The 288,358-nt window shown below is 32.8% G+C and overlaps 26 protein-coding genes, 1 long non-coding RNA gene and 1 other non-coding gene across 40 annotated transcripts in view; 17 read left to right on the top strand and 11 right to left on the bottom strand.

Moving 5' to 3' along the window:
- Positions 1-12,358, bottom strand: part of LOC111003780 (ATPase family AAA domain-containing protein 2) — a 28,299-nt gene extending 15,941 nt beyond the window's left edge. For 2 of the 6 annotated variants that reach the window (XM_045632863.1, XM_045632865.1), the window contains exons 1-14: positions 11,860-12,202; positions 11,400-11,478; positions 11,066-11,150; positions 10,540-10,667; positions 9,843-10,018; positions 8,787-8,882; positions 8,202-8,365; positions 7,829-7,905; positions 6,082-6,204; positions 5,016-5,096; positions 3,582-3,672; positions 2,640-2,733; positions 1,700-1,978; positions 407-543 (exon numbers count right to left, since the gene is read on the bottom strand). In XM_045632863.1, the coding sequence (XP_045488819.1) occupies positions 407-543; positions 1,700-1,978; positions 2,640-2,733; positions 3,582-3,672; positions 5,016-5,096; positions 6,082-6,204; positions 7,829-7,905; positions 8,202-8,365; positions 8,787-8,882; positions 9,843-10,018; positions 10,540-10,667; positions 11,066-11,150; positions 11,400-11,478; positions 11,860-11,952 (1,703 nt within the window). In that variant the 5' untranslated portion in view covers positions 11,953-12,202. The other 4 variants (XM_045632864.1, XM_045632867.1, XM_045632868.1 and 1 more) reach the window with 4 other exon arrangements.
- Positions 12,359-12,467: 109 nt separating this feature from the next.
- Positions 12,468-13,622, top strand: LOC111003725 (BLOC-1-related complex subunit 6). The gene has a single exon (XM_022274388.2). The coding sequence runs from the start codon at positions 12,733-12,735 to the stop codon at positions 13,465-13,467; it is 735 nt and encodes a 244-aa protein (XP_022130080.1). The 5' UTR covers positions 12,468-12,732; the 3' UTR covers positions 13,468-13,622.
- Positions 13,623-14,148: 526 nt separating this feature from the next.
- LOC111003689 (monocyte to macrophage differentiation factor 2) lies at positions 14,149-29,781 on the top strand. Of its 2 annotated transcripts, XM_022274351.2 has the most exons (5): positions 14,149-14,452; positions 14,528-14,605; positions 15,119-15,309; positions 16,876-17,128; positions 27,162-29,781. In XM_022274351.2, exons 1-5 carry the CDS (start codon positions 14,441-14,443, stop codon positions 27,348-27,350), a joined length of 723 nt encoding a protein of 240 aa, XP_022130043.1. In that variant the 5' UTR covers positions 14,149-14,440; the 3' UTR covers positions 27,351-29,781. The 2 variants fall into 2 exon arrangements, with proteins under 2 accessions (XP_022130043.1, XP_022130034.1); XM_022274342.2 differs by having other exon boundaries at positions 14,149-14,605.
- LOC111003680 (arginine--tRNA ligase, cytoplasmic) lies at positions 29,770-32,023 on the bottom strand. Its single transcript, XM_022274330.2, has one exon. The coding sequence runs from the start codon at positions 31,899-31,901 to the stop codon at positions 29,859-29,861; it is 2,043 nt and encodes a 680-aa protein (XP_022130022.2). The 5' UTR covers positions 31,902-32,023; the 3' UTR covers positions 29,770-29,858.
- A 1,378-nt stretch (positions 32,024-33,401) lies between these two features.
- On the top strand, positions 33,402-44,553 carry LOC111003830 (katanin-interacting protein-like). Its single transcript, XM_022274552.2, has 15 exons — positions 33,402-33,687; positions 33,755-33,847; positions 34,150-34,247; positions 34,670-34,840; positions 35,736-35,980; positions 36,598-36,780; positions 37,049-37,186; positions 37,689-37,950; positions 38,387-38,617; positions 39,647-39,824; positions 40,467-40,645; positions 41,390-41,540; positions 41,895-41,988; positions 42,955-43,070; positions 43,451-44,553. Exons 1-15 carry the CDS (start codon positions 33,620-33,622, stop codon positions 43,560-43,562), a joined length of 2,319 nt encoding a protein of 772 aa, XP_022130244.2. The 5' UTR covers positions 33,402-33,619; the 3' UTR covers positions 43,563-44,553.
- Positions 44,554-45,130: 577 nt separating this feature from the next.
- Positions 45,131-73,377, bottom strand: LOC111003703 (DNA-directed RNA polymerase, mitochondrial). The gene is made up of 24 exons (XM_045632838.1): positions 73,124-73,377; positions 72,861-72,971; positions 72,256-72,790; positions 71,993-72,133; positions 71,681-71,855; positions 70,966-71,076; positions 70,480-70,641; positions 68,986-69,315; positions 67,684-67,824; positions 66,272-66,390; positions 65,459-65,633; positions 64,558-64,676; positions 63,909-64,127; positions 62,915-63,064; positions 56,580-56,774; positions 55,187-55,396; positions 54,269-54,423; positions 52,269-52,420; positions 51,469-51,628; positions 50,436-50,565; positions 49,977-50,105; positions 48,509-48,680; positions 46,301-46,392; positions 45,131-46,102 (listed from the first exon to the last, which is right to left on the bottom strand). The coding sequence occupies exons 1-24, from the start codon at positions 73,269-73,271 to the stop codon at positions 45,976-45,978; spliced, it is 4,158 nt and encodes a 1,385-aa protein (XP_045488794.1). The 5' UTR covers positions 73,272-73,377; the 3' UTR covers positions 45,131-45,975.
- Positions 73,378-74,103: 726 nt separating this feature from the next.
- LOC111003772 lies at positions 74,104-83,987 on the top strand. Its single transcript, XM_022274458.2, has 14 exons — positions 74,104-74,250; positions 74,344-74,425; positions 74,739-74,826; positions 75,006-75,111; positions 75,418-75,499; positions 76,726-76,822; positions 77,220-77,415; positions 78,231-78,312; positions 78,774-78,864; positions 79,552-79,657; positions 79,919-80,012; positions 80,211-80,307; positions 81,491-81,796; positions 83,201-83,987. Exons 1-14 carry the CDS (start codon positions 74,229-74,231, stop codon positions 83,954-83,956), a joined length of 2,205 nt encoding a protein of 734 aa, XP_022130150.2. The 5' UTR covers positions 74,104-74,228; the 3' UTR covers positions 83,957-83,987.
- A 6,571-nt stretch (positions 83,988-90,558) lies between these two features.
- LOC123690098 (putative leucine-rich repeat-containing protein DDB_G0290503) lies at positions 90,559-108,868 on the top strand. Its single transcript, XM_045632879.1, has 12 exons — positions 90,559-90,700; positions 98,076-98,143; positions 99,827-100,046; positions 100,242-100,475; positions 100,810-101,005; positions 103,029-103,196; positions 103,549-103,700; positions 104,214-104,374; positions 104,868-105,024; positions 107,962-108,021; positions 108,488-108,653; positions 108,750-108,868. Exons 1-12 carry the CDS (start codon positions 90,683-90,685, stop codon positions 108,782-108,784), a joined length of 1,635 nt encoding a protein of 544 aa, XP_045488835.1. The 5' UTR covers positions 90,559-90,682; the 3' UTR covers positions 108,785-108,868.
- A 1,135-nt stretch (positions 108,869-110,003) lies between these two features.
- On the bottom strand, positions 110,004-114,478 carry LOC111003926 (UPF0047 protein YjbQ). 2 transcript variants are annotated; one of them, XR_002600600.2, is made up of 5 exons: positions 114,110-114,478; positions 113,825-113,961; positions 112,758-112,886; positions 112,261-112,403; positions 110,004-111,738 (listed from the first exon to the last, which is right to left on the bottom strand). XR_002600600.2 is itself a non-coding variant. In XM_022274693.2 (4 exons), the coding sequence occupies exons 1-4, from the start codon at positions 114,264-114,266 to the stop codon at positions 112,329-112,331; spliced, it is 498 nt and encodes a 165-aa protein (XP_022130385.1). In that variant the 5' UTR covers positions 114,267-114,478; the 3' UTR covers positions 110,004-112,328. The 2 variants fall into 2 exon arrangements, 1 of the variants encoding a protein (XP_022130385.1); XM_022274693.2 differs by having other exon boundaries at positions 110,004-112,403.
- A 369-nt stretch (positions 114,479-114,847) lies between these two features.
- On the top strand, positions 114,848-120,871 carry LOC111003862 (transmembrane inner ear expressed protein). The gene is made up of 4 exons (XM_022274601.2): positions 114,848-115,253; positions 116,491-116,643; positions 117,301-117,387; positions 120,026-120,871. The coding sequence occupies exons 1-4, from the start codon at positions 115,127-115,129 to the stop codon at positions 120,187-120,189; spliced, it is 531 nt and encodes a 176-aa protein (XP_022130293.2). The 5' UTR covers positions 114,848-115,126; the 3' UTR covers positions 120,190-120,871.
- A 179-nt stretch (positions 120,872-121,050) lies between these two features.
- Positions 121,051-130,009, bottom strand: LOC111003938 (actin-related protein 2/3 complex subunit 2). The gene is made up of 9 exons (XM_022274709.2): positions 129,802-130,009; positions 129,194-129,287; positions 128,988-129,087; positions 127,895-128,081; positions 127,609-127,744; positions 127,008-127,092; positions 125,062-125,162; positions 124,368-124,474; positions 121,051-123,641 (listed from the first exon to the last, which is right to left on the bottom strand). Exons 1-9 carry the CDS (start codon positions 129,873-129,875, stop codon positions 123,614-123,616), a joined length of 912 nt encoding a protein of 303 aa, XP_022130401.1. The 5' UTR covers positions 129,876-130,009; the 3' UTR covers positions 121,051-123,613.
- Positions 130,010-130,320: 311 nt separating this feature from the next.
- On the top strand, positions 130,321-145,733 carry LOC111003763 (serine/threonine-protein kinase mTOR). The gene is made up of 10 exons (XM_045632824.1): positions 130,321-130,701; positions 130,786-131,583; positions 131,909-134,481; positions 134,554-134,726; positions 135,671-135,956; positions 136,256-138,118; positions 139,245-139,460; positions 140,262-140,627; positions 141,754-142,068; positions 143,770-145,733. Exons 1-10 carry the CDS (start codon positions 130,482-130,484, stop codon positions 144,181-144,183), a joined length of 7,224 nt encoding a protein of 2,407 aa, XP_045488780.1. The 5' UTR covers positions 130,321-130,481; the 3' UTR covers positions 144,184-145,733.
- A 3,656-nt stretch (positions 145,734-149,389) lies between these two features.
- On the top strand, positions 149,390-150,343 carry LOC111003628 (cytidine deaminase). The gene is made up of 2 exons (XM_022274257.2): positions 149,390-149,541; positions 149,749-150,343. Exons 1-2 carry the CDS (start codon positions 149,463-149,465, stop codon positions 150,171-150,173), a joined length of 504 nt encoding a protein of 167 aa, XP_022129949.2. The 5' UTR covers positions 149,390-149,462; the 3' UTR covers positions 150,174-150,343.
- A 688-nt stretch (positions 150,344-151,031) lies between these two features.
- LOC111003612 (serine/threonine-protein kinase mTOR) lies at positions 151,032-165,059 on the bottom strand. 2 transcript variants are annotated; one of them, XM_022274224.2, is made up of 12 exons: positions 164,897-165,058; positions 164,592-164,821; positions 163,749-164,516; positions 160,819-163,403; positions 160,064-160,230; positions 159,142-159,427; positions 157,005-158,746; positions 155,871-156,030; positions 155,131-155,346; positions 154,003-154,374; positions 153,147-153,461; positions 151,032-151,815 (listed from the first exon to the last, which is right to left on the bottom strand). In XM_022274224.2, the coding sequence occupies exons 2-12, from the start codon at positions 164,815-164,817 to the stop codon at positions 151,381-151,383; spliced, it is 7,272 nt and encodes a 2,423-aa protein (XP_022129916.2). In that variant the 5' UTR covers positions 164,818-164,821; positions 164,897-165,058; the 3' UTR covers positions 151,032-151,380. The 2 variants fall into 2 exon arrangements, with proteins under 2 accessions (XP_022129916.2, XP_045488758.1); XM_045632802.1 differs by having other exon boundaries at positions 164,592-165,059.
- Positions 165,060-165,404: 345 nt separating this feature from the next.
- Positions 165,405-187,685, top strand: LOC111003621 (ubiquitin conjugation factor E4 B). The gene is made up of 19 exons (XM_045632798.1): positions 165,405-165,593; positions 165,745-166,359; positions 166,573-166,696; positions 167,348-167,919; positions 168,078-168,326; positions 169,433-169,676; positions 175,710-175,886; positions 176,715-176,835; positions 177,535-177,666; positions 178,282-178,494; positions 179,266-179,608; positions 180,282-180,377; positions 180,501-180,619; positions 181,015-181,153; positions 181,754-181,867; positions 182,439-182,559; positions 183,288-183,394; positions 184,259-184,352; positions 184,805-187,685. The coding sequence occupies exons 1-19, from the start codon at positions 165,570-165,572 to the stop codon at positions 184,858-184,860; spliced, it is 3,660 nt and encodes a 1,219-aa protein (XP_045488754.1). The 5' UTR covers positions 165,405-165,569; the 3' UTR covers positions 184,861-187,685.
- Positions 187,686-187,827: 142 nt separating this feature from the next.
- Positions 187,828-189,992, bottom strand: LOC111003838 (ubiA prenyltransferase domain-containing protein 1 homolog). The gene has a single exon (XM_022274564.2). The coding sequence runs from the start codon at positions 189,697-189,699 to the stop codon at positions 188,704-188,706; it is 996 nt and encodes a 331-aa protein (XP_022130256.2). The 5' UTR covers positions 189,700-189,992; the 3' UTR covers positions 187,828-188,703.
- Positions 189,993-191,182: 1,190 nt separating this feature from the next.
- On the bottom strand, positions 191,183-193,981 carry LOC111003733 (sedoheptulokinase-like). Its single transcript, XM_022274401.2, has 2 exons — positions 193,396-193,981; positions 191,183-193,039 (listed from the first exon to the last, which is right to left on the bottom strand). The coding sequence occupies exons 1-2, from the start codon at positions 193,674-193,676 to the stop codon at positions 191,932-191,934; spliced, it is 1,389 nt and encodes a 462-aa protein (XP_022130093.2). The 5' UTR covers positions 193,677-193,981; the 3' UTR covers positions 191,183-191,931.
- LOC111003743 lies at positions 191,441-194,892 on the top strand. The gene is made up of 2 exons (XR_006750905.1): positions 191,441-191,574; positions 194,758-194,892. It is a non-coding gene; the product is annotated as an uncharacterized LOC111003743 (transcript).
- A 1,851-nt stretch (positions 194,893-196,743) lies between these two features.
- On the top strand, positions 196,744-198,999 carry LOC111003855 (60S ribosomal protein L11). The gene is made up of 5 exons (XM_022274589.2): positions 196,744-196,853; positions 197,102-197,260; positions 197,411-197,560; positions 198,187-198,334; positions 198,846-198,999. The coding sequence occupies exons 1-5, from the start codon at positions 196,848-196,850 to the stop codon at positions 198,971-198,973; spliced, it is 591 nt and encodes a 196-aa protein (XP_022130281.1). The 5' UTR covers positions 196,744-196,847; the 3' UTR covers positions 198,974-198,999.
- Positions 199,000-199,057: 58 nt separating this feature from the next.
- On the top strand, positions 199,058-211,018 carry LOC111003808 (dynein regulatory complex protein 1). The gene is made up of 17 exons (XM_045632911.1): positions 199,058-199,433; positions 200,263-200,450; positions 201,100-201,335; positions 201,929-202,135; positions 202,838-203,005; positions 203,298-203,468; positions 203,746-203,947; positions 204,029-204,120; positions 204,468-204,593; positions 205,134-205,256; positions 205,731-205,788; positions 206,929-207,007; positions 207,563-207,642; positions 208,527-208,661; positions 209,363-209,465; positions 210,095-210,258; positions 210,761-211,018. Exons 1-17 carry the CDS (start codon positions 199,294-199,296, stop codon positions 210,943-210,945), a joined length of 2,457 nt encoding a protein of 818 aa, XP_045488867.1. The 5' UTR covers positions 199,058-199,293; the 3' UTR covers positions 210,946-211,018.
- An 885-nt stretch (positions 211,019-211,903) lies between these two features.
- LOC111003894 (androgen-induced gene 1 protein) lies at positions 211,904-213,461 on the top strand. Its single transcript, XM_022274651.2, has 3 exons — positions 211,904-212,128; positions 212,214-212,368; positions 212,440-213,461. The coding sequence occupies exons 2-3, from the start codon at positions 212,222-212,224 to the stop codon at positions 212,995-212,997; spliced, it is 705 nt and encodes a 234-aa protein (XP_022130343.1). The 5' UTR covers positions 211,904-212,128; positions 212,214-212,221; the 3' UTR covers positions 212,998-213,461.
- Positions 213,462-214,013: 552 nt separating this feature from the next.
- Positions 214,014-227,303, bottom strand: LOC111003886 (dyslexia-associated protein KIAA0319-like protein). The gene is made up of 14 exons (XM_022274639.2): positions 226,806-227,303; positions 226,382-226,609; positions 225,559-226,058; positions 225,106-225,226; positions 224,315-224,544; positions 222,110-222,332; positions 220,624-220,781; positions 219,887-220,027; positions 219,025-219,265; positions 218,500-218,690; positions 217,876-218,166; positions 217,174-217,381; positions 216,493-216,657; positions 214,014-216,096 (listed from the first exon to the last, which is right to left on the bottom strand). The coding sequence occupies exons 1-14, from the start codon at positions 226,957-226,959 to the stop codon at positions 215,945-215,947; spliced, it is 3,003 nt and encodes a 1,000-aa protein (XP_022130331.2). The 5' UTR covers positions 226,960-227,303; the 3' UTR covers positions 214,014-215,944.
- A 2,722-nt stretch (positions 227,304-230,025) lies between these two features.
- Positions 230,026-236,503, top strand: LOC111003870. Its single transcript, XM_022274614.2, has 6 exons — positions 230,026-230,092; positions 231,376-231,559; positions 232,436-232,638; positions 233,351-233,476; positions 235,063-235,089; positions 236,015-236,503. Exons 2-6 carry the CDS (start codon positions 231,397-231,399, stop codon positions 236,264-236,266), a joined length of 771 nt encoding a protein of 256 aa, XP_022130306.1. The 5' UTR covers positions 230,026-230,092; positions 231,376-231,396; the 3' UTR covers positions 236,267-236,503.
- Positions 236,504-239,795: 3,292 nt separating this feature from the next.
- LOC123690112 lies at positions 239,796-250,207 on the bottom strand. The gene is made up of 3 exons (XR_006750917.1): positions 249,834-250,207; positions 240,807-240,943; positions 239,796-239,911 (listed from the first exon to the last, which is right to left on the bottom strand). It is a non-coding gene; the product is annotated as an uncharacterized LOC123690112 (long non-coding RNA).
- On the top strand, positions 243,628-252,050 carry LOC111003790 (cytochrome P450 4c3). Its single transcript, XM_045632961.1, has 10 exons — positions 243,628-244,011; positions 245,018-245,110; positions 245,435-245,545; positions 246,459-246,644; positions 247,326-247,522; positions 247,858-247,912; positions 248,976-249,153; positions 250,307-250,458; positions 251,192-251,374; positions 251,872-252,050. Exons 1-10 carry the CDS (start codon positions 243,855-243,857, stop codon positions 252,021-252,023), a joined length of 1,464 nt encoding a protein of 487 aa, XP_045488917.1. The 5' UTR covers positions 243,628-243,854; the 3' UTR covers positions 252,024-252,050.
- Positions 252,051-253,395: 1,345 nt separating this feature from the next.
- Positions 253,396-267,032, top strand: LOC111003648 (protein smoothened). Of its 2 annotated transcripts, none has more exons than XM_045632841.1 (11): positions 253,396-253,527; positions 257,216-257,861; positions 258,219-258,432; positions 259,046-259,166; positions 259,558-259,636; positions 260,297-260,521; positions 261,437-261,638; positions 262,712-262,882; positions 263,823-264,026; positions 264,488-264,611; positions 264,986-267,032. In XM_045632841.1, the coding sequence occupies exons 2-11, from the start codon at positions 257,216-257,218 to the stop codon at positions 265,247-265,249; spliced, it is 2,250 nt and encodes a 749-aa protein (XP_045488797.1). In that variant the 5' UTR covers positions 253,396-253,527; the 3' UTR covers positions 265,250-267,032. The 2 variants fall into 2 exon arrangements, with proteins under 2 accessions (XP_045488797.1, XP_045488796.1); XM_045632840.1 differs by lacking the exon at positions 253,396-253,527 and adding an exon at positions 256,483-256,602.
- LOC111003637 (pre-mRNA 3' end processing protein WDR33) lies at positions 253,399-256,345 on the top strand. Its single transcript, XM_022274269.2, has 2 exons — positions 253,399-253,527; positions 253,603-256,345. Exon 2 carries the CDS (start codon positions 253,621-253,623, stop codon positions 256,207-256,209), a length of 2,589 nt encoding a protein of 862 aa, XP_022129961.2. The 5' UTR covers positions 253,399-253,527; positions 253,603-253,620; the 3' UTR covers positions 256,210-256,345.
- Positions 267,033-267,366: 334 nt separating the features above from the next.
- On the bottom strand, positions 267,367-279,274 carry LOC111003799 (EH domain-containing and endocytosis protein 1). Of its 4 annotated transcripts, none has more exons than XM_022274490.2 (6): positions 278,980-279,274; positions 270,945-271,207; positions 269,705-270,739; positions 269,297-269,398; positions 268,757-268,846; positions 267,367-268,124 (listed from the first exon to the last, which is right to left on the bottom strand). In XM_022274490.2, exons 2-6 carry the CDS (start codon positions 271,176-271,178, stop codon positions 267,921-267,923), a joined length of 1,665 nt encoding a protein of 554 aa, XP_022130182.1. In that variant the 5' UTR covers positions 271,179-271,207; positions 278,980-279,274; the 3' UTR covers positions 267,367-267,920. The 4 variants fall into 4 exon arrangements, with proteins under 4 accessions (XP_022130182.1, XP_045488857.1, XP_045488856.1 ...); XM_045632901.1 differs by lacking the exon at positions 278,980-279,274 and adding an exon at positions 271,479-271,546; XM_045632900.1 differs by lacking the exon at positions 278,980-279,274 and adding an exon at positions 271,420-271,438.
- Between the last annotated feature and the right edge of the window lie 9,084 nt (positions 279,275-288,358).

Raw genomic sequence — 288,358 nt, 5'->3', positions numbered from 1 at the left:
ATAGTTTAGGCAGGGTACGCAAAATAAGTAACTTTTTTTGTTGATTTTTTACACCTTGTGTCCGAAAAACCCTAATATCTTACGGAACCCTATTTTTGTTCAAAATAAAATATGGCCTATATTACTTGGTCCGTTGTTTATGAGCCTATTCATTACAATCAAACAAACAATGTTTTCCTCTTTACAATTTTTTAGTGTAGATTAAAAAAACAAATAATCACCAAACAGGTTTTATCGCCACTGGTATGTTTAAAATTATTCATAAAATTATTAAAGACATAGAAATAAATTAGAGACATAGTTATAAGTTTTACTATACTAACAACATATGGACTTATTAATTGTTCTGAAATAAATGATTTTATTTTATTTATTTATTAATAAAGAATTTTTTTTTTTAATCTACCTCTCACAAACTCCGTCCATTTCAGCCAATAAAGTGCCCACAACACTGGTATGAACCTGTTCCTGTCTGACACTTCGCACGGGTGCCAATGCGTCTATCTCGTCGAAGAATATTATCGATGGCTTCATCTTGTTCGCCTGCGAATATATGCTGTTAATATACACAAAAATATATGTTTTTTAATTGTATTCTTCGATTTCCGAATTTTCAAATAAACTGATATAAATTAGCAGACGACAAATGTGATTACAATATTATCTTAAAATCTATGTTGTATATTGTTTTATTTCGCTGAACGCGAGTTATATATGTAAATCAATATATATAGCGTTTTTATTTGTGTGATATGATTAACCATAAAAATATATGTTTTTTTATTGTATTCTACGATTTGAGAATTTTCAAATAAACTGATATAAATTAGCAGACGACAAATGTGATTACAATATTATCTTAAAATCTATGTTGTATATTGTTTTATTTCGCTGAACATGAGTTATATATGTAAATCAATATATATAGCGTTTTTATTTGTGTGATATGATTAACCATAAAAATATATGTTTTTTAATTGTATTCTACGATTTTAGAATTTTCAAATAAACTGATATAAATTAGCAGACGACAAATGTGATTACAATAATATCTTCAATTCTATGTTGTATATTGTTTTATTTCGCTGAACGCGAGTTATATATGTAAATCAATATATATAGCGTTTTTATTTGTGTGATATGATTAACCATAAAAATATATGTTTTTTAATTGTATTCTACGATTTTAGAATTTTCAAATAAACTTATATAAATTAGCAGACGACAAATGTGATTACAATATTATCTTAAAATCTATGTTGTATATTGTTTTATTTCGCTGTACGTGAGTTATATATGTAAATCAATATAAATAGCGTTTTTATTTGTGTGTGTCTTTAATTTTCTTATTTGATGATTAACCACACACATTGTCTACACATTAAACGATATGCATAACGAACGAAACGAGGATTCCTAGTAAATGTATATGTATAGTAAGAATAGTAAATACATTTACTATACATAGTATACACAACACAGCGATTCAAAGACCGCTCAAAATCTGAGAATTTACATAGACAACACTTTTATTATATAAAATTGCCAGATTGCCAGAGGTCGCAATTGCGATGCCGGCCTTTTAAGAATCATTTTTTTTTCTCAAATCAAACTTTTTTAGAAATACTTCAGTGTGCAAGACGTACGTTGAGGTGATACGGGCGGTAGTTTATGTATTAAATGGTATATAAGAACTCACCTGTTGAAACAATAGCTTTAAATGCCTCTCACTCTCTCCGACCCACTTCTTCAAACAATCAGCCCCTTTTCGCATAAAAAACGCGACTTTCCGTCCCCCCAGAAGGCTGCATTCATTCGCTAAAGCTCTTGCTAAAAGAGTTTTCCCCGTCCCAGGTGGTCCATGGAACAGAACGCCTTTGGCCGGCCGCGTTTTGAACTTTTGGAATAAATCTGGATACATGAGGGGAAATAGAACCATTTCCCGGAGGCATTTTATGTGTTCTTCTAGGCCTCCAACCTGGAAAAATATTATTTAGAATTAGTTTTGTGAATTTTTCCACAAACAAGGTTTATTTAGAATAAATATTGTCCCTCTCGGTAATAAACAATCATTTACAGTTGGTAGATAATAAAGAATCAAAATATAAATATTATATATTTATTTTTAGTTCTTAGGTAACTAACAGCCGCTTTCCATACTCGATATATTATAACCTAAAATATTTCCAATCTAGACTTTCGTAAATTTAAATTGATAAATGTCATAATTGGTGTGTCAAATTCAAAGATATTTTACAACAACGATCCATCGATCGGTTATTGAAAACTATTTTATGAGAAATGGATTAAAATATCAATCTCTAGTAGTAAAAATTGTATTAGGACTGAGTATAGAAAGCGGCTGTTAATGTACGTATGACCGTCAGTAAAAAAAATTAAAGCATCTTAATTTTTCAAATCAAGGCAGGCAAGAAGAACTGACAACAAATTCTCCGTCTCTCTAATATTGCCATAATGTTTACAAGCACATAATTAATAACTAGATAACTAAGCCGTAAAATTAATATACGTAAAAAAATCATTAACCAGTCAAAAATCCCAATCGTATATTAAAACAGATCTCAAATAGATAACATAGACAATAATTTCGCATAAACTATTAAAAACATAAAACGTACCGATGAAAACCGCACGCTTCCATCTACTTCAATAGGCTGTATATCTCTTAAAGCTCTGTCAGTCTTCTTATCATCTGTGGACTTCGTCTTTTGTCTGCAATATGCATAAAATACACACATTTTTACATTTACCAGTATAGGAAACAGTTTTTTCCAACCAACACTAAAAACTTTTTCATTATTTTTACCTTTTCATGTTTTTAAGTATTGTATTTTTTTGTCGTCTAAACGAAGTCATGTTTAGCAGTAAGATAATTAACATCCTATTTCTTCATATATTAAATATTATTCACCATTTCCCTCATCGTGACGGAAATAAAGTATTATTAAAATTAGTTACAAATCTTAAGACAACTCAAAATATAAGTTAATAAGAAATTGAACACCATTAATCGATAAATCAATTTACAAAATTTTAACACCGCCTAAATGATATTCTAATATAATTTGTCAAAATAAGTTTGCTTTTATTATCAACTCAAAATATCTTTATTCATCTAGGTAAACAAGTACACTTATGAACGTCAAAAAATTAAATTAATTGTAAATTTACATTTACAACCAGTTCACAAATCAAGGGCGTAGAGCGGGCAATAAGAACTGGCAAGAAACTTTCCGACACTCTTTTCAATTGTCACGTTTTTAATACAAATTGTTTGAACTGGAGCAAATCAATCCCAAGGATTAAAATCATTTAAGTATTCGTCACATTTATAAAAAGCTTTATTAATTAATTTACTTTACGAGGGCTTTGAATTTATTTTGTGATAATTCTTTAAATTATCAATATATAAAAATGATCTTAGAAGATGTGAAAAAAATAATACTCTTTGTCCAGTTTCACGATAAAATTATATCACGATGAATATTTTAAATAAAATTCCATTGTTTAATGATGGAGAGCAGTTGAAAAACTTCTACTACTAAGATTCGACTTCTCACCTCCCCTTGGTCTTATTTTTCATGGACACGTTGAGTTCTTCCGTATCAGAGCTGGTGCTGCTAGTACTACTACTCGACGAAGGTGACTGAGCTATAAAAAGTACTTAATTCACTATCTCTAATCTGATGGAAAAGATAGCGGAAAAATGTTAGGATTTAGCGAAGTAGAGAGAAAATTGGAGTTATCAAAAGACGGCCTTTACCCAGTCTTACAACAACTTACAACTATGGATTGGAAGGATGCAGTTAGGAGATTAATCAGTCGATCACGGTCTGACAATCCACAATCTCAGATTGTTTTCTATCTGAGATTTGTGGATACATTATCGGTTTCGGGCGTAAGTATATAAAAGGCAATCCTTACTCATTTCAGTGTTTTTTGATTGTATATAAATCCAATATTTATTGTATAATTGTTATAGTTAAGGATATGCTTTCTCTTTTAATAAACTATACAATAGCAATAAGCTATACAAAAAAAAACAAACTTTCTTTGCCCAACGCTTTTTCTCTTTCACATACCTCTTTATCTTTGTCTTATTAAAACAACATTTTCACTATCGATTCAAAACTTTATACAATCATTAACAATCTTAACCCACGTCTTCTATACCTATCCCATCCAAAAGTATGCAAGCCTGCTGCCTCCTGATGCAATGACAACTTTATTTCAAGAGCCTATGACTCACACTTGCATGTATTGTGTAATAATGTCGAAAATTAATAAATTATTTTAAAAAATACATAAATAAATTGACGATATGGTAAGTTAAAATAAATTTACAATATATTACTTATTCCATATAATTTAGTTGCTCCAAAAATGCTGTAATATCCGCGATTACACTTTTCCTGAAATAACCGTTTGAATGTTCCTGGTCTAATTGTTATTTTTCTATTTTTCACTATTTTATTTAAATACGAAATGTCATTTATTGCAAGATACGGTTGGATTTTACAAATATTATACTGTCTCCTTGTTTAGCAACTGTATTTAGCTGTCCATTGTAAATAATTTTACGTTTATACTATATTAAACTTTACAATAAAAAAATCACATTGTCAGAAGCTCCGTTAGTTTTCATATTTTATATTCCAATTAAAGGCCATTAAAATGGCCTTTAATTGTTTTTTTATATATAATATATAAACAGACGCCCAAAAAGGCATCAGCCCATAGACATCCATTTTAAGTGGGTACGTTGCTGGCCCTTAAGGGAGGAATACGCTCGAATTTTGAATTGTTGGAGGTATACGATCTCCAACAATTCTATTATAGAAACTATTGTGTTATTTTTTACTATCTTTTTTATAATTTCAATGTTCTTATCTGTGTACATTAATATTAAATTAAAATATGCATTAGAGTTGAATAAATAAACCTTTCATCATATGCGTAAACCACTGAGACTAAAAGTTGAATGTAATACTTACATCGTATCGTTTTCCTACGTAACAATTTCGGATTTCTCTCTCTTAATGAATACGGTTTTTTTCTTATTGTAAATGCATTACCTGTAAACACAGCCTTTCTAAATATTATATGTGAAAAAAAAATTAGCTTTGGAAGTTGCATAAGTTGCCATTATTTAAAAAATCTGCTATTTTGTGACGATAACAAATTGTTATTACATTGATTGATCCTAGGACACTGTTGCATACAGGCCAAGATAATTTTCAAGGGATGTTATTGTTGCTATATTTAAAACTACTGCTTTTTGAAGGGTTATATAAATAGATAAAGGCTCTATTATTATTATAAATAGATTATGTATGATTGCTATTATTTAATTAAATACCATCTAAAATTCGCAATATTGGTGCGATTGACAAATTCAAAAAGGCATTAAAGATGCATGTTGTGAACATAGTAGACTACAATTAAGACGGCTAATGGCGACGTATACATATTAATATTAAGTTTCTCATGTAAATAAATTTTTTTTTTCTAATGACAAAGTTCTTTAAACATAGATCACGGGAGATGTAATCATAACTATTATATCTTCGATTGTAATCGTCACTTAAGTTATCAGCCAGTGCCTGACAATATTTTCCGAAGTGATGTAAAACTAAAATTCCCACTACAGGCTTTTTTTCATCTCTTATATTCTCTTTGCGACTAAAAGCCGTATACCTGACACATAGGATTGATATTACTGGATTCCTTATAATATTGTAATGTTTAATCTTTAAAGAACTTTATTTCTCATTACAAAACAGAAATATTTTATTTACATGAGAAACTTAATATTAATATGTATATATTATATACGAGCGAGATACACGTCGCCATTAGCCGTAACAATTTTAGTCAGCTATGTTCATTCTAACATCTTTGGCATCTTTAATGCCTTTTTGAATTTGTCAAACACTCCAATATTGCGAATTTGAGATAGTAATTGATTAAATAATTGCACACCATATTGTCCATTAATATAAGTAAAATCTATGTGAGTTTAAACGCAAGTAGGTATTATTTGTAAGAATCTAAACGTACCTCGTCCGCGTGTCTGTCGCGGTGTTATTTGCACGAAAGCCGGTTTGGGTTTGCGCGTACGCTTCGAGCGTCGAGGCCGGAACGCTAACTCACTACCGGACTCCGATGACGATGTTTCCGATACTGAAAAGATTCTTATTTATTTATTTCATTATAAGTAATCTAGCTTATATATAATATGGGGCCGTTCATAAAATACGTTCGCATGCAAGGGGGGGGAGGGGTCTGGCTGAGTGGGGGGAGGGTCTGGCTGAGTGGGGGGAGGAGTCTGGCTGAGTGGGGGGAGGGGTCTGGCTGAGTGGGGGGAGGGGTCTGGCTGAGTGTGACAAGATGTGACAAGGGGGGAGGGGGGCTATAGGGCAGCGTGACGTTCGCCGTTTATTATTTTTTGACATGAACGCTAGCTAGCAAGAGTAACGTTTAAATCCTTGGACTTCTGAATAATAGAAATATTATTTATTATTTATATGTTTGTTATGAAAGATATTTATTATTTATTTAAATTTTATTATAAGAACTAAATAAATGTTTTTAATTTTCAGAATTTGTCTACTATCATTTAGAATTTATCATACTCAGCAGGGGGGGGGAGTCTTAGTTTTTGTGACGAAATATTTCTAGGGGGGTCACAAAAAAGTGTGACACAGCGTGACTATAGGGGGGAAGGGGGTAAATACAAAATACTAAGACAATACAGAAAGCCAAAACAGATTACATAGATAAACAATTTATGTATAAAAAACAGAAAACAAGCAAGTGCATTAGATAAAGAAACATTAAAAAAAAATTAAAAAAAACTAAAGTAAACTTAAATTTGACATTTAATAAAAATAGGTAAAAAACTTTTTAAGTTAAACGGTTTTATGTTAAACATACATTGCAATGTTAAAGATAAATGTACTAAAAAACAAAAAATAATAAAATAGATACAGTCGTGGGAATTATAAACATATGCATATGCCCTTTCATTTGATACCCATATTGATGGGATTAATAAAACATAAATTATCCGCCATTTTGTAGCGGCGGCCATCTTGAATTTATAATGATAATGAATTAACATAATTGTATTGTCACCAAAATTCAAAGTGTATACAAAAACTCAAGATTAATCAGTTGACAGGAAGAGGGTGAAATTTGAATTACTAAATTTGACCCAAGAAAAAAGAATAATACAAACGGGGTGAGCTAAATAAAACCGTTTAAGAACAACAAATAATACTTATAATGTAAAACTACTACTTAAACAAAATCAGAGTCTTCCCGTTTCTCCAAGTACTTCTTGACATCTCTCTTTTTGAGGTGGAAGAGATCAATGTCCTGATAATGGTTGTCATAGTTCGACAAAACCCTAAACATTGGAGAATTACGCATGTAATTCGACTTCGTACGAGGCACACTGAACAATTTTGAGTATCTTGTCGCATACGCAGGAGGGTTTTAAAAGAAAATTAGCTTATTAGGGAGTGTTCAAGTATGATGTAACGATTTTTTGTTCGACATGCAAGTACTATATACCACATAATGGTAACATTAAGATATTAAAGAGTCAGGCGCGTAAAAACATATAAAGGATTTGATAAAGTCAGTAATGGCTATCTATGATGACAAACAATTAATCAAATAACTTTCGTTCTTTATTTTAATATGTTAAGCATAGTAAAAATTGAGATTTTTTTTTTAAAAGTACAGTAAATCGATATACAGTGTATGTATAGTGTAGTTAAAATAATGAATTTATATTTACCAGATTCTTGTTGACTATCTTTCTTCTGCTGTCTTCTTCCCTTACCGCGAGTACCGCGTACTGGTTTTTGTTGATTGCTGTAATATTAATACAATTATTTAGCTAACATTTCTCCAAAGCCTCCTATAATTCTCGAGTATAATGGCCATGTTTACTTCACCAATAAGGTGATATTGGAATAGGTAATAGAATTGTTTGCAGCTCCTTACAAACATTTTGTAAAACAAAAGAAATGCGATTAAAAAAAGTGGCGGAAAATTTATCGCCAGTTCTTCTCGTAATATATAAATAATCGTATAAAGTAATTTATTGCGATTTTTTGCTTTTTTTTATTTGTGTTTAAAAAAAAACACCAGAACAATACAAAACATACCTATCACTATCCTCATTGTTTTCAGTCTCTTTTGTCTCCTTCTCCTCTTCTTTAACCCGAGTTTCTGAAGTATCCATCTTCTCTTCTGTTTTAACTGGCTCCGGTGGTTTCTTCTCAATAACAGTTTCATTATTCTCATTTTCTGATTCAGATCCGGATGCATCCTAAAAACAATTAGATTCTTTTAAAACATTCTCACTTAAGAATAGTTAGCTTATAAGACGGCATATTATAAGCATGAGACCGATTTTGATACAGTCCTTTCATATCCGTAGGCCTTATATTGAAAACTTGCATATGTCATATATAACTTCAAAAAATCAGTATCGCTGTGGAAACATACTTAATAACAGACTTACAGGCCATGGAAGATATCATTAAAGTTTAATTAACTAAATTAGTGTTAAATATTTGTGCTAACCCAGCTTTTGTGGTTTGGTGTTGTCTTAAAACTGTTTATAATATGTTGTTAATATATTATGGGTAGGGTTAAAACTGTTTATAATATGATGCTGGATTTAAGAAATTAACATTTCATAGGCCGGCAACGCACTCAAGAGCCTATTTAATTGAATACTTTTTTACCTTGACATTTTTTCCTCTACCAGATGTTCTCCTCTGTCGAGACAACTGTGTATCTTCATCTGTTATTGGCGGTGCGGTGGATCTTCTTGACTGATTCTAAAATGTTAAACATACATATCAGTACACTGCTGCATAATCACAGTCATGATTTGATAGAATAGAATATGTTAAACACACTAACAACAAATGAATAAAGCCCTGGCTGTGTATATATTTGTTATAACATAATATATCTACACTAATATTATAAAGAGGAAAACTTTGTTTGTTTGTTTGTAATGAATAGGCCCATAAACTACTAGACCGATTTTAAAAAATTCTTTCACCATTCGAAAGCTACATTATCCACGAGTAATATAGGCTATATTTAATTTTGAACAAAAATAGGGTTCCGTAAGAAATTAGGGTTTTTCGGACACAAGGTGTAAAAAATCAATCAAAAAAGTTACTTATTTTGCGTACCCTGCCTAAACTATTAAAGATAGAACCATAAAATATTGTAAGTAATTGTAGATCTTATAAATATCTACAAAAAAGTCCGCGACACACTATACCTATCTATGTCGAGTGAGGCACAATAACCATAAATGATATACATGGCAAAAGGACGTTTGCCAGGTTAGCTAGTATCATATATAATGCATATTCTTCAGTTTAAGTAACAATCTATTGTGAATGATGGAAATTATCATGATCATAAATTTTACAATAAATAATAACCATTTAAGAATACAAATTTTAGTACTAAGTAGTACTTTCCTATTTAAAAAGCTTATTTAAGTGCTTAACAAAACTTGTTTTTTCAATTAACAGCCCACTAACGGTATATTTCAATATACATATACATGCCGTTTCCAAAAGTGACATACCTCTAAATAAATACAGAATTTTATGAATTTCAGACTATTATCCGAGTTGAAATACACTAAAATCAACATGTTCCGGTATAATTTACTAACGAGAAATTTGTAGACAGAGGAAGCGACTTTGTTTTATACTATGTAGAGATATACAAAAATCGCAAAATCAATATAAAACAGTAATAAAAGATCTTACCAATTTCCTCTTGTTAACCCTAGCCTCATCACCCGAAGTGAATTCATCAGATGAACTGGTTGTTGTAGGAAACCCATAGAGGTCAGGATATCCTTTCACTTTCAATTCATTTGTGATCCAGCTCTCATTGAAGTTGTGATGCAATAATTTCCGCTTACGGCAGCTACGACGCACGTCTGTAAATTAAAGTAAGTATATATATATTTTTTAATTTAAAACAATAGGGGGCAACACAATATAAGCAATGTCCATGGAGACTTATTGGGTTTATTACACACTAGCTGTGTAAATATAAAGCTTTCCCATTTCTTTTCTTTTTCTAAAAAGCCTTCAGACATAAATAATATTTTAAACTACAGATGGTATTGCGGACTAATGATGTCTTCTATGAAACTGAAGTACAGCACTTTGCTCTATAGAAAATATTATATGAATGGCTTATGTTATCAAGAATAATAGCGCTCAAATGGTGAAAAAATTTTTTTTAATCTGTGGAGCCTATTCAATGCAAACAAACAAACAATCAATAATTTATAATATTAGATTCGAAATGTAGATAGGAGACATCAAATAACATTACATCTGTTAACAAACAATCAAAAATAAGACTAAAGAAATATTGTACTATGTCTATTAATCTAATATATATATTAATGCCATGTACAACCTAAACAGTTTGTATGAATGTACAACTTACTTTGCTGTATCGGTTTGTCTTCACTATCTTCACCATAATTTTTACGCACACCACCATTTCTTCTGATTTTCATACTCCTATTTGGAGTGTCATTGCCCTCGGTAAAAAATACACGCACCTGACGTGATCTATTGAATGATAAAAGATTCATATTACTACATAAATTACGTAAAAATAAAGTGAAGAGGGTGTTTAACTAATAATCTTTGTAGTAGCAGAATATGGGTACAATGAATAAATTTATTTTTATTTAATTATTACTTTGTAGCATAAATATAAAACCCAAATAAAAATTATAAAGGATGCAAATGGCGGCCTTATTGCTAATAAGCAAAGTCTGCAATGCAACCCTTGTAAGGAAAAAAGAGTATGTATATGGAGTATAGCAAAAAAATTTATCCAAGAGATGACTGTAGGTGACTTATTAGAAGGCCAGTAAACTAACCTAATATTAGACTATTATGTTTGAAAGAATGACAATAAATAGAAGCTTTGCCAATTTAATTAATAAGGCTCCATACTTTACCTTCTGGAGTATTTCTCTGGCTCAGTATCACTCTCTGGAAACATGATGCGAGGCATCTTAATCGCTCTGAGCCTACTCCTGTTATCTATACAAGAATAAATATTATTAAAATATAAGAAAATAAGGTACTTTTAGACCTCTTTCGCATTCTACTGGAATAAAAATGAACTTCCATAAGAATCATAAGAGGGATGACTACTTAATTGATGGCCAATGGCTAACTGATAAATGATCAATCAAGTAAAATAATGTCTATCTGTTTTGGTCATGCAAAGCTAATTTAATTTTTATAAATAAATATTTATTATTAGGTAAAATATATATTTTAACTTACATTTTGTTGGCCAACGTTGAATCTTCCTTTTAACTTTAATATGACTACTTCTTAATTCCCTCTGAGACCAATTAGAGGCCTGAAAATGTAAACTCTATTATAATTATTGAAGGTATGTTATTTTCTCAGTTATCTATTGATCAAACAAATAAAATTTTCATTTAGATTTGACTACATTCATGCTTCAACATTCCAGTTGTTAAAAAAAAAGACCCACCCAGGACTGGAAAAATTACATGATCAACAAAAACCATCTATAAAAAGATACATATAAAAAGCAATACTTTCATACATGGCTTAATCATAATGAGAGGGCAAAAGCTTTAGCAACTTCGAGCATTCCGAACATACCTACTTATTGAGGAAATAAGGACAGGAAATAGTCATTCAAGATGTATTTCTAGGAAAGCACAGTGCAAATTCCATGCACTAACATTCTGCATTAATGGGAACTCATCACCTTCTCATCTGATACACTGGCAGCTTCGTTTGGAGAGTAATTTTCATCCTCAACCTCCCCGTTCTCTCCGTTACTACGTCTGGTTTTAACCATTGCAGTAGGCGAGTTTACACACAAAATATCACCCTTAACACACACTTAACCTTTATCTAGCTGTTCTAAAATCGTTAAAGAAGCTCATACAGTTTGTTTTAATTCAGTACCAAGTGTTTAATGGAAACAAAAATGACAAAGACTGGTCGTTATCTTCCGCACATGTCGTAACTCGTAAGCGCCATGTTAAACGACTATGTTCACAGTGACGAGTCAAAAGTTAAATGAAAACCTAATAGAGATACTGTTAAAGCTTACCTCATTTCACGTTAAATTTCTGTGAGAAAGTAACTTTAAACGAGCAGTTTTAAGCAATACCTATTTTAGCGATAAAATTCTACTTTACGTGACAAAATTACGATAGCCTTGCATTGTTTTCATTGAATACTGCCAAATTTTTCCCGCAATATTGACACATGTAGACTGTAATACTTTGAGCACTTGACAGCTATACAATTTCATTACCGTCACTCAGGCGTCATGTGCTGCAGGCCAAGAAAGGGGAAAAAGAACTATCAGTTGTCAATATAAATGACACTTTATGTTATAAATTAAAACATATATTTGTAATTTTGCAAATTAAAATCAAAATAAGAATTGTGTAAATGAGAAATATATAATAATTGTGAGATGAGAAAATAAACCACTGTTATGTTTTCATCGTAGTACGCATTGTAATGATTAATAGCAAAACTTTCGTTAATTAGCTTAACAATTACTTAGTGTTAAATATTGCATCAAAAAATTGTTATCCTAAGAATTTAGCTGTTATTTCTGACCATGTCTGATATTTCTGAGGCATCGCCAACTGATTCTAAAGTTATCAGTGATGAAAAATCCAATGTTAATGGTGAAGGTGATTTGGATGATGACATGTCCGCTAAAATGACCGCATCTTATAGTGAAATATCTTTTCATTCAGACAATGGACAAAATGATGAAACAAAAGTAGCAGGTCCATCAAGACCATACGATCTTCCATCAGAGAACAGGAGACAGGACAAAATACCCTTAGATATAGATGGGCATGTTCGGTATGTAGGTGAAATGACCCATTATGTAGCAGATGATTTAGAGTTCAAGATAAAACTATCAAGCCCAGTAACAAAAAAGGGTGAAACACCCGTCTTTGGCAGTTCTAGTGCTTCACGATCAAGCACACCTTCTGGTAAACTATACAGGCAAATTTTAGCACCACAGATAGGACAGATAGATATAACAGTCCTGAATGACTTAGAACATGAAGCTCAAAAAATTGCACAATCTGTTGATAATCTTATAGAGAACTTATCTAGCATTCTACATTCTAATTCATCACTAACAGCTGAAAACATGGATGTATATAAAGATGCGGTTGGAAAAACTTGTGATGCAATGGACAATAATATAAAAAGTATGTATACAATTCTGGCTAAAGGAGAAGAAGTATCTCAAGCCATGATTCCGGTTCAGGCACAAGCAAATAGACTCACTGAAATAAAGAGATTATTACAAATATTTGAAAGTTACTTTTAAGTATACATACTTCCATATATTTTAAGGATAGTTGTTCAGTATTTTCAATTTTGGGTATTATTTTTAAGTTTTACATAATTTTAACAGAGCAGTATGTTTTTATTAATTTAAATTAAAAATAAATTTGTATGAAGTTGTCTATTGTATAATAATGTTTTATGTGACTACACAAGAAAATTCATTTGTTTTAAATACATTAAGTTTTGTAGTAAAAAGACTGTATTTTTTTAGAAGTATTCTTATAAAATAAGATATAATTAAAATAATCAATGGCGCAATTTTAGCTCTGGGCCTTGGTTTCTGTATCTGTATCATGAGCATTTGCTAATCTAATAGGTGATCAGCCTTCTGTGCCTCACGCACGCCTTCGACCTTTTGGGTCTAAGGCAAGCCGGTTTCCTCACGATGTTTTTTTTTCACCGGTTGAGCAAATGTAAAATTAGATTTAATTATTTTAAAATAATTCATTTATTGTTGAATAAAAATAACTATGTAATTCTTTATTATACTTTTTGTCAGGAAATTTTTCACACCGAGGCCTAAAACTAATGTAAAATAAAGTAATGCATTTATTGCATGTGTTTTATCTGTTGTTCAAGTGGCCGAGCTACAGGCGTCTGACATCTAGACCAAGTAATTTAATGACACATGAAACTTTCAGAAAACTGACAGTCGAAAGTCGTTCTGTCGTTATTCGACCACAGCTGACAGGCGCAGTTGATTCTCCAGTCTCGACGGTATTGGATTACTGGAGTATTGACTTTTGAGTAGACTTAGCCTGTTGTTTGTGGGGTGGTTGTGTTCTAAAGAACGAATTTTGGGATTATTCTATAAAAGTAGTATTATAAAAATATAACATAAAATGTAATTTTAATGATGACCATGATATTCAATGTAATTAAATCAACAAGTGTTTGGTTTGTCGTTTCTTGACCATTTCGACTCGATCTCATAGTCGGTCCAAACGTATACCATGGGCGATGTAGTGAGTTTGTTTTCTGTAATAATAATGAAGTTTAAATCAAAGATTTATGAAAGTAACCTTTATTTTCACTGTGAGTTTCCCTGGGAAAAGCTGAAGTCTGTTAAATGGAAAAACGAAAGAGCTACATCTAACAAAGCTTATGTTCCCACCAAAGTAAGTTTCTTATTTTTTTAATATTATAATTTAATTTTAGTAAATAGTTTCTATGCTTACATACTAAGCTTCATTAGTAGCCATCCTGGTATCTAATATTTATTTACTAGTACTTACTATACTTTTTTTTACCAGAGCTTTTTTAGATATTATGTAGTTTGACTTAACTAGTGATCCACATTAAATTTTAAATTGTGGTAAAACTTTAGAAATCAGTAGCACAAAGTGGGTTTTTTACTTAAAAAAAAATAATAAAACAAACACGTAATGTCTTCAAGCTGTAAGTAAAAATAGCTTAAATTTTATAATCAACTCCTTTATATCACTTTTTATTTCTTTGTTCAACATAGATATAAATATTGCTTAGATTAGGTTTATACAGGCTTTATTTAACTTATATAATATAATAATTGAAATTACCTATGCTCAAAAACACAATTCTCATGGTTAGAGTATTGTATATCAATAATGTTAATACAATTTATAGAATTACCATTTTGTATTATGTTTTAGGTGGAAAATGTAGCTAATGTTTGTACACATGCCCTTTGTGTTGCACCTGCATCTTTCGGTGCCAGGGAACTACTCACACGCTCCATAAACGCACCACAAGCAATAGCGGCAATTGTCTATGGACTTGCTCTCTGCCTACTTTTTGCAGTTTCGACAACTTTCCACTCTGTATGCTGTTGTGGTTCTAATACGTAAGTAATCTAAAAAAACATGCACAGTGTCTCTAAATTACTAAATTTAAAGTGAAAATTATTATTGTAATAACATACTGTAGTTTGGTTTACAGTAATTTTTATTTAATTCATAGTTAAGTAGGGTAGTATGTCTTTATCTCTAATTGTATATAAAATGTGTATAAATAAATGTACAAACTTGTATTTCAAAAGAAATGTAAAACTCAAACTATATGTAAAAGTAATTTTATACAGAAAATTTTCTGAGCACATTAACCCATCTGAGTTTTGAATAGTAATATTTTGTAATCTTGTTCAATATCTTATTGTAAATGTATATATAATTCCTGCAACAGAAGACTATACATTTATTATTTCGTACTTTAGTAGTAAAAAATTCCAATAAGTAATTTGTGTATAGCATCAGAAGTCTAGCCTTGTTAGCTTTCTTGATAACACTATTTTAATTATTCAAAGATACTAATTAATAACATAGAAAGTATATAAGTCATATTTGATTATCCCTAGAGGAGTGTTCGAATTCTCTAAATATTTGTATTATTCTATTGAGATATTGTTTGAAGCTAAAAATATTCAAATAGGTAAATTCTTGCAACGGAATTCGTTTTCCGTGAGTTTTATTTCTTATGTCAAATTGGTATTCAAGATACATGCGACATTCAATTACTTAAGCGGATCTAGGTTAACCTGAATTATAATTTAAAACCTTAGGGAGTTGATAAAATACTCTAATAGAAAACGGCTGGCTTAATATGATCGTAAAGACAATGCGTACTTTGAGCACATTTAAATACTATGCAAATAGATTTAATACATTTTATAAGTAAACTAGCGGATCCGACAGACGTTGTCCTGTCTATACGTCTTTAATTTGAAAATTTCAAACTTTTTTTAATGAGCTAAAACATTCTGGACCATTTTGATGAAAATTATTATTCAAATGTTATGACAATATCTAACGATCCAGCACATGGTCTACAATAACACAATGATAACAAAACTTTTTTTTAATTTGATCGCAGCGCTAACTGTCGGGACAGACTAAAATTAAAATTCGAATATTATTTAAAATTTGACAGTGCGATGGTAGCGCTGTCGGATCCAATGTAAAACATTCCAAAATCAACAACTACTAATTAATTAAAAAAAACATTGTCCAGCGGACAAAATTGTGAATCTAAACCATTCTCGAATTTCCACGAACACACACAAAAAATTTCATCAAAATTGATCCAGTCGTTTAGGAGGAGTTCAGTCACATACACACGCACACAAGAAATATATATATTAAGATGGGGAAAATTACACGTTTTCCAGTTACCATATTTTTGGTACGAATAAAATATTTTTTGAGACTGAATTCAATGATTGTGAGGAAATACCGCTAGGAAATAATTTTTTGATTTTGTTTTTTAGTAAACAGCTCTATACTACATTTTAATGATTATGATATATATTAGTGATATATTTTACTGAACATACATTAGTCGTTGATTTCTAACAAAAATTATATACCAAATATAGTGGATATACTTCATACGTTAAAATGTGAAACTCTTTCAGCAAAATGAAGCACTTCCTTCACCGATGCGATCGTGCCATGATCTATATATTCATCGCGAGCTCGTACTTCCCCTGGCTGACAGTTGGGACTCTCTCCTGTTGGATGCTGAGGGAATTAAGATGGGCGATATGGTTATTAGCAGTCCTCGGCATCACCTACCAACAGATCTTCCATGAGCGGTACAAGATGCTGGAGCTATTGCTGTATCTTATCATGGGGCTGGGTCCTGCTGTCGTCATTTTCACGTCTAATGTATGTTGCTTTTGTGTGTATGAGTCTTCCTTTTTAACTGCTTTATTCTTAGTGCAGGCTGAGGTCTCAAACGCCCAAACCCAATATATAAAAGTGCCCAAACCTAATGTATACCCATAAATATTAAAGTGTGCCAATAACCAATCGACGGATTGTAATAGCCATCTATACTAGATTACTATCTAGTAAAGAGCGAAGAGATTGCATTATATCCGTCGCCAAATATGGTTTGCTTATCGGGGTGCAGATAGGAGATCGATCGACTGTGACGGTCTCATCTCAGATTGTCTTTAATCGTAGATAGTGGATTAATTATTGGGTTCGGGCGTAAGTGTGAAATTTAGAAACGAGCGCATATGTATAGGATTTTACCATACGGGAGTCAGACGTATCACTTAGCGCTATGTTTCAAAGTAAAAATCAAATAATTTATTTCAATTAGGCCTGTTAAACAGGCACTTTTGAAAGTTAAAAATATTTTTTTATTTTTTTTATAAAGAACGGGCAAAAAACTCCATACTTTTAAAATAGTTTTAACAATATTTGGTATACATTGATTTGATAGTGGTTCGTTTCTAAATCTTAAGCTAGTCACACCGTAGGCTTTTTGCTAGTGTTGTGTTTAACGTTCAAATGGCTTTCATCCCAGTTTCATCTAAAGAGTTATTTATCTCGAAAATATAAATACTTTTACTGTCTTGGCATAATACTTGTTTCATACATTATAATTAGTAAGATTTTACTTGAAAAATTGATTTTTTTTTAATCGTATATAAATACTGCGTTTTATATATAGTATAAACATGTACATGCATATTTGACTGCATACACTTTTCCTCACATCTGCAAGAAATTACTAAATCGGTTAAAAGGGCTTTTAAATAAAAGAAATATGTAAAAGGATTTCCCGGTATTTGAATTTTAGAAACCATTTTGCAGATATACAAATATTCAAAGCGAAGTTTTACAAATGTATTTGAAAAATATGAAAAGATACTACACAGCCAATTAAATAGCAAACAGATTTTATTATAACAAAACTTATATGTTCTTTAAATCTCTATAAAACGTTATATATACTGTTCGATTTCAGCTATATTATACACTAGCTGCTTCCGCGAACTTCGTTTCTCCTTAATGCCTAGCCTACCTTTTTAGAACATGCCAACATGGAACATTTTGCTATGCTACCCCCTTTTGTTATTTTTTTGGTTGATTTTTTACACCTTGTGTCCGAAAAACCCTAATATCTTACGGAACCCTATTTTTGTTCAAAATTAAATATAGCCTATATTACTGGATAATGTAGCTTTCGAATGGTGAAAGAATTTTTAAAATCGGTCCAGTAGTTTAGGAGCCTATTCATTACAATCAAACAAACAAAGTTTTCCTCTTTGTAATATTAGTGTAGATTAATATTTTAAACATCTGACATTTACCGGTATTGCTAATAATAACTAATCGTAACCCTTCGTCAAACAAATATATAATATGATATGTCGTTAAAACATCTGTGGCTCCTGACGTCTTTCATGACGTACAAAATAATAATAATAATACTAATAATAGATTTGAAGAATTTCGTAGTTTATCTAGTTATCAATTCGCAGTGTTCCTCATGCCTTAGTAATTCGTGAAACTGACTATTTTAGTCAAAGAGGCATTTGTAGTTCTATCAGCACGCATCCGCCCCGTTCTTTTTTGGTATTAGACAATTGTGACCACCAATCTTTTGATGTTTTTGGATGTAGTAGTCTCTATATGTCCGACGGCTCCATACCCACCTTGCTATCAATGAAATCCTAATTTCTTTAACACCCCATTCCGTATTCCAATTTTATAATGAACACGAAAATATAATATGTTAGAGCAAGATCTCACATATTATGTTTTCGTGGATTGGAGCGTCAGAATTAACGTGAAGTTGACTAATTATTTGGAGACCCTTAAAGCGTCTGTCAAGCAATATGGCCGACGGAAAGTGTCTGGGAGTATTGAAAATTAGTTTTAACTATACACTCGAAAACATATATAAAAATCAGCCATGAGAATTTACGTGAAGTAAGTAATGTTTTTGTGTATCTTGATTACCTGATACCTGGAAATTGGCCGTTTGACCAAGCTAGCAGGTATACGATCATAGTACATACTAATTACTAACACCCAATCGTCCACATTTCATCCGTCAGAAAATACGTGACGTCTGGCGGCCCTGGGATCTTGAACTATGTGTAATTGAACAAATTCCAAAGTTTTTAAATATAAGTGTTCCAAATTCAAAATAATTAAAAAGTTAAATAAAAAAAGTTTCTATGTATTTATGTCCAGACTAGCTATATATGAACTAATATAGCGCGTGTTATTAGTAAGAGCTAAAAATACAGACCTGCAGTGAGATTATCTTTAACATTTTCTAGTGCTATTCTTGACTTGACATCTTGACATGGAGCCTCAAGGGCGAATTAATTAATTCAAAATCGTTCTTATAGGCTCGAGTCTTGCAAACATTTTTGTATCCAACCCGCGACTTTCCGCTTTCTGTATAATACGTATAAGAGCGAAAATTAAAAAAAAACACCGGAAATGGCTTTCCTACAGCTGAAATTGTTCTTCTATATTCTTACACGACCCGTTTTGGTATCTAGTTCAAACCACTAAGAAATGGATTTATACTAATTTCGTAAAAAAATTAATGAGCTCTTTTTAATTGTGTTGTGAATGAATTAATGAATTGATTAATTGTGGCATTTGGATCTTTATTTGAATATTTTCTTATAATTATGCTATTACCTCAATTTTTTTTTATTGAAAAATATTTATATATCGTAATTAACTACTTTGAATTAACAATTAAATTAATTTAATCCATCTATCTAAATATATAAAAGAAAACAATAAAGTAACTTAAAATTAGTTGAGGGTAGTTAGTAGTGTATAACTTATACAGGGCGTCCCACGGCGATGCCACACGGAGGGAAAGTACCTTAAATATTAATGATAGGATATTTTACTGAAAGAAGACATCGTTTAATTTTTAATAATAAGTAGAACTGCATTCACAGATTTTTAAAAAATTTCCTACCTCAACCGGGAATCGAACCCGCCAAATGTGACAGTAAATTTATATGTATTTTATAATAGCGTTTGAAAGTGCTACTCTTAAGCATTATTTTTTCCTTAACAGCCTAGCATATTAAATGAAACTAAAAACATAAAATTTTACATTTTATTAAAAAAAATAATTTATCAAATGCTCAAAATTTGATCCGTTCTGTTGTATACAAATTCTCACTCTTTTAATAATTTCTCTCCCTGTCGTCTGACTAAATCTTTTTTTTTAATGAACATTTTCCTTCCTGGATCGGCACTTTTGGACAAATTAGATGGCCACCGATATCCCCAGATCTAACCCCACTTGATTTTTTTTTATGGGGTTATGTAAAATATTTAGTTTACAGGAACCGGTACAACAGTGTGCAGGAGTTACAAAATGAACTTAGACGTATTATTTCAAACATCCACCATGCAAACATAAGTAAATCGACAGGGAGAGAAATTATTAAAAGAGTGAGAATTTGTATACAACAGAACGGATCACATTTTGAGCATTTGATAAATTATTTTTTTTAATAAAATGTAAAATTTTATGTTTTTAGTTTCATTTAATATGCTAGGTTATTAAGGAAAAAATAATGCTTATGAGTAGCCCTTTCAAACGCTATTATAAAATACATGTAATTTTACTGTCACATTTGGCGGGTTCGATTCCCGGTTGAGGTAGGAAATTTTAAAAAAATCTGTGAATGCAGTTCTACTTATTATTAAAAATTAAACGATGTCTTCTTTCAGTAAAATATCCTATCATTAATATTTAAGGTACTTTCCCTCCGTGTGGCATCGCCGTGGGACGCCCTGTATATAAAAATTTACAGTAAATAAGTGTTTATATTTTGATGTCACAGAAATCAAACCACATAGACGATGATTAGTTACTGAATAAAGAGCGCAATTCGTGCTTCTAATTAAAAGAAATAAAGCCAAACCTGATCTTACAGCTACCGCTAACTTATACAATTTATCATATTTTTTCATTAAACGTGCTCAGAAAAATTTAGAAGTACAGTATATAAAAAAATAGAAGAGGAATCTATATCTGCTGTATAAGATAAGCAACAGCTGTACAGTCATTAATATATTAGGAACAAGGAATGATTGAAGCGTGAACAGTTTTCATCTCAGTCATGAACCTTGACCCCGTGATAAAACACGGTACATACATACATACATGCTATCGTCGCCTCTATTACATGAAGTGTAGTGAGCTCATAATTCGCATCGTCATACCAAATTTCATGATAGGCTGCATCCGTTAAATGGATTCAAATTTTGGCATATGTCAAGGCTGAAGATGTATTGAAGGATAATCAAGGCGCAAGTGATGTGTAATTAGATAATAATTATAGATTTTGCATATATGTAATGTATTTATTAAAGTACTCCACATCATACGGTATGACAATCATAACAGTTTTAGACAATATAGGAATCCAAAACAGATTACATAGATAATCAATCTAAAGAAAACTGGAACTTAACATTTAAAATAACTAATAAATAATTAATATTTCAAAGAAAAAAGGTTACTGAAAAAAAATCAACTTCAAATAAAAAAAACAAATTTTGCTAGTATTTATGACTTTCGTTTCTACGTATCGGGTGTAATGCTTTAAATAATATAAATAAAGTGCACTTGTACTCTTCTGGTATTACTCTTAGCACTACTTGAGCAAACACTTATTTGACAGTTTTGAAAGCAGATATTGTCTATGACCTTCTAGACGACCCGCAAACAATGTTAGACTCTACTTTGTATAGTCTACGCGTAATCCTTAGTGTGAACTAATGCGTCAAAATCTAATGATTTTCGTTACATAAAGACATACTTGGACTCGATCGACCCTTATATACCATATACAATTACATTAATTATAATTTTTTAAATCCATTTACAGATTCATTCTTATTTAGTTGAAGTGGTTGAATGGGAAGCCGTATTCAAAAGTCATTGCAGAAAGTAGGTCATCCAATATAAATAAGCGGACTATGAAAAAATGAACATAATCTTCATTTCCTTTTGATACTGTAAAAGCCGTATACACGGTATAGTTGCTGAAAGTAGTTACTGTAAATTGCTCGTATATTTCAATAACAATAAAATATAATTAGACAGCATAAACAACAATTTGTTTTTGATTCGGGAGTTCTGAGAACTTGACATATGTTCAAATATATGTCACTTTTTCTGGGTGTCAACCGGCTTTAATCGTTTAATAATGAGCTTATTACTAACGTAAAATTAGGGAGTGGGGTTGCAACGCATTAACAAAAAATGTACTTGGCTTATTTAAGTGTTTTTAAATCTAAGTCACTTTGATTTCAATATGTGTAGTTTTATGCGAAATTTTTGGTCTAAAGGCTTCTTCTTTTTGGAACTAAAGGCTCATTTTGGCTTCAAGTGTGCGATAATTCATAACATTTGGTTTACACTTCAAGTTATTTAGTAAATATATATAATATATGTAACTTAACTAATGTTAGGTTACATAAGTCGAGTAAGTAATTTTTTCCATTTGCTCTTTTTTAGTACTTGATTGTTTTTATGATTAATATTATATATCATTTTTATATCCACATTCTCTACGAAAAGTCTTAAATATAATCTCTACATTTGTATCCACTACAAAATTTGCTTTTCATACATTTTTATAGGAATTTTATACAGTATTGTTCAAAAGTTCAAAGGTCCCACTTATCTCGGCGAAACCTTGACCGTTCTATTTACAACAAAGCCTACGAAACCGCACAGTAATGCTAGCACATAAATCAGTCAATTTACGTAGTTTAACTTTCTGGGCTTCTTTAATCTGTATATATGTTGGGTAACAAGGAAGTCATAGTATGTTACAAGATTGAAAAGTGGAATTTTATTATACGACCCTCAATTTCCTAAAATATTTTATAATAAACGAAATATGTTCCTAGACATGTCTGAACATACAGAATATGTTATTTTCGTGAAACGTATTAATTCCAATTATATGTTGAGCCGGATATATTGATTTTGGTAAAGGCACTCGTAGGCTTGGCTTCTTGTAAACGAAAGTTTATTCTTTATTATAATTGTAGAACACAAAAATGTCTATGGCATTTACTACTTAGTACTGAAAATTCGTCTATAATTGGTTAAGTAGATACTAACATACGATACTACTAATACGTATTATAGATATATATATATATTAGATTCTATACCTACTGAATAGTTCAGTCTTGACGTTGCTATAATTATATCGATCAGTATGTTGATTCACCGAAGTGAATTAATCCTATTACAGAGGAACCAAACAAGCGTTCACGAAGGCTTCACTTAAGTTGTTTCATGTAGATAATTTCTGTTGTTTATGCGGTGTTATAGTCTGGGTTCGTGTTACGATAGTGCCGTTCAATATATGTGCACATATATCTTAATACACCTTGGCAATCGAATGAGGAGCTTGTATTATAATAATAGATCGTTTATTGAAGTGAAACTTCATTATCGGCGTTGAAAATAAATTTATCGTCCCTACGACGGTGGATTCGAAGATTACTTTTATCAGTGGAGTAGGGATACCATGTCGGTTAACAATGATAGTAATAATTTTATTACAATTAATGAAATTCGGTAATAATCTTTGTAGGAATAAGGTGAAATGAAATTATTGTATTATTTGTATTTACGTCTATGATAATAAAAGCCTTGTGTTAAACTTTATCTCATTAAACTTTATTTAACCAATTTCTGTAAAGTTACATATCATTTTTTGAAAACAAGTTCATAAAGAAGTTTCACTTCTTACGTATGTACACTACACGCACACATTTTTCGAAGAGATAGATCCAGATAGATTAATTTAAAAAAAAACCGCACAGTCATCCATATAAAAATAGACATGTATATGTCGTATTAATTTTCAAAAATTATGGTCTAAATACTGTCTCGAACTAGAAAGGCACCTCAGCTTTAAAAATCAGTTTTCCCTTGAAATCATTACAGTCTTATTATATTAACAATATAATTAGAATAAGACTTAATACAAACTAATACTATAAAAAGTATTTTTTGTGTACGTATGTATAACGCAAAAACCCCCTGGAATAACATTAAACATTTTTTTCCAAATAATATAAAAAATTCCAGCCGGGATACATTGCCAACATTGTATAAAAGATATTTTTTAACGATAGAGGTGTAGTATTTTAATGTCAATAATTTCGCTTAGCAATCAAAAATTGTTTCTTAGAAATACATCAGTGGCGCTACAAAATTTCTAGGCCCCAGATTTTTGTATCTGTTTCATGATCTTGTCCATCTAATAGGGAAATCGGTTATCAGGTTTCTGTGCCTGACACAGCCGTCGACTTTTTGAGTCTAAGGCAAGCCAGTGTCCTCACGATATCTTCCTTCACCGTTCCAGCGAATGTTAAATGTGCAAACAGAAATTCCATTGGCGTACATCTTACTTATGCTGACGCCACCAACCCAACAGGGCTCTAATTAATTTATTGTATTAGGGCATTAATTTAATTACTTACTTTCTACTTACTTAGAAAACAATACCTACCTTCTACTGTTAGACCAATACAGTATGAAATACGATTTTGAATCTAAACTGTTAGCGTATAACGTTTATTTCTCGGTGACACGGTATTACCAGCGTTAATAATTTGATCTATTCGTACATGAAATGTTTAAACAAGAATTCTATAAATACTTCCTTCCTTCATCGACATGATCCTCAATTAAATGGAGCTTCATTTAATTGAGGATCATGTAGATAAGTAGAGCTCAGCTTGAGGTGATGGACGGGCTAGTTAGGGCAATTTACTTGTATCTACTAAGAAATATATTTTGTGATGAATTGCTTGCTAAAATCCTTTTCCACTGCAGTTTTTTTAAATATAATCTTGCTGTTGGCCTTTAGAGCCTTTACAACTCAGCTCGGGCTGTTTCGGCGAGCTTCACTCGGCCTGAATTGGCGGCTTACTCGCGACTCGCGCAAGGGAGTCTCCTATGAGACTCGATGCTTGGCTTGGGCCTTCGGGGGGTGGTCAATCGCCTGAAGGGTAGGACGGAACCACTGCAGAGTGATCATCGTATGTTTGCTGATTGTGTCGGTGCACATTTTCAGTCCATAGGGCCCTTTCCAAATCGTTTTAGAATCCTTAATGTGTTAATTATTTGCTATTATTACTTTCTTTATACATCATTCTGTATTTTTAGTGTATATTCACGGATGCTTATCCATGCGGCTTCTTTAATACCAAGTGTCCACTTGTGTGTTTGATATTCAACACTTTGATTTGGTTAACGTTGCGCCTTTCACATCTCATTTTCACATATGTATATTCTATAACATTTCATATATATCTGATTGTTTTATAACATGTGTGATAAAATTGCCTAAGTTTTCAGTTTGGGTTGGTTTTTCGAATCACGCTCAAATTGATTTTTCTTTCGGCCCAGTTAACACTTCCGTCCCTTGAAGTCACCGAAGGCAGAATTATGTGCCTGACTTGTCTATCAACAACGCACAGATGCTAAGGCTTATTTAGGGTTTTAGATTTTAAGATAAGCTGTAGATGTATGTAATGATATAAACGCACTCTGGCTACGTATCCTATGGGATTAAAGTACTTAGCTTAATTGACCCATGTAAAATATACTTTCACAGATTTTGGTCTTAAGAGTAAATTCACATTTATACAATAATCTTTATATTAGACTGTCCACGTACTAAATTGCGTGTAAAAATGTTCTTAAAATTCCATGACGAACACGTATTTTACGTGCGTCTAATACAGAGAGCGTACCAGTTTTATAAAAGCCGACAACGCACTTGTGAGCCTCCTGGCGATGTGATTGTCCATGGGCAGCGGTAGCACTTAACATGAGGTGAGCCCCCTGCCCGTTTGCCTCCTGTTACATAAAAAAAACTAATAGTAGAGCTGCAGAAAACGTAAAATTTTGTTTAAAGTCGATAAATCGTAATAAATATTAATTTATGTCAGTCTTGCATGCACATAAATAAAAAAACATGTTTACATTTTTACGACCTATAGCGACAGTAATAATGTATGTTCACGGCCGCAATAGTTTGTTCGCGAGATTAATATCTATAATTACTTTAAAATGGTTTTTTTATAGTAATTTAAATAACATTACAACACGAAATAGTTATAAGGTTGGAACGGATAGTCCTTTATCTGATTTTGTAGTAAAATCAGCGGCAAAACATTATTATATAGCGATAGCTGCCCAAAATTTTTAGTTTTTGTACCTCGCGTAAAGATATTGAAGGAACTACCGAATTGCATATATGTATTGATTTTGTCTATCGTATTATTACTCTATTCTTATTTATTTTATTGCTTTAACGCTTTTGAATTTGGAATGTCCGTCACTTTAAATAATGATTTATTTATTTATAAACACTTGGTTGCGAGTATAGAAATATAGTAAAATTAAAATAATTATATATAAGGAGATCAACTGGCGGCCTTTTGAGCGATCTCTTCCAGACAATCACTCTTTACATTTTACTTCGTGTAAGTACGTAATGTATCGAATAATGTATTTTATATTAGTTAAACTTTAAACAAATATCTTAATATATTCCGCATACTTTACTTTTCAATATCATTTAGGTTAGTAACAAATAGTGTAAGATATAATATGTATATATGCTAAAGTCAAAGTGAACATCTTTTATTCATAGGTAAGACAATGTACACTTATGAACGTCGATAAAAAATAAATACATATTAAATGCTTCTAATTTTACATTTACGGCCAGTACTTAAATGAAGGAAGAATAGATCTGGCAATAAATGGTCAAATTTTGTCACAGTGAAATTGGTTTTACAGTTCCTATGGCGTATGTAACTCGCGTCTTGCGTTGCCAGTATTCTAATAGAATGTATTATTTTTCAGCACCAGTTTCCAGCGATGCAAGATCTGAAACTCGGCGGTATGTTGTACCTTATAGGAGTGTTCTTCTTCAAATCAGACGGGCGCATACCATTTGCCCATGCTATATGGCATCTCTTCGTCGCCTTAGCTGCCAGCGTTCACTATCTGGCAATACTGCGACATCTCTTCCCCGAACTCAAAACCCAATAAAGACTGCCCTATTCAAACTCAATTTGAGCTCTCTATGCTATTTTTGTAACTATAACAGGATAATTCGTCTTGAACGCCAATTGGGTCTATTGAATAACGTTCATTGATCTAAGACGATTTATTCCGTTGAATGCATGTTATCGATATAAGATTAATATAGTTTTATGGATAGGTTTTGTTCTGAATTCTTTCTAGTCTAGTTTTAGTCCATGTTTATGTTTTAATCGCAATGTTACGCAAGTTATTCGAGCTTGAAGGTCTATATCGGTTTGCATATGGTTTCGCGGTTTCTGTATGATGTAACGAGTACACGCAAAATGATAAATGACGCATTTTACAAGGATAATATGAAACTTAATCTATTTATTCTTGCGTTGTATTATATTCTGTACAAAACGCCTTTGTAGCAGTTATGCAAATTAATATAGGTTTCATTGTCTATGCGTCATTTACTTATTTTTTATACATTTAGTACGCGTTCTAATGAAGGAACAAAAAAGCATTTAGCGATCTTATGACGATCCTCTATTATGTGGTTTAAAGTATGTATATTCAAACTTTTTGGCATTACACCAATAGTTTGCAAACCACTCTACTGCTCTTTCAAGCACTGAAGAGGCCCTTCAACATGGAGAAAGCGTATCCACAAAGGTTCGATTTGAAAGAACTATTGTTTTTATCAACGTGAGCTTGTAACTCATCTTAAACGTTTTTGTTAGTCAGAAACAATATCTAGTATTTCTCGCATTAGAGAAGTATTTAATGAATTATTGATTGGCTTGATTGTTTTATAATACAGGAAGTATATGCCGTAAATTTTTTAATGAACTTGTAAACGAGATATAGTAATACACAATAATTTATTAGCAGAAGCTTAGTGTAACCACTTTTTATTACTCGGCACGATTGTCACATACGTTTTGGAATATATGATGAATTAATCTAAAACTTAAACATGGACCTTCGCCAAATAGATATCTAAAAGTGATTGTTCTTGTATATTTTGTAAAATATTGTTAAAGAATTCTTATTGTTCTAAAATCGTAGTTGTATTACAGAATCTGAGACCAAATCCTTTTTAGAGAATTTAAATTAATATGTATTAGAATTTTTAGAGATGTTTATCTATACTTATACGAATCCTAGTTTTTCTGTAAGTAATACTTTTATACAATTCGATATTTCCTTAGATTAGACTGTGTCTGTCTACTAGCTTGTGGTTTGATGTTAGTTGTTAGCAAAATTATTTGAATCCTCATTCGCAAGGTAACTATTCCTTAGATTTAACTAATTTGATAGCGATTGCTCAATCATTGTAGTGTTTTAAGACTTCCATAGTGGAGGAGAAGACGTATCTCCATATTTCCATGAATCTCAGTAACATTTATTTAGCTTTAATAAGGGAATTGCAATATATAAGGATCTAACAATTACCGATGTATAATCTTTGATTTTTTAAAGTATTGTTTTAGGCTCTCTAATTTGCATACAGTTCAAGTAAGTCAATGTTGATTGTGGATGTTAAAGTATTGCTAACGCAATTGTCTTTAATCTGGAATGACTTATAGGTCGGATGAATATGTATGTGATTTCTTCACTGTCCCGTATTTTGAAAAGAATACATTTCTAAACAATAGATGCTTGGTCATGGAGCGTATACTGTTTGTATTTAAAATGGAATCTCTAAAATACTTGTCACCAATTACGATGTTTTTGGACTCTTGATTATAATCACCAACAATATATCGTACTGCAAGTAACATGGGCATTTCTATTGCTGATATGGATCGTATCCACTATTTCTAGTCAAATTTGCCGAATTTAATGCAATTAGGTGTTTATTTTTACCCCATGCGATGTTTATTATATGTTAATTCATGAGTTTGTAATACGCTGTATAGGAGACAGGGTAATTTAAGTCATAGCAAAGCATTGGACGCGATATAAAATAGACCTGAGTTTATATTATTTATGCATTACTTACGAGTGAGAAATTTAATCTATTGGTATATAACATTACGCCCATTTAATTTTTTATGCAGTTTATATTACAAAAGATTCCCAATTTATACAGGAATTGATTACTGATTATTTTTAATCGGTCTTCCAGATATTAAAAATGTGAATAATTATTTATTGTTTTAACATTTCTCATGTGACATGATCAAAAAGGTATTTTTAATCCTAGTACAAAGTTGTCTCCCGTATGAAAATTTGTATTCAATCTAGTACACTTTTCACCTTGTATAAAAAAATATTTTTGTGGTTTTCATATCCTTCCTGAACCAGTGTTATTTTAATATTTGTTATAGTAGTGATAATTCTGTATTTTTATAAAGTAGTGTTACTTCATACAATCATGTTACCTTGATATGGACGGTGGTATAGTTTTTTAGAGGTTTTTGGGAACTCATTAAAACTTTTACAATTATTTGAAGGTATTTTATTCACACTTAATAAATTAAGTTAACAGTAATATGTATAAAATGGTATACAGAAAATATTTTCCTACATTTTAGAAACAGTTTTAATTCCTAATATTTCAAAACATTTAGTCATGATACGGGCAGTTACTTCGCATAACATTAGCCTTTCATAGAAAATTTTGATAACATTGCCAGTTTTGTCTTTCTCTACACAGTAGCACTTATCATAAAATTCTGTGAATGTTGATGATATTTCATATAAGTATTCACATAAGCTATGTAAATATAAATCATTTGTTACTTTTAGAATCACTTCTGGGAACCTCAAGAGGACTTTGCCCAGCTTCCATTCAGCTTCGTGAGTTAACTTTATCCCAGACTTTTCAAATTTCATCATCAAAGTATCTAAAGAAACTTGAGCTGTTCTCGATATTGACTGGATCCTAGTCAATGCATACAATAAATAGACAGCAGTATTTCCTTTGTCATCTAACATTTTGTCGAAAGAAAAGATGTAATCGTTAATTCTGTTGTGTGAAAGATCTGCATATTTAATACAGCCATATGCTACAGCTTCTTGTGCTTGCTTTAATTCTTCTGGAGTAAGCACCTTGTCACGGCCTTTCTCAACCAATTTATCAAGAGCTCTCTTTAAACCTTCATCCATAAGGTCAATTAGTTTTATTGTGTCACCAGATCTAGTTTTAAATTTCTTTTTGTCTTCACCCAAAACTACTCCAAATCCAACATGTTCAATTTTCTGCCCATCTTTTAGAATACCTGCCCGTCTAGCACAAGCTTCAATGGTGGCAAAATGAGTATATTGACCAACATCAGTTACATAAATGAGCCGATCACCATTTTCTTCTTCAACTCTTTGCTTTATTGTTGCCATATCAGATGTATCATAAGTATATCCTCCATCAGACTTTACAATTGTTAATGGTATTCCAGTTTGTTCAGTACTGCTCCACATAATTAACCTGCCTTCATCTTCCTCCACCAAACCCTTCTCTTTCAATTCTTTTACTATTGTATCCATCCTGCTTTGATAAAATGACTCACCACGGTCTATAATTTTGATATCTAACCTGTCATAAACCTTTTGAAATTCTTGCCGAGACACTTCACATATAAGTTTCCATGCTGCTGTATAATCTGGGTGTCCAGATTGTAGTTCAACTACACAAGCATATGCCCTCTTTTTGAAATCTTCATCTTCATCAAACCTCTTCTTTGATTCTTTATAAAATGCTTGTAAATCAGATATAGGTGGTGAGTGAGTTTTGTAATCAGGGAACTTGTCTTGTAAGTGTGCAATAAGCATACCAAACTGTGTGCCCCAGTCACCAAGATGATTTATACGAAGGACATCATGGTTCAGGAATTCTAATACACGACATATGCTGTCCCCAATAATAGTTGATCTTAAGTGACCAACATGCATTTCTTTAGCAATATTTGGTGAAGAGAAATCCACAACAATCCTGTTTCGCTTTACCGGAGGTGGTTTCACTCCAAATCTAAGAATGCTGTTCAGAACATGTTCTACAAAAAGTTTATTTAAATATATATTCAAGAATCCTGCACCGGCTACGACCAGTTTTTGAATCAGTGGTGATGAAGGTGTTTTTATCAATATGTTATTTCCAACCTCTCTTGGATTGGTTTGGATATTTTTAGCTTTTAATAATTGTGAAATAGGCATAGCAGAATTACATTGGTAGTCTCCAAACTTAGGATTATTGCCAGAAAGAGTGATGACAACAGGTAGGTCCTCTAAATCGGGATAAGCTGACTGAATCGCAATCGTAAAAATTTTCTTTAATTCATCAACGACACATATGGTGCCTTCTATTGATTTAATATTACTAATTAACGTTGGTCTTTTTTTGGGAGGCTTCATGACTTCAGAACTTGCTGTTTTAATTGCATTTTCGAGAATCGCTAAGCGATGTTTCAATTTCTCATTTTCAGAAAGTAATTTTACAATTTGAGGATGAGACGTGTAGCTGAGATCCCCTCGAACAAGTTTATCGAGTTCTTCCTGTATAGCCTGAGCTTCCTTTTCAGCTTCCAAAGTTCTTGCTTCAACTGACTTTAAATCGGTATCAGACATATTCATATACAATTAGTAACTGAGGAACGTAATGTTGAGGTTATTTTACTGTACTATTTCTTATATTTGCCATTTGGTATGCCGAATTGCCGAATGCTCCCGATTCCGGTTTTCATGTCTTGACAATTGACATCTGACAACAGTTTACTAATCTATAGCCACAGTCCACAGAGAACACCGAAGAAGTAGAGCACAGGACGCTGATGACCTATTATTAGCCTATTTAATTGACAAATGATAAAAAAATGATCATGAAACAGCAGTGATGCCAACTCCTACAAAATGTTCCCCCTATGACCAACTTAAAATGCCCCTAAATGTTGATCTAAAAACCCCTAAAATTTTGTTGTTCACTTGGTTATACGTGATTTTAAATAGGAATTAAAAAGACGTTTAAGTAGTAAAAATTGCTGTTGTACTTATGTGAATACATTTTACATATTTATATATGTTAATCACCTAATAATAATAATCAGATGAAACGATTCTAATTTTTTTATCTCTTAACTTTTATATCTTTAAATTCAGTTATTCCTAACTTTTCTTGGGAGACATTGTTTTGCGTTTTCGTCAATTTTTTGAAGTACCCCCTAAATAAAATTTAACCCCTAAAAAGCCCCTGGACATCATGTTTCCCGCTAAACTTGGAAAACCTCTTAGTTGGCATCACTGAGAAATAGGTACAGCACATCTAAGGGCCAGACCAAAAAAGGTTGTAGCGACATTGATTTAATTTAATGTTTTCAATTTATTTTTTTATTTTTTTCGACCATACCGCCTAGTCTTTCGTAGAATTTTTCCATTAATTAATGTTTTCCAATCTATTTACATTAAAAAAAAAGTTTCCATACTGCAGTGATGTCAAGAGTCAATGATAGTTTTTTTTTAATAAGATAATATTAGACCGGGAGATAGTGATACAAAATACTGAGTCATAGGTACAACCGCCAGTATGGCTGTTCTTCAGGGTCTTAATACGCAATGAAATGAAAAAGAAAATCGGCATTAGTCGAAGTCGTCGGATTAATTACGAGTGTCAAAAATTCAAGAATTTTCCGATAATAGATAATAAAAAAATAAGAGGCGGTAGTGTCATGCCACAACTTCTCCGGTGTGACTTACAGCCCGCCATAGCCCGACTCGAATGCGTTAATAGAAAAGGACAAGCATTTTTACCAGGCTAACTTTTGTACTGTTAATCATCGTCCTCCAGCCATTAATGAATATCACCATGCCATATTTTAGAATAAACCGCCATACCGCCGAAAATCAGTATTATTTTTTTACCCACATATTTTGTGTTACTATCTCCGAGTCTATATAATATGTCTGTTGATTATTTTATATGCTGTTGAACAAATGTTAAATTATGTCAAAGTAGATCTAATAGTTTAATTTAAATATCAAAATTTAAATCAACAAACAAAATTTTAATGAAATACGTTTTTTTACCTAGGAATAATGCTTGTTAAATATTCGAAGTCAGAAGTCATTAAAAGAATGCATTGCTCTGTGATTATGTCGTTATAACAACGAAAGTCAAACAAACAGCGCCAAAATTATGTTTCAAACGTGGCTTGTGTTCTTGGTATAAGTTTAAATTAAATATAAAAATCGCATTTTTGTAAGGGCTATTTATATAAACATTTTAATGAAATTTTACTCATAAAGAACCAGTTAATTTTTTTATTTATGGTATTATGAAAAACTTCTGTAATTAAAACATGGCTCAAAAGTATGAATATTCCTACAAGGACACAGATTTACCATTTTGGCTTGATGAATTAACTAAGTAAGTTTTGAAGATGATGTATTTGGTCCAGGTATTTACACTGTATTAATATTTTTTTAATCTTCAGAGATGTGAAAGAGACGCATATAAATGATTCATTAAATGAACCCATTTATGACCCATATAATCTTAAATATGATTTCGGGACAGATAATCAAAGGTAATGCTTGTTAATTATATATAAATGTAAGGATAATTTATTTACAAACATAAATTGTGTATCTAAACATTCCTTATATAACGTCGCTTTTTGTATGAAAGGTTTCATATATTTTAGAAACTTATGTAGCTTTTAATAAGCGAATATTAGAAAACATTTCTCAAGTAAAGTTATAATATGTTCGACGCAGTAACTATTAATTTCCGCTATTTTGAAATAAATTTGAATCTTACGCATATTATAAAATTGTACCATTTTTGTTTAAATTGTTGATGTGTATATAATTTCTCTACTTAATACAGGACTCGAAGAACGTCATTAGATCTAGATTTACTATTGAAGTCTGAATCTAAACCTATAGCACATTCGGCGGGAACGCTACGATACAATCATGACAATGGTATTTATTTTATTTTTATTTATACATTTAGGTACAAAAACAGAGATTGATTACATACATACAGTTATTGCACACTAAACAACATTTGAAAATCTGACATCCAATTATATCTGTACACAGCATTTTACACTTAATATCAAACAAACAACATACACCTATTAATCTAGATGACAAAAAAAAGATATATATATATATATATATTAATTAATTCAAATTAGTAATTGAGGTTGCAAGTATTCACTATGAAATATCTTTTAAATAAAAGGTTTCTTTTTTTACTTTTTTTGGTTAATCGTAAAGAATCTTCACGGTATCACAAACACGTTGACTAGCTAGTTAAAGAAAGGCATGAAGAAGTTATATAATTTACCTAAAAGGCACAAGTGCGTTTGCAAATCTTTAAATCAAAGGATGTATTCCAGGATATAAACAAAATGGAAGAAGAAAAAATTCCACAAGTAAAACGGAATGGGAAGACGCAAAAGATGAAATAAACAACGATTTCCTAACAGACCTTTTACCGCACTACGTGACACCACGCCACAAGAGAATGAGTTTGGACAACGACTTTAATGACGTCATTGTCGGACCGCGTAAGTGTAATTTTATTAGTAATATTGCTCAACTATAATATAACTGAAACGTTTGTTTGAAAATAAACGACAATTTGGTTGTGTTTCTTTAAGTGAAACTTTTATTATATCGTCTCAAACTTTTTGGTCTGTCGCGTGACGGTCGGCCGCGGAGTAGGGATGAAGTGAAAGGCGCTCCTCATAGCAGGCAAGGCCAATACGGCAGCGCACATACTTCGCAGCAGCTAACCTTGTAGTGTATAGACTATTATTCATTTGTGCCAGTGCTCCACGCTATTTTAATGTGTTTAAAATCTAAATAATTGTTAAGTATCATATATGTCGTACTCTCTAAGACACAGAATTCAATAAAAATATTTGTTGGAGACTTAGTCTACTTTAATTAGTCCCATTATCATTCCAATTTTCCAAGTATAAAATTGATAAAGCGATTTTCTACCCTTAATGGAATATTATTCCAAAAATGTTTAGTTTAATGTCTATAATGTGAAAAGAAGTTTCACTTTTACCGTGGTTTCTTAAAACCACAAAACTTTTTTCTTAATAATAAGGATTTTATTTTGCTATGATTTTAGGAATAATCTGGGTACATAAGCTAACTTTTCACTTTTGCGTTAGCCTTTGTAAATATTCTACTTTCTGTCTTTTCTTAATTTTACAAACACTGCTACTATGAATCGAGTTACTACTGTTAAAAGCCTTTTATTTTAGCATTGTTTTGACTTTTGTATCACGATCTTTTAATACGAATTTAATACCACACTATCTAGTCTTGGTTCTCGCTGAACTGTCTCTAGTCGTCAAGTTACGTTATTGCCATTCGTATTTATTTTAATAAAATACTAATTAATTGAATATTTAAAGTCGTATTTTAAAGCATAGTTAAAAATTCAAGGAATTCAAAACGCATCAAAAAACCTGAAAAAATTTACGAAAGATACAAAAGTCTTAAATGCAAAATCAAATTATACGAAAGCGAGCTTAGAGGATGACAGAAAAAGTGAATTTGTGATACCCGAGACACCGGAGGGTCGATTGCTGGAGATAAAAATATATTCCAATTGGGGTGACAAATATTTGGTTGGATTAAATGGTATTGAACTGTTCGATTGTAAAGGAGAACCAGTAATAGTCGATAAGGTAAGTTGGATTTTATAGATAAGTAGATTAGTGATTGGGGTTTAAATCTACCTTCAGAAAACATCGTAAACCTTGCCTTAGACCCAAAAAGTCGACGGCGTGTGTCAGGCTGATAGACAGAAAGGCTGATTTTCTATTAGGAAAAAAATAGACACAATATTCTGAGGCCTAAAAAGTTGCCACTATTTTTTTAAGTTTATCTTCTTTAGGCGCATGAGAGTAAAAAATTTATGAAACGTCACGAAGATATGCAGCGTTTTTGTCGAAGAAAAGGGAAAGAGCTATTGAGACCGATTGAGAGAGAGTGAGAAAGGGCGATCCACAAAAAATACACGCACGCACGGTTGATGTATTCGTTTTGTTCGTATCTTGGTAAAATTTAATTTACAAAGAAGTTTCACTTCTAACTTGTGTATACTTTGTATGCACGCAATTTTTTTATAAAAACTTCTACCTCTCACTACCTAATTTTTTAAATGTATTTCTTTCGTTTATTCTTTGAAAACAGTATGAAAATATAAATATGTTATTTACTAACCTTTGTATATATTGGTAACTCACAGACTACGAAATTTAATAAGAATATAATGTGATAATTAGCTGTCAATTTTTTTTAGATTTGGACTGATTCAGACACCGGTGACCACTCAAAGTTTGGTCACATAGAGAATATAATAGATGGTGTGGTACGTACAAGAGATGATAAACATACATGGAGTGCGCCTGCGCCGCAAGGATTGCCCATTGCATTGACCGTTTTGTTGGCTAAAACCACGAAATTGGCATTACTTAGAATTTGGGTATGGTTTTTATTTGTATTGAGTAAAATATCAGATTTTGATGAGATTTGTTTTGGCAATTTGATAATCCTAAATTAATTTGAGCATCGCACCCTTGTTGGATCTAAATTTAGATCGCTCAAATATAATTAAAAAATTAAAAAAATGTAAATATAAATCTTTGTTTGATCTATCAGAAAGTAACACTTTTGACAGCTCTATCAACTATTGAGAAGTTTATGCTAATGGATAGAAAAATTAAATAAATTTTTTTTATATGATTTTGTAGAATTACAATAAATCGCGGATATATTCAGCTCGCGGTGTTCGTTTGGCCCAAATAAAGTTGGACGATCATGTTATATTCCAAGGAGAGATAGCAAGAGCAAGCGGTGAACTCAAAGGAAATCTACCCACACTAGGAGACGTAAATATACGCTTACCCTGCTCATTAAATCTGTTTTACCTAAAATGATTGATATCGAATAATTTAGGAAATATATGGTACTTACGTATTAACGCCACCCGCGGCATAATTTTAATGGTTAGCGTGGACAACCTAAACCTAAATTATTAATGATTAAATATAAAATGAATCACTTTTTAAAAAATCAAAACACTTAGAACCTAAAAAGGTAGGATTAGGTTGTCCACATTTGCTAGCCATTTAATTTTTGCCTCGGTAGCGTTAATACGTAAGTACCATTCCTCAATTATTAATTATCAATTATTTTATATATTATATATTTATATTTGTCCTTTATAACATAAATATTGTCAATACGATACATAAATTTATTAAAAGTTGATATTTAAAGAATTGGCGTTAAAAATGAGGGTAGAGGATAAAACTTTTAATTATTTTTAATACCTGCCACTAGATGGTGTTTTTTTCAAGGCAGCTATAAGAGTTTTTTTTTAATTTGTAGACGATTCTCTTCACGAAAGACGTGGAGATATTGGAAGCGATTTTTGAAAAAGATAAGAATTTTCAAGCATTACTAAAGGACAATGATCCGTTAGTGGAATTAAACACAGCTGAACGTCCACCTACAGCTAATGATAGTAAAAATAATTTACCAAAAGTTATAGAAGAACCAAAAGCATCCGAAGAAAATGAATATTTGGCAAAGGAGATAAAGTTGACTTTAATGTCGAATTGGGGGCAAAAAAATTTGATTGGATTAACAGGTATACACTTAATGAAAGAATTATTAAAATGTTTATTAATAAAGAATAGTTTTTCCAAGATTAAAACGATATGATTCTTTCAACTAAAATCGAATTCATAAATGTATTATTGATATCTGAAAATCTTGTCATATAATAAAATCACCTTATATAAACTCGTACTCGTATTAGTAAATAATATGGTAGCCAATTCTAAAGAATCAAATATACTGTCACGAACACACAGCCATACTGTTAAATACACACATACACGCACGCACACATGAACACGGTAGTGAACTATAACTTCTAGGAAGGGATTAAATAGTTTGATAGCCATGGCGAAATTTTTTTTAATACATTGTGGTGCAACATGCTGGTACCCACAGCCGTGTAAAATCCCTCAGATTATATTCCTATACGTATAAAACTGCTATACCAATAACCATTTTTTAAGGAATCGATATTCTCCATAATAATACACCAATTAACATAATTCGGAGTTATGCGTATACAACGTATGCAGATGACGATAAAAAACTTGAATATGGATTTATTGATTGTAAAAATCTATTTAATGGAAGAAATATAACAACCGAGTTTGACGATATGTGGTGCACTAATTTTACGCCTGATTCTAAATTTTGTCATATTGTCATGGAGTTGCCGGAACATACTAAGATAACTGGTAAGTAATTTTGACATTAAATAGAAATGTTTTACTAGAGTAATATGTATGTCGTAGCCAACTAGATTAAGCAGCCGTTTAATTAACAGCATAGTCTCTTTACGTAGTAAAGTTCTAGCGGCCTAAATGGTATTTGATCAAACTGATAGGCATTCGAAGACTTGAATCGATGACGTTTCGATCGATAGATTTCTCTTTCTCCAAACTGAGCTGTGAAATGAATCAAGCGTCGGAAAACAACAAATTTGACGATGTTTTGCAAAGTTTAATGAAAAGTATGCAAGTATGCAAGAGTGTAGTTTTTTTTAGTTTAGTTAAGAGTCTAGGGCAGTGATTCTCAACCTATGTTCCGCGGCACTTTTGTGTGCCGCCAGATTTCAAAAGTGTACTGCCAAATTTTGCGAACATATCATTTATGTTAATATTATTAAAATTATGTTAATATTATTAAATTATATCAATTAAAAAAATATTTTAATAATTAGCTTGTAATTAATCCCGTTATAATCTTTTTATATTATTATTATTATTGAAGCAAATATTAGTTTATTCTGTATATTTAAAACTTTTGTCATAAACTATTTATGGAGTGTGTTGTAGTAATTAAATAGTTTTTATCTTTTTCTTTGTTTGCCGCCAAATTTTAAATCGTAACAAAAAAAGGTTGAGAATCACTGGTCTAGAGCCTAGACTCTTAACTAAACTTCAATTAAGTTGATTAAGAGTTGATTGAAGAGCTGATTAAGCTAGGTGGCCGCGACATACATATATACAGCACACATGAATGATACTTTATAGGTGTGTTTAAAAAAATGTATATCATAATATGATGGGGGATAAAATAATATTATATATATTTATTTACTACTTACATATCGATTATTGTACTATAAAAAAGAACAATCGTCAAATGCTCTCTATAGATATATCAACAATTCGTAGCAATTACGTATGTCTGGTATTTTCGCCTATTTACAAAACCAACAGGGCCCTAAGAGCAACAATTTAAGAAGTTTTTAATATTTATAGGAATTCGTATATGGAACTACAACGCTAACATGGAATTATCGTATATCGGTGCGAAAGACTTGGTCGTATCACTAGATGGCGCTTTACTAAATCGACGTCCGATTCTATTACGGCGTGCGCCTGGCGATACATTTTACGATTATTTGCAGCATATAGATCTCTCTTCAATTGATGACAGGTTACTACATATTTATACTGTGTTTTATTTATAAGAATTTGTATGGAAAAAACCTTAATATTTCATAGGAAAAGAAGATATATTTGAATAAAATTCCCTGTGATACAAATTGTATGGAAGATGTTATTAGGTGTCTCTATAATAAAGAAAGAACCAGTGGCGTTACCTTACACGTTTGGACCTCAGATTTCATTATCTGTTTCGATATTTCTCTTTATAGACAAGTAACAAAAATAAAACTGTGGCACAAAAACTCTATATGAATCTTGTCTGTAGTCTTGCATCCGTTTATTTTGTATACACCAGTCAGCCTTCTGTGCCTGACACACGCCGTCGCTTCAGTTGATGACGATGTTTTCATTCACCGCATTTATGTAGCAATAATTAGCGGACATAGAAAGCAAAATAATCGTCCTCTGCAGTCAACCGACCTTTGACTGCAGACCTTGAGTTGACCAACACTGCTCTAATATTGATTTATTATTTCTCGTGCCATAAAATTCTACGACATGTCTCAGGGTAACTTCATACAAAATAAAAATAAACACTGCAGACAAGATATATAGTTTTTCTGCCACAACAAGATATTTTCTAGTGATCTACCCTCAATTTGAAAATATTAAATTTTCGATATATTTTAAGGATAAATTGCGCTGACAACTTAGACCATGCGTTTGAAAGTAATTTGAACTCGGGAGCTCCGACAGGTTTTGTTTTGCAATTGAATATATTTTCAACTTGGGGTGACCCGTACTATGTTGGCTTAACTGGAGTAGAACTTTATGATCCGCAAGGAAATTTAATCGAAGTTACGGAAAGTAGTAAGTATTTTTTTTATATACGTCTATCCGACCTGGTATACTTTTTTGTCATGTAAATTGTAAATATATCTGCACTTTTCTTATAATTCAAGAATAAAATATCTCATAATGCAGCATTGTTAAGCAACCTTTTCATTAGCTTTTTTTAGACTTTTCAAATCCTACTACAACTAAAAAGTCTTTAAATTTTTCGTGTATATACAGCCTATGATACTTAACGCGGCTCTCTACTGGTAAAATTTTCATAGTCAGTTCAGTCCCTAAAACTTTACAATATTAGTAAGAACAATAAAAGAAATCTTAGAAAAAAATACAACTGTCAATATCAACTGAAAAAATACTATTTATTTATTTTTGTTAAATAATTTATATTTTTTTATTTATAAGTATTATTTATATGTCTCCTCTAGTAATCTATAATTATCTATATATCAAAGACTGCTGAAAGATAAAATTTTACCTTAAAGTCGTATCATTTCATTGTTTAACTGAAGGTAATTTATTTAAGAGAAATTTGACAACAAACAATCACCACATTTAGCCACGCACTTGAAAGCCTAAACAGATCAACATACACAAACATTGTTACGCACATATGGGTTAAATTGATCGGCTCCTTTTTCTAAGTCGGTTAGAAACACCTAATACAATAAATACTATAAAGGTTTTACAATACTATATAATAAAACTAATGTTCAGTGCACATTTACACGAAAAATGAATAAAATCCAATGTTATCGTTAGATGTTTGCGCTCAGCCGGCAAGTGTTAATGTTCTCGACAGTGTCGCTAGAGATGTGCGTACGCCAAGTAAACTTATCGATGGTCACAACACTAACGCAGTTGATGGACAGCACTCTTGGCTGGCTCCCATTCTCCCAGAAACTCTTAACAGGTAGTTTGTGTATTGTTAATTGAAAATATTTATATATGTAATAATAGAAACAAAACGCAAGGGAACGCAAGGGTTAAATTAAGGTTTGGACAATAATCTGTATATTTTCACTGTTTTATGATATTATATTCATGATAATGTGAAAAGTACTATTTAGTCTATGGGTGTACGAAACTTTTCTAATGTACATTTAAATTTCACCCATAGGGCCGGCTGGAGACTTTCGCCCATACCGCCTTGATTTATGAACGAAATTATCACATTAGACTATATATATATACTATTATAGACTATATTGTACATTTTTGTTACCTATATTGGAAAGACCCGTTGAAAATTTCGCTGTATTTTCAGAGTTTTCTTCGTTTTCGATTCTCCCGTATCTGTTTACGGTATGAAGATTTGGAATTATGGTAAAACGCCAACTCGAGGTGTTAAGGAATTTGGGGTAAGAATTAGTTATTAATCTTAACAAAAATTAAGCCATAGTTAAGAAATTTTAAATTTTACTTCGTAATCAACATACATTAAAATCAAAACATTTGGTTCTTTCTCCCATACGACAAATAAAAAACTTAAAGATTATCGTGTTTATTTTGAATATTTTCCTATGTTATTAAATTTTTAATTTTATATAGTAACTAGTTTAAAACTATAAATTTGTACATAAAATTTAATAAATAAAACACTACCTGTATTTTAAACTATAAATTTATATTAAAGGCGATCAGTATTTTTAATAAAAAAATAACACATCAATCGTGGTTTCTGGTATTTTTAAAGAATTTGTTGCAAATGTAAAAAGCTTATTAATTTATCTTTAAGGGCGAAGGCATTTACATACCACATAACATACAATTGCCCACGCAGGCTTTCTTATTACACAAGGCGATATACCTATCACTACATATAATAAAACAAAGTCGCTTTCTCTGTCCCTATGTCCCTTTGTATGCTTAAATCTTTGAAACTACGCGACGGATTTTCATGCGGTTTTTAATAGATAGAGTGATTCAAGAGGAAGGTTTATATGTATAATAACATCCATTAAATAGTGGAGAAGTACTGTTATTTTTGAGGTGTCTAATGTGATGTCGTAAATAATTACATTTTTTCCGCTTACATTGCAAACGCAGGCTGAACCCTACGAGTTTTATCAAAATAATGCACTAAGTATTGTACACATTGAAAAGGTCTACAGAAAAGTCCATACAGTCCAAGATGGTATATGTCTATCTCTCATGGATAACCCACATTTTTATATACAACGTTCACAGTTTTTCTGTAGTGTATTTAGTATCAGCATTGCACCCGTGCGAAGCCGGGGCGGGTCGCTAGTATATTATATAATAAAACATATTTTTCAATTTAAAATCTTCTAAATAAAAAGTTTTCAGTGCGATGTATTTTGTAGGTACTAATAGATGATTTGTTACTTTATAACGGAAGTCTAGAAATGGTCAAGGGTGATACGATAGCTCCGCAGTGGATTTGTTTCCAAGATGTCGATATAGAGAATTTGACACCGAGGTGGGTATTCCGAATATTTCTCTAACAGGTTTAATACCCGCGTACTTTTAGATATTTCGTCCTGAGTTCGATTCATGGCGAATATTCAAGTTTTCTTTATAAATACTTGCCTGAAAGCAATGAAACTGACGCAGGTTTTACGGTACTTTATTTTTTACAAGTTTGTTTACTTTATCAATTGTTTAAACAATACGTTTAATTTTATCAAATCACGACTTATTTGCCAATCAAAAATTAAAAAATATTGTAAAATCATTTCTCGTAACTTGACTTTTCTTGTTTTGATTTCTGGTGAATTAATTCGATTTCTGTATACATTTCTATGTATATGTATTCATACATTGTATATCGTTCATATTTATATATTTGAATTATTTTAGTCCATCGGATGCAAGTCAACATACAACGACAAGTGGTTCTTCAAAATCTGTGGATCAAAACGACAGACCATACACGAGCGTATACGCAGTACGAGCGAGAAAATATGTTTAATTTTAGGTGAATTGTGTGTTTCGTATGTGTGTTTTGTAATATTGAGATAATAATGGAGTCTAGCGTCTATCAGATACATTCATTATCGTTGTATGAATTTTTGTTAGCCGTAAAATTATTTTTCTACCCTTAATGTTTTTCAAATTTAAAATATTAACCTGTCCATAAACCAAACTACTTAACTAAAGCACACACAATTAAAAAATTTCGCGCGAAAATAACAAAATAACATTTTTCATACAAATATCTGTCATAAGATTTTCGTGACGTTTAAATCCTTCAAAGTCATTATAGAGAGCTATACAAGGGGCTTGAGACAAAATTACTTTTCGACAGGCGTGACCCACTAACGTTAAACGAATTTGAATGAAAATGGTCACGTGATAAATCGTGAGCTAAAGTCATTGACCTTATCACGAACTCTATTATAGTTATATCAATGAATTAGGTTCATCAAGTATATCATCATATATTCGAACGATGCGTGTTTTATGCTTTAGTTCCGATTACCCCAAGGGCTTGAGACAATATCATTTTACGACAATCGTGACCCACTCACCCCTAACGAATTTGTGTGGGAATGACATTAGCTCACTCTTTGGTCACGCTCAAAATAGTCACATGACAATGTGAGCTTTTCTCATACAAATTCTCTTGGTTTTGGTCATGAGTGACAAAGAGTGATTTTGTCTAAAACCCCATGAGCGCCTTGTCGTTTTCATATTAAAAAATGTAGTGCTATTTATTTTTCGATCATTTCAATGTACCTACGTATGGTTCGTGCTTTTGTTTTTGTAAAAATAATTAGACTATTTGTTTATGTACATGTCATATGGTTATGCATGTGAAAATTACTTCTTAGTAGACTGCACCCACGCCAAATATTTATAATAATTTATTTCCAATGTTATCACTTGTTGACTGTAGAGCGCTTGTAAACATCTTAAGAATTGTTTTCGTGGTTCGTGTAAATTTTATACAGAAATAAAGGTATTTTGTATGTATGTATGTTTGTTTAATTTTCTTCATCTTAAGGTAGGATGTCAAAACATAAAGCCCTACTTTTTATGCTAATCTAAAATTATTTCCAATCCAGATTTTTGCGATCGAGAATCTGCATTTTGATATGAAAATCCCTGCTTTCAAGGGATTTCCACCTTGTAAAAGGATTGGTCTGGTAAAACTGATGAGATTACTCATGGTCTTGATTCTTGATATCCACGTCTGCTATAAAGCACTCGAAACATGTAATTTGTGTATTTATATTTTTAGATAATAACTCAAATAAAGGGGATTTTAAGATATTTTATTTGTATGTTAATAAAAACTACTGTACCGATTAGAATACTTTATTATCGTTGAATTACTGAAACAAGCTGCTAGTCCAAGTAACAGACAAGATCGAAATTACATTAATTGAATACGACCTCGCCTATTTACGCAAATAATATATATTTACCTTTCTTTAAGGCCGGCAAAACATTTAACGAAATGGGTGTCACTGTTCTTTAAAGGAAGCCAGTCCTTAGGATTGTTTGCTACTATTGCATAAAAAATAAAAACTAAGAATTGTTTTAGGAATTTTAATCATGATAAAATGAAACAAGATTTAGAATCAACTTATTTTATTGTTAGACAATCACAGTTTGTATTTTTGCACTACAGTAATATACTACAGCCTTCGACAAACTACATCAACTTTTATAGAGTATAAATCATTATTACAGATTTAACAAGTTATTTTGCACTTACTCATTTTAATCCGATTACACATTTAATATAAAAGCTAATTAGAATATTACAAGTGTAATGCTATTTGATTCATACTATCTACATCAGTCTATAATTCCTTGTCATACCCTCATTTTGTTTACCGTCACAAACAATTGGAGTATTTCTTTTATAATTTATGTAGGAAATTGCACATACTTTATGAACGAACATAGCCAAAATTTTTAAGCTTTAAAACTTAATCCAATCCAATCCAATATACGTAATAATTCGAGTCGTAATTGCTACGAGACGTTTTCTATAGAAACTACAGTGGACGTTCTCCAGGCAGAATTCTTTTAAAAAACTTGTATGTTCCATAGAAAAATCTCTTACTTGAATAGAATATTCCGATAATTCAGAGACAGTTTCATTTGCCAAACAACAAAGTAAAATTCATATTAACACTGACGTATATAAGTCTATGCGTCCGTATATTTTTAGATCATTTAACGTATACGTGCACGTAAAATTAACCACAAAACTTTTTGTCTTTTTCCCCTTTTTGTTCATAATTTTTTGCATAGAACAATGAAGGTATATGACAATTTAAGATTATCTTACAAGAGGGTAGGTCATTAATAATACAATGAATAATCTTCGCCTGCGTAGAGCTAGAAGGTATCATAATATTTATAGCCTTTTAACTGAAAAAGTACACAGATTTCAAAACACTATTAATGTCAAAGTCTCCTTTTTCTGGCACTTTTTGAAGTAAGGCGTTCACGCGTTTCTTGTTTGAGATACCGACAGCGCCATTTTGTAATTCACTGAAAAAAAAAATGTTTAGATACAGAATCCATAATGCTTTTAAATTGACAATTTTCCATTATATTTCGTATTTTGCCAAACAAAAGATTAAATGAAGTCATATTGTTAGATAAAAAAAAATTGTTTCGGTTGAACCAAAGATAAATGAAGAAATATACTTTGTCAAACTTCAAATAATTCATAGATAAAAAACTTACTTTTCTGGATAACTGTATCGTTTGACCATGAAATCCGACAAATCATTGAGTATGGGCTGTGAGTGAAGTGCCACAAATTGTTCACGGCATATCTGAAAACAGATTAAAACATTCAATTTAAACTTTGTTGTCTGTGATAAAACAGATACAGATAACTCTACCAATTTTTAATAAAGATGTTGTTTTTACCGTATTATTACTAATTATAAATAAACCCAAAAAATAATTTACAGATATTAAGCATACATTATTTTATATTCTGCATTATATATATTTACAGATTATTATTCGTAAAATATTTACTCACATTTTCTTTATATTGCAGAGTATGGTGTATGTACTAGATTATTTATTTATAGTGTTTATGCATTAACACTAGAAAGACGGGAGCAGTCATTTGACTGTCAATTTGAATTTAATGTTGAATAATTCACAAACTATTTGACGTAACGTTTTGAAACTTTGTGACTTTTATTAATATTAGTAGTTAAATGAAACTATGTATCAAAATAACTCACATCGCTTTTGTTTATTATTTAAAATCTTGATATACCGACAAAGACGGCGGCAGTCATTTGACGGCTGAGATCCGATAAGTGTTTATAAGTTTCAAGTTTAAGTTTTTAAAAGTTTCTGAGCTTCAAGGTCTTATCACCTCTACCGATGGTACGTCGTGGTCACTTGAACTAGACAAATTTGCACTAATATCAGAAGTTTGGAAGAAATTTATTGAGAACTGCTTATCATGCTACAAGCCAGGAGAAAATTTTACAGTAGACGAACAACTGTTTTCTACTAAGGTTACATGCAGGTTTCTTCATTACATTGCTAACAAGCCTGATAAGTTTGGAATAAAATTTCTTGCTTGTGTCGATGTGGATTCAAAGTTTGTGCTCAACGGCTTTCCTTATTTAGGAAAGGACGAAAGCAGGCCACAAAACGAAAGCCTTGGTGAATCCGTTGTTATGCGTCTCGTGGAACCTTTTGCAAATACTGGCCGAAATATAACTACTGACAACTTCTTTACATCGATAAGCTTGGTAAATAACTTGCTCGCAAAACGCACTACGATTGTAGGAACTATGAACTACGAAAGATTCCACCTTACGTCAAATCACTTCATATGATTTTGTTTGAAACAAAAATCCTGAAATCCGATAGATGTACACTCACAATTTATCAAGGAAAACGAAAAAAGAACGTGTTATTCCTTAGCACGTTACATAACAATGTTGAAATAGACTCCAATCACCCTAAGAAAAAGCCAAAAACTGTGCCTTTCTACAATGCACCAAGTACGGCGTGGATGTGGCTTACCAGATGGCATAAAATCATAGTGTCAAAGCAGCATCTCGAAGGTGGCCGTACATTTTTTCAATTCTTCTCGATCTTCCACTCAAAATCCGGAAACTCGGAAAATGTTATGTACAAAAGTGCAAAAATAAAACTAATAAAGACACTTGTAAAAAGCCACTTTGCGGCTCTTGTAATGTAAAGAAAATGTTAAAATGTAAAATATGTGTATAAATATTATAATTAATCATATATCAAACCCTGTTTTATTACTATAGTCACCATTTTTAACAGCTGAAATAATAAAAAAAGGTTTAATATATTGGAGGAGTCATTTGACCGGTCGCCGTCTTTGTAGGTAGATAGATTTTCCCGTCTTTCTAGTGTTAAAACGTAATAATATTAGAAAATAGAGAAAATAGGTAACTGTACAATAAAATAAATCAGTGGCGCTACAACCTCTTTAGGTCCTGGCCTCAGATTACTGAATCTATTTCATGATAATTTTTAAACTTAATAGGCAAGTAGGTAATCAGCCTCCAGTGCCTGACACAGGTCGTCGACTTTGGTCTAAGACATGTCAGTCTCCTCACGATGTTTTCCTTCACCGTTCGAGCAAATGTTAAATGCGCACATAGATATAAATTCCATTGGTGCACTGCCGGGGATCGAACCTACGACCTGAGGTATGATAGTCGTACGCTTAAGCCACTAGGTCAACACCGCTCTTAAATAACATACACACAACAACAATAAAATAAGGATTCAATAAAACTACACGAACAAATTACAGAAGTATCGATATGTTTTGGTAAAATGTCAAATTACCAACTGTCAAATTACAAAACTGTCAACGCATTTACAAATGTCATTTTTAATATTCATCCAATACTATTTAGAACTTCATTCTCATACCTGATTCATTTGGTCGACGGTATCAGGGTGTGTCCAGAAGCAGTCATGCACCGAGACGAAGGTCACGCCCGCAGCCTCACAGTGAAGTCCTGTCAGCATCATGTGGGACGAGTCCAGGGAATGGATGAAATTTGGCGGAAACGCGTTCCGTTGCTTCATTGTGCACGGACGTCTGGAGAGAAACGTATCATCAGAACTTTCTTAAGTCAAGAGAGTTCAAGTTGCCCAACAAGAAAAGATCAGGTCATAGACAACTGTTGCATTGTATTTGTATTCCAGTTGGAATGTGTACGCAATGCAAGAGTACTTAAGCTACCTGCGCACGCACATGATTCTAAAATTTACAATTTTGTTATTATTCTGATAGCGAAAAATTACTCCATAAATACTTAACATAATTTAGCATATCGATCTGACCTTCTTGTGATCGATATACACTACAAATCTTACTCAAAAATCATATATTCATGTAGGTAACACAATGTGCACTTATGAATGTCAAAATAGAAATACATATACATTAAATGCTTCTTATAAATTTACTGCCAGTTCTCAAATCAAGGGTACGGAAGAGAAGAACTGGCAATAAACTCTCTGCCACTCTTTTTAATCGCAATGTTTTTACACAACGTTTGTAAGGAGCTGCAACCATTACACCATATTCCATATGACATATTGAGTAATAAAGAATATTAAAATAAATTAAAAACAAAGATTTGTCCTCTATCAGCAGGAGGCTGTAATAGGAGCACGCATTTACATTCTCTTGGGAACATCATATCTCACATCTCTACTCTTCATAAGTGCGAGCGAGATAGACAGATAAATCTCTCTTTCCTTATTTTGTTGTAATTACAGTTTTCATTAATAAGCATTTACTACACTTAAACCCGTGTATGTATAATAATCCTAACAGTAATTAGTATAATTAGTATAATGTATTAAATAATTTTTGTTTGTTTGTTCCCTTTTTTAAATCTTTTTATTGTTAAATATATCATGTATTCCATATTTGGCTATATTCTCAGTGTATTTGTATTATGTATAATTTATGTTAGCTGTAGGAGTACTAAATAAATAAATAAACAGTGTGTGCATAAAACAAAATGAGTATATACTAATAGGGTATACTATATACTATATTTTGGCAAATAAATAAGATATATAGTTAAAAAATAAATAAACAGTGTGTGCATAAAACAAAATGAGTATATACTAATAGGGTATACTATATACTATATTTTGGCAAATAAATAAGATATATAGTTAAAAAATAAATAAACAGTGTGTGCATAAAACAAAATGAGTATATACTAATAGGGTATACTATATACTATATTTTGGCAAATAAATAAGATATATAGTTAAAAAATAAATAAACAGTGTGTGCATAAAACAAAATGAGTATATACTAATAGGGTATACTATATATATACTATATTTTGGCAAATATAGTTAAAATACATACTGGTGTAAGTCTACAGGCGGCGCGCAAGGCGACGTGGTGGCATTACCACGGCGATAGTAGGGCTGCAGCACGGGAAGGCCTAAAGGCGTTCGCCATTCGACACTTTCCCCGCACACACCCGATATTAACCTGAAAAATAACGGCCTTTGTAAAATCCTTTTTTATAGTTATAATTACAATTTTTGTGACTACCCTCAAAAACTATATTCTATTAAAAATATTTGATAGATTTGTGGGTAGACCTATTTAAGATGAATTAAAGACGATTAAAGGTTTTCTTTCAGTGCGTCTACGAAAAATCGAAAAAATATTAGATTAGATATTTAATATTTTCAGTCGCAATATTATAATATTTAATAAGTAAAATCTTTTTAATATAATTTTTTTGCTAAATATTTTTTTAAGATTTTAAATAATAACTTAGACTAAAATATTAAATTTAGTTAAAATTGGACTTACTTGGCACAATCGGTGAACCAGTCCTGTATGAGTTTAGTTGATGTGAACATCTCCCGAAGACTGTCGAAGGTCTTCGTCGTGAGATATTGGGAACAGGACCAAACATGCTCTTTGGGGAAATCGTCTATATCTGTAAATGAAACAATTAAAAATCAATTTTTGGACAATTCAACAGGTGTATTTTTTTAAAATTAATTAAAAAGAGTATAAAAAAGTGCGTACAAATTACACATGTCACAAATGAAAATTCTTTGTAAATGTAATTGTTACTAAAGCCCCAATAGAAGATCATGTACCAGTATACGATCACTCCATGTATTTGTATATCTATATTCACACTATTTACACATTGTATATGTGCTAATGATCATATAAATCAATAAAATGCTGCATAAAGTTCTCTAATATGTAACTACTAAACAAATACAACAACCAATAGCGTGTATTTTTTCTCGATCTTCCTTTCTCACTCTCTCTCATTAGGTCTCAATCGGTTTCTCTCTTTTCTTCAACAAAAACGCTGCACATGTTCGTGACGTTCCGTAAAAATTTTACCCTCATGCGCCTTAAGAAGTTTCACTTTAAAGATATTTAAAAAAATGACAATCATAGTAACATAATGTAATCTGTATGAAGTAATGGTTTTACAAAAGTATTTTAACAACTATACTGTTTTTTTAGGAATTGTCATCAAGAACTGGTATATCCATTGGCTATTTATTAAGTATGTTTTTAATTACAAATGAACAATGTCTGCGTGTAAAATTAAATTGATTACTAATAACGTATACATTGGTGTTCGTAGGTTATAATTTTGTTCGTTGTTTTAGGGATCATAAATGTCCACAGATTTATAAACAATATGGTATTTAAAAGCACACTTTTGTATGTTTGCCTTCAGAATATTATAATATGACAAATAAAATTTGTATAATTTGTACGGCGCTTGAAACCTCCTGCTTCTGAAAGAAAAGACTCATTTACAAATTATGTTAGTTTATTGTTGTTATGTTAGTTAGTTATGTGGACCTACCTTTAAGCTGCTTAGCGATCTGCAGCCGGGCACCGAACCTGGTAACTCCATAGACAGTGGTCATTACCGTTTGTTTGATCACTTTTCTTCTGACAAATCCTTCCAAAATGATCGCTGGCTGGACACCAGCTTCAGCATCACGGATTCTCATTGTTTCAATCTGCAAATAAATAATATGTAGTCAAAGTTTTGTAACTCGAAGACACCGCATTAAACATGTATATACGCATAGCTATATTATAAAATAAATCAGTTAAGATTCTTTTTGACGTAAAAACATCTGACAAAACGATGAGTGCCAGCAAGAAAAAGTTCATTGTTCATGTTACGCCCATTGTCCCGTAACGCTTATTACAATAAGCGTTACGAGACAATGCGCAACAATGCGCTTGCACCTCATCTATCTCTCTCCCTTTCCATTGGCATATGCGTCCGAGGATTCACTCCTTTGATTTCATACAACATAATGGTAACTCAACATATTTAAATTTATTCATAAAAGTATGCAATCAATCAATGTTTTGTTATGACGTTGTCACCTTAAACTATCATTCGCAAACCAACTTTACACACAATTTTTTTAAATCTCATAGAACATAGAGAAATGTGATTGGTGGTGTAAGTGGGCTTTGGATCTGAGGATCATACATGTCGCCAGTAAAATATCTGAATTTCATTAAAAAATAAAAGATAAAAAGAAAATTTTTGAACTTCTAGCCTTTTTTATTAAATCAATTATTTCCAATTCATTTTGAACCAATTCGATGTCGTTTAAAATATCAGTTATCTCATTAACTTACCAATGCAGCGACTTCGCTATAAACATCTTGTGGTCGATCCAAAGGCGCAAGATTAACAGCCGAGGCACCAGATGAGTCTCCGCCCAAAGCTGCGTAATGTTGCAGGCCATTGCATGACCCATCCTGGTGTACGGGGAATCCGCACATGTACTCTGCATATATCATTTAAATAATAAGAAAAAAAAGATATATATTAGCATACTTGATACTATACTTGTGGTACAAGAGTCGAACTAGTCGAACTTGAATTCGTGTATGGGATGATAAATTTATTTGCTTACAGCCCATGCATGGCCAAACTAGACTTAAAATATACTAAAATATATAAAAATGAAATTAACAAAAATGCCAGTAAATGCTATCCTATAATCCCCTGCAAAAAAACCCTCAAATCACAGCATACTACCCCGCATACTTGATACTATACTTGTGGTACAAGAGTCGAACTAGTCGAACTTGAATTCGTGTATGGGATGATAAATTTATTAACTTACAGCCCATGCATGGCCAAACTAGACTTAAAATATACTAAAATATATAAAAATAAAATTAACAAAAATGCCAGTAAATGCTATCCTATAATCCCCTCCAAGAAAACCCTCAAATCACAGCATACTACCCCGCATACTTGATACTATACTTGTGGTACAAGAGTCGAACTAGTCGAACTTGAATTCGTGTATGGGATGATATATTTATTTACTTACAGCCCATGCATGGCCAAACTCAGACTTTAAAATATACTAAATTATATAAAAATAAAATTAACAAAAATGCCAGTAAATGCTATCCTATAATCCCCTCCAAGAAAACCCTCAAATCACAGCATACTACCCCGCATACTTGATACTATACTTGTGGTACAAGAGTCGAACTAGTCGAACTTGAATTCGTGTATGGGATGATAAATTTATTTGCTTACAGCCCATGCATGGCCAAACTAGACTTAAAATATACTAAAATATATAAAAATGAAATTAACAAAAATGCCAGTAAATGCTATCCTATAATCCCCTGCAAAAAAACCCTCAAATCACAGCATACTACCCCGCATACTTGATACTATACTTGTGGTACAAGAGTCGAACTAGTCGAACTTGAATTCGTGTATGGGATGATAAATTTATTAACTTACAGCCCATGCATGGCCAAACTAGACTTAAAATATACTAAAATATATAAAAATAAAATTAACAAAAATGCCAGTAAATGCTATCCTATAATCCCCTCCAAGAAAACCCTCAAATCACAGCATACTACCCCGCATACTTGATACTATACTTGTGGTACAAGAGTCGAACTAGTCGAACTTGAATTCGTGTATGGGATGATATATTTATTTACTTACAGCCCATGCATGGCCAAACTCAGACTTTAAAATATACTAAATTATATAAAAATAAAATTAACAAAAATGCCAGTAAATGCTATCCTATAATCCCCTCCAAGAAAACCCTCAAATCACAGCATACTACCCCGCATACTTGATACTATACTTGTGGTACAAGAGTCGAACTAGTCGAACTTGAATTCGTGTATGGGATGATAAATTTATTTGCTTACAGCCCATGCATGGCCAAACTAGACTTAAAATATACTAAAATATATAAAAATGAAATTAACAAAAATGCCAGTAAATGCTATCCTATAATCCCCTGCAAAAAAACCCTCAAATCACAGCATACTACCCCGCATACTTGATACTATACTTGTGGTACAAGAGTCGAACTAGTCGAACTTGAATTCGTGTATGGGATGATAAATTTATTAACTTACAGCCCATGCATGGCCAAACTAGACTTCCTCCTACATACTCGTTAAATATAAAAATTTCTTTTTAAAACAATAAATTCACCAAATGCGAAATTATATGAACTACTTTAAAAATTTATAATCAACTTGGGACCTGTCCGTACGTACGGATTTGTTTTAAATAATTTAGGATAATAATCATATTATGTTACTCAGGGATAAATGAACTTAAATGGCTATTATAATACCTTCGGGGTTGGGTGACCGAATGGCTTTGGCAATCTCCATACAACATGCCAAGGTTTGCCAGGGCTCCTCAGAATTCTTCCACCAACCATCGCCATCTAACGGATTGTCTGCCGAGTCTAGGATCTGGTCAATTATGCTGTCTGCGTATTCTATCCTAAAATGACAAAAACTCTACATGGAACACATACACAATCTTCTAATTACAATTGTTAAAAAAAATACTATTTAATTTCTAAAATAAACTACCTAGTTATTTCAATAAGATTTATCAGATCCAGTCCTTTTTGATGAAAATTTATATTATTACAATATTCTACCAACGTGTTTAAACAAATTTAAAAAAAAATCAGTGGCGCTACAATTTCTTTAGATCTTGGCCTCAGATTTCTGAATCTGTTTCATGATCATTTATAAAATCTAATAGGCAAGTAGGTGATCAGCCTCCAGTGCCTGACACACGTCGTCGACTTTTTAGGTCTAAGACGTGTCGATTTCCTCACGATGTTTTCCTTCATCGTTCGAGCAAATGTTAAAAATAGAATGAAACTCCATTGAATCGAACCTACGACCTCAGGTAAAGTCGCACGCTGAAGCCACTAGGCCAACACTGCTTCTACGTGTTTACTATAAGTTAATTTACTATAAATAAACAGTAAAAATTTCGAATCCACGTAAGCAAAAACACGCATACATTTATATATAAAACATTGGTATTAAGTTTTTTTAATGGGGTGTCGTAATGCCATCATCCTTAATTTATTCGCTTCTAACAAAGGTATACATGTATATCATTTTATTTGAACTCATAATAAAATAAAATACTTCTATTTATGACCTCCCACTTTTAAGCTTCCCCAAGGAATTCCAGATTTTTTTCAATCCAACAAAATAATTAAAAATATTTTAAATAATCATACCTCTCTTGTACCGTACTCCTTTTTTTAGTCCCAGTTAGGTTGATAGCGTGTAGTTTAAGCCAATAGAGGCCGCGTTTGCCCAGCGGCCTTTCGCGTGCGAGCATGAGAAGTGCACGTGCCGCGTCCGCACCTAGAGCGGATACGTGCGGGCCGACTGCGTACACGCGACCACGGAAGTCCATGTTGTGTGGTAGCCAGAACATTCGATCCCTATAAAATATTATATCTAGATTACTATTAAATTAAAAAAGAAAACATCGGTATATGTCACACCAATTATTATATCTTATATCTTTAAACGAGCAATTCTTGTATATATATATATATATATATATAATTGGAATCTCGGGATCGGCTCCAACGATTTTTGTGAAATTTAATATACGGGGGGTTTCGGGGGCGATAAATCGATCTAGCTAGGAATAAATGATAAAAAATAACAAAAAGGTGGTGTTTGAGTAGTCCCAATTTAAACTGAAAAATGAATCTTCCTGACATCTATCGGCGAATAATAATACTATTTTTTTTTAATTGCTTTAACGACACAACAACACTAAAGCTATTCCAGCATATATAATCTATATTATTCATATTTCATCATTTTATTAGTATGCAATTCGTACTTAAATATAATTTCCAAAAAACACAATTTATAACAAAATAAAAATACCGAGCAAAGCTCGGCCATCCAGGTACAATTTACTTTGTACAATAACAGTACTATTTAATAATTTATCATGTTAGCTTACAATTATAAAGATGTACTTTTTTTTATAGAACAGGAGGCAAACAGGCAAGAAGCTCACCTGATGCTAAGTCAACAGCCTTTTAAGAATTTGAACATCTTGAAAGATTTTAAGTCGAATTAGTTCGGATGTTTTTAGGCTAATGTTTTAGAAGGTACTAGCGACCCGCCCCGGCTTCGCACGGGTGCAATGCTGATACTAAATACACTACAGAAAATCTGTGAACGTTGTATATAAAAATGTGGGTTATCCATAAGAGATAGACATATACCATCACGGACTTTTCTGTAGACCCTTTCAATGTGTACAATACTTAGTACATTATTTTGATAAAACTCGTAGGGTTCAGCCTGCGTTTGCAATGTAAGCGGAAACAATTTAATTATTTACGACATCACATTATAAACCTCAAAAATAGCAGTACAGGATGTTATTATACATATGAACCTTCCTCTTGAATCACTCTATCTATAAAAAAACCGCATCAAAATCCGTTGCGTAGTTTCAAAGATTTAAGCATACAAAGGGACATAGGGACAGAGAAAGCGACTTTGTCTTATACTATGTAGTGATAAAGAATACTACTAATACAGAATTAGAAGTCCATTTTGAAGAGATCATACTCTAAAAGTGTAAATAAAAATCACCTGTAATGATTGGCCAAAGACAGCTTGTAGAGCGAGTCGCACCACAGCGAATGCATATCTGCGCGTGCGCGGTTTAAGGCAATACGTCGTTTGTATGAAGCGCTAGCCTCAGAAGCGTTTGATGGCGCTTCAATTTCTGATAACTGTAGAGAGGAAGCCGGAGGTGGAATGTCTAGCTTTTTATCACCACCCGATCTAGAAAATTTGTTTAATCATTAATGCAGAGTTCCCAAGTCATTGGATCTTTTTTTTTTCCTTTGGCACTAACACTGTTTGTGCATTAGCCAGCGTCAAGTATGGGATTTTTATAATTCGTTGTTTTAATTATTTACAGTTAATGCATAATGAAAAAACTAAGGAAACCAATCGCGACATAACATAAATAATTGAAAGCGCATAAATTTACAAAAAATCAGAATAATTAATAATGGAAAAAAATCAAAATTATAGTTTAATGTTATTATTTACAATAAACATACTTATAATACTATATACAAGGGGATTTAAATATTGGATCTTTTAGTTGGATAAAATTAGATTTTTCATTAAATGTTAGGGTAGAGAACGTCTGTATCAAATCGTTTAGTCAAAATTTTTACTGCGCCTGTGATGATTACACTCAAAACTAATATATAATACTAGATGCCCCGCGACATCGTTTCTCTTAGTGCCTAGCCTACCTTTTTAGCACATACCATGGAACATTTTGCTATGCTACCCCATCGACTGTTTGGTTTTCCGGAATTAAAAGTTTTGTATGATTATTTCTTTATATAACTCTCAGAGTTAATGACATAAGCTTCAATTAACAAATAAAAAATAGGAGTTAATTGTAGAGCGGTAAAAATTAAGGGTTGTATGTATTTTTGTACTACATAAAAAATTGTCTAAACAATAAAAAAGAAATTATTGGGCTGGGATTGACAGTAGCCGATGCTCAGACCTACTGAATATGCATAAGAAATGTAAGCATCGGTCCAGCCGTTTCGGAGGAAAATGGGAACTAAGATTGTGACACGAGAATTTTATATATATATATTTCTCATCCAAACATTTGTCAAACCATAATATATCGATTCCGGCTGCGGACTAATATGCATTACTAATGTAATTTAATAAATTTTGTTTTCTTTATTTTACAAAATAATATATATTACAATTTACAATATGTTACATTAGAAAACCGCTTTGGTTTTTATTAATGTAACCATAGCAGTCTTATTTCCCTTCCTTCCGGGATCTCGCTGAGAGTAGTCGTGTGTAACCCGTGTTTGATTTAATTGAAAAAGTTTCAAAATTCTAATAATTAAAATATTAGCAAGTACTAGGATAACAGTGCGCCGTAGGAGTAGCTACCTTTGTTTAATCACTGCCCACTTGTTGACGCCCCCAGCGCATACGCACGTTGCAGGAAGGAGTGTCAACCAAGGCCACACCCCCGAACGGTGACTAAATCCAAGATATATCTCCTTGCCATTTCTGTGCTCTTGGTACAAGATCAAGGTAACAACACTACCACACAATGAATACCTCAATGAATAATTCCCTGGAAAAATCTACGTCAGAGCCTAGCTTACAGGAACAGGAAGAGCATACCTTTGTCACTTCTAGACAGAAACGTAAACGCCTTGCAAAAACTCACAGTGAGGAAATTTCTGACTTTAGGGAAGAAATGAAAAATATTATTACTTTGTGGGGAGAGAACCATCAGAAGCAAATGGACAAGCTATTTCCAATGATTTCAGCCCTTAATCTGAGTAACTCCAATATAGAAAAGTCTATTACTTTCTTGGCAGAACAAAATGCAGAGTTTCAAAATAAAATTGAATCATTGGAAATGGATTTAAAAAAGCGCGATGAGCAAATTTTGATTTTAGAACAAAAACTAGAAGATACCGCCAGGCAACAAAAGAAGACAACCATTGAGATGAGAAATGTACCTCTAGAAGGTAAAGAATCTAAAGAGGACCTCATTAAACTTATGGCAAACCTTGCCCAAAATATAAATTCAGAATTTAACAAAGAGGACATAAGGGACATATACAAAACAAAGAGAAAATCTTCCACAAAAACAGTAGTTGTTGAACTAACTTCTACAGTTATAAAAGACAAATTACTCCACGCCGCTAAGAAGTTTAATACTGGTCCAAACAACAAACTGTGTGCTAAACACCTCGGTTTTAAAAAGGATCCTGATGTACCGATCTTCATCTCAGAGTCTTTAACGCAAAAGGCAAGCAGGCTTTACTTCCTAGCTCGGGACTTGAAAAGAGTGAAGAACTACAAGTATTGCTGGACGGCCATAGGACTAGTATATCTGCGAAAAGACGATACGTCTACCATAATACAAATAACAAATGAGGCCCAAGTTCAAAGCCTAATGAACATGGACTGACTGATCGTTAAATTAGTTCATTTCCAACCTTTATTTAAACCATATTGTATCTCACTCTCTTGCGTGCTGAATTCAGGTATTGTAATTATTTCTAATATTTGTTACTTAAGTTTATATAACTCCCATGTACTGGCTAGTCAACTTGCCTCTTTTATGTTAAGGACTAACTCACACTCCTATCTTACTTTCCCTATAAATAGTTTTAAACCACTACACATAACTGCTTACTCTTGTACAATCGTGCCTCAATACCTACCATTGCATAAACACTTCAAAATAAAATTACTTGATCGCCAATTCCTAATACATACCCTATCCTGCTTCATCCTACCTTGCTCCCTACTGGTTCCTCGCTTATGGAAAACGCCATATTTAAATACACCTCTCTACCCCATGGACCTCACCAAACCCAGATATGGATAGATATTTTGATGATATAGACAAAACATCAAAATTCTCCTCAACCCTCTGCTCACAATTACAATTACAAACCAATATTGACTCCTTTTCTAATTCTGACTGTGTAGAATGTAATATTGAGGACGTTCATAGTTTAATTCATAACCCAAATCATTTTACTAAAGTCTTAAATCAGAATATTCGTGGTATATCAGCAAACTTTGCAGGTTTACAAACTTTGTTAGTTAGGTCACGCACAAGTTGGGATGTCATTATACTGACTGAATGTCGGATAAGGGACAACAATAACTTGCCAACACTGCATGGCTATAATTCTTTTCATACCACATCAAACTTACTACAAAACGATGGCGTGGTAATGTACATCAAGGACTATATTCCTACCCATATAGAGGAACCGGTGTTCATGGATGCTAATTGCTTGGTAGCTAAAATTGACCCAAATACAATTATCATTGGCATTTACCGTTCTCCATCATATAGCAATAAATCGAATTTTATATCATCACTAAATAACTTACTGACAAGATACACTAGCTACAAAACTATTGTATTGACAGGCGATATGAATGTTATAATTAATAGAGAAATAATAAAAGATGATGTCAGAGACTATTTAAACCTAGCAGCCTATCACGGTTTGCTCCCTACCCACACATTTGCGACACGAGTAGATAACTGCCTTGATCATGTCCTTCTGAAAACTAAGGTTCAAGCACACACATTTGTTGCCCAAACATCACTGACAGATCATAAAACCGTTTTACTATTTCTTAAGTCTAAATTAAACCATGGTGGTACCGTGAGTAGGCCGTTAACTAAAATAGACTACGAGGGCCTCGCACTTAGCCTTTATAATATGGATTTAAGTCCTCTCTTTAATTCGTCTGATGTAAATTTCGCTGCGAGCTTTTTGATTGCATCTGTTACTGAAGCCATCAAGTCGAACTCGACGCAAGTTAGTCCCTCGAAAAGAAAAATGATAATTAAACCCTGGATAACTCCCGGTCTTTTGAAGTGCATGCGAAACAGGGATAACCTACACAAAAAGGCAAAAAAATATCACAATAATGAGATAATAATTACCACATATAAACGATACCGGAATTTCTGCAACAATTTGTTAAGAAAACTAAAAAGGAACTATGAAAATAATGAACTAAATAAAGCCAAAAACAATCCAAAACTACTTTGGAAAACAATTGACACAATAACAAATAGACAAAAATCGCTAACACCTCCTAATGAATTGCTAAAAAATTACTCCAATAATTTGGTAGCGGTCAATGATATAAATCAATTTTTCGTGGGCGTTGGCAAGAATCTGGCGGAAAATATATTACAAAAGAATTATTCTAATTCTGTTGTTGAATGCAGTTTTGGAGATAATAATAACCATAAATCTCTTGTACTATTACCAACTGATGAGAGTGAGGTGGAAAAACTTGTTATAGCCCTCAAGAGCGATGCCACAGGGCGAGACGGGATTAGCGCTAAGATTCTAAGGTCATATAAAGCAATTATTGTACCCCCTCTCACATATATATGTAATTTGGCTCTCAGCAATGGTTCCTTTCCATCTGCTTTTAAACAAGCGTTAGTAATACCAATTCATAAAGGAGGCCTCGCTAGGGACCGTGTCAACAGTTATAGACCGATATCCATCTTACCAGCAATGTCTAAGGTTTTGGAAAAAATAATCAATAACAGGCTTATAAAATTTCTAGAGATGAACAACATTCTATCTACTTCCCAGTACGGTTTTCGCTCTGGAAGATCCACCGGGGATGCAGTTCATGCACTTACTGACTACATTATTAGGAACCTAGAGGGGGGCATGAAGTGCATAGCTATATTTCTGGATCTAGCTAAGGCTTTTGACACGGTTTCTATCGAAATCCTATTAAAAAAACTTGAGAATACTGGTGTGAGAGGGGCCCAATTGGGACTATTCAGTGACTATTTGAGCAATAGGACCCAGGCCACAAAGATTGGTGATAGTGTGAGCGAGGACCTTCCTGTTCGATACGGTGTCCCGCAGGGTAGCGTATTGGGTCCTACCCTGTTTTTAGTGTATATTAATCAGCTATGCAACCTACAGTTAACCAATGGAACCATTGTAACCTTTGCGGATGATACGGCTTTATTATTTAATGCACCGACTTGGGGGGAGGTTTACGCTCACGCCCAATCTGGCCTGGATAGGGTGACGGATTGGCTTAGCGACAATGTCTTAACGCTCAATGCAGACAAAACAAAATACATGGCATTTACAAAACGAGGGTGCCATCCACAACATCAGTGGACAATCGTGACTCATTGCTGCCCCCGTCTGCAACGCTCGAAAGGTTCGTGCGACTGCCCACGGCTGCAAAACGTTAGTACACTAATGTACCTCGGCGTACTTATAGACCATAATCTTAGCTATAATGGTCACATTGAATTGCTTTCGGGACGCTTGCGTAAGCTAATGTATGTATTCAGGAGCCTGCGTGGGGTTGCTGACTCTACTACAATTAGAATGGTGTACGAGTCGCTTTGCCAATCCCTGCTAATTTACTGTGTCTGGGTCTGGGGAGGCACCTATAAAACCTCTCTCCTGAAACTTGAGCGAGCCCAACGTGCAGTTCTTAAAACCTCATTGTCTCTCCCCTTCCGATTCCCTACTGATGAACTTTATAAAACCTGTTCTGTACTTACAGTTCGTCAACTTTTTATCTTATACACTATTCTGAAACAACATTCGCTCTTATTCTTTGATACCGCTATATTGGACAAACGTCGCAAATATAACGTTTGTACAACCCCATCTTTTTCTAATTTTTCTCAACGATCGTTCTCTTTTCTTGGCTGTTACTTATATAACAAACTCAACAAAACTCTGAATATATATGCTAAAACAAAAAAATGTGTAAAGAAAACAATTCATAAATTTTTAAGTACTTTGAGCTATGATGAAACTGAAATTCTACTAGAAGTAATAAAATAATAATTTTCACATAATATGTTCTTGTCATGTCAAACACCCTTTAACACTCACTAACACACGCATGCGTACCCTTCCCCACTATCACACACACTCACATACACAATCCCTTACAAACTACCTTTTTGTTATGTATATGCTATGGAATGGAAGCCTGGTTATCCATATTACAGGTTCTTACCTAGTTTGGAAACCAGTCTCCCAATACTGTTACTATATTAAGAATTATTATTGTTTAATGTTTAAGGGAGAAAAATAAATAAATTATTATTATTATTATTATTATTATTTAAAAGTAGTTTTTTAGCTTAGAATGTATATTGGATAGTGTTAAGCTATCTGTTATGTGTTTGGGTAGACTATTTATTAGCCGCGGTAGCAAATACTGCAACGTTCTCTCGCCATATTACGAATTAGATACAGAAATCGAATACCAGGCTCGTTATAGTACTATTAAATTATAATTAAAAATTGGGACAGATTATAGATAGAAATAATTATATGTAACTAAAGACTAATTGAAAGAGAACTTACCGAAACAGTTTCAGTTGCAAATCGAGTATTGGTTGGTTTATGACCCACGGAACTTCACCCAATTGGTTCAAACTATCAAGTGCCGGGTACATATCCGCCGGAGGGGCCTCTCTGAGTCGTTGCATTTGGCTCATCACATAAATTGGCATTCTGTAATAATTTGTATCATCAAATCCATGTATTATCCGCTAAAAAGTATTGATTATTTAACTACTTAATATATAAATAAATATCAGTGGCGCTACAACATCTTTAGGCCTTGGCCTGAGATTTTTTAATCTGTTTCATGATCTTTTTTTAAAAAAAAAACAAGAAAATAGTAAATTTAATCCAGGAAAAAACATGAAAAAAAAAATGTCGCCAACCATAGAGACTGTAAGAAGTGTTATTCTATAGTACGGACGCGGAGCACGAAGAATTTCGTAGAATGACCCCTCATCTTATGTCTTTGTCGCTCGCGCATAAACATATTGCCGTTGCGCTCACACAGATGCAGTGACCGCCGAATTCAGAGATTGTAAACCTTTTAGTCATAACCATAAAGACATGCGGTGGTGCACATGTACTTTGGTTTGTTTTGTTATAAGTAGTATATATGTTATAGTATAGTATATAAGTAGTAACGTATCTGGCGAAACATCTGATAGTTCATCAGAAATAGATGCCTAAAATTAAATGTTTTTTTTAAGAGTATTTCTGTTTTTTTTACCAAATCTTAGTCGCAATCATAACTTTTCCTTTTTATAAATCCATCTAGCCGTTTAGTCTAAATAAAAATCAAACCTACCGTTTTTAATATTCGTACTTATAAAAAAAAATGTTTTTAACCACTGGCAGTAGGCCCAAAGGTCATTGTACGAAATTCTTCGTGCTCCGCGTCCGTACTATCTTTTTTTTTTTATACACTATTTGCTTCAGTTATAATATAATTACAAATAAAATATATATTTAATATATTTACAAATAAAACAAACTGGTAAGAACATATTCATACCTTACTAGCGGCGTGCCAGTCAACAGATAAGCAGCTGGTGCAGTGGCAGTGAGCCAAGGCGTGGGCGGAGACACGGTGGGCGCCAAAGACGTGCGCATGCGCAACGCCGGACGGGACGTGGCCGCACAGAGACGTATGAGCACGGGGTGAGGTTTCAACTCCAGGCGGTAATAACGACCCCAGGGACGGTGGACTTTATACACAGCTGGGAGTTTTTTACTGTAAAAAAAAAAAAATTATGTTATTATTGTAAATCTAAAATTTCACCGTCCCAATAATTAAAAAAAAATGTGAGGCGTCACGAGACGCCTGGCAGATGTGAAACATCGACATTATTTTGTAAAAGTAATATGCAGAAAAGAACAGACTGTGATAGGAACTAAATATATCATAATGATAAAATATTACGACTTTTTTCCAGATAACGATGACTATTTATTGCATAAACATTTATTTTCATTAAATATTTTTAATGTGAAATTTACTACTGTATTTAGACTGTATATCGTATAGCGTGGCGACGCGTCGCCACGGCATGCGTCGCCACGCCAGAAATCGGTTTTACGTGCGGCTATAGATGTTTCACTATAAACAACTAATGGTCTGAATTAAATGATTTTTTTATATATTTTTTTAAATGCCTACTTACACTTTGCTTTTGGGTTTGAAGAGATTCACATCTATCTTGATATCATTTATAATGATATTGTAAAGAAATTTGCCAATATTCTGTCGGATTTCCTGTGACCATGGATTCTCTTCTATATCCTGAAAAAGATACAAAAGGCACCTCTATAAATAAAACGGTACTTGAAAATAAAAATAAACCCCAATAGGGTAGAATTATTAATTTTAATGCCAGCTTAAACGCCTGCAATACAATTTCACTGGAAACTGAAAAGACCTGAAAAAGATACAAAAACCGTTTCCCTGGGAATTGAACCTAGGATCAGAGACAACCCTTACACTCAATAGCGACACTGGTCTCAATAATTAAACAGATTCATTGTGACATCAGTGCTACGGATTGTATACATATTTTATTTGTGACAAACTGGTGGCTCAACTTAAGAGACACCGCCGCCCATGGACACTCGCTGACATTGCGAGTACTCGCGAGTGCGTTGAAATTATTTATAAATTATTATGTGGAGTACACCAAACTTGAATACATAAATGTATGGAAAAATGTCGATGACGCTTGTCTGACCCAGCAATTAAAAGCAAAAAGCATTTTTTTTGTAAATTACCTAATTTTTAGTTTTTAGAGAGCAATGTTGGCCTAGTGGCTTTAGCGTGCGACTCTCATACCTGAGGTCGTAGGTTCGATCCCCGGTAGTACACCATTGTACTTTCTTTCTATGAGCGCATTTAACATAACATTTAACATAACAAGGAAAACATGGTGAGGAAACCGACGTGTCTTCGACCCAAAAAGACGACGTGTGTCAGGCACTGGAGACTGATCACCTACTTGCCTATTACATTTAAAAACATGAAACCTTTTTTTTTAAACTTATGAAGATTTTTTAAAGAACTTTTTGACTCACCAAACTGGCACCAACACTGTTCTGATGCACGATGAGTTGCCATGCCTGACGCCCATTGTACGCTCGTCCCGTATCATCCAGGGGAAATCTTTCCAAATACCACTTGCAGTATTTCTCGTAGACTTTTTCTATTTTCTCAAGAACACCATTCTTTTTATATTGATCTATTTGATATCTGAAATAGTTTTTGAAATAACAATATTATTTTATGGGTATAAGAATATTGGAGTATGCTTCATTTAGGAGCTACGATGACACATACACACAGATATGTTAAATTTATAAAACCTTTTTGTTTATTTAAAATGAAAAGTTACTTTTCCTGCGATTTTAACCTTCATAAATTCGTGGATATTTATATACATTATATATTGTAACCAATTTACTATCAATAACATAACTATTATCATACATAATTCCTGCTGAAATGTTATTTTTAATAGACCTAATGCCGAAACTTTAACATAACAATAAAGTTTATGAAAATTAAGAATTATTTAATTAGTTTAGAATTCATTATTTCATAGAAACAAACTCACAAATTATAATAAAATTTATATTATTATTATATTAACGATATTCATTTAATTTTAATGTATCCTTATATAAAAATTAATCTTGTTCAACATTGAATGCTTTTGATGTGAAGTGAATTACCCACTTTATGGTCAAAGATTTTTATAGTCTTGATAAAATGCTTTGATTAATTTAGAATTTATTCCATAGGGAATTGGTAAAATATTATTTTACATTTTTAGGTTCCTATATTTTAATAAAGGAGTTATATTTCGTACATAGATTAAGAAGTCTTACTTGTTGTACACCTGAGCTCCCAAGTCTCGCTGGAGCAACTTGAGTGTGGGACTGTACGTCTCACTTCCATCCACCAACTTTGTTATCTCACCCATTACTAGATCCACTATCTCGTCTACCTGAAAATAAAATTAATTTTAGTAAAAACATAACTACACTTTTTATTATCAAATTCGGGCTAATCTTATATCTTTAAACGAGCAATTCTTGTATATATATATATATAATTGGAATCTCGGGATCAGCTTCAACGATTTTCATGAAATTTAGTATACAGGGGGTTTCGAGGGCGATAAATCGATCTAGCTAGGAATAAATGATAGAAAATAACAAAAAGGTGCTGTTTGAGTAGTCCCAATTTATACTGAAAAATGAATCTTCCTGACATCTATCGGCGAATAATAATACTATTTTTTAAATTGCTTTAATGACACAACAACACTAAAGCTATTCCAGCATATATAATCTATATTGTTCATATCTCATCATTTTATTAGTATGTAATTCGTACTTATATATAATTTCCAAAAACACCATTTATAAAAAAATAAAAATACCAAGCAAAGCTCGGCCATCCAGGTACTTTTGTATTAATGAACAGTAGGAATAAACTGCCTACTGCTATAAAAAATTGGAAAATACTAAAAATTTCCAAAAATACTGGATCAATTTCAAAAGTTTCTTAATAACATTTTATACAGATAAAATGTTTTTTCAAAATTAAAACGGCAACTAACCATGACAAATTTACATGACATGTTGCTATCAATTAGTTAATTGCATTATTTATTATTATTATAAGCCATAAAAATAGCTCTGAAAGTAATTAAAATAAACAAGTCTAGTTTTATAGACATCAGTCAGTATTCTGAAGAACTAAGTCTCTTCGCCAATCCATTTATATGACCACTGAACTTGTGAATCCATGGTGATTCCAAGAAATTTTACACAGTTATTTATTTATTTTAAATATATATGTAATAGTATTGCTTATATCCCTGCATTGATTGACAGCGAATCATCAGTTACTGTAGTGTACTTGTAATAAATAAATAAATAATAATTATTATAATTATTAAAAAAGTTTGAGAATTATATAATTTTGATAATTTTATTTTATTTTCATTAAAAATAAAAAGTAATTAGTTATTTCATTTATTTCATTATTAATAAAATTGTCAATAAAGTTGAAATAGTTTTTTATTTTTAAAATTGATAAAATTATTATTATATTAATTATCAATAAAAAAAAAAATTATTTTAAAAGAAAAGTTTATTATTTCATTTGATGCAATTCTTGATACATAAATAAATAAAACTAATAATCCTCCTAAAAAAACTAGGAAAAGTTTCAAATATGAATATAATTTCAAATAAATAAATATGATTTATATATATATAATGTTATTTACCTCAAGCACTTTAAGATATGGGTACAACGTGATGGCAGAATGCGAAGCGTTGCTTCTTGATTTGAGAGTTCCCAAATTTCGTATAAACGCTTCCCTTATAACATCACGCCATTCCTTTTCCGCATCGTTCCATAATTCCCGCTGGAAATTTATTATTTATATTTACAATAAATTTATGATGGAAATATATCTTGTTTGTTTCGTTGCAGAAAATAAACACTTCATTTATAGGCCTAAGTGTACGCTGCTATAACATGATTCCTAGTGAAATATTGGAACTGCCTCTCAACAGATTCAAAACACACGGTTTTGCTCTTTCGCGAATTTTGTAAACGTTTTTGACATTCATAAGCATGCCTTAAGTCGCATCTAAACTGAATAAATAAATTTTGATTTGATTTGATTAAAACTTTCGAATTGTATGAGATTTAAATTTTAATATTGCGTAAATCTATTTTGATATAAAATGCAAAATACATATATTGCTATAAATACAATGTATAATTTGAGGCTACTTTATGCTTTTTTATTGTTTTTACCATTTTAAATAACTAAAATCACTATAACTTTTAAGACCCTATTTCTATCTAAATCAATGATTCCAAAAGTAAGGCCCAAGCCATGGGATGTATAGTTAACAATCAAACTATATGAAAATTCATGAAAATTACTTAGAATTTTATATTACATTTTTCAATTTGTTTCGTATTTTTTTAAGACTAACAATTTTCTAATAATTTATTACAACTTAGTTAAATTTCATAGAAAAATATTTTTTTATCATTAATAATTACATATCTATACTAATAATATAAAGAGGAAAGGTTTGATTTTTTGTTTGTTTGTTTGTTTGTATGAATTGAATAGGCTCCGAAACTACTTGGCAGATTTGAAAAATTCTTTCACTGTTGGAAAGCTACATCATTCCTGAGTGACATAGGCTATATTTAATTTTCAAAAAAAATAGGCATCCTTACTAAAATTACGATAACATTAACATTTGTTTATTATTTGATACAATTCTAACAGATGGCGCTGAGTTAAAGGTAGTTTAGTTTAGGTCCGTGTCGTGGTACCAACGTTTCACATAAGTTCTCCTACGGTTTCCCTTGATTAATTTACTACTATGTAATATAACAAAAACCTTAGCCACAGCAACGCTTGGCCGAGTCTGCTAGTGTTACATATTGCAACAAGAATTATAGAAAGCCTAAAATGGATGCCCCATTTGATGGCATAAAAAGGTTTGGAAACACCAATCAATAAAACATATTACAATCGAATACACAATAAAATACTTACATATACCCGAACACTAGCGGACTCATCATCTTTGATAGCAATATTCTCAACATCAATTTCTCCGTTCATCTCCATTGCTATTTGTTCTGCACCTTTAGCCTTTAAATCTTCGAAGGATAATAAATTTTCAGCTGGTGATGTAAATAAGCCTTTTCGGTCATCAATATTATCCAGTTTTAGTTTATTCAGTAAGGGACAATCATAATCCAAAATTGGCGGTGTGTATTTGGGTTCAAAATGTGGTTCAATTCGTTGGATAGCTTTTAGGACGGTTTCACGTTGATCAAATAGGAACTTTGATTTGTCGAGGAGGTCATTTAATTTTATACCCTGGAAACATATGCGAACGACTTACGATTGCACCACCTTAACATTTTGTACCATATTCTTGCAATAAATAAATTATTATTCTTATTATAAAATATTATAAATGTTTGTGATTAACTGGTATAAAAACGTTTTAAATCGTTTCATTTATTTTTTTTTGCAAATTCCAATTCAAAATAATTTTTTCATTAGGTAACACGATGCACACTTATGAACGTCAAAAAGAAATACATAATATCAAATGCTTTTAATATTACATTTATTGCCAGTTCTCGAAACAAGGGCGTAGAAAGGAAGAGAAGAACTGGCAATAAACTCTCCGCCTAAATAAAATGGCAATAAACTAATCAATTCAATAGTGACTTCCATATACCTCCTTCTCTATATCCATACAAAATATCTATTAAACAAATAAAATTAAAATTTTCTTTTGGGAAATGTAACCATAATTCAGTATTTTCTTCACCTTCACATACAATTATGTATTTATTTTAAAATAAACAAATAAATAACTGTACAAGCGTTAATGATTTATTTAAAATACGATCAAAGAAAACTGGAATTTTAGTTTGCTGTTTTGAATTTGTAATGTAAAATATAAAAATTTATTATGCTATGTATTATTATAAACTTATAATTATTTTTAGAGTAGTGTTGGCCTAGTGGCTTCAGCGTGCGACTCTCATACCTGTGGTCGTAGGTTCGATCCCCGGCTGTGCACGAATGGACTTTTTTTCTATGTTCGCATTTAACATTTCCCGAACGGTGAAGAAAAACATCGTGAGGAAACCGACATGTCTTAGACCCAAAAAGTCGACGGCGTGTGTCAGGCACTGGAGGCTGATCACTTACTTGCCCATTAGATTTAAAAATGATCATGAAACAGATCCAGAAATCTGAGGCCTAGACCTAAAGAGGTTGAACCTCACTGATTTATTTTATTTTTTATATTTATTTTACATAATTTTAAATTTTTTCGACATTTCACGTGCTTTACAAGTTATTTATACAATAATTATAAGTTTATAATAATACATAGCTTCAATCCGTTGAAAAAGTGTTTTCTTTAAATGTGTTAAAGTTATGTTAGTAAAAAACAATACTATATTATACCAAAATTTAACAGAAATTTTGAGAATCATTTTGAGAGACCTAAAAATGACTAACCTTTTCCTCCATTACTTGTCTATAATAACTCAAAACTGTATTCTTTTCTTCAACCTCACTTCGCTCCACACACTCAAACATAGCGGCAAATGTTTGTGCATTAACAGCTACATCATTGGCAAGCATTTGTGCCAATACCGATTTTGCATTGCCTAACTGCCCCTATAAAAAAATGTATTAATTTGTATCAAATACTTATTTGCTTGCAAGTATTTAAGATTTAATCTTTAATAATACAAAGTAACTAAATTTCTTTGTCAATAAATTTAAATTCAACTTAGTCTAATGAAGACTCCAGTAGCAACCAATAGTATTTAGTCCACAAACATATCAACAAATATATACTGCTTCTATATACTAAGAAAAACCTTAATATGCTATTAATGTTTGTATGTTTTTTTTTTCAGTTTTGAAGTCTACTGTGTCTGCTGTTTGGAAATAACAATTTATTCCATGCATGAAATTGGTTAAATAAAAAATGATTACCAAGGAAGCGTGTCCATGTAAGAGAATGTTGTATATTTTAACATTGTTCACTTGTGGCAGTAGGGCGTTCTTTGAACCTCTCAACATATAATATTTTAGAACTCGATCAGCCTGAAAAACCAATAAAATATATAGATAAATAAAAAATAGTTCTGTAGATATATTTTTTTAAATTAAATTCACTCATCCCAATAATGCCCTTTTATCATATTTTATGACTTTGAATAGATTATTTTGAGGCACTTAAGAAATGCAAATCAATTATTTGAGTTCCCTCCGTCACTCCAAAACTGTGGCAAGTCTGCGCCGAGATGATCCCAAATATTTATGGAATTAATTTATCACCTAAATAAAAAGTTTTCATACACAATCTAACACAAAAAGATAAAAGATAAGAAACCAGGGCAGGGCAGTGACCAAAATTGCTCTATATATAAAAAGGCAATGCTAAATTTCATTTCATTTTTGATTCAGGTGAGAAAAGAAGTGTCAGATATGAATAAAAATAACTAATCATTAGTCTAAGCTCACATGTATTTTGTGCATATATAAATTATTTATCTGATCAATACAAAATTATTTCTAAATAGATCATAAAATTGCCAGTCCTTTATATACTTAGATAAGGTCTCAATAACTATATAATAATAATATTTAAACCCATGTTTATCTTGTTATAACTGCATGCAAATTGTAATTTTTTATAATGCTTTACCTCAGCCACCATATTCAATGAGCAGAGAAGTTGCAAGTGTGAAGACAGTGTCCTTTGCAATCCTTCTTCTTTGCCTCTGCGCTCCAGTTCTTTTATATCTTCTTTCATGTTGATTTCCTGCACGGCTCTTCTCTTGTCACGTAACTTTTTACGCTTATCTTTCATAGCCTTTTGCCTGTGGAGAGCCATATTATTTCATTATTATTAATATTAAACAATTGCAACAGTATAACCATAAATTTTTTAAACATACTAAAAGTTGCTGAATTATTGTTTATTACTAAAAAAACTCAAGACTACTTAAATACTTACGCTTTTTTAATATCCAAATTGTGTATTGCTTCAAGTTTTGAATTAACTATGTCATCACTCTGATTAATGTCAGCTATTTCATTCTGCAGAGCTGGATCCTCACAAATTTCTTCTAAGGCTTGATGTGATAAACCTTGTAATCTATAAATAAAAGTACTTAACTAAAAATACTGAACATTGCAATCTTAAATATAGTATTTTTTTGTAATTAAGTTTGTGATTTCTACTGAGAACAAAAGTAATGGCCTTTAAACAAAACTTACTGCAAAGTGGTCAAATGACCCATGAGTTCCTGATCATAATTATCCAATAATTGATTATCTACAAACAGTTCTCGGAATACTGCATGTGGACTCTTTTGAACTGAGTCTGAAGATTCTGATTTTTTAGGCTCGTTATAATCAAATTCTTGAGTGACACCTTCATTAATGGCATATCTAAGGTCCTGTAATCTTTGGTCAAATAATGTAGCTTTTCTAAAATCATAATAACTCTGTTTGACCATATCATTGAACTGTTTTGTTTTAAATCTATTTTCTATAGAGGTAATTTTGTGATTTGTGAATATTAGTGCACATTTATCATCTTCAAGATTAATTTCAGATGGTTTCTTTAGAATTTTCTTTTTCACTGTCTCCAACAGCTCAGGATCAACTTCAATGTTGTTTACTTTCTGTAAAGGCTTTGTCAGTTGATGCAGTTGTCCAAGAGAAACCGAACTTGATGCTAATTTTGATAAGTGAGAAGCATGTAATTTACTAATTGATACTTTTGATTCCAACATACTTCCATGATTAACTGTAAATTTAATGTACAGTAAGCATAAACACAAAATTATACATTAACATCATAACATTTATTTACCAACCTTCTAAAAGTTCCCCATACTTTTTATAAGCTTTGTGTTTGATTTTTTTCTTATGAGTCTTAAGAGCACTGGCTGTTTTCGTAGATTGATGTCTTACAGAATAGAAGTTTTCTACAACACACGAAAGACAATCACGTTATGCAATACTATATGCTATATATAGGTTATAATTATTAAATTGTTGGTGTAGATGTATTATGTATTTATACTGTAAAATCATAACTTATAATAAACATTATTTATGAAGATAAGCTGTTAATTACCTGGAGTGGAGGATGATTGTAGGATTTTTTGGCAAAACGAGCATTTTATCTCGCTAGCCAATGTGTTTTTCAAAACAAATAGAGAAGAATTATTTAATCCTTGAAAATTGTTTTGATATATGTTCCGGGCCGAAATTATCCGGTGCATTTTATAAATATTACGTTAACAACCTACATAAGAAATTATTAAATCATTTTCTTCAAAAAGACCATGCCGAATTCTTATTTAAAATCACAAATTTATAAACACCAAAACACGTGAAATAGGAAGAGAAATTACAGGATATAAATTTTTAAATGTCAGACGTCAGTTATCAATGTCACCACAGACTGTGCAGGACACTCTCGACACTTGTTATTCAATTTAATATAATTTTACTAGATCTTCTGATCGATTCGATTAATCAATCGTGATGCGGACATTGATTTTTTATTGAAACCTCAAGTCACGCTATAAATTCCAAAATCACATTGGGCAACACATAGGTACGATCTCAGTGATCTATATTATTCGCCTGGATGCCTGTTCAATGTTCATGCCAAGAGTATGTTATTTTTAATATTTTGATTTTTGACCTCAATTCTAATATATATGTCAAGTCACAATCTCCTCTTGAGAACTTTCAAGTCACAAGTCACAACCTAACTAAAACTTCGTACAGCAAAAATGGTTTGCTGCTCTTGAAAGTCGATTGAGTTTCATCAATGAAAAATACTTAAATACGGACTGTGATATGTCAAGTTGTTCATAAAGTATATATATTTAACTATTTAATGAATTTTATATTGTATGCAATGTATGACTTGAAATACAAACATCCTTGAAACTGGCGTAAAGTTATAAATATTACCGTAAAATAAAATAACAATTTATACTTTAACAATAAATAATGAATACATATTTGACGTACAAACGTTGTTTGTACATACTCTGTATTCAATATTCAGTATTCTGTACAAAAGTCAAAATCCAAAATAAAAAGATGTATTAAGTATTTATAATATTTTTATGTTTGCGTGTATTGTGTACAGGGATTGAATTCTATAAAATTCATAAATTAAATTACGCAGCATTGTTTTATATTTATGCAGCTGTGTTCCAAATATGGAAGATAAAACATATATCAGTATGTAAAACTTATTTAATTATCTGCTTGTTCTAATTAGGTAATATTTTGCAGACTAATGATTAACGTTTTAATTATGATTTCCTGAAACAGGTAATGACGAGCTCAGTCTAAAACTCTTTAAGTTACGTTTTAAGTATGATTGGCTATTTAAGAAAAAGAAACAAGCTTGGAGGTAAGGAAAGTTTCAGCTTTGTTTTTAAATGAAATATTCGTTCAGCTCATATTTAGCTAATAAATTGTATGTTATGGTACCAGTCATCAGTGTACAAATTCATGTTATTTAACCTTGAGCTGTAGTTATTAGTAAAATAATTGGACTCTTACTTGAATGCATAGATATACAATTATTTACTTATTTGCCATCACCTTATTGGGGTGTAATGGGATTCTACACAGTTTGCCATAAGAAATATCACATAGTATATTTAGTCCATAATAAGTATGTTGTGTATTTTAGATGCAGTATGTATATTTTTTATTTTCAGTGAATTTTATAAGATATTACTAGAAAATGGATTTCCAAAAGATATGCCTGTGTCATATATTAGGAAAAAGTGGACATACACTTATGATGTGAGTTGTCGTAATATAAAATCTGTTTTAAATAACAATTATGTATTAAAAATTTATACATTTCTTAGTATATGTACTGTACATGTTTAAAATTTTATTTATATCACTTAATTCTCATAAAACTGTAAAAAATATTAATGTATCAAAACATATATTTATGCATATATTAACTTTTTCAGTGTTATAAAATAGCAAAAAGGGATAATAATACTAGTTGGAAGTATTATAAAATGTTTGATAAACATTTTGGTAAAAAAGTTATTTTGGACCCAAAATACCAATCTTGTAAGTTTAATTATACTTTTTTGATCAGTATATATTAATTATAATAATAGTGGTCACTTTCGAAAAAATAAAAAAGAAGAAAAAGATATGACTCTTCAAGGCTTGTGTCTAATAAATACCTCAAAAACTATTTCACATCAATAAGTGAATTCTAAAATTCCTACTAGGAGTTTCACTATAATATATTATATAAAAATAAATAAATAAATGTTCATATATGTTTGAATAGTCCATGACAAAGTTATATTTTATATTAAAAATTTCATTTTATATCTGGATTGATATCAAACTGTTACATTTTTTCAGGGAATGATGAATGGCGTCTTAAATTAATAATATGTATAACTGAAACTAAGCAAATGAATTTTGATAATTTTACAATGTGGAGGTAAGAATTAATATAGAATATTTGGCAAGTTATACATAATTGTTATAAAACTATAAATACTTTTTAAAACTCTCTGTCCATTTCAAGGATTTATTATTTATATTCAATACGGGTTCTAGTGTTAATAAAATTTATTTTAAATATTTTTATTAGAACCAAAACCTTTTTGGGGTCCTACTATGAGCCCTCTTTATAAATCCAGTTGAGATGCTGATGAGTTTAGGTTCCTTATTTCAATAGCACTTTTTAAATAGTGACTTTTTTAGAATCGCTTATTCTCTCATACTTTGAAGGCAAAATGGTCTCATTCAGCATTCAGTCGTGAGGTCATGGTTTGAAATTTTATACAAATTGAAGGAACAAAATCTGATAACTGCTAAGGTCACTTGGAAATATTTCATGAATGTATGAATAACCAATTCATCTCAGTTGTAGTTTTTAAATAGCCTCGTATTGAGAGCACATGATAGGCACCCATGAACAAACTTAATGTTAGTTTTACCAGGTTTTTCAGTATATGTATCAATAAAATAACATATAACTAGTCTATTACTACTAAAGAGAAGCGTGAGAATTTATTGACAGTTCTTATCGTCTATGCCCATGATTTGAGGATGGGCAAAATTTGGCATTAATTTTTTTACTGACATTTATAAGTACATTAAATTACTCTACACGTATAAAGGCCGGCAACGCACTTGCGAGCCTTCTGGCAGGATGAATGTCCATGAGCCGTGTAATCAATTAACATCAGGTGAGCCTGTAATATAAAAACTATATATAATATAGTATTTTTTACGACTGCGTTTGAAGTGCAATCAAGTTAATAATCGACAGATTTTAATATGCCCTATTATAATAATTATATAGAACACAAATGCCGCCGATATGTGTATAATTTGTTTATTAATCATAGACGCGCTGTGTATGATTAAGAATATATAATTTTATATTTAGGATTACGTCAAAAACAGATAACGTATTTCAATCTCCTAATTATAGGTTTAGTTATTATGGGATTGACATATTCTATATACATTATATATACTTAAAACTATCGTAAAGTTCGGGTCAAGGTATCCATTGAATCACGGTTCGTTTAATTCCAAATACGTGATTATGCATTAACACAGATAATAGGCATAAGTTTTCCGTACACAAAAAATACATTAAATTTTCTTTAGTATGAAAGCTAATATTTACTCAAAATAAATTATTTTATGTAGAACTGTGGAACAGGCTATGCGGTCCCAGGATATGCCGAGTGCATGTTGTGTTCAAGATATGAAAGGCCTCTGGCACCATTTGAAAATGACATTTAACGTATGTATAAAAATAACTTAAATTAAAAAAGTTAAACTTGTAATGCGACTTGTTTGCATTTTATAATGAGTGACGCATAGACAAAATTTTGGGTAAATAAAATCATGGTTTTCGAAAAACACATCACGATGAAATAGCTGTAAAAATTGAATTTGGAATTCCTAACCAAAGACGAAATATTTGTGGTCAAAGTGTTCAGTACGTCAAAATGTCAATTTCATATGACGTACGACAAATGTATGGACCTAATATTATTGATACTCTGTAATTATTATGATGTAGTAAGTGTACAAGATTTTTTTTAAATATGACAAATTCTATTAAGGAACCTTATCAAGTTATTATTATTCCATACATTATAATTGGATAATTTTGATTTAACTATTTATTTTAACAGCGAAAACACAGGCTGAAACTAAAGAAACAAAAATGCGATTGGGCGTTATATGATTCTATGTTGGAATATTTCAAGTCGTCAGAACCGGAATACTTAGTTAGACTCGAAACATTGCCAGCGAGGGAAGTTCTCAAAACGTTATATAGGAAAGGGCATACGAAAGCCAACGACGAGAACGAAGACTCAAATTTTCATTGTAAGTATTGTTACGAGCTAGAGTATCGGTTAGTAACGCCGTAGAACTCATCAAGGGTTCATTTTAAATTATTCGCTATAATTTGTCATCTATAACTATTTAAGGTAGACTTTAAATAAATTAACGCTCTTACACATATTCACACTACCTTTCATATAGTTACACAGTCTTCCACATATTTACACACCCTTACACATTCACACACTCATAACCAAGTCATAGTTGTATATTTTCTGACCGCCTTGGAAAGCTGGTGAAGTGTTAAGGCCGTTCAGGCCGTGAAGATTTATTGCAATTTATTGCCCCCCCCCCCCCCTTGTCAGCAAAAGTAAGCAAGGCTTTCAAAAATAATAATACTTAATGGTATTAATTTTTTGTAGGAATCCTTGAAAATGCATTTCAAGCATAAACAATGTGTGGGTAATATATGTAAAAAGTAAATAATTGCTGTTGACAATACCACTCTTGACACTTTCACTGTCTTTACTATTCGATATTAATCGGTCAGAATCGTATTAGAAACATAACAAGCTGGTCGTGTTTCGGCTCTGTAAATAAATGTGACCGATATACGCGACTGTTTGGGCAAGAGTGGTACTGAGTAGCTGGTGTTTTATCCTTATCACACAATTTTAGAACGTACTTGCTCTTTATCTCTTTTGCACATTACTCCGTCCTTAAGGCGTTCTAGAATGGTCACTTCGAGAAGATTCCGCTCTTCCTTCCCCTTTTTGGGTCTAAGGCATGCCGGATTACTCATGATGATTTTTTTACTGTAAGAGCGAGTGTTAAAATCCCTAGTTTTATATTTACAGGGACCAAAGATATAACGGAGTCGCTTATACAAATACGTCTACAGAATGATTGGATATTCAAAGAATCAAAATGGGCTTGGAGGTATGTGTTATAAATCTAAATTTATTTGTTCAGTTTGGTTTCTATAAACGTCAAAATTTCAATTTAACGTCAAATAACAATTTCAAATTAAAGTCTTGTTTCTGCCTAACTGTCACTTTGACAACGGCAGTTATGCCAACTTAGGGGTTTTCGTTACGTTATACAAGTTTGTTTAAACCTAGAACAATATTGAAAACCTAAAACCTAGAAATTTGTATTTGTATGTAACGTTTTGGGGGGTTACGTTATACAAGTTATATTAAGCCTTGAACAATATAAAAGGTACTACAAGAACGAGATTTTACTACTTGAATGCTGTACAACAAAGAATTGCGTTTAATCGATTTTTAGAGGTATTTGAATTTATTTGAACATTCTGCAGGAGTTGTATTCCTGTTAGACCTATTGATTCCATAGTTTTTAGATATGTTTGATTATTAATAAGTTATAATTTGTTAAAGCAAAATGCGGAACGTACTTGTAGAGGAAAATGGTTTTCCAAGTTCACTAAGAGCAAGGGACTTGCGTAAGAAATGGTCGTCGTTATTTTTTGTAAGTTATTAACTACTAGTCTTGTTGCAGCCTTTTTACTTAACTATATAAAAACATCAAATGCCACACATATTTTGACTGGTGTCAAATTTGAGAGTGAAATTGTTTTCTTACCGTTTGTAAAATACGTATTTGCGCTAAGTATCGAGTAATGTGTACCTCTTGAAAACCTTTAGAAATGAGTTTAACTCCTTAAGAAAAATATTACGTATGAGTGTTAATCGTATAAGCTCCATCTACCTTGAATTTAATTTCAAGAGCTGTCAAACCATTTTTAATGTATGAAGACTAGGACTGACATATTTGACAGCGCTCAATACGAGTTTGTGATACAAATTAGAGTATGTACCTAATTCGTCCTAATTAAACTCGAAGAAGTTCTTCTCAGATTGGGCTTCCTATTTATTAACGTATAAATATATATGTTCCTAATTAAATCAGTGTTTTTAACGAAAGTACTCATCTATCTCCTTTATCAAAGCGTAAAAACAATGTGAGATGACTTCTGTATGTGTGCTTGTAGAAATATGAGAAGAGAGGCGAAGAATAATATATTATTATTGTTAAACTTGTGCTGATTTTAATGAAATTTTGGATTCCAGAATTTACAATTGATTCTTTTTATTTAAAATCTGTGATAATTTGAAAAACTTTAAATTTGTGTTAAGGCGTTTATATTTTAAACAGGACTACCAGAAGGCAAAGGCGACTGAGAACAAATCATGGTTATATTATACCTTATTTGAATTATATCTCGGAGAAGGGAATCTCAGCTTGAATCCATTATCAGGATGTAAGTAAGTGAAGTCCCAGAGGGGCTTGGGGCAAAATATCACAATAAGATCTAACTATGAAAAAGCAATATTCTTATAAATGTGAATTATTAAGCACTGTTATCACAATTAACATAGTAACTCCCGAACCAAGGCTGCCTTGCCAAGGCAGGCAACGCATTCGCGAACCCTCTTGTATCGACCATGGGTATCGCTTAACATCAGATGAGCTTCCTGTCCGTTTGTTCAATTAAAAATATTGATTTTTTTTTCTATTTCAGGGGAAGAGGAATGGGTTAAAAACTTTATCAAAATAAGAATTGATTTAGATTATTTGTTTGTATCCGAAAAGAATTACTACTGCGAAGGATGGAGGTATATTTATTTCATTATCTTTTGTGTCAAGACATCAAAACATTTGAGATATGTATTTGTAAACTTCGTCTTAACTTTTAAGGGTTCAATTCAATTGTCATTTTCGACTTATGTCATTTGTTATTAATGACTCGTGTCAATTGTCATTTTAACTGACACATGATAATTGTCATATTAAGGTATTAATATTTATTTCAGGAAAGTCGAACAACAGTTAAGGGCAATGGGTTTACCCTTAGACCATAGTTTGTTAGGTCTGCCCCAAATGTGGGATCATTTGACGAAAATATTTAAGGTATGCGAATTGTCTATAGAATATTTATTAAACAAACTGCCCCTGCGATATTCGTTTCGCCTTGTTATTTCCCCTCTATAACCTTCTTTAGAGTTCACAGTCCATGTACGATTTGTAAAGCGGTTGTAATAATAATTATAATTGCAAAGAAATCTTCTTTATTTTATTGTAGTACAGATTATATATAATTTATTTTCTCCAGTACGTTACAAGCTATGTATTCTAAAATACATGACAATTATGAATGAATATAAATTTAAATCAAAATACAATAAAAGAATTACAGTTAAAATTTTTGTTTTTACTAGTACTTTTATTTAACTTAACTGTATCACTACATAGTATAAACAAAGTCGCTTTCTCTGTCCCTATGTCCCTTTGTATGCTTAAATCTTTAAAACTACGCAACGGATTATTTTAATAGATAGAGTGATTCAAGAGGAAGGTTTATATGTATAATAACATCCATTAAATAGTGGAGAAGTACTGTTATTTTTGAGGTTTCTAATGTGATGTCGTAAATAATTACATTTTTTCCGCTTACATTGCAAACGCAGGCTGAACCCTACGAGTTTTATCAAAATAATGTACTAAGTATTGTTTTCACATTGAAAAGGTCTACAGAAAAGCCTGTTATGCTATATATCTATCTCTTATGGATAACCCACATTTTTATATACAACGTTCACAGATTTTCTGTAGTGTATTTAGTATCAGCATTGCACCCGTGCGAAGCCGGGGCAGGTCGCTAGTATATTATATAATAAAATTTTATTTGAATTTTGCCTTATTAGCTGTAAATAAAAAATAAGCAACTGGGATACGAAATTAAGTAATAAATTTAATAACTTTTTATAAATAGTTAACCTATTAAAATAATTTTCAAGGCCCATTGTCCATGTCTTTGTTTTAAGAGTTTTAATAGAAAACATACTTAAACTGCGTCCTGATTCTTTAATACTAGCCGTAATAACAACGAAGCGTAAAGTTTACACTAGATTGATATAGTATTGTCTTTTATTAACATAACTTTTACACATTTAATAAAACACTTTTTTACGGATTATAGTTAAAATTAAAAATTATGTCCAAATAATTATAAGTTTAAATACAATAATACATAACTATAATCCGTAAAAAAGTGTTTTATTAAACTAGATTGATATTTAAAAAATTTTCACAGTGGAAAAGAAAATTCTTTATCAAAGGCATGTTGACGGAACAGTGGCCATATTTCGATTTAATGCATCAATTCACGGATGCGCAAGAGCAGAAACAAAAAAATGACATAGATGATGATAATCACGATTACGATGATGATATGAAGTTGATTGATATCAAGAAGCTGATTAAACCGAAATATGAGGTTTTGGAACCAAATCATTGCAGATCGTGTTCCAATGATGAAGCGTGTGTGAGTTTGTTTGATCATCGCGATGATGATGGAGTGGATTTGGCTTCGAAGCTACGACTTATTGGGGGTGTAGAGGTAATTTTCACAACTGTTATTATAGTTCTTTAGTATAGAACAAGGGCCGAGAGCGCACATGATACCGCCGATCATGGACACTCAATGACAGAGCTCTCTTCAGTGCGTTGCCGGCCTTAAATAATTATAATCAATTGAATTGTCTCTTTGTAAATAATGCTGGATTTAATGAAGGGTTTAATAAAAATTATTATTATTTATTACATGCTTTAGCACAAAAATAATTAGATATAATTAATAAATACAAACCACTTACTTAGAGGCTGACATTAGTAACTTGATGTCTATGGCTGAAAAAATAATTGAAAATGCTTTTTTATAACTTCAAAGTGACGATGAAAATAGAGCTAGGGATTTTATGTAACTAAACCATTTTGAATAAATATAGAACTTATCGTAAAAAGAACAAATTTTAATAGATTGTGCACATCTTAAAACTGCTTTTTGTCTATAAAATATTTTTAATACAAAATTATAGGGTGTTAAAAACAATGGCTGTATACGGTACTTAATCAATTTTATCAATTATTTACAACAATTTAAAATAATAATACTATAAGATAAAAAGATGATCTTGGTATTTCTTTTTTTCAATGTTTTTTCATTACTAAAGTTTCCTAGATGAATTCGCTTATTAACGCGTTGCATCCATAATAAATATGTTACTTGTTGATAACCTCCTTTCATATGAATCTGACTTTTAATGACTCATTAAAATATTTAATTTAAAATTATTTTTGAAACTCGGATAGAGCCGATGATATCCGTTCGAAGAGCACTTCAGATTCACAATTTCAAACACAAAGTAAATTAATTAGTGAATGAATTAACGATCTTATTTTTTTAAAATCAGTTTTTTTTTTATATTTAGTGTACGAGCCAAGGCTGTACATTTTGATCACTTATAAGCATTACGATTTCCTAAGTCGTTAGAGCATAGCCAGTCATAGGCACTTCTTCTGTTCTTCATCTTCAACTGTTAAATTGCACAGCAATTAATATTCTATTAATTCGCTCATATTCTATTGTTATACGCGAATAGTTAATATAAAGTAAGATAAAAATCTTCTATTATTTAAATGAAATAAAATGACTCAGGAACCTCAAGACAATTCATTGTGCAAACGACAAGTTTATATTCTAAGGGCCTTTTTCACAATGTATGGATAAAGTTCCAAATAGCTATGCATACAACACATAAATTATTCGAAAGATAAAAGTTCCGAATAAGATACTTCGCGATTCATGATGTATAGCGCTAACTGACAGTCGTGAAACGCAAAAATACTGTTTATCCTACCAATAAGTAGTAAATAGCTTATTTGGAACCTATCCGGACATTGTGAAACAGACCCTTAGACTAATACCAATGTCTTAACCATGATTGGTGTTCTTGTTTTTTAGATCGAACCATCAGATTCCTTACCATATAATATTTGCCTTACATGCCTTCAAGAACTGGAAACGGCGTATAAATTCCGACGAAAGTGTCAAGAAGTTGACAAAGAGTTGCGCGATAAAAATAAAGACAATGAGAATACAGTTAAATTAGAACTAAACGTAGACAAAGATATACCTCAAGATGAAAACGACAATTTCGATAATATGGAAACCGATATGGACTTCGAAGTACCAATAGAAGATATCTCCAATAAAGTCCAAGCGAAACCAGTGAAAGTGAAAAAGATACTAGTCCGAAAGAAATATCCGAAATATGATTATTGGAAAGTGTGTGAAATATGCGGAAAGAACACGAGAAATCTCGCGACACATTTGGAGTCGCATTCAACCGACCGGATCTACTCTTGCACGATTTGCCAGAGGACGTTCAAGTTCAAAAGCGGATTGAGTCTTCACAAAGCAACCCACGAGCCACCAAAGAAAACCTGCGAAGTTTGCGGAAAGAAATTCCACATAGCCGCTCAGTATCGACGCCATTTTCAATATCACGCGAATGAGAGGAAGTTTGAGTGTGAGACTTGTGGGAAAAGGTTCAATTCGTCGGATATTTTGAGGGTACATGCGAGGTCGCATACGGATGAAAGGCCCAACGCCTGTCCGGAGTGTGGGAAGACGTTTCGTACGGGGGGTTGTGTTAGTCGACATAGACGGATCGTCCATCACATAAGAAAGAAGCCACATGAACAAATAAATAGTTAGTTGGTTGAGGAATAAAGTTATTTTTATTGAACGTTTTTTAATTATACACTACCAACTTGTCCCAATGATTGCTGTATCCCAGAAAGTTTGAGCAACTTTTGTTGAATCAAAATCAGATTAATTACAAATCTTAATTTATTAAAAATTATTTTAGAAATTTTCTTGATCCATAAGATTTTAACTTTTGATTATTTCGTCTTTTTGTTTGGCGTATGCTAGACGCACTTGATTAGATTACATTTTTGCTCATTTAAATTTTTAGTTACAAAAAAATCTGAACGCTTTTTAGATCTGGGATTCAGATTTCTGTTTCTGTTTCATGATTTGTGAATCTAATGGCCGAGTACTTAGGTCCTGAAACTATGGACACTACTACGGATCTAGGAGAATGCGCAGATATAAAAGTTCATTGGTGCAAAGCCGGGGATCGAACCGTTTGAGGTAGTACTCAAAGATGAGAGTCGCACGCTGAAGCCACTATGCTAATACTCCCAAATTTTTAGTTACGCCCTTTTATGATTGTTTACTCCCTATGTGAGTATTGTGAACTATTCAAATGCAAAGTATTAGTAACAATATTATCCGTCTAACCTCTCATTTACCTTACTTATTTAATCTTTATCCTTACGAGTGAAAATTGTGTACCTTTCTGTGTATTAAGGATATGACGAGGCGAAGTATGAGCATAGGGACAGCATAACAACGTCCACCGAACCGTTCTTTTGTAGTCGTTTTGATAATTATCTACCTATACACCTATAGTCAAGAGGTCAGACTTCATGTTCATGTTTCTTTAGAATCAAAAACAGTAGTACACAAGTCGTCGGAAAAGAGTTCATTCTGTAGAGCGAATACAACCCTCTTTGAACTCTTAAAAACAGCTTGGATGGTATCTCCAAATACACGCGCATTAGCTTATTTAGCTGTACTGTGTTTATATACATAATAATAATACAAAGATATGTGTAATGTGTCTGTTGATAATTAAAGGGGTATGTGTATGGTATATGTCCACCGCTAACAAGCATAGAGATGTTTTATGTCGGCTTTAAAGTGCTCAAAGATTTAAAATGCATTTCAATAAAGTTTTATCGAGCCTATAAAAGTAAGTGACCCGAATTTGACATTCGAGAGATGCGCCCGTATTTCAAATGAAGTTTTTTGTTCGGCGCTTGTCAAACCTTGCCTCTGTCGAACACTAAGTTTTGTATGAGATGAAGTCTACAGAATGAAAACTAATCTAAACGTAATCGTTTCTTATTATTAACATTGGCGCTACCTTTTTTGGTCTTCTTGGTCTGGGCCACAGACGGCCAGCAAAAAGCTAACTAGCTAGCTTTTATGAAACATCCTAGGGTTTTATAAAGAATTTTTTTTGTAAATGTGTAATAGCGTGTAGTGTTTTTAATACATATATATTAATATATACGCCTATATTAACCATGTAGTCAGTGTTTTAAAATAGCTTATCACCTCCAGAGAGCCAAGACCCCTCAAATAGATCCAACTCTAAATATAGTATTTTGTTTCTTGCGTTACTATTATACTACCTATATTTGATACTTTATACTATATTTGATATTTCAGCAAGTTCAATAAATTAACAATGTTGACTGTCCGTAATCAGTCAAACTTTTCGTGTACACACGTATATATTTTAGTCATTTATAGCAGCTCCCGTGGGCTTTGTTCTTTAAATAATTTGATTGGGAAACCCACCGATTCATCATGTTTTTCTAGGTTCTGTCAAAGTACATAGAATGTGTGAAAAGTTAGCGCTTAATTGTAGTTTTTAAGAGATATTGTATTTAATCCGTCAAACTCGTGGTAATGGCAGAACCACTTCCGTATTACATTTAATAAAAAACTTGGATTTATAAGTCTCACGTTTTTAGGATATTCACCTTCGAATGTCTTCAATTACAATGCAGGTACAAAAATATGGATAGTCCTTTTTTCTTACTACCTGGACGCTGCTAAATAGTTTGAAGTACTTATAATATATACATAATTTATAAAAAATAGGAGACTATAATATGCCTTTACCGAGCTTTCTAGTAGTATTTTGCTATGAAATTAATAATTAAACAAGGGCCCTTTACAACGTCCTTTCATATAATCTTTAAATAACCACAGAATAAATATAAACTAGTTTATGACTCCACAGTTATTTTTGGGTACATTAATTAGATGAGGGAGTTTTTAATGTTTAAAGAACTTTATTTCTCATTACAAAAACAGAAATATTTTATTTACATGAGAAACTTAATATTAATTTGTATATATAGTATATACGAGCGAGATACACGTCGCCATTAGCCGTAACAATTTTAGTCAGCTATGTTCATTCTAACATGCATCTTTAATGCCTTTTTGAATTTGTCAAACACTCCAATATTGCGAATTTGAGATGGTAATTGGTTAAATAATTGCACACCCTCATACCTAATAGATTTCTTCAAATAATTTGTACGCGGCTTCGGTAAGATAAGCAAACTCGCTCGACGAGTATTGCGTGTCGTTGTGTGTTTGATTTTTTTAAACGACAAGCAGCTATGGATAGAGTTATTTAAAATTTTTTTTATCAAAATACAGGTGCTATATACATACAGTTGTTTAATTGTCATAATTTTGGTTTCTTGGTAGATTTTATTAGTCGGTGTTAAAAAATTGTATCTAAATAATGATTTTATTAATTTATTTTGTAGTGTTTGTAAGTTAGAAATTATGTTTTTACATGCCGTACCCCATATTTCAATTAGATATATGAAATGTGGCTTGACTAAACAATTATAAATTAAATGACGTACGGATTGAGGAATACATTTTGATATTGACCAAAATCTGCCTATAAGTGATTTTAGTTTGGTAATTATGTGTGATATATGAAAGTTCCACTTTAAATATGTATCTATTCTAAGACCCAGATATTTTTCCCATTTTTTGTTAGTGATTTCAACGTCTTGAACTTTTAACGGTTGAAACATAGGAATGATTTTATTTTTTGCTCTGAATATTACATAAGATGTTTTTGAGATATTTATGGTTAGCAGATTTTGTTGAAACCAAGAATATAGAGAATTTAGGTCTGACTGAGCTCGAGCAACCATAGTCTGGATATTTATACCGAAATAAAATAAGCAGGTGTCATCAGCGTAGAGAGTGATTTGGCCATGTAAACCGAGCTCGTGAATGTTATTAATATATATTAAAAATAACAGTGGACCCAGTATAGACCCTTGTGGGACGCCGCATGTTACTGGTATTTCTGAGCTTTGAGCATTACCTATTTTGACTATCTGGGTTCTGTTTGATAGATAAGATTTGAATAATTTTAGCGCACAACCTTTTATTCCTATACGATCTAATTTTTTAAGCAATAGATTGTGGCTTACGGTATCAAACGCTTTTTTCAAATCTATAAAGACACCCAGCGCCATTTTTTTAGAGTCAATGTTTTCCTTTATATGACTGATAAGATCGACTGTGGCTGATAAAGTGCTGCTTTTTGATCTAAAACCATATTGGCGTTTAAAAATAAAATTGTTAGTTTGTAAGTAAGTATCAAGTCTTGAATAAATAATTTTTTCTAATATTTTTGAAATTGAAGGTAGAATGGATATTGGTCTGTAATTGCCGGGGTCAGTTTTACTGCCTGATTTATAAATAGGAGTAACTTTGGCTTTCTTTAGAGAATCCGGAAATTCACCTTTTTGCAGCAGCTTATTAAAGCAGACCGAGAGATATTCAGAGAGATCATTGATAATGCATTTTATGGTTTTAGTATTGATTCCATCTATTCCAGTACTGCAATTTGTGTCTAGTGTTTTTATTATATTTGTTATTTCAAGTGTTGTGCATGGACTGAAGTTAGATAATTCAGCATTAAGACTTTGAGGAAGTGCTAATGTAAAATTAGTGTGAAATTGTGTTGGTATTTCATTAGCTAGTTTCAGCCCTATGGTAGAAAAGTATGTATTAAAAGCTGCACAAATATCGGTTGTTTGAGTTAACTCTTTGGTGTCTATTATAAGTTTTGAAGGTGTGCAATCTTTGTTTAATTTGTTACTAGCCAATTTATTTATTAGACTCCACATTTTTTTTGGGTTATTAGCGTATTTAACAAATTCGTTGGAGAAGTAATTATCTTTAGTTTCCTTTATCTTTCTTTTGACCTCGTCTCTTGCAGTAGTATATTGTGCTTGAACAACTATATTTGTAGGATCTTTTTTCAGTTCAGCCCATAATTGGTTTCTATAATTAATTGCATTAATAGCTTCTCCATTTATCCAATCTTTCTGAGGTGGATTAAGTATCTTTTTCTTCACTTGTTTACATTTCCTTACACAGTCCTTAATGGTCTCTTCTAGTAGAGAATAATCAAGTTTTTATATACAGATAATCTTAAAACTGGATTCGAGCTCAATTCATGTTCATGAATACGGGCTGTGACATGAAGGCGCTAATGGATGCGTCATATATAGATAGTGTATTTAACCGAAATATTAAGATCAACGTCCTTTGCCTTTGTAAATTTAGTTTATGATTAATAGTGACAGAGAACTTTTACTTTGTGCAAAAGGAGGTTTATAGGACTTATGCCTGCTTAATACTATATTTTAAAACATATACCAGTACTGGTCCTTTCTATATGCGCAATTTATGTCTCGTATGGTGACAGAAAATGAGCAGTGTTACCCTAGGATTCAGCGTGCGACTCTCATACCTGAGGTCGTAGGTTCGATCCTGGGCTGTGCACCAATGGACTTTCTATGTGCGCATTTAACATTTGCTCGAACGGTGAAGAAAAACATCGTGAGGAAACCGACATGTCTTAGACCCAAAAAGTGGACGACGTGACACACTTAATTAGATTTCAAAATGATCATGAAACAGATTCAGAAATCTGAGGCCAGGGCCTAAAGAGGTTATAGCGCCACTGATTTATGTTTATGGTGACAGAAACTTGTGAAGAAAACGTCTCAGACCCATACATGAGGCTTATTACATACATGCCTAAGTAAGTAGCGAAGAAATATAGGGCTGTGATCTACACACAATTGTTGCAATTATGAAAATCTGTTAATACGCCAAAGTCAGACGATTAGCTAGAAAATTAAGTTCCTTCATGTGAATACCTTGTTCACTGAATCAAATGAAACTGTCTTAAGGTAGGATCCAGAAAGAATAAACGACAAGTAAAAAAGCTAAAATTTATTATACATAATAAAATGATGTTTAGAAAGAAGTGCACTGGCCCCCACACTGGGATTCCCTGTGTCATGGACTCCATTTAGCATATTAACGGTAGGTACTTAACATAATAATTCCTCCATAACGCTTGTACATTTTATATTTAAACTATTGTTGAGCAATAAGAATAATTTCCGTTTGAACATATATTGAGAAGCTTTTCATTAAGATTGTTTCTTTTTTTTATAGAACCGGGGGCAAACGGGTGAATGAATTATTAATCGTTAGTGAAAATTTTGAACGTGGTTAAAGAAGCCTTTGGAGGAGAAAGACCGTTGGACGAAGACATGTTTTTGGGTAGCAATTGTAGATTTGCGTTGTATATGATGAAATCTAGTCGATTTCCAAAAGTCTGCGAGTGTGACTTGCGTAGATATAATTAGATTTAAATATACGGCAGCCATAGCGCTAAGTTTAGGATTCTCCCCCTTAACTTCACCTTCGTCATCTTCACGAAACTGTCAAACTTTTTTTTTATAGAACAGGGGGCAAACGGAAAATAATATAAACATAACTTCACGTAAATGTATTTTAGAGAACCCATTTAATAAAAATAAATATTAAAGCGGTTCAAAGATATTACAAAAAGTAATAACTTTTTGTAATATCTTTGAACAAGCAGTATTGCTTTGAAAGCTATGGAATTCAATTGACTCTCAATGGTTCAACAGAAGCCGGAAGCAACCGTTAAATAGACTTGAGGTGCTTATAATAAATTTAAGCCAGCCAAAATAATCCATTTAACCCTTTGGAATGTCGATGGACCGTGCTTTAAAATTACTGTATATTGAATTGAATTACTGTATATTTGTCTATTAGTTAAATGTTCAGTTCAGTAGTCTACTGAACGTAACATTTAACTAATAGACATTCTTGTAGGTTTATTTATATAATAAGGTGAGGTATTTTTTTATAGAACAGGGGGCAAACGGGCTGGAGGCATAGCTGATGTTAAGTGATACCGCCGCCCATGGACACTCAATGCCAGAAGGCTCCCGAGTGCGTTGCCGGCCTTTTAAGAATTGGCTCTCTTTTCTTGAAGTCGAATTGGTTGAACTGTTTTTAAAAGGTGCGAGTAAGAATGTATTTAGATGCAGGTAAAATCCATTTTAAGTAGTCAAATTACAACCGTTTTTGTACCGAATAGGGTAAGGGTAATTTGGAAGGCACGAACGTGGTTAGATCAAATGTTAAAAGTCAACAAAGTCTACGGACTAGGTTAGTATAAAATAATGTTACAGTTATAATGTTTAACATATGAATAAAGGATTACCTAATTGCAGTAAAACTACTGTAATTAGATAGAACTGTATGTAAATCGTTAACCCTGATGCAACCGGCGCCGGCGCAGCAGATTACAAACTCTACAAAGTTCATCGTTCACCTCAGTTCGCCATCGACTGCGTACAAGCGCAGTGCTTTATTTAGATCAAACGCAACCAGTGTTTCCTAGTCATTTATAATTAAACGGATATGGGAGCGTTCAGAATGGTGAGTGGTTTAGTTTATTTTTAGTACTTAAAGTTTTTATTGCATGTCGCTTAATTCTAGTTTCAATATGATAGTCTTAATTACAAGGAAATGCTTTGAAGTTATGAAAAAAATTGGAAATTAAATGAAAATGTGATTTTAAGATAAGAAAATGTGAATGAATTATATAAAGTATTGGGGTGGCAAAGTCTTTGTTCGCTTTCAAAAGCATAGATTTTTCCGTATGCGTCTTTATTTTACCCTATTAATTACCAAACTTTTATGACGTTCCAATTGTACATTGTTGAAAAGCATCGTAATTAGGATAATATTCCATTCATTTACAACCATTATATATTACCCACAATTTTAAAATGGGTCAAAGAAATGGGGAAATATATACATTATTTCAATATGGTCTTATTACTAATAAGGATTGTACATTACATATTATCTTTACATCCAAGCTTAGTTTCATGTTTGATTGTGGTTTGTGTCAAATATTACACACAATTTTATTGCAAAATTAGGACAACAAACAAGGATTTGTTCTAGACGATACCAATTTATTATTGATTGGTCTTTGATTTCCGCAGATGTTTAGATGTTCAATCCCATACTTATTATAAAGAAGATTGCTAGCAAAAGGCGATCATTACGTTGCAGTTCTCATCTGATGTGTTAAAATTTGTGAACAAATAATATGTACTTGATCAATTATATAGAGATATCTATAATGTGACATATAAACGTGTTAAAGGTATTGAACTAGTATATAGTTATATGTACTACATATGCGTCGTACATATTATTACTTCTAATTATTGTTATTGTTAGTAGGTATCAAACTTGTAGATAAACTTAAAGTCAACGAATTTGTGACATTAATTTAGCACCGTATTCATAGATAAACTCATTTTATTTACAAGTCACATTACCCTTGTACTAATAAATACTAAGGAAGTACGTATAAATTTAATTAGAGATCAATGGGGAAGGGGAAAGAAACAATAACAACGATTATTATTTAATAAATATGATATCTTGTATAAACTGCCAAACATATTCTATAAATTTTGTTTGTTGTTTATGGTCACCACGTCTGCAATAACAAAACGTCGTAAGTACCGAAAACAGGCCATATCTTATCAAGTTAACCTGTTTCTTTGAATCAATGTTTCTTAATTAAGTTTCTGTTTTCGGCCTCTGCTCCTAAAATTTAGCGACACATACTATTCATCTAAGATTTCATATTTGCGCGTTTTTCAATGCAGTTTTTGCCGCGCACCACCACATTCTGGAACCAGTTGCCCACTGAAGTATTTCCGAACCAATTTGTCTTAGGGTCCTTCAGGAAAAAAGCGTACCAACTCTTAAAAGCCGGCAACGCACTCGCGAGCCCTCACGTGGTATCACTTAACATCAGAATTTCCTGCCCGTTTGCCCCCTGTTCAAAAGTTGTTCTCTTAGTGGCACGTGGGTGCATAGTTCTGAAACTGATGTTAATATACATGGACTCCAAAATTCTTTAAATAGATTACAGTAACAAAGAAATTTTACGCCAAAACAGAAATGTCCTCCATAATTAGGATTATTTATAATGCCCAGCCAAGTGGACTGATTACCTGGTGGAAGTGTAGGGAAGGCGCTGGAATGGATGGAATTTAGGGGAGATACCTATGTTCGGCAGTGGACATCAACGGGCTGAAAGGTCAGTCGTTAACGGTCAAAAGTAAAAAAAGTTAAAAATCTCTTATGAACGTCAAAAAAAATATATCCTTTCGTAAGGTTTTTGTCGCAGCGAGTTTATTGCCCTTTCGTGTTGATGAATGATTTTCATTCGACAGCGACTTATACGAGTCTTGCATACATGATTGTTTATACGCTACAATTTAGAATAAAATGCCACACTAGTGTTGTTCGTGATGTTTGTTTATGCATATAGACCCGTGTGCATAATGCATAATAATTTCATGTGTAAATGTTTTAAATAATTATAGTCTTTTTAACTATATAGCGTTTTTTGTATAAAGTATAAAATATATATAATATTGTCCAGCCGTAAGTTATGGTATAAATGGTAATGCATTTTTTAAGAAGTAATTTAATATTTTAAAAATGTATACCTAAATTTATTAAAGTACATATCAGTAAAATATAAAAGTATTATATTTTATCCTATCTTTGGCTTTTATACAAGTAATTAATTTTTATGATTTAGGCGTGGTTTCCAAGCGAAATTTTGCCACTTCAAAAATTTGTAAAAAGACTCAATTTTGCCGTGTCATTTTGTATTAGATGGGCTCTAAATCTGACCATAATTTATAAATTTAATTTATATTTAGTCAAACCTGGATTAGAGTTTAAGGGACCGTGATATTATTTTCTCTTTTCTGAATTTCACTTATAGAAGTTCAAACGAGAAAAATTACTCACTTAAACAGGTTTCATGTTTCTCACTTATAGATGTTTTAGAAGTGTAAATACCATAGAGTAATAGAGTTACTCACTTACTCAGGTTTGGCTGCTTATAATTCTATAAATATCAGTCAGTGAAATATTGTTGTAGAGAAAATGATCTTTAGTGCTTTTGAAATCCGAATACTTCATTTATAGAATTTAACAATACAATATTCTTATCATACATAGTAATAATAATAATTAGTTCTATATTGAATGGAACTAAACAAAATTTTAAAAGTGATAGCTTTAATACTGGCATTTCCTCGTTGTATTGGTTGGTTGCCTGGCGCCAACTTAAATCTTTAATTAGCACGCTTGAACCCCGCGGTGCAAGAGTCTCTACGCCAAAGAGAAAAAAGTACAAGTTAGCTCAGATATTTCAGTTTATCATTTGATTATTCTCTTTATCAGTGTAACAAGCGTTGGCAAGCATTTGTAAATAATTAAAAAGCATATTGGAATCTTTTTATTTTATATTAATTTAAAACATACTTGCACTATAACTAAATGTTTGTAAGGACGTTTATGTTGTTATGAAAAAAAAATAGTGATTTTTCACTCCTTAAAGTTATGTAAAACACTTAAACCGGTTGTATGCCGCATGCAAGTTTTTATATAAGATGCCAGCGATTCTAGGATGACATTCAACCTAAGTTTTTCTTTGGCCATCTAGGAACTGCCTATAGTTGGTATATTAAAAACGACTGGGAACTTTTTGTGCCTATCTGACGTCGTCTTTTAAGCTATAAATTTGAATAATTTGATTGAATGGAATAATTCTAGTTATTTCCCATTGATTTGATAATAATTCTTTCAGACAAGTATACGTGGGTAACACTGAAAATTTTTAGAACTGGCCAGTTAGAAACATTGCTAATGAATACTTTTTTGAATATCAATTTAAGAACTCTTTAGTAGCCTAATGTAGTATATTGCATTCATTTGTCATTTGTTTTTGTGAATTGGCGGCAAATCTAAAACTATTGTTAAACGTGAAAATGAACCTAACGAGACAAAATGTTTGGTCAATGATTTATTATGACTTTCTCTGTGGGCTTACGCAACAACAAAGCTATATGACTGTCTTTAGCATTTTCATTGAAGTCCCATCTCGTGTCACCATTTACAATTGGTTTAACGAGTTTAACCGTGTACATAGGACGAGAATGTGACGTATGATAGAGGCAAGCCTAGGCATTGGTATGAGTCAAGTTCAAAAAATATGACACAAACATTTAGGCGTTAGGAATATTTATTCATAGTTCGTAGCATTAAAAACACAATGCAATACATAAAAATTATAAGAGATGCAACCGGCGGCAAACCATTTTTAACAAGCGATCTTTTCAGGTAACCCTAGTAAGAGAAACACTAAAAAAAGAAATATGAGTAAAGTGCAAGAAGTGCATAACCAAATGTTATATAAATTATAGATTAGCTATTTGTGCAATACAAATATGAATTTTATCCTGATAAAGCTAAAGTTAAGTTTGACCTGGATCCCGGCCAAGGTTTCTGACTTCCCTTCCCTTTGTCAGCGAGTAACGTCATCTATCCTTAGGATATAATTAGAAATTGAATGTGACTGTACTTACAAAGCACAAATATGTTACGGAAATAGTAATTTTATTGACACCAATTTCCAAACATTTCAAGAAACATCGAACCGATAAATAATCTTTATTAATAATTACGTTTTATACTAGTACTGTATTTTCAAACTCAAAATAACTTTATTCGTGTAGGTAAACAAACACACTTATGAACGCCAACAGAAAGGATTTTAAATTGATTCTAAATTTATATTTACTAGTAACTGGGAGCTCACAGTTAGTGTGCAAGTCAAGGGTGTAGAGCGGGCAAGAAGAACTGGCAAGAAACTTTCCGCCTCTCTTTTTAATCACTAAGTATTAAGTCATACAATTTTTTTAAACTGGCATATCCCAAGGACTAGGATCATTTAAATATTGGTCAAATTTATAAAAAGCTTTATTGATTAATTAAGTTTAAGGAGAGCTTTGAATTTATTAAGGGATAATTCTTCTTCCATAATATATGTCAAACTGTTTGAGACATATAATGGCCAACTATAAGTCAAACTTCAAATCGAAATCTCTCCCAACGCTAGTGTACCGCCTTGGACACACACAAATGACCGTTTCATTATTATTTTATATTATTAATACGATGTCAGCCATTTTCTCTATGAAATGAAGAAAATCTATTACAATTTAGACACAAGAAACAACAATAGTTTGAATTTTTAACCTAATTTTGATGTACCTAAGTAAAGCCTCCAAGTGGAATCGTACTAAGCTGTAATATTGTTTGGAATGTTCTTCATGTTCTATAACGGTTGTAAAGTAATACGCGTGTTATAGTAAATGGCACGAACTGATATAATTTACCAGAAAACTACATGATTCTCGTAGCTCCAGATTGTTGTAATAATCTGAACAATATTTATGGGCTTAATACTAGCAGCTGTTTCCGGCTTAGTCGGACTTTATATTAAATTTTGAAACTAAATATACGAATCAATATTACTTTTTTGAGATTATTCGTCACACGTCGAAAATTTAAAATCTCTCCTATTTATAATGTTAGTTGGTAAATAGTAGGTACCTAATGTTAGTACAAATATGTACTTTTATTACGATAATATCACATAAAAGTTAATAACTAGCCTTTTATTTATGAATCATTCATCATTATTTTCATTCAAATATGCCTGATTCGGCAATCCGACTTTAGTATGGAGTTCTAAGGTTCAGAGGGTTAGAACCAGGAGACTTTGACCTAAGCTACGTATGACGACGACTTAGTACGTCATTCATCAGCAGCGCGTGCTGTATGCTTTTTGTAATTGCTTTGAGGTTGAATGCTGAGTGCTTTGTTTTAAACACCATTATCAACAAAAGCTTTATGCGTTACATAAATTAAAATTAACTACTGTCAATAATTAAAAAGTTAATTAGTTTTATGACCAAAGAGGTGTCACATTTCATCAAAAACTTTTTCAATATAGAAACGAAATAGTAATATTACTATTCGGTTAATTATTAGGGATAAGTGGTGGTAATTTTCGTGGTGTATTTGGGGCGTGCGTGTTTCGAATGAGTGTTTAGAGACCATTGTGGTATCCGGAAGCATTCCTTCAGGGGAATATTATGTAACTCGAAAACATAAAGCGTATCGTTACTTCTATAATGTCATAATTGTATTATTTCAGTAGAAACTATTTCTTCACATAGTATCTTTTCTATTGTTAGTCGAATCTGACATCGAGGTTTGCGCCAAGTCCGTCTCTGATTATTTCCTTATCTATGTATGTATTAAAATTTCTACAAACAATATAAATGTAAAATATCTTTATGTAGTCAGTTTTTAATATATTCGTATCTCTTTTGACGTGAAAACTACAAAACGACTAAATCGTGGTAATTATTAATGATTAATCGTATAGTTATTTAGGGCTCCAAGACGGGCCATTTTCCTTTCATCTTTCTTTCTTTTCTTTCATCTATCATCCTTTACGTATAGACTATGATATACTCGGCAATATGTTTAGTTATATATTGCCAAATACTTTTAGTATGTCCGATGAATGTTTAGTGTGCCAACCGTATAGCCTAGCCGCAACGATCGCTTTGCATTCAAAAATTCTACAATATTTCTAAGCCATATTAATTTTTAAGCATGTGCTGCATTAAAATGTTTTACCTCGCGTCAAAATAAGCTACCATAACAGACATTGGCGTTGATATACCATCTGGGACAAGTGGCAAATATTATTTTTCTTTGATGGGGCCCTTTCAGTAAAAATCGTCACTTCCTACTCAGTTTAATTTTATGAAACTGAGATTTTCAGAGTACATACTCAATTATGTGTTGTATATGTCCTACTAATTGTCATAGGCCTCTACTCTTAGGCGAGAGTCTCTTAGTCTGTAGTCCCCACTAACCCAATGCGTATAAGAGACTACACATTCATCCAAAGAATATAATATCTCTGGGGCAGGGGCCCTCTTGGGTCGGGGCCCCGGGGCATTTTGCCAGCCCTAATGTTACGCCAATATTACAGATTTCTCCAAAGCAACTAACTATATACTTTTTATATCACTGCTACAAAGACAACAGATATTAAAATATTTATAAAAGGAGAAACTCTCTATCATAGTATTGGAACTGTCATGAAGCAAACCTTTTGTAATTGAACGGATAATTAAAAACGTGTGTTAATGTATGCAGGTCATTATTTCCATACATTCTGTCATATATGCCCAACGTGTGTATTATGGTAAATACTCTATATTTGTGTCTTACTGAATTTATTAGATGAGAAAAAACAACATAATGAATAGGAAATCCTAATATTATTTGTATGGAAAGGTCATCTCGATACAGATGCTCCCCAATGACCGCTTCTGATAACACCGATAAGACTTCTTGAGTGATCCTATTGGATCTCGATATTAAAGATCAACATCGAAGTTAATAGTTTTCACTTGTATTAAACACAAACATTATTTATATTTGTGTTCAAAACGACTAAGTCATTATTTTATTTTTTATCGAATAAAAAATCGAAAATCGAAATATCAAAAAAAAAAATTATAGCTAATGAATATCTACATAAACATAAAAAAGAAATTCGTTTCTACCCGAGTACTTTCTCGCATAATGAAAAACAATATTTAGCTGTATTTATTTATTATTGAAAAAAAATATTATTATATAACCGGGCAGAATACTCACTTCATGTTCAGTGATACCGCCGCCATGAACAATTATTGTGTACGCCGCCTTATAATTGTTACTAGTATAATATATTGCTAGTAATGTTATTGATGGACATAAAGTATATGGAATCAATTCGTTTTCGTTAAAATTCATATATATTTATAACAAATTCATTATTTCTTGTCCCCAGAGGGTGTTGCTGTCCGTCATCCTCGCTGTTCTGGTATTCAGCACAAACACGCATGCCAGGGATGTCACGTGAGTATTATTTATTTATCACTAGCCCTGTCTTCTATATAGAGCTTTTTGATAAACCAAATTTCTCACACATATCGTGCTTTTTGACATTAGAATTATTTGCGTTTATTTGTAAAAATTGAATTCCTTTTCATCTTTTAATAAAAACCACAAATTTAAATAAGTATCGTACACCTAAATTCAAAGGAAACGTTTTCAAGTCATATTAAAAATATCAAAGACCAATTTTGTGTTGACGCGTGCACTACATTTCCTTATTGGAAGTTAAAAATAACTTATAATCCAGTCATCCCAAAGGACGCAACGTTTAACGTTAATACAAAAATAATTACTTGATTTTTTTAAACTTATTTTTATCGCTTCAATGGCACGCTGTAAAATTTATCTAGTAGATAGGTTCTCTGTACTAATACATGTATTAGAAATTTTACACAAAACCAAATCGATCTGCATAATATTATTATTATTTATTTCAGAAATACACACATTATCTTTACAGCCTATGCCATTACGACAATGTGGAGAAACATTTAATAAAATATAATAATGTACATAAAATAAATATAATATTCGTTATAAATTTTTTATAACAATGGCATAAATTATACAAAAATAAATACCTATCGCTCCTTGCTTTCTGTGTTGAGTAAATTAACTAGATAAACTAGATGTTTAAAATGTAGTCTTTTGTACACGAACTTAGCACGTAAAGTTACTTAATTTAAAACAAAGCACATTCATTATACCTACTCGGTATATGGCCGTTAAGTATTACATAACGTGTCGAAAATTTAATGAATGATTGAGAACTCGTAAACCTACATACCAATATAATTAATGTGATACATCGATTGAAGGATTTTAAAGCCAAGTTATGATGCGTGCCTAATGACTAAATTGTAGTAAGTGAAACTCCGTACCTACGTAATTGAATGTCGTAATCACGGCTAAAAAGACATGTGTTTCATCATTGGACGTCGCAGAATTCATATTCTGCCCGTAACACCTGGACATCCGATGTTCCACAACTGAGCATTTTGAAAATTTTGCCGCCCACTAAAGTATTTCTCAATTAATTCGACTTAAGAAAAGACCGTTAAGGATTTCCTTAAATAACCGGCAAGGCGACAAGGCAAACGATGTTCATACCATTACTAAACCTCATATGCATATTCTGATATTTGTATTCAGTCTAATTGTTACTTACTACTCTTACTAATGTAATAACCGATAAAATAGAATACTTCGACCGTTTTTATTACAATATAGAATTTGAGCTGTTTTTGAAGTGAATTATTTATGTCTTATATTTTTTATAAAGTTTGACTTAGTAGCATAAGAATTTAAACATAATTAAAGATACCTAAAAATATTATAAACTGTTTTCTGTACATAATCCTAATATATATATAAATCTCCTGTTTGTCTGTGATGGACTCCTAAACTACCGAACCGATATCAATCAAATTTGACACCGTGTTCAGTCTGGTCCAACTTAAGAGATAGGATAGTAATTCTAACAGATGGCACTGTGTTAAAAGTACCAACCTTTCACATAAGTTCTCTTACCGTTTCCCTTGAATAGTTTACTACCATGTAATATAACAAAAACCTTAGCCACAGCAACGCTTGGCCGAGTCTGCTAGTACATTATATAATTTTGATTGACTTCATTTGTTTCAGCCACGAAGACATAAGGGACGCCATGCTCTCCCTTGTGCGTATGTTCAGGGTGTCAGAAGATAAACTTGATCGCCACGAGTTCAGAGAAAAGGCATTCGGGGACCAGATGAAGAAAATCCTTTCCACAATCGAAAAGAGACAGAGAACTCTCGAACCTTTAAAGGGGATGATCTCTCGTCTTGACGAGAGACTGTCTAATGTTGAAAATATATTTATACAAGTAAGTTAATCAATCCCTAACTTGAACTTGAACTTGAAAATGTATTATTATAAATACATTTTCAAATTTTATATTATATGTTCAAGTTAGGTAGTTAGTTTTAGATAGACAGTTAAGCAAGCAAGTAGTTGTGTAGTTGTAATTACGAAGCTATTTTAGATTGTTTTTTAATTGAATTTTGTTATTGTTATACAGAAAGAAGAAAAAGAAAAGGCGACACAGAAGAAAACCAACGAACTTCTAGAAGATATACAGAAATCGTTACAATCTTTAACAACTACCGTGACAAAGAACTTGAAAGCACCAATTAATGTGGAGAATAACCTCACAACAGATGACGTTCCTCTTGGTACTCGACTTGATGATACTGATGCAAAGCTGGATGCCGTTAAGCAGGAGATAGCAGCTCTAAAGAACAGTTTAAGTAAGGTAAGAAAATATATATTTAAACAGCCGGAAACACACTCGCGATTCAACTTGGTAAGTGCAAATTATGTATATAGTCGGAAAATTCTAAACAACATCTTCTGTCAGATAAGATTAATAAATTTCCGGGGACAGATTAACATACCAGCATACCAGGGTCTCAGATTTAAATTACACATCGAGGTATTGAAAACAACAGTAAAACATAAGATTACTATTTTCTGTCAGACAATTATATTTAGGTATAATTGTGCGCCTAAGATATTTAATGATTAATAACATTTTAAATTAAGTATCGTGATATCTGGCAAGATCTCAAATAAAATATGTTACTTAGGAGGCTCTTCGTGCAGTCTGTACTGAAGTCGACGTAAATCCATTCGAGAGGCACATATCGGAGGCGGAGAAACTCCTCAACAAATATGAGTTAAAACTGAACGAGTATAATGACACGTCCAAGGTACAGACAGACTTTGTACCCCTCAGCGAAGTCTCGTTGGCTGATGAAGCATGGCATAGCAAAATGACTGAAGGTGAGTAACTTCAATATCCTGACTTTTCCATGATTACTCACCAGCACCAGATGTGCCAAACCATCTGAAGTAATTCATGCTTCGTTGCACGTAGGCCTACTAAACTAATATCGCCCAAACCAAACCAAATCTTAATCCATTCTTGACCATCTGAGATATCCATCGTAATCGACATCGTAACCCAAATATTGATAAAAGTGTGCCAATAACCAATCGACGGATTGTAATAGTCATCTGTCGATACAAACTATCCATGGTAGGTCGGATACTGTATGTACACATATATACTTTGTATGAACATGACAGTTCAACTGTGCCAATATCCTATATTAGGTTTTTAACTTTCACCAGTTTTTAAAATAATTAAAAATATATTTGAAATGTTTTAAACATACATATATATATATATATATAATTTTACTGTTATTTGTGCGGTTTTATTTACTTTATATTGATATGAAATATGAGTGTAAAGAGCGAAGGGATTGCATTCTATCCTACGCGAAACATGAATCGTCTTCGTAGAGTTTGGTTATTGGGATGCAGATCGATCGACTGTCACGGTCTGATCTCAAATTGTTCTCAATCTGAAATTATTGTCGATTAATTATTAGGTTGGGGTGTAAGGCTGCCACTTCGATACTTTTAAATTATTATTAATGCATTTCTCTTCTTATTATATGCGTTTATCTATGTTCACACTGTACGTTAATGATAATATAAATAAATAAAAAATCTGCGTTAACTGCACAAGTCGTTTTACGACAGAATTTCCATATAAGTTTTAATATGTAGGTAACTACTAAACGAATACATCAACCAATAGCGTGTATTTTTTCTCAATCTCCCTTTCTCACTCTCTCTAAATCGGTCTCAATCGCTCTCTCCCTTTTCTTCGACAAAAACGCTGCACGTATTCGTGACGTTCCGTAAAAAAAATTACCCATAACACACAAGTTTGTGTGATTTATTTTATTCTGGCCATCATATCTCGTACATTCGTATATGTATACATCGTACATTACAATTATTTTAATTATTTAAGTAATAGCTTTTATAGCAAATTTAAACCATAAAAAGAGAGTATTAACTCTTAGACTCCACCTAACATGAAGCAAATAAGCCGCGATATTCTTCTATTCTTATCGATTCGCCAAGTTTCATCAAGTAACTGGGACATATTAATATCAGAGGCGGCACTGCTTTCATGTTGACAATGGAGTGAAGACAGGCTCATTTGTACGCACTGATCGACCTAAATTTTCTACTTTGTGCCATTGAACAAATGCATGAGCCGAAATGGAAAAATTAATCTAGACTTGGCTTAGATTATTCGACTGATTGTCTATTGTCTGTATTAGAAGCTTGTATTGTTATATCTGTTGTATTAGAATTGTTAATATTTGTTAGAAACGTAAAACATTAGACGGCTTTTGCATAAGCCATAGGATTAGTTTGAACAAATAAGAGATAATAAAAAATTATAGACGACAGAGATTAACGATATTGAATAATTGATCATGTGATTTTCATAAATTTTTAATTCCCCACGTTGGAAAATGAACCAAAAATTATAGACCTAATACTTACTTAATAGTGCCTAATACGAATTCGGCGCTATTGTGGCAATTTTAAAGTTCTGATCGAGAAGATATTGTGTCATTTACGCTATTCAAAATAACGGAGTACCGATCTAGTTGTTAATAATATCGCTTGTAATCTTGGAAAATTAGGCTGAATGTCTAAATACATTACAAATGTTATCAACATTAGTAATGTGGCTAAAGAAAACAAAAGAGACCATTATGAATATGGCTTGTATTGTAAAAACAAATACGGTTAGAATAACTTTATTCTTGTTTCTTTTTTTTTCTTTTTTTTTCTTTTTTTTTACGTTATTTCTCATATGAATTAAAAAATTCGCTTACTGAGAAAAACATTACAAGACTAAATAATTATTACTAGAACGCACAGAAATATAACTCAACAACCGCTGCTTTTATAAATAACGACACTGTTTTAGTGATGGAACGACAAGAGAAGGATATAAAGAAGATTCAACAACTATTATCGGACGCGGAAAGCATGTGGAAAGACTTGCCAAGACTCGGAGACTTAAAACGGGCTACCAATGACACACTGGAGGCTTTGCTTGTTTCGCAAACAAATATTACTGCTGCTGGTGATTCGTGTAAGTATTTGTGATTTAACATAAAATATTTCCTATACAAAATATACTTTAAAAACAAATTAATAAATATAAGGTTTTAATAGAAATTACAACTGCATGCATAAAACAAGTAAATCCTAGCTTATTCATATTTTCATAGTTTTAAACAGTGGTTTTTCTGAAATTTATTTCATTTTTAAAAAATATGCTCATATCTATGCATTTTAATAAATCCTTTGATATGATCTATTCCTTTTTTTAATAGCAAATCTCAAATAAGTAATTGTTGATTGTTCAATTCCTTGCTATATAAAATCGCTCTTAATTAAGCTGTCAGCCAGTTTGTATCATCAAATATATACTCTTATTTCAGCTGCCGCAAAAATAACAACAAAAATACGTGAAATGGGAGAACATTTAGTCGCGACGAATAATGACATTCAACAGAGCTTGACGCAGGGTAACACGATGAGTGAACGAGCCTACAACGATATACAACACAGCTACGAATCTTTGAGAACCGAGGTGGGTATAAGTCGAACTCTATTTTATAACTGCCCTAGTGTTCAAATATTAGTCACGTTGGTAATGTAAAGTTTCACCACAACATTTGCTAATTCGTATATGTTAATATTACTATCAAAATATTTCTTTTTTTGATAACTTTATAAAGAACCAAACGTTAAATGGAATAGCTAACATTATATAGAGCTGATTTTATGGACAAGCAATGCTACTATTTTTTTGAGGCTTTGATGTAAACTTTATCGCATTGACGTGTTAAAATACAAAAAAGAGAGAATTCTTAAAAGGCCGGCAACGCACTGGCGAGCCCTCTAGCATCGAGTGTCCATGGGCGGCGGTATCATTTACATCAGGTGAGCCTCCTGCCCGTTTGCCCCCTGTTCTATAAAATAAAAAGAATTTAAAAATAAAGACTGCTGAGGTTATTTAGAGATGTAGTTACATTTTCCGCAAGGCTTATTATATTAAATATGTATTATTATTATGTATTTATTAATAATTAAATATTTATAGGTTCAAGCTTTCTCAAAGAACGAGAATGTGATGTTACAAACGGCAGACAACGTTTTAGCCAACAAAAAACGCATTGAATACGGCGTCAACAGAATCGTTATGGAGGTTGGAGAGCACGTTAACTTGCAGGCACAGAGTCTTAACAAAACATTGCTTGACAGGTAAACTTAAGCAATCATATACAACCTAAAAACTAATAAAAGACTGGCTTATGACCACGCTTTATGCAGTGTTAGAGCTGCTTTTGAGATCCACGATGTAAATATACTTTTCTCATTCACTCACTCACTCACTCATTCATTCATTCCCTCTCTCACACATTTACACCCAGACACTTACTCATGCACACACTCAGGTGTGATGATAACGGTTCAAAAAAGAAAAATAAAAAGGCAACGAATTGGTTAAATAATGATATTTTAAGTAATTAAGTTTGTTATGGAAGAGCTGGGAACCCTAACACAGGTATTTTTACTTAAAAGTGTTCCCAAATCTTACACTATGAAAAGAAAGATGTACCTACCTACTTAAAATGAATAAAGACTTTTTTATTATTATTATTTTTATTATAGTATCAGATCATAAACTTTATACAATAAACTCTTAATTGCAAACATTTCATCCCATGTAATCCTACATATTAATAATTTTCAGGTTAGATACAATCCAAAATGAATTGATGGCAAACCAATCGCTCGCACATGGGAATCTTACAGCCAAAATTGAATCTGAGATGTCACAAGTATGGCGTCAGATTGGCATCATGTACAAACAGATGACCGCCAGCAAGTCCACCCTTGATAAACTCACGGTACGTGTACAAAACCCTGAAATAGCAAACATTTTTGATGTGAAACATCTATAGCCGCACGTAAAACGGATTTCTGCCGTGGCGACGCGTCGCCGCGCTATTTGATGGTATTATTACTATAAAATAATAGTAGGGGAGCCCAAGAGGGGATTTCGGGATTTACTCAAGCGTGGCAGATTAATATACATGGCGATACCTTGTACCCGGTTAAGTACCTCCACCAAATATGAGGCCCATATATAAGGCCGCCCGTGAAGGATACAGGATCAGATTAGTAAAAAAAAATTGATCATCAGACATTCTCGAGCGCGTCAGATTAAGGTAGTGTGAGTTAATCACATCCTAAAAAGTGTATATTCCACTAATCTGACAATTTGAGAGTGACGTAAAGAGAGGGGAGGGCAGCAAAGTTGTAAAAAAAAAACGTCATCTTGACATTCTCGAGCGTAGCTAATTTTTTTTTTATTTTGAATGAAATAATTCAAGAATATTGAAAAATATATAATCTGTTGATTTCCGCAAGCCGAAATAACAAAATTTCGTCGATAAAGTTCGTGCGATAAACGCGTGCAGCTGCGTGATGCCTACATTTCCTTCTCCGCGTTTCCCTCAAAATTAGATTTCATGTGAATTTGAACCGATGGGGACCGATAGATTTTGAGAAATTTTGAAAAATCTAAAAAAATAACAATTTGTTTTTTTGAAAGTGTTTTTTTGCAATAACTTTTAAACGGCTTTATTCATCAACTTCAAAAAACTAATCCATCTTTAAGCTTGAAAAACGACGTCGATCGCCACCAAACTGGTCAAAATCGGTTGATTCGTTCAAGAGATATCGTGAACGAAAGAAAACCGAAAAAAGTGTTTCTATCACATAACTTCGACATTTCATATCGGATTATCGTTTTTGATGAAATTAAATAATTAGAGCTTAAAAAATGCGTCGATTGCCGTCAACCGCGGGAAAATTGCTTGATCCATTCAAAAGTTATTGGGGTTTGAAAATTTCAAAAATAGTGTTCTATGAAACTTCTATCAGACTTTCGAGCTGGGAGAACTCAAACGCATAGAAATATTATTTCTTTGAACTCAGCGAGCTCATAAGTACAATTTTAAGCGCCCAGGAATGGAATTGCAGTCATAGCCTTTAGGGTGAACCGTTTTTCTAATATATTTTTTGTCAGATCAGGCAAATCCCTCTAGATAATCGTCAGATTATGAGACAGTACGTTTAGAATATAAATCTGAACCATATATATCTTAATCTGACGCGCTCGAGTATTTCAAAATGGCGATTTTTTTTTGCACATTATAATAATGGCTGCGAGTTTGCGTCAGATCGAAATCGTCAGATTATTGAATGAGAGCTTTTTTTTTTGGTGCACTTAACACCCCCTTAGAAAACCTGACGCGCTCGATTATTTTTTTTTTATTTTCATTTTTAACCCTTACGTACAACCACCCCCATCATGCAAATGATCAGATTAACATACGTATATTATTAAAAATACGTAGGACATTGATGCTATCAATATCTGACGCGCTCGAGTATGTCCATGCAACAGTTTTTTTTTACATATTTAAACATCTATAGCCGCTCTCCCCACCGATGAAAAGGTATATATCATATAACATTTTTTTCTTCTTATCATCTAAGCTTTGCAACCCAATAGGTCTCCACGACGCTCGAGTAAATCCCCATTTAGCATCGTGGGCTCCCCTACCATAATATAATAATATATCACAATATGTTACATTATAAAACCGCTGTGGTTTGTATTAATTGTAACCATAGCAGTCTTGTTTAGGAGCGCGACAAATGCATGCAAAAGTAGTTACATATTATATACCTATATACAGTCTATATGCAGTAGTAAATTTCACATTAAAAATATTTAATGAAAATAATTTTTTATTCAATAAATAGTCATCGTTATCTGGCAAAAAAGTCTTAATATTTTATTTTATCATTATTTAGTTCCTATCACAATCTGTTCTTTTCTGCTTATTACTTTTCCAAAATAATGTCGATGTTTCACATCTGCCAGGCGTCCCGTAACGGTTCACATTTTTTTTTTCATTTGACATTTCTCTGTTCATCACAGCGTGAACATAATTTGACAGAACGTGTCTCGTTCTGTCAAATTATAAATTTTTGTATGTTTTGGTTTTATTCAATAGTGGTTTTAATTATTGTCACTCAAACACAGATATCTTTTATCATGCCTTAAAATTAAAAAACTAAAAAAATACCTTTGCCTCGTTAAAGGTTTTGCTTCTATAATTTGTATGAAGTTAATATTAATAGACTGCAGGTGCGCCATGAACGTACATGCTAAATATATTATTTTGTATACATAATATTACAATTTGACATTGCTTTCTACGCATTTTATGAGAATTTGATATTATTCAATTTTGATTCATAGCTAATCAAATGACGCATTTAAACGATTAATCCATCCCTTATACTTAGGAAATATTTCTAGACCAACAGTCTCATTTATCAAAATCTGTATATCCTACCTCCTTAATCTACAGCTATGAAACAAATATTTAACAACCGAATGACATTTTTTTTATTCTGAAAAGAGAACAGACATCATCAGATATTTCCCAGCTAGGAACAGTTTTTATTTTAAGACTTTTACAAATATTTTTTAAGGTCATAATCGGTCCAGTTATTCTCGATTGTTAGAGAGACAAGCAATTCGTCTTTTTCTATCAATTTTAATAAAAAAACACAATACTTTATGTTAAATCGGTTCATTTGTCGGATTTGTTTTATGAATATATAAATATAATTATCCTAAGTAACCAAATAGTATAATAAATAAATACTAGGTGTTATTACAAGATACGGCAATGTTATTAAAGGTTACAAACGATAACAAACAGTACTTCATTTAATCTACTAATAGACAATTATGCCGACAGGAACAAACCCAACAATATGTTAATGGCAGCGCTACGTCCTTGGACGACATGAAAAATAAGGTAAAAGAATTTCTCTTTATGTTCCTTAATTAATATGTATTAGTACATATGTATCTACCAAAATATTGTTATCAATTTGAGATTAAAAATTTAGTAATTTTATTAAATACCTATTATGTTGTGTCATGATGTAAATGTGTGGTTATTTACCTTATAATTGTTGTCTTAATTTTCTGTAATAGAAAACTACAGATACTAAATTTATTGTAGTTTGTGCAGGCCTTTTTTTCGAAAGTTATAACTACGTCTTAGCATGACCATATAGTTAATTCGACCCTGATAACTTAAGTTTTCGAACACTAAATATTCAGAAATGGGGCTTAGTGCAGTCGAACTCTCATACGTCATAATTATATATCATTTGATTTCAACCGATTCGATTGTCATACTTCGCGCCAATTCTCGTTTCCGTATCTTACTATTTGCATGTAGAATGTAGATTAGTTTCAAGACATTAATGTTTTAGGTGGCATTTATTTCAACCCGAATGATCGAAGTGCAAGAAAATCTGAATTTCTTATTGGGAAGTTTGAAACTGGTCACCGAAGAGTTTAGTCAGATCAAGACTGGTCTGGGCGAAGCCTTGGATAAAGCCAAAATTGACTTACATGAAGTTCGATCAAAAATCAAAGGTACTTTTTTATTTATTCCTAGTACAATATATTTATTGAAACCGATGATCATAAATTGTAAGAAAATGTATTTAATATAAAGATTAAACTTTTCAGATGGACCAGGGCCGCATGATGCCGATCAAAACTAAATTCAAGTTTTAATTAGTGAAGCCAAATAAAGTAGTTAAACATTAAGATTAAAATGTAAGAACGAAAATAAATGTTTATACGTCTTCAATAGTTTTACTTATGACCAATTAAAAATATTTAAAAAATAAATAAAACACATTATTAACTTTTGCAAATATTTAATCTCTTTCATAATTGTGGATCTATAATATTTATATTGTACAAGTTATGTTACAATTAAATTATCGTGACGTTGCGTCACTGACGCCTGAGCGCAAACCAAATGAATTTTTGACAAAATCTGTACATTGGTATAAATTCATAACCATAATATACACACAAATTATTTGTCTTGTGATTATCTATTACAACCTCATTTTCCTATGTGCAAACAATCGCTTAAACACAGGCGCGGATCTTGCTGGATTTTGACAAGTTTCGAAATGTTAAAATCGTAGAATAATCGAATAAAATAAGTAAATATTGAAATTAGACAGACAATCCGGCCTCGAATTATGCGAAGGACCATTTCTTTATAAATTATGTAATTTTTACAAGTAAATGTATTCATTCATTCAATTATTCGACAAGATTAATTCTGTTTAACACGTTTCGTTTAGATCTACGCCTGATACAATTATGTAATATCAAGAAAAAAAGTTCGTGCCTTTATTAGAATATTCGTGTTCTAATATAAAATGTATCCAAGAAATACAAATAATATCGTTTATATCGAATATTTACTTCATAATTTTAATTACCTAGACGTACTTTCGTATATTTTAATACAAGTCCAAAATTATTTTTTTTCACTTATATTAAAATGGTTAAAAATTCTATACATAGCAAAATGATGATTGTACATAGGTTGATATCAAATTGGACAATTCCTAAAAGCATGATTATTGAATAGCAATCAAAACTAGGTAGACTAGGCATTCGTTGTCGATAAACAGCCTGGGACAATACACTCTAAACAAATACGGAATGTACATAAAGGGAATGTAAAAGAAGAATATAAGCGAACTGGGCATCACTAAACATGAAATCGACGGCCAAATTATTCAAATATTACAGGCATATTTTCTGGCAGTGGCGAATCTAACACACATACATTCGAACAGTTTATACACGTGAAATACTATATACATCGATAAATGTTTATATTTATGCAAAAAATATTTACAGATTTCAAGAAAGCACTTAACAATCCTCTCGCTACGCCCGAAAACCTACCATTAACTGTTTAAATAACAATTGTGCTTACACTACAACAAAACGATTATAAAAATAAAATGTAACACCAACCAATACAATATGTAATAAATAAAAATGAAACAATATTAAAGATCCATAGAAAAACAAAAGACAAAACGATTTTCTCTCCCAAAGTGAAACACAAATGACCGTCCCACTTTAAATCTGAACGACGTTCTATTGTGCGTATATTATCAACCCCCAAACACACCCCTAACCCTTCAATTACACCCAGATATTTAAATTCTCATATCGTCCTAGATGTGCCCAAAATATTCAAAATTCATTTCATAGAAATCAAATGGTTTGAGCCAGCCGTTCCACAGCCAGCGGCGCTTCTAGTAAGCATTCGTATCCTAACATTAATCTATGAGTTCAGTGTATTTGTGCAATTTATATTCGTAACGAAATAGACAATCTGGTATACCCCAATGTTTAGAAAAAACCTCATCCTATAACTACAGTCCGTACAAAACTACCCATATGTTCTATATATTTATCTATATTTCACTATGCCGCCCAAGGATTCGTCTCGAAGCATTCTATTATCCTAATTTATTGTGAATGCCTCAGTGTAACCCTAATACCGTTTACATATTACCAATTATTAATACCAGATAAGACTAATCCTGATGCTGGAGTTTACATAGGAAGACATACAACTAGACACGCACGCCACAAATCGGGACGAATTAAGCCAATATGATTTGGAAAATGAATGGTGCGAGGAAGCCAAGTTCAGTCGACCACGTCCGTCCTTCGCAGCGGCAGCAACGAAATCGTAACCACCGAGGCACTTGACCTTAACAATAATGATATACTACACTAGAAAGTAGCTCATCGTTATCCCGGGAAGGACCGTTGATACAACGGATCGGTACATTTAAAGCTATGGACATGTCTCACGTACTAATCGTTACAAGTAGCCTAAAGGGATTCGAGAGTAGCTTATACTAACGCCCTTACGCCCATAACTGGTGCATAAAGTTGGTGTCGCTGATGGATATAAATCTAAGTGATAAAAATATTGTGTCTCCCTGTTAGTTGAACATTGAACGAGTGCAATAGTGAATATAAACACACCGAAGTTATCGGTAATGACGCGCCAACGGAGTCTGCAAGCGATGACCGCGCGCGATAACAAACCAAGAGTTATGTATAATGCACAATTATGTACAATGGGTCCTTTGGAACTGAACTAAAACGTCTGGCATGGCACTTCGTGACAGGAATGGAAGGCAACTAAACAATTCAATTCCTATGAAAAATAACCGAAATGAAATTACACGAGCGGCGACAGCCATGCATTTTTCATTCGACGTTAACTTGGTCGCTGGTACAACTTTGACGGTCGGCCTTGAAGGCGAAATTCCGGTATGAAATATGCATGAATACTGAAGCGGCCTGCCGTAATGCTGTTCAAACTGCCATGCACAGCTTTACAAAATATTAATCTTATGTACATATTGTCGCTCGAAGATAATAAGAACTAACATCTAGGAACAGTACATATAATTAAAACAGTAACTCAATTCCATATGGGTGTTCTAATTATCTGCACTAATAGAACCGAACACCAGGCCCCTCGTAGAGCTCTGGCTTCTCCAAGTCTATCAGTGCAGACTCAAACAAGGAAATAATTTAAGGTCTGCTTTGGAACCTGCAACCTCATTGTTAGTACTAATACAGCCTCATTTGACACGTGAATTTCTAGGACCTGTAAATATTAATAAAATTACGCAACAATCAAATCAGTACAACTAAATAATTTAAAACTATCAATAAACTATTGTATGAAAAGCTTAGGTACTTTATGTAAAACAACGCGCAATCAAACAAAAAAATAAAACAGAAGCATAGAAGCGCTAAAGCTAGAGTTGAGTCACTGCTTGTTACATGTACTGTGGTTCTAGGCTTAAAACACAGAAAAGAGAAAAGTGCCAATATGCTGCAAAGCACTAGTATTAATTATAAGGAAAATCTTATCTTAAAAGTAAATAATAATCTTAAATAGAAGATAATATAAAGCTCTTTTGGGTTTGTGATTATTGTTAATATCATGCAATTAGGTGCCTTCTCATAATTAGTTCTTGTACATTAAAACACAAGGGCTCGGCATCTTAAAGGTTCTCCATATTCAAAAATATAGAATGTCATTAACAGTTTGACAGCTGGTCAATGAATATAAACCTCTGAAGGATCTCTTTTCTGTGGGATAAAAATGCTCTGGGAGGTTTACCTCCTCGTGCTCTTGGAGGAAGGTCGCGAGTGGGACTGAGTGTGGGGGGTCGCGACCCCCCCCCTCTCCTAACTGGAGCAAGACGCCGCAGACACGGGTGACAGTGGAGAGTCCCGGGGGCAACCGGATAGTGTGACTACAACCTGAAACAAATTGTAACTGATAATCCTAGATATCATCAACATAACTTAATCAATGTATAGTATTGCAGGTAACAGCTGCTCTTAAAAACTCGGGTAACTTTTGTCTCTTAAAACCGTCATGGCTTTTGGATTAAATTACAAATTTTACAAATTCTAAAATATCAATTATTGGATTGAAAATCATTTAATTAATACTTTATTATTACTCCAGCATAAAATGTTCAATTTTATGTTAATATAATTTAATTTATGATGTGAAAATAAAACATCACAACACATTGAATAAACAGTACTGGTTTTTAAGAAAATTTAAGAAACTCACAACATCATCACAACTTAACACGGTAAACAAACCTTTCGGCTGCCGGCATGATTTCTATGTTCACAGAGCCAGACTCCTTGCCATGTGCCCAGGTTTAATTTTCCATCTGTGATTGGTATGGTCAGCGATGAACCCAGGAAGCATGCTTTCACATGGGCGGGCTATACAGAAAATAAATTTTAAAAATTAATTAAATTACAAGAAATTATGAAAATCAGTAGATAGTCAACTAAAATTTTTTTTACAAAGAAATTGCCTTTAGATTTATTACTATCCTGTTACTTAATGGTTAATACACATGTCACATGCATGCACATTCCTTAGTGCAGTATATGGTAAACTATTAATTGAGCTAGGTTAGTTTTAGAAAAGTCCACCTCCAGCCTTATTGGGGAGTCATGGGAATATAAACAACCTGTGTAAATTATATAATTCAAATAAATGAGTTTATTTAATTGCATCAGAACATAATTTATGATATATTATAAGTAAGGTAAATAAAGTAAAATAAGCTTTATATTAGTTTTGACATTTAAAAGACAAAAATCATAAATATAACAGCAACATGTTGCATAACAAGCATTGTTGTTTGAGAACACTTATCACTGATAACAAGCCAAGGTCAAGAAAACATCTTTGAAATTTTTATGCTTCAGAAGAAATTCATTTCATATTGATTTAGCCTAGTCGATATTCTGTTAGTTTCAGTTTATATAATTCTTTATGTATTAATTGGTAAATATGTTGTTAAGTTATAAATATACCATATTAGTTTTTATAAGAAATCTATCTATTTTTTAAATCTATACAGCACCTCAAATAAGCAACAACAATATCTAAGCCAAAATCTGAAGCCTTAATAATTATTTCAATAAAATTAATTAATTAAATTTATTTTAACTTATTTTACAGCATCATTAAGCTATTAGCTACAAAATAAGACTGCTATAAGAAATTTTGGTTAGAATATATTTTTAAACAATTGAAGGAATACTTCTAAATTCAAATTGGATTCAAGAACTGTACTCACAACAAGTATAATATGGATTGTACTGAAATAAATTTATTATATTCTAAATTAAGAATACAATTAACCTACCATGTCGTCAGGGCCCTCGCAAGAATGGCGGTAAGGAAGACCCTCTGGCACTATTTTGTTGAGCATCATTTCCATATCATCCCTCACGTCTGGATCCCAACTTTCGTTTAGCGCTAGACTTGCCGATGTGTGCATTACTGAAATTGTCAAACACGAAGCTTTACTGAAATGTTTACAATACGGCAAACAACGAAAATGTTTAAATCACTCATAACAACAAATATAACAATTATACCACAATAATTATTTGAAGTGGGAGGGAATGCAGCATCGACTAATACTTACTTTGTATATGGCAAAGCCCTACAGCGAACTGCGACAACTCAGGCACCTGCTTGAGGATCTCTTCCGTAACCAAGTGCACGCCCCGGTGCTGCGGCCTCAAATTGAGTTTCCGTTGGAACCACGCGGATCCGATCTGAATTCCTCGGTTTGAGGCCATGTTTAATTTTTTAAAACGCTACAGAGTGATCGTAAGAACACAAACGATATTACACAACATCACTTAGAACAATCTTTGCACAAAACAAACCACAATTATCATAAATGATACATTTTTAATCTTTAGAATGTAATAAATATAACTGAGGTTATAGGACAGATTCGACACCCTATTTTCTGCGGGAAAGTGAAACAGTTTCGAAATGAAAGAGAAAAGAGATGAGTTTGTGTTGTCATTTCAGAAAATCGAATTTGACAGTGAATAAGAATGCCGTCTGTCATTTTGGTCCAACGCTTATATTATGGGCTGTGCAAGCACATTGTGCGGTAACAACAAACTGGGCAGTCCATATGGTTACGGCATTTATAATTACAGTTTTTTCTCCTATAAATGTATTTTTATAAATCGTTTGCTGATTTCGGTATGTATTTGACATTGCCTTTTCAAAACACGTGTATACATTTTTTCTTCATATTATGGCAACACTTGAAATGACGCGGGAAATTTGACTGATATTGTTTTAAGCATTTTTAATCAAAACAGGTTTCAAATAGATATTATGCTGATAACCTGTAGGCTGACTTCAGAGAAAATTGAGATAAACTTGATTATTGCAATTAAAAACAGAAAATAACTTGTAACTGTATTTGAATATGTATAGAACGTAGCTTTCCTATAAAACTTGGGTGTGCCGTAGGTTAATAAACGTAAAATAGGTGCGGCTATTAAACACTCCATGGAATTGGGACAATTAGTTTTCTTTCCAAGGTGTTTTGACACGAAACAGGTCTTTTGTCCCAGTTTGTTTATAATTGTGGTGCGGTTATCTTTCTCCATATTGTTACAAATTTACGATAACTATGGCGGATCCGTTAATGGATCTTATAAAAAATTCAGAAGAACCGGAATGGCTCGAACGGACCGTAATAGGTGAAATGCGAGTATGGCAAATAATGTTTTTATGTATAGCTGGTCTTACGACTTCAAGTAAGTAAACATAGTATATAATTAAAGATAAGTACTTTTTATAGAACGGGTGGCAATGTCTCACCCGATATCAATGGCAGTCACACTGCCAAAAGGCGCGCAAGTGCGTTGCTGGCCTTTAAAAATTTGGTTCGCTCTGTTCTTGTTCCAAGTCGTTTCTTTTTTTAGGCTTTTATACAGTCATCGTATTTTGAATTGATAATGTAGATTTTTCTTTTAAACAATTTTTTTTTTCAATTATATTTTATTTTTACAACAAGTACGAAATAATTGGCTTTATGTATGTGTGTGAAGGTAATCTTTTTTATGACTGAACCTTTATCCTTACCTACTAAAATAATTTTTTAACAATATAACTAACCAAATGGACTTTTATTGTGCGCTTAAATAAATTAATGATTATTATAACATAAAGTATTATACAGTAGCATATACATGTATAAAAAGCCTATAACTGGCAGTCATAGCAATAAAATGTCTGAGAGTTTTGTACTTAGAAGATAAATATCTGCTGAATACCTAAGTAGCTGTCTGTGTCTTATCTTAAAAATACTAATTAATCAGAAGCACAATGAACTGGCGCTCTTAATAAAACATAAAAGAATGCGATACTATCTTTGTTTTACAAATTATTTAAAAAAATATTTTACGCTTTTATATTCCGAGATAGATAGATCTCAAGAGAAACACTGTCATGTCTAGTAATGTTTTTTTGCTCGAGTCAGACCATATGAAAGAAACAAAGGCTGAAACACATGCCAGCAGAGGTCTTGATTGTGACAGAGGTGTGAATGACTTGACTTAGATCTTTAGCTTCTAAGCTTCTCGCCAGTATTAAGCGTGCCAATATCATACTTCATAGATTTTTATGACGATTTCCTATAGATTGCGAGATACGGAGGAAAAATAAATAATCGGATTTGCATTCCCTAACTGCCCCAACATCTTGTAATAAGAGTCATAAATTCTGATAAAAACCAAGAGACTACAGATGGATGAAAAAAAACTTATTTCCAATTCAGCCACCTTTTTATGCTTGAATTAAATTCGGGGAAAAAAAGATGAAAGAAAGAAAACTAAATATTATACATTAAAAAAAAGGATGTTTTTTTAAAATAAAGTGTGTGTCGTGGGCAACTAGTCTGTTAATTTGACATGTTAACGTTACTTGACATAATAATTTCTACAGAACACATACAATGCACTTAAATGATTATCTGTAACATTTTATTCGTAGTCGTTATGGTGTGTTGCTGTTTCCGTTTCCGTATTCCTCGTACAAAGCAACAGATCGAGGCCGACTACAAACGTCGAAGAATAACAAGAAAGTTCAGACAACAGCTGGAGACTATACAGGATTCCAAAATGGACACCATTTCTTTAAAAGATGGTATTATTTGTTATATAGATCTCCTTGCGTAAACGCAACTTGTATATTTATTTTAGTTAGAGGGTTGGCTGGAAGAGATCGCTTGGTACTGATAAAGACGTTATTTATTTTTATTTATTTATTAAAACCTCATTGCATACAGAAATATAATACAATTGACATAATTAAATTAAAAGGAAGGCAAATAGCGGCCTTATCGATTTCGAGCGATGTATTCCTGTCAACCATTGTAAGAAAAAAATTAGATAAGGTAAGCAAGAAGTGGAGAAATACATGACATATAGTTAGACAAATTGAACAAAACAAAGCAATTAAAACGTGAACAGTGATCAGGACAATATTAATACTGTCCTTTTACACTATATTTGTTTTAATACTTGTATGTGGAATAACGTGTTAATGATAAATAAAGAAACGATCCTGTTGCCACTACCCGGAAAAACATATCATACTATTGTAATGATCTATAAAAAATATAGGAATGGGCCTACCAATTTAATCCTTACATATTAACTATTATAAACAGCTAATCAAATAATATATTACATACGAAATCTATGAAAGTATGCGATGCGAAATTACATACTGTAATAGTTACCACAACGAATCTCTAATACATATTTGATATGATAATGTTAATGTCAAATTTCATATTAGCATTGGAGCTGCTGCATGAAACATCTCATTCGATGGAGGAAAATCAGGGATCACCGCATAGTTCTATCATGTCGCCGCAACAGTTAAGTGAGTATTAAACTAAAATGATCATTCGTCTCTTTCTGTCCAATTATGTTTCCGCTAAGCTGAAAAGAGACATATTACAACTAATACTACCAGTGGCATTGTAAATTTTTTGGTCTTCGCTGGAGCTAGCATAATATATTCGTGGCCTGATAAATTAAAAAAAAACATTGTTAACTATAAGCAAATATTTCGTAAAATACCATAGTTGTCTTATTTTTTCAAAGGTTGCGTCGGGTTGTCTCTCTCCCTAAATCATGCCTCCTGCTGATAGAGGCCAAATCTTTGTTTTTAATTTATTATTATAAATTAACTATTAATTACATAAGATTACTTGTGAACATGAGATGGTTGCAGCTCCTTACAAACAATGTGTAAAACAACAAAAATTTAAAAACGGGCTGGAGCCTGACCTGTTACAGTGTTAAAGTCATACCCTTATACATTAAGTTATTCCTCCATCCATGGACACTAACAATGACATGACAATAACAGAGGGATCGAAAGTGCGTCGCTGGCCTTTTAAGAATTAGTACGCTTTTCCTTTTCCCTTAGTCGAATTGGGTCGGAAATTTTTATTGATTTCACATAGTGATGGTAAGCTTGAAACACTACCTTAACAGAACGCAGTTGGAGTATGACGATCGTGATGTGATACGGGTAGAATTTCGTATTCTGCCTCGACGTCCGATTAGTCAAAGCCAAAATTTATTTATTCATATAGGTAACATAATCTACACTTATGAACGTCAAAAAAAAGAAATATTAAATGAATCTAATTTTACATTTACTGCCAGTTCTCAAATCAAAAGCGTAGAACGGAAGAGAAGAACTGGCAATAAACTCTCCGCCACTCTTTTTAATCGCCAAGTTTTTTTAACACAATGTTTGTAAGGAGCTGCAACCACTACACCATGTTCCATATGACATATTGACTAATAAAGAATAATAAAATAAATCAATAGTTATAAAACACAACTGCGGTAATTCACTAGAAACGTCTTCCTGTTAATTTTATATTTTGACGTGACAACGTCTTATAAATTGGTTTGCCGGGTGACACTTCAAGAAACTGCGTTACGGTCCGCTCACGTTATGCGCTCACAATGAGAGCGAGTGAGAGGCACGCGTCCCTTCCACTCGGGCATGGTTAGCCCGCCTAAGAGCGAGAGAGACAGACATAAAAAGTGAAAGGCACGCGTCCCTTCCACTCGAGCACAGTTCGAGATTCTTTGGATAAATTAATGTTTTAAATATAATTCTTTGTATAAATAAATGTTTTAAATTGTTATTATTATTTCATCCTTCTTCCTACTATACGAATGAATATTCACATTAAAATTATTTTACCACTCAAAGTCGTTGTCACGTAAAACTTTCGCCCGTATACCGACTTTACAGGCAACCAATTTTTTTTTAGAGGCTTTATTTAAAACACGTATAAAATTGTGTGATACAAAGCATCATCTATAAGTGAAGCTTACCACTGTGCTACTTGAGAATCGTGTCAAGTGAAGATTTTGATTCCTACTTATTAAAATAGTACAGCTTGTTTCTTTTGTTTAAAGTCTCTTATATTCTACGGTTCCGTTTTAAGTATACAGTAGTTGACCCAATTTTAAAATACAGGCAAAAGTTAAACGTTATATTATAAATAAGGTCCTATTACTTTAATATGGTTATAACTAATGAGTTGCGAGACTGCTAACATACGAGTAATTATTTTATTCATTATATACTTTGACGTTTAATCATTTATTTTAATATTTTTTTGACGCGAAGGGCCTTTTAATTTTGTTTAAAATGAAATTAAAATGAAACACGATTTCTTTTCAAATATAAATAATGTATATCGCGGATATATATGTGTATGGTGTTTACATTCGACATACAAATTACCTATTTCTGTTTAACTACTTTTTGTATGACTTTTACAGCAAATCCCAAAAAGATGCCTCTTAATTTAATGTTGAGCATTATTTCCTTTAAATTCGTATATACTAAGTTCGAACTAACATATCCTGAAGCGACTTTCTAATTTTATTGTATTGAATTGAAAAGCTATTTTAGTCTCTGTATTAAAGACGTTATCATAGTATCTTCAAATTTTGTATTGCAGGGGTTCTTGGAATTATGATTGTTTATATTATAAGTTATACTTCGAAAATTTAAATTTTTACGATGCCCGCGATTTGCGCACATCTTCACAAAAAACCGACTCCCTGAAGTTAGCTATAGTAAACATTTTAAATTTTTCTATTGTTAGTGTCGTTTTTCTACAAACGCAATACAATAAGGCAAAAGATCAAATTTTTGAAATGTATGAAATCTTATAACGACAACGAAGTATAACTTCTAACGCCTGTACATAGTAAGTACACACGTTTTTTTTATTGAAATTCGTTTTAATAAGTTCGTTGTTCACATATTACAGATTATTAGGATAACGTGACATTGTCTTCCAGGCAACCACAGTGAGAAAAAACATGTATTAAATTCCATATAGTACGAAAGTCAGGGCTACGATATGAAAGTTAATGTTTGTACAGAAGAAATTTAAAGTCAAACGAGATGATCCGTTTTCGACCGTTTAAAATTGTAGTCTTACATAAATCAGCTTACATCATTTATATCCTTCTAGGTTCTCTAGAAACATCATTCCATCCTTACCAAAAACCGGATCTTCAGACTTCAAACTCCGGACTCAACTTCGTCAAATTCGCGACTAAAGTTGCCAACTTGTCGAAGATCAGCCAACCAAAATCTCCTACTACACCGACAGCGCCCGGTAAAATGGATTTTTAATGTAACCTTTTATTGGAATCATTTAAGATGTTATAGTAGTAGCAGAGGCGTAGCTAGCTAGGGTGGACCCCGGTGCGGAAGTTCGTGGTGTCACCTCATCGAAAGGAAAAAGCAAATTAATGTTATATGATAAATAATAATTTATTAAAAGATCGTTAGTATGGGACGGGGAATCCCCCACGACAGCGTCAAGGTCTTTTGCGGGAATCCCCGAATTCTTCATTGAGCTGAGCTAGTGCTAGAATCTTTCTTTTGTTCGTTGTTCTTAAAGTTGATAGACCGGGTGGCCATTTCACCCCAAAAAAGGTGACACCTGGAGCTGTCCGCTTCCGCCCCCCCCCCCTTGCTACGCCACTGAGTAGTAGTAGCAAAGAATATTGTTGTAGAAAATATGATTGTAGATGCATATATATGTCGCAGCCACCTAGCTTAATTAGTCGTTTAACTAGCGGCCTGAAAGTGTACATAGCATTTCTAATGTATATGTAGGCTGAGACATATACATTAGAAATGCTATCGTAGTAAATATTTTTTATATGTAGTCGTTCATTTAAGCTTAGGCGTATATGTACTTATCTACTATCACTATACAAGTGACAATCTCAGCTTGCTGTCAAACGTCATACATAAATAATTTGACAGCTTGAAATAAGATTTTGGTTAATTGTCTAATATTTTTAAGTTAGCTACAGAATGATAAAATCTAAATTATGGTATATTACATTTAAAAACCACTGTTTATATATACTTAAGGTTATCTAATAACTGAATATTTATTATAAAAATATATTATTATTATAGTAATGACTCTAGTCTTTTGGATAGTCTTAACTGATATTGTAGTAAATAAAAACCAAAACAAACTGCATTAAGATGTTTTCTTTAATCTAGAAAATAAAAAATACGGTATAAACGGATTTTAGATCACAAGAATAATTACATATTCACAAATAACTTTAGTGTCCTGTTATAATCTCGCACTGACAATAAAATCATCATGTAAGCTTAAAACATTATATAACTTACATTATAATACATAAATAATACATCTTGCAAATAAAAATTACATAAAATTCAAGTTAGCTACATAATATTAATTAGTTAATTGTTTCTACATGCTCATACAAGACCTGTTTGTTTGACTATCCTGACACTCGGACAAAATAACCTAATCTTTCACTCCGTCGCTATTAACACCGCATTCTCAAACATTATCCCTAAAAGGCTGTTACGTTGGGCTGTCAAACGTGTCAATTGTCATTTGGAGCAAATGTCATGGTGGCCGCGTAGTCGATAAAGGCGGGAGTTTGTAGGCAGTTCTCGTTCTACAGTTGCTTTGATAGTTAGAAGTAATAAATTAAGATTAAATAATTGCATTTGACTTTTAAATATGGAACAGCTACTAATCTAATCTATCTAATTCACTCCATCTCTAAGCTTGCCACGACTCTTAAATTTTAACCCGCGAACGTAAAAAGCGTCAAAAATTTGTATGAAAATTCTTAGTGATGCGCACAAAACTAGGGGCGACATAGACGTAAAGTGCCACATACTTCTATTGGCCGGCGACTGAAATTGGTACTACCGTCGCCATTTTGAAATGTCAGACTGACATTTATTTTCTGTAATTTCGGTAGGTGCGTACAATATGTAATTTTACTATCTACAATTTAATAAAAATCCAACTAAAATGTATATATACATTACAATGGCAAAGTTTTAACGGTTCCGATTTCTAAGTATTTTATAAGGGATGTATTAATAACCCGCATGACTTATTATTCCCCTTACCTTATAATAGTTAATTTTTATTTACTGACAATACTAATGTAATCAATTAATAAACAATCCATGACAGCGACGCTCTTACCGGTCAAGAAAAGTATGTGGCACTATACTAGTATTTGACACGCGCATTACGTCATAAATTGATACTTAGTCAAACTCACGGAAGAGCTTCTAGTCTTGGCAGGTAACTTAGACATAATATTACTTTGTGAGGAAACGTGAATGTAATTTTAGTAACAAAACCAAAAAAAATTGAGTAATAATAGCCCGTTCGACGAAGCTTGTTTTTGCACAAATTTACCTTAGATTGAGAATTTTTGACTAGATGGCACCTGCAAATCGATATGAATCAATACCTAAACGCGATATGACAGACAACCCAACGCCCGCCCTCTAAACCTATTCCTTTACAATGATCAAACATGTTATTGAGCAATCTATATCCGTGCAAAAACTGTAATGTGTCCAGTACCTATGATGCTATATTGGATTCATGGAATAAAATTTAATTAAACATCAACGACAGATTGTAAACAAAATGCAAAATGGAATATCGAATTGCACTTTTCATACATTTGATCAAGGCCTAAACTAGCGATTCTATAGAGACCAGACAATCGAAATCGGTAAATAAGGCCATATTGATCCAAGTCACTCGTCTATGGAAGAAACTATCGAGATATTTATACACTTTCACTTACATGTTAATAATTGAATGCGACCTACCTAAAAACAAATTTCATTAAAGTTATTATTGTTCGTATATTGCATACCTATGTAACTAATACGCAAATTTAATAAAAGGATTCGAAGGAATTTGTGCAACACCTCGACGTCTGCGATATACATTTTTACAAGCAACGGAACAGGTTTACATTGTACTGAGTATCTCAAGTGTCGAACCTGTTCCGAGATACGTAAGGATCGGTGAGTAACACAATTACGTAGCTAACAAAACCCGATGGACACTACTGGTAATAAACGTTTTCATTTGCCAGTGTACAATCAACGCCAAAGTTGCTCGAGTGCGCTTTTGACGTTGACTGTACCCACACAATAAGAATTAGGAACCCGAGTCACAAACGCAGTGCCACCTCTCTAATAAACTCTCGTAAAGCATAATTTTGTTAACAAGAACTACAGAAACATTCAATCACTAGGTTAGGCTTGGTAACAATGTGCACATTTCAAATTGTCCGAATATTGAGCTTGCAACAAATAAATAACTGTTTTTGTGACCTGATCGGTTATTTGGTTAATTTAATATTGATTACGAAATACGCACATTGTGGATTTATTGGGTAACGCGTTCATTCCAATACTATACATTAATAAGAAATTGCATAACGCGTGATCTTAAAGTTTTAAGTTCTATACAGTTTTAAATAGCTGAAATAACATTAAGATCGCAAATAACTTAAATAATTTAATTTTTAAACAAAGACAATAATCAGATGTCACTTTGACAGTTGACAATTGTCTATAAGAATTACAATCTGGGGAAATCAAGCAATGTCCAATTAAATACTGAAGAAATATTTGAGATCATAGAATATAAGATGTTTTAATTAAATGTACCGGAATGGTCGCGTTACTTTGAGTGACGCTCTTGCGTCTATTAGCCAGCAGACAGCAATCAATCTCGTCTCACAAATGTTCTCCCTCTGAAAAAATAAGTACTTTCAGATTCACTCCATAGTAATGTCGAAAATTTAAAATAAATTTAACTGTCAACAATGGATATGTCAAAAAATTTATATCGACACGTAATTTCCAATTTCTATAAAAAAAAACAGAAACAAATATCACTAACAGAGAAATAGGACTATATGCGTTGTTCACTCACAATGACACTTAAGCTATTGAAATTTCGTTTAAAATTTGTCAATCACTATTATTGGGAATACAGAATAGAGGAACACTGTATCATTACTAATATTCGTACAAATATTCAAATCAAAATAGAAACGCCAGTGACCTCTAGCCGTCAAATGTCACTTTGACAGCTAAAGGTTTTGACATTGACAGTTAACAAAAAAGGGTTACTAAAGTTGCCAACAACTGTTTGTGTATAACTCAAATGAAAAAATAACGTTATTGCTTAGTAAACGAGTACAGTTAGGATTTTTTATAATCCATAATTTATGTATACTATGACACTGATGTCAACAGAGACAGATACATGTGCGGAAGGGGTAGGCTTTGGTTCTGATTATTTTTAATCGTCATTTAAGGATCCTTACTAAATTCAATTAAAAAAAAATGCATTAATTTTACTTTAACATATATATCAGTCAATACTATTGGTATTTAAATACCATTATAAACTTTATTACGTATATGGTGTAAAGGCTCCTAATAAAAAAATGTGTATGGTTTTAGTAACTTACGAGATAGTTTTCCGCTCGGTGGGTCTTGTGGTAGATTGTGGTCTCGCACGGTTGAGCACCTTCAGCAGTTCACCTGCCTTAGCGCGCATACGTGAGTGAACGTACACCTATAATTTAAAAACCAAATACAATGACTTAACACCTGAGGAAGCGTTCAAGCATTATTTTAATTGAATTTATAAAAAACGTTTTTCTGTAACCAAAACCTAAAAGTTGCCAATTATGCGGTGTAAAGTAACGATCGAATAATATTAACAATAACGCATACTAAAGTTTTAAAATTACGTTTTATAATTTAAGAGATAGAGTATCTCTCTTTCATAGAATCCCAGAGCCTCTTTTATTTCTGCCTTTTAATAAATGTAAGAAATTATAGTATTAAAGAAAAGCTGTGTAAGAAGGCTTACTATAAAGTTAAGAATTATCTAGTTGATAAAGGGGCCTGGGACTATTGCTAGAGAGGCTACTTCTAATTTATTTGCGATATTTGTTTCAAAATAAGTGTTGTTTGATGATTTGCTTTTTTAAGAGTACCGAGAGGATTTTATACTGGCTTTTTCTCTCGGCCTACACCCTCTGTCTTCTTTGCCGAATAGTAGAGATGCCTACAGATTCAAATTTTGACGTGGAATAAGTGATACCTGAGTCTTATGTTCCATAATACACAATTTTTTTTAATAAATAGATTGTTTACCTTGGAGCACTTGATGTGGTAATGCAGGTAGTCACGGAACATGTGAAGCAAATCGATGGTGTTGTCCCGTGCCGCTTCGCAGGTGTGTCGCGGGAACAACACTAGAATAGTTACAATATGAAAACATTAAGTAAAGTCAATTGACATAGGCATAACATTTGTAAAAAAAAAACACACACATAACCACACAAAATAACTATAATCAAAGAAAAAAATAAAATGAGAGATATCAAAAATAATTAAGTTTCAAATATTATGTAATGCGTGTATGCTGGGCTGTAATTAGTCCTGACTCAGCATAATTTTACACAGCGGTGGTTGTACGAGCCAAGGCTGTACATTTTGCTCACTTAGGTTTTCTTAGTTTTATAAGCGTGATGTTTTTCTATATACGTGCCAAGGCTCATACATCATGCTCAGCTACAAACGTGAAGATTTCCATTGTATGTACGTGCTATGGTTATACACTTGAATCACTTATAAGCAGGACGATTTCCTAAATCGTCGGAGTCACGTCTGGAGAGTATAGCCGTCCGCAGGCACTCTCTTCATCTGCATTTAACTAAGTCAAGGGAGTTACACCCCGGGAGCATAGCCAGACGTCGGCACTCTCTTCGATTGTTTTATTATAATTTTATTATATCGCTCATAGTCTATTGTTATACGGAAGTGGTGAATATAAGGTAATCTACAAATCTTCTATTATTTCTACCACCTGACCACCCATTCTGTCAGAGACCACAGCAGCTAATTAACAGTGTACGTAATGCAGTCTTGTGCAAAGGTGTACAGTAAAATTAATAAAAAATGTAAATAAAATAATAATAATAGTTTAGTAGATATTTTTTTCCTATGCTAATGAGGATTTCCATACTTAACGGTATACTTAACGGTACAATTTTTATTACTTTTCTTTGATTGGCAAGTGCAGTAATATAACAGTCATTATTTTTATCTGTTGTGTAAATGTTTATTATAATTTAAATAAACACAAACATACTTTGTTTATATACATTAATTGCTGTATTATTTTTAAAATATTATCTATAGTTTGTAGTACCTTACGTACAAAGTAGATAAATATAAGTGGTTTATTTAATTAGACTATTGAATTCTTAAGCGATATTTACACGTATAAAATATCCTATATTAATTTTAAATTTAAAACACGCTGCCTTTGCCAAATTAACATATATTTTTTATAGACGTGAAAGAGGTCTTCCGTCTGATATCTAATAAATGATTTTGATTTTTTTTTATTAATGTATATTTCTTTTTTTGACGTTCATAAGTGTACATTATGTTACCTACATAAATGATTTTGAATTTTTATACAAATATCCTATTTCCTTTATCGTGTGAATTAATTTCTAACATAGAAAAATCTGGTGCGCATCTGGGATTAGAACTTATGACCTTGAGAGCCACGTTCCGAATAACACTGTTTAAAATATAACGTAATATATATTACTAATAGGATCGGTAAACATGACATCATGCTTCAAATTTACCATAAGTTGTTAGACCTAATAAGTAAAACAAACATTTTCCTGTTACGTTCTCATTACGAAACTGTTTATTATTATTATTAATAATAAAACAAAATATACGCCGACTGTTTGTATCTTAGGTAAGGCGGTTTACTCACGATTATTTTGTTAATGAGTATGAAGAAGTATGAAAGTATGTCAGCATCGGCTGACAAATAAGTTGAATTTATTTTGTTTTTATATAACTTCTGCACTTCTTGCACCCATCATTTTTTTTATTTCTATTTATTTCTTTTCTTACTAGGGTTGCCTGGAAGAGATCGCTTGTTAGCGATAAGGCCGCCCGTTGCATCCCTTGTAATTTATATATATTGTGTTGTTTGTATTTCTTTAGCAACTAAGTGTAAATAAATAAATAAATAAATGGGCTCTATAAGTGATTTAAGTAATTCTTACCAAATGTAACATAGCTGATGTTATCGCCTACTTTAGCATCTGTATCTACCAGCTCTAGCGGTGGCTCCTTGTGTGAAAATAGGACCTGAAAAGTTGAAATAAAAGTGAAGTGACATAGCTTACTAAACCCAACATTATATTTAAGTCAACCATACTTGCATGTAAAAAGTTCAGAAAGTAAATGTACAATTGTGGTAATGAAACACGATGTTAACTAAATGAAATATTGTATATATTTTTAATTATTTCCAAGTAATTATTAAGTATAAAGTACTAATTATGGAACTACAACACATATATGTGAAACCACATTAGGAAATCCTAATGTTCATGGGTTAGATACCCAAAGAAAATTTGGATGCCCCTTTTTTATATAGAACAGGCAGCAAACAGGCAGGAAGGTCACTTGATGATAAATGATAACATGCTCAGCTGTGGAAAAGCGGACATCGAGGTGTTACAGGTAGATTTCGTATTCTGCCTCGATATCCGATGAACCTCAGCTGCAGGTAATATAGTAGTCTGCCTTCATTGGTTTCATTATTTCAATCAAGTTTATATGTAAAATAATTATAACCTATTAAAGATTTATACTATGTACCTGTGGTGCCGTATGTGACGCTCTTCTACCCTCTTTCAGCTCTTGCATGAATACTTTGCCAATTACTATGTCATCTTCGTGTCGAAAAACAGTAGAGAAGACTACAGTCACACGATCTTCTTGGGCTTCTACGTACCTGAAATCAGGTTATGCAATTGTAATTCCATAATAAATACAATTAATTATTTATAGGAATAATTAACAATTACTACAAAAAACAACCAATAAACATTACAAAAAATATTTTATTAACTACCATAAAACAATAGTTTATGTATGATCTTACAGTGTCTCATCCTGTCGATAGTTAATAACAGCTCTTTTGTGGCTGACATCACCATCCTCTTGCAGCCTGAAGTATCTTTCAAACACAGAAGCAAAACAGTTTCTCTTTAGTAAGCCAACTTTCTTCACTGTGGTCTCCCAGTCTTCAGGAATGTTCTCCAAATCCAATAACACCGAGACATTGTAACCTTAATAAAGATAAGAAATTAGTTTTTATTAAAAGATACTAACTGGTTTTGTATGCATGTCATAATGATAATGAAAGCCTGGTTATCCATATCACAGGTTCTTACCTAGTTTGGAAACCAGTCTCCCAATACCATCACTGTATTATTAATTATTATTGTTAATGTTTAAGGGAGAAAAATAAATAAATAATTATTATTATTATAAGACACTTAAAATATTTGAAGCTACTCATTGCTTCCAAACCATTGTTATCTATTCAAACTCATATTGTAATTCAGATTTCAATACTAATATTTTACATGACAATCTAATACTATACAAATATATAATTGAAATGTTTTAGACAGCTCTAGATCATTTAAACAATTTTTTTAAGTTACATTTCCTCTGTGGTCAACACTCATTATCACAGCCTATAGGGCTATCAAACACTACTTTTTATCAAAAGAAAATTATGTAGAAATCTTACTTAAAAAAAAGTAAGATAAGATTAATGTAATCTTATCTTAAGATACACAGAAAAACTGTAAACTTAAAATATTTTTAAATATAAAATACTTGAAGAAATAATAACATGTCTGTACTTCCATAACAGTAGAACAAGTATTGCATGATTACTAGTAATAAAAACTTGTATGAACAATTATTAATTAATTACATTATACTTTATTTTCTTTTTATAAATGTGAAAGTAGCATTCATTGTTTTTCCACATAAACAGCAACATTTAAATTATCATATTTATTTTCAAACAAATTTAAAATAAAGATAATTCTCTAGATAAAAAGACATTTAGTTAACTACTTAAAACCTATCATAATAGTAAGATAAATAACTATAAATTGTAATTTATTTAGGGTATTATTTAAGGTTCATTCTTGTGTGACAAAATACAATAACAATACCTGTCTCAGCTTCTGTAAGCAGGGGACCATATACTCTTTTGAGCAATTCATCAGCTCCATGTTCTTCCAATTGCTTGTAGAACTTCAAAGATATACTAACCTGAAATTTTAGATTTTATAACTTAAATATCCTTTTGTTGTTTATAACACTGAGTCACTGCAGATAATATTCAACCGGTTTCATACAATTGATAAGAGTAACCTACCCTAACTTTGGTTTTATCTCCATTGACATTGGATATATGAAAAAGGACTCCATCAAAATCTGCAACCGTCACATCTATGGACTCTGGCTTTAATCTGAAAGGAAATTCCAACTGATAAGTAAATATCATCTACTAACAACATCCTGGGAGACATAACAGAGCATTCTATAGTGTTGTATCATTTGTCACATAATTCAAATACTTTAATGCAGTAGGCATTCGAAAACATTTTATAGGACGTTTCCGCAGTTGTCGTCAATACCTACAAACATTGTGACTCATCACCAGTAATACTATCGAGTCGAGCATCATTTTCGGCGGCTATTCAATGGAAATTTAAACCGTGAACACATTGAAAACATTACCAATAAGATTCCAATTTTGCATATACGGCCAACGTGGGCCCACCCTATGGAAGGAATTTTGACATATTTTGTCAAGATATCCCGAAAGGGGTTAGAATCTGGATTCCAGACTCATATCATACTGAAAAATTTATATTATCATAGGTATTACATATACCTTCAACAAACAAGTAGAATATGCACACAACTAGTAAATGAATAATGGCAAAAAACAGGTAAACTTTCTAAGCGTAACGTACTCACCGCGCCAGTGCATTTTTATATTTAACTGTTAACGTTTCTTCTATAATTCTATTGTTGATCTCCAGCAAGATCATTATTTAACAATTTATAACTACAGTTTTTACATAAAATTAACACTTTATAGCACCTTCATTTAATAATTCATACGAATTATCTTTAATATGACGACCGCCCGCACACAGATATTTCTATGACAGAAAGAAACGGAAGCATCAAATGAATGAAATATCGGTCAACTACCCATAGATATTCGGTATACTTACCATAGTCCATAACCCATTCTACAAATTCGCAAGACATTTTTAAGCCCTCTTTTCAACCCTTAATAATATAGTTAATAATCTGTGATAGCTAAATTCTTCTATTTTTATTTCATCTAAAGTTCTCTAACAAAACTTCATAAATCATAAATAATTTTTAATGAGATATGTAGCCACTATTAGTTATTAAGCACTGTTGTATGAATTCTGTAACAGTCTTACTCCTGTGAACTGTGGTTTGTCATTTGTCAAACTTATATGAAAATATTCATCTTACATGGTTTAATTTTAAGTCTTGTGTTTATTTACTTTTAAGAAAAATGTGAAAGAAATTCAGCTAAAATCTACTTTTATTTTAATCTTTCCATTAGAAAAAATAGAACTGCAATGATAAATCAGAATTAAATAACTGTAATAGCAATGTCGAATCAGGTAGCCGCTTTCGTAGCGGGTTTAAAATCCCGAAATGTGGATGTCCAGACGAAAACCGCCAGAGAGCTGTATCACTATGCCAAGACCGAACTTCGAGAAGTCCCACAAGAGGAGCTTACCCAATTTCTCGATGAATTTAATCACCAAATATTTGAAATGGTTTCTAGCAATGATGTCCATGAAAAAAAAGGCGGTGTGCTTGCCATAGGTTCGTAAATTTATATTTAATTACCATTTAAAAATACATATAAAAAATATCTAATAATTTTTTAAATAATATTTTCGTTTGCAGTATGTCTTATTGGAGGTGACTGTGACACAACAAAAACTAGAATAACAAGATTTGCAAACTATCTTAGGAACCTACTACCATCATCAGATGCAGGTGTAATGGAATTAGCTGCAAAAACAGTTGGGCGATTGGCTACAGTGTCAGGAGTGAAACGGGCAGAATATGTTGAATTTGAAGTTAAAAGAGCTTTTGAGTGGCTGTCAGAAGAAAGAAATGAGGGTAGACGTCATTCAGCTGTATTATTATTAAAAGAGTTAGCCATAGCTATGCCCACATATTTTTATCAGCAAGTATCAGGATTTTTTGACCATATCCTTGTTGCCTTAAAAGATCCTAAACAGCAAATACGAGAAGCTGCAGCCAAAGCTTTAAGAGCTGGTTTAGTGGTCACAGCACAGAGGGAAACTGCAAAACAGTCAACTGCAAAACCTCAGTGGTACATGCAGTGCTGTGAAGAAGCAATGTTGAGCTTTGAAGAAGTTACTATTAAAGAAAAAGGGTCAACAAAAGAAGACAGAGTACAGGGAGGCCTTTTAATTCTAAATGAACTGTTTAGGTGTTCAAATGCCACATGGGAGACAAAGTATACACATTTAATGAGAAGTATAGATACACAGCAGGACATAATAGTATCAGATGACATTATTTTTATAAGTAGTAAGCTTCACAGTCCATCAGTCAAGAGAGGGTACCTGTGTGATGGTTTTAAAACCGAAAATGTCCAGTACCCAGTTCCTATTTATGAATCTGAAGTATGTAAAAAACTTCTGTCTGAAAAAATTGAAAGGATATTTCATGGTATGTCTTTAGAAAATTTATTTTTATCATAAAACTTGTTTCAAGTTAGAGGCAACCATGTATGTTAGTTTTTAATATAATATGTATGTTATTTATTTTTTATTTAATTTATTGGATTTACAGGAACTACTTATAATAATAATAATTATATGGATGGGTTTAAAAATAATTTCTTTGTTAATTAATATATACAATAAATTGGCTTATTGAATAATTACTTAAACTTTGTAAAACATAAATATTTTTGTTTACTTGTCTATGTATTCATAGTTTTGAGGATATGGCAATTCTACAGTTTTATTTAAAAACCTTTTTTTAATTACAGATGTTATGGCCCAAAGACACTTAAAACTCCAAGGTGTACCACAAATTCTGCTGATCATAATCCCTCGATTGGCTGCTTTCAATAAAGAGTTGTTTTTGAGAAAGTATCTTAATTCTACAATGCATTACTTACTCACCTCAATCAGAAGCCGGAACATGGCATTTACAACTTTGGGATTAATGGCTGCAGCTCTGGAAGGTGATATAAGAAACTTTATACCTAGAATTATGGAAGTTATTAAACAAGCCCTGCCAGTCAGAGACACCTTAACAAAGAAAAAAGGTTGGATAGATCCCTCTATCTTTGCTTGTATAACACTTTTAAGTAGTGCTGTCAAAGATCTTGTAATAACTGATATCAAAGAGTTACTAGATGCTCTTTTTGCAACTGGTTTGAGCCCCTCGTTAACTATCTGCTTAAAGGAATTGAGTGAGAACTTACCCTCTCTAAGAGAAGAAATATCTCAAGGCCTTTTAAATATGCTCTCTTTAGTGTTAAGAAATAAACAATTTTTGCACCCTGGGGTGCCAAGAAGCTTAGAACAACAGATGAGTAATAGTGTTAGTCTTGTAGTAGAGCCACAGGATCCGGCTAGTATAGTCCTAGCATTGAGGACCCTTGGCACTTTTAATTTTGAAGGGCACCATAGCCTCTTGATGTTTGTGAAGAGGTGTGCTGATCATTTCTTGCAGAGTGACCAGCAAGAAATTAGAGTGGAAGCTGTCAAAACATCAGCTAAGCTTTTGGCCGATGCTGCATATAGAACAAGAGACGAACCGTCAAAAACTCTCACTATGCTAACAGCAGAAGTTGTTGGTAAGATGCTGATTGTTTCAGTAACTGACCCAGACTATGAGGTGAGGTATTGGGTTCTCGAATCTCTGACGGAAATTTTTGACACACATTTAGCACAGATAGAAAACCTCAGCTTTCTGTTCATAGCTATGAATGATGAACATTTGGAAATAAGGGAGTTAGCTATTTGTATGATTGGAAGATTGAGTACTGTCAATCCGGCGTATGTGATGCCTGGCTTGAGAAAGACACTTATACAATTTCTAACTGAATTAGAACATTCTGGAATGAGTCGCAACAAAGAACAAGCTGCTAGAATGTTGGATAATCTTATTCTACATGCACCGAAGCTTGTGAAACCGTACATGGAGACGATTCTCAATGTTTTAGTTCCAAAGCTTAAAGAACCGGACGTGAATCCGGGCGTTGTAATAAGTGTACTAAAAGCAGTTGGAGATTTGGCTGATGTGCACGGTGATAACTCTGGATTACGAAAATGTCTTCCCGAGCTTTTGACAATTCTACTTGACTTGCTCTCCGACGCAACTGCGACTGAAAAGCGCAGTGTAGCCCTGTGGGCGTTTGGACAACTCATCAGTGCAACAGGATATGTTGTAACACCTTATACTGATTATCCGAACCTCATGGATGTACTACTCAATTTCCTTAAAACTGAACAGCAACCTAAGGATAGGCGTGAAACAATTAGGGTTTTGGGCCTCCTCGGTGCTTTGGATCCTTATAAACACAAATTGACAAAGTATAGGAAAGATGGCCAACCGAACTCAAGTTTGGTACCCGTTGCTGATAGCAAAGCAGAGGAAAATAACTTTGACGTATCGTCAAGTGAAATGCTGGTATTGATGCCGACAGCCGTATTAGATGAATACTATCCTGCTATAGTAATCTCAACATTAATGCGCATTTTACGTGACCCAACCCTTCAGCAACACCATACAAGTGTGGTTCAGGCAGTGACCTTTATTTTCCAATCGCTGGGTATTAAATGTGTTCCATATATATCCCGGGTTACTCCAAGTCTGTTGTATGTCGCCCGCGCAACAGACAGTAACAGCTTTCGTGAATTTCTCTTTACCCAGTTGGCGAAATTGATTGCCATAGTGAAGCAACATATTCGAAATTATTTGGATAAAATCTTTGAGCTTATCAAAGAATTCTGGACACCCAACAGCCCTCTGCAACCAACCCTAATTTTACTTGTAGAACACATTGCAATCGCCCTAGGATCAGAGTTTAAGGTGTATGTACCACAATTGATGCCGCAAATCCTTCGCGTTTTAGCGCACGATACCAGTAAAGAACGAGTCGTAACGGAAAAACTATTATATGCTTTACAAAAATTTGAAGACAATCTTGATGATTATATGCATTTGGTCATTCCATCGATCGTGAAACTTTTTGATGCAAATGACTGCCCTATCCCTGTAGCCAAAGTCGCAATGGAGACGGTTGACTATCTATCTGATTCATTGAACTATAGCGAACTGGTTTCTAGAATAATCCATCCCATAGTTCGAAGTTTGGATAGCTGTTATGCCTTAAGAACTACAGCGATGGATACATTATGTGCACTAATAGTTCAACTCGGTCGAAAATACAATGACTTCATACCCCTCGTGCAAAAAGTGGTTGTTAAACACAGGATTCAGCATCAGAATTATGAAAATTTGTTGCTGAATTTGCAAACTACACAATCATTGGCATTAGATGAATATCTTCAGGGTACCAGGCGAAAACCAAAGAATAATAATCAAGAGGTGCGTTTTAAACTCTTCGTTCTTTTTGTATGTTTGTCCTGTGCCAGAAATTAAAGTTTGAATTTTTTACAGGCACGCATAGCTGTTTGTGATACATCGAATTCCATTCGAAAGTTGTATGTAAATGCTCACAGTCTGCAAATTGCTTGGACTGTCAGTAGTCGAGTGTCAAAAGACGATTGGTTGGAGTGGCTTCGGCGGTTCAGTATTGGATTGTTAACGGAATCCCACAGCCCTGCTCTAAGGTAGGTTTCTTGACTACCTTTACCATTAAAACACTTATTACAATATAAAACCTATCTTTAAAGTTTATCTGTGTGATTGGGGAAAAAGTTCAGTACCGTGATAAATCTTTGGGAAACTAGAAAATCGTGAATATTTTGTTTCTTTTTTGTTTTAAAAAAATGTGTTTCAATCGGATAGATTAATGTCTCTCTATTCGGTCGGTACCTCATGTTTGAGTGTCGTGGTCAGCAAGGAAACATGGAGCGGATATTCTGTTTCTACTTTCTACCTGTCTTTGTCCAGCGCCTCTCTTCCGTGTGACGATAATGAGTCTCGCTTGATCGGTACATCTAGTTGGTGAACGGCCCCGTAATATTTTTCCCTCTGTGTTACCAACCACGATCAGTTTCTCTAAGTTCTCATCGCCTCTGTGCATTGTAGGCCGTCTTTATCCTCTTTCCCTCGATTGTGTTTTAGGATGTGATGAAAAGAGACAGATTATTTTGTTTCAAAACTGTTATTATAACGCCGTGCTACATGTCTGGACTGGTCGTACTTGAATTCGGTGATATTAGTTGTTTATACTACGTATTTGCGTGTTGTTCTCAAAAGTATGTAAGTGCGTGCTCCTATTTCACCATGCCTCCTGCTGATATAGGACAAATCTTTGTTTTTATTTTATTTTATTATTCTTTATTACTCAAGATGTCATATGGAACGTGGTGGAATAATTGCAGCTCCTTACAAACATTGTGTAAAAAAACTTGGCGATTAAAAAGAGTGGCGGAGAGTTTATTGCCAGTTCTTCTCTTCCGTTATACGCCCTTGTTTTGAGAACTGGCAGTAAATGGAAAATTAGAATCATTTTATGTATATTTTTTTGTTGACGTACATTATGTTACCTATATGAATAAATGATTTTTGATTTGATTTGTTAACCGGCAAAAAACATCTTGATTTCCAGAGCTTGTCTAGCGTTGGCACATAACTACTCCCAATTACTACGCGATCTGTTTAATGCAGCCTTTGTGTCGTGTTGGACAGAATTAGATAGTCGATCACGGACCGAATTGTCTAATGCCCTGGAACAGGCTCTGACCGCACCCGATGCGCCGGAATTAGCTCATACTGTACTGAATTTGGCAGAATTTATGGAACACTGTGAAGGTGGAGCTCTTCCAATATCGACACACCTTTTGGGTGAATGGGCTATGCATTGTAGAGCATATGCAAAGGCTCTGCATTATAAAGTGAGTTTTTTAAATAATTCAATGGTGATTTAACTGTTTTTTTTAATTACAGGTTTTGTCTCATATATATTTTTAACAAAATTTTTATTAGATGATATTATTTACACATGCAGTCATGCTAATTTAAAGATTATTCTTGAATTTTATTTCATTAAACAATAAAAAAATTGCTTAGTTTTCATCTAAAATACAACTTCGAGATCTTCAGATATATATAGCATACATACTCCAACATATTTAATGTGTATAAATCTCTTGTTATTAATAAAACAATATATCCTATTTCTATAATATCACAGGAAGAAGAATTTAGAACAGGTGCAACTTCACAAGTTGTAGAAGCTCTGATTCACATAAACAATAAACTACAGCAAAAAGAAGCAGCGGAAGGCCTTCTCGAAAGAGTTATGACCCAGAGAGAGGCAGGAAACACCAGTTTGAAGGTGCAAATCCGTTGGTACGAGAAATTGCACAACTGGGAAAAGGCACTCAACCTCTATGAAGAAAAGTTACCAGAAGGCGATATAGAAGTCTGTCTTGGAGAGCTTCGCTGTTTCGAGGCATTGGGAGAGTGGACAAAGTTGTATACCAGCGTGTCCAACAGTTGGACTAATATGACTGACGATGAAAAGTTCAAAGCCGCAAGATTGGCGGCGGCAGCGTCATGGGGTCTCAACGAATGGGATTCCATGTCTAACTACGTCAACTTTTTGCCTGAAAACACACAAGATGGCGCTTTCTACAGGGCTGTATTGAACATTCATAACCAAGATTATACTACGTCCAAGTTATACATCGATCAAGCACGAACGATACTTGATTCCGAATTAACAGCCGTCGCCGGTGAGAGCTACCAAAGAGCATACGGCGCTTTAGTTAATGCACAGCTCTTGGCTGAACTAGAAGAAGTAATTACATACAAACTTGTCCCAGAACGGAGAGAGTCTATACGACAAGCTTGGTGGACCAGGCTTCAAGGGGGGCAGAGATTAGTCGAGGATTGGCGCAAAATACTACAAGTGCGTGGTTTAGTATTGACGCCACAGGAAGATATGGCCACTTGGCTCAAATTCGCCTCATTATGCAGAAAAAGTGGCGCACCTCGTCAAGCTCATAAGACTCTAGTGATGCTGTTGGGTATAGATCCAAGTGAAAACAGAGATATGCCACTTCCAACCCACGAACCGAGGTTAACACTTGCGTATGCCAAGCATTTGTGGGTGGCTGGAGATAAGCAATTGGCATACGATCAGCTACAGCGATATGTGGAGAATGTTGACACAGTACACTCCCGTCTCCTCGCTAGATGCCACTTGAAATTAGGCTCCTGGTGCGAATCTTTACTCGGTATTAACGAGCAGTCTATCAAGAAAATCTTGGAAAACTACGAAAAAGCAACCGAACACGCCACTGATTGGTATAAAGCCTGGCACGCCTGGGCCTACATGAACTTCGAGACGGTGTTGTTTTATAAACACAAAGAAGATAACCCCGACGCGAGCGCGGTGAACCCTGATGATACAGTACAGAGACATACGGTTCCAGCTGTCGAAGGGTTCTTCAAATCAATAAATTTGTCTCATGGAAGTTCGCTTCAGGATACGCTTAGACTACTGACTCTGTGGTTCGACTACGGTCACCATCCTGCGGTACACGAAGCGCTAGTCGAAGGAATCAGAACGATCGAAATCAATGTCTGGCTGCAAGTTATACCGCAACTGATTGCAAGAATCGATACTCCCAGACCGTTAGTTGGGAAACTGATTCATTCCCTCCTAATAGACATAGGAAAATCGCATCCCCAAGCCCTAGTTTATCCTCTGACTGTAGCTTCAAAATCTTCATTTGTTGACCGCAAAAATGCCGCTAATCAAGTATTGAAATCGATGTGCACACATTCAAGCAACTTGGTCAGCCAGGCAGCGATGATATCCGAGGAACTGATTAGAGTCGCCATCCTGTGGCATGAACAATGGCACGAGGCTTTGGAAGAGGCTTCGAGGCTGTACTTCAGCGAGCATGACGTGAAAGCAATGTTTAAGACCTTGGAACCTTTGCATGCGATGCTGGAACGCGGGCCGAAGACGTTAAAGGAAATATCGTTTAACCAAGCTTATGGCAAAGATCTTATTGAGGCACAGGTGTGGTGCAATAGATTTAAGGTAAGATATAAAGGGAAATCTTTTTCTATAAAAATACATCTATAGATACTACTAGCGGATCCGACAGACGTTGTCCTGTCTACACGTCTTTAATTTCAAAATTTCAATTTTTAAAAATTTTGATGAAAATTATTATTCAAATGACAATATCTAACGATCCAGCACATAGTCACACACGATATAACACAATGATAACAAAACTTTTTTTTAATTTCGGGACAGACTAAAATTAAAATTCGAATATTATTTAAAATTTGACACTGCGATGGTAGCGCCGTCTGTCGGATCCAATGTAAAACATTCCAAAATCAACAACAACTAATAAATTGAAAATTAATTAAAAAAAACATTGTCCAGCGGACAAAATTGTGAATCTAAACCATTCCCAGATCCCCTTGAACACACACAAAAAATTTCGTCTAAATCGGTCCAGTCGTTTAGGAGGAGTTCAGTCACATACACACGCACACAAGAAATATATATATTAAGATATGAAATCTATGTCACATATTCATACTTTCATATCAGTTAGTATAAGCAAGAAAAGTCTTTAATATTTTACATGCTGCTATAATTCATATTTAGTTTCCATTTTGCTGCTGTATTTTGTATTTCTTGGCTTGGCTTGTGTGAGTTTTAGTCCCATTTGGTTCAATTATAATTACTTCTTTTGTGATCTCGATGATGTAATAACATCTTATGCTTGTAAAATATTTCTAGCAATTACTTTGGAAGGAATTTCATTGCAGTTATTTAACAATATATCTCTTTTATTATATATACTCCCCGAGCGCGAGCCAGACGGAACTTTTTTCATCATTTACATTACATTAATTTAGCATTCGTTTCATAGCATTTAAATATTTCGCATATGTTCTAATGTTGTATTGGTTAATTTAGAGTAAAAATAAAATTCATTAGTGTGTGACTCTGTTCGTTGGTTCGATGCCCGGCACAAATGGATTTTCTATGTGCCCAATAACCATTCGCTGAAACGGCAAAGGAAAACATCGTGAGAAAACCCAGTCCTTAGACCCAATATTGGATGACGTGTGTCAGGCACAGGTGACACACGTCCTCTAGTATTACTTAAATATATATACATATATATATATATATTTCTCAGGAATCCGGTCAAGTTCGTGACCTGAACCAAGCATGGGACCTCTACTATCACGTCTTTCGCCGCATCAGCCGGCAATTGCCGCAACTGACGTCATTAGAGCTACAATATGTCAGTCCAAGCCTTTTGGGCTGTCGGGACTTGGAGTTGGCTGTTCCGGGGTCATACGTGCCTGACCACGATCTAATACGCATTGCGCATATACAGAGCAGTTTGCAGGTAAGGGACCGTATTGGTTGAGACATAAAAAAATAATAATCTTGTTTTTCAGGGCTTCCGTCATCTTCTTTAAGTGATATAAATTCCTTTGCTAGCTTGCATCAACCCTAGGATTTATTTGATAGGAAATTTATTAATTTATTTACACGTCGTTACATTTATAGAAAATCAAATAACATTATAGGTACATAAAAACTAGCTGACCTGGCAAACGTCGTTTTGCCATGTATATCATTTATAATAAAAAATAGGGGTTGATCGTAGAAGGTTGAAAATTAAGGGTTGTATGTATTGTTTAATGCTGTTGATACAGTTGATAAAAAAATTAAAAATTAAAAAAATATATATTTAGGGGTGGACTACCCGTAACATTTAGGAGGATGAAAAATAGATGTTGTCCGATTCTCAGACATACCCAATATGCACACAAAATTTCATGAGAATCGGTCAAGCCGTTTCGGAGGACTTTAACCACAAACACCGCAACACGAGAATTTTATATATAAGATGATAAGGGATGCAACGGGTGGCCTTTTCGCTAACAAGCGATCTCTTCTAGGCAACCCTATAGTAAGGAACCTCTAAAAAATAAATATACAAAAATGTTCGATCGATATCGATTATTAAATCGCGGATGGTACCGAAACGAACGTTAACTAGATGATGCTAGTTATCATCATCAAACAGGGTTTAACTTGACTCTGGAAAAAGCTGACACTATTTTCCAAGTTATAACCCCACATTAATTACTACCGGAATTTACGATTGCATAGACAAAGGTTATTTAATTGATTATTGCAGGTCATATCATCGAAACAGCGGCCGCGCCGTCTCTGCATTCGCGGATCAAACGGAAAAGACTACATGTTCCTATTAAAAGGCCACGAAGATCTACGCCAAGATGAAAGAGTGATGCAACTCTTTGGCCTCGTCAATACTCTTCTTCAGGCCGACCCTGACACCTTCAGGCGAGACCTGGCCATACAGAGATACGCTGTTATTCCCCTGTCAACTAATTCTGGATTAATAGGCTGGGTACCGCACTGCGATACTTTGCATTCACTGATAAGAGATTATAGGGATAAGAGGAAAATACTTCTAAACATTGAGCACAGGATCATGCAGAGGATGGCGTCCGATTTGGAGAAGCTCATGTTAATGCAAAAGGTATACTGAAATTACTTTTAGGGGCCGTTCAAGTATTACGTAAGCAGATTTACTGCAATAATTATTCAAGAAAAGAGCGTACAAATTTTTAAAAGGCCGGCAACACACTCGCGAGCCCTCAAGCATCCCTCTGTCCATGGGCGGCGGTATCACTTAACATCGGATGAGCCTCCTGCCCGTTTGCCCTCTGTTCTATAAAAAAAAATGATCCTACCCCCCCTTTTTGCTTGTCGCCAAAAATAAGCAAAGCTCTCAAAAATAATAGTCCATAAGCGGATCATTTTTTTATTAATTAATTTAAATTCAAGCATATACAATATGTGGGTAATGTGTGTAAAAAGTAAATAATTACTGTTTAACGTGATCACCACATAAAACAATCAAAGGATGTATATAATAATAATAACTATTATTTATTTAGAGTTTGTTTCACAGGAAAAACTTATATCTAATTACGCTAGTTATATAAAAAAAAATAGTCAGGTTTATCTGACGCTGAACTAGGTTTGAACATGTATTTCAGCATACAGCGCCTAACCCCTTAAATATATTAGACAAAAGCTCTAGCATCAAGTACATAATTCATTTGCAAAACCTATATGTTATTTTACAAGAAATTATATTGTGGTAGTAATTATATGGTGTGAAGTGTTCAAGTGTTCTCCGTGTGAGTAAGGTGTATGTGTTTGTGGGAGAGTGTGTTAAATACTATATTACTAAAAAAAATACTATTAATATATTATATCTGTAGATAAATAATATAATAAATAAATGCCTTTCAATTTCTATATAATATGTATAAATCATATCGTTAGTTAATTTAATATACAGGGTGTCCCAAAAGTCGACGTCTGGTACAAAAAAAACTGTCACATGTGTGCATTTTCTGGAATAACAAAAAAATATCCATAACTTCAAAAATACATGACTTTTTTTTTAAATTTTTCTGATAACTGGTGTGCCATTACCTATGAGAAAATTTCGACTTGACGTCGACTTTTGGGACACCCTGTATATTAATGTTATTTCTACAAGTAGTTATATCTATTCATTAATAACGAGGTTGAGGTTCGATATAACCCCGTAGACAAATAATATGTTGGTTTGAATATTTAAAAACTTCCAGGTGGAAGTATTCGAGCATGCCCTTGAACACACAGCTGGAGATGACCTCGCGAAATTGCTGTGGCTTAAAAGTCCATCATCAGAGGTCTGGTTCGAGCGTCGAACCAACTACACCCGTTCCCTCGCTGTGATGAGTATGGTGGGGTATATCCTCGGATTGGGAGACAGACATCCATCCAATATTATGTTAGATAGAAAAACGGGGAAGTTCCTACATATAGACTTTGGGGATTGCTTCGAAGTGGCGGTAACCAGAGACAAATTCCCAGAGAAGATACCGTTTAGATTGACCAGGATGCTGATTAATGCTATGGAGGTAAGTGTACACAAAATTTTGTTTGACGACAACAAAATAATGTTTTTTTCAAAGTTATACCTCGTTTGGCGCGTTGATGAGAGTAAATTTTTACGATGCGCGCGCACTCCGTCACAAAAAACCGACACCCTGAAGCTTGGATTATTAATTTCCATTTCTTTAATTATGCATATACATTTTTTGTGAGATTTAAATAAAATTTATTGAATTGGATAATGCGTTTAGCGTTATGGTGAAACTTTCAAAATATTACTTATTTAACGTATACATTTTTTTTCTATTCCTAGAGTCGTTTTTTCTACATAAGAAGTATAAGGCTGAAGATAAAAAAATTAAAAAGATTTTTATCTTGTTAGGCTAATGAAGTATAACTTCTATCACCAGTACATAAGTACAAACACGTTTTTTTTTAGTTAAAATATTTTTAATTGGGCCAAATTTTCGCCTAAAACTGAAATCTGAATCCAATAATTTTCTTTTTCCTGAAATAAATTAAAATTTCCCAACTCAGGTCTAAAAATTATACCTTTTTATTATTTCTACCATGCAATTGTAAATACTAATGTTTTAAGAACAAATTTCTTGTAAGTTAAATGTATGCTGTAATAATATACATACATAATGAATTCGGAGATATATTCTAATTAGAATTCAATCGTTATTATCTCTATCAATGTTTATTGATAGAGTATGATAAGATTAAAAGGATATCTAGAGGTAAAATGTTAAATAAATAATAGATTAGATAAAAATCGTATGTATTATAATTTTAGTACAGTTTTTATTAGTTAATCCGTTGAGTACATACACTTGGGTTTTCTTATACGTTGTAAATGTGTTTCATAGCATTACGTATACATTGCACATTTTACGTATAACATTACTCGTGGAGAATCTGAAATATCAACTGTATCACCTCGAAGGTCGTCGTTTCCATTCCAGGCAGTTTTAGCCGCGCACCACCACTATGCGGTACCAGTTGCCCACTGAAGTAATTTCGACCAATTCGTCTTAGGGTCCTTCAAGAAGAGCGTACCAATGCTCAAAAGCCTAGCAATAATACTTTTTTTATCTATATATTTAGGTATCACCTAATAAATATTAGCGGGCTCCGATAGAATCCAGTAATATAAAAATATTATACCGCATATATCAAGTATCAATTTTAAGGACGCAATACCCAGAAAAACCTACTGATTTTTACAATAACATCTGTGATGTGCTTGCAAAGGCTAGCTGTAAATAGCGATGTTGAAGGTGCTGCGCATTTTCTAGCGTTAATGCTCACATAAGGAATGAAAGGAAATTTCTTAATTTGGGTAATCCCAGATAGGCTACCCTACCAAAGTTTTGGGAATTTATCTGCATAGCGTTACTCTCTCGGGGTTCAAGCTAAATTCTTTTGGTTACAAAGGCATCATAAAGCTAATATTTTCGCGCGAAATTTTTACTTAATAATAATAAATCCACTGTAATTCCATTCTATATAATTCTTGCCATTCGTGTTCAATATGATTCTTTTGGGTAAGGATTTCCTTCTGAGCATCCATTTATCCCCAGAAACATTTATGATGTCGTTGGCCCAGCTTCTGTAATCATCCCACGATTTTTTCCCAGCTGCTGTCATCGGCGGTTAATCTTTTTTCTGTACGCGATGCTAAATGTTACTATAAAAATTTAATCATATTTTTTCTGGGACAGGTAACAGGAATCGAAGGAACATACAGACGGACATGCGAATCAGTGATGGAGGTGTTACACCGACACAAAGACAGTGTTATGGCAGTACTTGAAGCGTTCGTCTACGACCCCTTACTGAATTGGAGACTCATAGACGCGGGGAGGAGATCCAGAACCGATGTGGAATCTGGTGATGGCTCACCACAACCAACTAGAAGCAAAGTAACGGTGGACGATCAGCCATCTGAAACGAACCTTAATAAGCGGGCGCTTGCTATTGTGAATCGGGTTAGGGATAAATTGACGGGAAGAGATTTTCCCCATATAGATGATAATAGTGTATCGGTCCAACTGCAGGTGGATCTGTTGATTCAACAGGCAACGAGTAATGAGAATCTTTGTCAGTGTTATGTCGGTTGGTGCCCGTTCTGGTAAGGTACCAAATGTGTCTAAAGGTAAAAAATGGTGTCAAATGTTAACGTTTTTTTGTTTTTTTTTTTTTTGGTGGTCTTGATTGTTGTAACTATTTATCTCTGGTTTTTCATTCGGTAGAATTCTGACATGTCATTAGTGTTGCTACTAAAAAATATTCACCGAAAAAGGGACAAATTTTACCCATTAGAGGGTAATAAATAAAAAATGATTGTTTTTATGTTTTACTTACAAAAATGTAAATATAAATCACTTACTCAATTAATCTAATGCAATAATGATATTTCAATATCACGAACAATATATCGAATAAACTTTATTTTATTCTGTAGCTGGAATAACTGCCAACTAAATTCAGGTTTAGTGAACCTTTAAAAAACTTGTGCGTTTTATACTGTTTGTGATGAAAAGGGACGTAATTATCATTCGCCGTTAAAACATTTTAAATGTGGAGCACCGCACGTAATAAAATGGATACATTCACTACCAAATAAAATGTAAATAAAAAAATGTAAAACAGATGATGTCTGATAAAAAAATGTGCCCGGCTAAAAAGGTTTGCCATCTCTGACATGCCAAAAAATAATAGCTTTCAGAATGCTACGGAATTAAAAATCAGAGTATATGTATAAAAGTGATGTTTTGCCGATGTCTTTATATAACCATAGGGTTTATTTTAATGACTTTTTATATTGGAGAAGTGTTGACCTAGTGGCATCACCGTGCGACTGTCAACCCGAGGTCGTAGGTTCGATCCCCGGCTGTGCACCAATGGATTTGCGCATTTAACAGTCGCTCGAACTTCTTCGTGAGGAAACAGGCTTGCCTTAGACCCAGAAAGTCGACGGCGTGTGTCAGGAGCCAGGCCACCTACTTGTCTATTGATTGATTCATCATACACTGGTAAGGTTTTAGCGCCAGCGATTTATTTATTTATATATTAACACTTCGATACATTACAATATAAAAATTGAGCATAGTTAAATTGCTTTCGAGCGATCTCTTCCAGGCAGCCACTATTTCTTTTTTAATTTTGTTTATTAACATACATGCAAAATCAAGTTTAAGTCGTTAGCAACACCAAGCTTGGATCCTCTTAAATCTGCTTTTTGGACCCAAAACTAATATAGTCAATGCCTTGAAAACTTCACTTATATATAGCTGCACCTGTTGTTTTGCTTGGTAAATAGAAATGTTGACGATTATTTTGGATGTATTTAGACGATGTATTTCCGGCTGGAGTAAATGGATGACATTGGGTCGAACAAATTGGTGGCACTGTATCAATTTGATGATTTAACGTAATTTGTGATATTTGTGGCGGAATGTGTGATATAAATAAGATCAAAGATCATATTTGTGCCGATTAAGAATCCGCTTTTTATATTGGTTAATATTTACATTTTCTTAAATTCAGTCTCTTATTTTAGCTGCGACTAAAATTATTGTTCGTAGCAATAACATAAATTAAATAGATACATTCTTTATTATGCAATAAAAATAATACTTAGTGGTTTTGTAACATTTAAACCAATTATATGTATGTAAAACTTAACTTTTTGCGAGCGGTATTTGTAAATATATCCAACTGAATGAAGTGGAGTGGTTTTTTTTAATTATTAAAATGGCGTCACTATCCATAACAAACTACGTATTTTAATTGTAAAGTGTACGTGGAAATAATAACGGAGATATTAATTCATGCAGACAATTGATGTACAGCACTCGAAATGTCTGAACAAAATGTAAATGTCAACTAAAGCCCTTGAAATGTAAATCAAGTGTTATAATATTATAAGGATGGATACTACATGCACAAATCAACTTGGCACCTGATTTGGCGATATTGCGAGGTGCCAAGTTAACTTCTGCGTGTAGTAAACTCCAGGTAACAAATCCGAGACTTCGCGCTAACTAGGAATGGTTTAAACGTTTCGCCACATCTAAGTGAAAGTGTGTAACTATATAATCTGTAATAAATATTATGTAATTTGAATGTTTATGAACAATAAAATTATTGCTTTTTTATATATAAGGGGGCAAACTAGCTTGCGAGACGCCCAAAAAGGCAGTCCTCGCTGCCTATAGATACCTATTTTTAGTGGGTGCGTTGCCGGCCTTTAAGGGAGGAGTTCCAGCTTCCAGCTTTACTTTACTGCCAGATTGAAAATTGTTAGTGATAATACTGGTCCAGTACAAATGTTGTGAGCCTTCCCACTGTTTTTTTTGTATAGGAGGGAGTCATAGTTGATTTTAAATATGGGATTTCTTAGGATTTGTCTATTAAGAGTAACTTTAACGTTACAATATTTAATGTTCGAGATTTGACTTTTTGTTTTGTAATGCACAATTGTAATTGGTATCGTAAATTTGCCCCGCCTATATCAGATTATGCACTCTATTGGCTATGGGTCGTTTATGTATTACGTAAGCACTATGGGGGGGGCTTTGATTTTCATATTTGGTGATTACGTCAACAGTAATTATTTACAAATATTACCCACAAATTGTGTAATACGTTTGTGTGCCGTTATTTTTTACAGTTTACTTTTGCTTTTTCAGTAAATCTGCTAACACTTGAACGGCCCCATGTCAGTGACAATGATTCTTCTTCGGATTTCCTGATTTCTTATTCGATACCGTAGTAATAATAATACCGAGACGGAATATAATAGTCGACTGGAGCTTTTTCTGCGACACTTAATATATTCAAAGTAGAGTTCTAAAATACTATAAATTGTATATATAACGGAAAATAGTACAAAATCCTACTTTTCTAGATGCTCCACATTGTATATTTATATTTTTTTTATAAGTCTTTATCTTGCAATCAGTCAGCTAGACTATGAAATGTGTTGAGAGCCTTTAGGTGCCTTTAGCACCACATTTTCAATAATACGATAATGCAATTGAATATTGAATTGGATGAAGATTGGAATGTAATATTTGGACGTATTTTCTTGATATCGTTTAGTTCGGAATACGCCTATTGAGCGTTATTGTCGACGATTACAAAAATTTATTGTTATTTAGCTGTAAGAGTGGTTTATTATACGTATTATAAGGGTGTCAATAAGTAAATTAATGTAAGCCATATTTATGTAAGGATTGCTTAGTTAATATAATTGTACTTTGTGTACTCAGAATAAATTTAACGTTGGTTTAAATCGTTTTTTATTTATTGCTTTATGCATTAGACCCATTGTACGTAAACGTACGTACATTGTATATTTATAATTATTCATTATAATAAAATTCATTTACAGTACTTTTGATAAAGATACGTGGTTTCACTCACTTGATATTGGAAAATGGACTATTTATATATTTTTAAAACTATAAAAGTTTTGTTTTACTTATTTTTCTTAATTTTTAATTACTCTTCCGATTATTAGATACTGCTTATAATCGTAATCTTATCAAAATACAGATTTTACTTAAAACTTAATATATATTTATTACACTTTTAAATACGTAAATTTAAAAATTCTTGATTTCGAGTAGGTAATGAAAGTTTTTTTTAGTTTGTCCCGTAATTTTTAGCTTGATTATTATATGATAAATTGTTTAAAATAAAAACAATGCAAAACTTTCTTCTATAATATTTTTATATCTATATTAGTAAATAATATTTATTTTTAGAAGTATAGTGTCATAACTTTCCTATACACAACATTTGTCTTAGTTTTGATGTGTGGCAGCAAAATAATTTGATGTTCTGGAGTTCCGATGCGGGATAAGCCAATATACAATTGCCCATGTCTAGAACGTCTGATATTGATACGTTCTATAATACTGTACAATATTAGTTTGTACTATCATCACTAGTTTTCACAGCCCACGCAATGACATATTTTTTATAGATAATTTTTGAAAATGTATGTATGTATTTTGTATGTATGTATGTAGCCTGTATCAGAGAAGATGCAGCTTTCTAATTATAAAGTAACTTACCATTTAAAATATCAAATACACAACTACACGCAATACTGGTCGAGCGAGTTTGCTTATACTGCCGAAGCCGCGTACAAATTATTTGAAGAAGTCTATAAGGTATGAGGCTGTGCAATTATACAATCAATTACCATCTAAAATTCGCAATATTGGTGCGTTTGGCAATTTCAAAAAGGCATTAAAGATGCATGTTAAGAGTGAACATAGTCGACTAAAATTGAGATTTGAGACGACTAATGGCGACGTGCATATCGCTCGTATAATATACATATGTATTAATATTAAGTCTCCATGTAAATAAAATAATTTTTTTTGGATGAGAAATAAAGTTCTTGAAACATAAAATAGATTTTTAAATCGGTTCGAAAAGTTTTTGTGTTAAATCATTACAATCATACATACAAAAACACAAATGTTTACTCTTTATAATATCAGTATACACAAATATTTTATTAAATAGCGCAGTGTTGTATTATGGGGTTAAAATTTGGTTAGCTTCAGTTTGAAGTCTTCACGTTTAGTTGTGTTTTATCCAGTTGATTTCGATTGCTTTCTAAGCGGGGCACCGTTTCCTACATTTGGAAACTGCTCCAGATAGTTCATTATTAACTATGTACTTTAAATACATTCAAACTCAGCTACGAAATATAATAACTTAATCAATAATTAACAGCCGATTGAAGTATGTAAGGAATTTATTAGTATCAATCTAAATATCGATAATATTGTTAATAAGCATTAGGTTATTCATGAACAAGGTGTACCGCAGTATATTATTTTCACTGAAATATAATACCTCGATACATCATTATTTTAATTTTCTGTAGTAAGTACAAACATCAATGCCATTCGTAATATGGCATAAGTTATTTCAAAATAACTTTGAAAACTGCCTAGTAAATTAAAAATGTCAAAAAATAGACGAAAAATTATTTAAACAACATTTGCGGCTTTAAAAACTTTTTACGTTTACATTTGAGCTAAAACTACTGATTTCATTTTCGTTTTTAGATCAACTGTTCCAAGAACCAACAACATCACTCATGCATCGCCATAAAATCATCACTGGCTGCTAACTACCACTACAAATATAATTCACCTTCATAATATATTCTTTAAGAAAATATATTTTCCTTAAAGGCGCCTTACAAATACAAAACGTTAAACAATTGGCGTTGTAAATTCCTCTCCACAGACCCAATAGTCAAGTGAATTGCGTACTTACATCTCATAGTATAAAAGTCCATTCAATCACACAGCATTGTATCTAATCAAGGATCGTTAAGCTTAATCTTTCGTAATCAGTATGCCAGTGACCGCTCGTCGCGATGGACGACTCGCCCTGCAACTCTAAATGTAACCGGCCTCCTACAAATTTAAGTGATATACGAGATTTCGATTCTTTAAGTAAGTGTTTAATTTTTTTTTTTTGGCAAGCGTACGCATTATATTAATTCACCTTATGAATGTTGTTCTATTTCTGTTTATGTGACCTAAATTAGTTTTGCAAACACATTGGATCTTGTCTGTAGACCTATTAAACTTATTTAAAAATATTTTAGAAATAAATCAAGTGACTATAATAAACTTAGTTTAATGTTATTTTTATTTCAGATGACGTAGTTCAGAATCTAATACGCGAAGCAATAAAAATAAGAAAAAGAGCGTACTGTCCGTATTCAAATTTTTCTGTCGGCGCTGCTTTATTAACCGAAGAAGATTCAAAAGTGTATACTGGATGTAATATTGAAAACTCCACGATGTCCCCAACCCTTTGCGCCGAGCGGACTGCAATCCCCAAAGCTGTCTGCGACGGTTACTTGAAAATCAGAATGATTGCCATCGTGGCACATCAAAAGGATTCATTCACAGCACCCTGTGGAGTTTGTAGACAGACCCTTAGTGAATTCCGTGGGAGCGACGGCGACATAGAAATATATTTAAGCAAACCAACAATGGACAAAGTGCTATGTACGAGACTTTCCGAAATTCTCCCGCTCTCATTTGTTAGTTTTAAAAAAGATAGTGTGAAATCATAAATCGATATATTTTTATATATTTATTCAATGACTATTTTTATAAGATACAATTTTATATACAACTTTCATAAGGAGTAAACTTTATTAATTAATTTATTCATAAGGGGAATCCCCTACAATGTTACTCCATTGTTATAACGAAGTAGTTATTAAAATTATACAATACATCATTATGTGTTTTTTCATCGTATTAGCTTATCATGTAAATAAGCTGATAAGTCATGAGAGAAGCGTTATCTTTCAATCAGAGTAACATTTTTAACGCGTTTTAGTAAATACGATTTAGGAACTTAAGAGCTATAATACATAGGATATATGACACAAAAATTGTAATTAGTTAACTTATAATATTCATACAAAATGCTTTTTTTAAAAGGCGAGCTAATATTTTCAACTCTACGTTATCATTAATTAAAATATACAATCACTGTTTATTACAAAATAAATGCTTAGTACTTCAAATATATTATAAGTAAATGCGTAAATGAAAGGTAGCGGTACAAAAACGCAACCCAAATTATCTGCCCTTGACAGGTAAATGCAATTTGCTAAACGCATAAGAATGTCAAGGTACAAATAAATCGTACAGTATATACGAACGGACACAAATGATTATTATAAAGTCAACAAACTATTTCTTAATGCGAGTAGATGACCTTTAGTTTTATAGGAAAGGGGCAAACAGGCAGAAGGCTCATCTGATGTAAAGTTCCGCACATGGAAATCACACTGTCAAAAAGCTTGCTAGGTTAAGGTCAAATCAGAAATACCTTTGCTTACAAGCAAACCACGAAGATTAAAATGCCCCGATGTTTCTTACGTTACTAGGTACATAATAGGTTTAAATAAAATACAGTATTAAATAGCATCGTTGCTTTCTTTTATTAAAAAGATATATGTCAGTACAAAGATTACAGTTTGAAAGATCATAGACACATTTGAGATCAAAGACATCAAACAAAAAATGGCCATTAGTCTGTGACCTTTTTTTATCCTCAAAGTTTTCTGTCAATACATTTCAAAATCACAAATAGACTATTTATTTCAGAACACAATATAGGTTTTAATATAACTACAAAAAACGTAATTTTTTTTATAGGAACGACAATCTAAAGAGAAATAAACATGAACTGCGTCATACTGACACAACTTAAATTTATACAATTCACGAAAATAGGAAACTCAATGCCAGCTAACTATCGCAATTTTACCAAAACGGACACCAACCAATATAGCATTGGCACAAATTCTCATTATTCGTAGCGATTTTTATCAACAAATCAACTTGTTTCGGAACGCTAACGACCGCTTCTATATTAGGAAAATCTCTACCAGTTAACTTATCCCTAATTCTGTTTAGTATTGCCAGAGCACGCTTATTTAAATTAGATTCTGGCGGCATTTCTAATGATTCATAGTGCAGCTGATTTCTACTTCTGCTTGGCAGTGAGTAGGAGATGTCAATGTCGGATGAGAAAGTTGACTCTGTGATGGAGTGTTTGTCATTGTCTATGAGCCGCCAGTTAAGGAGTGGGTCATAGACAAACGCCTCTAGGACGGCCATGACGCTATCCCTGTGTTTGTGGAGCACGTGCATGACTGATTCGCATGCGAAACGATACGTACCTTCTATACCAGTTACCTGAAAGAAAAAATATGATTTATTAAAATTTTAAAAACAAAAGATATACTACTTTTCTGTTCAAGTTTGAGATAGAAATAAATGATTTAAAAAAAAATACATGGAATTCTGTCGATAATAATGGTATTACAAATTATAACTACAGTCAAAACCGTTTACGACCACATCGTATAGAACAACGTACCGGTTATATTAACCAAAATCAAAGGTCCCGGCTGAATTCTACTGTTTTAGGGGCCTAAAGTGACGACCAAATATGAGTAGTTTCTTCTATGTCGTTATAACAGATTTTGAGTAAGCATCGCCATTTAATAGAGAAATCAAATTAAAGAATCAATTGCCATGTCCTGACTATTTTAAAACTTCAAAGTTAGAGTAACTGGCCAATAGAATATTATTTTAGGCAGATAAAAAATCTTTACCAAAGCACTAGCTAATGTGTTCAATTAATAGTAAAATAATTGAACACTGATGACCATACTTTTTTAATGGAACAGATGATATCTAAAAAATATCAATATTATTTTGTCATTAGTGGTTAACTGTTTTGGTTAGGTTAGGCTATAATATTTTATTTTGAGATCGATTTTATTTTTGAATTCGCCTTATGGGCCTTTACAGCCCAGGGGTGTTTTACGAGCGTAGCTCGGCCGAAATTCGCGTTTTTCCTGCGGCTAGCGCAAGTTCGTCCCCTCTGAGATTCGAACCTCGACTTGGGGCTTCGAGGGCTAGTCAATCGCCTGAAAGGCAGGACGGAAGCTTACTGGAGTGAGCGAAGTATGCAGTAAGTTCCTCGCCTCACCTCGCGGTTTTTTGCTCTAATCTGATTTTTAGCTTATTACAGGACTTCCGTGTCCTGTTTTATATGATAGAGGGGGGGGGGGGCAAAGTAGCCTACAGAACAGCGTCAGGCAGTTACCGCAGCGGGCAGCCCATGTTAGTGAGTGCGTTTGGCCTCTGTGGGAGGATTATGGTAGTAATTGGAAACCGAATCCACATCTAGATTAAACATAAGACACTGGTTAATTAAGTACCAAAAAATATATATATATATATATATATATATATTTTTAATATTTTTTTGGCAGCTGCTCTCTTTGACTGTTAAATTGCATTAATTCGTTACATAGCAATAAACATTTCATTATGTTGCTCATATTCTATTGTTATACGCGAGTGGTAGATAGATAAAAGCAAAACTCATCTATTATTTAAAGCACCCCGATGATTCAACGTACAGAGCCAATGTTGGGTATGCTATTTTTTTTACATAAAAACTAAAGAAACCTTATTAGAAACACGCATCAAACCAATAAAAAAACGCCAATTACCTCCATAGCATTAATCAGCATCCTGGTTAATCTAAACGGTATTTTCTCTGGGAATCGTTCCCTTGTCTGGGTGACTTCAAAGCAATCTCCAAAGTCAATATGAAGAACCTTTCCTGTGACTCTATGCAGCATTATATTGGATGGATGTCTGTCTCCCAATCCGAGGATATACCCCACCATACTCATCACAGCGAGGGATCGGGTGTAGTTTGTACGACGCTCGAACCAGGTTTCCGCTGAAGGGCTCTTCAGCCAGAGTAGACGCGCCAAGTCATTACCAGGCGTTTGAGATAGAGTGTATTCGAAAATTTCCACCTGGTGATAGGAAGTGTAGGGTACGGTCAGTATATATTTTTTGTTTTTAATATCTCCATGTTAAATTTTAATTAATAAGTGTAGATTTAAATACAGCTTAGATGGGCAAAATTGTACGCTTAAAAAAGAAACAAACAAATATAACAAAAAATACGCCTAAAAAATTACGGTGCATGTTTTTTTCCACATGAAATGTTGGGTATTTTTCTATATTATGTCTCTGAGAAATTTTAATTAATTGTAAAACAGTAATTTTACTTTTTTTTTTATTTCTTTGAGAAATTTTAATTAAAAGTGTAAATTTTATCAAAATACGCGGAAGAAAATACGCACGTACGAATAGAAAGAAAGAAGAAATAAGAAGAAAGATAAGAAAGAAATTACGCCTAAAAATTATGATGCATGTATAAAAAAATTGAAGTAATCCCTGTAAAGAACTGTTGTGGCCTATTTAAAAGCACATTGTAAATCAATCGTTCGAAATTCTTAAACTTGTTTTTTTAATGATTAATAAAAGAAAGGAAAGAAAGGAAAAACTCACTTTATGCTTCAACATCAGCTTCTGATAATCCGAAGCCATTCTCATCATAATCTGCTGTTCTGTATGCAATGACATTTTATTCGACTTTTTATCCCGATAATCGCTTATAAGATTATACAGGGTGTCGCATTGCGGTACCCAGCCTATGAGTCCTGAATTTGGTGACAGCGGAACCACAGCATATCTCTGTATGGCTAAATCATGTCTGTAGGTATTGGAGTCGGCCTGAAGCAGAGTATTGACGAGGCCAAAGAGTTGCATCACCCTTTCATCTTGGCGTAGATCTTCGTGGCCTTTTAATAGGAACATGTATTGCCTTCCATCGGAACCTTGGATGGTCAGGCGGCGAGGACGCTGTTTCGATTTGATTATCTAAAAAAATATGAGTTTTATTTATTAAATATTATCAAATATCGATTCGTTAGTTAGAATTTCGAATTGTTGGGGTTTTTTAATTTTTTATATACCTTCCGTAATAACAATACAAATGTGCATCAAGAAATGATATAAAGAAATACAAAATAAATTTCTATAGAAGTTAAGTAAATTTATCTATTTCGTTGTTTAAGCAAATAATTACAGATCTTAATATATATAATACTAATGTATGTGAAATGTATGTCAGCTCCTTTGAAACGGCTGGACCGATTTGAATGATTTTTTTGTTTGCTTTTAAATGGCACCCTGGATGGTTTAGAATTACAAAACAGCCCGGCAGATGGCGCTATAGTCAATAACTAGGTTATTTATCTATTCAGCAAATCAACAACTGATATATATGTTCGTCATTAAAATCGTAAACGGCTGGGTAGATTTTCATAATTTTTTTAGTGTTTTCAAAAGGAGTCGAGAATGATTTATATTATTAGATATTTTTTTTTGAAAGACGTGTGAATTGGACAACTTAATATATATTGTTTTATTATTAGACATTTAGTAATGTTAAAATTCTGTCAAATCAATTTCATTCATTTACTTTTAATATAACATTTTGACCATATACCTACATTCTAAACTTACTTAGATCTTAACTGAATATCATTTTTATCTTAAAATTATAGATGTATTTGAATAAAAAAAGTTTATATAGGTCAAAAAAATGTAAGTAGCCAGTCTTAATTTAATTACCTGCAAATGACTCTTTATATGTGATATCCTTATGACTTTTTCGTTAGGGACATATGAACCCGGAACCGCCAATTGCAGGTCCGTGCACGTGTGAAGACGTTTACTGACGTACTGCAGCTCGAGCGATGTATGAGAACGGAATTGAGATCCGATCCGACGCACAACGTGGCAGTAGAGGTCCCACGCTTCGTTCAAATATTTATCTTCGTTTGTTTCCTATACAAAAAAAAATAATAAAAATAAATCATGTGTGATTTAATTATATAATAATCCGTCACAAAAAACCGACATCCTGAAGTGAGCTATTGTCAACGTTTTAGTTTTTTCTATTGTTAGCGTCGTTTTTTCTACAAACTAAAATAAGGTGAAATATAAAATTTTGAAAAGATTTTATCTTGTTAGGCCAAAGAAGTATTACTTTTAACGCGTTTTCTTTTATTTTGTAATGATGATAAGAAAATAAAATCTAAAATGTAATTGCCACTTACATTATAGATTTGGATGAAATTAATATTATTAAATTAAAATTGTTAACAAAACAAAGTAAGTAGATTTTAAAACTAATATGTAAAAATCAGTCCCCTATATGAAACTTTTCCCGTTTACCTGCCCCCCCCCCCCTCACATTTGTATAACGACGCCCTTGGATCAACATGTTACAATGTTTTTTTTTAATTTTATGGCAATAATCATGATGTGCTACTAATTCGTTTAAACCATTACTAACAGAACTATCTTACTTTGTAAAGTTCACACCATCGCTGTGCTTCTTGCAAATCCCTTCCATACATTTGTAGAAATGAAACCTCTTTCAATGTTTCCGGTGGTCGATCCAACATGGCGTGCATTTTTTCCAAAGTCCTAAACATGCTGCGATAGTCTTTCTCACTAAAGTACAACCTAGAAGACACATTTATAAGGTAAATTTAATTAGTTTTAAAATAGAGTTCAATATTTAATATTACTTATAATAATTTTATGGAATATTATACAAGAGTATTATATTTATTATAACCAATTTAGGCTTAGTTAAATAAATTGAATCATAATTAGTTAAATGCATTAAATACTTTTTGTTTGTTTGTTCCCTTTAGTAAATCTTTTTATTGTAAAATGTATCATGTATTCCATCTTTGGCTGTATTTTCAGTGTTTTTGTTTGTATTTTTAATTATATATAATGTATGTTAGCTATATGATTACTAAATAAATAAATAATATGATTAAATATGTCGGCGATAAATATAATACGCTAGTCGTCTGATGGCGACTAGCGTATTATACTATATATTAAGATTTTCGTGTCTAAAATCAATTTTTGGCCCGCCCCCGTACCGCCCTGTATAAGCAGAGTGCGAATCCATACACCACCCGAAGGGGGCATATGCCCCTCGCGGGCCTAAACATGAACATAAGAAGACTAAACCTCGCGAAGGAGGATGTTACATGAACCACGACGATGTAAAATCGATTTTAGAAGTTTTACTTCTGTTGCGTTCGGGAAAAATTATGTAAGTAAAGTTTTACGATGCGCGCGCTCACCATCACAAAAAACCGACACCCTAAACTTAGCTATAGTCAATATTTTTATATTTTTGTGATATTTAAATAAACTTTATTCAACTTTATAATGTGTTATAATAAAACTTTCACTGTATTTAATACACTTTTTCTATTGTTAGTGTCGTTTTTTCTACAAACGGATAACGCGATTAATAAAATGTTTGAAAAGCTTTTTTATTTTGTTACGCCAAAAAAGCATAACTTCTAACGCGAAAGTACATACACATTTTATTTAACTTTGTTATGAATACAGTTCCTCAAAGATTTTAGGAAATTTCTTCGCTAAAGGTATGAAATTAACAAAAAACCAACCTTGACGCATCTTCCAAAGCCGTATAGACCTGATCATGCCACAACATAGCAATTTTAATCAGTTCCTCCGATATAACAGCCACCTCATCCACTAAAATCTGGGAATGCGTGCACATTGTTTTAAGGATATAGTTCGCTGCATTTTTACGTGTCACGAACGAAGACTTTGTCGCCACCGTAAGGGGATAGACTAGTGCCTGAGGATGCAACTTTCCAATATCTATCAAAAGAATGTGCACCAATTTCGCGACCAAACTACGAGGCGAATCGATACGAGCAATCAACTGCGGTATCACTTGCAGCCATATCTTTACGTCTATTTGTCTGATTCCTTCAAAAAGCGCGTCATATATAGCTGGATTGTGCCCATGATCGAACCATAAAGTCAACAACCTTAACGTATCTTGTAGGGAATTGCCATTGGCTAAACTGATCGACTTGAAGAATCCTTCAATAGCCGGTATCGTATAGGTGTTGATAAAATCTGGTCTTGATACTTTCTTGTCTACGGAACCACCCGCAACGCTACTTTCAGACAAGTTGTCCTGTTGCTTGTAAAACAACACGGTTTCAAAGTTCATACAAGCCCACGCGTGGCAGGCTTTATACCATTCCGGGGCGAGGATCGTTGCAGCGGCGTAATTCCGTAATATTTCCGGGATGGAGAGTTCGTTGATCTCTTGCAGCGACTCGCACCAGGAGCCAAGTTTGAGGTGACATCTCGCAAGCAACTTGCATTGTTCTTCTGTCTCTCCCTCTGTATTATCCACAAATCTTTGCAATACTTCGTAGGCGTATCGTTTGTTTCCAGCATCCCATAGGTTCTTAGTGTATGCCAGCATGACTCTGGGGTCGTGAGCCCTTAATAATGTTTCCGGGGTAATCACGGGATCAGCCCCTAGAATGGATAACACTATCTTGTGTGCCTGATTGACAGACCCAGATTTTCTACATAGGGATGAGAATTTCAGCCAAGATTGTAAATCATCACGAGATGTAATAACGAGGCTTCGGATTTGAAGCATTTTCCTCCAATCTTCGACAAGGCGTTGCCCGCCTTGCAGTCTTCCCCACCACATTTTATGTATTGTACTCCTTCGTTCTTCGATCAGTTTATAAGTAACAACTTCTTCAAGTTCAGTAAGAAGCTGCGCATTGACAAGCGGCGCATAAGCCCTTTGATAGCTTTCGCCAATCACAGCCGACATTTCGCCATCTAACAATGTTCTGGCTGAATCAATAAAGTGCCTGGACTCCGACCAATACCCATCATGAATAGCAAGAACCGCTCTATATAGCGCTCCATCTTGAGTATCTACTGGTAACATCTCCACATATCGTTTCATAGAATCCCATTCTTCTAGACCCCATGAAGCAGCGGCCGCTATTTTGGCGGTTTTCTTCTGCATATCTTCTTCCAAATTGTCCCACTGTTCGACTGTCACACTGTAGAGTTTCCTCCACTCACCCATAGCCTCCAAACATCGCATCATCCCCAGTTTGGACTCGTTATCTTCTGGTTCGATTTCTAGCTTCTTATTATAGAGGTCTAATGCTTCTTCCCAATTGTGTAGTTTCTCGTACCATCGCACATGAACATTGAGTGCGCAGTCGCCATTCTTTTTCTGTCTTATAACGTTCTCAAGTAATCCATTTGCTGATTCTTTTTGCTGCAATTTATTGTTGATATGTATGAGTGCTTCGACAACTTGCGTAGTTGGGTTTCGTCGATATTCTTCTTCCTGTACATAAAAGAAAAAGAATATTTTTATTTTATTTATACATTTAGGTACAAAAACAGAAAACAGATTGATTACATACATACAGTTAATACACACTAAACAACATTATATCTGTACACAGCATTTTACACTAAATATCAATCAAACAACATACACATTAAACTGAATGACAAAAAAAGAAATATATATATTAATTAACTCAAATTAGTAATTAAGGTAGGCAAGTATTCACCATGAACATATTAGAAATAAATCTCAAGAGTACGTAAGAGAAAGAGTAAGAGATCGATGTTAGTTTCAGTCAATCATAACAATAAACAAACGCTAAAAAACACAATAAATTCTGAATTTACTGGTGAAAAATCCCACCAGGAAACTACAGATCATCACCATACCTTGTAATACAGAGCCTTCGCGAACGCTCGACAAGTTATCGCTGTATCGCCTAATAGCTTTATCGATATAGGCAAGGCGCCTTTGTCGCAATGTTCTAGAAATTCTGCAAGGTTCAGAACAAGCAGGGCTATTTCTGGTGCATCCTGGACTGTTAGGGCTCTCTCGAGGGCATACACGAGCTCAGAGCGTGGTTGCTCCCCTAATTCCGTCCAACAGGACATAAATGCAGCATTAAACAGGTCGCTGGCGAGTTGGGAATAATTCTGAGCTAAACTGGCGCATGCTCTAGAAATAAAAGTGAATTTGGTATTTTTTGCTTTGACACATACTATTATTGTTTTTTTTTCATAAATTGTGTTTTTTGGATATTATATTTAAGTATGAATTACATACTAATAAAACGATGAGATATGAATAATATTTTTCGATCTTACCGACAGAATAATAAAAAAATATGAACTGGTTATTTAAAGAAAAAAATCATCATCATTCCTAATGTTGTTATTGTACAAAATGAAATTTAAAAAAAAATTTAAATTTAAAGTTAAATTAGCAATTGTTACAAACTACATTTCGATTAATTACACTGATACAACGACGTAAAGAATTTTATTGACTCTCATAAATGAAAAGAAGTGTTCGCATATAATTACTGCCAATCATATATGTTTAGGAGCTACTATATTTAATTATATAACACCCCTCTTGCATAGAAGGCATACATAGGTCGCTGGTTCGTATCCGGCTCGAAGGACCATATGGTGAGGTCGCAAGGTTTAGTTTTGCTAGTGCCGGCGGATAAATGAGAGAAACACGTCTTTAACTTTTGAATGTATAAAGACAACTAAAAACTGAATCACCAGAAGCTTAAATAATTAATATTGTGTATGATTAAAATCCAAATATATTTTACTACTATACCTTATAGCAGGACTATTAGATTCCGTAAGTAGTCCAATACTGAATTGTCTTAGCCATTCCATCCAATCATCTTTTGATATTACATTGCTTATTGACCAGCATTTGCGCAAATTCTGAACGTTCAACACCAACTTCTGTATATTCTGTGTGTCACCACTTGTCACAACCTAAGAAAACGAGTTTTTTAATAATAACGTAACTATTATTTAAATTTATAATTTCAAAATCATTTCATCACTAGGCAACACTGCTCCTAATTGTAAATCTAATACATATATAAAATTGTCGTGTCACGGTGTACGGGATCGAACTCCTCCGAAACCGCTTGACCGATTTTCGTGATTCTTAGCGTGCATATCGGCCATGGTGGAGAATCGATCAACATCTATTTTTCATCCCCCTAAATGTTAAGGGTAAATTTATTTTTTATTTTTTAGACAACAGTTTTCATTTTTTCACGATACGGCATTCAAAAATACATGCATTTTTTTATTTTTTCATGACTTAGATTAAAAAAATACAAATGACCCTGAAATTTCATCCCTCTACGATCAACCCCTTTTTTTTATTTGTTAATTATAAACTTGAACTTTTTGGCAATTTTTTTTAATTGTTTATTATATTGTTATAAAAACAATGTTTGCCGGGTCAGCTAGTATTATCGTAAAATGAAAGCTGTTTATTATCAATAAACCGATAAATAATTGAACTAAACATTAAAATATCTATTTTTAACTGGAATAAATAATACTCACATCACTTTTTTGATTGCGCAACCGAAATCGAGTTTCAGCCAAATAGTCATCATCCGATGCAAGCGTTGATACCACTTGTAGACGCGAAACCAATACGGTGTAATTTGAACATTGAATTTTATGCTTCGCCAAAACCCTTTCCATGGAACCGATATAATCGATATATTCCCTTCCCAATTGTATAATCAAAGCGCAAAGTGTATTCATAGCTGTTTGGCGCAGAGAAGGATTGTTATCCAGTACATTTGCCAGACCCTGAATCAGCACGGCGGAAAAAGGCTTCAAGTACAGATACATCGACAAGTGTTCAATCGTCTCCATAGCCAGTTTAGATATGTGCATAGGTATATTTCTACCATCGAACAACGCTGTTATAGCTGGCACTATAGCTAGAAGTACGTCGTCCAAATTATTCTCGAACTTTTGTATAGCCAAAAGCAACTTTTCTGTTAAAATTCTATCCTTGCTTTTATCATATTTCAACACTCGCAATATGTGCGGTAAGATCTTTCTAAGATACACTTTGAATTCTGTTCCGATTGCGACTGTTATATGTTCGATTAACAGAATTAAAGTCGGTTGTATCTGGCTATCCGGAGTCCAGTATTCACGGATCAAATCAAAGATATCCTCTAAATACGGTCTTATATGTATCTTCACGGCCGATATTAATTGCGCCAATTGCGTGAAAAGGAACTCCCTAAAATTGTTATTATCTGTGGTACGGATTACGTAAAGTAAACCGGGAGTAACACGAGAAATGTATGGGACGCATTTGATACCCAGGGTCTGAAAGATGTAAGTAATAGAATGGACCACATTAGTGTGATGTTGGGCTAATAAAGGGTCTCGCAAAATTCGCATCAAAGATGCGACAGCGATCGCTGGATAAAATTCGTCCAAAACTATTGGCGACATGTTCACGAACATTTCGCTAACATTAGCGTCGTAATTCTCAATAGCAGACGACGTTTCTGGTATGGGAATTAATGTCGATATTGTTTGAAAATCTATTAGACCCTGGTTAACTCTGTGTTGGTACGGGTCTAGAGCTCCCAAGAGACCGAGCACGCGTATCGTTTCGCGGCGATCTCTGCTATTCTGCTCGGTCTTCAAGAAATTTAACAGCATATCCATTAGAGTTGGATGTTCACTGTATGGTGTTATAACATGACCCACTGCACTTATCACTTGCCCAAAAGACCATAGAGCTACACTTCGTTTTTCTGGCTGATTTGGGTCCGAAAGTATACTCAGCTGTATAGCCATAAGTTCAGGCAGCCATTGCTTTAATGCTGTTCCTCCGCCGTTGATCTCCGCTAAATCTCCAATAGCTTTCAAAATGGTGGAAATCATAACAGAACTGCTACCGTTTTCTTTCAAGTTTGGTATGAGAACTTTTAGTATTGTTTCCACAAACTGTCTAGTAATCCTTGGTGCATGAGTAATAATATTATTTATCATCCTCAGAGACTGCTCTTTATTTCGAGCCGATTCTGAATATTGGAGTTCCAATAGTATTTGCACATACAACTGCCGCAAAATAGGTGTGGTATAACTGGGGTTTAAGTTGCTAAGCCGACTGACGTCGCATAGGGCGAGTTCACCCACATCGCTGTTTGAATCGTTGACGCAAACAAACAGGCAGTTCAGATGCTCCTCTGAAGCTAAGTATTTATCGAAAACAGGATTTGTGAACACTTCAAGGACTTTGTAGCGCACCTCATGATCAAAATCAGCTCTACCAACGGCTAGTAGTTTACCGAGAGATTCGTCCACTAATGTTGATAGAGTACGAGAGTTTGTTTGTGAACAACGTTCCACGGCTTTCACGAGAAGTTTCGCAGTTGTCTTTACTGATTCCAACCTCACATCATGTTGTTCACTTTGCAGATAATGATCGGTACAACGCCGTATGAATGACATCAACGTATTATTCCATTCAAACTCGAATGCACCCAGAGTACGTAAAGCCAAAACTAATTTGGCAGCATCATGCGGTTCCATCACTAAGGCCGAAGACAGAGCATATGAAAGTTGTTCACTCTTACTGTCACCTGTAGTGTATGGTTTCTTTCTCAATATCAGCGAGAGGATATTAAGAAGTCTGCTAGTTATATCTTTTTTGAGGGATGGTACATTTTCACTTAGTTCTTTAAAGCATGTTGTCAATTGAGGGCTTAACCCAGTCGCACACATTGGATCCAACAGATCTTTTATTTCGTTGGAAATATTTTCTTTCATAGCAAATCCTAATAAGGTTACACATTTGAATAATGATGTATCTATTCCATTTCTTTTCTTTGTGACATCCTTTAGCGGTAATGTAGATTTGATAATTTCTATAATTCTATGTAAATAGTGTTGTATATCATCTTCGACAGCGACACATATTAATCCCAGAGTTATAAATGCCATAGCTCTCTCTTTTTCCCTCCCACAAAGAAAGGTAATTAAGTGATTTATTGTCGACTTTAAGTGCTTTCTAGCAAATGCTTCACGATTGAAGGCAGCCAACCTCGGTATTATTAAGAGCAGCATTTGGTGAACACTGTGTGATCTTGATATTTGTTGTGCCATAATATCTGCAAAATTATATATATTCATGAAGTATCTATAGTTAATAATAGTAGAATACAATTTCTATTTATGGGTTCATCACTATAAATCCTAGAAATATCAAATTTACTTTCATTATTGTTTAGGTTTTTTTAACATCTACAAGAACTTATAATTAACTTAGGTGATGCAAAAGGTAGTCAACCTTTTAAGTAAATTAATTTTTTTAATGTATTAAGATTGGGTATATAAATTTTTAAACATGATGAGAATCTGTTTCTAATGTGTGCAATAAATTATGTCTTGAAAACTACAGTATTTTATTAACTTGACATTAATGAATGCACAACAGATGTTAAGCCATAACCTACCACTGGATATTTTGTCATAATTTTCAGTAATCAACTCCCTGCAAAAGCTGGATTCAAGTATGATTGGTGTTTGAGTTTTATCCTCTGAATGGTTCAAGTAATTCAATGAAGTTTGCAATTTGTTATGGAATGCCATTTCATCAATAACATCCTGCTCTGCATCCAGTTTTTGCATCAAATCTGTGTATTTTCTTTCCCAGTTTGCATTTGAACAGCGCAATAGCTCATTTAATATCAGCAATGCTCCATGAACATTATCGTCCCTACTGAGAAGTCTGTCTCTAATAGTATGGTCACTGAATGATGATGTGGCTTCTTCATAGCACTGAATATACCAATGAGCCCGCTTATGCTGAGTAGGAACTTCTCTTTGGGAGGTAACCACAAAGGCAGCCCTCAAAGCTTTTGCTGCCACTTCTCTTATTTGTTCCTTTGGATCTCTTATTGCTATTCTTATATGATTGAAAAATCCATTTATATGTTGATAGAAATAAGAAGGCATGGATATAGCCAATTCCCTTAAAATAAAGCAAGCGGATAACCTCTTTGCTTCTGTTCTTTCTTCTGCAAGCCACTCAAAGGCTCTTTTTATTTCATGTTCAACATACTCTCCTCTTTTTATTCCGAGAGACAAGGTTACACGGCCCATGGTCTTTGCAGCCAACTCTAAGATATGTAAATCATTTGTAGGAAATATATTCCGTAAGTAATGAGCATAGCGAGATATTCTTGTTTTATTAATTTCTGTATCTCCAGTTATAAGACAAACTGAAAAAAATATTTTTCATATTTAAAAATTATAAAAAATTTTGCAAATTATATATATATATATATAGTGCTTACCAATTGTCAAAATACCAGCCCTTTTCTCAATATTATCATAGCTAGAAGTCAAAATATGAATGTGTTGATTAAAGTCGTCTAGGACAAGAGCAATAGTCTCCTGTGACATTTCTCTTAACTCCGTTCTAACAAACTGTAGTAGCTCTCGTACAGACCTCTGCCTCGTCTCAAAATGACGAGATTTAAGGCCAGACACAAAGTCTAGGACTTGAGAAGTCATTTTCATAATACTTTAAAGAAACAAATGAGTTAACTAGACTCGGCTAATACATTTACCCTAAGAGGACATTTTCACATTTTCATACTTTATGGATTCTGGGTGATTCGTTACATTTTTTACTTAATTATTTTTAAACTTAGGAAATGTTTGCAACCATGCAAAAGTACTTTTACTTTAAACTAGTTTAAGCATCGAAAAGTTCGAAATAAACACAATATGATTAAAATTATTGTAAACAAAATATTGTTAATTGAAGACCAATGGGGCAAAAGCATTGACAAATGTGAAAAATGACATTACCTGACTTTGATAATTGACAGTATTACATATAAACTTGTAATTTTTTTAAACAGTTTAGAAATATTAGATATTAAATTATATGATTAACTTGCTTTTGTCTTAATAATATTATTTTACAAAGAAATCTATGAAAAATTTATTTTTAACATCATTTACAATATCTATTAGCCATTACACTCTACATTTTTAATAATAATGATGCATGCTACGACAATATTCTCACTAGATCCGTTTAAAAACGACGATGACGCGTGTATTTTCAATACTTTCTCGTCATCTTTTTAACAACAAACGTCAAATCAGAATTGTCTCTCAGCTGAGCCACAAAGGTGACTGACTGTTTGACGTAGTGTTTCTTATTCCATTCTTTGATTTTATATATGTGCATTTCACCAGTAAATTGTGGTTAACGATTTCATTTAAGAGTTTCCTTAAATAGGTATATTAAATTTGCAGAAATGAGTGAATTAAGTCAAGAGGAGGTAAGTTTCTGTTCTTGTGAACATTGCATTTAATGTGCGTATGGTCGATCTAATTTCGTAACAAAACAAAGCGTTGGTGTTGTGTTGTTGTACGCTAGCGTAAGTGTTATACCACGAACACGTGCCTCTAGCTCACGTTTTTGGCTTACAGATTAGAAGACGACGGTTAGCTAGGCTAGCAGCTCTTGGAGGAACAGGTCCCTCACCAGCTCCTATAAGCCCTCCAGTCACACCCAGTGCCTCTGTTCCATCAGATGTTTTAAATACACCATTGACACGTCTATCACCCACATCCTTGCCAAGAAGTTCTACAGAAAATACACCAGACACAAATACAGGACAAAATTATTCTGAGAATAAAAATGAAGTATCAGATCAATCAAAAATATCAGCAGATGGTTTAATAGTTACCGAAAAGACAGATAATAACTTATTAGATGAGATGCCTGATACTAAAATGACAGATTTATCTCAAACAAGACAATACAATAGCTTTGATTCAATGGGTGATGACACTTTATTAGGCTGTGGATCTGTTAGAGTGGGGGCATTACCACAGTCTACTGTAAGTGGATCTGAAGGAGTCACCATTAGAGGAGACAGTACTTCTAGGTCAATATCACCACCCCAATTTGTTGAACCACTACCTGTCAGGCCAAGGGCAAACAATGCTTCTCCAAGCTGCTCTAGACGCTCTTTATCAATGGAAGTAGATGATGTATCAGAAAGAAATTCACAGTCAGAAAATCAACAAGAGCCAATGGAGGTAACTGAACTGGTTATATATGTTATTAAATTAAAACTTATCAAAATTTAAATCTAATAGCATTGATGTAACTACAATTATTTAGAATTTTATTTATAAACCATAAATGATATAATGATAATAAGTGTAGTATTATATACCTATCAAAATCAACTTAATGTTTTTTGGAAAACCTTATATTCTAAAGTATTCTACATCAGAATGTTTTTATAGGTAGAAGAAAATGATACTCTTCAATCACCATCTCATACAGTTAAATTTACTGAGCTGACAGAAGAACAATTAAGAATTATTGTAGGAAAAATGTTACAAGTTACCTGGTCTGAAGAAAGTTCTGGTATGATTTATTTTTATTTTCATTATTAAACAAATACAGGGATGAATAAAAAAAAAGTAGTTTTGAACAAAAAAGTTATGGGGTTTTTAAATTAATGAGGTTAATTATATTTTTATGGTAATTTAGATTTAATTACTTAATTGTAGAGTATAGTTGGCTATGGTTATGTAAGTAACCTACTTTCTAAAATAAGCTTTATCTTGCAATGATATACAGTGATTCATTTGTAATGTTGTTTATTTCTTGGAAACCAATTGTTAATTGAATCATATAGATGCTTATACACTAGTTTCCATTTCTGATGTTAAATGCATTGTAAGAAAATGTCAACAACACTTTTTTTTACTATTGTTAGTATAGCTTAAACAATTAGGGGCCTTCAAGAAAAGAGTGTACCAATTCTTAAAAGGCTGGCAACGCACTCGCGAGCCCTCTGGCATTGAGAATGTCCATGGGCGGCGGTATCACTTAACATTGGGTGAGACTCCTGCCCGTCAGCCCCCTGTTCTATAAGAAAAAAAATATTTTTTTGCATCTTTGCATTTAAACTAGTTACTGGTAACAAGTAAACCAAGTTGTAGTTATTGTTAAGAAGTATTTGCTTAACTACTTTTATAGTCTAGAAGATATTTTATTTTCCTTTCTTTGCAGGGCGAATTTTTGTACCATCTGTAGCTGCAGCCTTACTTGATAATCCTAAGCTATCTATAGATGAATTAGCATCAGAAGCTTTAATGGATGTAATGTTGCAAATAGTTGATGGATCAGACCCTTTAAATCACAAAGCACTAGTTGTACTCCTTATGAAGCAATCAATGAAAGAATTGAGCGAAGAGTGTGTTGATGATCTCTTTGCAAAAGACCCAAGTAATTTAGATATGGAGACTGATGAGGGTGAATGTCCATCACCACTTTTACCGTTACCAAAAGACATTACTAATCAAGCATTAGCTGTGAGCTATTTACTAAAATTCTACTACAATGTTAATGTTTATGAAAGAGATAACCCAAAAAAAAGTTCAGTGCCACCGTTGAGTGATTTGATTTTAAGTATGCAATCATTAATAGTTGATCACTTAGTCTTAGTGTTGAGAAGGAAATTTGACTTGCAAAAAAGTAGAAAGTCACCACTTCTTCCATACCTCATGACTGGAAATACGCCGTCTGGTCTCATTCCTGAAATACTATTAAACACATATGAAGATCAAGAAGCTCTCGATGAGGTTTGTTTTCTTGTTTATTATAAACTTTCCTTGTATTAATTATAGAATGTTATCTCTCAATAAACGATTCTGCCATAGTTATAATGATCTATACAGATATTCATTAGGCATCCTCGAGTGACTTTATGACAATTGGTTTAAGTTTATATTATTTTAAGGTGTTTGTGCCATTACTAATGGGTATACGCGAAGAGATGCGTCGGCGTGTGTCTCCTCTTGTAAGTCGGGGTGAGAGTGCGGCCTTAAGGGCACTCCGGTCCCTGTGTGAACTGAGGGATGGACCTAGACATTCTGCCAGGCCGATCTGTGCGCTCATAGCCCGTCTACCCAGTTTATGCCCAGAGTCAGTCACCACTGCACCAGGACGGGAAATTGCTAGAGTCAGTTTCCTTGGACCTTTCTTTGCTGTGAGTATTTTAAAGTATAATATAAAATATATTCAAAGTCAAAAATAATTTATTCATATAGGTAACATAATGTACACTTACGTCAAAAAAAGAAAAGAAATATAAAATGATACTAATTTTACATTTACTGCCAGTTCTCAAATCAGAGGCGTAGAACGGAAGAGAAGAACTGGCAATAAACTCTCCGCCACTCTTTTTAATCGCCAAGTTTTTCGTTACACAATGTTTGTAAGGAGCTGCAACCATTACACCATGTTTTATATGACATCTTGAGTAATAAAGAATAATAAAATAAATTGAAAACACAGATTTGTCCTCTATCAGTAGGAGGCATGGTGAAATAGGAGCACGCACTTACATACTCGTGAGAACAACACGCAAATACGTAGTATAAACACTTATATAGAATAAAATCACCGCATACACGAATTCAAGTACGACCAGTAGTATTGAGACACTACTTCAAAATTTATTTTGTTATATCTAGGTACCTTCATTCTAGCCTCCTTAAACATAAGCGTGCCTTTTGAAACCTTTAATATATCTGAAGACGGCGATTCCCCTTATAAGTTGTGGTATTTCCAACGGCCAATATGGTGTTTATTCTCGAAAATTCATACCTTCGCTGTATTTATTTATTAAGTCCACAACATCATTCATATTACGAAATCTACTGATAATTTTATAAAAACTTCTATCTAATATGTACGACAATATATGTAAACATAAGTTTTGCTAAAAATAGAAATTAAAAAAAATACATTTAAAAACATAAACAAGATAAGACAATTACACATTAAAATAAAATTTCCAAGAATGTAAGAAAGAAATAACTTTATTAGACACAAAATACATTAATGTTTCTATAAAGTAGAGTGCACTGGCCCCCACACTAGGATTCCCTGTGCTGTGGGCAGCCAGTCTCTTCCTTTTACATCTAAACGTTACTTAATTAATTAATTTTACTTAACAAATTTATACCTATACTATTTTTGTACGATAAGAATGTTTTCTATATCAGTATAGGACAGCTTAACAAGATATTTTTTGAGTTTTTTAGTGAAAGTATGTAATGTATCAAGTTTAAGTAATTTACCCAATTTCAGATGTCATTATTCGCGGAAGAGAACCCACTTTTCGCTGAAAGAATGTTTGCAACGGGAACCGATCAAAGCTTAGCATTTGCGCTGCAGAGAGAAGTTGAAGCGAGTCGAAACACATTGCACACCATATGCCATAACATCCTTTTATGTCCGGAAGCAAGAGAACCATTCCTGATGTACTTCGCAGCTTTGCTGCAGAGGAATGAAAGAAGAGCACGGCTGCAGACGGATGAGAGATCGCTGGCTGGTGAGTTATTTTAAACAAAAAACTCGGAGAAGAATTTTTGCGTACCTCTATTTATTTAATTAATTATTAGTAATCTTATAGCTAACATACATATAATACAAAACACTTAGACAATACAGAAAGCCCAAAACAGATTACATAAATATACTTTAGGAAAACAAGTGAGTACATTAATAGACAAAAATACAATTAAAAAAAATTAAAGAAAATTTTAAAATTTAAATTTAAAATATACAATAATATTTCAAACTGCTTAAACGAAATCAGATACCCATCTCTTCTTTGGTCAGGTGGCAAAATATATATATATTCCTTTGATATTGCATCCTATGTCACACAAATGTTTTTATCTATTCTATTAGAGACTTACTAAAGAAAAGAATCATTCACAAATATTTATTATTAGAAATAAAATAAGTAGAATAAATTAAAAAAACTCGCAAACTATACTTTTGTTTAATATAAATCACAGATATTAAGAACTACGTGTAGCTAGAATTTGTAAACGGAAAATTTCTGCGAGATTTCAACCTTAGTACACGGGACGGAGATATTAATGTATATAGGTCATAGCGTACAATATAGCCTTCCTCGACAAACACAAAATATTAATTTCATGTTGAGATGTTAAACAAAACTGCTTAATCTATATAATTATTTGTGCATTGTGTGTGTATGGGCGGCGGTATCACTTAACATCAGGTGAGCCTTCTGCCCGTTTGCCTCCTGTTCTATAAAAAAAAAGTGTGCGTGTCAAAGTAACTATTACTGCAAACGGTAAATAAGGAAATAAATCAAGTTGTTTTCTCATTAAAATAGTGTTAACGCAAATTGTTGCAGTTATATAATTTACGTAGCAACTAATAGACGTTTTAATTAACATAAATTTTTCAATTATAATTTTCCATTGTAATACTTAGTTTTGTAATCGATTAGCGTATGCGGTCTGGAATTAATTATAACATATATATACATTTCAATATTTGTCCATTTTCAATTGTCTTTTATCATAGCGTAAACAAAATTTAATAGAAAAATATCATATCGTGCTCTTAAACTAATTAAGCGTTTACGATTATATAACATTTGTCTTTTAATATAGAGAAACTTCAAATGATAACAAATACTAATTTTCACGAAAAACAAACAAAATATTTAGTTTGTTTTGCTAAAGAAAAAGCAGGCAATGGCCGAGAGAGGTGTCTTCTTCTTGTATGACGTATCTCTAGTTACTTGACAGTATGAAATAATTTTCATATTTAAAAAGTATTTACAATATTCTGAACTTACATAGTAGCAACGAAAATTGATAAAAAGAGAACTAAAAAAAAATGCCTTCGATGCCGGAAGTTACATTCCGGCAACGTGCTGTCCGTAAAGCATTGTCTTCCTTGGACATACATAAGTCGAGCGGGCCGGATGGTATTCCTCCAATTGTGCTGCGTACTTGTGCTCCTGAGTTGGCTCCGGTCTTAACGCGCCTTTTCCGGTACCTGTACTCGCTTGGCACTGTCCCGGAGTGCTGGAAGATCGCATCGATACATCCGATCCCTAAAAAAGGCGATCGCTCCGATCCGTCCAACTATCGCCCAATAGCGATAACCTCCTTGTTCTCCAAAATAATGGAATCCATTATTAATTGCCAGCTCCTGGAGTATCTGGAGGGCCACCAGCTGATAAGTGACTCTCAGTACGGCTTTCGTCGTGGTCGTTCGGCTGGTGACCTTCTCGTATACCTTACGCATAGATGGGCGGAGGCAATTGAGTCCAAGGGGGAGGCTCTAGCGGTTAGTTTGGACATAGCGAAAGCCTTCGATCGGGTGTGGCACAGAGCACTGCTCTCGAAGCTTCCAGCCTATGGGCTTCCCGAGAAATTATGCGATTGGATCTCCAGCTTTCTGGCCGATCGGAGCATCAAGGTCGTCATCGACGGAGCATGTTCCGACCTTAAACCCGTGAACGCTGGGGTCCCACAAGGCTGTGTTTTATCCCCGACCCTGTTTCTTCTGCATATCAATGATATGTTGCAACTTAGCAACATTCACTGCTATGCGGATGACAGCACTGGGGACACTCTTTACACTGGCCGGGCAAGTATTTCTCGGGCAGATGTCGATGAGTACCGGAACAAACTTGTGTCTGAAGTAGAAACCCTACTACGTGGAGTCTCTGACTGGGGCAGACTAAACCTAGTCCAATTTAACCCCAAAAAGACACAAGTTTGCGCGTTTTCCGCTAAAAAAACACCCTTTGTCGCTACTCCTCTTTTCGAAAACACTCTCCTTAAAGCCACAGCCAGCATTGGAATACTTGGCGTTGACATATCGAACGACGTTCAGTTTCGCGGTCACTTGGAGGGAAAGGCAAAATTAGCCTCCAAAAAGCTCGGTGTGCTCAGCAGGGCGAGACGGTACTTCACTCCGGGCCACCGCTTGCAACTATATAAAGCGCAAATTCGGCCCCACATGGAGTACTGTTCCCACCTTTGGGCGGGTGCTCCCCAGTACCAGCTTCTTCCACTTGACCGTATTCAACGAAGAGCGGCTCGAATCGTTGACGACCAAAATCTCTCCAAGCGGCTTGATCCTTTGGCGTTGCGTAGAGATGTGGGGTCTCTCTGCATCTTCTACCGCATTTACCATGGAGAGTGTTCAGAGGAGTTGTTCGGATTAATACCTGCAGCTGAGTTTCATCATCGGACGTCGAGGCAGAATACGAAATTCCACCCGTATCACCTCGACGTCCGCCGTTCCACAACTGCGCGCTTTTCCAGGCAGTTTTTGCCGCGCACCACCACTCTGTGGAACCAGCTGCCAACTGAAGTATTTCCGAACCAATTCGACTTAGGGTCCTTCAAGAAAAGAGCGTACCAATTCTTAAAAGGCCGGCAACGCACTCGCGAGCCCTCTGGCATTGAGGGTGTCCATGGGCGGCGGTATCACTTAACATCAGGTGAGCCTCCTGCCCGTTTGCCCCCTGTTCTATAAAAAAAAAAAAAAAAAAAAAAAAAAAAAAAAGGCAGTAAAGATGCATGTTACAATGAACACAGTTGACTAAAATTAAGACGGCTAATGGCGACTTGTATTTCGCTCGTATGCATATTAATATTTTCTCATGTAAATAAAATATTTTTTTTTGTAATGAGAAATAAAGTTCTTTAAACATTAAAATAAATTTCCTCGCTGTATTGCGATCCCTTTTCGTTGAGCGTGGAAAACACCAGCTCTGGGATCACCAATACCACCAGTTGCCAACTCCAATGTTTTTTTTTAACTTCAATGTTTTTTTTAACTTCAATGTTTTTTTTTTTAACTTCAATGTTTTTTTTTAACATCAATGTTTTTTTTTAACTTCAATTTTTTTTTTACTTCAATGTTTTTTTTTTAACTTCAATGTTTTTTTTTAACTTCAATGTTTATTAAGTGCACTCTATCCACATGGCCCAAGAGTCTCTTCTCCAAAGGAAGAAAGACTTATATTATTGTCGATATTTTCCGCCTGTTTAGACGAGTTTATGTGACTTATATAGCTTCTTTTGATTTAAAAAACTAACTGGCGTGACATTGATTACTTAAAGATACTGCGTTTTACTAGCGTCTTGCGTTTAAATAGATTTACAACGCAATGTCGCTCACCTCGTCTGTGATATATTGGCGTTTATCCAATATTATGTTGTCAATTTTGTAAATACAATTATTTTCGTATTTAAACTATGTACCAGTTATATATGTTAGCCGAGTGGTTAAGTCCCGATTTAAAAAAAACTTGGGTTCGATAAAGAATGAGTGTTGTTCACAATTAAGTATTCAGACTTAGCGCTAAGTATAACTTGCGAATAATGTTATTTTGACACATGTACCTATTCGCTAGTCTCTCGTGACTACTCAGAAGTAAGTGGTGAAAATGATGGGAAATAACTTTATTGATATAGCTAACCAAGTATGTATGAACGTCAATTGAAAAAAAATTTAGTTAATTCTATATTTTTATTTACTGATAAGATAATTAAGCTAGGAAGGATAAAAGCGCTCACGGCAAAATTAAGATATGTGAATAAATTAAACAAGTTTTCGGTTTTCGCGATTAGAGATATATTAAAATGAAAAAGTAAAATAAAATATGTTTATTATGGAACATAAGATACAGGTATCACTTATTCCACGTCCTTAAATTTGAATCTGTAGGCATCTCTCATCAGCAAAGAAGACAGGGTGTAGGCCGAGAGAAAAAGCCGGCGTAAAATCCTCTCGGTACTCTTAAAAAAACAAATCATCAAACAACACTTATTTTGAAACAAATATCGCAAATTAATTAAAATTAGCCTGTCTAGCAATAGTCCCAGGCCCCTTTATCAACTAGATAATCCTTAAAGAGCCTGTTTACACAGCTTTTCTTTAATACATTTCTTAAATTTATTAAAAGGCAGAGAAAAAAGAGCCTCTGTGATTTTATTAAAGAAGAGTACACTTTTCCCAAAAAATAATAACTAACTTTAGATTGTCTAGTATGTTCTATTGTAGTTAACTAATCACTATTTTTGTGTACATACATAATATTTTTATGACTGTATTGCGAGGAACAGGTAATTATATTAATTTCCTTGAATTTATCAGAGATTCCCTACATTAGTGCTGCACGAATAGCTCTCTTATTAAGGCACATGTCAAGTCTCAATCTTGTCTTGTAAAATATGCCAAACTTAAACATAATTAATGGCTTGTAATGTTTTGAAGCTACTTTCTAGAACACGGGCCTAAAAAGCCCTACACATTTAACAATGTTTATAAATGTACAAGAAGGAACCTACTACTATCGATACTTATTTATTAACCTCGGCTATTGGATAGAGTTTCAACTCACTATAAAATACCGTTAGCCAACGCATCAATACTGCGTCATTGAGACAATACAATGTTCTATCGGCCGTGACCCTAATTAAACATCGCTTGAACTGTTACAGTATTTTTAGCATGTCACACGGTAAGGTTAACGCGTAATGGTGACCATGCAGGTTTTAATCATGCGAATGTTTCAGGGTTGGAACATTATTGTAAAGGAATCATTGAGATATAATTTACGTTCAGACAAAGTCTAATTACCACGCGTAACTTTAAGATGTTTATTGCATTAAAATAGCTCAGTCAATTTTAGACACGACTGAAATATATACATGTTTTTTTTTTTTAATTTTAAACTGCGCAGTTTCAATCGAAACAAAACAATGGATCGATAGATGTATTGTTATCGAAAATATAATTGAACGTAATATGTTCACATCTTTAAATATAATCATACTAGCGTTAAAGATGTCAATAAAGTTTAAATTATTTATTACTAAAATTGTGGGCGTAGAACGAACGAGAAGTGGCAAGAATGAAAAACTTTATTGCTATATCAGTAAGAAAGGAATTTTCCAGCAAAGAACGTTCTGAAAGGCCGGCCACACGGCCGCGGTGATTTATTTTAATCTGTCGCATTTGAGACTCACTCGTACAGCCCGTGTTCTATAAAAAAAACTTATTTAATTATTTAATCAATTACCATCTAAAATATGCAATATTGGTGTGTTTGACAAATTCAAAAAGGCATTAAAGATGCATGTTAGTGTGAACATAGTAGACTTAAATTGAGACGGCTAATGGCGACGTGTATCTCGCTCGTATATAATAATTTTTTTTTGTAATGAGAAATAAAGTTCATTAAACATTAAAAGTTATGATGAAATGGTGGAGCAGTGTTGGCCTAGTGGCTTCGGCGTGCGACTCTCATACCTAAGGTGGTAGGTTCGATCCCCGGCTGTGCACCAATGGACTTTCTATGTGCGCATTTTAACATTTTCTCGAACGGTGAAGGAAAACATCGTGAGGAAACCGACATGTCTTAGACCCAAAAAGTCGACGACGTGTGTCAGGCACTGGAGGCTGATCATGCCTATTAGATTTAAAAATGATCATGAAACAGATTCAGAAATCTGAGGCCAAGACCTAAAGAGGTTGTAGCGCCACGGATTTATTTTTTATAAAATAATTTCAGGTGACGGATTCATGTTGAATGTCTGCTCGGTACTTCAGTTGCTCTCAGTTAGGATCAAGCTGGAAGAGAGAGTTTACCCGCTATACACCTTTCAACCGGGCACTTGGCTGAATATAAAGGATGAGACGAGGTTGTTCTTCACCAATCAAGAGGCACAGGATTGGCTGGATGCGCTTAGTGAGTATCTATCCAAATATATCTTATATCTTTAAACGAGCAATTCTTCTATATATATATAATTGGAATCTCGGAATTGGCACCAACGATTTTCTTGAAATTTAGTCTACAGAGGGTTTCGGGGGCGATAAATCGATTTAGCTAGGAATCATTTCTAGAAAATGTCATTTTATTTGTGTTTTATCAACTTAAATATATGATTGCTCGTTAAAAGATGTCAGTCAAATAAAAACTTAAATATGAATATAATTAACTTTATTCGATAATAACATTCATATTTCATCATTTTATTAGTATGTAATTCGTACTTAAATATAATTTCCAATAAAAACAATATATAAAAAATTTAAAAAAATACCGAGTGAAGCTCGGTCATCCAGGTCCTGTTCTTAAAGTTGAGAGAGCGGGTTGGGTGTCACTCTGAAAAAGGTGACACCCAATGCGGACCGCCCCCGCCGTGCCCCCTTTGGTACGCCACTGCGGTCAAGTATTACCTAAGCACTATGGGGTAAGGGGGGGTGAAAACGGAATCCATTTTCGAGGATTCCTACAAAAAGTTAATACGTTTATGTACTATTTGAGTTTTTTGTTTACCTTTGCTGCCAAGAGGGGGGATAAATTACCGTAAATATGCTTATGTAATACTTGAACCGCACCCTAGCCGTTTCTAAAATTGATGAAATTGTACACATTTACTATATTAATCAAGTTAGGCAAGTTCGTAATCTTCCATACTCTAAATAAAGACATCAACATAAAGTAGGATAAAAAACTTACAACTATGTGTTACGGAAAATTGTTTCTATATGTTCACAATTAACCTTGCAGATAATGATCCAAGCCATTCCTGGCCCGAAGCAAAATTCCAGACAATTTGCTGGTTCCTCACACTTCACATGCATCATGTCGCTCTCATACCCGCCTTACACACGCATCAGAGAAGAATCCGGTAAGCAAAACTAAGAAGATCTTATTGCACTTACGTCATTTTCTTTCAAATTTTGTTTTCGCTGTCTCTCTCTCGGCAGCTATCTCTGGGCGTCGTTTTCAGCAACGAAGCATTTATTTTTCGCTGTAATCAATAGAGATTGATGAGTATTTAACTTAAAACGATAGTAAAAAAAATGTAACTTAAATGGTTTTAACACATATATAACACGAAATTAGTCGTAGAGGATTTGCGACGCTAAGAAAAGGGTTAATAAATCTGAATGACGCATATGGACATTATCGGAAAGGGGCCGTCCATAAATTACGTCATCGATTTTTTCCCGATTTTAGACCCCCCTATAATCATCCTATCGTCATTTCTTACTGACCCCCCCCCCCTTCTCCCAAAATTGACGTCATTACCAGTTTGACAAAATAAAACATTGCAAATCAGGCGCGCGGCAAAGACAAAGGAAGCCGACTTTGTTTAAACAGCGCCGATTTCTTTTATTATGAGTTATTTTAGTTAGAAATAATCTTCATCATTAATTCAAAATTAATCATTTTACCGTCATCCGCAGATCAAACCCCCCCCCCCCCCCTAATTAAGAATGACGTAATATATGGACGGTCCCAAACGAGAATTTTCCAATAAAACTAGCTGACAACATTTTTATATTTGATCCTAAATTATTTGGATTTATTATATATTTTACAGCGCATTCCGTGACCTACAAAAGGTGATGGAAGAATTAATGGCGGCCGAACCACAATGGCGGAACAGTTTCACGGCAGTACGGAATAGGGAATTACTTCGTCGGTGGAAACGGCAGATAAAAAGACTACATAGGTAATATATTTTAAATATATGGTAATTTAACATTTAGGGTCTGTTTCATAATGTCCGGATAAGTTCCAAATAAGGTATTTATTAGTTATTGGTAGGATAAACGTTGCGTTGAATAACGTTGATAAACGATAAAGTTGCGTTTCACGACTGTCAGATAAGAGTTTCTTATTCGGAACTTTTATCTCCCGAATAATGTATGTGTTGAATAGCTATTTGGTACTTTATCCATACATTGTGAAACAGGCCCTTATTCTACCCGTGAGTTAATTGAAATTGATAGAGTAAGATAAAAAAAAATATTGTCTTTGGTTTTCGAGTACTACACTTTTATCTATTTACTAGCTGCTCTGTTAATAGCGTTCGCTTTAATATGATTTTTTAACGATAACTTTTAAATTTTAATTCACATTTCTTTTATTTTTTCCTTACACCAAGTTGCTTGTGGCGTTCGCCTAATGGCTGCAAAACACAACTCCTCAAATTGAGCGAAATACAAAGTAGCTGACGATGCAAAAAGGGGTTAATAAATATAATATATACATTTTCTATAGAAAGTCCACCTATTTATTTCTAGTATAATTTTGTACTTTTTAGTAATATAACTAATAATTTCAGGTCAAAACAGTGCGCTGAAGCGGCGCTCCTAGATCCGGAATTGATGCGTCGTGGGATCCAATTCTATTCGTCTGTGTGTGCGTTGCTCGTGAAGCAAATGGACGCAGCCCGCGATGCGACGGACGCGCCATTTTCGTCGCCTGCGCACGCCTTCAAAGCCACGCCCGAGTGGTACGTGGAAGATGTCGCGGAGTTCATGCTTTTTGCCGTTCAGTGAGTATACGTTAATATTTTAATACAAGAAACAAGTATTTAAACAACTCTTCTCTACTTTAAGTAATTTTATTTTATTGTGTATTTGTCTTGTTTATGTTTATAATTGTATTTTATATAATTCCTATGTTTAGCAAAACTTTGTTTTACATATATTGTCGTACATATTAGATAGAAGATTTTATCAAAATTATCAGTAGATGTTGTAGACTTAATAAATAAATAAATAAACTCTTTTATATTTATTAATGTATAATTAGAATATTTTTTAAATATACAGGTAGTGAATTTTAATATTACATTAAGTTTTCAATCGAAAATTAAACATAAGAAAAAGGTTATCAATGTTAAGTGTGAAACGTTAAAAGTTTGAGTCAAATATTTTATTAATGTCATTAAAAAGGTTATCTACCCTCATTTCCCGAACTTATTTTTAACTTTAACGTTCAATATACGTAATCAATCATCTTGTGAAACAAAATAGTTGGGGATCATAGATTTAATTGCCAGTTCTTCACGTTCTTAGAGGGCGTTCAAGTATTACGTCACGCAAAGATTCTTGACACAACACACACACACACTCACTCACTCTTTCTTTATAACTAAAAGTTATAACACTGTGCTGTAAAGCAAATTCTTTACATAATACTTTAACGCTCCCTTATTAGTACATTATCCAACTCATGAAACATTTGGGCAGTTAATATCGCGCGATAGTTTTTATTAAAATTAAATTTACCGTGATAGTTAAAAGATGATTTTCTTCAACAGATACGTCCCACAAATCGTGGCATATTACATTGATGACCCGATCATAACCTGGCTTTTGAGCGCCATCTGCAATTCTCATCTTATTAAAAACCCCTATCTCGTGGCGAAAATAGTGGAGGTCCTTTTCGTGATAAATCTATCGTTGCCCATAAAGCTGAAGAATGTCTACGAAATATTCATGGAACACCCAATGTCCCAAACGGCATTACCCAGTGCGTTGATGAAATTTTACACAGACATTGAAACGACGGGCCAAAGTACAGAGTTCTACGATAAGTTCACGATACGATTTCATATCAGCATTATTTTGAAGGGCATGTGGGAGCGGCCAATTCATAAACAAGTAAGTATCAAAATGGTGGCACTGATGATAAGGTTAATTTAATAATATCTTATCAAGTGAGCCTCCTGCACGTTTGCCCCCTGTTCTATAAAAAAAAACATTTTATTATAGAACAGGGGGTATATTTAATTTTTTCTCTTTGATTATTGTTATTTTGTGTGTTTTGTTTATAATAAATAATACGTCTATATTCTTCCAATGATTGAGGACACAATAAATAAATATACACCCTACCTGATAATTTTTAATAATTAATTATTCAATACTTAAAATAATAAATAAATCAGTGGCCCTACAAACTCTTTAGGTCTTGGACTCAGGTTTCTGAATCTGTTACATGATGATTTTTAAATCTAATAGGCAATTAGGTGATTATCCAGTGCCTGACACACGTCGTCGACTTTTTTTCATAAAGATTCTCAGACCTACCGACGACTACGACCACGACCCATGAATATGCATAAAAAATTTCATAAAAATCGGTCGAGCCGTTCCGAAGGAGTAAAGGAACTGACATGACACGAGATTTTTATATATATATAGAGATTTGTAACTCCAGATTTATGAGTATATAGAAGACATACCTATTAGTCAATTGATATTACGAATAACGATTCACAAAATCTTCAGAAGCCAAAACTATGACCATTTATGGAATCTTTGTGTTTTTCAGGCAATAGTGAAAGAATCACGTTCGGGCCGTCAATTCGTGAAGTTTATCAATATGCTTATGAACGATACTACATTCTTATTAGACGAATGCTTAACGGTATGTATTTTTTTAGTTATATTTATTTATTATTGTCTTTTAAAATGCCTAATCATATCTTGTAAGACCAATGGGAGCCAATTTCACTCGTCAGATTAACTGTAATTAATTTTTTTTTTGCAGTACTTGAAGCGTATACACGAAGCACAAGATGCGGAGACAGCTGGAACGGGAAGCGAATCGCGGACACGTGCGCTTGCGCAGGACGAAAGACAATGTCGCTCATACCTTACTCTAGCTAGGTAAGAAAAATTAATATACACCATTTATAAGATATACACATTTTATTTAGGTCTTTTGCATATATCCAAATAATTGTCCTTAAAATTATTGATCTTGAGGTAAAAGTAATGGCTTTATTGCCGTCTCTCTCTTGATTTCTGAACTGGCTGTGAAAGTACATTTAGAAGCCATTATTTTGGTACAAAAAACAGATGAATATTAAATTAGTTTCATTATTTTTCCAGAGGTATACATTAAATGCATTAAAATTTGTCAACATTATCTAAAAATTATGAGTGTTATGTATGTATTTGGATTGTTGCGCAGGATTTTTAAATAAATAAAGTAGAAATAAATTTGGCTACTGCCATAAATTCTACCTTTCTGATGATTTTTAATTAATGTCAATATATAGGGAGACGGTGGACATGTTAGAATATTTAACTGTGGAAATCAAGGAGCCATTCCTGCGTGCTGAGTTGGTTGAGCGACTTGCCACGATGCTCAACTTCAATCTTCAGCAACTCTGCGGACCTAAATGCAATAATCTCAAGGTAATTTATACTGTCTGAGTTGTTTACTCTATATAATTAATGTCTATTAAAACGTGTTTCCAAAAAATCTTGATTTGTGTAGATTTTAATTGTGAAGAAATTAACCTATATATTACAGAAACAGTAACAAGACATTTTACACTATTTTCGTTTCTTTCTACTTATACATACATACACAACATACTACTGTATGTTGTTATCTAAAGTGCAACTGTACTATAAGCTACTATTAGCTATATATAGGCATCGAGAGTGTCTGAACATATGAGAGTGACTATTGTTAGTATAGCTTAAACAATTAGGGTCCTCAAGAAAAGAGCGTACCAATTCTTAAAAGGCCGGCAACGCACTCGCGAGCCCTTTGGCATTGAGAGTGTCCATGGGCGGCGGTATCACTTAACATCAGGTGAGCCTATGAGCCCGTTTGCCACCTGTTCTATAAAAAAAAATGTTACTATTAAAATTTTAATATTATTTCCATTGCCTCTATGGGCAAGTAAATTTAATAACGATTTCCGGTTTCTAATTGGTAAATGGCTGTTTTCCAGTCATTGGTCCTTCAAGCCGGAATATTTTTTTTTATGTTTTTTCTTTTTCCAGGTACGTCGGCCTGAGAAGTACGGCTGGGAGCCACGGAGACTGCTAAGTCAGCTAGTGGATATCTATTTGCATCTCGACTCACCACAGTTCCACGCCGCACTTGCTGCAGACGAGGTATAGCAATTTTATAATAATTTATCTTCTATTTGTTAGTCTTTTCCAGGTGTCGGAACAGTTATTGGTACATTGTGATAGCAGTCTATAGAACGTTAATAAATTAATGTTTGAAACAAGTTATTTTTGTGGCGATTAATATTTTCTCAAGATTATTATTAAATAAGAGAAGTTATTTATAACTTAAAATTTAAAAATAACATAAAAGCACTATTGTACACCTTAATAGCAAGTATGATATGCGTTTTAAAAATAAACAAAATTTACATATAAATGGTTACAATAAACTTGTGGTTTTGCAAACTGTAGAGGGACCGTTGGAGGTCTTCCCTGAAAGATACGACCTCTAATTGTTGTAAAAAGAGCAAACTTCTCCCACAAAGGTCAACAACATACCCATTCACTCCCCTTAGTGGGTGTCTTGTAAGCTTATATAATATGAAAGTTATGAAGATTTATTTAATTTTGTATGCTACGAGGAAACCGAGACAATGCAAGAGGACAAATGTGTATCTTCAATTTCTGTTGTTCACATGTGACTACACTATAAAAGTTACAAAACAATTTTCAGCGTTCTTTCCGCAAGGAGTTATTCGAAGAGGCGGCCGTGAGGTTAGCGAAGTCCTGCATCAAAACGTCCACTGAGATCGAAAGGTTTAAAACTCTAGCCGACAACGCATACCAGATCGCTAGTAAGTAGTTTTTGTTATTTGTTTCACAGAATACATACAAAATTGATATAAAAGACAACATAATTAACTTAATCATATTGACAATAACATATTGTCCAGGTATTGGCGTTTCGATTTAAAAAATAATTGTAAACTGTAAGGGTTTTTCAAAATTAATTCATTTAAAATCCACAATAGTTTGGTGCTATTTTAATTAAGCAAAATTGAAAATTATATACAAGTTAAATTAGTAAAGGACAGTTGAAAATGTATACGTAAAAATAACCAATATTTAAGGAAATATCTTATTTTATAGTTAAACTCGATGATATTTGAATATAGACGTGACAAAATTTTATATAAAAGTGCATTATTACTGTGTGCCATTGGCAGATAGTAATAATAAAATCGGTGACCATGTCGGGACTGGTGGTGGGGATAAACTCGTGAGCTCGGTCGAACCAATTTCTGAGTTAGTTAAAATTAGGATTTGCCTACACTTTTTTATATGAAACAGCCGGCAACCGTGCAGGAGACTCACCTGATGTTAAACCATGTTAAACGAGCCTTTGATTGAGTGTCCATGGGCCCGCCGCCCATGGACCTGCCTGAGGGCGCGCGCGTGCGTTGCCGGCCTTTTATACCAGAGGATATCTAGTCTGCTCTCCACCACTTCCCCGATATTGAATTTGATGTGTGCAGAGGCTAATAGAATAACACATATAAGCCAATTTCTATAATTATTTTAGTATCAAACCAGCAAAAGAGCGAAGAATTCGCAGATGCACCTGAAGAGTTCAGAGATCCTCTTATGGATACTCTGATGACCGATCCAGTCTTCCTACCTTCGGGCAAGGTAAATACATTATTCTTATAGATCCTTATTAGCTTTTCATACCTACAGCATAGCGCGTGGAATCCCTTCGTGCGGAAGTAGTGAAACTTGAATTGTGGAAATGAAAATAAGATGGGTAGAATTTGTTTTTTTTGTGAAATCAGTTAAGTTTTTAATTAATCAGTTTAAGGCAAACTTTATTAACTTAGTTTACAATTCACAATTGATCGCATCTTTGTAAATGAAATAATGAATATTATAACATTGAACAATATATGCAATAATGTGAGCTTTACTTCCCTGTATAGCTAGAACAAGCGCGTGTGCTTGGGTTCTACCGACTCACTCTCTTTCTCTCTCCTACTTTCTACCTTGTGTATCTTTCTTTCTCTCTCCCTCTTGCGTTAGAATATTAGACGCTACTTGTTGGTAACGCTCGCCTGTAACAGGTATACTACCCGCATGCGTTCGAGTGCGACGCATTCACACTCGCTCTGTCTCTGTCTATTCCCCTTCTCCAGAAGAGAACGTTTAACGCAACAGTGCGTTCATACCCCTTCCATGTTAGCGTTAAACGTTCGCAACCTTGTTGGAAGTCGCATTAGAAGTTTCACTTCAAATTAAGCTGGATAGACTGAAAAATAAATAAAGACAAGTTTTCATGGAAAGTTCTGTATAATCTTTCGTAGATGAGCTCTGACATAACCCTTTGTAAAAACGTACATACATAATTTTACCCTCTTTAAACCAACTTTTCTAGACAAAATTTAAAATGCCAAGAGCAATTTGCCATGATATTTTGTTATTTATTTAACATCTTTTTTGTAATATTGTGTCACAAAAATACTAAATTAAAATTTGATATTTATTATTTATTTTATTCAGGTAATGGATAGATCTGTAATCTTACGGCATTTGTTGAATAGCGCGACCGATCCCTTCAACCGACAGCCTCTTAGTGAGGATCAACTGCGTCCAGGTATTGCTGTTTTTTTTTTAATAAAAAAGTGTTTATTCATTTTAAGTAGGTACATCTTTCTTTTCATAGTGTAAGATTTGGGAACCCTTTAAGTAAATATACCTGTGTTAGGGTTCATTTAAAATCACATAGTTTTTTTTTAAATAAGTATATAAAGAATTGATGATAATTGGTTACGGCGCGTTACATGGGAGAGGTCAGGAATCTCGAAAAATTGCGTGACGTAATACCTACTTGATCGCTTTCTAAAGCATCGTAGAGGCGAGCCTTTTTGCAATATATCACCTAATACCTGCCGTTTGCCAACTGTTTTATTATTTTAAATTAGAGATTTATCAACTATATGTAGATAAATAATAATTACTATAAAAAATAGCAAAATTGGGTATGTAATACATGGTTTAAACCTACAAATTATCGAAAAAGGCTTCAATCGTAATCTTTTGTTACAGCTTCGGAACTAAAAGAGAGAATAATTCAATGGCAACGCGAGAAGAAATCTTCGTAGATATTGCTAATACAAAGTCTGATGTACATAATGTTTTATCGTGTAAAGACTTAGGACAACGTCCAATGTGATTTAAACATTTCTTGACGAATATTGCTCGGCCATTTGAAAGAGATAGCGTATCGTTTATAGTGTTGTCTCTGTCGCACGCTCGTCATCAGTCATGTTCGTTTATATTGAAATTAATTTGAAGTAGGTTACTGTATGTGGCGTATCTATCTCGTTAAATTAAAGAACTTTGTTTATTGTATATTACTGTTCTTTTTTGTACGTGTGATAGAGATATATAGACACTATCTCTTTCTAAAGTTGGTGCACGTTGTATACGCAATTTTGACGTACCGAGGGAGGTTTTAGAAGGAGTTCCGCAAGTTTTTTTACCATTTCCGAATACCTAGTTAGGAGCTATTTAGTTTCTGAGCAAAATATATGTTTATGATATCCTAAAATTGTTAAAAATGTCGCGAATCTTGTCATTCACTATGACGCAGTGTGGGACGGCAATACTTTTCAATGAATATTATTTTACTTTAAAAATTAGCTTTGGACACATAAGAACGACGTGTAATTTCCTTTTGATAATATTTGACAATATTTTTTTAATAAAAATTGAAACAAAATTTGTGGTATTTTAAGTTAAATATCATGGCCTATACATAAAATCAAATAAAATGATTCTACTATATATACTGTACCGCGCTAAAGTAAAGCTAAAGTACACTTAAAACTCAAATGAAACTGCATAAAAAAACTTAATTAAATTTGTTGGTTTTTCTTTGTTATGAACCATGATATTGGAACTTATATTACTTAGACTTTGCTTACATCAAACTTACACCAATACAATAAAGTTTGTAGTCCTGGGCTAAAAATTTACTGTAACGTTAACCACGTTCTACCAAATGTATGAGTGATGTAAGCAAAGTATGTATTCTAATATATCACCTAAAATAATCCTAAGGGTAGATAAAGAGAAAGACTTTTCAAAATTCAAACATCATTTATTCATGTAGGCAACACAATGTACACTTATGAACGTCAATAAATAAATGTACATTGAATGCTTCTAATTTTATATTTACTGCCAGTTCATAAATCAAGGGAGAGAGGAAAAGAACTGGCAATAAACTCTCTGCTATTCTTCTTTTTTTTGCACAATGTTTGTTCTGCTGCAGCCATTACAACAAAATTTCTATTTACAACAAAAATGTATTTCAATAAACTACCAAATTGACATTTGCACAGTACTTTCTCTTTATTTACAGCGAATTAACCAAATATAGTTTTTAGTTTCACAAAAAAGTGTTATTAAAGGAAATCGCAAGAAATTCGCGTAGGCCCATGTAGGTATTAAATCACAAGACTAATTTCACACCATAATCTGTAAAAACTTAAAAAACTATCATATTGCATATAAAATATTAAAGAAAACATGGCGGGCGACGTTTTATTGTCGTTGGTCAAACGGAAAGAATGATCGTGACGTTATGTCAGGCATTTGACTAGGAATACTATTGACCAATCACAATTTAACGAGACGCCATTTTAAATCATCTTTTGTTTTATCCCTGCCTTTTTCTTTTGCTATCAATTTGAAATTTTTAAAACTATGTATGTAATGTATGCGGACATGAAGGCAAATACGGACGAATGTCACATATGCCTTATATACACGAGATTATCGTGGTATACCAAAATGAAGCGTCAGAAAGATGATAGAAAATGTAAATATTAATATTAAATGTTATTATAGCAGCGATTTGGATATTGTTTTCAAAAGTATTATTCGATAATAAGTTTCTTTTGAGAGAGATTTAAGGCAAATTGATTCGACAAATTGGTAACAGTCTTATTAAGAAATGATTACTGGATCCTATTTTTATTTGATAATGGTCCTAGTTTACTTCTGCATTGAGTATCTTTCATAGTTATGTATAGATGTGATATCAAATATCATCACAACTAAAGTATCTCAGAGACAAATCATTCTTAGTACCTATTTTTAATTTTATTCTAGGCAATCCAGATCATCACATTTGTATAATTCACAATAAAATATTTATGGTATGTCTAGAATAAGATTAACAAAAGTGTAGTCCTGGCAGGTTGGTCCCGTATTCTAACTCTCTCTATGTAGAACTGTTTTATGATCTGCGTTTTGGAATACAGACCTGGGGGTCTAGTCAAGACAGCTTAACAGTAGTGTATGTAGAAAGTCGAAAACTAAATATGTATGAAAATGACAACTAGTGTCGACAGTTGGTACCAACTACCAACTACTAGCTGTCATTTTCATACAAATTTAGTTTTCAACTTTCTACATACACTACTGTTAAGCTGTCTTGACTAGACCCCCAGGTTAACATTTCAGTCTAATGAGGCCTAAATTAAAAAATATGCAATTTCACGTATATAAAACTTATCAATGTAGAATTTTATTAATAGTGAAAGCTAGATTTTTATTTTGCATATAAATAGCTTAATAATAGAATTTTAGTTTTTATATTATAATCTGAATATGCTTAATGGTAATGTTATTTTGTTCCTTTTTGTTCAATTCAAATATTGCATTTTATAGGGGCATAATGATGGCTCTAAACAAATGTAAAAATTTGTATGTCCCAATGTAGTTGTTAGATATGAGAATTATTATCCAAACACTGCCAATATAATCAATTTATTGCAGAGGGGGCATTTTTAATGATTTTAATTATTAATGATTTTCACTAATTTCATGTATTTATCTTTTTGTCATGATAGTCTATAGGTCTCCTATTCTATAATATGAAGCCTTTATTGAAATGCCAATAAAATTGAAATATCAATTATTGTTTTATTCAATTGAACAATGTGTTTTATGGTTGTATTATTAATAATATTAATTTACATTATTTTTTATAAAAAAATGTTACTAGGATTATGGATGCTTAATTAATTGTCCAAACATCCTACAATAATAAAAAACCGTAAGGTATAATAATATATTTCTTTAAACATAAATTATTGTCAATTCTTAATATATATATATATATATATACATACAATATATACTTTCATACATAAAAAACATTCTTACAATTTAAGACCAGCATAAATTCCACTAATTGCAAGTGATCAGATAAACAGACAAATTTGTGTTTTATGCCCCATTGATAGGTGCTAACTACCAATAAAATACCACACTAATAAGAATTTGCATTTTATAACAATGATAATATAACTAAACAAAATTGGTCAAATTCAAACATAGAGTTATAACCCTAAGCATGCAGTATAAGATTGACTTTGTGCATATACTTTTAATAGGAAAACACCTAAAAACAACTTCTGCACATTTAATGACTTTACCCAACTTATTTGCTGAAAACTATATATATTTTTTTTAATAAAATGTCAACCATGCTACTACTCAGTATAAAGAGGTAGTACCAGTGAGATTATTAAAGAGGTATTCCAAATATTATTCATAAATATTCACAATCTTGTTGTATTATCTATTTTACATATGAATAAGTCTTATCCTTGACATTAACAATGTATTCAGCACACACAATTTATTTATGCATCATTTCTTAACAAGTTATATGTAGCAACCACACAGATGTACAAATTGCAAAAAAAAAACAATGATTTCATAATGTTAAACATTATTTATAATTATAGCCGCCTAAAACTTTCGAACACAGTACATTAAAAACATTTACAGGTCATACTGTAAATATATTATAAGCCATAATTAATGTAATACATACATGTATCACTTGACAAAAAAACAATATTGCAACCAGATAGTACTAATGTATGAAAATTTAAGTACATGCCTATTTCATATATACAAAATATTTATTCCCTTATAAGGAATGGTAGTCTTGATGCAAGGAGACAGGCTATTACATACAACATTCCAAAATAAAAATTTAACCTAGCAGTTTGCCTGGGCACATACTGCATTGTTTCAGGCCGACGGAACCTTCTCTCTATTTCAAAAGCTTGGTGTAAGGTAAGCATTGGAAGCAAAAACCAAAAAGAACACCTTACAGAAGCCACAACGAACATAATATATGGCGTAAATAGTAAAAATGCATATAATAAATGAGAAGCAGTCTTTCCTATTAAAATTGCTAATGTCACGATTTCTGCTTTACTGTCTGCTTCTAAATCCCTAGTGTTATTGCTGTGCAAAATGGCTTCTGTATTTAAAGCTAATGGTACAGCATAGTAAAAAATAGGCCAAACTACTCTTCCTGTTTGGGCCAAAAATGCAAAAACAACAGAAACCGGGCCAAATATGACTAGATAAATTATATCTCCTAAAGCTATATACTTTAAACCTATACCACCTGTGTATAAAAATGATGAGGAGAGACCACCAAAATACACTAGAGCTAAATGTTCCATTTGAGCAGGTGACATTATTACTAGCAGTACAAAAAATACACATCCAGACATATAAAGTATAGCTCCAAGAGATACAACTTCGTCTATACTTAGTATGTGATCAACTAGAGTTCGGTCATCTGATTTACGGTTATCAATACCTTTTACAAAGTCAAAATATGTATTCACTACATTGCCTGCTCCATGGACTGGAATTACTGTAATCATGGTAAGAAATAATGTAAGCCAGCTGAAACCATTATCTCCCGGCAGCCGGTATGCTAATGCTGCGCCTAACAAAGTAGGCAGCAGGCTGCCGCTCAGCGACCACGGACGCAGCGCCAACACATAAGTTCGAACTTTCATCAATGGATTTCGAGCCGCAGTTGTGAATTCTTTTGGAGGTTGTAGCAGATTTCCTTCAGCCGATGTTACATCGTCAGTTTTTCTTACACTATCCATGTCATAAAACTGAAATTATTGTGTCGAGTTCGTTTTTACCCACTGACACAGTTTCCACACAGTCAAGTTTTGATTTTGGCATTCACAACATTTTTACTGTTTTAGATCTAACGATAAGTTTTGTAAAAATAAGTAGAAAATTATGGGCAGCTTTTTGTACAACAGTGAAAAATTAAAATTCAATAAAACAAAAATATTTGTGAAAAAACTTAAACTTTGAATTTGTAAATTGTATCAATATTCAATTTAATCAAATTGCACGTCTGTCTCTTGTCCCCACAGAATATATCTGACAGTTTACACGGCTAACGGCACTGACTTCTGTCAAAACGTAATGACAGTGAGAACATGCTATGACAACGATCAGAGTTCCAACTGGCACAAATAAATGCCATTCGAAAAAAAAGAAACAATCAGAGTATCCTTTTTTATTTGTAATCTTGTCCATGCTTTCGCCTTTCGGTACTCGGCCAATATTCACGTTTTTAATTTGTGAAAAAAAAATTGTAAAAATAATTTGTATCGAGATTTATGTTATCTAACATCAGTTAAATTACATAAATATACAATAAGTTAACTATATGTTAACAATAATGACACACATAAAGCCAAAATGAAACCCTTAATATATAAATAAACTAATTCATCATTCTCATTTCAGCTTATGTTCAATAGATTGACCCTTAAATAAAGCCAAGCTTTTTGTTAACTTCGCAACCCACTGATATGGTCGATTAGTGGATTTAGCAATTAAATAAAACGTTAGCAATACTTATAACATTGTGTTTACTTATATCAGAGAAAATATATAATGCTAAATGCATCTATAATTAAAAACACCACACATCAAAGGAAAGAAAAACATAATCCAAATTTAAACTTAGTGCATCATAGACAATTATATGTGGACAGCATCACGACCTTCCCAACACCCACAACCCCTAATTTTATGTTAGTTATAAGCTCATATTGTAAACGTCTAACATTAGTTGAGACTCGGCTTCAAACAAGAAGATTCAATGAACTTACAATTGAACAACCACCACTAAACTGAACTCGAGTGAAAACAATTTTTTTATTAGAATCCAATTCATCTATGAAAATAATTGTGTTATGTGTGAAAATAAATTTACTTAAATTTAAAATGATCAATGACATAATTGGCTAAGCTAATTGGTATTTCAATATAATTTAAAAAATACCCAAATTTAGTAGGATTAAGATATTCCTATGTTGGATAAAGTTATAGTTTTAATTGAAGACAATATCACGACTGAATCGAACCATGGTATTATATATATGGTATATTCCATGGTTAGGTTCATGGTTGGTTGGCAGTGATGCCAGCTAAAGAAGAAAATTAAGTCATCAAAGTTAATTTGCTATATTTTTTGTGATATTGAAATATTAGTTATTTTTTATTAGGTCACTTGAGTAAGTAAATATTAAGATTTACCTTTTGCAGGTAAAATATAAAAAAACGTAGCATTTTATTTTTTATTGTCCTCAAATGAGTCAAAGGGACACATCCTTTTTCGGTGGAACTTTTTTAGTAGCAACACTTATGAAATGTCAGAATTTTACGAAATTAAAATTCAGAGTATAATTTAACTTATTAAATTTTCGTAGAATATATTTATTATTCTGTTGTAATTCAAAACTTCACTGAACTCTGTTCGCCTAAAGGTCTAGATACCAGGCCATAAACTAAAAAAAAATTCACGCAATGGACTCTGCCGTCAATGTGACAGCTATCGTTTCTCAATTAAACTTCTGTGGTATTAATTTCTTATTTCACTCATCACACATGTTTATTTTTAGCCTAGAACTTAGAAGGAAAAAACTAAAAACAGGTTCGCAACTAAATTACAGTTGGTAAGCAATATTAAAGCTTTAACACTTATTTACTTTTTATGACTATCAAATTATGGCATAGGCTAAAATTCTACTGAATACTTCAGTATGTAACACAAACTTATGCCTTGTATTAAAAAATACTTTAGTTTATCTTTCTTTTAAATCGTGTCCATAGAATTGTAAAATATTTATACAAATAAAAAATATAGATATCTTTTTTATAAGCTATAACACATTTTGGAATTGCAAAATTATAGGATTTTATATATCTTTTAATTAAAACTTATCATTATGAAGACGTTTTTAAATGGTCTCACATATTTGTTTAGTACATGCTTGTAATCATAATGTAAGCAAAAATACTTTTGTACAAAATTATTGATTATTTATCACAGCAATTGCTGCTCCTTTAGCTGCATCCCCCCCACATGTAAACTCAAGTGGTAAACTGTAATAATGCTCAACAGCCCTTTGCAAAACTTTGTTTCTTGATAAACCAGAACCATTTCCCACAATTCTTGTTATATTTGCATTGCGCAATATGTCTTTAGGCATCATAAAATGTATGTTATCAATTATGCCATCACATAAAGATCTAAATACTTGCCCTAATTGTATATTAGATAGGTTTATATTTTCTACTGACGCTCTAGCTGTTGGTGAATGTCTCTCACCAAGTAGGAGTGGGGATATTCTCATTGTTGTTTCAGCTGGTGCTTCTAATCCCATAGCAATTAATTTCTCCCACACTTTTGACTGTGGAATAGGAAATCCAAATTCAAGCATCCATTGTTGCAACATTTTCACAAATGTTGCTAATACATTACCTCCATTTAGAGAGGCAGCTACAAGTAAATAAGTATTATTAAAATAAGGCAGATGTTCAACAGTTTTACAGCCTATATCTGAAATTCCATCCACTACAAAAGCGAGTTGTGCAGATGTAGATATGTTTAATACAGCATCTGTTCTCATTTCTAGAGTTGCTAATATAGAGCATTGGAGATCACCCATTGCTACTCCAACTGGTGTACCTTCAGGAATTCCATTCCATGAGCTGTTAAGGCATCCCACGATCTCTCCACTCTTTTTAATATTAGGAAGAAGATTTACTGGAAAATCAAGACCTTTTAGTATCTCAATATTCCACTCATTTTTTTCTGTATTAAAATAACCCCAACTTGCAGCATTTTGGTCTGAAGTTATGGGTATGTCAAGGTCACATAGCATTGCTACAACAAAGTCTTGTACTGTGGCGGAGCAGTTAAAATGTTTTAGTTTGTCTGGCTTATGTTTCAACATCCAAAGAAGTGTCGCACAGCCATAGCCTGAATAACACTTAAGGTGAGAATCCGGTTTGGGGAGGGTCTCTAAAAATTCTGGTTTGCATCTGACATCTTGCCATGTGTACAATGCTGACATGTTCTCCCTGATTGCTTCAAATCTGTTTATTACACCATCTTTTTCAATTTTTTCCCATGCTCTGTAAAAAAAAATGTAAATTGTTTCATATGTTGCATTTGTAAATATAATTTACTAAGATATTAAAATAACAAGGCTGTTTAAAAGTATAAGCTTTAAGAGTGAGTAAGAGTAACTAAACTTAGTTTAACTGTTTTGTCAAATGTTTTATAAAAACATTAACAGTTATAAAAAAAATTAATTAATAGCCCATGTTATCATTGTAGACATTCTACATTCGCAAGGTGCTTCAATAATATATTTCTTACTTTGTTTCTATAATGTTTAAATTTATTAAGGCATTTTTTTCTAAGTTTCTGTAATAATTTCATCATCTATTTATATATATATATTTAATAGTATATCAAAGTAATTTACCCATTTTTCCATAAAACAACTCCGTGCATTTGCCCGCAGACGCCAATTTTTGTCACATGTCGTAATATATCTCTAGGAAGACGCGAAACACAGTAATGAACAGCTGATACTATTTTCGGCACATCTTGCTTATTACCCTCTATACCTTGATCACTTGGGATGTTAGCTGCTGTATCTTTGCTTTGTTTGGCGACTATTTCCTTCGCGTCTGAATCAAAAACGCACACTTTCACTGACGTCGTACCAATATCCATTCCCAAAACGTATTTTTTATCAGCCATGTTATAATGTTATGTAGATGGAACGATAAATATGATAGACTGCGTAAATACAGCAGTGAAGTAACTGCGGAATGATTCTGTTATAAAAGCAATTTAAAACGCGCGGCGCAGGGGTCGGGTCGCGTCAGTTCAGAGTAGCTGCTACTTGTCACTCGGCGGCGTTCACGTCTGGCAGGCAATCCGCTTGCCTCGTCTACGATTACGTAAACAGTAGATTTAATATACTCGTATTTTATCTCGACAGAGTCGGATATATTTATCGCCAAACAAACATATTACTTCAACAGCCAATATGCAATATCAGTCAGGTTTGTTAATGATAACAATAGAAATTACAAAGTATCAGCAGTTGTTAATATTACCAGATATTATGTTTACGTATTATTATTTTACCTTATTGAATAAACATAACCTTATCTTTTTGCTGCTAATAAAACTTGAATACTAAATTTCTACGTACCATACTAAGACAAAGGCTATTATTATAAATACGTTTTGTTTTATAGTTATTTGTTATGTTATTCAAATGCGATAAATTACGTGCCTGTTGAATACATATATGTACGAAAATAATAACATAATACGAATCATGCCAAAAATTTAAAGGTGATGAAATTATTGTTGACCTATAATAAATTGGTAGGCCGTTGAACTCAAATATAAACGAGGCCGCCTAGTAGTTTTATTTAATATACCTAAGCAAATTATTCTATTGGCAATGACTTGAGTTTAAAGACATCCTTATCAGTGAAGATACAGTAATAAATCATCAAGATAGGTAACATGTATTCATCCTCTAAAAAATAACTATTTCGACCTTGTCGCAATTATGAAGTGTCACGAATCACGATATTCTGGCGTTGCCACGATTATAGCCACTTTTATATATTTTTACCTTTCACTAAACTTATCATATGACATAATATTTGCTATGCGTTACTATTATAAGTCAAAAATAATAAATAAGGTCTTCACTCCTCGTCAATTGCAGGACAGATTTTTGTGAAACTACTGCTCAAATATAAGCGGAAACGAAACGATGCTTAAAGAAATTATACTAAGGCCTACTTTTTTGTTTCAGATTGACATAAATTGTGAGATATGGGCAAACGAAATAAAAATCGTGATAATATGACGGCTGCCGGTATGGTTGAAATTACAAATTCAAATACCGAGGATCAGGATAAAGTTATTCAAGAAGAAAAGCAAAAAGAAATTAGGAAAATTAAACCTAGCATGAGTTCAGATATTGATGCTTCGGATAAGTCTAAGAAAATTAAAATAGACACAAATCAAGGATTGAATGCTGAACATAAAAATTCTGAGAAATGTGATGAAAATTATACGCTAACAACTACATATAAGAATAAGAAGAAAAGAAGAGAAACTGAAATGGTCGACATGAATACACAAAAAGTTTTAAATTCATCACAAGACTCCTATGAATTAAGTAAAGAATCTGTAGCAAATGAAGTTCCTAAACGAATTAAATTTGGAGAGGATGGCGAGCCTGAAATTGATACATTAAAAAATACAAAAGAAAAATCTTATTTAAACGACGAGGAAAAAGCAATACAGGATGATGATATTGATCAGTTTTGTAATGATATTGATGATGAGGATAATAAACAGTATGAAAGTTGGATATCATTATTGGAGCAAAAACTAGGTAGTAGTGATAATAATTCTAGTAATAACAAGAATAGAAAGAAAAAGAAAAAAACAAATAAAAATACTACATAGTAGAGGAGTTTTTATTACAAAATTCAGTTGCTGTCCCCTAGTACTAATTATTAAAAATATATGAGGTTTTACCTCGTGGAAGGTAAAAGGTTTATTGTTTTCTTAATAACAAAACAGGTCTTTCAATGGCTGTGTACGTTGAACATCGTTACGTCAACACAATGTTTTCCGTCGTCTAATACTCATTTTTATTATATACCTGTGTAAGTATATACAGTAAACACATCGTAAAAGTTATTTCCTATTTATAGTTAATTCTTTTAACTAAGCACCTGCATATTACGTGTCAGTTTTAAGAAGGCCAGTTGATGAATATAAGCAGTTAGATTTTAATAGTTAATTTTAGTAATATCCATACAATTTGAATGTTAAGAGTCTTAGTCAAGGTGCTTACCGCAGTGTGTCGAAAGTCGAAAACTAAATTTGTGTGATAATGGCAGTTTGTATCGATAAGTTTTAAGGCCCTAGGTAATTAAAGTATCTTTTACAAAAAAAGTACCCATATTAAGACAGTTATTCTTGGGTATTTACATATTTTAGGGTACAGTATTTCCATTTATACGTTTTTCATCACAAACTTTCACACCAAGGACATCAACGCATCGAGTACAATCAATACATCTTCAAAGCATCAGATCTATTCAATGTACCGCGTTGTTAACATCGATGTATATCGGATATCGCTAATACATAGTTCGAGGTCCGGGTTATACAAGACTAGACTTAATATCGGGACTCGGGAGGTGGCAGAAGAAAAATCGACTATGATTTTCATTTATAAAAAGAATCGATTATTTTTAATATTAAATTCGCTTATAAAAATCGATTTTCACTTATAAATAAGTTGATTTTAATCGATTATTTCCATATTGATTATTTTTTTACATCCCTCCATTTATTATTTCCTGTATAAATAAGTATGCCATTTGTTGTCTAAAAGAATTTTTTGGCACGGAAAAACGAACATTTACGAGTTTGTTTTAAAAGGGGTTCCTTTTGTTTTTAAAACTAAAGCAATTAACGTATACGAACCTAGCGACTAGCGTGCAATGAGATGAGCAAGCGGCTTATTTGTCAAGTTCGTGCAACCACAGGTTAAAACCAGTGAAGGCTAATATAACGTGTGTATATGACGAAAATAGCGCGCTATGTACATATTATTATTATAATTTTACTGTGACAGGATTGCAAAACTGATTTACCTAACTTTTTGGCTTTTTCGTGGGCGACATAAAAATTATTGAGAAACGGTGGTCTAGTTAAACCGTAGAACATGTTATTATTTATGGGCTATGTTAATCTATTTGAGTAAGACAGTGACAGTTATGTCAATTGTTTGTTTTGAGTGTTCCTATATTTTCATCTATGGTTGTAGTTGTTTATCGCTGTCAAAATTTGACGTTTTATTTCTTTTAAAAAGTTGTGATCATGGCGGTGGGTGTTTTGTGTATTTGAATTTATTAAATCTATTATAATCAAGTTAAATTTCTACGAATTTGGGTTGTAACTGATAAAACAATGTAGTGAATAAATTGATCTGTGTTAAGATGTATTTATTTTGTGATAAATTATAATTTCAAACGAATAAACTAAGAATCAACAAAATATAACCTTTTCGCCGACTCTGCTGTATAACCAAGTGGGTTTGTTTTGTAAATTAATAAATATGGTGTATATTTCAGCGTGTACCACCCCCCGCGCTTCCCAAGAAGAAGGATAAGAAAGACAAAAGGCCTCCCAAGGATAATTCCAAAAATGTTATGAGAAATCTACACATCAGAAAGTTATGCCTTAACATCTGTGTTGGTGAATCTGGTGACAGACTGACACGTGCTGCTAAGGTAACTTCTTTTCTTTCCTTTCTTTTAACTTATAATCTTGTTGTCTTAAATTACAACATGTCACCATAACCTAGTAATAATTCATTCATTACATTTTTGGGGATGTTCGAGACTCGAGATGTTATAATTGATATGAGCCAATTATTGTAGGTGTTGGAACAACTGACGGGTCAACAGCCAGTCTTCTCTAAGGCTCGCTACACTGTGCGGTCTTTTGGTATTCGTCGTAATGAAAAGATTGCTGTTCACTGCACAGTTCGTGGTGCCAAGGCTGAAGAAATCCTCGAAAGGGGATTAAAAGTAAGTTGTCTTTACATACTACACTTTTAATTGGGTAAGTCCAAAAATTACCTTTAGTCAAACATTAGACAGATAAATAAAGTTCTTTTTTAATAATAATGAATCATTTGTCATCAATGAAGATAATTTATTTATTTAGTATTTTGTTGTATTCTAATGTATAGGTAAATCATAACAATTACAATGCAGCATGAATTGTTCAAGAGACATAGTTCTATTGTGCTTTCTTTGTAAATTCATGCAATATCATATATTTCCTATTTGCAACTTCTGAACACTAATGTTTTACTGTTTAGAATACTAATGGAAATTACATTCTTGATAAAAATATGTAAATGTGAATTATACTATAATATTTCAAAAGTAGCCTATTCATAAATTCTATCTGTTTTTAAGATTTGAGAATTCATCAATAACATAATCTAGTTTAAAAACATTCAAATTACTCTCAGTAAAAAAATAAAATTTGCTGTTAGATTGACAATCTTTATATTAAATATTTGTTTTTTAAAAACATAGTTGATAGCTTTTTCATGTTATTTCAACAAAAATGTTGGGTGTTTGTCTGGAGAAAACTTTCTCTGTTTTAGCAGAGTGAATAAAATAAAAATTGCAATTTTTCCTAGGTAAGAGAATATGAACTGAGACGAGACAACTTCTCTGCCACTGGCAACTTTGGTTTTGGTATTCAAGAGCACATTGACTTGGGTATCAAGTACGATCCATCCATTGGTATCTACGGTCTTGACTTCTATGTAGTGTTAGGCCGCCCAGGTATGTTAACTCTTTTTATGTTAAGCTGTAACCAATTATGTAAATAATTGTCTCTATTAAATTATTGTAATGAAAATTATAAGCAAATTTGTTGTCAATACTTGTTAGTTTTCAAATTGCTTTTTCGATAGAATTATTGATACTTGTGACTGTCAATGAGGGCATAGAACTGAATAATTATCATAAAATATTTAAATATTAGCCAAAGTCTAATTAATACTACTCTGTTAATATACAGAAAAAAATTGGTATTTTTATTTGTTGACCCCTCATCTACACAAGTTTCTCTGCACAAGTGTTCAAGAATGTAGAATTTTTTTTCTATGCTCTGTAAATCTTGTGCTAAAGTAAGCTTATTCTAATTAGTGAACGATATGAGAAATATTGCTTCCAATTTTAATAAGGAACATTTCAAGTTCCCAGGTTTGAACCAAATATTAATATGGTTTCATTATGTTTAGTTAATTAATAATTTTACAGGATAATTTACTAAACATTTCAATGTTTACAGGGTTCAATGTTGCACACAGAAGAAGAAAAACTGGTAAGGTTGGTTTCCCTCACCGCCTGACAAAGGAAGACGCTATGAAGTGGTTCCAACAGAAATACGATGGTATCATCCTTAACAGCAAAAAGTAAATTAAGTAAATAAACTTTTAAGAAGAGTTACTGTCTTTTAATTATTTACTAAAATTACACTAAACCGTTTAAATTATATTTTGAAAACCATTATTTCTGTTATTAAAAAAAATACAAGGAACCAAGAATTAAGGCCACAGTTAAATGCGTTATTTTAATATCTGTATGCAATTGTCAATATATGTCAACAGTCAATCCTACATCACCATAGAAACAAAACCATTGTTATTTTCATTATTGATCAATTTTATATCGTATACAAAGCTAGCGGTTTGCAAGTAGTTTTAATTTAAAAACAAACTTCATAAACGGAATGTAAAATGGCGGGACAATTTGGCGGCTTTGACGATGTTGAAGATGTTTTGGCTCCAAAAGAGCCGCAAGTTACTTCCCTCGATCCAGTGGAGCGGAAGGCAGCTCGAGCTTTACGAATTAAAAAAAGGCAGGAAGCTTTAAAAAGGTGACTAGATGCTTAGTGTGACCTATAACATGAGTAATCTTTACTTGCCGAGTTAGTAATTGTGACAGTTATCTTAATTGGTTACGTGGTAATTAACCATCTCAATTGAGTGTGTCGATAACCTACTGATTTTAAAAGATTATTCTACTTTTGAGACCACAGATAACAAAATCTTAAGGGACTGAAGACTAGGGTATTGCTTTTGACCGCCGGCATAGGGTTGACAGAACGAGACTGCACATTTTACGCGTTAATACTGTTGCAAAATTAATAATTAGGTATATGTATTATCAAAAAATATATTAATGGAAGCTCCAATATTTGTTTTAATTAATTATTTAATAGGGTCCTTCAAGAGAAGAGCCTACCAATTCTTAAAAGGCCGGAAACGCACTCGCTAGCCCTCTGGCATTGAGTGTCCATGGGCGGCGCTATCACTTAACATCAGATGAGCCTCCAGCCCCATGTTAAAAAAAAAAATTAACAATATTAATAATAATTAATGGTTACAATGTTAATACGTCGCTTATTAGGGCTGGATACGGAGCAGTATTGGCTTAGTGGTCTCAGCGTGCGACTTCCACACCTAAGGTCGTAGGTTCGATTCCGACTATGCACAAATGGACTCTCTTTCTACTTACGCGTTTAACATTGGCTGGAACGCTGAAGGAACACTAAACTTCGTGAGGAAACCGACTTACCTTAAACCAAAAATTCGACGGCGTATGTCAGGCACGGCATGCTGGCATACTTGTTTATTAGATTTACAAACTATCATGAAATCTGAGGCCCAGACCTAAAAAGTTGTAGCGCCATTGACTTATTGTAGGGCTGAACAAACTTCTGAAGAAACATTTAAGGAAGAGGAACCAGGGTTAATAGAACAGGCAACATCTTTGGCTGCAGAAGAATTACAACGGTTAGCTCTAGATGGCGCTGCAAAGGTCACTAATGTCAAAGTTACTACCGACGAGCGTGAAGTTATACGAAGAGCGCTTTTTTCTGAAAAGATGCTTGGTATGTTAGCCTACACTCCGCTCATAATACTCATATCAGAATTTAATACATAGAATTTCATTTTGTTCCTAGTCGTAGGCATTTACTATATGCGCGTTACCAAAACTAGCAACGCCGCAGTAAAATGTAGTTTTACTCCAAGTACGTTTACGTTCAAGTATTACGTAATGATATTGGGGGTGTTGGGGTAAAACGTTACAATGCGGGGAGAGGATTGAATGATGGGGGTTAATATTATTTTCGGCTTTTCAATACTTTCCATCACGTAAATGCCAAGTTTTATCTTTATTGAGTCACTGGGTGGTAACAAAACGTTTTACTATTAGGTACAGAAAAACGTAATTACGTATGTAACTTACTTATACTTATTACTTAAAAATAAAAAAAACAGACAATATTATTTGACACAAAGACGGTTTTGTTATCTATATCTTGTTTTGTTGTTTAATAATACTTTTTGTCTTTACCACTTGCATGACATATGGAGATATGTAGCCTGGAGTGTTTCGCGTCATTGCTCCTTGTTTTATAAAATACACGTGTAACGCATAGAAGGCAGATCACCTTCCTGCCTATAAGAAACTGGTAAATAATACACAGATAGTATATAATAAAACGATGATTATTATAATAAAACAATGTTTCCCAGGATCCTTTGCAAAAATAGAAGCCGAGGCAAACGAAGCCCAGATACAATACGAGGCAATTACATCGACCTGGGACGCCATGCTACAGATTAAAGACCCATTAGATATAGACGCAGCGATAAAGGAACAAAAAGAAAAATGCGATAACCTTCTGGAGCAGAAGAATGAACTAATAGCGGATTTAAAAAACGAATTAAAGCGAATGGACGAATGTTATTATGAAGATTTGCAGAAACAAGTGGGACTACGTCTTATTTCTTTCATCATTTTTTTTTAAATTACAGATAGTTTAGTCTTTTTCACTGATATTTCATAGATTATACGTCAACGTTCACCGTTAATTTATAAAAAAAAATTTATCTTAAGAATTGAACGATGGTGTTTAATTTCATTGACAACTGTAATGTATTGCTTGAATAAAACCAGCCTATTGTAATCAATATTGTTATAAATATTACGTATTAAAACGAGTTTGTCACGAATACAATATAATATACATAATTTAATCTCTCGACTCTCATCCCAGAGGTCATAGGTTCGATCCTCGGCTGTGCACCAATGGACTTTATGTCTATGTGCGTGCTTAAAATGCGCTCGAACGGTATAAGAAAATATCATGAGATAACTGGCTTGCCTTAGATCCAAAAAAAACGTCGGGGTGTGTCAGGCACACATTTACATATGTATGATCACGAAACAAAAACAGAAATCTGAGGCCTAGACCTAAAAAGGTTGAGGTGTCACTGTATTATATTTTAATTTATTATACAGTCTTGAATTAAAGAATTCGTTAGTCACGAAAGCGGTACAAGTATGCAATTATGTTTTCAGGATAACGATATCAAAGAACTATCGGATAGGGTTGAGAAACAGCTCACAATAATGCAAAGAGCGTACGAAAAGCAATTAGCGTGTATTGAACAAGCAATCAACATAGAACGAGATGCCATGTTGGATCATAATAATAAGAGATGGGAAGCCCTTTATCGACAGAGAGATAAAGAAGAAATTGCACATTTGGAATATAAGTTTGAACAGGTCAGATCATACATTTTATTTGTTTTATAGGTGAAAACAATTTTGAAGGCTGTAATTAAAACTAAATGTCTGATGTCTGACCGTCAAATGTCTGATATGTAGCAGACAGAGCAATGTTGGCCTAGTGGCTTCGGCAACTATCATCCCTGTGATCGTAGGTTCGATCTCCGGCTGTGCAATAATGGAATTTCTTTCTATGTTTCTATTAACACTCGAACGGTGAAGGAAAACGTGAGGAAATCGGCTTGCCTTAGAAAGGCTCAGGAGGCCGATCAACTTGCATATTTTGAAACAGGTTCAGAAATATGAAGCCCACTTCTAAAAAGATTGCCACTGTATTGTTCTATTGAAATTCAAAGTAATTTTACGTAATAATTTTAACATCATGATAACTTTTCCTCTCGAATATCATTATTAATGATAGTCGAGTGCGTAGCCGACCTTCAAGGAATTGGTACCCACTTTTCTTTAAGTGCTCTAAGTTCAATTGGTTCGCAATTATTTCAGTGGGCAGCTGGTTCCATATAGTGGTGGTGCAGAAACTGTTTAAAAAAAACGCTCAGATATGGAACGACGGACGTAGACACGCTGCCAAAAGTTACCATAAACAATCTTGTATTAGAAAAAGACAAATATTTTCTGGCCAATACAACAAAACTAGTAAAAACTGTTAAAGTCCATAAATGTTTTATTTTTTGTTAGTTGGAAGAGTATAAGTTAGAGGTGGAAGATATAATGTGGGATCATCACGCGAAATACCGTGAAGCGAAGATTGAGCTGGAATCGCTGATACAAGAACTTCAGAAGGAGTTGGAGAAATTAAAGGCCACTTGTCTCATCAACACTGAAAAGATCGGTTACACTTATCAAGTAAGCACGGATGAAAGTTGGCCCTTTTTTTATAATGGGCTTTTAATTTTTGTGTAGTCTTGGTAATTTCCTGATATAACACATCGTGCTCTAAAATATACAGATCTGGATTAAAATTTGTTTCATTTTGATTTCACTGTTTTTATTCAGGTTTCTTAATTTTTTGCTTTGTAGAAAATGTTTGTTATTGTTCAAGGTCGTATTAAATTTATATTCAATGAAATTAATAATTGAAATGATTAATATATAAGAGAGTATTTTTAATATACTAGTTTCAAATATAACATTTTAGGTATTAAAAAAACGCGAAGAAGAAAACGTTTTTGTCAGGTCGCAACAGAAGCGTAAATTAAACAAAATGTCTGACGTGGCTAACTCGCTTCGCGCCAAAATCCGGAAAGCCGCGGAAGATGGCGCCATTGAAGAGATACGAGCGGATACGGAAGTTTGCAAATTGATGGAGGTTGAGTGTCTATAGATATGATTCTTTTTTAATCTTTCGCAATTGAGCATTAAAAGATACTTATGACAGTTAACACTGCTTTATATTATTTATAGAAAAAAAGGTTTTACGAATAGAGTTTGGAACTAAGGAAAATATAAGATTAGTAGAAAAACAATATTATATTTGAGTTCATCTAGGTACAAGGGGATAAAATTTAGATTTAATTCTAAACTATATTCAAAATGTAATTTAAGCAATTATAGGTACATTATACCTTTTACCCACCATGCCACAGGCAATGGACGATTTAGAGAAGAAATCCCGCCACTTCGCCCATGTTAACAACTACAAGTTCAGTCAAGTGTGGCGTATGTCTTCCGCGCAATGTGGCACGTTATTACGCGAACTTCGCGCTGCAGAAGTGGCTTTACACGCTCATATATTAGCGGAGCCGCCTCCGCCTCCGCCGCCTCCTCCGCCTAAGAGCCCGCTAAAAGGTAAAATCTAAATATCTAAACAGAATATTGGACTTACCCTAACATGTTGCAATCTCTTTTGTATTTTAATGCTGCTTCCAGACGCAGAGGCGAACGAAGTATCAAAGCCTGAAGATTCTAAAGAAATTATGAATCCAAAGAATATTGACGCCAAAGAGGCAAAAGATAGACTGGTAAGTTTATTATAATATAATTGTCATATAATAATATTTTAAAGTATTCGGCGGTGATACAACCTTATATGGTTTTATTTTGGGTATTTATATATCAAAGGATCGGAGGCAATTTGAGACCAATAATTAGGATTATAACGTCACCGGATTATTATTGTTAATCTAAAACAGTAGGAACCACAACCACAGTCAAATGTAATACATATAGATGATATAGATTATATTATTCAGTTAAATAAATAAATTTAAAAAAATCGTAGTAGAGCTTGATTTTTATCTGATACTATCCCTCTTATTTTAACACCTCATTTATTATCACTCTATAAATGTTAGATTTTAATTTATAGGTTCGTCACATTTTGCAACTGGTGTCTGACAACACGGGATTTTTGGTAGAAGACAGACTATTGAAGCTTATCGAGAAGTATCAGTTGACTTCAAGAAATCTATGCACTTTGGATTCTATATTTATGGTAAAATTAAAAATACATAAGCAACAAAGCATTCCCTAATATATAAAATGTTGATATATAAAAGACTAATTTCATGGCAATACAGCGTCTTCTCTTTCTCTTGTGCGGAAAGACAACCGGCGTGGCAGTTATGTATATATATTTTTATATATTATGTATCTAGATTATAAAAGTTGAACTTTAATAACGTAACAGTGTTGTCAATATAATAGAGAACGTTATTCAGCACAGATACAATTTCAAATACCACAATGGTTGTCTTGAAAAATATTACTGGTACTAAATTATTAAATAAATATATTTTTTTATTTGTATTGATTGGACTTATTACTCAGAGAATAAAATATATTAAGAGCCAATTAGTTTATTTATTTAAAACTATTCTGTTAATAAATACCTATATATATTCATATAATATAATATAATTTATTATAATTATATTGAAATTAACACTTTTGAAAGTTTTCTGGTAAAATCTGAGCCTTGAGAGGTTTGTGATTTCGTTATGTAAAATTTACAGATTGTATTATTTATTTCAAGGCCCTCGAAATTCAAGCACAAGAAGACATTGAACTTTTATGCAAAGTTTTCATGAAGTACGCCTTCTGTCCCATTTGCATTGGATTCGAAGCCACGTCTGATTATGTGATGGAACCTATGTCGGTAAGTTTCAAACTATTTTCATCCCGATAATATAAAATAATAAATTAAATTTTTGCCAAATGCTACATAAAATGCAGTAATTATAAAGGACAACACAGCATGCAAATTACAAAATATTATCATAAAATTATATTTGATGTTTGACATTTAACATGAGTTAAGACGATGAAAAAAAAATTTTTATTAGCCCATGGCGCAGGCTATAGTCTTTCGACCATACCGCCTAGTCTTTCGTAGAATTTAAACTCGATAGAACTCATTTAGACGAAGTTAAACTCCATAGAGTATAGATCATTGTCCTCTCTGATGGAAGGGTTGGTTATAGGCCCAAAGCGGGTGTCATTTTCTAACAAATTTGGTACTTTACGTAATTTAAAATTTTTGTAAAAACAACGAAATTTGAATTTTATAAACACGATATTTCCGTTGCGATGTTGAAATATAAAAGTCAATAAACCTTTATTATATTCCTAGATGGAGGCACAGGAAGATGGATCACATCACGCAAGTTTAAGTATTAAATCTGTTCGAGGTAATTTATAATAAACTGTTAATTACTTATAGCAATTAAAATATTTAAAAAAATTAATAGATAAGTAAAGTTTTAATATTTAATATAGTTGTTATAAGGCAAGTATATTTTAATAGCAGGAAAATTACGTAAAATGTAACAGTTAATAACCCTTTGGTGTATTAAGACCTAAAGGGATTCACCAACGTTTATGGTTCGAATGGAATTTGTGTAGGAATCTCGAATTGTAACGTGTTCACGTTTAAAATAAGTGATTTTTTGTTAATTATATAGTGTTATATATCATTTTAAGTTTTTTAAATATGCTCTAAAACTTAAATGGAGATGGTCAGGCCACGTAGCGCGTTATACAGATGACAGATGGTCTAAAGCAGTAACCGAATGGACTGGGCCAAAAGGAACAAGAAACAAAAGAGGACCAATAGAGCGATGGTCTGACGGGATCGAGATCGAGAAATTGGATGACGATGGCACAAAATAAATTAGGGTGGAAAAAGTTGGAGGAGGCCTTCTCCCGGACAGGGGCCACATTTTAGTTAAAATTGTATTTATATCTGTTTTATTTAATGTATGTTAATAGGATGTGGAAAAATAAAGCCTTATTGAAGTGAAACTTCTTTAGAATCGTTGTGATTTCAAACCGGATGCAACGAAAAAGCGACAGTAAAAAGAGACAGAAACATTAATTCATATGATTTAACGTGGGAGAAAATGAGATAGATAAACTTCTTTCGAATCGTCGTGATTTCAAACCGGATGCAGCGGTAAAGAGAGACAGAAACATCAATTCATCATATGATTTAACGTGGGAGAAAATGAGATAGCAGGCATTATACAGCCTCTCTTTACTGCCGCTTTTTCATTTGATCGAATTTCAAACTTTCGATGTTTTAGTTTTTCCCAAATTAAAAATTTATATTAAACTTATAAATTAAAATTTATCATTAAAATATACTGTTTTAAAAGAACACACACATTTAGATAATGGAAAATGATTAATTTATATATGATTAATAATAAAAAAAATGTTTTTGAAGGTTTCACTTCTACCATGTGTGAATTGCACATATGTTTTTTTTATTATTAATGTATACATATATCATTTATGCCTAATTAGTTTAATGTAATGATTATCATTAGGTGACAGGGCGTCAATTCGACAGCGCTCAAGCGCTGGAAGAAGCATTTCAGCTAGTACATCTCGTTCCATCGGATTTAGGTGACATATCAATATTTATTATACATATCATATGAAAAAATATTTATTTAACCGTAAAATATACACAATAATTTCTTCATATCATTACCGCGAGGTCTCGATTAGTCTCAGCAATACTTTTCTCATAATTTAATCCCTTCATATTTTTCTAATAACAAACTCTAAACACAAGGTACCGCTTTGTTATTTATGGTACACAACATATAAACCAACCGGGGATCACATGATGGTTAAGTGATTCCGCATAGTAGTGGTGCGCGCTAAACTGACATAATATTTTATGCTACGCACAACTGATTTTTTTGTCATTTTATATTTAAAATGACAAAAAAAATCAGTTGTGGAACGACGGACTTCGAGGTGGAATTTCGTATGCATCTACGTTCGATGACGAAGCTTCTTGGAATTATATTATTATATATATAAATTCTTATTATATTATTACATTGTACAATAAAATCCTGCTTAGTTTTTTATTATGCTGAAAATAAAAACAAAATCATCAATCTGTTTGACCGTTCTATTCCACGTCCATTTCCCCAATTTGCATTGCAGGACCCACGAGTTAACGGCAGACGACCAACTCCTTATGGCTGAAGCTGATCAAATTATACAGAAGTGTGGGGACCCGAAAAGTAAGATCTATATAATATTGCTAATTTTATTTTTCTTTCAACCCAGTTGAAACTAGGACTTGAAAATTTATTTTCTTACCATTGTACAAGGCAAACTCAACTATTCCAAATTCCTCGGTCTAATACAAACTATTTACTTATTATTTATTTAACTCAGTCATGTATACGTATACCGATTATAACATAAATTACCAGCAAATATAGATATTTTTAATGTGACTTAAAATGACTAAACAATTATTTAAAAAAATGTATATTTTATTAATAACGGCTTTGTTATTCTTCCTTTATATTAAATTTTTATTTTAATGATCAATGAAACTTAGAATTTAGTATGAATATACTTTGTTATATTTTTTGTATAAATAGGTAAAACTGTGCTTTACAATTTATTGTGCTTTTGTGTATAATATAATTGTTTGAATATTGTTAAATGAGTAGCTGTAGGAATGCTTTATTTACATCTAAGAACCTAAAAATAAAAATTAAGTGATAGTATGGTCCCTCCCTACCTCTTGTTGTATCCTACTATCCCCAAGACAAACAAAGTCGGATACATAACTGGGTAAAATGGTACACTCCATACAACCTCATGTAATGTATCCCGTAAATCTATTTTGAATACGCACATACACTTTAAAGAGTATTTTCTTGCGGGGCTCAAATCATAGAGTAATATTCCAAGTAACTTCTATCAAGTGCATTATACAATGTCATTATTGCTTCTATATTTGAGAATCGACTGGCCATACGCGATGTAAACCCTGATTTCCTTTTACATATTCTTTGTTTTCACCGACACAAGAACAATATTTATATTGTTAATTAATTTAATAAAATGCTATCACGATAATACAATATAATAATTATTAGCGTATTTCCAGCTCATATACCTTTGATGCCAGTCTCGTCAGAGACAGGTGGGTCAGCGCGTCGTGCAGGGACACGCGGGGTCACCGTCGCCTCACAGCCAACGCTCGTAGCGCCCGCTAAACAGAACAACCCGTTTCTATGTCCAGGTATTTTGTTCTTTGTTATTATAACACCAGGAGCAGTGCGGAACTGAGGTCTTGCGAATCATGGTTGAGCATAAAGGAATGTGCAGCGACATTCTACACCTACATTTTACGGCTGCGATTACTGCGATGACGTCATACCCCAATACCCGCAAACGAAGTTATTCCGGCCTTAACCAGTGGGGTCTTAGAGCTGAGACAGGTGGAGGAAAAATTTGGAAAGATACAGTCCTCCACAGAGTGACTTATTACTCGCTCCGCGATGGTAAACAAAAATCGGTGACGTATGACAAGTTTCATAAAAGAAGTGATAGCTATGTACTTCCATTTTGTTATAGAACACGGCAAACGGAATCATATGATGTTTAGTTCCGCCCCTGGACCGTCAATGCCAAAAAGCTCGCAAGTGGTTTGCCGGCCTTTTAGGAATTAGTAATGGTTTGGGAATACTTCACAAAGTGATGGTGGCGGTGGTCGTGGTGATACGGGTGGAATTTCATATTCTGCCTCTACTATCGCCTGATGGTAAAACTCAGTTAAACTATTATCCAGCGTTCACGGGTGTAATGTGGAAACACGCTTCATCCTTCATAGGCTGAACGCTTCGAGAGCAGCACCTCATGCCACACCCAATCGAAGGCTTCGCTACATCCAAACCAAATCCATGGAGTAAACATTTTTAATTTTTTATATTTTTTCCGTAGTCGGCCACCCCTTGGAGATAGAACCAATGCAAGTTCTGACAGGCCTAAACGAATACATGCATATATTTGTGCCTCCTGAAAAGAAGAAACTATACGATATATTGTGAGTTTTTTTTTCTAATTAAAGTAATCTAAATGTGTAAAAGTAGTTTTTACTATTTTCACGGAATGTCAAAAATTACAAATGAATGTTATTTCAATGTTCTAATCAACAAAAAAATAACTTCGTCAAAGTCCTCACGCTATTCAAAGTGAGTTTCGAAATTCGGAGTCGAAATTGTCTGCAATAGTGCGAAGTGTCTCCCGTATTTTCGGAATTTTGTTGATGATTGAATAATTTATTGGATTTAATATGACAATTTTACTACTAAAGAGTTCTTGAGACGTATATCGCAGTTACATATTACCATAATGTACGTAAACTGTTCTCCATTAATGTTAAAATTGGTTCATATCTGACGATCTATAAATAATAAATATGTCTTCGTACTTTATAGTTCCAGATGTAAAAAACAAAACTAAAACTTGATTACTAGAAAATATTATGTAATTGCTTCATTCTCTTAAATCTTTTATAAGCTTGAAAAATCTTCCATTATTTACAATTACTTGAGTGAAACCCTTTGTTTAATAAAAAATAATCCTTCCTAATAATCCTAAGAGTGTTCATCCCTCACGCGAGTATACGTAACAAATCACAAAATGATGATTAGATACGTTTCACTGTTTTAGAGAGAATTTGAAACCCCCGGATTTTACGACTCCATCAAGGAAACTGAAACCAGAGGACATTGTCCAGTATTGGACCCAGTGGAAGGATATTGTTTCGTCTGAGAAGGAACGGTTCTGGGACGGAATTCTAACAGGACTCAATAATTATCTCAATGTTTTACAAGGTACGTTGGACACCTATGATTCCTTTGTTGGCAATTATTTTGAAATTGTAATCACATTTTTTTTTATAAAATTAATATCGAGATAAATCTCAGTATTAAAATGTTAAAGTATAGTACATTTTTAATTCTAATTATTAGTGCAGTTACTACATAGCGACCCCCCGCAATTAAAATCTCGGAATCGATGTTTGAATGTTCGATGTTCACTAAAATGTGTATCTTACTTATTATGAGATACATTAATATATTGCTAAATTAATTTAAGAACTTGATTTATACATAAATCAATAAAAAAAAATAAACAGTTTATTTGCAAATAATGAGTTCCATTTAGATCTATTAATTAAAATCCGCCATTTTAATTATATAAAAATAGGCATGCAAATGTCATTTTAATTTTCATAATGTCATATAAGTCAGGTTATTTATAATTGTTGTCGAACTTATGGCGTAAATACTCGCAAGAAATATGCAATAATATAATATATCTTAAAAATTTTAGAACGCGATCGTATAAACGAAGAGGTTGTACATTTGCGTCGTCGGAATGCAGCCTTACGACGGCTTGTGCGGGGAGCTTTACCGGAACTTCCGGGCGCGAAGCCACAATATTTACAGCCTGCTTTACCAAGCTTCACCGCTGCCGCTGAAGACGTCACACAAACATCTACTCTACCACCTATTTGACGTTTTGGCGATATTTAATTAGCAAGATTTTAGTAGATAAATCATATGTAATTATTAATTTATTGAAACATTGGTTGGGATATTTTGTGATCACTGAAAATATTGATAATATAATGTGTAATGAATTTTGTCTTTTATTTACTGTATAAGTAACTTTCGCTGTACAATAAAAGACGAATAAGACATTAAAGACATTGGTAAACAAGTTGATTTATTACACGTTTACTGAATTGGAATGACCATCACCTCTAATATATGTATTTACTCTTTCTTTTCCCTTACAAAAAATCTTATAGCAATTCTTTTACTAATATACTTTACATTCTTCTGTAAAATTAAATTCAAGCTAATTGGTGAAAAGAGAGGAACATTTGTTTAATTGCCGCAATTAGATTGAGTTTCATATTTTATGAGAAATCTAAGTAGGCTATAAAAAAATACGTCGTGTTCTGTTGTTAATAACTTAATAGTAAGTAACCCGGGTTCTATGCTAGCTCAGATACACGCTTTATTTATCGATCCTTAATTTAACATTATCCATAGCCTAAAGTCGACGCTTTTTTATGAAGCATAGGGCAAGTAATGTCAATGACAGTAGGATTGCGGCTCTTGGGGCTTGAGCCAAAATCACAACAGCCATGACTGACCATCGCTAAAGAAATTTGTATGACAATGACAAAAGATTAGACTTTTTCGTTGGTTGGGGTCGTTGGATCACGTCTTTTGCAAAGTTATTTTCTCTCAAGCTCTCTACGCTATAATTCTTCTTTCTACAATTATTATTAGATGCATTCACTTTGATGAATCCTAATAGTCGAGTACAGTCGGTATTAATACCACAAGCTTAATTAGCTCCTTAGATATTCTATAATCTATATTTATAGCAATAACGCTTGTGTACATTGACGTGCATTCACAAATCACAGACGACATCTGTGATTTGTGAATGCACGTCAATGTCATATTCAGAATTCGTGTAATATTAGGGAGGATAATCGTCTGCTGTGTGCCTAAAAATTATAGTTTATTAATGCTTTTAAAATAAAATCTTCACTATCAACGTTTTTTTTACTGAATTCCAATAAATTTTCCGTTAATAAATTGCATCGTTTATATATTATCATTCCGTTAATATATTATAATATATCAGATATCGTTTATTACTCTTCGATTTTTTTAAAAGGTAAGTGAAGTGCCTAAAATATTTACCTGTATGTAATTAAATCATAGACATTATTGCACGTAAATATATTCAATCATTATTACAGAATTCAACATGTGGAAATTATTATTCCATTTAATTGGAGCTATACAGTTTTCGTATGGCTGCTATTATGACTTCATGTATGTGAGAATACCAAGCACTTCTACCACTGTAACTCCCTATGGTGGGAAGTTGAAATATTTAACTTATTTAAACGCCGTAAGTATTTAGTTTTGAATAAAAAATATCTTTATTATATATATCTATAATTTTTCTTAATCTTTTTTCAGATGCTCCAAACAGCATATTTCACTGTGGCATTATTAAATGATATAATAGGGACAGATGAACCTATGCCGGCCAATAAACCTTTTATAAGGCGAATGAAGGATGCTATTTTCAGTGCCTTAGCATTTCCATTATCTATGTTTGTAGGCATTACCTTCTGGGGTATTTATGCTGTTGACAGAGAACTCATTTTACCGAGAGCAATTGATGCTTATTTCCCAATGTGGTTGAACCATGTTATGCATTCCAATATTGTTGTGTTTGTATTAATTGAACTTGTGTCTACATTCAGAATGTATCCTAAACGGAAAGTAGGACTGTCCATACTGTCACTATTCATGTTAGGATATGCTATTTGGATTCATACTATCTATTTTAAGACTGGGAGCTGGGTCTACCCAGTGCTATCTGTAATTAGTTGGCCTGTTAGAGTAGTTTTCTACATCTTCAGTCTTGGATTTGCTTGGTCACTGTATTCAGTTGGTGAAACCTTAAATACGGCTGTTTGGTCAAAGGAAGTAGAATCCACAGTTAGGTCTGGCAAGAAGAAGGCCAAATAAAGTAGTACTCATTGCATTTTTAGCTTTTGCTTACTTAAATTAGCTTTACATTATTGAATTTTATAGGGTTATGGTGGGGTCTTGTAAAATGTGCTGTGTTAAGATAATTATTTATTTCTGACAAGATAGTAAATTTAAAAATGATACTAGTGATACAAACAATTACACTTTGTAATAATATTGTTACTAAGGTATATGTTTTTGTAGTAGTTTAATTCCTTTGTAGTCATCCATAGTCACAAAATATTAAAAACAAATTATTTTTACTTTAGAAAATTACAAGCACAATTATGCATAATGGCGTTTTTGAAGGATAGGAGGAATATGTAGCGAAAGTGTATGCACTGCAAACTAGTGTTCAAATATTGTGTAGTGTGGTGCCCAATTCAAAATGGGCAAATACGTAATTTTTAAATAGTTATGCTAGAACATGTGCTATCTAAAGCAATAAATTTTGATACAAGTACAATCTTTTATTTTCAACTGAAACAAAACTGATTAAAATTTACATATTTAATTTCGGTGCTTCACAATATAATGATGTAAATTCAATTAAACAATGCATAATTATAAATCTATAAAATTAATTATAAAAAGCAAAAACTTATTACAACGACTAGATATATATTCATGCAAAAACGATTATTTTAAAATTACTCATAAAAGCAAACATTTAATCGTTTTTACAGTACTTAAAAGAGGAACTAATTATATCTTACATATAAGGTTTATATTCCGAAACTAAACATTAAACGTGAACTTTGACCGCAATTCTATATGTCAAACACAAACAACATTTTTGACATACGCTAATCAGAGTTAGCGCGCCAACTGCCAAGTCTTGACTCACAAACTATTGAGGCCTGTTTAGAGAATTATTATTCAAATTAAGTCAAGGACAGGTTTTCGTATATTTACTGATAGAAAAACAAACGCACCTCATCTATTAAACTCGGGTATTTGTACTTATGAAATACGAGCAAAATTCATGGAAAATATTTTTTTTTATCATTTTGATTACTGCCTTAGTTTATAAATACATCTAATGATAGAATTTTGATTGCACCGATACTTAAACAATCCATCAATTATATTTAAATATTGACGCATTTTCTTCAAGCAAAGTTTTAATATATTGTACCTGTTTCTGTTTATAACACTTGTGTGACAACTCCTAAATAATACACTTTATTTTAATACTAGGCTGAGTATAAAAGCCATATTTTTGTTTAAAAATAAATCCAGTGGCGCAACAAACCTATAGGTGCCTCTGTACCTCAGATTTCATTCGTTTCCTTGTTCATTTTTATGTCATAGACAAGTAGATAATAATAGCCTTCCGTCTGACACATTCGACTATTTTTTTATATTGGGCATGCCATACCTCAGATGTTTTCCTTCAACTTTCTAGTACAAATGCGCAGATAGAAAGTCCATTGGTGCCAGCTGAGGGTCGAACCGATTATTAAAGGGTTGCCCTGAAGCCACTAGGCAAAAAATCTCTGTCAATGCAAATGCAAATATTTGATATTGTATTAAATCTATTTGAATTGTCTCAAAAGCATTGTTTTAATTATTAATACTGCATCTACAGGTACCATGAGAAAAAAGTTCGACACCAGAGTATATTATGTTCTCTATATACTCTCAAACTTATATATGTGCGTTTCCACAGATAACATGTATAACTGTAATTTATATATATTCCATATATTGTAGGGAAATATTTGGAAGGATAAATAATAATCAATTTATCTTTGTAAAACTACAATTCAAACACTACCCTAGTTTTACTTACGCCTTACAATAATTTCTAAAAATATCTTATCCGATATTCTATAGACAAATATGAAGCCGTTATACAATTGCCAGTTATATACAATTTTCTCTTATATAAATAAAAGTATATAGTTAAGCACTGTAAATAAAACTGCGTAAAATACAAGCTTATGTTTCTTTCGGTTAAATATTCTTAAATTAGCATGACTTTAAATTAATATATAAAAAATAAAATATATACATGTTTCCGATATTTGAACTAGTACCAAACAATATATAAAATACAGTAATTAATATTAACATTACTTTTACGCGCATGACGCAGGCTATAGTCGGCCATACGGCCTAGTCTTTCGTACACATTTCTTTAGTTTTTTTTACTGTTTCGCGCCAAAAAATTACAGCTGTCATTTGACGCGCTAAAAATTTAAGAAGTTCTATTTTTTGCCTGATGTCCCACTAAAAGCTAAGTTATATAATAATATTATAACTTAAAATCATCCTAACCTATTTATTATGCTTTATTTTTATTGACATGACACTTATTTGCGACTCTAAAGCAGACGTAATTTATATCATACAACACATTTAAAATCACACTTCTCAAAAATATTTCTTTCCACATTAATACTGGCAACACTGATTTATTTTATTGAAAAACTATTTGCAAATTTTAAGCTTGGCATATACAAGTATAGTCATGGCATATACATATACAAGTCCTAGGCTTAGACAATAGCAGTTTCCGATACGCGTCACAGCTGTCGCAAAGAAAATCTACGTAAGAGAAAACTTACGTTTGTTTAGGTGAAAAATAACATACAAATTCACATGACTCAATTAGTGAATCCCCATCACTACCGTAAAATATTATCTAGGCTGTCTTATAAGTAAGCTTGGACGCCTTGATTTAATTTCGAATTAAGTTTTTACAAGCTTAGTAGACACGCTTAAATATTTTTTTTTATAATTAATATTACTTTTTTTGCCTAGCAACCACTAAATTTATTTTCGTAAGTGTAGTTTCATTTGACAATTTGATTATAGCGTTTTGACATTAACCTTTGGACAACTATCCACGCAATGACAGCGAGCTTACCTGACAGGTGTCACGTGGTCTGTGCATATGTAAGGTATAAACGTGGAATGAGGCCACAAAGCGACGGAGCTACGTTTTAATGCGACGCGCCACTTTGACACTGTTCTTCCATCCGTTGGATTGCGCGTCGCCATTAATGGCGCGTGTGAATGACGTCATTTTATTTTTTGTCTCGTACAACACGTCTGAATCGGTGTCCGATTCGGACAGGTCGTTAGCAACTAAAATGTTAAATAAGTAAAAATGAGAACCAATTGTTATATTACAAATGAAATCTATAAATTATTTATTTGATATGTCGTAAATTCTAATTTGCAGCATTGTGGTTCCTGTTTACTTCCATAAATTTTCATATATCAGTCATGATTAGTTTTTTATACCATAGAGCAAAACAGATTGAGTAACTAAAAACACCTCAATAAAATGTATTAAGGTAAAAACCATAAAGAATATCAGCTTATAAAATATCGATGTGTGAATTTGGACCATCACAATCCAGTGCCTCGTTCATCGTTTCGAACTTATTTTGTTTATCAAAAGTTTCGCCTGTCAAACCAAACTGTATGTAAATACGTACATATTGATAACTAAATCGAACTTAATAAAATAAAACTCACGTGGTTTTTGTTCGTGATCGGCGTGGGGTAAGGGCCGGTACGTGCGTTGTCTAGGTTTGCGAGGCGCGCATAGTTTACGTGCGACGCGCGCGCACGCCCAACCCGCGCCGCACAACGCGCATAACACACCAACTCCACCAACACTCGCGTATACCACAGACCAATCTGTAGATTAGGATAAACTCAATATCCAGTTACCCTCAAAAAGCTTATAATAATAAAAGTTTCTATCAGTTAGCAAAAAGCCTAAAAAACCTTGCAGTGTTGGTGAGCTAACATTATTTCTTTATCTATATATCTATAACAAACAATGCCCTCAACTGGTAAAATAACTACACACGTAGGGCCGAGCTAGGGTCAGTTACTACCACAACACACACACACAAATGCACCTTATTTTTTTTCCATAATTTTTATTGTTAATCTTTGATTATTATTATTTTGTGGGTTTCTCTGTGTGTGTTAATGTAATAAATGTTATGTTATGCATTAGAAATTTTAAGTTACTTCTATAATTTGATAAATCTCTTAAGAGATTAAGGCAAATTTTAGGAACAGAAGAATATTTTTTTATTTGGTTCTCAATTACTAAGATGTATACATAGCAACACATAAACACTATTATTTTTTTAAGCGAAAGCGACCATTTAAAGAGTAGTCTTAAAACAATCAAAACCTTACCACAATCAGGCATAGCGTCCGCCTGAAACTGAGCAAACAAACTCTGCATCCAAAAAGCGTCACATCGGCACGTGCGCGTCGACTGATCGCACACTCCGCGTCCCGAGCACGTACTGAGACAGCGTACGGGACGTATACGCGCCGCACCACTTGATATTGCAGCTGGACGTGATAATGCTAAGGCACGAATACCGTCGATTGCCTCGCCCTGGCAAGAAGTAATATACATTGTAGTCCCGTAATCATAAAAAAACCTAATTACAAATTATTGCATCAGTGAAGTATTAAAACTATGTTTAATGTCATAACTATGGGGCTATACCATAAAAACTAAACATTTTAATATTAGTCTAGTTGTTAAAATATACGTGAGACGATTCTAAATAGCTGATTTAATTTATTTATTTTTTATTATATTTACTTTAAGTTGGAATGTGAAACGTATACCACTTGGCCTACAAACATTTTGCAAAAAATACTTGGATGATTATTTTTATAAATATTTTCTAGCTAATTCCCATACTCGTATTCTCTTAGCATACTGTTGAACATTATTTCCTTTTAAATTTTATCTTTAAAAAAAATACTTGGATGATTAAAAAGTAGCAGATCTTGCAAGTGCATCTGTGTTAACATTTATTTACACTAATTTAACGTTAAACTATATTCTTGCTCAACTGATCAAAATAAAAGATCAATTACCTTTTCCGATAAGAAGAAAATAATCTGCGTATTCCCCGAATCGACCTCTCCCCTTATCTCCGTCACGTTGACTTTTACATCATCTTTGAGTAGCAGCATCATCTTTTGCAGAAGAGAATCCAACTGGTTCTTCGTAAATGTTGATATCGGTGTGTGGACTGTCATTTCTAGAAGTTTCATCTCGAGAGGATCCGGTTTGACTTGAACACTCACAGTGTCCCGACTTGACTCCCCTTGGTCATCTGTCACTGTCAATTCGAAGACATATCTGCCAGCTTCTATGTTTGTGAGCTGTAATTGGAATCAATTTGAAGACAAGGACAAATATAAATTATATTTCTTTCTCTTTTCTTTAATTATAATCTCGGGCAAAACATTTTGGTAATTTTTAAGAATCCATTTAGGAAATGTAAATTAACGGATTTAATATAAAACTATAGATTCACAAAACTCAGTTGTATTTCGAGCTATATAATGATAAGTATGTAATAAATAATTATTCCTATTTTCAATATCTCCACCAATAAATACATATTAAATCTATGAAGAATTGCTAAATTATTCTGTAGCATTAATTTTTCATGAAATAAAAGAGTCTAAATATTCCAGATTCTATAGACTTACCATCAAAACAGACCCTTTATCAGAATCAAGTATAACTGTTCCCGCCGCTAATCCTGAGCTAAGCCTGGTCCACTTCCAAGACACTATGCGGAAGTCATCCGAAGATTTCGAGCCGTTTAGTATTAACACTGGCAAGGGCAAGTTCAGAACCTGGTCACCGCCCGCGTCTGCCTTTGGTGGGCTGTTTTTGTCTGGAATATTAATATATTATTTATTCATATAATATATTTTTTTTTTATTTTATTCATGCTAAAAAATCACTCTTACAATTACTTTGATTAAAATGTATGGCGTTTCGAATATAATATGACTTGCTTCCTATCGCATAAATGAAAAAAGTGGTTCTAAGTGCACGGTACATAAGAATAAAAAAAAATGTCATTTCTTAAATTACCTCCTGAGTAATAATATTCATACCACCTTGAAACTGTTATAGAAAATGTTGCTTTATTTACATTTGATGAAAATAGTATTAAATAATGGCAACATTCATATACGTAGAAGAGTAAAATCGAAAATACTTACTCTGCGTGACAGTGACAGTGACGTTATCTGTAGCAGTGTTGCCATTATCATCCAATACGGTTAGCGAAAACACGTATAGCCCTTTCGTGAGTTGCGTTGCATTCGCAATGCTTTCATTAAACGTGATAATGTTAGAGTTAGTGGGACCAGATAGGCAACGCCAAGTGTATGCAACAAGTTTTCGGTCGTCGTGTGAGCCAGTCCCATTTAGTGTCACCCAGGTTTGAGGAAGTGATATGAACTGAAATAGTTTAGGCTCGATTTAGATATGGACCTTTTTAGTTTAGTCTATGGATGGGTAATAGAACTGCGTTCGGTAAATTATAGCTTTGAATATCTTTATATGTCTACTATGAATCTATTCGAAATAAATAAAATGATATTGTATTTCCTGCTTATTTTGTACTATATGTCAGATTTCATCTATATTTAGTTAGTTATAGACTTCAAAGATTTTTTAAACGTCAAAATAATAAGATATAATTTGGCATATACTTGTTTCGAGCCTAAACCAACATGCAGGAAAGTTAGAAGAATTGAAAGAACAGATTTATGGCATTTATATTAACATGCAGTCATTAATATTTTTATGATTCCTTAGGTTTTGATCAAATTTTTGTTTGGTATACTACGTCCATACATGCTCTGAATAGTGCATGGCTCTAGACATTGTTCTTCTTTGATTCTGGAATTTTACTCGGTTCAATTATTAGTAAAACAATTGTAAATGCAAAACCAGATTTTCAAGCTTTTCTAATTTTTAATAGTTTTTAAACTTATAGCATATATACATGCGAACCCCTTTTTTGAATCTTATTAACAATTACGAAGACTTTGAATTAAAAAAGAACATGATACTTACAGCATCTTCGCCAGCATCTGCAACCGGAGGCGTATTGGTTGGCGGCTTAACGAACACGTGCACCTCTGCAGTGGAAGATTGACTAGACGAGTCTGTCACTTTCAACACAAACGTATATACACCCTCTGATAGATTTGATAGCTAAAATAATACATTCTCTTTTGTAGGGTGAAGTAGAAAGTATCACAAGAACGAAATTACTCGATATAAATAAAAAAAAGAGTGCATGTACTTATGTACACACGTTAGAAGTTATACTTCTTTGGCGTATGGAAAAAATAAATAACTAAAATGTAGAATTTATTAACGATAAATATTAAAATTAATCAAAAATATATTATGTATTTAAATAAATAAATTATTAGTAAATAATATCACCGTCGTATATGAAATGGATTTAAAAACACCAAAAAAAAATATTTATTTTTTCACACCGTTTAATTGTATTGTTACGAAACACAGGTCCTAAATATAAAAATACTAGAATATACAACTTGAACATAGTTATCGATTTCCATGCCACATAGACCTAACTTTACGATGTCGAATTTAGGTGTCGGTGTGCGAGCACATCGTAAAAATTCACTCTCATCATTTTTCTCCATCGCGCGAAAAGAATTATATTTATTCATTTAAAAGACTCTTTTTACAGGGGGCAAACGGGCACGCTCACCACTATAAACAATAGAAATAATTCAACATAGCTTCCGGCTCGCGTTTTTTGGCTGCAATCTTACCTGTAAATAGGGTGAATGTGTATTCTGCATATCGACAGCTTTATTAGCATCTTCCGCTGATTTCGTCCATTCCCAAGAAGTTATCTCATGGTCGTCCGTTGACAGGCTACCGTTGAGTGTCAAATTGTTATTTGGAAGGTAGAGTATTACGTCCTGGCCTAAAACAATGATTTAGTCGTCTGTGATATTATTTAGGTAGACTTAAATGCAGAAATATTTAAGTGGTAATATTTTTTAAGAGATCAATCTAATTTTATAATAAGATTACTAGAAAAATTTATTAAACAGTTATTTAATTTTGCAGATAGACAGTAGATAAATGTTTTATACGTCTTACACCATTTTTTCCCCAAATAAACAAAACTATGGATGAAAACGGATAAATTGGCAATTTATTGCGATTTTCCTAAGTGGAAAGGAAATTCTTGATTTTAGCTTGACTGGAATTGATTAAAAAACAATAATTTATTGCTTTTAGCTAGCCATTTTTCCTTATTTGAGGATTGGTAAGATTTAGTATTCAGTGTTCGTATTAAATGGTACATATTGGTATAATGTCACGTGTCATAACACGTAATTTGTCTTGTCTTGCGTATGCATATGACATGTGACAAGAAGTATACGAAGTTTGACAGACGTCATGGGGAAAGATTTTATTTTTTTAGCTATTTTTGCTTTTAAATATAATTAGGTTATCTTGTATTTTATATTTCGGCGCTTTTTATTTAAAAATCAATAAAATCTGCAGATAAGATAATTGTTGATTGCAAAATCAATTTATGACTGCTTATAATGAATGTTCAGAGTAGGAAGTGAATTTTTAGTGAAAATAAATACTCAATATTTTTCCTTCATTAAAATGAATTCACAAAATAATGTACTTAGTTATAGATTAATTCCGTATTGATTACATATTACGTATGCAAAGTACGCAAAAAAATATTTACATTGCAAATTAAATAACAATTTACATGAACAACAAATAAAATAATTAGAAAAAAATTTTTAGTAATTTCTTAGTAAATTATACCTTACTGTACAACCATTTGGTTTAACAATAGTTAAATGGAATATGAACGTAATCTGTCAACTGTCATATTTTCTGAATGTATGTTTTAATATACATATGCATTACTTTTGATGTGTGTATCTCCCAATTACATCATTATAACCAGTATAAACCAGTGATGTCAACTTGGGGATTTCTCCCTAAAAAGAGGGAATCAAGTTGTCTTAGAGGGTTTTTGGGAGGTACTTTATTCAAGGTTTTTTTTACTGCAAGATCGAAATTTTATACTACATCAATGTATTTTAGATGCATATTTTAAATAACATCCCAAACCGAGTACAACAGAAAACCTAAAGAGGTTTTTTACTCGATATTTCGGGGAATTTGAAGTTTATTTAAGGAAAACAATTTGTAGGAGTTGGGATGACTGTCACCAACTAAAATTAATTGTCAAATTTCCATAGACAAATAGCTCACCTGCATTTGCCTCTGGTGGATAATCGGTATGATTTAAAACCGTAATATTAGCCGAAGTGAAATTTTTCACGTGGTCCGAATCCTCAACTGTCAATTTAAACGTATAATTTCCTGGTTGTTTGAGGTCTTTTAAAACCAGTGTAGCGCCATCTTCCAGTCGTGGTTGGTAGCCCAACGGCCCAGCCGTCAATTCCCAGTGCCATGAAATTATTTGATCATCATCCTGAAATATTTAGAGTATAAGTTAAATTAAAATAATCTCGCCATACAATTCTAGGCATAAGGTGTTCTCACAGCATCGACTTTCGCTGGCACAGGCACAAAGCTGAAGAAAACCCTGTTCTATAAACAAATAATAATCTTCATTTATTTTTCTCACATAAACCTCTAAATAATAAGTTACAAATATTTATTATTACAAATAAATAATTGTCTTTCTTTTGAGGGAAATGCTGGTTTTTGTTTCCTGCTAAAGGTAAGTGTACCAAGTCATCTAGAGAGAGAGAAAATTTTAGAGAGAATATACAATTATTATTACAATAGGTTGCAATGTAAAACAAAAAATATATAAGAATTATATATTTGGAAACCACATGGGGTTTGTGTTTGTGTGTAAGTGTGGGTCTGTATGTATTATTTAATTGTTAATGTGATAAATTTTTCACTTTACATAAAATTCTTATCTATCAAATCTGTGAGAGAATATTATGAGAGTCATCAAAAACTTTATACAAATAACAAACAACAATTTGTTTTATCAAATAAATACAGTATATCATTAACCACATCATGAGGGTGTTTAAAATCGATAAATACAGACGGGCGACGCTTGAAGCATTAATGTATTCTATTGATTTAGCTTTGGACTTCCACCCAACGATTAGTACGATGAACTGTTTCCTATACCTATACCTGTTTTCTAAACCAAGCAGAATTTATATTTACGCGGAAATTAGACTCACGAAATTCGGGAATTCGCAAATAACAGTATCTTAATACATCTTTTAGAAATAATCTTGATAACTGTTGAAACCGGTTATATCTGGATTTCTATATAAAAATATATTGCATGAAAAAGATTTTTTAAATAAAGTTATAAGTATTGTCATAAAAAAAGAGCTGCCCACTGGAGCCTTGCTATAGGTAATGCCACCTCTGTTAATTAACATTACATTAGTTTAAGCTTACTTACTAGTAATTTTGAAAATTAGTCAACATAATATTATGTACTTATTAGGCATAATTAATGTATAGACTAGATTGTAAATAAAGTAAATTCGCAATCACTGTTGTGAATTTTCTATGAACAAAAAAAAAACAAAAAAAAGTAGCAATTTAAATAAGAGCACCATTATATCTTATCAAAGCTATGTTTACCATAGCATGGAAAATTTGCATTCGAATATATTTAGGTCGGAACCAGTGAAGCGTGATAGTGATAGGAAATTGCGACATTATTTATCTAGAATAATAAATAAAAATCGGAACATTAATGAATTAAGCGATATGCCTGGTTTTTAGCAATATATTTATTTAAATAGCTGAATAAAAAACCTATTACATAACTTGGATTAGTATTATGAATCTTTAATGTTATAAAATTTTGGTTGAACACACATCTCAGGAATTTATTAAGCATTTTGTGTGTTTTCTTGCGATTTTGTCAAAGCAGTATGAACAACTAACATGAGCAAAGTTTATTTTTATATTTTTCGCTAATTGCTCCTCTTTAAATTAAATTAGTTTAAATATTTCATTTTTTGAAAGTTTTTCAAAAAACCGTCCAAAACATAAACGTTTCTTTAAATATTTTAACGTGATATAATATAAGTAACCCACCCCAGCAATCATGACCCGCGAACTTTGAAAAATTATAAACATATAACTTCCTATCCTCCTATTCCTTATATAACGCAGTGGAGAACTTTTGACGTTTTTATATAAATCAAAAGCTAGACATATGCCGTCGCTATTTTGGTTTTCATTGTCTATGACTCTCACACATAACGCAGCTTTCTATTGGTAAAATAATTTTTATGTTCAGAGTTTTATAGATCCAGAATTTTTATGTAATAGGAGACAAACGGGTAGGAGGATCTGCTGTTAAATGATGACCGCCATCCATACTCACATTGTCAGAAGTCTCGCAAGTGTGTTGCCAGCCTTTTAAGGCTTGGTACACTCTTTAGATTAGTCACTACATACCTTGCTCTCACTGCCATCCAAAACTGCACCTGAATTGGGTAATTTAACAGTTTGCGATTGCGGTGTTATAACAACCACTGGGGCTTTATTAATTCTCTTTGGTGGCAACACTGTTACATTTGCATAACCCTCTCCATACGAGTTAGTGCCATTCACGGTCACTTTAAATCTGTATTGACCTTCAGTAAGGTCAGTTAAGGTCACCGATGCTCCATTTTGTATCATGTTGCCTGAAAAAAATGTATTTAATTATTTGAAATTTCATTTTAACAAAAGCTATGTTTTGAAGTAATATAATTCTTATTTCCGATGCGTCATTTAATTTATTAACAGAAATTATATGTAAGTACTCATAATCAAGCTAATTAATAAGGTAAAAGTGTTGCCAACATAAAAAATCTAAGGGTCTATTATCCCATGACGGTTTTATTTCAGCATAAACTCTAGAAGAATGACATTGATGAAAGGAATTTTTAATAAATATAAGAAGGGAAAGATATAAAGCAAAGTGCATATAATGAATATGACAAACAAAAACATAATAATAAAAAAATATATATAATGCCTAAAGTGACTAGGAATTAATTATGACGTGATGTTGTTGTTTTGTAGACACTTTAAAAAAATACGTGTTTTAAACAGTCCTGTACCAATAGGTAATTAAAAAAAATTATTTAAAATGTGATTAGTTTGTGATTATCGCATTTCCCAATTTTTTTATAAAATTCCAAAGACTAACTAGAAGAAAGAAAACACAGACGCAAAATAATCAAACACTTATTAAAGATTACCTGTAAATGTATCTTTAGGTTGCCCAACAAGCGTCCAAACATGGCTATAGTGGCTCATCGTGGACTTTTCATCTGGTATTGTATAAGCAGACAGGGTTACTTCATTTTCTGGTAACTGCACCTGGAAATATACTTAAACCATGTAGGATTATTTATGTAGATGTAAATAGATCTACATGATTTAAAAATAAGACTTAACTTTCTATGTAACCTACATATTTAAAAGTTTTTAGATACAACATGGAACCATTTGGAAAAGTGGACTCGTGTGTTAACAAATTCTGTTGAATTTAATATAATTATAATATTATATAAAAAAGGAGTACTATAAAATTATAATATAATATAGTAATTATTTACTTCGTCTTCCTAATGTAAAATATTTATGTACCACACACATCACAAATTTATATCCTTTAACATCAGAATAAAACATATTATAGGAACACTTACTGTTTGTGAAAGTATGGATACTGTTAAATTTTGCACTGGTTTATTTTCTTTAATATCACTTTTTGTTTCCATGTCTTCTTTTTTAATAGAATCATTAAGATCAGTAGGACCCTTTGAGTATGGACGTCTTATTGGCACACAGGCACCCTGATCGTTCATTTCTGTACCCAATACACATTTGCAAATTCCCTTATGCATGTTATGTCCTAATGGGATACATTCTGCATTAAAGGGACAATTATTAGTCCCCATCACACATACTACTTCCTCAAGAAACTTGGAAGCCAACATCATATCATTATCACTGTTATCATACTTTTCATAGCCAGAATCCTCATCATCAATAGTGGGCAAGTTATTTATGAAATGTGCTAGATGATTAGACTCTTCATCGTCAGCAACTTCACTGTGTCGATTTGGATACCCATAAACAAGTTCCTCTTCCCCAAAATTTCGGTCTTCTCGGAAGCTTGACTGGCCAAGGATCTCTGACCAATTTTCTATAACATAAATGTTTACAGTCATTTGTTGAAATGTGAAAAATTATAATTATCCAAACTCAATTAACATAATTTATTAATTTTAGAATTCAGTTAACTATCAGATACTTAAACAGAATTTTTAGCTTACTATTAATCAAATTAACAAAAATTACACAATGTGAATATCTTTTTAAACAAACCAAGTACTTTAGTTACAATTATATAAATTTATTGAATATTTCTATTTTGAATATGGTAGAGCAAAATAAGAATAAAATAGGATAGATTGTTTAACAACAGTTAAGTATCATGAAATTATAGTTAAAAGTATATGTACTTACCACTGGGAAGTACAGGTTTTACAAGTATCATAGATACATGTCTATTCCAATTGCGACCACTTCTTGGCAATGGAAGGCACAGTTCATCTGTTACACATTCTATATGATAGCACCGTGAATCTACTATGAACACAATATTGCAATTGTCAGCAAGACAACAGGACATCACACATTGTTTTAGCCCCTTTAAGTCAGTTTTCTCCGTATAATTACCCGCTGTTAAGTTGCCTATAAAAAGTACCAAGTTATATATGTTTGTAGATTAGTCTATATTCCAATGTTTGTCATTTCAGAATAACATAGTATATATATTATATTAAAGTCAAATAATAGTCAAAACTAAAAATCTTTTAGATAAATGAAACATATGTTTTATTCTAAATAGAAATGGAACTAGTGATTTCTTAGCAACTAGAATACAAACCTGCTGGCATGAAGTTGTCGAAATTTTTGGGGTATAACTTAGGACATTTATTATTACTTTCATATTTCTCAGTCCATGGTTTCGTGAACAATGATAAGCAAATTTCTAACTGCACTAAAAGGATAACGACAAAGACAAGTTTCCTCTCGGACATGTTATCAGTTTTCCAATAAGATTTCACGGAGTTTGCTTAATTCATAACTGTATTTTAATTAAATGAACAGAAAAATATTAAATTGAAATTTATCACACAGGAAGCAAAGGGTTAGTGATATGAAATATATAACAGAGTGGGCGAAATGATAAAGATTTGTATAATATTTACAATACTGATATCAAATCATTACACCATCGATATTACATGTAAACTGAATTCAAATTCAAACTGGAGTCTGGAAGTAGCCTTTTATTTATATTATGAGCTATTCGAATTAAAAATATTATGTATTTTCTGTACACAATTTTACCGCAACTTTTCGGCAGTGTTACCAGTAAATAAATTGAAACCGACACGCAGGCAATAACTAGTGACATAATTAAGACTAGAAGTTATGGCAGGAATACAAGATAATCTTATAAATTATAATGCATCATAATTTCTCACAGGTTTTTTTAATGAGACTATGTTATATGTGTCAATAAATGAAACAAATACAAAACTTATAAATAAATTAGTAAAATTAAACTAACATAGTGTAGTAACATTAATATAAGATAAAATTGATATTTTTACTGTTATCAAAAAAAGTAATATTAAAGGTTAAATTTTAAGTAAACTCTCTATAATAAACACATCATATTTCTTAACAACCCTAAGTTTGGAGAGAAGATCTCTTTATTGGCCACCCTGAATGGTGTTGTGCACCGCGAAGTGAAAAAGTTCTACATCGAAATCACATTGAGATGTATCGACCAACTCGCAAAAACAAATTCAGGTCATACTTTATTTCGATTGTCGCCCGGGTGCGGTTACATGCTGTTTTTGCATGCATGCATGCTTGAGGGTGTAAATATAAAAATGATAAACACTGTAAACAACTCTGGGAGTGTTTCTAAATCAAACCTTATTGATGTGAAACATCTTTAGCCGCACGTAAAACCGATTTCTGGCGTGGCTATATGATATACAGCGTGACGCTATATGATATACAGTCTAAATGCAGTAGTAAATTTCACATTAAAAATATTTAATGAAAATAATGTTTATTCAACAAAATATAGTCATCGTCATCTGGAAAAAAATCGTAATATTTTATTTTATCATTATAACATATTTAGTTCCTATCACAGTTTGTTCTTTTCTGCATATTACTTTTACAAAATAATGTCGATGTTTCACATCTGCCAGGCGTCCCGTGATGGCTCACATTTTTTTTAGTGACAATTCACTTTAAAGAATCCATAAACCTTATGCTAATTCAAGTATTCTTACATTATATAAGTTTCTTTGTATATCTAGAAAACTCTTGCTAGCTCGGTCCCTTCTTCATTATTTCTTAGATTAGGCTCTAGATAGGCTCTAGCGCCTGCCTGTTTCTGTATACTGCACGCGACTGCGTTAAGTAGCTCCTGTAAGTACAAAACGGATTGATTTCGACATGTCGAAAGACTTTGGTCGAAGACTTAGTTTTAGGTGCTTACTTTGATATGGCCATCTCTAATTCCCAGTTAGCGGTGGTAGTCTGTAACTTCCAATAGCAATAGCGATCCTTAGTCGACTAAACCTCGAACGTCGAGATGATTTCGTATTCTGCCTGTATTATGTCCAATGATGAAACCCAGCTGCAGGTATCCGAAGAACTCCTCTGAACACTCTGCATGGTGAATTCGGTAAAAGATTTAGGAAGATCTCCCATCTCTATGCAACGCCAATGCACCGTACGCAACGGCGATGCACTCCTAAGAGGAGGCAATGCGAAGTGATTCAGGGTCCAAAGAGTGCCAGTGTTTGGCAAAGGATAATTAGGTCAATGACCGGCTTCCCACAGCCACCTTGCACGGTCTGTATATGTAAACAGTTACCGCATTGACGTAATCTGTGATTGTAGCTTATTTTTTTAATATATAATAAATAAATATTTAGTTTCATGAGGAGCCCAAGCAGGCGAGACTCTAAGATCTCTTGTAAAATGACTCGACGATGTCATTTTTCAGCTTATAATCTATACAAGTATGGTTTAATCCAGCACTTAATGTTAAAACAAGGATTCACTGAATGTGAAATTATTTCGGTTTGCAATCATAATCGCCTTGTCAAAATTAAACAAATTTTATGTTTTGAACATGATTTCATTAGTGTATCAAACAATTTTAGATTAGTAATCGTATTGCCAGTTTGTGCTACACGACGTCGTAAAGTGTTCAGAGTTTAACGATGGGCGCTGGTCAAATAGGAGGCATTGCCACTTTGTGTTAGTATAGTTTGTTTTAATGTCATATACATCAACTGCTTTAGGGTCCTAACTAAAGACGTACCAATTTTTGAAAGGCCGGCAATGCAATGGCGAGACATGAAGTTGTGGTTTTTAAACATCATACAAATATCCTAAATAAAAGTTTGTGAGGTTCTTTTTAAAACCATTCAAGTTTTGTAAGCAACAAAACTATTTTTTAAATTTTAAAAATTATGTATCTTTCTACATGACAACATGTCTATAAAACAAGTCCTCGGACGCGTCTGTCGTTCTGTTCGCGACAAATAAAAAAAACTATATCGAAATAAAATTACTTTTTATTATATACGTGATTTTTGCTTTAATAACTTTATTCAGATTGTTAGATTAACCAAGAACACATATAAACGTCAACAGAAAAGATGTTCAATTGTTTCTAAATTTACATTTACTACCAGCTTGCAAGTCAAGGGCGTAGAGCGGGCAATAAGTACTGGCAAGAAACTCTCCGCTACTTTATTTGCCATTGCGTCGTACAGATTGTTTAAAATGGAGCTAATCAATCCCAAGGATCATTTATAAAGTGATTTTCACACCTTTTTTTTGGAAAGTATCCGTACGGTTATGGTGGAGATGCTGGGTTCGACTCTCGGCGAAATATTAATGACATCACAGAAGCACAACCTTTCTTGCCTTAATATATTGTCTTCAGAAGAAGTATCTACCTGTTGCCACTATGTCGAAGAAAATTTGTTTCTATATAAATTTAGTCTTGTAAAATTTTAATTGAACACTGACCTAATCAATATAATATTATGTGCAGTGGACATCGACTTCCAAAATGCTGCAGGATTTCAGGGCGTACCAGCTCAAACAACGGAAGGACAATTTATTGTATGTACTCTATTTACATAACTATTTTGAAACAGTATGTAAAAAGGATATCAAGGATATATAGTTCATAGGAATTATTATGTACGAGATTTGTACAAAATTTGCATATCTGAAAAACATGGACGCTTCTTTTCAAAAGCAAGAAATATAAATCAATATTAAATTCCCGTGATAATGTCACCTTAGACTTTAGGGTATATTTTAAATGAACACATGGTCTAAGATCTGGCTGCGGCTGCAGGCAAACAGTAAAGCTTTTGCTAAAGCTAAATTTTGATGTATATTTATAATTAGGAGAATGTATACGTATGTACCAGGTTAGGTTAGTACCTTTCCTCCTCTGTCAAATGCCTTAAACCTCTTTCACTCTACCTTAAATATTTATCATCCTTAACAGCGGGTAACCCTTATTTGCGGCCAGATTTAACTATTTAACCAATATACGATATATAATAGAAAAAAAACGTTATGAATGTAAAAATGTATCGAAATCCGATACATTTTTACATTCATAACCATACCTGTTTACACTTGACTGCGAAGAAGTGTGGCCAGGTGATCAACGGCACCCGTGTTTTTTTTAATCTTTATGTAAATTGCCGTCATGTAGACGATATTTTATTTAAATAACAAGTGAACAAAATGTTTCGTAAAAATCAATTTAAAACAATTTCTTTAAAAATACTAGCGGCCAAATTTTGATATACATTCTCCTTATAAATATGTATACATAAAAATTTTGGTTTTTAGCAAATAATCCATGGGCGCAAGTTAATCCTGATCTCGTACTAACCGACTGAAAAATATAACTACCTTCTTCCTTATCCTTACTCAAGAGATGAAAGAGGATAGATATAGTATTATTAATATCAATAATAATATTAATTCACATAATTTTACATTTAAATGTGTGTGGGTATGTGTCCTTTGTAGGTATGTGGCAAAGGCCTCCCCCAAATCCCGCAAATCCTCTCTTCACGGTGCCACTGAAAACCTGCTGTTTCCGCCATTTGTTCAAGTTTATTAATTTTTTTATTTATATATTTTTTGAATAATTTCGTTACTAAGGCATTGTATGGTAACACTTCACTATCATGATAGTTATGGTAACCATTCTGTGAGGTGAGAATTGAAAACGTAAGAAAATGGCGGCGCGAATCGTTGGATTGTGATTGGTCAAACGATAGGACGGTACAAGCCGCGTGTTTATGGTTTGAAATCCTGAATTATCAACCGTATTCTTTTGTTTGGTAATCTGAGTCCTTTCTTGTTTCTTTTAACAGGTGCACTACTTATCACACGCCATGTTATTCTGTGTGGGAGCATTGATAGAGCCGCATGTGGTACTAACCCCGGCGATATGCGTTTTTGGGGAGAAATATAAATTTTTTGTGTATGCTGGTACTCATCGGTTTCTGGAGGGGGTTGGCATATCCAGGCAGGTTCAGCATCTCTGCATTCACAAAGGTATTATACCTTTGACTTTAATATAATAGAAACATATATATATATATATATATATATATATATATATATAACGCTAATGGCCAATATATTGTTCGGGAAACAAGTTAAAATGCCAAACGCCTGATCGTGTCACCAGGAATCTGGATAGCTGAGCTTGCTCGCTATAAATGTTTGTTCTAAAACACTCTAAAAGTCATGTAAATAATTGCCCGTTTATACTTAATTCACAAAGAAGTTTTTAATGTAATTTGTAGTATAGGTATGTACCTGACGCACAATCAAAGACAACAAATGCATATTAATCGAATACTTACACGTTTTTTATATCCCTTAATTCATTATAAGAATTTATATTGATTTCGCTAATAACGTTAGAATTAATTTATTACATCTATAGGTTATATTTTTATTCATTCTATATTTTTCAAAAATGTATTAATTAATGTATCGACAGATGGCTATTACAATCCGTCGATACGATATTTGCACACTTTTATCAATATTTGGATTAAGATGTCTATCTCAGATCGTCAAAAATGGATTGAGATAGGTTATTGGGTTTGGGTGTAAGCATGCGTCTGGTATTTGAAAAACATATGACGTACGTGTGTGTTAGAGCAGTGTTGGCTTAATGGCTTCATCGTGCGACTCTCATACCTGAGGTCGTAGGATCGATACCGGGCTGTGCACCAATGGACTTTCTTTCTAACTTAACTTTTGCTCGAACGGTGAAGGAAAACATGGTGAGGAAACCGACATGTCCTAGACCCAAAAAGTCGACGACTGGAGGCTGATCACCTAGAAATCTGAGGCCAGGACCAAAAGAGGTTGTAGCGCTACTGATTTATTTATTTATTTATGACGTGTTTATTACAGGTTATAACCACACGTCACGTTGGATGCAGTGTTCCCCTGATAACTTAGCGCTTTTAGTGCTTAATCAGCAGTTCTCCTTCCACAAGCGAGAGCCAGGGACAGCATACGTTTTAAACAGAGTACGCTACGGCGTTACGACTCATTTGGAAAAACGTATCGGCGATCCAACTTGCCATTACTTCGGATGGGGGAGTAGACGAAATGTAAGGTGTATTTTAAACTTAATTATACAATGGTCACACTGGCGGTCACAGTATAAACCATGTAAACATAAGAAGCAATCAAGGGTGGATCGATTATCTGCATCCCAGTAACCAAACCATACGAAGACAATTCATTTTTGACGACAGATAGAATGAAATCCCTTCGCTCTTTACACTCATATTTGATAATCAATATAAACCAAATGAAGTAAATAAAACCGTACTAATAATATTAACTATGTAAAAACATATCAAACAGCTTTTTAAACTGGTTTAAATTAAAATCTTAAAATGGGATATGTCATTTTCATACAAAGTTCTATTCACATACACCAATCCAATCTACCGTGGATAGCTAGTATTGACAGATGGCTATTACAATCCGTCGATTGGTTATTGCACACCTTTATCAATATTTTCATTAAGCCGTCTATCTCAGATGGTCAAAAATGGATTGAGATAGGTTATTGGGTTTGGGCGTAAGTCTTTTTAAAACTCTTCAATCCAATGTGTCAATCTATATTCGATCAATAAATATGTTATGCTAAAATGAACGATAGTAGCTAGGAAATAATTTTTAACTTTTTTTTTCTTTATTTTACAAAATAATATATATTACAAGATGTTACATTAGAAAACCGCTTTGGTTTTGCATTGTGTCACCGACTGTGTAATGTATTTTACTATATTTTAAATTCTTTTCATTTTTCAGGGTTACCTGATTCCTCTATTGATAGACCTCTTAAGAGTTGACGTCACTCTGTTACCTCCAGAGCGTTGCCTTCAAATGTGGAATTACAAAAACAAATATCTTTGTATACAACAACCGCCTTGCAAGGTGATTTCTTTTATAGTACATTGTATATTTACTCTGGTACAATCTGTATATTTTAAGATCGGTAACAGGCCCAATAAATGATCATGTATGTACCAGTATATGATCACTCCATGTATTTGTATAACTATATTCACACTGTTTTCACACTGTATCCATGCTAATAAATAAATCAATTATTAGCATGGACACAGTATGAATCTGCGTTTACTACCCAAAATGTTATGCCACAGAATTGCCATCTAAAATTCTAATATATAACAACTAAACGAAAACATCAACGTGTATTCTCAATCTCCCTTTCACACACTCTCTCTCTCGCTCTCTCCCTTTTCTTTGACAAAAACACTGCACATCTTCATGACGTTTTTTTTAAATTTACCCAGAAGTTTCACTTCAAAAGCTAGCGCTACCATCGTTGGTATTTTTTCTTAATAGGCACATTAAATAGGTAGGTAGTTTTCTGTGAAACGCACTGTCGACTTAGGCATGCCGGTTTCCTTCAATGTACAATCGTTAAATGCGCAGAAAGAAAGAAAAATCTTTTATTTCCCTAATGGGGTTGATTACGACCTCAGTAGTGCTAGACGCATGCTTGAATATTTTAGAATAACACAGTTATAATTAGGTGCTGACCTCTTAAGACCTCCAAGAGGCTATAAGAGGCCTTTAAGGATGTTGACAGTCTTTAGAGCTCCTTAATTGTAAATACAAGAGGTTGTTATTCAATAAGTATGGTAGCGGAGTTGAACGTACTTTGCGTGTGCGTAATATATTTCGTTCAAAAACATTGTCCGATGAAATAAGTCCAAGACAGCATCAGGATGAGACAGCCGATGTACAAGAATAGTGTCATTCAATGTGTGATGTAAAAACAATGTTTTTAGTTACGTTTTTTTTATTTAACGATTATTTACAAGTTATCTTATAAGGTTTTTTAAAGATGTGTTATATACAGATTACTCTTATTATAAATTGATTTTTTATATTATGAAATAACCAATGATATGAATAATCAAAGTTCTGCCGATGAAGGGCTGTTACCTATATTTCACAGAATTGTTTATGGAAATGTTATAACATATCAAAGTCATATTAGACCCTAGATCAGTTTTTCCCAACGATTTTTTTGTGCCGTGCACCACCTTAAACTTTCTAAAATGACTAAGCCCTCTATGTCTATCTAAACATAATTTTTAATATAAATAAATTGAATAATTGTTCACTTAAGAAACTTAAATGATAGGATTTTGGAAGAAATACCTAGGAAATTTTTAACGAAGTAGGTAAGCTAATCTTAAAACATGAAAAACAGAAATTAAAATTACAAATTATTTTAATAAATTTTCAATAACGCCCTTAACATACACCTGTCCTCCCTGGGGTGGGGTCTAGTGTTTTCCACATTCTGAAACACTGCTCTAGAGAGATCTATGGTTATGATGAAGATAAAAAACTATTTTGGATAAACGTGAATTACTAATATATAGACGGTTATTTCAATGACAGAAAAGACTTATTATTGAATAGAAAATACTTATTTTTAAAAATCGAATAATTTCCCATTCTAAATATGTACATTTCCACAGACCGAGAATCATGGAGTTCTATGTCCGGTAAGGCCACGTATTATGTTTGTTAAGTAAATATTTAACATCAAATATTACCTCAAATACCTTGAAACTGCGTTTGTATCAAAATATTTGAATGTATTCAAAAACTTCTCAATGCGTAATCACCATGTAGTTGGGTAATTTTCTTCAAATTACCTTTGGTCCAAATCTACAGGCGACTTTCATTTAGCTACAACTAAATACTAACAACTTAAGGATATGGAAGTAAAAAAGGCTTACTATATAATTGGAAGAATTATCTCCCTCTTTGTTTCGCCTGAAAAGACCCCATCTGTTTCTTGATAATTTCTAGACAAATGGAAGGTTAACCGGATGTGTTCAGCCGGAGTAGAGATTATTGGCCAGGTGCACAGGTGGTAATTTAATAGCGATAGTACCGATAGCTGGTACTTTCCTCGCTCAACGAATAAGTAGCGCAATACAGCGAGGAAAAGCGAGCATTAATGCTACACTGCCACAGGGACCAAACTTTTTCAATTAAAACATAATTTTCTATTTATCAATTTTTTTAAACTATTTTTCTTACTTTGCAGGTTATAAATATTGTAAATACTGTATATTTGTGTGTTGGAATAAATGTATTCGATATTACAGTATTAAATAATATATGATGTCTCGCATTGCACCGGTTTCTTGGTTCCAAAATGCCACATCTAGTAAAAAATCCAATCCGAACATCTGTTTTGCTTGGTTGACCGTCGAGTTTATTATGTCTACCCACATTTTTGTTGTTGTTATGATTTGTAATTTTATATACGTACCTATCTGTGCGCTCTAATAATTATTAATTTTAGTTTATATTGTTTATCAGTTAGTGAATTATGTATGCAATTCTTATGAGAAATTATGTAATAATAATGAAAAAGTTATTACTGAAATTCTTTCATTGTATACTTCTTTATTTTAGGATGACCTTGGATCCGTTCTTGTCTGTTCTGGATATGCTCAAGGAATGATGACGTCACGCTTGATTGACAGGCCATGCGGTGTGGGCTTTGTAGACTTGAGCCAATACACGAAATTCCTGACATGCGGTGTCGATGACTCCAGAGATGTGGTTGATCAGGATGAATTCATGTCCATCGATTTTCATTCAGTGAAAACACCGTCAACACCAACATTAGCAACTGCTCTTATTTCTAATGAGACGGACGCGTAAAATATCTTAAGATTTTTAAATCTTTCAATCATACTAATTTCTGCTGCGTTGATAGTTATTATTAGTATGAATAGATATTATACTTGTCTATTGTCTTAGAGTTTATCGTCAAAATGAGTGCTGCTTTTTTAAAGTAAAATGTCTTTGTACAGTTGGGGTTTAAACGCATGTTTTTAAAGCTAAAAGCCACATAAACTAAAAAGTGTAACACGCGAAGTGCTTTAGCACAAAATGTTATGTGACAAATATAGATTTTAGAATAAAAAAGGTTTGTTTATTTTGTATTTTAAATAAACATATTTAATTACTTTTATTTTTTATTTGCTCATCAGTATATAGGTAGTTTAATTCAGGGTACGACTACTCACTAAACAATATCAAAGCTAAAAGCAAAAGTTAAAAACGAAATACATATTCAAACATAAAGCACAGTTTACAATTTTTGCCTATTATTATATGTATAAAAATAAAATATTTATGATAATTTCTAAGATGTATTGATCATTATAATATATAATTCATATAAAGGTAGAATAACAAAGCCATTATTAATAAAAGATACCAGAAGAATTTTATATTATGTTTTAAAAAAAATTTTTAGTTACATTAAATATTTTTATTTTCTAGTTTATTATTAATTTATGTTATAATCTGAACGTATACAGTACATGACTGAGTTACGTAAATAGTTTGTATTAGACTGAGGACTTTGTAATAGTTGAGTTTTCCTTGTATTGTAGAAGGGGTGTGAAATAGTAAGAGTGACAATAAGTCAGGGCAGTCAATTAAACCGTTGAAAATAGATTATAAAAACACTAGCGGACCCGACAGACGTTGTCCTGGATACACGTCTTTAATTTGAAAATTTCAAACTTTTTTTAATAAGCTAAAACATTCTGGACCATTTTGATGAAAATTATTATTCAAATGTTATGACAATATCTAACGATCCAGCACATGGTCTACAATAACACAATGATAACAAAACTTTTTTTTAATTTGATCGCAGCGCTAACTGTCGGGACAGACTAAAATTAAAATTCGAATAGATATTAATTAAAATTTGACACTGCGATGGTAGCGCCGTCTGTCGGATCCAATGTAAAACATCCCAAAATCAACAACTACTAATAAATTAAAAATTAATTAAAAAAAACATTGTCCAGCGGACATAATTGTGAATCTAAACCATTCCCAGATCCCCTTGAACACACACAAAAAATTTCGTCAAAATCGGTCCAGTCGTTTGAGAGAAGTTCAGTGACATACACACTCACAGAAGAATTATATATATAAATAGTATTAATAGTATTGTTTATTTTACACATAATGTCGTGCAATAAATGTTTACTCCATGATTTCGCAGAATTATAGTATTGGAAAATTTAAAAAGAAGAGTGTATACTTATACGCGTTAGATGTTATACTTCTTTGGCGTATGGTAAATTAACTAATGTGCAGTAGTGATTAACGATAAATATTAAAATTAATCAAAAAGATTTTATTTAACTAAATAAATTATGAGTAATTGTAATAGTATTGTATATGATAATTGGTTTAAAAACACCAAAATAATATTTATTTATTCACAGTGTTTAATTACGAAATTTAGTTTACGTTTAGTTACGAAACACGTGTTGAATTCAAAATATAAAAATACTAGAATATACAACTTGAACATATTTCCATGCCACCTAGACCTAACTTAGGATGTCGAATTTAGGTGCTATTGTGCGCGCGCATCGTAAAAAATCACTTTCATCATTTTTTTCCATCGCGCCAAAAGAAGTATTACTTCAAAAGTTCGGGCCTGTGGCACCATTAATCCTGGCAGCATTACCTCGAAAAGAAAAGCATCATCTCTGGGGTTACCGGTAGGTAATACCAGGCGTCAGCTTTTACTTTGAATATCGCCTGTGAACTTGAACCCCACGGCAGATGGAACAAGATCGAGGTTGCATAATTATAGTTTTATTTGGGGTACATTTTTAAATTTAGTTTCTTTCAATAATTAGGTATGATACCTGTACATTTTTTAGAACTAGTTTGTTTCAATAATTAGGAATATTTCATTCGTGTTAAATTTGCTATTTTAATTTAGAGAAAAGGACACACACAAGAGTTTTTTTTACCTTTTTGTCGACTATACATTTTATAAAATCAAAATAAATTCCATTATCTTAATTTTTTATTACAGAATTAAAGGTGTGTTATTTATTGTTTTTACCACGTCAAAGAAACTTAGTGCTTAAGGTCGCCAATAAAATGTTTTATTCATTCATACTTATCTACTGGGGGCCATTGTTTCGCGCGCCATTTACATTGACAATGAACATTTTATGATTATTCTGACATAAGTGTTGACTATTGACTATTCGATCTAAAAGAACGTTTTCGCAGAATTTATGGCACTTCACGTGGATTCAATAATGGTTATAAAAGAGACAATTTCATATATTATTATACATTCTGTGTTTACATAGTTGCAATGTAACATTTATAACCAACTTCAGTACGTCTGACTATTTCAACAATTTTCTAAAAATTCTCAATTATTTAACACTATACATAATATAACATATTTAATTACAAATCGTCTTATATATTTAATATATTCATAAAAACTAAATCAGTCCTAATAATAATAAAGAGTTTATTCATTTTAAGTAGATTTTCATCCCTAGGTGTGAGATTTGGAAACCCTTTTAAGTAAAAAAAAATACCTGTGTCAGGGTTCTCAGTTCTTCCATAAACAAATTCTCTATATATGAACCATGACTAGTTCTTCTTACCCGCTCTACGCCCTTGACTTGCGAACTGGTGGTAAATGTAAATTTACGATTAATTTAATTTGTTTTCTTGACGTTCATAAGTGTACATGTTTACCTAAATGAATAAAGATATTATGACTATGACTATTATGACTACGTTTGCGGGATGGAAAGGCTAATTATTCATGATAAATATTCATTATTTCAGCTTGAACTGGAATTAACATTTTTTTAACAGCAGACAATTTTAAAATACTTACTGCGTTTCTTGCCTGTTCTGCATAGGTAACGGCATTTATTAAAAATATTTTTAACTTAAGTCTCTTTATATTATTTTTGACATTTAATAGTCCCTTTTTAATAGGTGTAATTGAAATAAATGATTTGACTTTGACTTTTATCTCTTTCCGCCATGCTTGAACAAATTTACCTTACATATAATCATACCTACCATTCAAAGTTACATAAGATCTGTTGAGCTCTTTCAAAGGAAAGCGACCACACGAGATTTTATGTATCAGAAATATCTATTGAATATTCGATATTGACATTGAACCTTTTTTGTAATATTTTTCTCATTTACATGACCTTTATTTAATACTATATGCAATGTGAATGGTCCAGGTTTCATTCACGGTGGGATTTAAAAACATACTCAATGCCGCTTACATCCAGAATTACAAGGTTTAAAGAAGTATACTCTTATTAAAAACAAACATCTGACTTACATGAGAAATATATTTATAAAAAAAACATTTCAATACATCACGTCAACGCCGTACGCTGTTGCATCTACCATCTACTAAAAAATCTTCGCAGGCGTATTCGAAGTGGCCACCGCTATTGTTTCTCGCATGGCAAGCTGCTGTAAAGACTACGAAATAGATTACATATTTTTTTTAATTTACATAACCAACAGTTTACATACAAAAACTAATAATATAATCAGGAGAAGATAAATATTAACATATCGATTAAAACGAAACAGTTATTAGCCCATGCATATTTTGACCATTCAAACATGGTCGGGAGTATGTAAAGCAAATATTTATGTACAGTACTAAACATATTAGTCTGCACGGTGCAATGAAAATACATATTCCTATAATGGGGCTCCTAAACGGGCCATATTTTGCTGCAATTTATGGCTGCAACACAGTGGCCGCAGTAATGTCCCGGCCATATAACCAAACATGTTTTGTATAGAACTTATGGCCGATGGGTTGCCGGATGATACCTAGGCTAACAAATTCCACTGCAATATTGCACAGCCACTTCTATTGTTGTTTCAGTCACTCTCTTTGTTATGGCACAGTGTATGCTTATGTGACATAAAGTTTCCTATTCCCCAGCCATATATTGTTCGGCCATCAGCTGCATTAAAATATTTTTGTGATGGCCGGGCAATTACTTGCCAATAGAGCAGCCATCAATTGCAGAAAAACATCGCCCGTTTAGAAACCCCATCAACCCAAGGACGAACCATTGCATACTACTTACGGGCACCGAATAGTATAACTCAACAATATTATTAGAGCACAAAAAATTAAAAGTAGAAAATCAAAAAATTTACTATGTCTTTTGTAATTATTTTATTTCTTACTATATTGTATTGCATCGTAATTAATTAATCAGTGAGATAATCTATTTAGTTTAGTTTATTTTATTTTTTATATTAGATTATCGTTGCTGATTCTATATTTTTTTATTTGATTTGATTATGCACTTCTTGCAATTTACCAATCATATTTCACTCTTTAGTTTTTTACCTTAGGGGCTTCAAGCATTACGTAAGCACCCTGGGCACTCTTGTTTGGTAATTACGTCAACAGTAATTATTTACTTTCTTACTCATATTACCCACACATTGTTTTTGCTTGAATACGAAATGCATTTTCGAGGATTCCTGCAACAAATTAATACGTTTACATAACATTATTTGTGAGACCTTTTCTTACTTTTGTGGACAAGATGAAGGGGGGAGGTAATACAGATTACGTAAAAGAAAACCAAATGCAAGTATGTCATTAAAAGTAGCGGCTATTTTAACTGTTACCTACGTAGAGACTTTAAATTATTGTACTGATTTAAGCGAATAATATTAAAAAAAATCATACAAATAAACGAAATTAGTACACGACTCTATGAAGATAAAACATGTGAAAAACAAAATAACAAGAACTAAAGTGAATCTAAATTTTTTAATAACGTAATATGTAGTTTCTTTTATTTTAATCCGTTAATTTGTAATTTACCGTAAAAAAATATAGTAATAAATAAAACATTGTATTAAGTTATATTTTCTAGAATAAATACTTAGATATTGAATAAGACATTTACGTTCTTTTGATGAGTGATCCTTAAGATCTGTACAAATACTATTTATACAAACTATAAATCATAGAATATTACTATTATATTATATTCCAGGCCTAAAGCTTTTTTTAATAAGATTGCGAAAGTGCATACTTTGCTTAATTAAATATATTATATTTTAATAAATCTACTTTTTGTTCCTCCCTACAACACGCCAATTTCCTATGTAAGTACCTAATATTATTATATAAATGAGGATAAAATAACAACGATCGATCAGGGATATGATTGAAATCGTTTTAAGTGTCTTTTAAATGTTCTTAATGATTAATGATTGCAGCTTGTGTCTCTATGTGGAAGTCATATTCATGTACAGTACCGCATTTGAATAAAATAAATGAAAATTTATTCATATTTATTACTATGAACATTTACGACACTAAAAAAATGTCTGTCTTAATCCACAAATAATATAAATTTGACTTTAGTATTCTTGAAAAGCTTCCGATTTTTGAAATGATCCTTAACCCTCGGCGCCATAATATTTGAAACAAACGAATGCAAAATCAAAACACTTGCATAATTTATATCAATATCTAACGGCTAAATCCTTTATAGGTCTTAGATCTCTGTATAATTTGTCAATCTAATGGGCAAATAGGTGATTAGCGTTCAGTGCCTGATATTTATATTTTGGGTGCAAGACGAGCCGGTTTGCTCACGATGTACCTATCCTTCAGTGTAGCGAGCGAATGTTAAATAAGCACATTGGGATCGAACCTACGGCCTTTGGGATGAGAGTTGCCGCGCATACAATATCATAATATTTAGTAAACATTTGATTGGTTCATACATTCTATATCTACTGATTATTTTACAAAATCTTCCATCTAAAATGTATGACAATTAGAGTAAACAGAACTACAAAAAATATAATTAAAACATATGTAAGATATGTTAAGCACACAATAAAATAAAATTACCAGAAACATTTTGGTGTTTAAATCAGAAAAAAATCATCATTGATAAATAATATATCAAAGTATCTTAATATTAAAAATGTCTACTGGTATTCTAATATCCATTATCAGATACAAAATGATATGTGATATTCCGTTTTACCTATCGTGAAGTAAAAATAAGTGTTTCTACAAGGATTATTTGAATTGTGTTTATTCGTTCTTGAAATCAACTGTCATCAACACACAAGTTTGTAACAAATATTTACTCTGAAGTCACTATTCTAATGTTAAAATTCTCGTAATGTTGAATTTGATCGTCACTAAAACGTTATCCTTACTATAGTTTGTATTGACATTTAGTAAAATATGGCATTCATTAAATTTTATTATGTTTTTTTTAAAGTATGTACTTTACGTACTTATTTATACGTTGTAAAACAATTTAAAAAATACACGAAAATATGACAAAACAAAATTTACGCTTTTCTATTTAAGGTTTTATTAATACCAAAACGAATGAAGGAAGAAAACTTAACTAATTATGAGGGAATAGTCTTGAAGAGCCGGTGTTAAATAATGTAACTTATAATATCATGAATTATTATTGAGCTCTCAGGATATCATATGGACAACTAAGGAAACAAATATGACCATACTTAGACGCTTACAGATACAAAAATCCTTCGATACCAACGCATCCTGAGACTTTTTGGACTTGTAACTGACCAAGATCCAAAATGTTTGGAACAACTCCCTAGGCCGATCCCCTACTCGCTGCACCGATCAAATAAAGGCCGTTACAGGTATTACCATCACCCAGGCGAAGAGGCTTGCCGAAGACGCGAGTGAGTGGAGGAAGTTGTGCGGCGCCACTAACAGAGCTTCAGAAAATTCAAAAAGAAGGGTGGACAACCCTAGAGACTAGATGACTAAGATTTTATCGAACACGTCTCTATATAAATCATATTATCTTAAGATTTTGAGCATTCAATTTCAATTTCAATTCCTTTATTTCATCTAATACAAGAGAAAGTTTACAAAAATATATATGTATATTAAAAAAAGTTCTATAAGAAGGTTTTGTTCCACAGCTGTCCTCTTGTACAGCTTGCCTTTGTGTCAGAAAGGCCTCCTCCAGCTATTTCCAGTGCTTCCTACCCCTGGGAGTGTTTGCCACAGAGGACCGGTGTTTTTTTTTTAAAGTCATCAGCCCACCGCGCACATGGTCTTCCTCTCCACCGCTTGGTGTTGTAACCAGATGTCTATTGAGATATTCAGCTTAATACAATAAAACTCAAAAGAAAAAATATAACTCATTAACAGGATTTTTGCTGGATTTTGATTTCTCCTTTTCTTTCGAAAGGGCACCCAGCAATGAGCAATAACTTCGGAAGTTTGTGCACACAAATTATTAACTTTTTAGCATGTTACTTATTGACTGACGACGTTACATGATTAACTGCTAATAACGTGGTACACAGTGCCATTACGCCGGTACTCTCCTGATATTTGACACGTGTCTGTTGAGTATTTAAAAAAATGTTAATAGTTTTATTTGTGTGCGTGATTGTTTTTATTTATTATGTTTATTTTCGTTGGTCGCGGAAAGCGATATATGATTTTTCGGAGACGCTACCGAATGTAGGGAGTCTGCCTGTTTTGGGACACACGCATTGGTTTATTGGTGGACCGGAAAGTAAGTTACCCTAGCTTGTTTTATTAATTATCGTGAATAAATTTATAATATAACATTTCCTTTTTAATTATAGGCATTCTAATATACAAAAACAAATGAATAAATCTGTTATTGATTTACAAATGCCCTATTCCGATTTATTAATGTACATTTTACTTCTATTCAATTTAAATGGTTTGTTTAATTTAAATAGTATTGTATTTTAATATATGAGTCTTTGTTCCATGTAACATAGGTATGGTGTATTTAAACCGTGTAAATATTACATATGAGGTGTAATTTAAAATAACAAATAATTTAAAAAACAGATGCATAAATAAGGTGCATTATGATTTAAAAATTGTTTATTAATTTTTTAATTAAATTGTTTTAAAATATGTATAGGTATAAGATTTTATTTATTTATCAATGTTATAATTACAATAATATGTTGTTGAGTACCTCGCTCCCTGGAAGAATGCTTTCAAACGTAGCTTTGTGAAGGTGTGTTCTTGATGGGTATTGAAGATGAGATTCTGGTGTGGGTCGAGCTCAACATACTTCTGCTAATTTCGGAGACTTGCGCAAATGCTTTTCACCTCGCATATAAAGAGGGGGTTTCTAGTAGCCGTTATATTTTTTTATATAATGGCTACTACTACTTCTATTTTGCTCTTTGCATGATCATTTGTCATAAAAGGATCACCTGTATCAAAACCCTTTTGAATAAAACCTTTTATCATTACTTATTAGGCTTATGGCACTATGTTTAATAAATAAACAAAATAACTCTTCCGACGATGTAATCATTATATTTATTTTTTAATGTACATATATTATTTTTTTGGGAATGGTATATGATTTCAAAACCCCAGGAGGAGGTATATAATTAGATAAGCATTAATAATAATCTTACGCGTTGACATCTTTTTTAGTTCTTTTGTCTATAAAACATAGACTTTATTGTACCTGAAATTTTGAGTATGTTCTGTGCCTTAGTCGGGAATTATTTTTATAAATTTTTCAGGATTGTTGAATAATATTAAACAACTTGGGTCTTTATTTGAGAAATCTCCGAGTACCATCAACAAAGTATGGATTGGTCCTTCACTCTATATAGGTATGAAAGTTTATAAACGTGTTTAAGTCAATTTGAAAATATATTTTTGAAGTTGAATTAAAATATATTTCTTTACCGGCGTTGGAAAAATATGTACCGTCACATTTTTCGGTTGCGCGTCACATGTTTCGGTTGCGCGTCACATTATTCCGTTAAGGGCATCTTTTTCTGGTCCCCGGTTGATTCGAAGAGATTCGAAGCCGTGAATAACAAAAATATATGAATAATTGTATTAATGTCTATGATAATAAAAGCCTTGTACTTAAACTTTGCTAGGGGTGCCAAACTGGAGCTTAGGGTAACATACATTTAAATAACTTACAGTTCCGTTTAACCCTGAAGACGTACAGAAGATCCTAGACAACTGCCTTCAGAAAGACTCTTCGTATAGATTCCTACAGGCTTGGTTAGGAAATGGATTATTCGTCGCTCCAGGTATTAACTTAATTATATTTAATTACTTTTATTTTATTTTATTGCAATAGTTATAACTTTATGCCTTTAAATATGTTTACATAAACACGTAACATATAATTATATAGAATTTCGCATTTATATTCTTAGAATATTTATTTTTAAAATGGTCGGATGCTAAGTGACAGCCCATGGACACTGTCGACAATGATGCCAACTTGGAGTTTTCCCCCCCAAATTTAGGGGGAAACAAGATGTTCAAGGGGTTTTTAGGGGGTACTTAATTCATGAAATTGAGGAAAACGCAACAAATTGTTTGCCAAGAAACGTTAAGAAAACTGAATCCGAAGAAAGAAAAGTTAAGAAACTTATTTTAAGTTCAGAATCGTTTCATCTCATTGTTATTATACTTACTTAATATTATTCGGTCGTTCGGTGGAGCAAATCGAAGGCATAGATTGTAAATGCAGGAAAATCCTAGTAAGCGCTATTATAAACGAAAAAACAGTCTATATATATATACATATATATATTAGATGACTGTATAGTCACAAGGAAGCCTTATTAGGCTTATTAAATGTATTGAGGAAAAAGTCCATAATCCACCTTAATGGCTGGAAATTTTCCACAGTCCGTTTCACAAGGCATTTTCTTTTGCGAATTAGCGAACTGTGGAATCAACTACCGGCGGGGTCTTCCCTGAGAGATACGACCTCCAACTATTCAAAATCCGAGCGTACTTCTAAAGGCTGACAACACACCCACTAAAAATGGGTGCCTATGGGCTACGTAGACTGCCCTTTTTGGGCGTCCCGCAGGATCGCTTGGCCCCTTATTATATTTTAAAAAATCTACATAAGATTAAATTGTAAAATAATTAATCTTGTCAATGTCATGATTGCCCTATTGAAGGTTTATTTCTTTAAAATTACAGTTGAATTATGGAGAATGCATCGTAAATTACTATTAACGGTGTTTCATAACCGTATAATTGAAGACTATATTGATATATTTGGTGAACAAGGAACGTTTTTAGTCAAACGTTTGAGGGAAAATGTTGGACAACACGAGTTTGATGTTTTTAAATATGTCACTTCTTGTACTCTGGATATTGTTTTTGGTGAGTATTAGTACATCAATCGTAAAATATCTTAATATATAAAACAAAGACATGTTAGAACTGTTGATATCGTATATGGGAGGCCCTCAAATTATAGAACGTATTTAATATAGGTTCCGAATTGACAAGATAAATATTAGGATCGCTGCGTATTGTAGTAAAATATAAAATAACGTCAGTAATTAAAAGAAGTCAAATATTAATGCGTGCGTTCAAAAAGTTTGTGTAAACTAAGGAAAATTATCAAAGTACTTAAATAAATCATTTTAGGTTATCGTCTTAACAAAGTGGTGAACTTAATATTTATTTTGGATTCATTGTATTACATTCATAAAATCATAAATGAGCTTCAACTAATCTGTAACACATTAATTGACTTTTAGTCGATACTATTATAGGTATTGGCGGTACGAATTTCGCCAGGTCAGCTAATTTAATACAACTCTTTTGCTATTGAACCTACGGATACTATAATCTGCAACATCACTGTATTAATTCGAAATAGCTAAGTGCCGTATAATACATTATTTGTTTAATTGGAAGAAAGAGATAATCGTCGGCCGCCTGGGCCTGAAACATGTCATTTAGGTTTCATAACACACGACCCTAGGAATGAGAACAATTAGAGAGTTTTTCACAATTAGTCCTGTTTCTTTATCTTATCACAGTTGAATATTACAGAAACAGCAATGGGTAAGAAGATGGACGTCCAAAACAATCCAGACACGCCTTACCTGCGCGCTCGCCATGTCGTCATGTCCATTATAAGCATGAGGCTTTTCAAAGCATGGCTGCAACCGGAGCCACTGTTTAATATGACATCGTATTCCAAAATACAGAAAGAAAATATTGATTATACCCACAAATTTACTGATGAGGTTATTTTAATATTTAAAAAAATTATAATTCTGTAGTGTTCAAATGCCATTGGTTTGGCCAGGGTTCAAACCTATGACCCTGAATTGGAACTAGGTATACATTTTTGACGTAAGGAAGAAGCATGGTCCAGATACATATCTGCGTTTATTGGAAGTATCTTCTAAGGAGATTAGTCCCGTCCCGAAACAATTAATTTAATCCAACAATTCCATCGATCGCTCTGATGGAATGGATGGAATTTGATAAGAACAATAATTGAAAGCACTACTCCTTATTTACAAAATTGTAAAGTATTCTGAGCAGAAATATTAATAATTAAAAATACAATTTTCAGGTCGTTACAGAAAAGAGGGCATCGTTTAACAAAAATGGAAAGGATACACCTAAAGGTATAGTTTTATAAAATATTAACATTAGAACCTCTGAATTTCGACAAAAAATTTCGACGTTTAGTTAGTCGACTAATGGAATATAATAATAATATTTTCACAAGTCTTATAACTTATTTTCATTATAAGCAACTCGTTAATTATTGAGTGAGACTCTGAATTATTGACTCGTTAATTATTGAGTTATTATTGAGAGAGAGAGAGAGAAAAGTAAAAAAGTCAAATCATTTATTTCAATTGGGTCTATAAAAAATCCACTTTTGAAAGACAACATTAGAGGTTAAAACTTTTTTAAAATTGGCAAGAAACTCCATACCCACTCTTTAAAATATATATAATAAAATAGCTTTTCAATATTTTGTATACATTGTTTTGATGTTATACGTAAAGATCATGTACCTACAAAAAATACTAATAAATGTTAAATAAAAGGCGTGGTGTTATAAAAAAAATGCAGCAGATAACTATATTATTATGTAGATACATGTTCCTCACATATTGACAATATGTTAAATGCTATGTTCGAGATACAGAGGTCCTCCCTTTAATCATTCACTTTTATTATTTAACGGCATTCTTAGATTAGTTTGGCTAATAGAGATTTCGAGTAATCGAATGTATTGGCTTGTAGGGAAGAGATCAAAACTATTCAAGTTTTCCAGGTTGCCGACTTAGAGGTTCAACTCTATTTTATAGGTTGTGTATATTCGTCTATAGAAAGAACAAGCACGTGATCAGGTGGATCTGTGGCTGACAAGTTTGGCAGCAGGGAAATGTCAAATCTCTTTCAAAGAAAGGGACTTGATGATTCTTGGGCAAGTCGGATACCGCCTGATGGCGGGAACTGCCTCTTGTGGTGTTCATCTTTCTGACATATATGACAATTCTGTGGCAGTATGTTTCGTTCATAGAAAGTGAATGATATCGCATACTGTTCTATAAAAAAAAAATACTAACAATTGTTATATCCGGATTAAATGCATAACTTTTACTTACGTAGGTCACAATCGCAAGATTACTTACAGCTAACTACCTATGTTCTAATATGTTATTAATTTTATAGGCCGCAAGGATCTGCTCGAGTTGTTATTGGAGAGAAATGCCAACTTTACGGACGAAGAACTTCGAGAGCACATCGATTCTATAACTATAGCTGGCAATGACACTACAGCACATGTTATTTCTTACGTTCTGCTTGTTTTGGGCAGTCATAACAGAGAGCAGGATATTGTGTATGAGGAGTGAGTATTATATTACAGGCACACCGCACAGTCGTTTTTAGACTATCGTTAAAAATAAAGGTATACACGACGCTAATACTAGCGAAGATGTAAATTAACTAGTTTATACCAAATTTAATTTTTAGAGAACTTTATTTGTCATTACAAAAAAAATTACATGAGAAACTTAATATAATATACACGTCGCCATTAGCCATCTAAACGTCATTTAAACAACAGTATAATATGTATATGCAAGCTTTTATGAAAATAACAACATGTAATATAGCCGCGTAATTTGTAACATGGTGCGAACCCCATATGAAATACATATTAAATAAATTAAGGTACTATTATGTATTTCTATAGTGTTAGTAGTACTAAGTAACTATTAAGAATATCTATGAGGAAATAAATAAATAAAAAAATCGTGAGAAGTAATAATTCTTTGTCTAATAAGAGAAAAATCTTTTCAATAATCTTAGTCTACGTTTGTAGAAAAAAGGAAGAAAAACTAACAATAGAAAAAACTACTAATTAATAAACTACACAATTGACTAATACTTCAGGGTGCCGAATTTTTTTGACGATGAGCGCGCATCGAAAAATTTACTCTCATAATTTTCCCTAACACGCCAAAAGAAGTAGAACTTCAAAAAGTTTTTCAAGATGACATAAAATAATGAGATGAGCAGACATACCTGATCTGTAAAGGCGGAAGGACCGGCGGACGTTAAGATATTTGCTACTGCGACTATTAAATGTCTAAAACTACCCAGTCATTTATCAAATAGCCTAACGTTAACCAACATAAAAAATGAAAAACGACTTTAAATACATTTGTCACGCTCCTATCACATGACTTCTATTACATTATAAAAACCACAGTGGTTTTCTAATATCACGATTTTATAATTTAAGATACAATTTAACTTATATGTAGGTACATAGGTTCTACATATAAGTAATATGTTTAGAAATGTAAGATCATCTCATCATCAAATAAGATGTGTAGGTTTTATAAGGCTCTGTAATAAATATTAAAGTGTTAATAAACGCATATAAATAATATGCGCTAACCCTAATTAAAGTAATTAATATTCATCACTAGTACTACAAATATATATATGTACTTACATATATATATATTTGCCTCAATATACTTGTATTTCAGACTACAAAGCATTTTTGGCGATTCAATGCGGTCTCCAACAAAAGAAGACTTAAATAAAATGGAATATCTTGAGCGAGTGATTAAAGAAACGATGCGATTGTACACAGTCGTGCCAATCATTGGAAGGGAGACGCAAAAGGAACTTAAACTTTGTATGTTCACTGTACTAATATAATATTAGTTGTCTTTTATTAACATAGCTTTTACACATTTAAAGAAAACACTTCATACCGAATTGAAGCTATGTTAATTACGGTGTCTTTTGCAGAAATTGCTCACTCCATTTTCTCGGATAGAGGACACCGTGAGTGAAATGTGACGCATTAAGACAAATCATAGACTATACTAGGGCTGCAAATATGTCTTGATTGACAGCTAGCTAAACAAAATTACTTTTTGATATTCTCCACCCATCATCATCATTAATTGAGCCCCCTGTGGGCCTTAGCCCCCTGAAGTACACTTCGCCATCGCAATCTATCCAGTGCTTCCCTCTTCCAATTTACAATGCAGAATAAAACCCCTATTATTCTGCATTGTAACGAATACACCAAACACCGCGCGTTCCCAAACAGTACCAAAGGTTCTTCGAAGAATCTTTCGTTCCAAGATAAGGAGATCTCGTCTTTCTTCTTTCTTGCTAAGGGGATTATGGACCCACTAACGTCAATAAAATATATATGGTAATTGTGGCTCTAATAACGCCCGTACTGATGAGATACAAATAATACAAGCATATTTTATTATGCGAGCTGACTCGCCAGATGTTGTTTCTTAGACAGATTCAACTGAAGGATTAATTAAAATTTAATAATAATAATAATTGACAAATTTCAAAACATAGAAACTGTTAGTTATATGACTTGCATGATTATTTATTTTCAGCTACGTGTACAGTACCCGCTGGCGTTGGTTGTGCAATACTGCCTTTCATATTGCACAGATCGAAGAAGATTTGGGGACCAGACGCAGAGGATTTCAATCCAGACAGATTTTTACCAGAGAATAGCGTGAATAGACATCCATGTTCCTTTATCCCGTTCAGTTATGGGGCCAGAAATTGTATAGGTATAAATTTATATTTTTCTCTCAGAAGCATAATAAAGATAATCTGTGACGAGTACTGAGATCTGTCATTTTAGAACGAGCAATGGAATAGTAATCTTAATATAACTCGTAACTATTAAATTTGTCCAAATCACGAAATACAAGAGATTAAAATTATTTTATATGTCCACACTTTCTGTATCTTTTTTTCGTAACTGTGAACTACGTCAACCGTTTAAGTATTGTATTAGATGACGTTGTACGTTGAATATTTACACTTTAAAATTAGTTAACGTATAAAGAATACGTATATAGAAAGTATACGTTTAATAATATATAATATCAATATGGCTTAGCTCATATTGTTCAAAATGAATCTTGCATTGTCTTAAACAATAAGATAATTCCTACTATTGTTTTACTAGAACATAATCAAGAGTATTAAAAGGACAACGTGGCATTACTTTTTTGTAATTTGTATATATTTCTTGAGTGTTTTATTCCAATATTGTTTGCAGGTAGGCATTTTGGAATGTTGGCAATGAAGAGTATTTTGGCGAACGTCCTCAGATCTTACAAAGTATCTTCAAACATATGCAACAGATTGAAAATTGAAATACTTTTAATACCAGTTTCTGGCCATCTTATAACAATTGAAAAAAGAATTTAAGATCGTTACTAAATATTTTATTGAATACATTATACATATTATTTACATAGTCTTTTATTTTAGATAGAAAAATGTAGTGAAATAAAAAAATAAAAAATTTGCGTTTTTAACATGACATGACGGATCATCTTACAAACGATTGCTGAAAACATATGTATAAATATTGTTCTTAATTTTATTATACCCATGCGTCGGGTTGTCTCTTTCCCTAAATTATGGCGAGGGGGCCGTTCTCACGAGTATGTAAGTGCGTGCTCCTATTTCACCATGATTCCTGCTGATAGAGGACAAATCTTTGTTTTTAATTTATTTTATTATTTTTTATTACTCAAGATATGGAACCTGGTGTAATGGTTGCAGCTCCTTACAAACGTTGTGTAAAAAAAACTTGGCGATAAAAAAAAGTGGCGGAGAGTTTATTGCCAGTTCTTTTCTTCAGTACGCCCTTGATTTGAGAACTGGCAGTAAATGTAAAATTAGAATCATTTAATGTATATTTCTTTTTTTGACGTTCATAAGTATACATTATGTTACCTATAATATGAATAAATGATTTTTGATTTCATTTGATTTGATATAGGTACCTATGCAAACATTATAAGATCGGGCTATAACCAAAATCACTCATTGTAGATTTTGATTTGGTCTAATTACGTGATGTTTGAATTACTATAGATGCGCAACCTCTGCGCCGCACCGGTGATTGCGTTTGTCACTAAAGCAGGCGCAGAGAGACACATGGGTGGAATTATGAATTTTGCTAGTCTACACGCTCTTAAACGACCCTAAGTCAAATTAGTTCGGAAATTGTTAATTAATGAGCTAGCAGTCACAATTTCACATAGTGGCGGTGCGAGCCAAAAAGTGCATTAATATGCGCTTAGTTGTGAAACGGACATCGAGGTGATACAGGATTACATTTCATATTACGCCTCGACGACCGATGATGACACTTACCCGCGGGTATGACTACCAACATACATTTAAGCTCGGGAAACATTGTGTGAATATATGCCATGGAGTGATCATACTTTTATGATCTGATTCACATGTCTGAACAAGTCGTTGTTAACAGAATTCACAATCACCAAATCTGCTTTTGCACTTTAGGACGGCGTTAAAAATTATATTCTATCGTTGCTATTATTTTAGTACGGTTCCCAAGTATTTTCAATCCAAGAAATTTCTACTAAATATAGGGATCGTGATCGTTTATGATTTTAAGCAACCACAGACTATTACATGTACTACTGTAAAAGACATATTTATAATTTCCACTACAGTTTTTCAAATGACAACACCGAAAACATAACATGGCTGCTTTAATTTGTTGGACGTTTGGAAATCGGTAGCATTCCGTTTTTCTTAATTTATTTAGGTTATATTGTGAATTTTGTTTTTAAACTCTAAATATCACTGTATTTCATGTAACATAATTAATTTCAAAAGTGTTGTGAGGTGCCAGGAGTTGTGTATAATGTTCCGCGTTGTTTCATGATACAAGGTAAGACTTGGTGACTGGACTAAGTTGTTATGACTATCCTAAAAATAAATATAATCAGGTAATTTCTTTAACTAGGTATCTGAAGTTATAATCATGGATTTCGGAAACCCACCACCGAATATGTCCATGCCGCCCCCTGGCATGGGAAATATGGGGCCTCCAATGGGTCCGCCGGGTCGAAACAATATTCGCCCTAACTTTAGGCCTTTCAACACATATCAGATGCGTTTTCCACCTCAAGGTCCACTCAATATGACACAAGATGATTTCGACGGTAAACGTTTGCGTAAATCTGTCATGCGTAAAACTGTAGATTATAACTCTTCTATTATTAAGGCTCTCGAATGTCGTGTTTGGCAGCGAGACTGGAGAGATAGGCATGTGTTGCAGCCGGATGCTATGTATACTCCTGACTTACTTCCTCCTCCATCTTACCCTGACAACCCTATTAATGCAGTTACCACTCGATTTGTTAAAACAGCAACAAACAAAATGAGATGTCCCATTTTCGCTGTTGCATGGACGCCCGAAGGACGGAGGTTAATAACAGGAGCTTCATCTGGTGAATTTACATTATGGAATGGATTGACATTTAACTTTGAAACAATACTACAAGCCCATGACTCTCCTGTAAGGTCTATGGTATGGTCGCATGGAGAAGGCTGGATGGTAACTGGAGACCATTCTGGCTTCATTAAGTATTGGCAAAGCAACATGAACAATGTTAAAATGTATCAGGCACACAAAGAGGCTGTGCGAGGAATAAGTTTTAGCCCTAGTGATTCAAAAATAGTTACATGTTCTGATGATGGTACACTACGAATATTTGACTTTTATAGATGTCAAGAAGAAAGAATCTTGCGAGGCCATGGTGCTGATGTGAAATGTGTCCAATGGCACCCAACTAAGGCTCTTATTGTATCTGGAAGCAAAGATAATCAACAACCTATAAAACTCTGGGATCCTAAGTCTGGAACAGCTCTATGTACTCTCCATGCACATAAATCAACAGTTATGGACTTAAAATGGAATGATAATGGGAATTGGCTCATAACAGCATCGAGAGATCATTTACTTAAATTATTTGATATAAGAAAACTAGGCACTGAATTACAAATATTTAGAGGGCACAAAAAAGAAGCATCCAGTGTGGTTTGGCATCCAACACACGAAGGATTATTTTGTTCTGGTGGGTCTGATGGAGCCATTTTGTTTTGGAATGTTGGCACTGATAAAGAAGTTGGTTGTATAGAAGGTGCACATGAATCAATTGTATGGACAATGGCTTGGCATCCTTTAGGTCACATATTGTGCTCCGGCTCAAATGACCACACATCAAAGTTTTGGACTCGAAATCGTCCAGGTGATCAGATGAGAGATAAATATAACTTAAATACATTACCACCAGGAGTGCAAGATGAAAGTGAAATAGAAGAACCTGGAACTATCCCTGGAATGGGACCTGAAGATACTGTGGAAATATTTTCAACCGACACTGATAAAATTATTCCTGGTTTAGATTTAGATACCACTCATATACCAATGGAGTTTGAAAAGAAAATAAAGAAAGTCCCATACAGTAAACCCATACCAAGAAACTTCCAGGCTCAATGGAACCATGGACCATCAATAGATGATTCATCTCCTGAAGCTTTGACTCAAGTGCTAGTAGAATCTGTGCCAGGGGCTGTGCCTCTACAACAGATACAACCTTCTGCTATTTTTGTATATGGAAAACTAATACCAGTTGAACCAGGTTCCAAACTTGAAAAAGCTATCTCAGAGGGTCCAATTGCATTAAAAAGGTACATAGCTACAGGGGAAATTGAAGAACTGCAAGAGATGATGCCACATCTAGAGGATGATGCAGATGATGAAAACTTTACACCATTTGAGTATCCAAGTAATGACCCTGAGACTGAAGAAACAGAGGGTGAAACTAAGGAAAAAGAGGATTATGAGGAGGAGCAGTATTATGATAATGAAATGGACACTAGCAGTCAGTTAAATCAGGATAAATTTAAGAAATTTGATAATGGCCCAGATATGGGTAAGATGATATCTATGAACAATATGCCCCCAATGATGGGACCACCAATAAATATGGGTATGCGGCCACCTATGGGACCACCCATGCATATGAGTCCAATGCATATGCGCCCTCCTCATATGGGTGGAATGCCACCAATGGGAAATATGCCTCCAATGGGCAACATGCCGCCAAGAGGAAATATGCCACCAATGGGCAATATGCCACCCATGGGTAATATGTCAATGAACAATATGCCACCTCGAACCCCTTACCAAGACAATGGTTACAATAAAGGTCAATATGATCAGTATAACCAGGAGAATGAGTATAATGAAGAGGAAAGTTATGACCAGGAATATGAAGAGGAGAATTACAATGAAGAAGGGGAAAATGAGGATTATAGACAGAACCAAAGGTGGGGAGGTTATAGAGGCAGGGGCATCGATAGGGGAAGGGGTCAGGATAGAGGTCAAGGCAGAGGGCGAGGTATGGATAGAGGAAGGGGACAGGATAGAGGGAGAGGACGAGGTGTCAACGGCTTCAGCGGTCGGGGCATTCGCGGTAGGGGTTCGCCTCGTGGTCCTAATTGGGGTCGTCGTGGGGGCTCTGTGAACCGATCCTTTCGGAGGGGCAACAAACAACCGAACTAAGTAAATACTAAGTCACCTCCAGACTTCAGATTATTGACTCCAGTGTAAGTGTAATAGCAATGTTGCGGTGAATGAATCTGAAATGAATTAATGTTGTATATAATTTTGACGGCTTCTATTTTGTTTTTAATACGCTAAGACATAATAAATATTATGTAAAAAAAAATATTCTTTAGTTTTACCCTCAGGCCTCAATGTATGCTGCATGGTGAGTTGAATTGTTTTTATTTGTATTCTTTCAACTGTTGATGGTATTTTCAATGTGTCTTTTTTTAATGTCAGGTAACTGTCTCCAAAGATGCAGCGAAGAGAATTGAAGAAAGAAAATTGGCGACAACATTATCAGGGATTCAGGAAGAAGACTTGAGTGGAAGAAATTTCATCACATTTATAGTAAGAACCTGGAATTTTTTGATTATGTCAATAAAGATATTAAAAAAAACATCCCCTATACCTTTAGATTTACAAAGAGGTTTTAGTCAAATAAAGATTACTAAAAAAGAAATCAAGAGCATCCTATTCCTCTCTTTACCCAAGTCAGTACCATCATATTATTGGTATGTCATATTGTGTATTTTTGGTTTATGTATATGTACAAAATTTTCATATAATTTATATTATAGCAATGAAATTCTTTGTAAATTGTTAAACTGTTTTAAGGCTAATTTGAAATAAAAATATTTTATTCGTCACAATGATTTGGTAGATAATTCACGTATTTTAAACTAAATTTCGTTACAGTCAACAATTTCTTTATATTAAAAATATCACGTACTGACACCTGTTCCCAACCTATCTGCTCTTAAATCAAAATTTTGTCGCAGATATTAAATAAGCATATTATAAATGTAGCAATAAATTGATAGAATTAAAAGGGGTTTCATTTATCGCCCTCTACCTAAATAAAGAGAGATTGAGAAATAAAATGTAGTTTTCATTTTATATATAATTTTTTTATTACCCACAGTTGGCTGTAGTTACCTTAACAATGTTTCCATTGTTACAGATGGAGGCGGTAAAATGGCTGGCGTTTATCACTGTGTGCTCGGCAAGCCAATACGACAGTGGAGGTGAAAAAAATGGCTTGACTGAAAACGAAAATTCTACTGTACGCCTTGAGCCGATAGAAGGCACGCCCAACTTCAGACTAATCAAGCCAGAGAAAGCCACTCAGTGGTTCCCGGAAAGAGAAATTAAACTCGACAGTTGTGTGCGCAAATCCCGATGTGAAGCGCTTAATAGAACCACCTGTCTCGGAGTGAAGTTGCCATACAATAAAACGAGTGTGCGTCTAACATTCTACGATACACAATATAAAATACAGAATCAACTGGAGTTGTATCGTGAGCTTATAAATGTGCCAAAATGCTGGGCGGTTATACAGCCACTGTTGTGTGCTACGCTAATGCCGAACTGTGAAAGAATTAATGGTCAGGATATGGTGTATCTGCCCTCGTATGAAATGTGCAAGATTACAATGGAGCCCTGTGCTATTTTGTACAATACCTCGTACTTTCCGTCCTTTCTTAAATGTAATGTTACCCTGTTCCCGTCGAAGTGTGATAATGCTGCTCGCGAGATGAAGTTCAATACGACAGGGAAATGCCTGCCGCCCCTCATTCATACTGATAAAAATGTGCATTTTTATGAAGGTAAACTAATTTATACCTTTCTGTTTCTGTATGTTTCATGGTAATATAGACGACATCACTATCATGACATGTTTATTTTGTCACACATCCGATAATATAATTGAGATATTTTTTTGTAATAACTTTATCTTTCATATGGTTTTAATAATAATAGTATTAGGTACCAGAAGTCTTTAAGGTTTTTTCCTATACAAAGTTTGTAGTACGTGGCATGGCTTAGGTATGTGCCAACATTTATGAGATAATAATGCAAGCATCATCAGTATAGAATGAAAATAATTAAACCCTTCATAGATTTCAAGTGTACAATGGTTATAGTCTTGTTGCCAAATTAACGCCATCTATTTACTTGGGTAGGTATCTCCGGCTGTGGTCTTCCATGCAGGGATCCCCTGTATACAGAAGATGAACACCAACAAATCCACAGGCTTGTAGCCTGGGGAGCCTCTGCCTGTCTCGCCCTGAACCTTCTCACCGTAGCCACTTTTCTGATAGACTGGCGGAGCGCCAATAAATACCCAGCGCTAGTGATATTTTACATCAATGTTTGCTTCGCCGTTGCGTCGATGGGGTATGAGTTTTATAATTAAAATATGTATTTGTTTTGTTCATTGATTTATTTTTAGGTATATACGTTTCTTATGTGTCCTCGTTTTCTGACTTTTTTACTTTACAACATCAGGGTTGAAAGCCTAGTACTAACACTGTTCTGTAATCGATTCCTTCTGGCTCCAGAGATAGCTAGCATCTCTCTATTTGGATTATTATTTGATTGGCATGTTCATACAGCTAGAAATCTATATTTAGCTTCCTAATGCCTACCTTAATAATACCTTTTAGTAGGTATCAACATGGAACATTTGCTAAGCTCCAGAGACTTCAGTTTTCTGGAGTAAATAGTCTAGGTTTTTCTGTGTATAAACCTCTCGAGTTCTTAATAAACACATAAACAATAGGGGGTTTGATTGTAGTGTATGAAAATTAAAGGTTGTATATTTTGTATGGTGTATCAAAGAAAAGTAAATACAAAAGATTCTAAAAAATAATACATTTTTTTGGTGTGGACACCCCTACATATATAGGGATTACTTAGAGAATCGGTTGAGCCGTTTCTGAAAATGTTTATATTAGATAGAGCATATTGTAACTCTATTATCTCTAATGAACATTATTTCTACTTCCAGTTGGCTAGTACAATTTGGTGTGGGGTCCAGGGATGATATTGTCTGCTCAAAAGATGGAACGATTCGCCAGGGCGAGCCATCAGCAGAGGAAAATCTATCTTGTGTGGTAGTTTTTGTACTGGTAAGTTACATACAATGTACCTGCCTCAACACACATTCATAGACAGACAGTCTGATTATCTTGACAAGTTAACATAAAGTATAGATTTCAAATGGATTCCTTGATTGTTTGAAGATAACAAAAGTATGCTTTAGCGAAAAGATCTAATGCACAAACACATTTTTTTATATATAAAGCTTATAAATATAAAGCTTTATGACTCTATTAATAAATAATTGTTTCACCCTTACAAGACCTTGTACAGAAAAACCTACCTTATTTTAACCAATGGTCTCTTTATATTTTTTTACATGGCTTAAACTTCACTTGTTAAAAAAAATGCTACAAAAAATATAACAAAGGATGATTGAAATGTTTTTTTAAATAAATGACAATTTATTGTTTATTTTAGGTGTACTATTTCATGATGGCGGCGTGTGTTTGGTTCGTGATATTTACATACGCGTGGCACATGAGCTTCCGGGCGTTAGGTATGTTTTACTAATTAGATTAAGCTAATTCAACTAGGCTGCAACTAAAATATAATAAATCATTATTTATGTACTTACTAAAAACTGTTATATTAATCTTATATAAACTAGTTACTAATGATTTTATATCTATTTAAAAAATTTGTCTTGTTTTATGCGTTAGTTATGTTACAGTTAATAAACTTGTATAATATAGATAACTGTATATTGAATTACACTATTCTCTATGTTTATGTCATGTATAAAGATGTAGTGTGCTATATTTTACTGGCCTCATATACTTCCATGCACAAAAATGAATTATTTCTATTTGGATTTTTCTAAATAATATAGATAAATTACTAGTCTTTCGTCTCAATGACAAATTGTGTTTATACTGTGCTGCTAATAATAGTCTCAAAAGTCAGCAAGGCTTTCTAAAATAACATATTAATTTTTTGCAGTAATCCTCGAAAATACATTTTGTTTACAAGCATAGATAATGTGTGGGTAATATGTGTAAAAAAGTAATTATAATTACTGTTGACGTAATCACCAAATAAAAAAATCATAGGCCCCCCTCTACCCTATAGTGCTTACGTAATACTTAAACGGCCTTTTAGTTGAAACGATGAAATCAGACTACTTTTCATGTTGTTGATAAGTGTATTTTTTTTTCAGGAAAAATCCAAGATCGAATAGACAAAAAAGCGGCCTATTTTCACTTAGTGGCGTGGTCTTTACCGCTTATACTCACAATCGCAACGATGGCCATCGGTGAAGTCGACGGCAGTAGTATCACCGGAGTATGCTTCGTGGGTTATGTGAATCATGCTATGAGAGGTGGTTTGCTTTTGGCACCTTTGTTTGTGGTTCTCATATTGGGAGGATATTTCCTTTTGAGAGGTGAGTAATATCTAAAATTTATTTATTTATTTATTCACACTTCATTGCTAGAAAGAAACACAAATAACACAATATATATAAATTACAAGGGATGCAACGGGCGGCCTTATCGCTAACAAGCGATCTCTTCCAGGCAACCCGAGTAAGAAAAGAAAACAATAAATAAAAAAAAATGATGAGTGCAAGAAGTGCATAACCAGAAGTTATATAAAAAACAAAATATATTTATATTAATCTATATGTAGAACCTTAATCTAGAGAAAATAAAAAAAAACAATATTAATAACTAACTAAAACTAAAATGTCTTTTATATTAAGGTTTTGCTAACAGAATATAAAATGCGTTTCTTGAATATGAATAAACATCTATACTAGCGTCTAATCCCGGCTTTGAACGGGCGAAAATATTTTTTTTTAACATTATTGTTACCCAAGGTTAACATTTTTAAATTAAAATTTTATTATATATTAATTAAAGTTTTATTAATCAGTGATAACGTAGCATTCAAATGTTGAAGGAAAAGAAATCGGTCCAGTATTTTTGAGTAAATTCGGTACAAACATATAGACAAGCTTACATACAAATCTTTCTTTTTTATAATATAGAAGTATAGAAGAGCGAACTTTGGACCGCCTTTTTCTTAGCCTAACTTTTAAGAAGCTATATAATATTAGGAACATTTTGTTGTGCAACCCCATACATATTGTTAGGTTTACTCGAATAAACCTTAATAATTAATATTTTTTTCTCCATAAATTTTGCTATTTGTAAATTCAGATTGTTCAACTATAAATACCGTATGATCTGATTTTTTTAAAAGTACCACGGAATTGATACAGAAAATAAGATTAAGGGTTGTAGCACTGCTAAAAATATTATTTAAAAATGCTTCAAAAGCGTGTCTTTTATTTCAGGTGTAGTTTCCCTAGTAGCAGTGCGAGTGTCGAGCCGAGATGTTATATCTCCTCGGGCAGCGAACAAGATTCGTCAGACCATAACCCGTTGTTCCCTAACCGCTACTTTGGTAGCCGTATTCATTTGCGTCACCTTCGCCTGTCACGTCTACGAGTTCAGGAATGCGGAATCCTGGAAGGAGGCCTTTAAAAGGAATATTATGTGAGTTATTTTACTGTTGTGTATGTTAGTTATGTCAACTATGTATTTGTGTGTTGTTCCCACGAGAGTGCGTGATACTATTTCAGCATGCCTCCTGCTGATAGAGGATCTAAGACTATCTGAGACAAATCTTTGTTTTTGAAGTGAAACTTCTTTAGAATCGTTGTGATTTCAAACCGGATGCAACGAAAAAGCGACAGTAAAAAGAGACAGAAACATTAATTCATATGATTTTACGTGGGAGAAAATGAGATAGATAAACTTCTTTCGAATCGTCGTGATTTCAAACCGGATGCAGCGGTAAAGAGAGACAGAAACATCAATTCATCATATGATTTAACGTGGGAGAAAATGAGATAGCAGGCATTATACAGCCTCTCTTTACTGCCGCTTTTTCATTTGATCGAATTTCAAACTTTCGATGTTTTAGTTTTTCCCAAATTAAAAATTTATATTAAACTTATAAATTAAAATTTATCATTAAAATATACTGTTTTAAAAGAACACACACATTTAGATAATGGAAAATGATTAATTTATATATGATTAATAATAAAAAAAATGTTTTTGAAGGTTTCACTTCTACCATGTGTGAATTGCACATATGTTTTTTTTTTTATTTAATTTATTATTAATTCCGAAAGACATTATGTGGAACATGGTGTAATGGTAGCAGCAAGGGCTGCAACTCCTTAGCTGCTACACAAACTTTGTGTAAAACAAAAAAAAAAAGAGTGGCGAAAAGTTTATTGCCAGTTCTTCTCTTCCGTTCTACGCATTTATGTATATATCTTTTATGACGTTCATAAGTGTACATTGTGTATAAATGATTTTTACTTTGGCTGTTGAGCTTATTTAAGAGCTTCGGGGTTTTTGGATAATTTTAGCTATTACTATTACAGCTATTACTTAAATATATAAAAAAAATCCTGTGGAAATAATATTTTTAAAGATATTTGAACGTTATGCGTAGTAGATGCCTTGTCAATAAGTAGCACGCTTCATGGATTTGAACACGAAATCCTTAAACCTTTTGTAAATGTTTTTTTAATGTGTTGTGATTTGTTAAATAGTTGCCGCCTCGAAGCCCTAAAAGAACCAGAAAAGGAATGTTCGAACGGCGCTCGGCCATCGGTATCAGTTCTTCAACTGCGTCTCTTGTGTTGTTTCGCTGCTGGCGCTCTGATGGCTTCGTGGACGTGGACTCCGGCTGCAGCCGCCGCCTGGCGACGGTATATGGCCAAGTGAGTACTAGACGACGATTTGGCAATTATGCCCAAATAGCCAGACAATTTCACCAACATCATCTTGATGGCTGGAAATCGAATTGAATCAAGTTCGAATTGATTGACGTGGAATAAGTGATACCTAGATGATCTTGTTCCAAAAAAAAAAAAAAATGTTCCACAGTCCGTTTCACAAGGCATTTTCTTTTGTGAACTGGCAAACTGTGGAATCGACTCCCTGTGGGAGTTCTCTGAGAGATACGAACTCCAATTATTCAAAATTCGAGCGTACTTCTCCCTTAAAGTTCGGCAACGCACCCACTAAAAACGGGTGTCTATTTTTGGGCGTCTCGCAAGATCGTTGGCCCCCCTTTTGTATAAAAACTCGTAATTAAATGAAATTGTGAACTAGCTTTGAATAAGCAAAGACAATTTTTAAGCATTTATTAGGTTGCCGTACCACTGTTAAATTCTATCTTGAACACACATTTATCCATGTCACAGTGTTCCATCTAGTTATTAACTTACAGAAAATCTCATCAAATAATGGCAATTTAGATTTTTTAAATTAGTGTATAAAGAAAGATGTTAAATTTAACTGATCTATACTCTACTATATCATAGTTTCTCACTACATCTCAAGCTTGGGATGTAATTTGTCAGTAAATTATATTATTAATATCAATTAGTAAAAGTCGTTAATTTAAACAAAATTAGCATAGTAATTTACAGAGACTGTATCAGTCTCAGCTTGTCAAGTTGTGTTAATAAATATAATCCGGCTTGAAGGACCATAAATAAGTCAGGATTACTTCTATCTGAGGAGTTGGTCAAACTCTATATTATAATAATTAAGCCTTGATTATACTTTAAAACATCACCATTTACTAAAGAATTACCCAAAAATTTATACAAATATTATAATTTTATATGTTTTTTATTTAATAATTACTTCCAGAAAATGCGGGTGTTCGGTAGAAGCGGAAATGACGCGTCGCGCGCAAAAACACGAGCTGATAGCGCGTGCGTACAAACGCAGGAATGAATTCATGACACGCGGAAGGCTCTCCATCTCCTTGGGAGGCTCTCGACAGGACCCTGTGGGACTTTGCCTGGATCATACATCGCCCATTGACTGCCCGGATGATGCAAAACATGAAAGGTATCTTCAAGGCTTTCTTGAGTTAAGACATGCTAATGTAACTGACAAATTCAATTCGACTTAGGGTCCTTCAAGAAGAGAGCGTACCAATTCTTAAAAGGCCGGCAATGCACTCGCGAGCCCTCATGGGCGGCGGTATCACTTAAAATCAGGTGAGCCGCCTGCCCGTTTGCCCCCTTTTCTATAAAAAAAAATACTGACAGGCCTTTTTTTAAATATGAGATTTTTAGCTATTATAATAATCTTCAATATAAAATTCTTTATAGAAAGGTCTTTATGATTACTTTAATACAATTTTTTAAGGAATATGACAGCTGAGAATAAGATGTCTTAATCTGGTAAATATGTCATACAGCAAGAAACCTAAATATGTCAAGTTTGCATTGAATCATGCTGAAGTATTAAATTAATTTTGGATACTTTTGGATAATTATTGATTTGTCTCGTTAATTTGATTTCAGTGGTGAGCTGTCTTCATCATGGGCAGCTAATCTGCCGCGTTTTGTGCGCAGACGGGATGCGTTAGTTTTGCCGACGCACGCACATCATTCGCTCAGCTCCACGCCGGATCGACGGAATTCACAAGTAAATATGTTTTTATTTTATATCATAATTTAGTATATTTACATTATGTTTAACCTAGATGTTCTTTGAATAATTGTGATGTGAATGATGTAGGAAACTGTTTATCTACGTTCTAAAAAGAAACATACTTAAACCATTGCTACTTCTATAACCTAGAAGTCCTGGGTTCTATTTCTATTTTAGTCTGATAGGCCGTGAAGCCTAATACACTTACGTCAAAAAGGATTAATTAATAAATTTAAAAAAAATTCATAATGTAAAGAAAATTATTATTCTTAATTAATAAAAATTATTTTGGTTTATAAACTAAATCTCCAAAATCAATTTATATTTATGTAATATTGCAGTATCTAAATGTTATTCATATATTTCAGGACTCCCAAATCAGCATCAGCCTTCGTCATTACTCCGTGGAGTCCAGACGTAACTCTCTCGACAGTCAGCTGTCTGTCAAAATCGCCGAAATGAAGACCAAAGTGGGTAGACGCAGGACCAAACATACAAAAACTAAGCGAAAGAGCCGAACGCCGAGAAAGGAAAGCACGCCATCTCTCGAGAGCCAGATAAGTCGATATTGGCTTAAGGCGGTAGCCAATAATGATCCTTCTAGGGAGGAGGTAAAGTTCAGTTTTGATTGATGCAAGAATTGCAATTTGCATTTCTGATGGGAGCGGTTAAAATATTTCGAATCGTATCCCAATTTTTTTAGTGTATTTACTATGGAAATATGTAAACAGGCAATTTTTATTGAAGCCGTAGGCCGTTTCTTTAGCTGGGGCTGTTAAATATTTTTGTAACATAAAAAATACAGTGACGAATCAATTTTACGCGAATAATTCGTTAATCCGAATGCATTTTATAAAATATATCAATGTAATTTATCTTTGATAATTTGATAAAAAATATTTTTATAGTCATCATATTTAATGTATGATTCATTTTTTGCATATTGATAGGCATTTTCAGAATTCGAGACCGCATTCAAAATCAGTTAAATCAATGCAATGTGATTACGTTAATTTTAACGAAAAGGAAAATCTATGTAACTCTGAAAGACTTTCTGATATGAATTTGAAAATGTTATAGTAGAAAATCTACTTAAGTTAGTGGTTAGGGCAAGATTCAAAGACAATTGTTAGTGCTAAAACCACTCTGAATCTTAACTGTATGAAATGAGTCAATGAAAAACAATTTCAGCACACCATAGTTATTTGGTTTTTTACCTATTGATATCTGTGAAATTCAGAAATCAAGCAAATTTAGATATTGAAAACATTACATTTAATTTAAACAGTGAAAAATATAAAATCCTAAAAGTATTTTTGTAGTTTTTTAATATCAAAGAATGTGAATTCTGATTTTTAGATTATAAGTATAAAGTACAAATAACAATTCGACTTTACCTCTCTCAGTGATTTAGCAGAAATAAAATATTTTTATAAGCATTGTATATTGTAATTAAGGAAATAACCAGCAAATTGATATTTTACCATTTATCAAAGACTGATATTGAATCTCGACAATAATCATGACATACTCTTTACATGCATTTATTTTTTATATCGATTTAAATATAAATCAGTGTCATTCAATTGTTTTAAAAATCTCATTAGTACTCATTCTAATTTTATTGTGTATGATAAATTATATTATTGTTATATACACAAATACTAAAATTTAGTTTTTATGAATCAGGAGGTTAAAGGTAGGATAGCGTAATGTATGTGTTCTTTCTTAACACATATTTCGTTCCTTCCTTTCCTTTTCAATTAAATATTTAACTAAAATAATTTTGTTCTTGGCAAAATATTTATATAAACACCTTAATTATTATATAAATTTACCTCTTTCAACTCATTTCATTCAACTGTTTGGATGAAATACTAGAATAATAATTGAGTCGTTGATGGTAATTTAAATTACTTTGATAGTAATTTAAATTACTTTGATGATCATCAATGTTCAACTGTGTTTCTAACTAAGAAATTAAAAGTTATTACTTCAAGTAAAGTTATTAACTTCTATTCTTATTTATCAAGATGCTTTTAAACTTATAGCAGTTGTAGAAAGACGTAAATTTGCGTTTAATTCCACCTTATATTATTTAAGTTTAGTTATAATTAGTTAATGAAACAGTTGTACCAATTATAAAACTTTATAGGCGAATGAATAATCAAATGCTGTGCCATATAGGCTATATTTTGAAGTGACTGATTTTTAAATTGTATTAAGTTTTGAAATGTCATATGAGCATTCGTAAAGATAGGTTGTGATTCATTTATTTTGTGGATAAAATACTTTTTGAAAATCCAAATTGAAACAACTATTTTGTATTAGGGTTATACAAGTCTGTGCTAGCTTTAAATTTTTATCTTTACACCTTATATGTAAGTTTTGTATAATAAACACCCAAGTCAGTAACATTGTTTTATTTTTTCATACACTACTTTAAAAGGAGTTTTTGTTTAAATATCTGAATTAAAATAGTTTGAATGAAAAGTAGTTTTTTTGATGAACACAAAATGAGGTTAAAAGTTTTTACTCATGGTAACATATTTCGTAAATCATTAAAAAAAGTTCAGTGTTTATTAACACTCCTATGTCATGTGGGTAAGATTACTTGTTTATAATATCAAAAGTGGGTTGTGACAAAATTTGCCTAATATTTTTTTAAATAATGAGTTATGTACAAATATAATTTAATTTAAAAGCTTTGTAAGATATTAAGGGTATCCTACTGTATTAAAAAAACCAATAAGATTCACCGTTTATTGAAACAAAAGCTTTAAGTACAAGTTTAATAACAGTAAATAAAAGACGATCTACCTATTTAATATAGGTAATATTTTAACTACTAAAATTCACAATGGAATGAGATGCAAAATCAATGTAAAAGACAAAACTTCAATTTAATTCTCGTGGAACAAACAGAAAAGGTGATGTGTACTTAAAGAGCAATGTTTGTATCAAGAGAATTAAATTGCGGTAATTAAACTAGAAAACAAAAGGAACAATTTAAAAATATGCTTATTTATTATTCTAATCACAGGCACAGCTTCGTGGCAAGAATAAATGTAAACACTGTGGACGGCGAACTATGCTAAATAGACTAAATTACATGCAAAACAATAATAAATAAAATAAAAGATCTGAAACAAGTCAAGCTTAATCTAGGTCAAATTGCACGAATAGGAATGCATTTCTTTGGCTCTTAAAAATAAATTCGATTAAGCCCTGAAAACAAATTTAAAAATAAATACTGCACTAGTACACTAGTACATGCAAATAAGTAGTATCACACACTGCAGTCTATGTTAATCTTGCTTTTCTTATATTTTTCTTCTCGGCTTCGGTGAAACCCAGGATATTTTCGATGGCGTTCAGGTGTCCTTGATGGTTTTCCGGGTCGGTAAGGAAGTAGTATATCGCCGATTTTAGGAATTGTAGCGTAACTTCCGGGTCAACATTAGACTTGGCGCCCTTTTGTGACTCAACGATACGACGGTACATTGCCTGTGGAAAAAGTTCAGTTTTAACATTGTAAAAACTCAGAAAAATCAGAACCAAACTAAAGAAACAAATTTTTATGAAGGTTCTGAATCATTGTTAATTATATAAATAACAATAATATGGATGACGGGAGTCTGAGCTTATGAACTAGTAGCGTTCATTTACAAACAATAAATTATATACTAGGAATATAACAAAACTATAATTAACATAGTATACAATGCTATATTTTATTATTAAATTAATATATCTAGCTACAGTCTACTGCAAGGTACTATGACAACTAAATTCTAGAAATTATCTAAAGATATTTTAAAGACATTCAATTGTCATATTTCCATGCTTACAAAAGAACAGACTAAAAAAACTACACTACAAAAAATTATTCATGATTAATACCTTAATCTTTCACCAAGTACCCAATAACCAAATGAGGCTGTTTCAAAAAGCATGCAAAGCTAATAAAAAATATTAATTTAAGCATGTTAGTGCCTTAACCAAAAAAAATTACCTCATTAATTTCATGGGCACATTTAAAAAAATAATGTACCTCTGTAAAAGTACACATAAAAGAAATGTGCTAAAGCATAAAGGAATATAAAACAAGTGATCCGATTTCTCTCTATGAATCCAACCTTTCTCGCTCCTAGGACCCATAAAGAAACAGCCTCCTTTGCACTTAGAAGTACTTGTGATGCTGTTCTGTCCGTTGCGAATGCTGTATCCTGTAATGCACTACAGTTTAAAGCGGGTCCAGTTAATGCAACTACGGGTTGTTTATGAAAGACAACTCAGGAATTGTTAAAAGCTTAAACTACATTGTCTCAAGATATTTCCCTAACCTAACGACAAGTTTGGTATTGGGATGTGTAAGTATTTTTTAATTAAAAAAGGTTTGTCAAAATGTTAGTGTAGCCAACAGTTTATTTTAGAAGTCCATAAAAATTTGAATCTCTATGTGTAAAGAAATTCCAATAATCAATACAATGATTAAGGTTCATTATGAGAAATAAACATGCTATAACCCAGAGCTTCAGATTAACATACCTATGAGATCCATATATCAAGCAATGAATCTCATAATTTATTGGCAATCACTGAAATGAAATTATAAATGAAGATGTTAGTTTAAAGTGATGAAAGACTGCAAATATAGCTAAAGAATTTGAACTTACTCGGACGTTTTCGAGCTCATTCTGCGTAATCTGTAGCTGCTCTAGGAGCTCTTCAACTGACACTCGGCTCAACTGATTCTGAGATCCTTCACCATCAACTTCCTGAAATTGAAAACAGATGTTTCATGAAAAAAGTGAATACTTGTGGCATTCAGAATCAAAACAATTTTATTTGTATTCGTTTTCCAGTAAGCCATATTATCCCTGTTGTGGATAAAATATAAAATCCAGCATGTAATCATCGCTTAGCTAGGTTCCAAATATTTAATTAAATTCTTAAAATATATTATATGTATTTATTATATTATATACTAAACTGTGATATTTTTAGAGGCTAATCAAATATATAGAAGTATATTTGGTTCAATAATGGTGAAATTACAAAATAATAATGGACACCTCACTAACCTTGTCAAACTGAAACTTAGCTGCTTCCATACCCTTATTATACATTTGCAGGTACATAGCTCGTTGGCGATTCTCCTCATCCTGTAACTGCCGGCTGGCTTCCTCTAACTGCTTTTCTAGAACATGGATCCGTTCCTTGGCCTGTTCATGATTTGGCAGTAATTCACAGTATCTTGTATTAACATCTGCTAACTTCTGCAAGAGCGCTTCAACCTTGTCATTATGTGCTTTCTTCATTTCCTGAGTTTCACCCACATGAGCCCTCATTACATCTTCTATTTTCTTTTCATAAAATGATATTAAACTACGTCTTTCTTCATCGCTGTCTAGTGATTCAGTCATGCAGGATGCATCATGCATTAACATATGAACAGATTCTTTAGAGTGCAATGAAGAGTTTGTTAAGTCATCAAAGTGCCCCGAGTCTGTAAAGGACCCCTGCATTTCATTCCGACATCTGGTTGGTGTACTGTGGTCTTTGAAGGGACTGTCCACGACATCATAAGATCTACAAGTATCTTTAAATCTGACACTTTGCTCCTCAATACCCTCTTCATTTTCTCTTACAGTAACAATTTCACTTGAGTTTGATTTCTCATCTGGGGAAAACACTGAAGCTTTATAAAGCCGTAGTTCAACAACTTCTTTTGTTAGTTGAAATATTTCACTGTCCTTCTTATCCAAGTCCTTCTTAGCTTGGCTCAATAGGCTTTTTAGCCGTCGGATTTGCTTTTGTGCGCGTTGTGTTGGTGTAAGGTATTCTTCTCCAGCTAGACCAGCATGTGATGAACAATGCAACACATAACGCATGGACCTGCCACTGAATGTTGTACCATTAAATGGTGCGTACCCGGCATCGATCGAGGCTGCCGTCGCTGCGCTACCATAACTATGCAACGAATCATCATCTGGTAAATCCTCTGGAGACCCAGGGGGAGTATTAGCAGAATCAGTCATACTCAACTTTCTATCAAGACAGTCCTGCATTTTTAAACAGGACTTTTTGGGTCTGATTTGAGAATTTGCATGAAACGACTGTAAAAAGAAAACATTTAGGTTAGGCAAGTATATTTTCAAATGTAGAACCGTAAGTGAAGCAAAAAGCTGTAGCCGAAATAGGTAATTAGATATGTATGTCAATGAACCCTTTGCGTCGGTCGACGGCTTGTTTGCGAGTTTGCGGAGATGCAACTGCATTTCTTTGTACCATATTGTAGCATGCAAAATGTTGTTTACTTACTTGACTTCGAGGACGATGGCTGAGCTCAGGTAATCTGGAACCATCGCTTCGCTTTGAATTTCCGTTTTCCGTGATTATTGGAATATATTTTCTAGCTAATAAAGGAGAGCGCTGCACCATTTTCTCACCGCGCAGCCGCAGTGAAGCGGTTCTACGGAAATTACCGATATTTCCCGCGCCAAAAACGTCGTCTTGGAACTCGGCAATTCTTCGTGTATTATTTCTGCTCATCATTTATTATTTTTTTACATTGACGAAGCGTCCTGTAACAGTTAGTGAAAATACCAAAATGTAACTACATGAAAAAAATTACAAATAAAATCACGTTTTGTCAATCTGCACTCTGCAGTTCAATAAAAATAAACTAAGCAAAATTTGACGGTGCCACGAACTAAAAAGAAATTACGAAACAGAGTAAAGAAATATTGTATAATAATATCTAATACAGATTATTTATACTATCGATTTTTCTTACTTATTCTTTCTCACTTCATCAAATTATTTTGTTACTTTATACCTACAACACCTTTACACCTTAAAAATATTGCAAAAAATTTAGATTTATGTAATACCGATCTATTTTACTTTACTTGATTGTTGACAATAAATCACTTATCGATTTGCGATAGCCGCCGATATTACAGGTATTATCAATTTCGAATTTTCAACTGAATAAATAATATGGACCATAGATGTCGCAATTTGGGAATCAGTAAACGATTTATATTATTTCAATAGTGTATCTTCACTTATTAATTTTGTTTTAAACTTAAAGGTAAAACAAATTTTAAATTTCTTCATTGAAATGTAAAATAATTTTCTTAAATGAATAATCCATACAGAAAAGTAAATTTCATAAAATAATGACTCAATACCGTCCGTAACGAAACATTTCAAGGTTATTTCTTTGTTACGCCGGTTATTAGGTTGTTTCATTTCTACAATGCTAAGAGTATAAAATGTGAATAAAATATAATACTTTTATTTATTATTCAGTGGACTTGGTTTTGTAAACTGTAACATGCAGTAATAATATGTTGCGTATCGGGTACGCCGGAATAGGAATTTGTTATAATAACTACATAAAATAAATAAACAAGATTATCTTATTATATTAAACTATAACAATTTACTTTATATATACAACATTATTAAAATTGATTAATCTGTGACCTTTTTTATTCAAATAAACTTGACATACATAATTTGATAATTACGTAAAATTACTTATAATGTACATTTCTAGCGTAAACAAAAGACTATAGCGTTTTGTTGTTTTGTAATAACCTCTTAATGATATATGACTTGCTAAAGCCAAGATATAGTTCTTATATGTTATATAAATATGTATTGCACCTAGATATAATCCATCCTCATAGTGAAAGTCGTTTGTTACATGTTTTATTTATGTTTAAATAAAGAAAATGAAATAATAACCCAGTGGCGCTAAAACCCTATATGGTTGCATCATTTTCTTTATTTTTCTATAGGCAAGTAGGTTCCTTCTCCACCTGACCCGTATAGCTTTTTAGATATCGAACAAGTAATTTTTATTTGCGCACATGGAAATTAATCCATTTATACAAGCGGACATTCTGAATTACCATTTTGATTAAAGACGAACACTCGAACGATGAGGACACCACTGGCCATAATAAGCATTAAAAACAAATTCATTCCCGTTACCCACGAATATTCCCAGGAATTCCACGGGAAATAGTAGCAGTGGACCCGTTTCGGATACGTCTGCAAAGTTTTTAGGTCGATCGAGTCTATTGCAAGAACAGCAGACAACGGTGTGATATATTTGTCTTTTTATGTTATTTTTATTATTGTCATGTAACTGTAAAGTTTTTAATGAGAATAAACTGCTTTAAACCTAAACATCTTTAAATTCAAGACACTCGTACAATTGTCCGAAAAATTTGCTGTTTTCTTGGACGCAAAAAGTTTCGTGAATAATTTCATGTTGAAACCTTTTACGTTAACAGCATCAAAAGTATTATTTGTATGTTTCATCCCTTAATAAAACCCCCTCAGCTGAATTCACGCACAAACATTGCCGAACAATGGCTGGTCGTATTAGTAATTTTACGTTAGTTTTGTACGGTTCGTTTGTTTCAACATTGGCGTTACAAGTCGTTACACAATCGGAGCTTCTCACAGAACGAAGAATGAAATACAGAATACATGTTTTTGCCCGCATACAACACTGTTACGTAATAGAACAATGGTTTAATTCGATTTCATCACCGCAAATCAATGCATTTTCGCACATTTGAGTGCGGTTTTGTATTCGACAAATTGGTTTTATCGTAAGCGATGATTAATCTTTTGTCAAGCCCAGTTCAAGAATTTTCTTTTTCTTTGTTTGGAGCTAAATAAAAGTCAGTTCCATTGACTTCGACAGTCTGAAACAAACATTTTAAAATACGGAAGACGGGTCAGAATAATACATTTTACATGAACACCTAGATCAGTTAAACTACGAAAACATTATCTACTTTTTAGTAAAGTTTTATGAAGAAATCCCCATTTGGAGCTTAAAACTTAAACAATAATAACAAAAAGGTTCTATGTCTCTGATATGCATCTTTAGAAAAGAGTTTCGTTATAAAATACATTTTTATTCGTCTATAACCTAAAACACATAATAATCTTACTTCCTTCTAACATAACCGAGTCAGCTAAACCACAGAATGAAATATTATCTAGTACTTTGAGGTTGAACCAAAGTAGGTTAAGCCTGAGGACAAATGCATCAAGGCTGATTATATGCTTATTAAGTACTACTATTTTTTTGTATAGACATAATCTAAGTTGTTTTCACTAGTCACGCAAGAATACACCAAAAACTTTATTTAACGTAATTAATATTTCTTCATATCCTTTGTAGAAATTAAATTCTGTGTCTTGATTTGTAAACAAAATTAAAATCAGTACATCATTCTTCATTCCTTTGTTCATCCCTAACACAGGTTCTAGAACTTAAAGGGATGCACTAAAATGTAGATTTAATACTATTTACTTAATAAAGGAAATTTTTGTTTTGTTTTGTTTTTATTCCATTCTCATGGCACAATTTTTTTAAATTTATGCTAAAAAATATTTTATTTAATTTAAAAAGAATTAGTGGCACTACTCAATTTTTAGGTTCAGATTTCTGTATCAATTTCATGATCATTTGTCAATCTTATAGGCGAGTAGGTGATCAGCCATCTGTGCCTAACACATGCCGTTGACTGGGTCTCAGGCTAGCCGGTTTCCTCACGATGTTTTTCTTTACCATTCAATTGAATCTTACATATTATACAAAATCCAGTGATAAAGAGGTACCTACGATGCATGATTAAGCCACCACTGCTAATCACGGCACACTGCATGTTTATTTAAAATTGGTCTGTCAACAGATTTCCCCTTAACTTGTATATCAAAACGAATGTAATGTAACTTAACCTATAACTAACATTTCTAGCCTTTAATTCTCCACTAAACAGCTCATCTTGGTATTATGTGGGGTGGGTAAATAACAGTGCCTACAGCCAAGAATGAAGCTTTAACAGATACAGATATACCTACACTTTAGCGTTATTTACTATTTATCCAAATACTAATAATAAATAAATATACTTCTGCGACCCAAAACCCCCTGTGTGAACACCTACTTATACCACCTTATACTTATACCGCACATAACGGAAATAGAAGTAGATATCTGTGGTCCCACTGGTTATTTATTATATGTGTACCGATTTATGTAAGGTATTGTTACAAAATACGAACATCCAAAGCCACAAGAGCTGGCCGAATATTATTCAAAATTCCTGTGAAATAAAGCAAAGCGGTACTATGTTCACCATTATGAAAACATTCGTACTTTAAACCTCCTTCGTATGAATTTTGTTTTTTTGTTCACCTGTTATAGAAATGAGACTTATTATTTGCCAGCAACTGCCAAAAACCATAGAGAACGTAATATAGAAAAGAAAACAGTCATACTTTAAACCTCCTTCGTATGAATTTTGTTTTTTTGTTCACCTGTTATAGAAACAATTGGGAACATGAGCCTAGAAGTGATACTACAACGATACATTTATTTAACTCGTCTCGCACCGTTCTAAGAAAGAAATCGCTCGATTTCTCGACACGTTTTCTTAGGGTAGAAAGGATGGACGTATGTATGTCTTATTCGTGTTTGTTACATAAAGTAATATTGTAATGATTTCTTAGCTAAATCTACTACTAGATGCATAATAAAGATAATCCAAGAGCAATATTGGTTTTATTAAACATTAAGAATTTAATAGTAATAAGTTATAACACGTATCACCACGTCGTCTGTCGTTCCAGCTGCCTTCTGAAGTAATTTCAAATAAGACTCAAGAGAACAACGTACCAATTCTTAGAAGGCCTGCATTCACGAGTCCTCTGGCATTGAGAGTGCCCATGGGCTGTTCTATAAAATAAGCAATTGATAGTTTGTATCTTGTATTTTGTTAGTATGTATTTTGTACCCTTGTATTTTTACTATACATAGCTTTAGGACTAACTATCTAACGAATTTTTTATGGCTTTCCCGGCCATACGCCAAGAGATTATTTTGTTTGGTGAATTATCGATTTACACTACAAAAATACAAATACTGTGTTACAAAATTATACAATTTGCTCGAAATGAGATTTTTTAATTATAAAACTGTACTGACGTTTCTCGATCATTGAACGTTTCGTAAATTTATGGATTTTAAAAAACCTGTCAAAATCTGAACGTAATTTATTTATAAATAGATTTCTCTATTCAGTCAAATCAAATCAAGCACGACTAATTAACTCAATTAAAAGTAATTAATAATGAGATTTTAATTAGCATTATTAAAAGTGATTTCCACATCTGTGGCTCATTTGTTTTTTGCTTAGACAATGTGCCATGTATAATTCCAGGCAAGAGAAAACTTCGCTCCGTGAAATGTCTGTTTATTTCGGAAAAGTATGTCAATTATTATTTACCTTGAATTATATTGACGTTTAAGCCAACGTTAAACGTTTTCAACTTTTAAAAAGTTGAAAACGTTTAGTTAGAAGATACATATATGGTATATTTATCTGTCTATAATATAACAAATAAAAAAATAACGGGACAAAAATAAGTTTTTGTTAATTTGTCTCTGTTTAAAAAAAAAATATCCCCTTTTTTGTAAAAACCATATTGATTTTTTTGCACTCCTAACAATAGTATATTTAAGCCGTGATGGTCACTGACAAATGGGTACTTTACTTAAAACCAAGCACTATGACACTGTTATTTTCTGTTAATTAGACGCTAATACATTTTAGGGATCTATATGAGTGATTTTATTCTCGTACATACAATTTAAATAACATCATTATAAACCTACATTTAAAATGCAATCACAGTAATAATATTGTTAAGTTGGTAGTTTTGCGTGTGTTTATTAAGCGAAACTGCCATTAAGCTACTTTGATACTTATCAAACGATTATCTAAATTATAGTTGCAAACAAGAACTGTCACTAACAAGATACTTTGTTTTATTTTCTTAATTGGAAAGCCGGAACTTAACTTTTAATTAAAAAACGAGACAAAGTCAAATATGATTTTGGCAGTAGTCATAGTTCACTGATTATCACCTATATTGTCTATGGGGCCATTGATAGATTAATCCCCGGAAAATAATGATCGCACTGCATGAAGGAATCATACTTCTTTAATGAAACGGAATCACACTGCTGGCCTGAAGGACATAGACAACTCAGCTCGTTGGTGAATGTATTTTATTTTATTTTATTGATAAAAAGCTTGCCAATTCTTGGCACACGTTTACATCGCTAAAAAAAACACTAAATACAATTTTAAATGTGACAAGCACTTATAGGCAAACATGACATACACGAAGAGAACTTATATTAAACAACACAAAACAACTATTTGACAAAACAAAAAAAACACTAGTAAAAAAAACTTAAGGAACTAAACAAAAATCGATTTCAATGTGTGAGGTAAGCAACTATGGATATCCAGACCTAGCTCGTAGCTAATGTAGCTCAACCTGAAGAAAGGTTTTACCACGACTAGCGTAAAATCCTTCTGCGATGAAATGTGTGAATTGGTTTTGGGATTCTTGAAGCCACCATTGATTCCCAGAAGGCTTATTAATCTTTACAGCATAAAGATCTCAAGGCTAGGGTCAATGTACCTTCGGACACCATGACGACTATGGTTATAGTCTAATATCCGTAGCAAGATTTCGTAATTATTACTTTGAATTACCATGGTTTATAATGGCGTCTTGAACCAGACAATATTAAACAATTACAACGGATTGGACGTTCATAAAAAAAATAAGTAAATGAGCTTATTGCTTCATTAAAGTTGTCCTCTTTTTTTAATAAACCGTGAACACAAAGTGCAGATAGATTTATATGAAAGATTGTTGATTAAAAAAAACGACGGGTGCCGGCAGAAGTGAAAACTTGAATTTTAATATTTTGGAATGGTTAGAGAATCATTTTGCACGTATTGTTTTAATTCTCAGTATAAAAGTACTATCATTTATGTAGTAGAATACAATAATTATTTATTGCGCTATCGTACAAATGACAATTTATGTTACATTAAATACGCCGCGCCAGCTGTCTACGCCATTCTTCTTACGAATTTTCTATCAGGTCACGGTTCCTGACGCAAGTTTAAAATTTTTTACCCATTCCAAAGCAAAAGAAGTTTTCTTCTTGTTTCTTACTTCAAAAATTGTGATGAAATACCAATGAAATCAAAATGTGCAATGACTGAAATGAATAACGAATCGAATTATGATTACATTGTTTTACCGTACGTTTAGCGATATTCAAACGATAAACTTCGATAAGAGAATTATATTGAGAGTACAATAATGGAGAAATAAAATAACCTGTGTAGCAAAATAATGTTTTGTATTTTTATAGAAACCAACGAACTATGTAGGTATTTCTTCGATACCAGGGTAAGGTAACTTTTGATATCTTTTGATTAACTAGTTTAGATAGCAGATTATAAAAATTGCATATTCAGATTGATAAAAGAATTATGTAAAATTGAAAATTGTATATAATTTAGAAACAACTTCACATTTACATACGTCTCGGAATCAGCCTTAGCTATGTTGAAAATTCGCAGCCGTTTGTATAATATTCATAATTGAAATTTGCAATAAAATTGCGAAATTAATTACATACATTTAAATCACCTAATAATAATAATAAACCAGAATATATAGTTTTTGAATTTTATTGGTAAACAGAATTTGATTAGAATAGCGATCAATATGGTACATCGTCTTGGATATAAAATCTTTTTATTTAAACCTCTTTAGTTAATATTTTTTTCTAAAATAGGGTTTTTTACAGTATTTACTTTTCTAGTATTTCAACAATTCACGTGAATGTTATTTTTAATAAGAAATAAGTATCTCAAAACGTAACTCTGTTTTAATTAAATATTCCCTTTTTGTATCGTACCTTGTCTAATCGTATATGTATTAATATTTGTATAAATTATTATGAACAGCATTTTAAATTATTAAAAAAATATATTTACTAACAATAATTACATAATACAGATAAATTCGTGATGCAGACATAACATAGTATAGTAATGCTTAAATACTACAAACCAAACGTGTTTTTAAATAACAATGCACTAATTTTTAGAACGTAAACCACGCGCAACATTTGCAACTTTAAATTTATATCAAGGTTATTACATCCGTTTAACTATAATTTTATTTAAATTTTAAAATTTAATTTAAAATTACAAAACTAGTTTGATTTTTTTTATTTTCAAAAATATTTCCTTTTAATATTTATTAAAAAAAAATATACTGTGTATAGAATTGCTTCACATTTTGCGTGAAACGATTGAAATATTTCTTGCTAAATTAACAGCAGTTGTGTAACGGAACGCGGTTACGAATATTCCATTAATAAACGATATTTTTACAAATCAAAGTAAACTTTAAAGTTAATATTTTTTTTACTTACATATATTAGCGCCGTGAACGATATCCAAAACAATCAAATCTGTCAAATTCAAAACACATCATCACAGATTAAAATAAAGTTCGTACAATTCGTTCGCGCATAGTTCGATTTTAAACATCGCAAATTACATAGAGTATACCTTTCGCGGTAACTTTTACACTATGAATGTTGCGAGTTGGCGCGCTTCGTGTCACGCTAAACGCTCCCGTATCGCAACTTCGTACCAACACAGTACAACTGTGATGGAGAGCTCCGAAAAAAATGGTATCAAATGTCAATTACTTGTTACAGTTACACAAATTATATTGCTTGTTACGTCACAAAATGCGCGCACTGCAGTTGAACCTTACGTGGTTAAAGAGACACTGAGCGCCATCTTTTGGTTCGTGACTATTATTAATATGCTCCGTTGGCACGCCAATAGTTCTAGTCTAAATTTTGAGCTTGTGCTGCTTAGAAATTATTCTTTTAATACATACATACCAACAAAAAAATAAAAAAGTCACCGTTTGAGATTTAATTTATCATATTTTTCTTGTACGTGTACTATTTATAATATTTACATAATTTCATTTAGCTTAGTGGATCACGTCGTCTTTTAAAAACTTAGGTTTGATTTCCAGTGAAATAATAATTGTTTCGGGTTAGGAAAGACAAATAGTCTATGAAACGGAAATTCAATCATTAATACTCGTTTAATGATCTTCGTATGATGCCTGTATCCTTTCCTCGAATGTTACAAAGTATGTATGTAACACATAATTGTGGACCAAGAACTATTATTTATAGCATGTGAATATAACGTAATAACTATACACATCAATTTCAAATTATACCTTACAATGGTTTGAAATTGCGCAACGTAAAAACTCTTTTGTAAAAAACTGACGATGAAAAAGTAAATTTCTGTCATCTATAGTCTCTGCATTGCAGTAGGTATGTCATAAATAAGGTGTGTACGGACTCCTTTGTTTCACCGATGTGTCTCTAGTATTCGTTCACTTTGTGTAAAAATCAAAGAACATACAAAAGTCATACTTAGCCTTAAATATTAAAATCATATTTAAGAATATATATAAGAATAAATATATATGCAACTGCACTATTTTAGGATTGTCAGGACGAAGTTCTTTTTTTATTCTTAAATCGCGATGTAAACAATTTTATTATTATATCTATAATTATTTTAAATACAACCAACGTGTCCTTAAAAAATTAAGAAAAATATGATTTTATATATGTACATATATATTTTTAAATGTGTGAGATTCATTACACAAATTGACACATGCTTTCTTAATTCCATCATATCACTAAACAAATATCGTTAACCAATACAGATGGACTAAAAATTAAAACAGAAAGTTAAAAAAGAAATTAGAAAATGGATGATTAGCAACGATCGGTATTGTTTGGCAACGGGCCAATAGGCGGATGGAAAATGGCGGCATATTTGCCCACGCAATTATTACGACATAGTCTGATAACGGTGAAATGCTGGTTTTTGTCCGCGTTGCGTGGATATGACCAAGAAAAAAGCTTTATTATTTAAAATAAGTCGATTTTACGCTGTCATAAAATTGTTTTTAGATTGTTTATTTATGTATAGAGGGATTAATGTTGCAACACGTTGTATTAAAAAAAATGTTTACGCTATGGCTACGAAACTCTCTAATCACCTTCTTAGAAGTTATAGATCAATGCCATTTTAAAGGTGCCTTTATAACGTGGGGGAGTGTATAGATGATAAGTTTTCACAAGAATTGTTATTAAGTGATTTATCATTATGACATCACATAAATAATATGACATTTGCATGTCTATTTTTATATGGCTGCTCGGTATTTTTTTAAACATATTTCTCGTTGATAATAAATAATCATTTTTCGTCTTCTTTTTATAGAATAAAGTTCTATTTGATTTGGATAGTTTTTGAAGACACAACGCTATTTTTTTATGTTACAGGTGGCAGACGAGCAGGAGGCTCACCTGATGTTAAGTGACCGCCGCCCATGAACACTCGCAAGCCCACTGCCGGCCTTTAATTATTTGACAAGTTTTAAGAAACAGATTATTTATTAGTGGCCGTTAGAACGTAAACAAGCAGTGTTGTCCTAGTAGCTTCAGCGTGCAACTCTCATCCCTGAGGTCGTAGGTTCGATTGGAATTATTTATATATAATCATTTAGCATTCGGTCGAACGGTGAAGGAAAATATCGTGAGAACTTGCCTATTAGATTGACAAATGGTCATAAAACAGATACAGGAAATGAGGCCCCAACGTAAAAAGGTTGTAGGGCCACTGATTTTTTTTATTGAACTTACGTTCTAACGTTTACACAAATTGTTATTTTTAAGTTTAAGCTTTAATAATTCATAAATCTGGACACTTCTTGGTCGACGATTTTGTAGACAAGATGGCGTCGCACCAGTCCCGACGTAGGTTTGAAAACTCGTAAATAAGATTCAGGGTTTGTACGCGTTAATTTTAGTCTTAAAATTCACAAATATAAATACATTACAAACTATTCTCGAAAACATTTTATTTTTATACTCTCAATTCGGCTATTGATGCCACAGAAACCACGAAACACAGTTTTAGTTTGTAAAACAACATTTTATTTACATAATATGTTTTTGATGTTCGCATTTCATAAATTGCGTTGTTCATCAGAAATTTTGAATGTAATAATAATTACGTGGCTTATTAACACAATTATTGCGTTCATACAGATTTCAAAATTTAAAATAATTGGTTTAATGTATTGAGCTGGCTTACATCGCTTTTAATAAAAAAAAAAGTATAGATAATAGACAATAAAAATGAACATTACACAAAAACAAAGAAATACTTACAAAAAGAGGAGCGATAAAACGTTGCTAGCACAAATTACAAACTACTTTAAATGTAGGAAGTTTGGGTATATTGGAATGTTAATTAGGTTTTGTCTTATTATAACATATACAACCTTATTTAACACTTACAAAACAAAAAGTTTTTACCAAATTAGAATGGCGCAGCGACCCTGAACGTTTAAGTAGTTAAATGGAATGCTGCAAAAAAATTACAAAACATTTACATTACTTATAGCTAACGTTAACGACCCTAGCAAAAAGATCCCGACTGTGATTCCGTGACTCTCATTCAAGAAGTCCTAGATTCGAACCCAGGCTGTGCAACAATGGAAAATTTGTGTATTTAACACTCGTTCGTACGATGAAGGAAAACATTGCATGGAAACCGGCATGCCCTCCAAATAGTCGAGCCAAGTGTTAGGACAGAAGGGTGAAAGAAACCAATGCCGCTACAAACTTCTTGCCCTCAGATTTACGTATCGTGATAATTTGTTTTCAGCAAGATCAGCCTTCTGTGCCTCACACACGTCGACAGGGTCTAAGGCATTCCGGCGTCCTCGTGTTTTAGATTACCGTAAAAGCGAGTGTTAAATGAGCATATAGACAGACAACCCTCAGGGAAAGAAGTTGCACGCTGAAGGTTCTTTCAGATTTTTTATATAATCTGTTTATATTGATTCTAATACTGATTCTAGTACTATATGGATTCTAATTGTCTAAAAGTACCAATTACGCCCACTACGCACCAATTTTCAATAGTGTATTGTTTATTTAAGTCAACTAAACATTGTGGAAGTTGTTGAACGTACCAGTTTCGCAACTACCTATTACGTGATAGTAACAAAAACAATTGACAAACGTCTCCGATTTCGATCACAATTTCTTAATTCACTTTCCGCATGCCTAACTATTGAAAATATTACGCATGAGCAGGCATTTTGAATTGTACGAGATTGGCAGCGTGCTAATCACTGGTAAAAAAACTATAAACGAGAAAAAACTTTGATTTATTACACATTATAGTTCGAATTACCACTGCACATGGCTGTTTGTCGCAATAATTGTTTATTAAATTAGATGGAAAGAAATCCCTGGATACTATAAAAGGGGGGCAAATCGGAAAAAAAAAATCGTTATCCTAATTATTATCTATTTTCTGTATTTGAAAACAGATACACGATATCTACACTGATAAATAAAAGATTCGCTGTTAATTGTTAGTAGATTGTCTATATTGGAAATGAAGAAAGTGTTGATGAAAAGATTTTCTTTCTCATAAAGATATCTTACATAATTGAACAACTTTCTATACGTTATTTATTAAATTATTTTATTGGTTTCATAAAATCATAATTAACTATACAATTTTAATATGTAAAAAAATTCAATTTACGCGCCACAAATTATATTTAAGGATTTCGCGCGTTTAAACTATGTGATTTCGACTATTGTTGATACTAGAAGTTATATGCAACGCCCTAGTTAATAAGAAACTTTACAAACGCCATGTATACATAAAGATTTTCAGGAGTTAAAAAAATATTTTGAATTACTATCATTCAAAGAAGTATAGTATGTAGTAAGGAAATTATTAAAGAACTTTATATAATTTATTATGGCTTGGCTTACGCTCAATACCAGTTTGTATTGTTTTGTTTTCTGTGGAAAAAAAAGTACAATAGTAATGTGAATATCTCCCGCCATTTTATTGCAGAATATAAATCGTAAACGCCATTACGAAGTTTTCCCGCCAATCATATTTTTTTTGCTATTTACAAACAACCAGTGACAATTTACTATGGTGAAATGTTTCATTAGCTTAAATGACTATATTGTGTTCCTTAACGCTGTTGTAGAACATGGTACTAGGGCTTAAAACTTGGCCAAACCGGACTGACAGCCTTGCAACTGTCGAGGCTACTTTTTGTGCGTCAATTAAATGGCCAATAGTCGATACCTTATTGCAAAAAGCTACAGCTTTATAAAGCAACGCGCCCTTTGGAGTATGACTCAACATTTAACATAAAGTTGCTTTTAGGCTGGTTTAAATTTTCATTTTTATCTTCTCGTTTGTTATCTATGAATTTAAAAAAAATGTCTGTTAAATAACACGTATTTTGATGGTCATATATGCTAAACTTCTGTATGTTAGAAGACGTATATCGTATTTTATTTAACAGTAGAAAAATATGTCCTACTAACTAGCCTATTCATTATTGAGTAAAAAACTTAATGTTAGTAAAGCCTATTAGTTCTTGGTAGAGATTAATTTAAAAAGGTTATGAAGAAGTCATTCACGCATAATCGATATCCACATTTATAATAATCAAGTACAAATAAATTAAGTTGAAATTAATTGTAGTAATTAATTATTTTCCAATGAAGTCAACTACCTCAACCGGCATTATGAGTTCAAGGTTCGTAAGTTTCTCTCAAGTAAGCTGAGCGCATCGTTAGTGAAGACTTCACTTTTTTTTTTTTTTTTTCCCCTTTGGCTCTAACACTGTTTGAAGACTTCACTTAATTCGTTAACAAATACAATGAAATATTAAAGACTGTGTGTGTGTAAACAATCACAGATAAAAATTACGACAATATTGCATGAAGAATTTAATCAGCCTGTCATTTTACATAATTTTACGTCACTTGATTATTCAAAAATAGAATACCTGTCACATAACATCGATATATTCACCGAGTTGACGTATTGGAACATTGTAAGTTGCCTTTAAACGCTTGAACGCCCGCTCTCTCTGATTTCTCTGGCATTTGCATGCCGGTGCATACAAAGCCAATTATTAACTGCATCAGATAAGATGGGAATATGAAATTAGATTATCTAAAGTATCCATAAAACTAAATTATTAAAAGTACTGGTCATTATTGAGGTATTTAGATCGTTGGTTAAATTGTTACTCGGGCGATTGGATTACTTGGATGTGGCTATTACTGGTATAGCCCCAAAGCTGTCAACCATAAGTCTGTAACTGTAACGTTAAATATAACCTACATCCGTTAAAAATGTAAACATTTGAAAGTGTTTCTTTGTATCGTCTCCATTTGCATAAGATGTGTGACTCAACACTGTTCGTCTGCCTGCTTATCTGACACTGACCTCGGATGGCTTTTAGTTATTTCATTTGTCATCTCTGATTATTTATTTACACTTCTATGTAATAAGGTAGCCTTATCTCTTGCTTTAATTCGATTTAATTCTCTCTAATTTCGATTGTGATATACAATTACTAACGCCCAAACCCAATAACCTATCTCAATCCACTTTTGACCATCTGAGATAGACATCTAAGCCACACATTGAAAAAAGTCAATAACCAATCGACGGATTGTAAAAGCCATCTGTCGTTACAAGCTATCCATGGTTGGTAGGATCGGTGTATGTGGAAAAACCTTTGTATAAAAATGACAGTTCATCTGTGACAATATCCTATCTTAGGATTTTACTAAAAAGCTATTTGATATGTATTAAACATAGATATGTATATTTTAATATTATTTGTACGGTTTTATTTACTTTATATTGATTATCAAATATGTGTGTAAAGAGCGAAGAGATGAAAAATGGATTGATTATTGGGATGCAGATAGGAGATCGATTGACTGTCATAGTCTCAGATTGTTTTTTATCTGAGATTATGGATTAATAATTCGGTTCGGGCGTTAAACAGTAAACGGGTACAGTATTGTTCCCTTTGAAGTCGAGACTCTTGGGCCGTGGAGTTCAAGGGTACAGGCGCCTATCTGTATAATTCAGTGGCGGTAAAACCATTTTTTAGGTCCGGCCCTCAGATTTCTGTTTATTTTTATGATCAATCTGATATAATTGACGTCAAAATGCGTAATGTTAAACGCCTACATCTAACGGTGGCGACTGACATCAAATTTTCGCACATGAATATTTGTTCGCTATGACCATGCTCACAACAATGCTCACATCACCTGAATATTCGCGATTCGCCTGTGCTTCATCCCATCCACAGTTGCAGTCAAAATGGCGGGAGTAAAGGTGGTGGCGACAGACTTGTAATGTAACATTCAAAATGATTCGCCAAAAAACCGACAGCCGAGTGGAGCATATCTAGCTGCTCTGCTCGATGTACTGACATGCCGAATAGTCGACCTGTAACGTGCAAATATCCAATGTTAGTCGCAACCTTAAGACAGACAGTCCATTAGTGCACGGAGACCGAACCTACGATCTCAGGGATAATAATCGAAAGCTAAATCCCAACGATTGCTCCTAAAAGCTGACTTAGCCATATAGAGTTGCCTATTTTTCTATAACAACTATATCAGAATCTAATAAAAAGCCTTTAAAAAGATTCTATTTCCTATTATTATTTAGTTTCTTTAGACTAGTAATCTAAGCATGAGACGTGCACTGCGTCTATTTTTAATCGAGCACGGTCTTGGGGCAACGACCGTGTAGCCTGTTAATTTCAAAAAAGTCAATGCGCTAGTCTTGGAGGCATTATAACGTGGACACGATTTTTAGGACCTATCCGGTCGCCAAACTCCAAAAAAGCACATTGTTTATTTCCATTTTTTGGCATCATTTCTTAAAGTACGGTAAGTGGAAAATGGAAAAATATGGTGGAGTTGAATAGTTTATGTATCCATTTTGAAAGATCGATGAAATTCAATAACTTCACTCGATAGAAAAAAAATCCAAACATAGCAAATTTATGAAACTGAACTATATAATTTTATGATGAAAATTTATATGGAACATGATTTAGAAATTTACACGATCTATTTTATCGTAAGCCAAGTGGCAATGGAAGTGGATTATATCAGAAAATAAATGACAAAATTAATTTAATTTGATGTATTAAGTACATAACTAATTGTTATCACAGTCCGGCGCGCCTCAGTGCTTCAACCCCAAGACACTGACACAGGAATTCGTGCTGGGTTAGAACCTTAAAACATTTATTAGTTCTCATATAACTCTTAATAAAATCACATTTTCCGATATAATCTTGTAAAACTTCGTGCCTTACAACAGTCAATTAATGTCGTGTAATAGATTAGATTTTAAAATCTAAACGCCATTAACCAATTATTAAAAATTCAAAATTCAAAAATAATGTATTCATATAGGTAACATAATGTACACTTATGAACGTCAAAAAAGAGAAATATAAATTAAATGCTTCTAATTTTACATTTACTGCCAGTTCTCAAAACAAGGGCGTAGAACGGAAGAGAAGAACTGGCAATAAACTCTCCGCCATTATTTTTTTTACTGTGGATATATCTTGTCGATTCGAAACTATTAATTTAATTTGAGGGAAGAGTTTACCGATTATCGACGCACGGGATGAATATGAAATGATTGACATGACAGTTACGAAAGTTATTCGCATATTTCCCAAAGTTTTTGTTTGAGCTGACCCGAATTTGCTTTATATATTTATTTATATATTTGCTTTATAGATATGATTAGAGTTATTACATATACATTTACAATGGAGTCATATTTAGTGTGGAAAAAGTGGAGAAAATAAATGTATCATTTAAAAAAAATGAATGATTAAAAAAAATAGACGACCATTATTTACACTTTACACACTTTTACACTTCTATTATTAACACTTCGTTGCATACAAAAATATAATGCAATTGACATAATTAAATAAAAAGGAGGGCAACTGGCGGCCTTATCGCTTTCAAGCGATCTCTTTCACGCAAACACCGTGAGAAAAAAACTTATATTCGTTGAGGTAAGTGCAAGAAGTACAAGAAGTGCAATAATGCAAAAATACAATTGTTATTTAGACAAAACTAATGAAACAAAACAAAGCAATTAAAATATATATACTCCAGTCATTATATACATTTGGAAATGAAAAAGAACCGAGAAAGCCAACTTTTGGATATTACGTGGGGGGCTTGCAAAGCTTAAGTTCAAATTGTCGACAAAAGAATCTTGTGCAATTTCTGCCATCTTGCAAAAAGGGTTAAATTCAGTTTTTTCATCATAACTTGTTTCCCCGTCGAGATACGATTTTTTTTGAAGAACACTATTTTGTTACTCTTTGCACGATCTACAATAAAGGTTCTAAACATTTTTCACGTATCCATCATTGTTATCGAGATATCGATAAAAAAACATAAATTTGGGGAGACAAAAATATTTTTAACTTTAAAACTTCTGGCCAACTTTCGGAGTAGTTCTTTTCTTTTGTATTGCATTTTACATGTCGCAGCCAAATACCTTAATTAATTAAAGGGGCCGTTAGTTAAACGGCGCCGTTTAGTTAAAAGGCTAGGCTGTTAATTGTACGGATTATTAAGGCAATTCAAATCAAGGTTAATTTCCAGTTACCTTCTTTTGTATAGGAGAGACATATGCCAAAGATGCAACTAAAATATACTGTATATTATCATTTATTTAATTATGAAGGTCCAGTTAATTATCCTGGATTTTATGGAATGATGAAAAGCCATCCATGGCGTAATATGTATCTACGTAAATGATCGCGTATTTGGCCAGTGTTAG

This window comes from Pieris rapae, chromosome 21 (genome assembly GCF_905147795.1).
Source record: "Pieris rapae chromosome 21, ilPieRapa1.1, whole genome shotgun sequence".
Classification (NCBI taxonomy): Eukaryota; Metazoa; Arthropoda; class Insecta; order Lepidoptera; family Pieridae; genus Pieris; species Pieris rapae.
The sequence above is the reverse complement of the archived record's forward strand: the minus strand, read 5'-3'. Positions and strand labels throughout refer to the sequence as shown.

Bases quoted from the DNA above. Each gene is read 5' to 3' on its own strand.
- LOC111003725 (XM_022274388.2), top strand. From the start codon at position 12,733: ATGTCTGATATTTCTGAGGCATCGCCAACTGATTCTAAAGTTATCAGT.
- LOC111003689 (XM_022274342.2), top strand. From the start codon at position 14,441: ATGGGCGATGTAGTGAGTTTGTTTTCTGTAATAATAATGAAGTTTAAA. The intron at 15,310-16,875 runs GTAAGTAATCTA...AAACTCTTTCAG, and splicing joins TGCTGTTGTGGTTCTAATAC to CAAAATGAAGCACTTCCTTC. The intron at 17,129-27,161 runs GTATGTTGCTTT...ATTATTTTTCAG, and splicing joins TCGTCATTTTCACGTCTAAT to CACCAGTTTCCAGCGATGCA.
- LOC111003680 (XM_022274330.2), bottom strand. From the start codon at position 31,901: ATGAATATGTCTGATACCGATTTAAAGTCAGTTGAAGCAAGAACTTTG.
- LOC111003830 (XM_022274552.2), top strand. From the start codon at position 33,620: ATGGCTCAAAAGTATGAATATTCCTACAAGGACACAGATTTACCATTT. The intron at 38,618-39,646 runs GTAAGTAATTTT...TAATATTTATAG, and splicing joins GGAACATACTAAGATAACTG to GAATTCGTATATGGAACTAC. The intron at 40,646-41,389 runs GTAAGTATTTTT...TGTTATCGTTAG, and splicing joins AATCGAAGTTACGGAAAGTA to ATGTTTGCGCTCAGCCGGCA.
- LOC111003703 (XM_045632838.1), bottom strand. From the start codon at position 73,271: ATGCACCGGATAATTTCGGCCCGGAACATATATCAAAACAATTTTCAA. The intron at 67,825-68,985 runs GTAAGTATTTTA...ATAAATTTCCAG, and splicing joins CCGCTAGTGTTCGGGTATAT to CGGGAATTATGGAACGATGC. The intron at 63,065-63,908 runs GTATGAATATGT...AAATTATTACAG, and splicing joins ACTGGCACGCCGCTAGTAAG to AATGCCAATTTATGTGATGA.
- LOC111003772 (XM_022274458.2), top strand. From the start codon at position 74,229: ATGGAAGATAAAACATATATCA. The intron at 74,827-75,005 runs GTGAGTTGTCGT...TAACTTTTTCAG, and splicing joins AGTGGACATACACTTATGAT to TGTTATAAAATAGCAAAAAG. The intron at 80,308-81,490 runs GTATGCGAATTG...AAATTTTCACAG, and splicing joins ATTTGACGAAAATATTTAAG to TGGAAAAGAAAATTCTTTAT.
- LOC123690098 (XM_045632879.1), top strand. The intron at 100,047-100,241 runs GTAAGTTAATCA...ATTGTTATACAG, and splicing joins TTGAAAATATATTTATACAA to AAAGAAGAAAAAGAAAAGGC. The intron at 105,025-107,961 runs GTACGTGTACAA...TTATGCCGACAG, and splicing joins CCACCCTTGATAAACTCACG to GAACAAACCCAACAATATGT.
- LOC111003926 (XM_022274693.2), bottom strand. From the start codon at position 114,266: ATGGCCTCAAACCGAGGAATTCAGATCGGATCCGCGTGGTTCCAACGG. The intron at 113,962-114,109 runs GTAAGTATTAGT...TGACAATTTCAG, and splicing joins AGGGCTTTGCCATATACAAA to TAATGCACACATCGGCAAGT. The intron at 112,887-113,824 runs GTAGGTTAATTG...TTTTCTGTATAG, and splicing joins GCGAGGGCCCTGACGACATG to CCCGCCCATGTGAAAGCATG.
- LOC111003862 (XM_022274601.2), top strand. From the start codon at position 115,127: ATGGCGGATCCGTTAATGGATCTTATAAAAAATTCAGAAGAACCGGAA. The intron at 116,644-117,300 runs GTATTATTTGTT...ATTTCATATTAG, and splicing joins CACCATTTCTTTAAAAGATG to CATTGGAGCTGCTGCATGAA. The intron at 117,388-120,025 runs GTGAGTATTAAA...ATATCCTTCTAG, and splicing joins CATGTCGCCGCAACAGTTAA to GTTCTCTAGAAACATCATTC.
- LOC111003938 (XM_022274709.2), bottom strand. From the start codon at position 129,875: ATGATCTTGCTGGAGATCAACAATAGAATTATAGAAGAAACGTTAACA. The intron at 127,745-127,894 runs GTAAGATCATAC...ACCTGATTTCAG, and splicing joins TATCGACAGGATGAGACACT to GTACGTAGAAGCCCAAGAAG. The intron at 127,093-127,608 runs GTACATAGTATA...TCAACTTTTCAG, and splicing joins CGTCACATACGGCACCACAG to GTCCTATTTTCACACAAGGA.
- LOC111003763 (XM_045632824.1), top strand. From the start codon at position 130,482: ATGTCGAATCAGGTAGCCGCTTTCGTAGCGGGTTTAAAATCCCGAAAT. The intron at 140,628-141,753 runs GTATACTGAAAT...AAAAACTTCCAG, and splicing joins AGCTCATGTTAATGCAAAAG to GTGGAAGTATTCGAGCATGC. The intron at 142,069-143,769 runs GTAAGTGTACAC...TTTCTGGGACAG, and splicing joins TGCTGATTAATGCTATGGAG to GTAACAGGAATCGAAGGAAC.
- LOC111003628 (XM_022274257.2), top strand. From the start codon at position 149,463: ATGGACGACTCGCCCTGCAACTCTAAATGTAACCGGCCTCCTACAAAT. The intron at 149,542-149,748 runs GTAAGTGTTTAA...TTTTTATTTCAG, and splicing joins ACGAGATTTCGATTCTTTAA to ATGACGTAGTTCAGAATCTA.
- LOC111003612 (XM_045632802.1), bottom strand. From the start codon at position 164,817: ATGAAAATGACTTCTCAAGTCCTAGACTTTGTGTCTGGCCTTAAATCT. The intron at 159,428-160,063 runs GTATAGTAGTAA...TTTTATTTCTAG, and splicing joins TCTAATAGTCCTGCTATAAG to AGCATGCGCCAGTTTAGCTC. The intron at 158,747-159,141 runs GTATGGTGATGA...TTTTATGTACAG, and splicing joins CGAAGGCTCTGTATTACAAG to GAAGAAGAATATCGACGAAA.
- LOC111003621 (XM_045632798.1), top strand. From the start codon at position 165,570: ATGAGTGAATTAAGTCAAGAGGAG. The intron at 166,697-167,347 runs GTATGATTTATT...CTTTCTTTGCAG, and splicing joins CTGGTCTGAAGAAAGTTCTG to GGCGAATTTTTGTACCATCT. The intron at 178,495-179,265 runs GTGAGTATACGT...TTTCTTCAACAG, and splicing joins TTCATGCTTTTTGCCGTTCA to ATACGTCCCACAAATCGTGG.
- LOC111003838 (XM_022274564.2), bottom strand. From the start codon at position 189,699: ATGGATAGTGTAAGAAAAACTGACGATGTAACATCGGCTGAAGGAAAT.
- LOC111003733 (XM_022274401.2), bottom strand. From the start codon at position 193,676: ATGGCTGATAAAAAATACGTTTTGGGAATGGATATTGGTACGACGTCA. The intron at 193,040-193,395 runs GTAAATTACTTT...TTTTTTTTACAG, and splicing joins GTTGTTTTATGGAAAAATGG to AGCATGGGAAAAAATTGAAA.
- LOC111003855 (XM_022274589.2), top strand. The intron at 197,561-198,186 runs GTAAGTTGTCTT...AATTTTTCCTAG, and splicing joins TCCTCGAAAGGGGATTAAAA to GTAAGAGAATATGAACTGAG. The intron at 198,335-198,845 runs GTATGTTAACTC...CAATGTTTACAG, and splicing joins TGTAGTGTTAGGCCGCCCAG to GGTTCAATGTTGCACACAGA.
- LOC111003808 (XM_045632911.1), top strand. From the start codon at position 199,294: ATGGCGGGACAATTTGGCGGCTTTGACGATGTTGAAGATGTTTTGGCT. The intron at 203,948-204,028 runs GTAAAATCTAAA...TGCTGCTTCCAG, and splicing joins GCCTAAGAGCCCGCTAAAAG to ACGCAGAGGCGAACGAAGTA. The intron at 205,789-206,928 runs GTAATTTATAAT...GATTATCATTAG, and splicing joins AAGTATTAAATCTGTTCGAG to GTGACAGGGCGTCAATTCGA.
- LOC111003894 (XM_022274651.2), top strand. From the start codon at position 212,222: ATGTGGAAATTATTATTCCATTTAATTGGAGCTATACAGTTTTCGTAT. The intron at 212,369-212,439 runs GTAAGTATTTAG...ATCTTTTTTCAG, and splicing joins ATTTAACTTATTTAAACGCC to ATGCTCCAAACAGCATATTT.
- LOC111003886 (XM_022274639.2), bottom strand. From the start codon at position 226,959: ATGTCCGAGAGGAAACTTGTCTTTGTCGTTATCCTTTTAGTGCAGTTA. The intron at 226,059-226,381 runs GTAAGTACATAT...TTTATGTTATAG, and splicing joins AAAACCTGTACTTCCCAGTG to AAAATTGGTCAGAGATCCTT. The intron at 219,266-219,886 runs GTAAGTATCATG...AAACTATTTCAG, and splicing joins CAGATGCTGGCGAAGATGCT to TTCATATCACTTCCTCAAAC.
- LOC111003870 (XM_022274614.2), top strand. From the start codon at position 231,397: ATGTTATTCTGTGTGGGAGCATTGATAGAGCCGCATGTGGTACTAACC. The intron at 231,560-232,435 runs GTATTATACCTT...TGTTTATTACAG, and splicing joins GCATCTCTGCATTCACAAAG to GTTATAACCACACGTCACGT. The intron at 235,090-236,014 runs GTAAGGCCACGT...TCTTTATTTTAG, and splicing joins ATCATGGAGTTCTATGTCCG to GATGACCTTGGATCCGTTCT.
- LOC111003790 (XM_045632961.1), top strand. From the start codon at position 243,855: ATGTTAATAGTTTTATTTGTGTGCGTGATTGTTTTTATTTATTATGTT. The intron at 245,111-245,434 runs GTATGAAAGTTT...AATAACTTACAG, and splicing joins TGGTCCTTCACTCTATATAG to TTCCGTTTAACCCTGAAGAC. The intron at 246,645-247,325 runs GTGAGTATTAGT...TGAATATTACAG, and splicing joins TACTCTGGATATTGTTTTTG to AAACAGCAATGGGTAAGAAG.
- LOC111003637 (XM_022274269.2), top strand. From the start codon at position 253,621: ATGGATTTCGGAAACCCACCACCGAATATGTCCATGCCGCCCCCTGGC.
- LOC111003648 (XM_045632841.1), top strand. From the start codon at position 257,216: ATGGAGGCGGTAAAATGGCTGGCGTTTATCACTGTGTGCTCGGCAAGC. The intron at 258,433-259,045 runs GTATGAGTTTTA...TTCTACTTCCAG, and splicing joins TTCGCCGTTGCGTCGATGGG to TTGGCTAGTACAATTTGGTG. The intron at 260,522-261,436 runs GTGAGTAATATC...CTTTTATTTCAG, and splicing joins AGGATATTTCCTTTTGAGAG to GTGTAGTTTCCCTAGTAGCA.
- LOC111003799 (XM_022274490.2), bottom strand. From the start codon at position 271,178: ATGATGAGCAGAAATAATACACGAAGAATTGCCGAGTTCCAAGACGAC. The intron at 269,399-269,704 runs GTTAGTGAGGTG...TTTCAATTTCAG, and splicing joins CTAAGTTTCAGTTTGACAAG to GAAGTTGATGGTGAAGGATC. The intron at 268,125-268,756 runs GTTGGATTCATA...CTTTTTCCACAG, and splicing joins GGGTCCTAGGAGCGAGAAAG to GCAATGTACCGTCGTATCGT.